Source organism: Tachypleus tridentatus, chromosome 8 (genome assembly GCF_004210375.1).
Source record: "Tachypleus tridentatus isolate NWPU-2018 chromosome 8, ASM421037v1, whole genome shotgun sequence".
In the NCBI taxonomy this organism is placed as follows: Eukaryota; Metazoa; Arthropoda; class Merostomata; order Xiphosura; family Limulidae; genus Tachypleus; species Tachypleus tridentatus.
Genome location: NC_134832.1, coordinates 32,042,150 through 32,284,629, shown reverse-complemented (window position 1 = coordinate 32,284,629; position 242,480 = coordinate 32,042,150). Strand labels below are relative to the sequence as shown.

The window sequence follows — 242,480 nt, the reverse complement described above, 5'->3', positions numbered from 1 at the left end:
TATTAATTAAATAAATGTAACACCATTACTGGCATGATATCAGTGTAATGAAGTAATGAATTTTAAAAATAAAAACCTTTATTATTGCACTATAGTGGTAATATTCATCCGTCAGGAAATTAATATTCTAGCTTTTAACACCTTGATTAATAAATTGTTGATTATAACTGTGAAAGCTGCATAAATACGAAGTTAACAATGATTTAATGTTACAACTAAAATGTTTGTATTTCCACAAACGTTGCCCCTAACTCCCTATTAGCTCAGAGGTATATTTGAGGACTTATATTATCAAAAAGTCCGGCATGGCCAGGTGGTTAAGGCACTCGACTCGTATTCTTCGAATCCCCGTCACACCAAACATGCTCGCCCTTTCAGCCGTGTGGGAGTTATAATGTGACAGTCGATCCCATTATTCGTTGGTAAACGAATAGCCCAAGAGTTGGCGGTGGGTGATAATGACTAGCTGCCTTCCCTCTAGCCTTACACTGGTAAATTAGGGACGGCTAGCGCAGATAGCCCTTGTGTAGATTTGTGCGACATTCAAAGCAAACAATCTACTAAAAAATAGATTTCGATACTCGTGGTGGACAAAACAAAGATAATCCGTTGTGAAGCTGTATGCTTCTACATATACTGAACAACAAAACAAACAAATAAAAACGTATGAACTTTAAGCTACGTAAACACAGAACCAAAAGTAACATATTTCTCATTCTATGTGATTTTTTAATATTTTGATAAAACAACAACAATGTAATAACTCATTCGTATAAAAATAACAGGAAGTAATCAAATCACAAACACTTCACAAATGCTTTATTAATGATATACCACAATGATACTCAAACTTCCGTAAAAAATATAAATACAAAGTATCACAATGTGAAAAATACTTCAGTTTTACCATGCGATATTCAAGTACCCTGATACCTTTTAAGAAAGTATGAATAATCCGTAAAACGCCTCTCCAAGAAACGTTATGTGAAGAATAATTTTGAACACGGACAGCTATCAAACACTAGTATGTAAATAGAACAAGAACCCTTATTCATACAAAATGTAAGTGCTGACTTAATAGCCAGTTCCTGCTTTTATTATAAGACTGTGATTGGCTGCTGGCGAAAAACAAGATAAAATCACATATATTTTAATAAGTCTAAGAACAATAATTATTCACGTCTACACAGAACAAGATCGAGATAAATTAAGATGATAACATACTGTTAAGTTGGACTAAATTCTTATTGCAGTATTCCACAATTCTTAAATTACTATGTCCATTATAATTCCTATTAAACATAGCCAAAGAAGATAAACTTCCCCAAACGAGTTTATACAGAAAGAGGGGCAAACGAGTATCAGACTTATGGAAAAATCGTTTTTCCGTGTGACATTTGTTTAAAGTACAGAGTTAGCTCAAGTATAGACCTTCCTATATTTTGTTTATAAGGACATTGCTAACTACATGCAGAACAACTACAGGAAAATTTAGAAAATTGGACCTGACTATACTATAAGAAACGTATATTCTTCACTAGTTATAAAATGATAAAACACTGTAATATTTCCAATAATCAAATCCTTAAGGTCAAAGCTGATTAATATTAAGTGACTATTATGTTCAATGGAGATAACTGAAATCATTTTCATAGTTTTCGAATCTGTTACACGTGCAATGGATTATTTTATTATCTCTTGGCAAGCACAGTTCTTGGTTGCCAGGGCGGAAATACAACGTCATGAGCTTCCTTGATTGACAATAGCTGTTACATTATGAATGTTACTCGTCTTTTCAAAGAGATCAAAAGACTCTTTCCCTGTCATAAAGATATTCCTCAAATAAAAATCATATAAGTAAGACATGTGCTTCGTAAGGATTTTGTCAACACTTTTCTTCAACCATCACTACCGAATGTTGTGTTTGTTTGTTTAGAGTTACACTCAGAGCTACACGATAGGCTGTCTGTGCACTGCCTACCACAGTTATCGAAGGCCCGTTTCTAGCGGTGTGAGCTTCTAAATGTTCCGCTGTGCCTCTGAGAGGAGGACAAAATGGGGTAAAACGTAACTCACACCATATTGCAACACTGCCTTTAATAAAATTATTCAATTATTAACAGTTCGCGCTCTGAAACGTGATTTTTGTTTCGAAACTGACACAGGTTATATTTAGGAAGGTTGATGGCTCCCATGTAATAGTTTCTATAACAACTTTGGTACGCCTGTAGATAGATAGCCAAACCCTGACCGTTTCGGAAGAATCACTCAGTTGGAACACGGTATTATAGTTGCCTCTCAAGTACAAGCTTTTAAAACTATTTAAAGAAAGAGTTGCGATATGTTCTACTTTATCTTAACGTGAACATATATGAAAGAAACGTGATAAGTGGCACAGTTTTCAAGTATAACCTTAATGTCTTTCTTACATATATAGTCCGGAATGGTAACAATTTTTATGGTGTGAAAATCTGTTTTTAAGCTGAAGAATCGTGCATATAATTACTGATATGTTTTATAACAGAACAGTGTAAAGTTTATTTGTTTTTAAGCACTACATTATTTACTAGGTCCTTTAGGGATTTTTTTTTAGAAAAATAGTGTATACTAATGTCTCAATCATGAGATACGTCGTAAACAACGGTTACGACCTACTGCAGGTCTCTTTCTGAATGGTTCTTAACCTCAAGTTGTTTCTTATTGTTTTGATTTCCAAAGACATCAAATACAAGGGATATCTAAATCTTGGAAATTCTTAACATGAGTGCAGGATTTTTTTATTTTATTTTTTGGAGAGAGAGAAGATTGTTGCATATCCTTCCCATTTGCAGTGGTATGAAACTACCTACAAAATGCTAAATAATCTGAAAATGTAGTTCTGATACATCCCGTTCCCAAGAGAATTATAACTATTTTACTACATCTAAAGATTTATAAAGCTTACGCCATCTCTTATATTATCACGTGAGCAAATTATTTTTTTTTTTTTTGCATAAGCAAATAAATGGAATATTCTACAAATGTTCGAGTGTGTGTGGAGATTCTTAATGAATTGGTTCACGCGATAAACAACAGCAAATATTGTATTTCTTCATGAAACCTGCATGATAACCTTAGAACTTTATGTCCAATACCCCAATCCATTGATACACATCCCCAGCAACCAATTAGCAGCCCTTATAGAATTCACAACCACCAAAACTATATTTATGTTCAATAAGCAAAACTACATACAAATAAATGGCCAAAGTATGGGGAATCCTGTGTCACCGGTTCTAACCAACATTTTTATGACACAGGTTGAATCTCAAGCGATCAATTCAGCCTTACACTCACCACGAGACTGGTAGAGATATGTTGATGATACAGTTGCTGGATTCACATCTACAGAATACACACTTAGTTTTTTTCAATCACGTTAACTCAATACACCCTAACATTAAGTTCATCTGTGAACACGAAAAAAACAAACAAACCAAATAACATTTCTCAACTTCAAGATAACTAGAATTGATACATATTTCAAATCAGAAATAAAAAAAAATCACCCATACTGGATTATACATTCCCTGGGACTCAGCACATGAAACAAAACAAAAACTCAACATATATATGCAAAAACGGCTCGTTTGGTTTCAGAAAATATTTTACGTGGAAGAGCGAACAACGTTTCGACCTTCTTCGGTCGTCGTCAGGTTCACAAAGAAAGAAAGAGGTAACTGAAAAAATATTTTCTCAACCCAAACGAGCCGTTTTTGCATATATATTTCTCTACAAATGGGTTTTCTTGACATCACTGAAAAACTCAACATATTAAGAAACCAAATAAACACAGCAACAAAACTATGCTCATGCAGTAAAATAAATAATGAAATCAACAAAATAAAACAACACTTCATCAACATCAACAAATTTCCATTCCAATTGCGTTTCGGAATTAAATATTACTCTCAAATGAATTATAGAGAAGCGTCCTACATGCCGGAGCGTCTGATGTGCTAACCCTAGTTTAAAATGTTTTTTACACTAAAGAAAGAGAATATGGCCTAAAGTACATACAAATTTGGAAACTGTAACCCAATTACCACAAAAATAATTCAACTTTAATAATAAGGGTTAATGTGCGTGTTTTCGTGTAGCAAAGCCACATCGAGCTATCTGCTGAGCCCATCGAAGGTAATCGAACCCCTAATCTTAGCGTTGTATATTAACCCTTATGCCCCGCTAGTACCCCACTGTACTAGCGGGGGCATAAGGGTTAATATAAACGACAAATATATAATAATTACTTATTATAAAGATTTAAGAGCGACAACGTTTGGTGACGTATTAAAAAAAATAACAAACATTGTTGTGTTTTAGCGTAAAGCTACACAATGGGCTATTTAGACTGTCTACCACAGGGAATCAAACCTCGGACTTTTGCATTTTATATCATTAAACATAGCGCTAATCCACCAGAGAATAAATAAACAGTAATGCTTGTGTCGTGATCAGTGCATGAAGCAAAAATCAATTTTTCGCGATAAAGTGAAAACAAAAAGACAACTTCCAAGGTCCCTCGGACCTTTTGTTAAGTTAACGTGCAGAACATTAATCAAAGCTGGAGTTGTTCAATCAGTAGAGGACACGTGTCACGTGACGAATAATATTATCAAGAATTTCTGGTTAGGACACTAATACTAACTAATAATAACAGAACGAAAAATATTATTATCACTCAAATCAACCGTGGTAAATCGAATACGTTTATTATTAATCACTCCCTAAATATGATTGTTAGAACTTTTCTCGGGACACTAGGACAAGCTACCACAAAAAAAAAACAAAAAAAAACGGGGCTGTCACGGCTAAACCGTGACGTCTTTTTACCCTTAGATTTCACTATCCGAAATACTACAACAAGGTGCACACACAGACTCTTCTAACTAATTTCTTTCTGGTTGGGACAGCGGTAAGTATTCAGATTCACAATGCTATAATCAGAGGTTAGATTCCCCTCAGTGGACACAGCAAACAGCCCGATCTGACTTTCCAATGGCACAACGGCATGTCTGCGGACTTATACTGCTAGAAACCTGGTTTCGATACCCGTGGTTGGCAGAACACAGATAGTCCTTTGTTTAACTTTGTGCTTAATAATAAACAATACAACAATACACCAACTAATTTATTTATATGAATATTTGTCTAATAACGTACAGTACATAATGTATTATATTACATGATTTTTATGGTGAGTACAGCGGTATGTCACCGGATTTACAACGCTCAAATCAGGGGTTCGATTACCCTCGGTGGGCTGAGCAGATAGCCCTTTGTGGCTTTGCTATAAGAAAAACACACACATTTGTATGATGTTCTTTTCCAGTTGTTTGCCGTTATAAATTTCTTTATTGCGTTCTTGGAACTTTGTAAATCATTACATCGAATCAAATCGCCAGTTGCACGGATCAAATAATATTCTCAAGGATACACCATATTGTTACCATGAGAAAATATGGATTCGTAAAGAGAGTTATTCCAATGTCTAAATTTTTTGAAAGGAAAATGTATGCGTAGAAAATTACCATAAAACAACGTTGGATCTGACAGATGGCGTTCGATTCCCCTCTTTATTTAATTAATTTATGAAATATTATCTAAGATTTTCAACCAGTGAAGCAATAATCGAAAGAAAAAGAATGATATGGATAAATATGGAATAGGTATAACTAAGGTTCTTTTCCTTTTGCTAAAAAGAGTTATATTGACATGAACGTCACACAAAAACTAGTCTTTTCTAGTATATACTAGTGTGTATATACCTAGTAAATATACGTTATGCCCGGGGCAGTCACGTTACAATTAAATGACTGAAGGAACGTTGAAGGACAAGCTAATGTTATCTTGTCCTAGATGCAGCAACAGGTACACTAAATACTATGAGTTATGAACAACCTAAAGGATCTTCATAGGTTTTAATTATTTCGTCTACGTTTTGGTCGTGCAATAACTGATGTTTTAGTGTGTTTTTATACATCGTACGACAGAGACAGTTTGAACAGTTTGAAAGCGTCAGGGTTATGGAGTGAGAGTCACAGTCAATACAAACAAAACTGTCATGCTGTGTGTGTTTTCTTATGTGGAAAACCACATCGGGCTATCTACTGAGTCCACCAAAGGGAATCGAACCCCTGATTTTAGCGTTATAAAATCCGAAAACTTACCGCTGTACCAGAGGGGAACCTGTTGTGCGTTTTATCAAGTCAATCATTATAGTTATTTTTGAGTCAGTTTACAGAACTTCGGGTTTCAGAATCAACGTTACTTCCGTGAACGTGGAATCCGTTAACAATAAAACAAAATGCGATTCCTAGAAAGATATAAGGCGTAAAAAGATGTCGATTTTCTAACTCAATTTCAGGCGAGTGAAAATATTTATGGAAATTTCGGTTAAACTACGAGATATCGAAAAATAGGAACATTCATTGTCTGTGTATATGTGTTATTATTTCGCATATTTTCTTTCTATGTTACCACTATAATATTACGTTAATTATCTATATTAAATTCACATTACATTCTTAAGTGAGCATATTTACTGAAAGCAGTATGCATAATGACGTTTACCGTTCAAATCCATATAGAAAGTCGGTTTAATAAATGCACCAAACGTTCTCCTAGCGTTCGTGAATGGGGACCTGCTGGTTAAGGCGCTCGACTCGCAAACTGATGGACGCGGGTTCGGTCCTCCATCACTGAATATGCTCGTACTTTCAGCTGTCGGAGCGCTGTAATGTGACGGTCAGTTCCCCTGTTTGTTGGTAAAGGAGTAGTCCAAGAGTTAGTTAGCGGTTGATAATGTTGACCATTTCCTGCTTTCCCTCTGATTCATCGTTCCTAAATTAGGAGCAGTTAGCGCAGGTAGTCCTCCTGCAGCTTTTCGTTACATAATCTGTGGCTCTGATAGGAGTTTGGAATTCATATAAATGAACTGTTATAAAAGCAATATCCTCTTTTACGTTGCGTTTAACATTTAGCAGTTGTGCAAAACACAAAATTATTAATAACACCATAAATGCGGGACGAAGAGGTCAAGACCGTCCCTGGTCATCATTCCAGTTCTACCCAAAGGACCTAAATACTGATAAATAAAAACAACGTGTATAATCTAAAGCGCTTCTACTTTCCTTTCTAATTAGATTGGAGCTATTTAAGAAGCCCAAAGTTTCTCACTACGCATAGCAACGCAACAATATTAAAGCGCGTAACTTTGCACTTTCGCAACTTTGCGATCAGGATGCCTGCGTTATTGCGACACGTTTTCCTCAAACGTAGATTAACTTACACGTACATATTCCATACATAAGCTTGCATATGTCAATGCGAATGAGAGTTATTAATTGGTCTTCGAATTCATTAGCTTTCTGAAACTGTTAAGTATTAGTAAACCAAGTTGCATGGGAGTTAATCAATATTTTATTTAACTTCACTAAATACTAATTAATGCATATATTCGATATGTTGCCAGTTACTTGTACTGAATGTTGCAATGGGCAAAAATAATATTACTCAACATGCGGATCCCACAGAAATAAAACAGGAGAAAAGCAAGGTAATAATTCTGGGCTATAACCATTTGGGTACCTTGTGGGTTATGCATCAACCACCCCTACCTAAAGTAATATATTTTAGGAAATTTAGTATTAATTGTACAGCAGTAAATTGCTAACTGTCCAGACGTCACTGCTTTTGTGTAGGCAAATAATAACAATATCCGATACATTGTGAAATACACAGTTCATAGTATCGCGTCCAAGAAGAACTGCTCATTTTGCATCTTGTTTTTAATTTTTCGACAAAATGATTTGTTTTGTTTTTGAATTTTGTGCAAAGCTATATGAGTGCTATCTACGCTAGCCGTCCCTAATTTAGTAGTGTAAAACTAGAGGGAAAGCAGCTAGTCATCACCACCCACCATCATCTCTTGGACTACTATTTTACCAACAAATAGTGGGATTTACCGATACATTATAACGCCCCCACGGCTGAAAGGGCGAGCATGTTTGGTGTGACGTGGATTCAAACTCGCGACTCTCAGATTACGAGTCGAGTGCCTTAACCACCTGGCCATGCCGGGCTCGACAAAATGGAGAAAAGAAACAGTGAGATCTAATCTGTTCGCGAGCTAATAACATGCCGTTGCGTAAAAGACTCTGGGAAAGGACAAACCAAACAACATGTCGTCCTTCCTGTTGATGAGTTACTGCTTTGAATAATATCATTTTAACATGCATCAAGTCCACGCTACTGCAAGATTTGCATTAGAAGCTGACGTGTAAGCTACCAGTAACCATGTTTATATGTATTTTGTAGAGGAGTGATTTGGGTTTTAACCAACATTCTGTAGGCCACTTGCGGATGGAATGCACATTACAAATGTTATGTACGGTAAAACGTTAGGTTTTTGTTTGTTAAAGAAACAAAACAACCATGCGAAAGCATGTTGTCAGACAAAACAAAGAAGCACCAATCTGTAGAGAATGGATTATAAGCCAGGGGTTAGGTTGCTTGATATGAATATGAGAGTTTGTAGCTCGTTGCCTGTTGCCGCCGAAAGTGTGCTCAAGTAACAACTATCAAAAACCACTATTCGATCGTGTAAGAGTCAATCTATGAGCTCAGAATTTGAGATGGCATTAAGTATAGTTATTAGTTATTACCCGAAACAGAAAGACGATATGTTTACACTTAAAATTATTAATTTAAAAAATAATCAAACATTAATATTGTTTTCACGCAAAGAAATTGAACAGTACGAGTGGTTTTACATGACTTTTAACAAAATATCTTCTTTTTATGTTGATTTTGAATTTCGCGCAAAGCTTCACGAAGGCTATCTATGCTAGCCGTCCCTAATTTAGTATTGCAAAACCAAAAGGAAGACAGCTAGTCAACGCCATCCATCATCAACTCTTCGGCTCTTTTTTACCAACGAATAGTGGGATTGACCGTCACATTATAACGCCTCCACAGCTGAAAAGGCGAACATGTTTGGTGTGACGGGGATTTGAACCCGCGACCTTCAGACTGCGAGATGAGCGCCTTAACCACCAGGCCATGCCGGACCCTTTTTGCTTTTGCTGAGGTAAAGAAAACAAATGACTTAGATAATATTAGCATAAAACAAACTTAGAAAGAAAAAAACACTGCCTTTGGTAATCACTTGAGATCGAGGAAGCACAAGTTCCCGACTTTTCAAACTTTTTACAGAAAGCTTCAGAAAGTAGAAGCGATAGATTCTTTGGTTAAAGTGTATTAGAAAAGGTTTATTTCTAACACTTCTTATTCATCCAACTTTACGTTTAGACAAGTTCTAGCATATGGCGCTTCTACAAGATTGATGTTATGTAGATACTCAATGTATTGAATATTATGTAGATATTCTCGTGTAGCTTCTTTTTTCGTTTTAAGTCAAGTTGTATGTAGGCAAAGACGTAAAAGCAGCAGCGCTGTGTGTATCGAAGGACCTGATACCAGGTATTGGGGTAAAAACGTGATAACAATAGCACTGTATCTATTGAAAGATCTCATACCAGTTATTGGGGTAAAGACGTGATAACAATAGCACTGTATGTATCAAAAGATCTGATACCAGGTATTGGGGTAAAGACGTGATAACAATAGCACTTTATGTATCGAAAGATCTGATACCAGGTATTGGGGTAAAGACGTGATAACAATAGCACTTTATGTATCGAAAGTTCTGATACCAGGTATTGGGGTGAAGACGTGATAACAATAGCGCTGTATTGAGGCAAAGATGTGATAACAATAATGTTTTATGTAGATAAAGACGTGATACCAATGGTGCTGTATTGAGGTAAAGATGTGATAACAATAGCGCTGTAAGTAGATAAAGACGTGATACTAATAATAGCGCTGTATTGAGGTAAAGACGTGATAACAATAAGGCTGTATTGAGGTATAGATGTGATAATAATAATGCTTTATGTAGATAAAGACGTGGTAACAGTTGTGCTGTATTGAGGTAAATAAGTGACACCAAACACTTGAAAGATTTTAAAGAGTCTTGCTTATGAAGAGACATACTTCTCAATGTTCACATCTCGACTACATATAAACGTATACATACTATAAGGCATCTTATGACAGCAAAACCAAACATCACCTCAAAGTATGAGTATTTCAACATATGGCTATATCTATAAAAACTGGAAGAAAGGTTAAAAACCCGCCCAGCCCTACTGTACACCAGACAGAAAATACAGAAAAAGAATAATTAATGTATCTCTCTGTCTTTAAAATTCTCTAGACAGCTCAATGTGACACTGAACTACAAATAAAAGAGACAATAATCATAAAACTCTTCTTCCATTCCTTAAATAATATCAAGTTTTACGCTGATTTAAGTCTGTTTAGTCTTTGGTACACACTTTACATTTTATATTTTTATATGTTTAATATTCAAAGATTTTAGTACTTATTCATTACAGACTTAGTGGCTGTTTATGCTATTATAAGTAACACAAAAATCATGACTCTCACACAACTTATTTAGCACACAACATATCATTACAGTATTCGTTACTACCTGGCCCATGTTTTGTTTTAATGTTATGAACTCTTAATATGCGATACTGTGTCAGGTCAAAGTCTGTAATTAGACTTCAGGCTACTTTCAAAGAGCACTGGAAGGTAAACACAAGTGAAATATGAAAATATTATCAAACTTCATATTTAGTCGCAGAAAAACTCAGTGGATGTGCTTGAGTTCAACAAACAGTTAATATTTAATATGTTCTTTTTCTTTAATAACAACAGGCAATTTTCAGGCATTGTTGCGACGTATCTGATCAAAATGTCCTTTGGAATTTTACTCCAAATGTCTCTGATACATTCCTGTAAAGTATCTTTGGAAGTAACTTTAGATTTGTTGAGTTTTGATCTATCAAATACAGATCTTTTCTTTATGTTTGAGATGGTGGTTATGTGGTGGCTATTGTATCATTTTAACGACTGCAACTGCTTCTTTCTTAGCTAAGTAATTCCTGGTTTGATCAGTGTTTGGGGTCATTATCTTCATGGTAGTAGAATTCTTTACCAATAATACACAAGCCACTGGGTATACCATGAGGAACCAGTATCTGATGATACGTGCGATGGTTCATTGTTCTATCTATTTTCCAAATATCGCTTGTCACATCTGCCTAAAAACACATACGAACCATCACACTGCCTCCCCCATGCTTCATGGTTGGTGCTATGCATTGAGGTAAGTATTTTCTTTCTTTTTTTTCCACCGGACGTACAACCTAGCTTTGAACCAAATATAAAACGCTATTAATTGATTACTTCTAGCATATATCTGTAGCCAACGCTTAACTCCTTCTTTTTATATAGTTAAGATACTTCATGGAATACCATGACTTAAATTATATCAGTACGTTCATTCAAGCAGAACTCTTATGACATACCTTTTATACAAGTATATAGGAATTCTGAAGAATTAAAACTATTTTCACCCCGTCTCCTTCAACTGTCAACAGGGATCAGTGAAGCATTGCCATAGTGTTGAAATTTATATTCTGTAGTGGTATGGGAGAACTGGCTTCATAAAATGGAAAGAGTGACAAAATATACTATTGTCCTAACAGTTTTGCACAGTACTGTATATTTTCTGCGATAGTCAGGATGACTTTGTGTAAAGAGATAGCAGCAGAAGTAGTGGCTGTAAGGGTGATTTCTGTTCCAAAACCTAGCTCTTAATGTCCTTTCACACTGTTTTACATCATTAATTAATCGTCTATCATTGGCCGCATAAGTTCTTCACGGAATGAGGTTGTAAAGTAACAGGTCAAAGCAAAAAGTGCATATAACTCAAGAAATGGCGTCTATTGCAGTATGAACTTCATATGAGTTTACGAATTATTACAATAGTTATTACAATTTTTTGTGATTACATTCCTCTATAGAGAGTGTTAGTGTACTTTCTAAGGTATATAAAAGGTTTGCATGTCCTCTCACACAATACGTGTTTGTTGGTTATCGAAAACTTAATAAAGATTTTGTTCTCGTTTTGACTTTTTTAATGTAAAGATGTGGTGACATCTTACAATGTAGTTAACGTTAACATATGTCAAATATAATAAATGTTCACCACTGACATACCCCTTTTTCCAAACTACGATTCCACGAGGTTACTTTGAGGGTGGCCCAGCAAATTAGGAATAGTTATATAACAGACAAACAAACAGACACGCAGATTTTTTTTTATGCTTCATACGTAAACATTTGTGTTATAATTGCAATTGTGTTTGTTTTGCGGCCCTAAATTACTGAAGATGGAATTTTGAAGATTCTGAAACGTTTAACAAATGCAACACATTAGTACGTTCGTGTTCTGTTTTATGGTTAAGTTTCATTTTCAGAAAAATGAAACGATTACTAGTATTTAAGAGTTTGGTAAACGGTTTGATTTAAAGTCATAATAATAGCCAGCTCTTGGTCTCTCGTATGTAAATAATAAAATATAAAGTTAAACTTATTGTCAAGAATAAGTTTAGCAGTTACCACTTACAGTTTCCAAATATATATATCTTTATACTTAAAACTCCTTTGTCACAAATACATGTCCCCCCCCGCTGGTGCAGCGGTAAGTCTACAGATTTACAACGCTAAAATCAGAGGTTCAGTTCCCATCGGTGGACTCAGCAGATAGCCCAATGTGGCTTTGCTATAAGAAAAACACACAAAAACACGTTTGAAGAACATTTTTCACGCAATATAAAATAAACTTTTCACATGCTGTGTCATGTGTGTTGAAGTATTAAACGTGTGTCTGAAACACTTCATTATAATAGCTTTTATACTTGCTATAACTTATGTATAGAATAATGTTTATTTTGCTGTAGATTGTGTAATGTATGTTAATTAGGAACTATTTATTCAAACCTATGAATCCGACAGTAAATCGGTTCTGTTTGGCGTAAGGCCCGGCATGGGCAAACGTGTTAAGGCGTGCGACTCGTAATCTGAGGGTCGCGGGTTCGCATCCCCGTCGCGCCAAACATGCTCGCATTTTCAGTCGTGGGGGCGTTATAATGTGACGGTCAATTCCACTATTCGTTGGTAAAAGAGTAGCCCAAGAGTTGGCGGTGGGTGGTGATGACTAGCTGCCTTCCCTCTAGTCTTACACTGCTAAATTAGGGATGGCTAGTGCAGATAGCCCTCGAGTAGTTTTGCGTGAAATTCAAAACACCAACCAAACCTGTTTGGCATAAATACCCGAAACTCTACTAGAAAGGCAGTCAAGTGGAGTTAGGTACACACGAGTTTGAAATGTCATTTATAAATTGAGTTATGTTAAAGCGAGCATTCTCTTTTAAAAAATTATGCATCATTTGTAAAGTAGAATTTAAAGCAGTGATGAAAACTTGCCAAATTAAAATGATTTTAATGGTAAAACACGAAGAGGACGTGAGAATGGAAACCTGATAAAAAAAAACGATTGCCCCGTTGTTTTCATATTTCATCAATCAACTATTTTAATATAATAAGTTTTTCACCAGTACGTTATAATGTATTCTGCATTTTTTTATTTCCTTGTCTAAGCAATTATTTTGTTATTAGCATTTTCATCATTTGTCTAGTTGCCGGTCAAGTTCTCCACTAAGAACTTATAACTCTACACGTTTGGTTTAACCCTCATACTACTACCTACAACATTCCCGCTGTTTGAGGATTAACTGCACTCGGTGGGTATGCGCAGATACCTCATGGTGTAGCTTTGCGCTTAATAACATGAGCAACTCAGATGTCTTGTGTGACTATTTTTCAGCAAAGTATTACGTACGCCATCTTGAAAAGTGGAATCCAGACAATAGCTGAACGCGAATGCAGAAGTCAAGTTTGAAATCATTTAAAAACTTATTAGGGTCAATATTTTATTTCACGATAGCTTTATTTTACTTAAAATCATATATATAAAATTATTGTTTGCTCTGGATTGACCCAATTTCTCAAATGAGAAACTTTTTATAAGCAATATTTATAAACACTTATAAAATGGCAAAAATGAAAGAGGTGCTTTCTATTAGTACCTACAAAGTTTAGTTAACCTTTGTATAGTAATTTTGTTACGATAAAATGGCTTATTTTAAATAGTGCATGAGAGAAAGTTAGTAAATAGCGTAAGCTGGAAATCAGCTTAAATCAATAGAAGTTGAAACGTTGATTAAAGAAAAATAAACAATGTCCTAATATTCTTTCTTGGCCGGCCCGGCATGACCAGGTTAAGACACTCGACTCATAATCCGAGAGTCGTGTGCTCGAATCTCCATTACACCAAACATGTTCACCCTTTCAGCCGTGGGGGCGATAAAAAGTGACCGTCAATTCCACTAGTCGTTGGTAAAAGAATAGCCCAAGAGTTGGCGATGGGTGGTGATGACTGGCTGCCTTTCCACTAGTCTTACACTGCTAAATTAGGGACGGCTAGTGCAAATAGCCCTCGTGTAGCTTTGCGCGAAATTCAAAACAAACTAAACCAAAACAATCCTTACTTGTCGGAAGTTATATCCAAATGTCTTGCGCGTGTCCTTGCTTTGTGTTTAACTTCAAGCAAAAAAACAAACAAATCTAGTTAAGGGGTGTTTAAAATAAGGGATTGGAAGAGTATGTTCTTTTTAAAAATGATTTTAAGTACATATATAAAATAGTCATTTTTTTGTATATTTCTTAATAACAAGTTAGTTCTACAAGGAAACACGAGTCAAAACTTGTTACTACTAATAATAAACAGTTGGTGAGAATAGTAGACCAAACTGATACAGCCTTACCTTCTTTATATGTGGGGGAAGCCCTACACTACCACTTCCCGCGCCATTGGTTTCGCAAGTATGCTGAAGATTGAAGTTAATACGCGCAATGGGCGCAGCTCCGAAAGCCCAACGTATACTTTTGTGCTAAAGATAATTTTATAAAGGAAATCAATAAAATCAATTCGTTACCTTTATTTATAATACAAAATACCTACTCTTCATATGGTAGATCACCCGAATACATGCGACCGTGATACCATTCTGGTGTAACAACCAACAATTAAAGCATTACGTGAGTACATTTTTTATGTCATCACACCGATATAATATAAAATTAAAATACGATTCAACTAGCAGAAACATGTTTTCTGAGAATATATACTTTAGACCATAAACACATTTGTCTTAAGGTTTGTTTGTTTACTGTTTAGCGCAAAGCTAAACGAGGGTTAGGTGAGCTAGCCGTCCCTAATTTAGCAGTGTAAGACTAGGAGGTAGCCAGCTAGTCATCACCGCCCGCCGCCTACTTTTTTACCAACGAATAGTGTGATTGAACGTCACATTTAATAATGCCCCCAGAGCTCAAAGAACGTGCATGTTTGGTGAGACGAAGATTCGAACCCTCGACCCTCAGATTACGAGTCAAGTGCCCTAACCGTCTGGCCGTGCCGGGCTTTTGTCATCTTACTCACAAAGTAATCATTGATTTGGCATAGAACTTATAAGTATCACAAACTGATTTTATGAAAACTATTAAATATATTAAGAGCAAAAAAGAGCATTTTATTTTTGGCAATCACACAAATATAAAATGACGATTAGATATTTTAGTCAATTAGTTACAGTAACACGGTTAGTAAAATCAGGCCCAAATATCAACTTCCTTAAACATGGTTTGGTTTGTTTTGAATTTTGCGCAAAGTTACACGAGAGCTATGTGCGCTAGCCGTCCCTAATTTAGTAATGTAAGACTAGAGGGAAGGCAGCTAGTCATCACCATCTACCGCCAAATTTTGGGCTACTCTTTTACCAACGAATAGTGGGATTGACCGTCACATTGTAACGCTCCCACGGCTGAAAGAACGAGCACGGTGGGATCCGAATCCGCGACCTTCGAATTATGAGACGAGTGCTTAACCACCTGGCCATGCTGTACACATGGTTGAAAGCAAAAGTTTCAAATGTGATTTTTTTCTTCCGACACTTGTTATACTGTTCCGAAAGCTATAATACATGTTTTATCACGTGTTATATTCTGTTGTGTTTTTTTTGCAAATTAAGTGTGTTTTTTCTACTATTCTTCCCCAAAATACATATTTCTGTAACATTCCAGAAACTCTGATTCCTGAAAGTTTATTTCATTAATACAATTAATAAGTTAAGCTCCGTCGCATTTTTTACTGTTTTTTCTCAAACTCCAATCATATGTTGCCTCTTAGTGGCACAGCGGTATGTCTGAGAACTTAACAATGCTAGAAACCAGATTTCAATACACGTGGTACGCAGAGCACATATAGCCCATTATGTAGCTTTGTGCTTAACTTAAAACAAACAAATTAACCATAACCATTGAAATATTTTATTGTGGTTCTGTCAAAACATGTTTAGTTTTTCTGTTTGGGCATTTTACTGGCAACTTCACACTAGACGAGTTTAAAAAGAATCCTTTGTATACCCGCGTGTAACACTCAATGTTGCACCTCATTATATTTAGATTAGACGTCTTGAATAGCTTTTAAACAAACCTACTACACGTAGTCATTTGTAACTATGCTGTGCTTCCCTCTTCAAATTTTAAATCAATAAAAATAATTGAAAAAATCAATAAATTTGCTTATGTTGGTGCTATTCCAATAGCACGGGACATTATAAACCAGCGCGATTCATGCAATAATAAAGAATGGCACCTACTAGCGTCAGTGCTATGGGTGGGAATATTATTCCTTCACAAAGAAGAACTGACCCCCCTGTAAAATTAACACCTTAATTTTAATAGAAATGGAGACGCTATTTACAATGCCTTAGTAGTACTGAGTAGTTCTATAATTCTATGTAAAGGTATGTTCACTGTTACCTATTTTGTTCATGTAAGCCAGTGATTCTCAATCTGTGTGCCGCGAGAGACTGGCAGGTGTGCCGCGGTGTTTATGAAACACGTTCAACTTTCTTGGGATTTTACAAGCAAGTCGAACACATCAGTTAATAAAAGCTACTACGGAGATACTCTGAAACCTTCCAAAACATTCGATGGTTTTCATTGAACTCGAGCACTGAGAAGTTCATACTTAAATTTCATTCTCGACTGCAACGGTTCGACTGTTAATTTAATTGTGGCGCAACAAGCGCTTCGTACGTCATAAATGATGCATCAAACAATCAAACTGCTTTCTGGAACACGTTTTTATTCTGCGGTAAGCTACAGCTACTACGCTGTAGGTAGGAATTGTATATCAACTACAGAACTTCGTGCTTATGGTGTATGAATTTGCTTTATCATTTATCCAAGGAAAAAATATTTAAGTAAGTCTGGTGCTGCAAAGGAGAATGTGTTGAATCAAAAGCAAGGAATCAAACGAAAGTACAAAAACGAATACATCGAATATGGTTTTATCGCTTTGGAATCGGAACATTCTCAATTACCATTCTGCCTACTCTGCAATGCACCTTTAAAAATGCTTCGAGAATCTCGCGGCTTAACAACATGAACAATAAAAGAAGCTTGTGGACTACATGAAGCTACCCGAAAAAGGATTGATTGCAAGTTATAAAGTTGCTCAATTGTTGGTAAAACGCAAGAAAGCGCAAACGAAGGCCGAATCAGTCATTGCGCCAACGTTAGCGATCACCGTTGAAACTATGCTAGGAACGGATGCCGCCAAATAGGTTAAGCAAGTTGAACTATCCAATGACACAATTTCGCGCAGAATTGTAGACTTGTCGTCGGATTTGAAGGATCAAGTTTGCGGACACTTCGAAGCGCCTGAAGATAAATTGTCTCTGCTATGGTCTCTTCAAGTTGATGAATCTACTGACGTTAGTGGAAAAGCTCAAATTCTGGCTTTTGTTCGATTCATAAAAGATGGAAAAATCGTAAACGAATGCTTATTTTGCAAAGATTTAAAAAGTACAGCGAAAGGCCAAGACATTTTCGAGTTGGTGAATGAAAATATTTTGCTCTTCAAATTACATTGGAATAACCGTGTCAACGTTTGCACCGATGGCTGTCCTTCAATGCAAGAAAAAGGAGGGATTCGTCACTCTGGTGCGCCAACAAAATCCAAACATTAGGATTGTTCACTGCATGATTGACAGAGAGGCGCTCGCCTCCAAATCTTGGCCGAAAGATTTGCAGTCTGTTATGAATCAAGTTATTCAAGTGGTGAATTTCATCAAGTCTCGGCCACTTCAATCTCGACTTTTCTCTCTTCTCTGTGAAGCGATGGATTTATACTACAAAAAGCTACTGCATCACACCGAAGTTCGATGGCTTTCAAAAGTAAAGGTGTTAAAGCGTCTTGTCCAACTAAAAAGTAAAGTAATTTCTTTCTTGGAGGTTAAGGAAGCAGGTTTTGAATTTTCTTTTCATGATGAGATGTGGTGGCTGAAGGTTCAATCTCTCTCCGAATTGTTTGATAAATTAAATTATCTGAACTTAAGTTTCCAAGAACCATCTAAAACATTATTATTGCTACGTCCAAACTGAAAGCCTTCAATGGAAAGGTGACGCTGTGGAAGAATAAGATCTCGGAAGGAGTCCTTGATTGTTTTCCTTCTGTTAACGAATGTCCTTCAAAGAAGAAAATTGTACCTCAAATTTTGAACACATTAAGCGACCTACAGTCCGAACTAAAACATTATATGCCGTCACTTGCTGCCGACGAATATAACTGGGTGATCTATCTATTCGGAATCAACGAGACAACAAATCTTACAACTGAGGATGAAGCACAGCTCATTGATTCACGAAACGACAAATTTTATCAGTCATTGTTCCCCGAAAAGAGCTTCGATGAGTTTTGGATCTCCATTAAAAATTCATATCCTGCAATCAGTTCAAAAGCAGTTGAAGTTCTGCTTTCATTTGCATCTTCGTGGTTTTGCGAAATTGGGATTTTCAGCATTGACTGTAACTAAAGCCAGAAAGAGAGAGAGGCTTCTTACAGTCGATGATGAAATGCGAGCTTGTTTGTCTACGTTAGAGCCTCGCTTCAATTTGATTTGCTCTCGGAAGCAGGCACAAGCGTCACATTGAAAACATATGTAAAAATAAAAAGTTTTGATTTTTCTGCTATACCACAAACTCGTTAGAAAGCCTTAGAACGGCACTCACGGCCAAACGAAGCGATAGTATTATCAATGTGCAGATGACATTAATATCGCTTGCTTTGGCCGTGATTTTCGTTCTAAGGCTTTTTAAAATTATCTCTTCTGTGTTACGTGTATCTAAACGTGATGCACAATGACATTAATATCGCTTCCTTTGGCCGTGATTTTCGTTCTAAGGCTTTCAACACTTGCCGTATAACGTGTACCTAAAAAAATCGTTTTTTTAGGCTTTTCAGGTGTGCCGCGAAAATTTTCAGATTGTCGTAGTGTGCTACAAGTCAGAAAAGGTTGAGAACCACTGTTGGAAGCCCTTGGGAAACCCTCAATGGAATCCTGGGATTACATAGAACACACTTGGGAACGACTAAATTAAAATATCGTATAGTGGCAAGATAACTTTAAATATCGATTGCTACAAATGTTTTCGCCCCCCAACAGAACAGAGCACAGACAGCCTAAAAAAAAAAAAAACAAGTAAAATTACAATTGTTTTTAGCTGTTCTGATAAGTCTTTCACAACTACACACACATATATGTCATTAAACCCCGGCATGGCCAGGCAGTTAATGCGCTTGACTCGTAATCCAAGGGTCGCGGGTTCGAATCCTCGTCACACCAAACATGCTCGTCTTTCAGCCGTGGGGGCATTATAACGTGACGGTCAATCCCATTATTCGTTGGTAAAAGAGTAACTCAGGAGTTGGCGGTGAGTGGAGATGACTAGCTGCCTTCCATCTACTCTTGCACTGCTAAATTAGGGAAGGCTAGCTCAGATAACATTCATGTAACTTTGCACGAAATTCAAAAACAAACAAACAATATGTCATTAAAAGGCATCTTTATCAGACATTTAGAAATAAGATATTACAAAGCTACACTAATTACTCTATACAAGTCTTTGGATAGTAACGAAGCAATGACGACTTCAAACCAGTTCGTGGCTATCTATGTTATAGATATAAAATAAGTTCCTATTGTTTCGTTCATTTACGTTATCACTGAACAAATATTTATTTTATAAGATAAAACTTTACTACTGCTCATGAAATTAAATTACTAGTAAAAAAAACTGTGAATTTTAACGTAAAAACCAATTGTTTTAAACAATGCTCTTGACAGCTGGATATAATATATTGGCTATAATGATGAATGCGACTTCCAAATTAATTCCAAAGACGTGCAACTGAATAGAGACTTGATGGTTGTGCTGACCAAGAAATAATATCTCAAAAATGCATAACTGAAATGATAGCTGCTGGTTAAACAGACCAAGAACCACTAACACCAAGAATGGATAACTGAATTGAGACCCGACGGCTGTGCTGACCAAACAATTAATTACTTTATTCTTCCGACAAGTTGGGACAAACCGTGTGGAGTTTCTTGTTGCATATTTATCTTGGAAGGAACCTTGCCCATCAAATTAGAAATTATGGTATTATTTCTTCAAGATTACCGGGAACAAGGCTTAGATGTACGGGGTCATAGTTCTAGAAAAGCCAAGGAATTCATCCCATAACACAATAATTTTCTCCACATCCCATTAGAGCATTTCCAGGATATTGCATAATGAAAAACCACCAGCGGATCAGATGTGATTTTCTCAACATTTCTATTCTATCTCCAGTGGATAAAAATATTAAAGCTACCGAACAGATCAAATCACAAATTTCAGTCGTTCATTATCAAGTTTTTTTTTATTCAAAGCACCACTGTAGCCGCGTTTTTCTATTTACAGCACATTAAGCTGTTTTCGAAATGGTTTGCGACTGAAATGTGACACTTATCGTGAGATGGTGTTGTTTAGTAAAGTCAGATCATGAGAACTGTGGAAGGATTTTGTCGTTTGCAAAATAGTTTATACTGTTTTGTTATACAGTTGGAAAACAAAAAAATCTTAACAAGTTTTGAAGGAAACTGACTTTTGGGGCCCAATTTGATATTGTGCATATTACTAGCATTTATTTTCTGTTCGTCTGTTACATTGTTTAGTGTCGGGCAATAGATGTCTGTGACTTCTTGACGATAAAATCGAACAATAAACTGACAACACACAATCCACTTATTTTTAAATAATATATTCGAAAAAATACCAATGGTATGTACAATAATTCGTTATGCTATTGACTATCACCATTATACCCCAAGCTTTAAGTAACTGTCCCCTTTTTTGTCAAAGTCCACACAGACTGGTTCTATTACTTTAAAACATCCTTTAACAAATCAAATTACTTTTTCTTTATCTCTGTTGTTGCAATACCACTTTGAAACCCACTTTAAAATATCGCCCGTTATGGCTAAACTAACAATCACACAGTGTGTCTTAACTTTTTAACCTACTTTAACTTCTCTCTTACACTCTATATCTATACATATTTATAACACGCGAACGAAAAATCTATATATATCCAGACCTCTAGTGACCACATTATTTACATAACAAGAAAAAATTAGAAGCAAAACAGTTAAACAACGTACAACTCGTACAAAATTACGTAACAAAACTTTTTCATAGCTAACGCTTCTAAAGTAATTAACTTATAAAACTTTTATTATGAGAACTAAATAATTATAAAATATTAAATCACCAAATGAACCAAGTAGTAACTATTAAACTAAACAGACTATACATATTTATAACCAGATCTTTAGCGTTATTAGCCCTAAATCAGATTTACTGGGAGAATCTAGGACCACGTTCTGCGTTATAAAAAAAACCAGAGTGGTCAGTATTATCTCTAGCCTTATTGTCGTGATGAAACAGGTTGGTTATACTATTTCAGCATCATTGTTTTCTTACAGTTCATGATTTTTGTTATATATTGAAATTTAAGACTTGGATTTATAACATTACACACTATTGTTATTAAAGATAACAAGAACTTAATCCATAGTTGCATATAAGCAAAAATTTATAAAAAAATTAATTTAATATGGAAGAAAAAACAAACAGGGAAAGTCCCGTTTCACGACCGTTAATCCGGAACGAGGTACGTTATTACTAGCATACGCTGACCAATCGAATAGCCGCTCTTACGTATTTCTTGATCTAATACATAAGCAATGTTATTTAGTCTCGAAAAAACTTGTCACACTGGCTCTTCGGAGACCTTGTATACAAACCCATTTCTAAGAAAAGCACCTATACCACCACTCGCATGACGGAAAAAGGAAAGGGGAAAAAAACGTCATTCAAGGGTGTTGGAAAGCATTCCATTTTGATATGAAAGCTTATCACTCCATCACAAACTTGATAATTTGAACTCAGACACAAGTGACTATGGTGAGGGGATTTCCCGTTTCATCATTAGGAGCCCAAAAGCAACGTTACCCAAGTTTAAATTATACCTTTAATTTTTTTAAACGACGGCCATTAAACATTTTTACGTGTTATTTGTGCTAGCATGAAACGCAAAAACGAGTTAGCTAACACATTATTAACATCTCTGTGCAGAGAATGCGCGAAGACCTTCACAACTGGATAACGTATCAATGTATTCTCAAGAAGGCTGGTATGGGTATTAGAACTTTAATTAAAATAAAGTACAGAACACCGTTTCGACCTACTTAGGTCATCTTCACGTTAACAAAGAAGGTCGAAACGTTGTTCTGTACTTTATTTTAATTAAAGTTCAAATACCCATACCAACGGTCTTGATAATACATTTTTACTTCAAATGTAATTACCATAACGTATTACTTGGTGTTAATCTTCACTAAATCAAGGTAACTATGGCGAAACGTTATTTATAGTAGATATTAAATATAGTGAACTGAGCATTTAACTGGATTAATGAACTTTTAGCATGTCGACAGTATCTGAGGAGACCATAATAGCGAAATACTGAGCTAATAAAGTTGAATTTTGAGAGATATGGGTCCTAATTTTATTTACGTTTATAGAAATATCTCGTAATAAACTCAAGTTTGCGTTAAACGAAATCTATGAATGAAAGCCAAATTTCATTTGTAATCACTTTATGTTATTCTCATTTGGCTACATTAAGATGGTTTGTTCGTGATTGACAAGAATTTATCTAATTACCATTCAAAGATAAGCATCTTTCAGTATAATGTTTTGCAGTTATTGCTAACTTGATTTACTGCTTTGTAGATCGTATAATATCCTGATACGTTGAATTTAGTGCTCAACTTCACTTCGTATTTATAATTCAATTGAAGTAGCTTATCCAGTAAATCACGCTTACAGTTGGAGTGATATCAAGTTTTATCACTATGGTAAATCAAGTTTTATTGTAGAATTCATTACCCAAGTATTTGAGAAGCAGCCAGGAAGAACGAAACAGAATTGTAAACATTCCCTATCTCAGTTTGTTTACAAGTTAACGTGTTTCATGTTTGTCGTTCTGTTTGTACACTGTTAAGAGCAAAGCTACACAATAAGCAATCTGTGCTTTGCCCACCGCCAGTATCAAAATTTTATTTTGAGTGTTATTATAAGCTTTCAGGTTTACCGTAGAGATACTAGAGGATACATGTGTGTGTGTGTGTGAAATAGAATATTTAATCTTATTGTCAATAGTATATATATTCACATTTCTACGAATGTTAATAGTTTTTATACAAAATAACAGCATCAAAAAAGTGTTTGTTAAACAGAGCAGAAGCACATAACGAATATTATTCCCTGAAAATAGTTTTAATTTTCAACTCGAGAAACGCGTTTACAGAAAGTGGAACGATCAGTTTTAAAATCATTATCTGAAGACAATTCAAACGGTATTCTGATTTTGCCAGCTATGAGCTGATCGAAGAACTTTGCAGAATCGGGTGTGGTCGCAGCCATGTTTGATTTAGTTTATTTGTTGATACACGTAATATCGTACACTATCTGCATCTGTAACAGGAATCAAACCTCGATGTTTATCTTTACAACTTCTTGAACGTACCACTCTGCCCCCGGAGAGGAGATAATATTTTGATAAGTCGCTAAATAAATAAATTCCTCATTACAAATACGTTTTCTTTTTATTTGGAAAAAAACAAACAGAAAGAGAACTACAACTTCCAACTAAAAGAGTTTTAAAGTGAATTAAAGGAAAGTTAGAAACTGTTGATGTGTAAAACGATATAAAATTAAGAAAAAAAACTAATGTTAAGTTATTATGTAAATAAGAAACACGACACAAAATACAGTACAAATTCCTATCATTACAGAAAAAATACTATGCTTTTAATACAACATATTTGTGAATCTTAACCTATGTCACCCATCCTTTAAGGAATTACCTGGGACTTTACCTCCACTACACGGGTGTTATGAATATAAAGAGATTACATCTTGTAACAAATGTTTTTACGCTTAACAACATTCACAAACTGGAAAGCGTATTATATAGCTTGACGTTGTAGATAGAAAAATAAAATATAAGTAGTAAAATACACAATGAATTATTAATTTAGTTACGTAATTCCGTTTCTTTGTGATTCGACGACAGAATTGGCTACCGATAAAAAACAAGAATCAGGATAATATAAAAGTTTGTTATACTTTTATGTGAATAATATAAAGCGTTATCAGTTAGTTCATTTGATTTACTCTCCAAACGCAAATACAAAACACCATTATTCTGAAAGATCAGTTGTCTACTGGTAAGTCAGCGTAACTTCATGCACTTAAACACTAAGATCCAAGGTTCCATTCGTCCGGAACAAACAGAACGCAAGTAGTTCATTGCATAACCTTGCGCTAAAAAAAAATCACATGCTTCTAATCGTGTCACATGGTCATGGGAATACATTACTCCGAGAATTAGTCGTTTGAAACGTAACTAATGTACAGATATAGAAAGTCAAGACTAGAAGGTTTATCTTAAATAGAAACACTTGTTTTTTGCCGAACCTAGCAACGTCTACTTTAAATATATCACAGTCTAGGGACCTGTTTCAGTCTCTTCGCTATGTACATTGACCCACAATATTTTTGCATGATTTACCTTTCAGATAAGTTACTATTAAGTGGTCATAAATAGTCCCTTGAGACTTCCTGTATTGAACGAGTTACGTGTCTGAAAGAGTACAAAAGCGTGTTACATTTCGAAGCGAGTTTATAGTTTAAAGTTCGTTCCTTAGAATTGATGTGCAAATTAAGCCACGCAGGGTTATATTTTTTTTACAAACAACTTATTCATAGTCATGAGAGCATAAATTTGGGTTTGTAGGTGAATAACCCATATGTTTGTTATCTGCATTCGATTCATCAACAGTCTGTTTAAAACCCATTTATTTAATTAATATATACTGTAGCTATCTTTAAGTCTCTTTTACAAGAGTAAAGAATAATAAAGTGTTAACATAAAAACAAGTAGACATATAAGTGTAAGAAATATTTTTTACTAATGTGTTTTAATAAAATGGTCATTAAAATAAGTCAAATCAAAGATAATAGTATTTATAAAAACTTTATTTTTCTATTAAATGACACAAAATGAGTTTAGTATTCATAAAACCTGAAAAACTAATATGTGATTTATTTGCTCAGATTTCTTTTACAGAAGGGACCTGGCTCATTTGCATATCCCCTGAATACATTAACCCACTAAGCCCTCACATACTGTACTTTGTGGCCCGTCATGACCAGGTGGTTAAGGCACTCTACTCGTAATCCGAGGGTCGCGGGTTCGAATCCCCGTCACACCAAACATTCTCACCCTTTTAGCCGTGGGAGAGTTATAATGTTTCGATCAATCCCACTATTGGTTGGTAAAATAGTAGCCCAATAGTTGGCGGTGGGTGGTGATTACTAGTTGCCTTTCCTCTAGTCTTACACTGCTAAATTAGGGACGGCTAGCACAGATAGCCCTCGTGTAACTTTGCGTGAAATTCAAACTATATGTTACTGTTTTTCTAAGATAATTTATCATTCTTTGAAAACTTTAATGTCTATATTCTATCACAAACATTTACGGTTATCAAATAGCTCTAGAAATCATAATATGGAAGCCATAAATTATCTATTGTTAGCTTCACACATCTTAGCAATAGTGTAACTTAGTTTAGGAACGACCATAAAATTATATGCCTAAGATTCTGGTAAAGTAAAAAAAAACTTAAAACAGCGAACACTTAATTTGTGTGTCATATTCATTAGATTATGTAGGTAAATCTCAAAGAACTCACAAAGTCACTGTGCATTTTATTAGAATATTTTGAAAGTAATGGGCTTCAAGGAACGTACTGGTGTTCTAAGGTACTTTTAGTTTAGTTTACAAAGCCAGTGTTTGGTTTAAAATGCAAAAAAAAACTAGAAAAGAATTGTTTGTTTTGGTTTTTGGAATTTCGCACAAAGCTACTCGAGGGCTATCTGTGCTAGCCGTCCCTAATTTTGCAGTGTAAGACTAGAGGGAAGGCAGCTAGTCATCACCACCCACCGCCAACTCTTGGGCTACCCTTTTACCAACGAATAGTGGGATTGACCGTCACATTATAACGCCCCCACGGCTGGGAGGGCGAGCATGTTTGGCGCGACGCGGGCGGGAACCCGCGACCCTCGGATTACGAGTCGGACGCCTTACGCGCTGGGCCATGCCAGGCCCAAACTAGAAAAGAAGCGTGGCTACGAATTATGGATTTTGATTTTAAAGCTGATTCGAACTCGTGCGATACCATAAATTGTCCAACTCCCAGCTTTTAATGTTGTGGCTTCGTTATCAGAGCGAAATTCAATCTCTTAACATAAATGGTGGGTTCTAGGGAACCTCTTACAGGCTATCTTTCTTCTGATCTGAGAGTTCAAAATTAGGGACAGTGGCAAGTTTTAATGTCATACAATATGTAGACATCATAAGTACGTGAGTAAACAAATCGTAATTTTCCAGAGTTATATCAGAAGGGCGCACAGTCCGTTAAAGACTGCTGATTATATTAATTAAAATGAGAGGGTTCTGCAATCTCTTACATTTACTGTCGTTTATTAATCTGAAGGATTATCAGATCCCTCAGTGACTATCTATTGTACTTGTTGACATCCTTCAGAGAACAGTTATTGTGCTTGTTAACCTAACTCAGTAAACACTTATTGTACTTGTTAAGCTCTCTGAGTGAACAGTTACTGTACTTGTTAAGCACCTTGAGGGAACAATTATTATACTTGTTAAGCTCCTTGAGTGAACAGTTGTTGTACTTGTTAAGAATCTTCAGAGACTGCTTATTGTACTTGTCAAATTCAGAGTGTTTGGTAACCTAAAGCGTTTTCGTATTATGAATTTCAAATTAAACTTGTTTTGGTTTGCCATCAAATATAATTAACTGGTATTAATTTGACTAAGCAGGACTTTGAAGATAAAGACAAGTGTGTTTAATGTTTTAGTTAAAAGCTACTCGGCATGATTTTCAATTTTTGGCTCTTTTGCTATTTGCTTCAATAGCACAAGAAAAATTAATGAAATTATTTCCTTGTTTTACGAGTGTTGGTTTTTCTACCTAACTGCAAGTTTTTTTAGAGAACTAAATATTGTGTAACAAAGTATTAGAACCGAACACTGAAACTTTAATTTGATATGTACATTTTTGTATTCATAAAAATGTTTACAATGGTTGCTCTATACCCAAGAACAATTGTGATGTTTGTTATTACTGATTTGTTTGGTTTGTTTTTTGTTTGTCTAAATTAAAAATTAATTTTTGGTGTTTGTAAAGATACGAAGCGGACTAGCAAAAAATAAGCCGACATACAATGTAAATAGGGGGAAAAAATTGTAAGAAAATATTTCCATATTTTTACGTATTAGTCTGAAATTTGCGCAAAGCTACACAAGGGATATCTGCGCTAGCCGTCCTTAATTTAGCGCCACACACCGCCAACCCTTAGGCTACTCTTTTACCAAATAATAGTGGAATTAACCGTTACATTTAATAATGCCCCGCGGCTGAAATGACGAGTATGTTTGGTGCAAGGGGGATTCGAACCCTCGACTCTCAGATGACGAGTCGAGTGCCTTAACCACCTGGCCTCTTACGTATCAATTGTAGCTTTTCTTTAATCATACGAACTCGAAATAAACGAACACTTTAAGGCTTTTAGGATGTACAGAGTATAGCAAAAGTGTGGAACAAATATCGGTTTGTATTTATTACAGTATATCTGGGCCACAACAAGAAACATTTGTCAGTACTGATAACCGCAGTTTGTATCAACTATTATTCGTTTTTTTTGCATAAACAAACAATAACTTAATTATATGTTCTATACTAACTTCATATCAGCTCAAGAAAGTTTCAAATTTAGCTCACCTGTGGCCATGCACATTGTTTTTACTTAGGAAAACTGAGTAGCTAACAATTTTACAAACAGAGCTTATTTTGTGCCATTTGACAAATATAAATGGCTCATTACATCCAGTCTCTCACGAGATTCAGTAAGCCTAAGCATGATTGACTATAAGTGCAAATCTAATATTTATGCGTGCCATGTTTGAAGGTGCACTTGTACACCCTACGTTTTCATTGTACAAGAATACGGGTTGCAATACCCCTATCTCCTCCAATGGCACAGCGGTAAGTCTAAAGAATTACAATGTTAAAAAACAGTTTCGATGCCATTGGGTGACACATCACACACAGCCTATTGTGTAACTTCATGCTTCAGTACAAATAACCAAACAGCTGCAGTAGACAAGACTTTTAGATATCCATACACGAAAAGGAAGATCAGGTGACTTAAATATGTGAAACGAGCTATAGTTTTTGGCTTATTTATAGGTTATGTATTTATTTTCATGTAAAATATCAAACTGTTATTGCTTACTCGTAGATGCGCAGTATCTTATGAAAATGGAAAAATATTTTAATAAATCAGTCAATTAACACTTATGCCAATAACATTAATTTTTATATGCGACAAATGTTTATTGACATACGGTTGCTAATCATCTATATGAGTTGTGCATTTTAATAGTTTTCGTTGCAAGATGATCCAGATAAATCTGTCACGTCCAAAGCTTGACACATCTCCCTGAATGCTTTTCATATTCCATCTAATGTATAAGGGCAGTGGTTTCCCATCATCTGTCTCAACAGTCCTTTCACTCATAAATTCAAAGGTTCTGCATTCGGCGACTTAACTAATATCTTTTCATTTGAAATCATACGTATACCTATTTCATTCTTTAGCTGCTTGTGAGAGCTTGTGAGACAAATATGTCATAGACGTAGCTTGGATAAAGGTGACTTGTGTCGCTTTTCCACACAGATATCTTTTTTGAATATATTCCATGCTATTTCCTAAACCATGCCAATGGGTATTTTTCTGGGGTTTCTTTTCTTAGCTTTTCACGACGTCGCATTTTGCTTACCATATCTTGTTGCACGTCTTCTTCTAGATGGTATTTGTATGTACTCTAAGTTGCGCCGTATTGTTTTGTTTATCAATCCGTTTAAGTCCCAAAATATCTTATTTTAGAAAATGATTAGTTCTCTATCCGTAATCTCTATTATATTGATCAATAGATATACTAGATCAGAAGACGTTTTCACATATTATTACAAAATTTTAAATGACATAACATTACCTTCCAAACACCAAATAATGTCAAAATATAGTTCTGGTACATCCCGTTCCGTTGCAACTTTATATCAGTTGTTGTCATCACGTGGCTTAGTGGTTTGCATTTCTAAAAATATTTTAACATAACATACCCAACCCTACGTATAAATTAAAGTAAAATATATCTTGCTTCACAGAATGATTTCAGTAAAACAGTTTAGCTTCATATTTACGATTAGAAAACGATCTCGATTCTGAACAATTGCTCGAAGTAAAAACTATTTCTCTTTTGCAAGGTATAATTAGGATAACACTTAAAATATAACCAGAGTTTGAATGGAGGACTTTCACGTTTACAAAGTAGTGTTGCAAATTTATGTTTTTTTTATTTCCAAGAGAAGACTGTTCAGGGCCACTTTTAACCTCTTGTTTATCGAATAATCTTTATTTTTTCTTTCACCTTGGGATCCTGATAAGCTCGTAATTCGTCTTCATTTGTTCGCTCTATAAAGAGCATTTCTTGAGTGCTGGTTAGCACTTTGGAATTTCATTAATTTTTCAGCCGAGAAGTCTGCTGTTAATTTTAGTGAACAAGGACATTTATACATCCAGTATAGGAAGTTTTGAAAGTGGAGAGAAGGCACAGGAAATGGTGTCTCAGTGTATCAATAATGAACTTTAGATGTTATGGTCTTCTGAGCTTCTTGGAGGGTTTCGAATGATATCTTAGGAATGTCTTCTTTGAGTTTGAGAAGCTGTGATCTTATTTAACGTTTCACCGATTCCTGGGTTTGGATCACCCTTTGTGGGACACTTTACAGTGATACTGTTTCTCGATCATATAAAGGACCATATGTAGCGGGGTCTGTTTCTTGTTTTCAGTGCTCAAGGTGAGTATCGAGTTGCTATTCGGTTTGCACAAAGCTTGTTTTCAGTGCTCAAGGTGAGTATCGAGTTGCTATTCGGTTTGCACAAAGCTTGTTTTCTTAAGAGAACTTTCAAAAGAGATCCAAACATTCATTAATATTTCAGTGTTTTGTATATATTTTAGCTATGAAATAAAACCACTACATACTGTAGATCTAAACCAACAACATAAAACTGAAACGTCTTCAAGCCATCCCTATCATAGTTTGTATTTTGTTTTCTATTTGTATGTATATTTTCTCTTTCTTAAAGTGCTATCAGCAGAAACATTAGCACCGTATTATTATGATATTGTTTTACTTAATATTAACCTCGAATTGGAGCATGCTATGTATTTAGAATTAAATTAAAATTAGCCGAGTAACGACTACAGTTAAATAAATATATTTTTCTTACGTTTATGCTTATAGTGATTAGAATACACAGTTTCATTAGTTCTTGATATTTATGCCAGCACAATCCAATCAAACTTTACATTCTTGGCGCACAATCACTCTAGATCTAAGCTAACATCTGTGAGATAAGCAATGTTTGTTCGTTTGCAATAAAACCACTTTAGTTTATTTACTGTATCCAGCGTTGTAAATCGGTAAAGCAACCTCTGTCTCATCGAGGGACTATAAGTAAAGAGAGGATTCTTTCGAATTTTCAGTTTCAGTTGTCATAAACTTAATGCAAACTGAAAGTATTTTTATTTACTTTGTATTAAAACGATTTAGTTTAACATTATCCTAATAAAATCTGAAACGTTTCTAGCTTTTATTAAGCCCGGCATAGCCAGGTGTTTAAGACGCTCGATTCGTAATCTGAGGATCGTGGGTTAGAATCCCCGTCACACCAAACATGCTCGCCCTTTCAGACGTGGGAGCGTTATATTGTGACGGTCAATCTCACTATTTGTTGGTAAAAGAGTAGCTCAAGAGTTGGCGGTGGTTGGTGATGACTAATTGCCTTTCCTCTAGTCTTAAACTGCTAAATTAGGGATAGATAGCGCAGATAACCCTTGTGTGGCTTTGCGCAAAACTTCAAAACAAACAAACAATTATTAATTGTGTGGTATTACGTATCTGTATTCATGGCACAGCAATGAACTACTTCATTTGATATGTAATGACCAAATAAAATATTCAAACCAATGTATTTCACAATCTGTGGGCGTTAGTAAATCATAACCATTACATAATCTTGCGAAACCACGAATGTCCTTGAAAGAGAGAAGTCGCATGAAAGATCTGTTTGCTATGACCTTGTACGAAGTACATGCCCTCCAGTAGCACAGCAACATATCTGCGGAATTACAAAGCTAGAAACCTGGTTTCGATACCCTTGATGGACAGAGCACATACAGTCCATCGCGTAGCTTTATGATCAATTACAAACACAAATTATCAAACGGGTGTATGACTGTTTGTTCGTTTTAGTTATTATCCGCTGAGCTTAAATCTGCTCCAGGTTACAGCTCTTAACGGGAATAACAGATTACTCCAAAATACTGAATTATTACATCTTAATATAGTTTTTTTATATAAATATGAGATTTATATTAATAATTCTTATCTATAAAAGAAAGGTACAAAATATTTAGCCGAGTTTAAATCGTAAATCGAGCCACACCCAATCAATGTGGCTTGTATTGCATGCTAGAAAGGATAGCAGTATTCCCACTATGTTGTTCTCTCAATCGTTCAGGGATAAGTGAACAAATTTCAAATACCAAAATCCAGGATTCGAGGTCTGAGGTGGGCAGAGCGCAAATAACCCATTATACGAAGTTAATACAAAACACTAAAGGTGTTACTAAGCGTAGAAACAGAAATTTTATAGATTAAACATACAGCGACAGTCTAAACGGTGGAATAATCAAAGAACTACAGAGTTTATGTTACGAAATTATTAAAGATACCGGAGGATCACCGAACTCAAGTTCCGAGTTGTAAAGCTCCATAGGAATATGATAGAATGCAAGACCTTATTTATCATCAAATTCTTTATTTGTGAAACCAGTCACGTATAAGCCGATATCAAGCAGACAGTAGCAGAGCCCACGTTGGCTCATGTTGTTTATCGAAATGGTATTTTAAATATCTCCTCAATACTGTATAGTGTTTCCTTTCATAACAATATCCATGTAATGACTGAGTCACCAGTTTGGGTATGTAATGAGTGAGTCACCAGTTTGGGTATGTAATGACTGAGTCATCAGTTTGGGTATGTAATGACTGAGTCATCAGTTTGGGTATGTAATGAGTGAGTCACCAATTTGGGTATGTAATGACTGAGTCATCAGTTTGGGTATGTAATGACTGAGTCATCAGTTTGGGTATGTAATGAGTGAGTCACCAATTTGGGTATGTAATGACTGAGTCATCAGTTTGGGTATGTAATGACTGAGTCATCAGTTTGGGTATGTAATGACTAAGTCATCAGTTTGGGTACGCAATGAGTGAGTCACAAGTTTGGGTATGTAATAATTGGGTCATCAGTTTGGGTATGTAATGACTGAGTCACCAGTTTGGGTATGTAATGACTGAGTCCCCAGTTTGTAGAATGTCTCAGTAAAATGTTTGAATTTCTAGTTCTTCTTACTTTCTTTTTGTTTTACATGTTAATTCAAAAACCGAAACGGTGCCAACTAATTTTACTGAGGTGGCATAATTTAAAACGATATATTACTGAATTAGTAGTAATTATAAAACAAAATTCATAATTCCATTGTCAACGATGTTAACATTACCCTTTGAAGTTAGCTTTCTTACGAAAATTTGGTGTTCAGTTAAAAAAAACTTAAGTACAGGGTGAAACAGGAATTACCAACCAATAATAGATAAACAATAAATATCACAGTTGGAACTTCGTTCTAGTTAGAAAAAAATTATAAATATAACTCTGTATTAAAAAAACAGGCAGAGAAATAATGAAAGAACTTTTCAAAAAAGCAAGTAAATATAAGAATGGCTAATATCAATCCTTCCAAAACAAGATGGTAAGGATGGCTAACATCAATTCTTCCAAAATAAAATGGTAAGAATGGCTAACATTAATCCTTCCAAAACAAAATATTAAGGATGGCTAACATCAATCCTTCCAAAACAAGATGGTGAGGATGGCATTTGCATCATCGCTGCATAATATCACAGGCAACAATTAACATATAACAATGTATATACAACTATTCAATAACAACTGAGTTAAATCTATCCTACTTTTACCTGTCAATGTTATACAATACTGTACCTATGCTGTTATGTAAGGATGATGCAAATTCTATATCTACTATCTTGTTTGATTGTTTTTAAGAATTTCTTATTAAGCAACTCTATGTACTTCCTTTTCTAATTTTTTTTCTTTAATTGTTTATATAGTTCCTGTGAAAACTGATTATGGTAAGTACATCTCATTTAAATCCGTCTACAAATCACGAGTCCGAGTCCCATCGCCGAATATACTTAACCTTTTAGCCGTAAGGTCGCTATAATGTGACAGTCAATCACACTATTCGTTGGTAAAAACATTAACCTAGTTGACTAGCTGTCTTCCCTCTAGATTGGCTAAGCATAAATTCAAAACAAACAAACACATTTTGTTATTAATAAAAACCAATTATGATTAGTTTTATGATACTTATAAAACTCATATAAACAAGCATCATGTTTCTTATATAAAGAATACACTAGTAGAAAGTTGCGTTACTTAAGGTGAAACTCTACGTCCAAGTAAAGAAGGCAGTGTGCTTAACGAAACAGTGACTATTTCTTTTATGCTTCGTCCATTAAAAGTGTTGATTAGAATTTTTTTACTATTTTCATTGTCAATATTATTCTGTATTAGATGTCGTTAGACCTGATTCAAATTTCCTAAGCTGGCCGAATCTCGTGAGATATTATTAGAATTATGGCCTAAATGGTCGTTAACAGTGAAAATATCCAACTGATGAAGCTGTGCATTCTAATATTAATAAGTAGAATCGGTATATTTAACTGGCCACAGTCATTACTAAGTTGGTTTTTAGTTTAGATCTATGTTTCCCCACAAAATCAGTATCAATTGACTACAGACTGTTGTAATGTTTGGTTCTTTTATTTTTTTATTGTAAGAGTTAAGTACTTTTGTAAAATTACTTTATTATTCACCTTGGTGGCTAGAAGCTGTTTCTATTGTATGCATTTTTCTGATTAATTTTCGCATTTCTTAAGTCCCTAAAATAAATCATTATTAAAAACGAATTAAGTAAACACTAATTTATTAAGTTCTCAAAAAAAAGATTTTTAGGAATGATGGAAGTTTTCACTGATGGAGTTCAAGGAACAAGTTTTTATCCACTAATAAAATGCAATGGAAAATAATTAGCGAAAGCGTAATAAAATTTCAGAAGTGTACAAAACGAAAACAAACAATGCATCTTTATTTGAATAATTGTTTTTCATGTTTTTTTCAGATTTGTAAATTATCAGATTCGTAAAAGAACTAAGTTTTCGAATTTATCTTCAATCAGTAACAACACAAAAACTTCATTCAGACTTCGGAAGCCATGTTTCTGTTTTTCAATGAATCGGTGTTCATAAACCATCAAATGAGGACTTTATTTTATTTCTTGAAAGGGGGATTTCCTACAATTTCAATGCTCGAGGAGTTCCAAGAATGTACTCATTGTTATAAGTTCTGTTAAGAACAAAATCATAGGTGGCAGTAGCTTTTACCGGTTTATTATACTGTACCATGAATTAAGTGATTTATTTGATGCTGAAAATGGCTTTATCTAAACTTTTTTGTTATTAAACTTTGAAAAATAAGCATACCGACTTTTCTTATGCGTGGAAAAGCTACATGTTATTTGATACCGTCGTCAGTAAATATTTGTCTTATTAAATTAATAGTACATATATACTGGCTTTTCTTATGTATGAAAAAACTACATCCAAGTATATTTTCTTACACTCGTTACCATAGTCATAAAGCAAACAAATCTTCTGACTGTATCCAAGCTTTTCTAAATATGTAAGAAAATTTAACATCCAAGTATATTTTCATATTTGAGTTTAAATTTTCATATTTTCGTTATAATTTTTACAATTCAAAATTGTTAGTGGTTGTTTGGTTGTTCTGAAAAAATCAGTCTCCTAATTAAAGCAGCATTACGTAATTGCTATTCCATTTTTTTCAGTTCAGTTACTATAAGCCAGTCTAGTTATTCTGAATTCCATGTTAATCGTGTAGAACAACAACCAAGCGTTATTTTAACATAGCCTAGCATCTTCGCAAGATATTTGTTTAACCTTTCGAGCCAGCAACCATCATATCCTGTTCGAGTGCAGTTGGCATGTTCTACCATGTCCCCAATGTAGGTTATGTCCCTCGTGTTTGCGTTTCAGAGCCTCCAAGTCTTTAAATTTATTAAGATTTTTTTCGAGAATACAACAAGCAAGACGAGGTTTTGCTGGAAACTGTTAATTTATTACTTACATCGTCATTATAATGTTACGCGTTTGTTTATTTTTCACGTCGTTAAAAGTTTGTTATTATATCTCTCTTCACCCAGTGCACTCTATAAGGTTTATTGTAATACATGGAAAATCCCGTATACGAGTGGTGCTTTGAGAAAATTATAGGCGTAATTACACGTAAAACCGTCCTTATCTTTGTGTTATTATCTTGATAAGAGTAATAACTCTGAGAGCATCCAGTATTCCGGTTTCAGTTTTGTTTAAAGATAAAAAGAAAAGAAGGAGAGAAAATTAGAAAATATGTTATGAAGTTGTGCATATATATATATATATATATGCACAACCACACATATGTATACGTATATATCTGTGCGTGCAGTTGCTGAAATTCACGCCTTTATAAACTGAAAATAATTTATTGAGCCGTTTGTTCTTCAAACCGAGAAAATTATTAAAATAAAAGTGTCTCAATCAAACTTTAAAAACAACAGTTTGTAAGGTGTATCTAAAATAATTGTTTCATTCAAGACGTGTGTAAAACGGTTGATAATATTTCTTCTGCTACGAAAGTAAGTACTTTATTTACCATTTTATTACTTTTACAAAAAGTTGGTAAATTTATATGCAAAAACGGCTCGTTTGGGCTGAGAAAACACTTTACATAGAAGAGCGAACAACGTTTCGACCTTCTTCGGTCATCGTCAGGTTCACAAAGAAAGAGGTAACTGACCGGAAGCTGACCACATGTTTGAAAGGGGTTGTGTAACTGTGTGTCGAAATGTAGAGGGCGGTATTAGATGTTTGAATATATAATTTTATTTATTATATTAATATAGGTATAAAGGCGTTCCTTTATATTGGTTTATTTTGGGTTTAAGTTGTTGTATAAGTAAGGCTTCTTTAATTTTACGTTTGTTTATGTTTGTTTCTTTATTTAGTATTTGAGTGTTTTCTATGGTTATGTTGTGTTTATTTGACTTGCAGTGTTCGAAAACGTGTGAAGGTGACTTTTTATGTTCTTTGAATCTGGTTTCCATTTTTCTACTTGTTTCTCCAATATAGAAGTCGTGGCAGTTATCACATTGTATTTTATAAATAATGTTGGTGTGGTGTTTGTCAGTGTAGTTTTTACATAGTATAGACCTCAGTTTTGTGTAAAAATTATTGTCGAATATAAAACGCGTATTGTATTAATTAACTTTTCAATAACGGAACAACAGCTTTTCCAAAACGTTTCTCATTCATTCACCTTTTAAGGAAATCATTCGCGGCCTCCTGCCGGTCTCCTTTGGTCTTACTGTTCTATCTCAAAAATTTAACTTAATCTCCTAATATGAACACCATTAACACACCAAGCATAAAATCATCATCCAGTTAAACCCAGATATTAACTGTATGCCTTAACACTCCTACGAAAAGTGGGAAAATTTATTCATTTGATGAAATGAATCAAATGAAATGGCAATTTCATTTAAATACAAATTTATTAGCCTAATATTAATAACCTTTCAAGTTGCTCTGGGGCCTATTAGGCCCCACTTTTCGTAGGAGTGTTAAACATCTAAGCCTAATTCTGCATGCGGGACTGAAGAGAAACTAATGTTTTTGAGCGCCCAAAACAACTGCCAAGTTAATTAATACCAAATTTATTCAAAAACCCGGCACAAAACTGAGGTCTATACTATGTAAAAACTACACTGACAAACACCACACCAACATTATTTATAAAATACAATGTGATAACTGCCACGACTTCTATATTGGAGAAACAAGTAGAAAAATGGAAACCAGATTCAAAGAACATAAAAAGTCACCTTCACACGTTTTCGAACACTGCAAGTCAAATAAACACAACATAACCATAGAAAACACTCAAATACTAAATAAAGAAACAAACATAAACAAACGTAAAATTAAAGAAGCCTTACTTATACAACAACTTAAACCCAAAATAAACCAATATAAAGGAACGCCTTTATACCTATATTAATATAATAAATAAAATTATATATTCAAACATCTAATACCGCCCTCTACATTTCGACACACAGTTACACAACCCCTTTCAAACATGTGGTCAGCTTCCGGTCAGTTACCTCTTTCTTTGTGAACCTGACGATGACCGAAGAAGGTCGAAACGTTGTTCGCTCTTCTATGTAAAGTGTTTTCTCAGCCCAAACGAGCCGTTTTTGCATATAAATTTCTCAACAAGTGGGTTTCTCGTCATCACTGAAAAAGTTGGTAAAAAAGGAAAATACAGAATTATTAAAAGAGAAAATTCAACTGAACCATGCACGTGTTGAAACGTTACACATATAGAAACGTCTTGACAAACAAAAAGATTTATTCATACAGGACGTTCTCTGAAAAAAAAGGAGAGAGAAATTTGTACAGTTTAAGAAAATCTACAGTAGTTCGATTCAGTTAAAATGTGACTGAGTGGGAAAAGCTAAGTCTAAATGTTTTAAAATCCGTAAAATCGTTCAAAAAACCATAAATCATAATAACTACATGAACATGATAGAAACTCAAGTAAACTACGTTTATAATGAGTTGTAAAAATTATTGTCGAATATAAAACGCGTATTGTATTAATTAACTTTTCAATAACGGAACAACAGCTTTTCCAAAACGTTTCTCATTCATTCACCTTTTAAGGAAATCATTCGCGGCCTCCTGCCGGTCTCCTTTGGTCTTACTGTTCTATCTCAAAAATTTAACTTAATCTCCTAATATGAACACCATTAACACACCAAGCATAAAATCATCATCCAGTTAAACCCAGATATTAACTGTATGCCTTAACACTCCTACGAAAAGTGGGAAAATTTATTCATTTGATGAAATGAATCAAATGAAATGGCAATTTCATTTAAATACAAATTTATTAGCCTAATATTAATAACCTTTCAAGTTGCTCTGGGGCCTATTAGGCCCCACTTTTCGTAGGAGTGTTAAACATCTAAGCCTAATTCTGCATGCGGGACTGAAGAGAAACTAATGTTTTTGAGCGCCCAAAACAACTGCCAAGTTAATCACTTACCTGGGAGTACGCGATCTACACTTTGGGAAGTGCCTCACATGATAATATAAATGGGTTAGTCTGTATGATACTTCACTACAGGACTTCAATTAGAAACAAAGGCAGAGCAGATGGAGATTGGACATCAAAGACCACAACCAATTTTTTCGATATTGTTCTAAATAAGAAATGGTTTGCTTTCTTTCATTAACTTTTATTAAACTATGATTTACGCCCCTTAAGCAAAACGAAAAATTATTTTAAAAGATAAAAATCGCAAACAAAGTTCCAGTACAGATTACATTCTTTCCTTATATGTGCCGTTTATGTGAGTTCAATAGACTTTTTCAATTGACTTTATTAAGCCAGTAGTTCCCCACTGGTACAGCTGTAAGCCTACGGATTTACAATAATAAAATCAGCGGTTTGATTCCCCTCGGTGGACTCAACAGATATCCCGATGTGGCTTTGCTGTAAAAACACACACACAAACACACGTTAGGCTAGTAAATAAAACAGATAAAGTAATTGTTAGGTATTACAATTTATCTGGGATGAATATTCGATTTATTATGTTGCGTACGTTACGTGTTAAGAGTTCAAGTTATTTAAAGATAAGTTAATTAACTGTCGATACGTATCAAATTATAGATATTTGCTTACTTTTGTTTTGCCGAGCTGATAAGAATTTCTTTTTGTGAAAAATGGTTTTATGTGTAATCATCGGAAGCTGTTTCATCTAGTGTTCAACTTTCTTTTCATCCAAATAAGTTTTGAGGTCTTCACTTGTACAGTGTTTAAATTCTACAATTAGACATAATTGTCATAATTTGTCGAAACTGTGACACCATTGATCAAAATAAACTTCTCTTTCGTAGACGAATTCCATATAATTTTGGCTATCTTGCCAAACTTGCCATGGAGACTTTTGGAGATAAGCCTCCAGTACCAACTCGTATGCTTTGAGGATAGCTGTTTTAACCTTATCAGAATCCATGCAGTCTTCTAGAGACAGAACAGCATAAGATTCTTGTGCTTTACTAATTAGAACACTTTGTAATAATAATGACCAATTTTTGCTGGGCCATTCTATGGTTTGGACAACTTTCTAAAATGTTGTAAATAATTGTCAACTTCATTTTCATTAAATCTTGGTACTTTGATATATCGATTGAGTTCAAAGTTATTATTTTGCCTCGGTCGACCAGAGTTAAGTCTAGTTTTCAGTGCTGTCAGTCTAATTTCTTTCTAGACTTCGATACTGATTTGTTTAGCCTCGAGACGTTTACTTTCTCTTTCAGCTTCGATACGGGCTTGTCCAAGCTTGATTTGTTTAAGTTTTAATTGGATTTCTAACATCTTTATCACTCAACTCTGATTTGATAGTAGAAGCACTAGAGTATTCCTATAATGCTTCCTCTGACAACAAGTCAGCATCGACTAATATTTCAACAATACACTTTTCAGTTTATTTTATCACACTGATTTTTTAACCTCTTATTCTAAGATTTTAACAATTTCGAGCAATTAAGTTTTGTTATATTTTTCTAGTTGTTCGAGGGAGGGTGATTCAAGATATCCTTGATAATCAGACATGCTCAATTTTTTTTTGCTCTGAGAAATATAAATCGAATTATGTTTTGAATTCTAATTTATTTCACATTTTGTCTCTGATTCAGATCTCGAACACGAACCCCAATTTATTATGCTACGTACAGTTACGACAGAAAGTGTTCGTACCCCTGCGTCGTGAGTAGTTTTTTCCTCATAACTTAAAACGTATCAAGATAAGGATAAAGAAAGTATATTGTATTATTAATATTATACTAACACACATCTACATAAATTTTTATATACATTGAACGACAAATAAATTGTCTATAAACAAATAACCAAACATAGGAGGGGCAGAAAGTATTCGTGCGTCTACTTTAATGGTCAATTGTGCAGTCTTTCAGGTGAATTACTTGGCGCAGTCTCTCCTCATAGCCCTCCATGATCGTTTGACAGTATTTGACTAGTATTTTCTTCCATTCTTTTTTACAGAAGGCCTCCAACTCTTGCAAGTTTTTTGGATGACGCTGATCAACCCTGGTCTTCAATTCATGCCAAACGTTTTCAATTGGGTTGAGATCGGGTGACTGCGATGGCCCCTCCAGAACCCTTATATGGTTCCTCTGTAACCAGGATTGCACATATTTCGATGTGTGCTTAGGGTCATTGTCGTGCTGGAAGATCCAACGACGCCCAAGCCGCAAGTTCCGAGCATCATTCTTGATATAAGTGCCTAATATATTAACGTATTCTTCTTCTTTCAGGATTCCGTTGACGTAATGAAGGCTGCCTACACCAGAAGAGCTGAAGGAACCTCATAGCATGATCGAGCCACCTAACTGTAGGGACGGTGTTCTTTGGAAGATTTCGTTCCCTCTTCTTACGGAAAATATAACGAACATCTTTGTGGCCGAAAAGCTCGATTTTAGTGTCGTCTGACCAAAAAAATACTCTTCTAATAGGTAAAGGGTTTATCTACATGCTTTCTTTCATACCTCAATTGTGCTTCTAAATAAACAGGCTTTAAATATGGAGTTCTACGGGAACGGCATGCTTTGAAACCAGAAGAGCGTGACATGTGCGTAACTGTAGAGGTGCTTACTTCAACCCCAGTTTCCCTTACCAGTTTCTGTATGTCATTACGTGTTAACCGAGGTTTCCCACTAACTTCTCTGAGAATCTTCCTCTTGGTTCTCTCTCGAATTTTGGTGGGGCGTCCAGAACGAGGGAGGTTAGCAGTTGATCCTGTGAGCTTTAACTTGGCAATTATGCTTTGAACAGTAGATTTCGGCACATTAAGTTGTGTAGCAATACCGAAAAGAGACACACGACATTCGGTTTTTTAAATCACTGGACAATTTTCCTGTTCGCCATGATGGCCAAGCAAATAATGACGGAGACGGCGCTAAATTGCCGAAAGTACATTTTTTGCTGGCTAAATTCCAATAATTATGAACCCAGTGTCTAGTTTTGGAATTGTATATTGTAGTTTATTCGCCAAGCTAAACAAAATTTTTACGGAAATATCAGTTTTCTTACACGTTCTGAAACACACGAACACTTTCTGCTCCTTCTATTTTTGGTTATTTGTTTATAGACAGTTTATTTATCGTTTAATTTACATAAAAATTTATGTAAATGTGTGTTAGTATAATATTTATAATATATTATACGTCTATTAGCCTAATCATAATACTTTTTTTAAGTTATGAGCAAAAAACTTCTCGGGACGCAGGTGTACGAACACTTTCTGTCGTAACGGTATGTATCTGTGTGTATTTTCTCATAGCAAAGCCACATCGGGCTATCTGCCAAGCCGACCGAGATGAATCGAACCCCTGATTTTAGCGTTGTAAATCCGTAGACTTACCGCTGTACTAGCGGGGGGGCTTATGTTACGTATCACGATTTATTTCGGACGAGTTTCAAATTTATTATGTTATGTACGTTACATATTAAGATTTCAAATAACTGGAAATTTGAATTTGAATTTAGAAGTTAATTAAACGCCGATATATATCAAACTTATGATATTTGCTAATAATATTGATACACACAATTTACTTTCTTAACAAGAATATATTTTAATATACAAACAACAATATAAATTTTAATAACGCTATCAAAAATAGTTTGATAATGGTTTATATACAAGAATTTTACAAAGTATACTGAGTCTTCTATCTAGTCTAGAACATAATATTTTATCGAAAATCCAGGTCCACGATGAGCAAATTAATTTTGAGTTGATACTGTTACATTTAACTCAAGCTAGCTAGCTGTCTTTTCTAGTCTGGCCTCACACTGCTTACAAGCGGACTTTTTACTGATGAAGATATTTAATGTCCTCGTAGAAATACTAAAGTCCGAAGATAATTCACAGAAATTAATAATGTTCAAAATTTGTAAAAGTTCCTGTTCAAATATCTGTAATTTTCCGATTAGTAAGTATGTAAACGTTTATCACAATTAGAGCTTCCAAAGCGACTGGAAATTTGCTGGAAGCTGATAAAGTGTCTCCCTATTCCAACTGAAGCTTTTTCGCTCGAAGGTTACTAAGAAAACTTTACACTTAGCGATAACCAATTTTTGTGTGGTTTTTAACATTCATTAACTGCTGATGTTCCAGCGGTCTTTCAACAAGTTTAAAATTCCATCAGTGGAGGTGTGTTCACAAATTCTAAAAGTACTTTAAACTTTCGGTTCTGTATTTCAATATGTTCACAATACTCTGCCAGTTACAACTAAACCACTAATTACGGCATTTCTCTAAATTATTTGTTATTCTAGCTTATGAAGCAATATTTTTGGATTACTTAGCAAAGCTAAACTTAAAAGCACTAGAATAAATGTCTGGATCCTTTGTATATTTGAAAGAGAGCAAACTCACAGTGAGTTACATATATTGTCTACCGAGCAGGATCGAACTCCAGAATACGGCGTTGCTCCACCGGGAAGATGTTCTGAGTTTCCAAAATAGTTTTTCGTGTAATTGTGTAGTTATTTTTATTTTTCGCTAACTTAATATATTTTTGTTTGGAATTTTTTTAATATCACAGAAATATTTTTTTTTTGCTTCCGCGGAAATAAAAATGGAATGAAACATAAGTGATCAAGTATTAAAAATTGAAAAATAGGATATTAAATACTCACCTTGTTCATTCTAATTACTTAAGTTTCTCTTGACCAACTCACTTAATGTACGTAAACAGATTTATTCCCAATATTTTGTTTAACTGAAAGCTGCCACGACTTCTATATTGGAGAAACAAGCAGGGAAATGGAAACGAGATTCAAAGAACATTTAAAAACAACACGTTCACACGTTCTTTAACACTGCAAGTCAAATACACACAGCATAACAGTTGAAAACACACAGATACTAAATAGGGAAAAAATATAAACAAACGTAAAATCAAAGAAGCCCTACTTATACAGCCACTGAAACCAATGCAAAAGAATACCTTTATATTTTATACCTATATTAATTAATAACCTCAGTGTTCCCTACTATCTCGTATCCTTTCACATTATCGTCCCTAAAACATGTGCCAAAGAACGGTCAGTTGCAAACTGTCTTTGTTAATCTGAAGATGTCCTAAAAAGGCCGAAATGTTGACCGGTACTTTATTTCAATTAAAGATTTAATACACATACCAGCCGTTTTTGGAATACATTTGAAAGCTGTACTAATGACTCTGTGTTCATTTATTATACAAATAGTCCTGATTGCGCTTCAATGGCAAAACGTTGGCTGAAAAAGAGTTATTTCATTATTACTGTTATCTGTCTACGGATTTACAACGCGGAAATCAGGGGTTCACTTCACCTCGGTAGGCTCAGCAGAGGTGGATTTGCTACACAAAAATACACATACTGTTATCTATAGAGTAAAGTACATTTCAACTTTATAGCCAAACAATAATGAACAAGTGCATTTTGTAGCCTTTCTAATGATGGTGTAATCAATAAGGCGTTTCAATATACTGTTTATTGTTATCACCGATTTATTTTTCTACTGATAGTCCAGTCAATGAGGCATTTGACTAAACTGTTTATTAAAAGCACCGTTTCATTTTTCTAATGATCTTTCAGTCAATGATGCATCAGACTAAACTCTTCATTGTAAGCACCGTTTTATTTTTTAAATGATTCTGCAGTCAATGAGGCATATCACTAAACTGTTTATTGTAAGCATAGTTGTTTTTTATGATGGTTCAGTTACTGAGGCGTTTGACTAAACTGTTTGTTGTTAACACCGTTTTATTTATTTAATGATGGTCCAGTCAATGAGGTATTTGACTGAAACGTTTATTAAAAGCATCTTTTTATTTTTCTAATGATCTTTCAGTCAATGAGGCGTTTGACTAAACTGTTTATTATAAGCACCGTTTTATTTTTCTAATGATGGTCTAGTCAATAAAACTTTTGACTAAACTGTTTTTTGTAAGCACCGTTTAGTTTTCTTATGATGGTCCAGTCTATGAGGCGTTTGACTGATTTATTTATAGTAATCACCGTTTTATTTTTCTTTTGAAGGCCCAGCCAATAAGGCGTTTGACTAAACTATTTATTGTAAACACCATTTTATATTTCTAATGATGGTCCAGTCAATGAGGCATTTGACTAAACTGTTTATTAAGAGCACCATTTTATTTTTCTCATGATCTTCCAGTCAATGAGACGTTTCACTGAACTGTTTGTTGTAAGCACCGTTATATTTTTCTAATAATTCTGCAGTCAATAAGGCATATCACTAAACAGTTTATCTAAGCACCGTTTTATTTTTATATGATGGTTCAGTCACTGAGGCGTTTGACTAAACTATTTGTTGGGAGCACCGCTTTATTTTTGTAATGATTATCCAGTCAATGAGGTATTTGACTGAAATGTTTATTATAAGCACCGTTTTGTTTTCTTAATGATGCTTCATTTAATGAGTCATTTGACTAAACTGCTTATTGTAAGCACCGTTTTATTTTTTAATCATTATCAAGTCAATGAGGCGTTTGACTAAACTGTTTTGTGTAAGCACCAAATTATTTTTCTTATGAAGATTCAGTCAATGAGGCATTTGACTAAACTGTTTATTGTGATCATCATTTTATATTTCTAATGATGGTCCTGTCACTGAGGCGTTTGACTAAACTGTTCATAATAAACACCATTTTATTTTATTTTGATGGTACTATCAATGAGACATTTGACTAAACTGTTCATTCTAAGCACCGTTTTATTTTTCTTATGATGGTCCAGTAAATAAGGCATATGTCTAAACTGTTTATTAAGAGCACCGTTTTATTTTTCTAATGATCTTCCACTCAATGAGGCGTTTGACTAAACTGTTTATTGTAAGCACCGTTCCATTTTTCTAATGATGGTCCAGTTATTGAGATATCTAACTGACACGTTTATTGTAAGCACCGTTTTATTTCTCTATTGAAGGCTCAGTCAATAAGACGTTTAATTTAAATGTTTATTGTAAGTACTGTTTTATTTTTTAATGATGGTCCAGTCAATAAGGCGTTTTACTAAACTGTTCCTTCAAAGCAAAGTTTTATTTTTTAAATGATTCTGCAATCAATGAGGCATATCACTAAACTGTTTATTGTAAGCATGGTTTTATATTTCCAATTAAGGCCCAGTCAATAAGCCGTTTGACTTAATTGTTTATTGTAAGCACGGTTTTATTTGTCTAATGATGGTCCAGTAAATGACAAATTTGACTACACTATTTATTGTAATCACCGTTTTATTTTTCAAGTAATAGCCCTGTCAATGAGGTCTTTGATTAACATGTTTATTGTGAGAACAGTTTTATTTTTCTAATAATGGACCTGTCAATGAGGCATTAGATTACACTGTTTATTTTAAGCACCGTTTTTTTTTCTAATGATGGTCCAGTCAATGAGCCATTTAACTGAACTGCTTATTATAAGCACCCTTTTATTTTTCTAATGATCGTCCAGTCAAAGAGGTATTTGACTGAACTGTTTATTGTAACTATCGTATTATTTTTAAAATGATGGTGATGGTCCAGTCAATTAGGCATTTGACTAAACAGTTTATTGAAAGCACGGAATTAATTTTCTAATAAAGGTCCAGTAAATCAGACATTTGACTAAACTGTTTATTCTAAGTACCTTTTTATTTTTCTTATGATGGTCCAGTCAATAAAACATTTCCATAAACTCTTTATTGTAAGAACCATTTTATTTTTCTTATGATGGTTCAGTCAGTGAGGCGCTTGATTAAACAGTTTATTGTAAGAACCGTTTTATTTTTCTAATGATGGTCCAGTCAATGAGATATTTGCCTCGAAGGTTTATTGTACGCACTGTTTTATTTTTCTAGTGATGGTCCAGTCAATGCTCCCAGTGGTTCAGCGTTATGTCTGCTGTTTTACATCGCTAAAATTCGGCTTTCGATACCCGTGGTGGGCAGAGCACAGATAGCCCTTTGTGTAGTTTTGTGCTTAATTAAAAAACAAACAAAAGCCACGTTCATCATTTTTAACTCCCGCTAGTACAGCGGTAAGTCTAAAAATTTACAACCCTAAAATTAGGGGTTCGATTCCCCTCGGTCAGCTCAGCAGATAGCCCGATATGGCTTTGCTATAAGAAAACACACACATACTGGTCCAGTCAATGAGGCATTTGACTCAATTGTCTATTGTAAGCACCGCTTTATTTTTCTATTGATTGCCCAGTCAATGAGGCTTTTGAATAAACTGTTTATTGTAAGTACCGTTTTATTTTTCTAATGATGGTCTATTCATCTTGGCGTTTGACTAAACTCTTTATTGTAAGCAGAGTTTTATTTTTCTTTTCATGGACCTGTCAATGAGGCAATTGATTAAACTGGTTAGTGAAAGCACCGATTTATTTTTCTTATGATGGTCCAGTCAATGAGGTGTTTCATTAAATTGTTTATTGTAATCACCGTTTTATTTTGACGTTCGACTAAACTCTTTATTGAAAGCACCGTTTTATTTTTCTAATGATTGCCCAGTCACTAAAGCGTTCGACTAAACAGTTTCTTGTGAGCACAATATTATATTTGTAATGATGAACTGTTTGTTGTAAGTACCATTTTTTTCTAAGGATGGTCCAGTCAAAGAGTCATTTGACTAAATTTTTATTGTAAGCACAGTTTTATTCTTCTTATGATATTCCAGTCAATGGCCCCGTGTCTCAGCGTTACGTCTGCGGTCATGCATCGCTCAAATCTGTCTTTCGATATCCGTGGTGGGCAGAGCACAGATAGCCCCTTGTGTAGCTTTGTGCTTATTTGAAAAAAAAGCCACGTTCATCATTTTTAATCCCCGCTAGTTCAGCGGTAAGTCCAAGGATTTACAGCGCTAAGATTAGGGGATCGATTCTCCTCGATGGGCTCAGCAGATAGCCCGATGTGGCTTTGCTGTAAAACAAAACACACACACACACACACTTGTCCAATCAATGAGGCATTTGATTAAACTGTCTACTGTAAGCACTGCTTTATTTTTTAATGAAGGACCACTCACTGATGTGTTTAACTAAACTATTTATTCTAAACATCGTTTTATTTTTTAATTGATGGTCCAATCAATAAGGCATTTGACTAAACTATTTATTGAAACCACCGGGTTTTGTTTTGTTTTCAAATGATCGTCTAGTCAATGAGGCATTTCACTAAACTGTTTATTGTAAGCGCAATTTTATATTTCTAATGATGGTTCAGTCAGTGAGACCTTTTACTGAAACGTTTATTTTAAGCACCGTATTATTTTGCTCATGATCGCCCAGTCAATAAGGCGTTTGACTTAACTGTTTATTGTAAGCATCGTTTTACTTTTCTAATGATGGTCCAGTCAATCAGGTGTTTGACTAAATTGTTTATTGTAAGCACCGTTTTATTTTTTAATTATGGTCCAGTCAATTAGACATTTGACTAAACTGTTTATTGAAATAACTTTTTAATTTTTCTTATGATAATCCAGTTAATTAGGCGCTTGACTAAACTGTTTATTGTAAACGTCATTTTCTATTTCTAATTATGGTCCAGTCAAAGAGTCATTTGACTAATTTGTTTATTGTAAGCACAGTGTTATTTTTCTTATGATGGTCCAGTCAATGCCCCCCAGTGGCTCAGTGTTATGTCTGCAGTCTTACATCGCTAAAATTCGGCTATTGATACCCGTGGTGGGCAGAGCACAGATAGCCTCTTGTGTAGCTTTGTGCTTAATTGAAGAAAAACAAGCAAACAAAAACCACGTTTATTATTTTTAACCCCCGCTACTACAGCGGTAAGTCTAAGGATTTACAACGCTAAAATTACGGGTTCGATTTCCCTCGGTGGACTCAGCAGATAGCTCGATGTGGCTTTGCTATAATAAACAACACACACACACACTGATCCAGTCAATGAGGCATTTGACTAAACTGTCTTTTGTAAGCACCGCTTTATTTTTTTTAATGATGGACCACTCACTGAGGTGTTTGACTAAACTATTTATTCTGAACATCGTTTTATTTTTCTATTGATGGTCCAATCAATGAGGCATTTGACTGAACTGTTTATTGAAATAACCGTTTTTATTTCAAATGATCGTCCAGTCACTGAGACGTTTGACTAAACTGTTTACTGTAAGCAACGATTAACTTTTCTATTAAAGGTCCAGTCAATGAGGCGTTTGACTAAACTGTTTATTGTAATCACCGTTTCATTTTTCTCATGATGGTCCAGTCAATGAGACGTTTGACTAAACTGTTTATTGTAATCACCGTTTCATTTTTCTAATGATGGTCCAGTCAATGAGGCATTTGACTGAACTGTTTATTGAAATAACCGTTTTTATTTCAAATGATCGTCCAGTCACTGAGACGTTTGACTAAACTGTTTACTGTAAGCAACGATTAACTTTTCTATTAAAGGTCCAGTCAATGAGGCGTTTGACTAAACTGTTTATTGTAATCACCGTTTCATTTTTCTCATGATGGTCCAGTCAATGAGACGTTTGACTAAACTGTTTATTGTAATCACCGTTTCATTTTTCTAATGATGGTCCAGTCAATAAGGCGTTTTACTAAACTGTTCCTTGTAGGCAAAGTTTTATTTTTTAAATGATTCTGCAATCAATGAGGCATATCACTAAACTGTTTATTGTAAGCATGGTTTTATATTTCCAATTAAGGCCCAGTCAATAAGCCGTTTGACTTAATTGTTTATTGTAAGCACGGTTTTATTTGTCTAATGATGGTCCAGTAAATGACAAATTTGACTACACTATTTATTGTAATCACCGTTTTATTTTTCAAGTAATAGCCCTGTCAATGAGGTCTTTGATTAACATGTTTATTGTGAGAACAGTTTTATTTTTCTAATAATGGACCTGTCAATGAGGCATTAGATTACACTGTTTATTGTAAGCACCGTTTTTTTTTTCTAATGATGGTCCAGTCAATGAGCCATTTAACTGAACTGTTTATTGTAAACACCGTTTTATTTTTGTAATAATTGTCCCGTCAAAGAGGTGTTTGACTAAACTATTTATTCTAAGCACCGTTTCATTTTTCTAATGATGGTCAGCTCATTGAGCCTTTTGACTAAACTCTTTATTGTAAGCACGGTTTTATTTTTCTAATGATGTTCCAATCAATGAGACGCTTGACTGAACTGATTGTTGTAAGCACCGTTTTATCTTTCTAATGATGATCAATTCAGTGAGGCATTTGACTGAAACGTTCATTTTAAGCACCATTTTATTTTTCTCATGATAGCCCAATTGCTAAGGCATTTGACTAAACTTTATTATAAGTACCGTTTTATTTTTCCAATGAGGCGTTTGATTAAACTGTTTATTGTAAGCACCGTTTTATTTTTCTAATGATGGTTTAGTCACTGTGTCGTTTGAATAAACTTTTAAGCATTGTTTTTTTTCTTATGATTGTCCAGTCAATGAGGTATTTGAATGAATAATTTGTTGGTAGAGTTTTCTTCTAATTCGCATTATTTTCATAACTTTAGGACTTCTAGTTAGGGTACTAACCATATAAATTCGGTGATTTAGTAAGAGAAACTATATTTTAGAAACATTGGTTTCAAAAATGTTTTTATTTTATTAACGATTGTTTTTATAATCAGTAAAATACTAATTTCTTCATATATATTAATTTTAACGAGTTTATGAATAAATAGGAAGTTTTAAATAGTCGAACTACGGAACATAGTAACAATAAAAATATGCAGAATTGTAAAACCAGTACAAACTCAAAAAAAGGCTGTAGCAATCATTTGTAATGCAGGACGAAAAAAAAATCGTTCATTCGCTTTAAGACAAATTCATTAACTGAACTGTACTTACACTACCAGCTCCCACACGTAGCACAATGCTAGGTCTGTGGATTTAAACTACGAGAAATACGGTTTCGATACCCATGATGAGCAGAGCAAAGATACCTTTGTCTGTAGTTTTATGATAAATAACAACAACTCAGACTCATGAAAACTGGTCATGCAGTCATAAACAAATGAAAGTTGTTAAACGTGAGCGAAAACGTTTCATAGACATGCGCTCTTTTTTATTATACTAATTTTAGCACTTAGTTGTGCGTACAATAAATAAATAATAAATATTTAACACTCACGTTATCGTTACTGTTAAAACCATTTAACAATCACGAAGAGAAAAAGCAGCTAGGATTATAACAGCATATAAATGCGTACCTGAAATTTTCTTTTTAAAATACAATAATCCTTTATAATAACTAGTTTACAAACTATGTAAAAATGTAAAGGTAAATCTTTAACTTTTTGTTTTCATTTCTTTAGTACACAATATATTAACATTACTATAATTCTCTCTTTTCCATTAACTAAACAATATGCATGCGTAAAAGTACCTAAACTGGTTTCCAAATATTACTGAACTTCACATATTTCCTTGTTAATTGTTTTTTGTTTCTTTCTTTTTATATTAAATTACACAGACTTGCGATGGTTTTATTGTCTTGAATTTTTTACATGTTCTACTGTAATTCCTGTATTTTGAAAATAATATTCATTTTTCTCCATCACCTACAGAGTTTTCACTAAACGTCGTATGTACTTTTCTTTTTAATCGAATCAAATTTTGTTATGTTTAAAATGTTGACAACTACTGGCTATATATTTCTCTAGACCAATCGCGACGTGAGAGTCTTATCGATTGTCACAGAACTCATGAAAAACACATCACAGTTATTAGGCCTGAATAGTGTCTGCTTATGCTTGCACTTTGAAATTATTTTTTATTTTCAATATTATAAATAATTGTAACAGTTTCTACCAGTTATAAAACTTTTCATGCTGAACCTCAATTACCAAAAAGTAGGCCTAATCTAGTCTTTAGTCCGTCATACTTATATAAATACAATACTAGCTACGGAAAAAAAAAAAAACGGTCCAGCATGGCCAGGTGGTTAGGTCGCTCGACTCGTAACCTGAGGGTCGCGGGATCAAATCCTCGTCACATCAAACATGCTCGCCCTTTCAGCTGTGAGGGCGTTATAATGTGACTGTCAATCCTACTATTCGTTGGTAAAAGAGTAGCCCAAGAGTTGGCGGTGGGTGGTGATGACTAGCTGCCTTCCATCTAGTCTTACACTGCTAAATTAGGGACGGCTAACGCAGATAGCCCTCGAGTACCTTTGCGCGATATTCAAAACAATGTTAATATTTCTTCATTATGGTAAGTGAAATAATAATTTGATCTAAGAAAGTTTTTCTTCCTTGTTTATTTTTAAAGAAATCCTTTAAAAAATATTATTTTCTAAATCTGCGTAGCTGAATTGTGAAAAATCCGTTGCTAAAACCAAAACAACTTTTACGACGTTTAAATTCTCCGGCCTGTATATTTGTTGCGCTCCCATTCATAAAATAATGTTGCTTGTGTTGCCATCTATGGATTTTAATAATAAATTAGTAATACAGGATTGAAAGCAAAATTGCAACCGTAATAATTGGATTTAAGTTTGACATGTTAAATGTGTGATCGGCAAAGAAAAAAATTTTCAAAAATACACGACCTAAAGTCTGAGTTATAAAATCTGAGATTGTGCAGATAAGTTTTGTGTATAATTTTAGGTACTATAAGTATTTTCCTGTCGATTTGGAATTAAGTTCGTATTCACCAACATATGTTATATTTATACAGATCAAAGCAACGATATACAAATCGATAAACAACTGTGGAATGATATTTTTTGTCCCCAGTGTTCACAGCGGTGTCTTTGCGGATTTACACCGCTAGAATCTGGATTTCGATACACATGATGGGCAGAGCACAGGTAACCCATTGTGTAGATTTGTGCTTAATTACAAACAAATGAAAATTATTTCCTTTCTTTTGCATGAATCTACTGTGAGTGTGTTTATATATTGATTAAAAATAAATTTAAAGCAACAATCAGCTTCACTGGCGTAATACAAAATATATTTTTTCACCCTTAAACAGAACTAGTAACATTTTATATCTGCGAACTTTCTAATTCATAAATAACAACCATTACAGTTCTAAAATAATCAGGAACTCGTTGATAGCACAGTTACAAATACTTGTATTAAAGGCCTTTTCTTCTTAATACATTTGGTCAGTGGTTCAGAAATATTCTTTTTAACATAGAAGCAAGAAATCACATGGTTCACCAATGAAAATAAACAATATTTACACTAAATTATTGTTGAGTGACAAAGAAAAATCGTTAGTGAAATAAGAACGTCGACAGAGAATGTGATATTATATTTTCGAAAAACGTAAGCGCTTTCATTGTTCTCGAATACAATTATTTACATATGACGTTACATTACGTCAACATTCAGAAGGGCCAGTATTTTTGCAAAATTGAAATAAATACAACGTTCGGTCTGAAAAGGTAAGTAAACAGGTGTATGTGACATAATGCGAAAGCAGACATCTTTGGATTCTTCGAAAGTCAACTAATGAACGTTTCAGTTGTTAGCCGCGGCACAACGGCTTATATAATGGCTTCAAGTTGTAGTTATTGTTTTGTCTTTTTTTATCTCTTGCCTTTTAGCATACAGCTTCATCTCTTGGCCAATTTGAGATCTAATTACAGCCACAGCTATTGAGAAATTCCTCTTATTTAATTAAAGATTCCACTTTAAACCGATTGAAACTGTTTCTGTACGATACATTTTTTTTTTTGTAAATGGAATTTTCTATAAACATCTAAATTGGATGCTTAACAAATTAGATGAAGATAACCTAGGAAGGTCAAAATGTTGTTCTCTGCTTATCAATAAAAGTTATAATACCCATACCAGCCATTCTGAGATACATTTTTATTTCAAGTGGGTTTCTTGATGAATGTCATTTTAATAACTTTCTTCTAAATATCTTGAACAATTCAATGGCCTTTATAATGTAAGAAATCGAAGATTGAAAATAGTAACCAAAATGTGGTCTTACCAATGATCTATAAATTGATATCATGACCTCTTTGTTCCAGCATGACCAGATGGTTAGGGCGCTCGACTCGCAATCTGCGGGTCGCGGGCTCGAATACCCGTCACACAAAACATACTCGCCCTTTCAGCCGTGTGGGCGTTAAAATGTGAAGATAAATCCCACTATTTGTTGGTAAAAGAGTAACACAAGAGTTGGCGTTGGGTAGCGCTAACTACTTGTCTCTCTCTGGTCTTAGACTACTAAATTTGGGACGGCTAGGACAAATAGCTCTTGTGTAGCTTTGCGCAAAATTCAAAAACAAACAGTGACATATTTAGGAAGGGCTTAGAAGGGACTCAGACCAAAGACCTCTGGTCTTAATAGGGGCTTATTGATAATTTTATTCTATGTAAAATTACATGGGATGTAGGACCCACATAACCTTAAATCCAGTACTGCAAACAAATATAACCTAGTTAGATTTGTATTCAATATTTCCGTAAGTATTACTTAAATTGCAATATGTTCTACCACTATCAACACCAAATTGCTTGGATGGCTTAAGAGACTGATCAACCAGAACAGTCTTACTTCCATATCTCTGTTATTTCTGTTATAATCATACTCATAATTCAGATCAAGATGTGCCACATGTATCATTTTACCAACTCATCAAATAATACAATTTGTTTTTGAAAAATAGCAGGAGCATCCTCACAGCTAAACAATGCCCAAAATTATAAAATCATCAGTAAACCATCCCTTGTTGACCATCCCTTCATATTCGTCAATGATGTAAATATATATATATATTCTAACACTAAGCCCTAAGATATTCTATTAGTAGCATTAATCCAGATTTCATTTTAATTATAAATAAACAACCCACTGCTTTATTCCAGTCAGCCACTTTTCTAACTAGTGAGACAACCTACCCATCACGTTTATAGAGACAAGCTTTCAACAAGTCTTTTATGTAGTTCTTTGTCAAATACTTTTTGAGAATTCAGGTACATCTGTACCTTAATCTACATAAACAGGAAGTTCCTCGCAGACCGTCAAAATATTAGAAAAGCAAGATTTTCCTCTAGTGAAACCATGTTGGTTATACAACGAAGTTTTAAACTTTTTAAAGGACTTTGCAAAGCATCGTTTTTATCATACTTTACAAATATTTTCCCATAACTAATGTAAGACTAACAAGACGATTATTACTAGAACAATTTTTGTTACTTACCTTGAAAAGAGGAGTAATACTGGCTAATTTTCATTCCGCTAGCACCTGCCCACTGTTGAAGGACTTATATTTGTTTGTTTTTGAATTTTGCGCAAAGCTACAGAAGGGCTATGTGCACTAGCCGTCCCTACTTTAGCAGTGTTAAGACTAGAGGGAAGACAGCTAGTCATCAACCCCTACTACTAACTCTTGAGCTACTCTTTTACCAACGAATAAAAAAATTTGTCGTCACATTATAACGTCTCCACACTAAAAGAGCCAACATGTTTGGTGTGACGGGGATTCGAACCTGCGACCCTCAGATTACGAGTAGAGCACCTTAACTACGCCATGCCAGGCCTCAAGGACTTAATAAATAAAATACCAGCAAATTATTCACTTGAACCTTCGATGAATAATATCTGAACCAGAAGGTTTATCTTCGATAAATGATATCCGAACCAGAAGTTTTATCTTCGATGAATGATATCTGAACCAGAAGTTTTATCTTCGATGAATGATATCCGAACCAGAAGTTTTATTTTCGATGAATGATATCTAAACCAGAAGTTTTATCTTGGATGAATGATATCTGAACCAGAAGTTTTATCTTCGATGAATGATATCTGAGCCAAAAGTTTTATCGTTCTTTAAACTTCCCACATTTTATTTCTTAACAGTCTTAGAATTAATGTGATCGTCTTGTTCAATTATATTTTCATTTCAAATCTTTATAAGTAAAAAAAACTGAAGAAAAAAGTAGAATTTAATAACGTAGCCATTCCATGATCATCAGATGTTAATATCTGTGTTATACCTAAACGGTTCTATTTCTGTCTTATCATTTTACTTAACCGTAATGTTTGTAAAGAAATCGTTATTTTTTGGTTTTTTTACATTTCCAGCAAAAGTTCCTTCATACGATTTTTTAATTTCATAATTTCCCACTTGATCAATTCTCTTGATCTTCTATAATCCCCTGAATCTCCTATAATTGCACTTAATTTAAATTTCTTAAGTTTATAACGCTTTTCTTTAACCCCATCCTTTACCCTTTGTAAGCCAACCTGTCTTTTTAATTGTAGCCACTACTTTTCTTTTTCTATACATAATAAATTCAGAAAGACACGAGAGAGCGCTATGTTCTGATATTTGAAAAGAGGTGGATCCGAAGGAAAACCCGCTTTATCTCTTCCGAAGGCCATATATCACTTGCATCACTGCTCGTGCTCTTGAAGAAATAAATTGAATAGCCTCACTTCACTGATGAGTGACCTCTTTGTTTTACAAAAGAGCTCAGCATACGTTACCACAAACAAGAATATCCATTCCTACTTTAATACTGCTAACCAGAGCGATAACGTGGGCATATTGAAATGCATTTTTGAATACTACTGAAATCGGATAAATAGCTCAATATGTAACTATTTATTGTTTATGTTTTTATCTGACACTTCAGCTCTAGATATTTCATTTCGACTAGCTGAAGATTCATATAATGGCAAAACTGAGGTACCTCGAAACTACTGTCGTTTGAGGGCAACACAGAAAATCTCACTCATTTAAATATAGCTTCGTTTTATCACACTGTCTCTTTGTTTGGTTGCTGTTATAAGCCTCTAGACTTCCCGTTGAGGCAACTTACCACAGTGAAGATGCTTACCGTATTGCATTGAAACAAGGGTAAATCGTAACAAAGTACAACGTTTAAATTTTAAAAGTGTTATTTCACATCATTTGAGCTTTTTGAAAAAAACACCAGGTACTTATTTTTAATTTAATATTTCTAACATTTCTTATACTTGTACATGCGTACATGCTAGAAAGCTCATAGGCGTTCAAAAGTAAAAATAGTTACGGAATGCAGCTAATTTCGTAATGTTCCAGTTGCTCATTGTAAAAGATTTTACGTGTTGGTAAATCATGAGAATGAAGCATTTTTCATCAAGTATGATATTATTATAAAGTTTATTTGTAGAAAAAGAGAGTTGTTATTTTATTTCAGCATCATCAGTACCTACATATACTCAGACGTTTATCAAGTGTATTTATTGTCCTATATTTTCATACATATATCCTAGCCTATCAATATGTTGTTTTCCACACTTCTTCATGGAATCTCCCTCCATATTTGTTTACTTTTTAAGGATTAGTTGTTATGGAAAATATTATTACTGGAATTATATAAATTCAAAAGACATTTGAGCCCCTGCCATACTACTCAATAAGCATACCCTGTTTAATAGCTGTATATAACAAATCATCATCTCCCTGTACTACCCCATAAAATGTGCTTAATACTTTTCAGATAGAAATGGCTTATTTTATGTTAATAATGCTAATAACCATAATGATAGTACTGTTATATAATTTGTCATATTGTGAGAAGTGCTTTGTTCATTTGAATTCCGAGTAGCAGAAGTACACAAGGTAGTGTGCTGCCATCTGGTAGCGACTATATCAACAAGGTACATTATTCAGTTGATTCTTTAACAGTCATGCTGGTATGGGTTTTTGGTCAGGGCGTTCGACTCGCAAATTGCTGGTCGAGGGTTCGAATTCCGTCTCACGAAACTTGCTCGAACCTACAACAATGAGGATATTATAAGATGACGTTTAATCTAACTATTTCTTGGTGAAACAAATAACCCATGGCGGAAAATTGTGTTGACTAGCCACCTTCCTTCCGTCTCTCTGAACTAAATTATAGACGACTAACGCAGATAGTCCTCATGTAGCTTTGCACAAATTTCAAATCATTGTTTATCTAAAAACAAACATTATTTTTGGTAAAAATAAAATATGTTCCTGTTATTTATGCTTGTTCAAACATCGAATTTAAATTTATGAATTAATATTTTTCATTTTAAATTATTAATACTACACGTTTTCATGAACATAGCACAAAGTCTAGTAGAGTAAATATGACAGTTTTTTTTCATTTCGTATTCCTTTTAACGCACAATAAATATTAGACTTTTAAGAATATTTGAAAGAGAATGTTTTTCTTTATTTAGCAAGCCTTTTTGCGATGATTATAAACATCTTAGAAACTATATATGTTCAATAGACATTTAAATATTAATATAATTCTTTCTCAGATCTATTTTCTTAATTCATTTTCTCAACGACAGTTCGTCCGTTTGTTTTGAAAAAAAAGTAACAATGTTTTGGTAACATATTTGTTTATAAGAAATTTAAAGTCGAATTAAGCAGGAAAATAATATAAAAAACGAAAGACATAAGGCCTAGGATTTTCGTATACTGTACCAAATAGTAATTAAATTACAAGTGATCTTTCTTAGTTCTATTTTCTTAATACACTTTTTCAATGACAGTTCATGTGTTTGCTATGATAAAAGTAACTATATTTTGGCAATATATGTGTTTATAAGAATTCAAAATGTTATAACAAGAACAACAACAATAGACACGAGGCCTAGATTATCCGAATGCTTTACCAAATAGTGAAGTTTCAAGTCTCGTATCATGAATCCCAGAATTGCAAATTTCTGGTCTTTAAAGTTTGATTGGTAACTTTATAGTGCGAAAATATTACCAGTAAAATTTAAATAATAGTTAAAGCTGAAGCTTATGCTTTCAACAATATGTATGAAAATAGCACATATATCGAACAAAAATACATTATCGTTCTACACTCACTTATTTGAATTTGTAATATCATACTGTAACATTTTGAAACATAAATACTAGCAATAGAGAAAAGTGATCGGCTTAGAACTTTACGTTGGAATCTATTTTTATTATTCATATTAAATGAAAGTTAAACTAAATAGTTGATCTACGTGTTGAGATCACATAGTGGACTGCACGCAAACGCTTTTAATTTAAACCTTCAAAACATTACTGAAGTAGTTCAATACATACCAATGATTCTAATTATTGTCAATAGAGGACAATAAAATAGCATTTGAATGTTGCATTGAGAGTTTGAATGAATATCAATTGTTTTCTAAAAGCGTATATTATAACACATTAAGCAACGAAACGTACATGAAGTTTAATTGTTGTGAATAATGCAAATGAAATAGTATAAATAGCCTTAAACCCTATAATTCCGAAGAAAAAATCCTTGAACCTCTAATAAATACTCACTAACTGACAGACACAATAATATTTTGTCAATCATATAATTTAACAAAACCGAGTTTGTCAAAATTTAATACTTCAAGTGTCTTAACTTTTACTGTTTCGTAAATTATTCCAATCGTTGTAATTTTTCACTTCTTTTTTTTTTGTAATACTTAACCACTGGTGGTTTATTTATTGTACTTAACTTACCCTAATCAAATAACAATATCAAGTAATTGTTACTGCATTTCTTGTCTTAAATGGATTGTCATTACTGCCATTGATGTCATTAATAGAAAAGAAATAAATCACAACAAGTGAAATCGTTGAATATCAAATCATTATGTGAATGCTTGGTCGACTGGTCCGTACTTTTTAGTTCCTTTCTCAAAAGACTAGTTTTATAGGCCTGGCAATTTTTTTTTCGAAAATGTTATTTTAAACTTACGTAGTTTATCAATTAATTAAAAAAACTTTTAATAACTATAATTTGTAAATAAGTTTAAAACCAAAATGAGCTAATATTTGCATGCAATTAAAAAACACATTCGAACAACATCAAAAAAATTAAATTAATTACAAATAAGATCGAAGCCAGCTTCGATTAGAAGAAATAAGAGAGAAAAATGAGATTACTATGCATAAACTTGATTTAAGGGTAAGTATGACTGTTCATATTTTTGTTGTTTTTTATATACTTTGAAATTATAACTTTACATTATTTTGTAGAGTCTCATTATTAAATGTTCGTTTTAATCTACGGTAACGTTTTCACTAGATATAACTATGTAACAAATTAATGAACTTGAATAACAACAAAGACATAGAAATGTGGTAATATGTAATTTAAGCTATTCCATTATTCATTGAATTACAGTATATGTTCCTCACACTTTCAAGAACTGTAGAATATTTAAACTTAATGAAAATCATAGAAATTGTAGATGTTGTTTTTTAATTTTGAGCGCGAATTCGTAAAATGAAGCTCAGAAATAATAACTGTTTACAATTCAGGCGTATAATTATATGCAACCTTAATTCTTGAACGTGTATCTCGATGTCAGTAGCACTTCTGTGAATTCTGAATGACTCATCGTTCACAGAATTTTCATAACATGTTTGGAATATAGATTTATACGTACTCGTCCTTTGGTGCGTAATATGATTACAGTAGATGAGTTCACTCGTCTTTTCTACCTACCTCATCTTGTAAAAAGCATATTTTACGAGTAACAAGTAAGCTACTGGAACGATTTTTAAGCCTATTGCAAGCTTGTTGTTTATATTAAAACTCCGCGTTAGCAAACTCGTAGAAACATGGCGTCGCTACTTTCGCCCAACGTTGACGGGAATTGGCGCTGACATATAAACATGGACGACAAATCTGTGTAGTTTACAGATGGTATGCAATGTAAACAGAAGGTTTATGTTGCTACAGAACGCTTTTAGCGCATATTGTTGACATGGGAAAAGAACAAGCACTTCTGGATGCTGCAAGATGTGGAAACTTGTTGGCTGTGGAGAGAATTTTAAAGCAAAGAACCAGAAAATCAGGGCCACTTTCAAGGTTTGTGTATGAAACAGAGGAAAGCGACAGTCTGTTGTACTTAGGTTCGTTTTTACAGCTTTTTTGTGAAAGGTAGCAGTTACGGTTATACACAGCGCGCAGTAATGAGAAACTAGAAAGTGTTTATTTATGCTGTCTGTTTTATTTTGTTTCGTTTTTTAAAGTGAAAAATGGAATAACTTTAAATTGGAAAGAAATAGCGTTTGAAAGATATGTTTGCTTTAGGTTTAACTTTTAAGTTAGAAACAGTATAGCATCTTAGAATATTATTGTATGTTGGGTAATGTGAGGTAAATTATTTTTATTGCCATACGTTAGCCTCTTCTTTAAGAATGACTAAATATACACTATATACAATATAGAGTAAATTCCGCTGTATTTTATACATAATTCGTAATTTAGTAATATAGCTTACATTTCATGAAATTGTCTAACGATGCCTTAATACAAACTTGGTAAAAATCCTATCCCCCACCCCGGTATTAACATATTTCCTTATATTTCCTTGTTGTATTTACTGTTCTTAGGTTAAGATAATTTATTAGATATTACTATTTTGTATCTGACTGATCGCGCATTGATTGTATAATAACGTAAGATATCGAGAAAATAAATTAAAACATGTTAGTGACTAGAAAGTCTCACGTATTAGTAATTGCATATAGGATGCTTCTGTTATATTAAATTCTGAAAGTTCAAACTTCATAGAATTGAATGTAGTTTCGTTTTTCGTCGTTTAATATATTGTACGTGGGAATAGTTAGTTGTAACTGTAATATTGTACTAGACACATAAATTAAAATGCCACCTGAACTTCAGTAGTTCAAAGAAATTCCCTAATTTTTTTAAGAGTTTACGAGAAATTATATGTTTTTTTTGTGTGAACGATACGTTTACGACGATTTATTGTTTGTATGTTAACACAAAGCTACATAATACCTTGCTCACAACGGTTATCGAAACACTTATTTAGCATTGAGTCCACAGACTTTCCGCTGAGCCAGTGAAGGACATTCATACGGACAGGTTTATAATAACTTGTAATTTGTGTTTGTTTGTTGTTTTTTCCATTTATGTCAAAACGTGTTATATCTCATTACTCACGATTTTCTGTGCAGAAAGAAACGTGAAAATATTATCCTGAAATATACGTTATATATTGATATTTATGCGACTGTAAACATTAGTGTACGTTACTGTGTATAATCTACAAGAATGCTGACACTAATGCTGTCTTGGTAGTTGGGTATAATAATATTCCAAGTTATCATTCCTTCCATTTTAGGGCTATAGTGATAACATAAGTGTTTGTCAATAAGCCTAGTTGTTTGTATGATACATGGTGATGATAACGGTTGTGATAAGACAGAAAGAATATAAGAAGTTAGCTTGTTTGTCCTTTTTTGTGTGTGTGTTTAATAGAATCTTTATCAAGCATGCTTTAGAAACTTCTCTTAATATTTTTAGTAGGTGGCTAGGGGCACTCGACTCGTAATCGGAAGGTAGCGGGTCCGGATCCCCGTTACACTAAATATGTGACAGTAAATCCCGCTATTCGTTGGTAAAAGAATAGTCCAAGAGTTGGCAGTAGGTGGTGATGACTAGCTGCCTTCCCTCTAATCTTACACTGCTAAATTAGGGACGGCTAGCGCAGATAGCCATCGTGTAGCTTTGCACGAAATTCAAAAAACAAACAAAAACTTTTCACATAGTAAAAAATCCTAAAGTATTTACTCGGAGCTTTTTGTTGACATACAGTTTAATTGAATATCATGTACATGACGTACCGCCAAGTGTTACTGTAATTGTTAGTTCAGACTCTAGCAAAATAGAGTTAAACCCGTTTACTGGTAATATGTAACAAGCATCGCCATAGAAACACCACGAGAGCTTGTAGGTAATACCTGTTTCTTTGCCAATTCAGTTAGTGTAAAACTTTGGTATTACATGTATTTATATTTTCTCTGAGGGTATATTCTGGTAAAATAAATAAACAAAACTCACATTCAGCTACAACTTTTAAAATTCCTTTGACAACAATCGTTATATTAACTTGGCAGGTAATTGTGCTGACTTAAAACAAAAGCTGTTACAAGTTGCTCAGCGTTAGAGAACGTGTTTAACTTAAAACTAAAGTTGTCTCTTACGAGTTAGAGCAATTTTAATTAAGTGAAGAGATACGTCTAAGTTTGTGAAGAAGGGTCTGAGAATATAAATTTTCGAAGAATACTTGAAAATTATATGCTATAAAATATTATTTGTATGGATTTTCTTTAGTCAACTTCGAAACCTCAAAATCGGATAACAAATGTCACCTTAAAGCAAATGTTTAACCTTGAAATTGAGTGAAACAGGAATGAAACTCATTTATAAAGAGAACTGTATCATTTCTCTCTACTTTCCAACTAATAATCTCGTATACGAATGTGCTCATCGACCTTTGAACTCTCTTTAATCTGTTATAACGGAAACAGTTGCTGACTCCTGACTCACATTTACATCTCTTCTTGCTAACTCATTGCCCACAATTACAAGTGTGTTTTGCTGACTCCTGACTCACAATTACAAGTGTGTTTTGCTGACTCCTAACCCACAATTGCAACTGTTCATGTTGATTCGTAACTCGTAGATACATCTCTTTTTGACACGTTATAACTGCCACTGGTTTTACTCAACAAAGGGTGTCAGTGTCCTGGTTAGAGTAAATCACAAATGGAGAGTAGACCGTTTCAGTGTAGACAAAGAGAAAAGTTAAACTAGTAGGCTTAGTTAACATACTTTATCTGTTTAATCATTTAAAAGTAATACATATGTATACATTACGCTTAATTAACAGACTTTATATGTTTAATGATTTAAAACTAATATATATATATGTATACTAGGGTCAATTAACAGACTATCTGTTTAATTATTTAAAACTAATATACAGGGTGGCCCGTAAGTCCCTACCCAACCATATATCTTATCTATCTAGTGTATCTGTGTGCTGTCACCAACCAGTATTCTTGCGCTCATGTACCCACGTACTTGTTATAATACGCTACGCTCTTCAAATGTAAATGGGCTTACATCGGTCACATTTCTCTGAAAAAAAAGAAACAAATTTATAATACATGCGTAATTGAGTATAACATAATAACATATGGATGGGTAGGGACTTACGGGCCACTCTGTATACATATATATATTAGGCTCAATTAACAGACTTTATCTGTTAAATCATTTAAAACTAATATGTATATATTAGGCTTAGTTAACAGACTATCTGTTTAATCAGTTCTTCAGTAACTAAACGGTCAAGAATATGAAAAAGAAACGTTATGCTTTTAATTTTGGGTTGTATTACAACCCATACTCGACCTCATAAACCCGTCTGCGTGAAACAGTTAACGGTTTTTGACTTGATTACGTCACACGAACAAAACCTGTAATTAATTAGACGATAAATACATCTTGTATGATGCTTAGGAGTTCGAAGTAGAACACAGGGGGGTTTAATCTGGTACTAATGGTGCTGTGTATGTTCAGGTCATGTAACAAGAAAAAAAAAAACCTGCCATTTCTTCAGTTCTCTAACTACTTACATTTATATATATCACTACTGTGTGTATCAAAAGCTGTCTTTTTGCTTATCTAAAACTCTACAATTTAATGTTTCTGTCCATTAATAACTATATATGTTTGTTCGGTTGTGGTATTCTCTATCTGTCTATCCGCATCTTTCACTGTTCTTCAACTGTCGCTCTGTCTATCTCTTTATTTTACTATCTGACTGCTCACCCTGGCCTACGCCACTATCGATAGCTTCCGGTTAGCCAAAGAACAGATAAAACATGTATTATCTACATAACTGTATGACTCTTACATCTTTGATAAATTGTGTCCTTTAAAAATGAGTATTTGCTACCCAGATCTGCTAAGTTATTCGAAGACTTTTTTTTTTTTTAATATATGTCAGATGAGCCCGGTGACTTCTTGTACCCTTTGAAAGTTATAAAACCCGAACCTTTTAAAACAAATTACAGAATGTTCACTAAATATATTCCTTTTCATTCTTACATACCTGCAGTCTCCCGCTGGTACAACGCTAAAATCAGGGGTTCGATTCCCTTCGATGGACTCAGCAGATAGCCCGATGTGGCTTTGCTATAAGAAAAAAAAACTACACACACATACCTGCAAAACAGGAAACTGTAGTCTGTGTTAACTTCACACATTATGATGCATGTGTTATAAGTTCAAGTAATGTTTGATATTAGGATTATAGTTCTAACCTTCAATTTAATTTGTGATATCCAGTTATGTACAAGTAAGTATACGTCCAGAACATGCATGAGGCAAAAACTGATACTTAGTGGCCCAGATTTTTATTTTTATTTTTTACATATTAATCAAATATGTAACATGTTATTAAGGAATCGTTCTAATAACATCGTCTAACAAATGCACTTACAATAACAAAGAAGGTTATTTAACCCTCAAATTACAGACTTCGTTTTATATTGTTCACGAGGTGTGTGGGCCCGGCATGGCCAGATGGTAAGGGTGCTCAACTTGTAATATGAGGGTCGCAGGTTCGAATCCCTGTCACACCAAACATGTTTACCCCTTCAGTCGTGAGGGCGTTATAATATAACACTCGATCCCACTATTCGTTGATAAAAGAGTAGCCCAAGAGTTGGCAGTAGGTGATGACGACTTCCCTCTAGTCTTACTGATAAATTCGGGACGGCTAGCGCAGAGAGCCCTCGTTTAGGTTTGTGCGAAATTAAAATAAAAACAATAAAGAGAAATTTAGTATTATCACTTTTTTGATAGCATTTTATTTAAAGTTGATCAACTTCGTCTGAACATAAAGTTGTATAAAACCACAGCCAATTGGATTTTATATGCATAATGCTGTAATTTTTATTTTATTGTCGTAATTTGTTTATTTGCTAGAGAGAGGTTTGAGTCTTAATAATGATCTAATTAACTAACGACCTGTCGAAATATCGAGTGTTAGCTAATGTGTAATTGCGTTACTTTGTGAAAAGTAAGTCCTGGTATTGTGGAAGAGGTTTGAACGACACTTGTAACGTAGGCCTATAACAATTTTCGACATCGTGCAAGTGTTCAAGGCGGTAAAAAACGTCAAGGAAGAAATAAATCGTTATAGTTCATATGTACAAGACATTGAATTATTTTAATCAGATAATGTAAAGTACTCGGCAACGTTACAACAATATATTATTTCATGTTTAGTTTAAAGTGTTTTGCTTATTTATTTGTGTACTAAGTAAAAAAGCTCCGATTTGTGATGTAACTATCATTTGATTTGATTGAGAATATAAGGTTCTATGTTGTATGTAAACATGGGTCTTCAATAGCCAGCCAAATGTATTTGTTAAACTTTGAGTTAAGAGAGTCAGTTGTTTCCCACCCCCCACTAGTACAGCGGTAAGTCTACGGATTTACAACACTAAAATTAGAGGTTCGATTCTCCTCGGTGGGCTCAGCAGATAGCTTATTGGGGCTTTGCTATAAGGAAAACAAACAAACAATTACTGCTGATGTTAGCGATCCCCCCAACTTAAAAGTAATAGAATAGATGGAAGACAGCTAGTCAACACCACTTACTGATAGGTTTTGGGTTACTCTCTTACAAACGAATATTTTGATTGACTGGCACGCTATAACGCCTTCACTGCTGACAGGGCAGGCATGTTCGGTAACAGGATTCTTACCCTTGATATCCGCAGATTGCGACTCAAGTGTTCTAACCATCAGGTAGTGCCAGGTCTGAGCAGTAAAACTTGAAGTTTTATAACACCAAATTTTGAAGTTCACTCCCTGCTGCAAGCAAAGCACGCCTAACGTATTATGCCATTTTACGCGTAGCAATGAACAAACACACACACAAAATAAAAATTAGTGAATGCTAGTGTTGTTACTCGAAAATTAACTTTTTAATTAAGCTTTCAGTATAAGCAGGATATATCCGGTCATCCCTGAAGTAATGTCCTGTTTTAGGTTCAGAGAAAGAGAAAGGATTTTAAAAGCTTTTAATGTTATTTAGTCAATAATTTATGTTCCATTATTATTAATTACTTCCTGCCAACGATTCACAAGCTTCTGAATGCCACTTCTACAAAATTATTGGTGTTTGAGTGGAAAGAACGTAGAGAGGGTAGTTTTGACATCTTCATGTGTTCCAAACTCTTTTCCGTCAAGATAGTTCTGCAAATTTTGGAATAGATGATAATTAGAAGAGGAAAGGTCTGGAGGATAAGGAGGATGTGGAAGTTTTTCCCAGCAGATGTGACCCTTGCTGTCTGGGCCCGTACATTATCCTGGTGTAACATAACACCTTTACAATTGATCAAAGCAGGCATCTTTTCTTTCAGTACAACATTCAAGCGCTCTAACTGCTGACAGTAGAAGTCTGATGTAATCGTTACATTGAGCAGCAGCAACTCAAAGTGAATCACACCAACAATATCCCATCAAACGCTTAACAAGACTTTCTTAGGGTAGAGGTCCATTTTGGGCTGTGCTTTAACCAGTTTACCTGCACTGAGTCATTGTCTTCGGCGCTTAACATTTTTATAAAATATCCATTTTTCATTTCCAGTCACTAATCTCTCTAAAAAAAAGGTGAGTTACGTTCACGAGAGTGCAGAGAAGTGCAAATGTCTACTGTTGCTCTAAGGTTGGCTTGTGTCTAATCATGGGGAACCCATTTTCCAAGTTTTGATACCTTTCCAAGCTGTTGTAGATGACGGTGAACTGTTGAATGGGTGGAATTAAGCTTCTGTGGTAGTTCTTCTTGTGTTACAGCACAATCTTCATCAAGTGTAGCCAGCAGTAAATCATCATTTAACTCGACAGGATGACCTGAACATGGCGCATCACTTAATCTGTAGTCACCTGATCTGAACTTCTGAAACCACCTTCGATATTTTCTTTCATTGAGAGACTCCACACCATAAAAACCTTGAATGTTTCATGTAGTTTCTGCTGCACTATTGCCTTTTTTAAACTCATAAAGCATTATATGTCTAATGTACTCCTCAGACACATCCATCTTCATAAGGGTTTATTTGATTAATGATCTGAAAAAGTGGAGTTGGGTTAGTTTTTTTTATTTGACTGAATATTTTTATACACGTTCTACAACATATTATAGTCATTAAAGCCTTCTACAAAGACAGAAATGATGATGCACTTTCTCTATTAAATCTTCGGGCATTACTTATGGGATGACCTGATACATTATTTTTGTGTTTTCTTTTTTCACTTATAATTATTGATGCGTTCATACCTTTACCCGATATAAGTAGGGAATAATAAAATTTTACCATGTTATGCTCCAATTATGAAAACAACAATGTGTGATCAAATCCTTTATCGGATTTCACAAGACCTTAGCACGCTATTTCAATGGTATTTCACAATGGGAAGTCTGTGAAACGGAAATCTCTGTCACTGTTATATTTTGTTTTCTATAAATACCGGTAATAGCGAAGAAATAATTCTGTTACTATTTTCTCTCTGACTTTTATCACTTTTCACAACACTACACCACAAATATTCAGAGTGTGTATGGAAATAATTAACATGTAACCAGTTCATTTAATTACTCAAATTTTCTTCATAATTTCACTATACTGCAAAGATTCGGTGTGTCTATGGAAATAATTAACACTTAACCAGTTCGTTTAATTACTCAAATTTTCGACACAACTTCTTGGCTGGCAGTGAGCGTTTCCAGACTATGCATCGGAAGATTCCTGGTTTGCAACCCATTGTCACATATCTAAAAAAACCCTCAGCTCATTTTGGAGTCATGGGTGCTTTATAATAATGATGGATATATATTTCCATTCTGTCAGGGTTTGCAACTCGTTGTCACCAAAAAGGAAAACGCCCCCAGCTAATTTTGGAGCCATGGGTGCTCTATAAGAATGGTGGTTAAATATTATTTAATAGCTTCCATTCCCGGGGCCGGGGGAAGATCACCGGTGAGTTTATGGATTTACAACACTAAAATCAGAGGCTCGATTCACCGCGATTGGCAGAGTAAATGTAGCTCATTCTGTAGCTGTGCACTAAAATAATCAAATTAATTATCTTTCTTCTGGCCTTGCAGTCCGAAATTCAAGACAGCTGTACGCGAATAACCATTTGTGTAGCTATGAGTGAAACGTTTAAAACAAAAGGTTATTAGTTCTACTATATGTATTTACTATGTACTCATTAATCTTGAAACAAAACCTTTTTTCTTCCTTGTATAAGAAAATACAAACCATGGATTTTTAATATTAAGAATTATAAGCAACGTTTTGATTTTCTCTCCCGTTTACACTTAAGACAATTAAATAAAGTCCATAACCTGAACTTAAGAACTAGAATTTTCTTTTAAGGCGACCTCTGGAAACAAGATGAGTCAGAGAAGTAAAATAGGAATCTTTATAATTGTATACACAGGACAAAATAGTTCTGATTGTATACAATTCCTTTCCAACTACTAAATATACTCTTTGTACCCTACTTCCCTCCTCAGTGGCTCCTCAGCAGTAAGTCTGAAGGCTTACAACACGAAAAACTGGTTTTTGATACCCCTGGTGGGCGCAGAATAAATAGCTTATCGTAAAAAAAAATACTATTCCTTTGTTTATATAAATATTTCTGCTACATAAATCTATTCTCGAATTTCTAACGTGGATTGTACCTTATTCTCAAATTTGCTAAACAGTCCCTAGGATACCGGTATATATATATATATATATATTATAACCATAATTTTAAGCCAAAACAAAATACAATAAAATTAATCAAAATACGCTGCATTAAAAAAACTAGATCCATAATACAAGCTACAACGTGTAATTATAAAATATATCCTAGGTTTTGGAGGTGACTGCGAAATTAGGAACAACATTGCCGTGGGTATACACCGTCTATCAGTCTTAACCTCCAATTCACTAGTCTCACATAAGAAATAGACAGAATTAGATTAGAAATTAGAGAAATTATATAATAGAGTCACCCTTTAAACTGTGACCCAGAGGAGGGTTAGAAGTCAGCAATACTCGTCTCCTCAAAAGCTTTGTCTGGCTCTTTAACCGCATGATGGGACTAACTGCCACTATTATAACGTTCCCACAGCTAGAAATGCGGAACGTATTCAGAGCATCATTTGTACCACCTTAGACCCTTTGATCCACAGTCGGACACGCTGACCACTAGACCACTATTACGCAGAAATTGAGATACAGAAAATAAAAGAGTAGCTTATATACAGTATTATGTAAATTGTCTTTGAAAATTAACCCTAATTTACTGGGATACAAGATACAATTATTAGTATTAATGAAAAAAAAAATTAACGCACGGTTAATTGACACAACTGAGATTATAGAGGGTGAGCGTTGGTTTTCAAAAATTCATGAACTAATATAATCTTAACCCTAAAGAAGATTTAGTGTGCTTACAGTACCAAATGTAAGTTTAAGTATTTCAAATACAGATTTATTACTCATTATTTTAAGGTTTATTACACGTAACTCTGACCACTAGACCAATATTACGCAGAAATTGAGATACAGAAAATAAAAGAGTAGCTTATATACAGTATTATGTAAATTGTCTTTGAAAATTAACCCTAATTTACTGGGATACAAAATACAATTATTAGTATTAATGAAAAAAAAAAATTAACGCACGGTTAATTGACACAACTGAGATTATAGAGGGTGAGCGTTGGTTTTCAAAAATTCATGAACTAATATAATCTTAACCCTAAAGAAGATTTAGTGTGCTTACAGTACCAAATGTAAGTTTAAGTATTTCAAATACAGATTTATTACTCATTATTTTAAGATTTGTTACACGTAACTCAATTATTAATAGAAAAATTTTTTACATTGACTTTATACGTAGATCTTAAGTGATTTGTGTTACACAGTTACATGATATAGACGATATAGTGACGATTATAATCATACTCCAGAATGAAAGATGTGGACATAATTATTGACTACCTATGTTCAGTTTGCCTCTTGTAATTGGCACTGTGAACTTTGAATGCGTTCAATGGGTTTGTTTACGTGTTAGGATTAGAATTCGTTGAACTTGACTTATACGTGGTAAATTACTGAACTGAAGAACATGGTGATTATCACAATTCGCAATCTAAGTGCGTAAAAATTTTAGAACTACAGTTTTTGGTTTTTCTGATTAGTGTACGTAAAATCAGGTAAAAACAACCAAACAAAAAAGGCACGGTTTATATTACGTTAAAGGATTTAATTACAGTTAACCTAAAAGTTTATGCTAGTGCTACTTTGTTAGCTTGTTATTACAGAAAGGACTCTGTGAATGAATGACTCGGCTCAGTAATAACAATTATACGAGATTTTCAAAAGTCCAGAGTTTCTAAAATTAAGAATGCTTTGTGTGTTAAGCTTTGAAATTATATAATAAAGTTAAAAACGAAGTTACTTAGATTAGAAGCTTGTCAACCTCCTTGAACTTTAAACATTTTCATCGTGGCCTTATCTAGGAAACGAATAAAATCGGTTTTGGTTTCTGTAACGTGTAAAACTGACATACACTTAGAAATGTAAAAAATATATATATACCAAAGGGTGAGGTTGAACACCCCCTTTAATTTAACATCCAATTTCGGAAACTACCAGTGTTGTATATCGCTCAGTATTAGAGTGAGCTATGTAACCAATATTGATAGAATTCTAGAAAATAGTATGTTTTTGTCTCAGTATTGGTACTTTTAAGTGTTTTCAAAAGCACAAATTCCTATCCATTGTTACAAACAAGCTTAGCCAGTTGGCCAGGGGCGCTTGACTCGAAATCTGAAGGTAGTGGGTTCGGATTCCTGTTACATCAAACATGCTCGCCATTTCAGCCGTAGAGTCGTTATAATGTATCGGTAAATCCCACTATTCGTTGATCAAAGAATAACCCAAATGTTGGCGGTAGGTGGTGATGACTAGCTACCTTCCCTCTAGTCTTACACTGCTAAATTAGGGGCGGCTACCGCAGGTAGCCCTCGTGTAGCTTCGCGCAAAATTTAAAACAAACAAACAATCATTTGCTTTGTTTAGCCAGAATGTTATTCTAATTATTAACTTTCATTTGCGATTTTAATTTTGAAAAATAGTTTCAAACCAATGCACATGGATGTAAAATTGTAACGTCAGTTTTCTTTAAAAAATGTTATACTTTTTTTCATTTTCCACCAATGGAAGCTGCCTTATTATGTGAATAATAAATGTAAGCTCAGAAATAATGAAGCTAATTTAATATATCAGTCGGACAACAAGTATACTGTGTCATAAAATAAAAATTTATAATGACTAAAATGCATTGATTCATGAGTTTGAGCCCGGCATGGCCAGGTGGTTAAGGTACTCGACTCGTAATCCGAGGGTCGCTGGTTCGAATCCCCGTCATATCAAAACATATTTGCCCTTTCAGCTGTGGGGGTGTTATAATGTGACGAGCAATCACACTATTCATTGGTAAAAGAGTAGCCCAAGAGTTGGCGGTGGGTGGTGATGACTAGCTGCTTTCCCTCTTGTCTTACACTGCTAACTTAGGGACGGCTTGCGCAGATAACCCTAGAGTAGCTTTGCGCGAAATTCAAAATAAACCAAACCGTTCATGAGTTTGTTTACCCTCGCTATCAACATTCTCGGTCGTAAATCCAATAATTCCTAACGAAGATCGACATGTTAAGGAAATTTAAATTAGTCGTAAATCCGTGTGCTTAGCGTATGATGTAAAAGATTCGTTCTGACGTAAATATGTGAAACAAATAAGTTTGAAATATGTATTTTTATTAAACATATTAAGTATTAATTCTAATGGCACTAACATTAAAATAAGAATAGAAGTATAGCTTATGGAGTTCAGTCGATGTTTGCCCTATTTTTGTTAGTTTCTTTCATCAACTAACTAAGATTTTGTACTTCAAATGTAGATGTGATATGAAACACATACGAAGTAAATGGAGTATATTAATAGAGGTAAAAAGTACTTTGACAATATTACAGTACAGTATATATATATTTTGTTTTTACTATTTATTTAAAACCAGGATGTTCACAGATATTTATAATCGAACAGGTTTGCTAAAGGTTATTACCAAGCAGTTTTAAGAGTTTAAAGGTAAGTAAACTTATTTCTTATGGGTTTGTTTGTTTTTGAATTTCGCGCAAAGCTACACGAGAGCTATCTGCGTTAGCCCTCCCTAATTTAGCAGTGTAAGACTAGAGGGAAGGCAGCTAGTCATCACTACTTACCGCCAACTCTTGGACTAACCTAGTTGGTCATTCGAAACACCTGGTTTCGAATAACCTAGAAAAGACACCGGGAGAGCAGGTTCTTTCACTCAGGGGGGTTGGAGTATCACTTTGTTTGTGTATTCGTATTTGTTATTTGAGTATTTTTACGAAATTAGTGTGTTATTTTCATAGGAAGAAAATATATGAATTAAATATATACCTACGCCTGTGTGGATTAAAATTATTAATCGATTTTATGAGATATTTTCGATCTAAAGTTTAGAAGTTGTGATGTCAAGTTATCATTTTATTTGGTATATTTAGCTTTATCCTTGATAATACACATTTGTAACCGTACATGTTTACATGTACCATGTGTTTTTCAGTAGATGTATTCTGATGAAGTTAGCCGATGCACCAGTGTACTGTTCTGAAGTAACAAATATAAGATATATTTCAGAGCAAAGCCACATTAAGATATCTGTTGTGTCCCAGTATTTTAGCATTGTAAATCCGTAGGCTTACCACTGCCTCATTTGAGGACATTTCTGATTATACACTAATGGATAGTAAAACGCGTCCTGAATAACACCGGCTTTCCGCAAGTACAGTGGTATGTCTATGGATTTACAACCCCACAAACAGGGGTTCACTTCCCCACAGTGGGCTCAGTAGATAGCCCAATGAGGCTTTGCTATCAGAAAACTCACACACAACAGCAAAAAATCTATTTTACTTTGCAAAATTTCCTGAACTAAGCATGGTTTAGGATCCTAGGTTTCGTGATTCGCGCCCCTTTATCGCTCTAAAATAAATAATGTTTTGTATCTTGGGGTTGTGAGTACTTTAAAATAGATAGTCAAATCCTTCTTTTTTATTAGAATAGTCCACGAGTTAGCGGCGAGTACTGTTGTAGTTTGTCATTTCAGAATTAAGAGCAAACAGCCGTCGAGTAGATTACACGCAATTCAACAAAAATCTTGGCTCTCTAGTGATGCTGTTATATGTCGAATCATTTTCACAACTCTTCAAGTTGCAGACTCTTAATAATTAACATTTTGTTCGGAAATAGTACTGCTTCAACATATCAACGACGTGACGTTACTGATATGCTAAGGATATCTACAAAAAGGTTCTTTGAAATACAAATTACAGGATAATTTGTACATAAGATTTAAGCCACACATAAAAGCTGAGCCTATGCGTGAGAATTGGTATTTGTATATTGGATATGATAAACGCGATAAGCATGTTGTTCCGTCTGGGCGGAAGTCGTGATTTGCCCTGATTCACTCGGGCATGTGTCATATGAGGAACACGCACAACTCTTACTTCATTGAACGTGTTGTTCAGTGAACAAAGGAAACTTGTGTGCGTTCTCTTACGGGGTACTTGTATTGGCATACTATAGTTATCGTGGTATGTTCTAACCAAAACAGATAGCTGAAATGTCTACGGCTGTATATAACACTCAAGACAATACAAAATATGAAGACGATGGTTTTGGCTTTAGTTTGATACGTCATTGGTTTAATCGGTAAGTAAACGCACTGTTCTCTTTCACACTGTTGCCTTGACCGATGCTTCATTTAAACATTGTTTTTGTTTTACTTTGTAAACGTATTCATTTTAGTTATCAGAAGATTATAGACTTGTAGAAAACTTTTAAGTACCATGAGCGGCTGCTCTGTAACTATGCTAGCATATTTTTTTAGAACACAAATATTGAAGGTTCGGTCAAATCCTCCAGAATTCCCCGCTGCGTGTTCAGATTCATATGGTTTGGTTTGTTTTTCGAGGGCTATCTGCGCGCTAACCGTCTTTAATTTAGCAGTGTAATACTAGAGAGAAGGCAATCAGTCATCACCACCCACCGCCAACTCTTGGGCTACTCTTGACCGTAACTTTATAACGTTCCCACGGCTGAAAGGGCGAGCATGTTTGGTGTGACGGGGATTCGAACTCACGATCCTCAAATTACGAGTCAAGTGCCTTAACCACCTGGCCATGCTAGGTTTTCTGGTTATTTAATAGGGCAAGGGTAACAAGAAGGAATCGTCAATTGTCGCAGCACTTAAAATTATATTAGGCAGTATTAACCACGAGTTTCGAAACCAGGTTTATAGTGTTTTAATCTAAAATGCATTGGGAGAAAAAGATCTACCAATAACGTATACTTTTAAGGGGGGATTTCTGTGTGTTTATTTTTGAAATTTGCGCAAGGCTGCTCGAGCAATATCTTCCCTAACCGTCCCTAATTCAGCAGTGTAATACTAGAGAGAAGGCAATCAGTCATCACCACCCAACCCCAACTCTTGGGCTACTCTTTTACCAACGTATAGTGGGATTGACCGTTCAATTGTATCGTATCCACGGCTGAAAGGGAATGTTCGGTAAGACGAAGATTCGAACTTGCAGTCCTTAGGTTGTGAGTTGAGTGCTTTAACCACCTGCCTACGCCAGGTCTTTTCGAGATGTAACTAGACCCTCTGAAAATCTTGCAAAACACATTTATATCATATCGGCTTCTTCGTTTAATTAAACTGACAGACTTTAACAAGATGTTTGTCGTTAAGCTTAAAACTACACAGTGGACTGTATGTGCTATACTCACCGCTGAACCACCGAGGGTCATTTTAATGAACCAGGAACAAAATAGATAATTGAAATTGTTCTATAAAAACTGGGGGAATAATCGAAATGATGTAATTTCCTCATCGGCGATGCAACAGTAGTGTTTGTTTTTCTTTTAACTAATACAGCCTCCTCTAGTGACACAGCCTTACGTATGCGGACTTGAACCGCTAGAAATTGGGTTTTGATACTCGTGGTGGACAGATCACAAATAACTTATTGTGTAGCTTTGAGCTTAATTCCAAACAAACAAAACACAGTTTAACATACAAGATTTACTCGAGAATTTTGAGCTATAAGGTACTGATGCTTCTGTTAGAATTACAGTCTTGTACCTTTGAACTGTCTTGTATTTTTAGTGTAGGTTAGATTTACCTGTTAGATATTTATAAACTGTTCTAAATCGACTCGTTCATGTATAAATGTATATTTCCATAGACGTTTTTCAGAGGGGTTGTATTTCTGGTTTTTTTAAATATATATTAATGAAATACTTTAGGCAATGTTATATATTCATCTCAGCAATGACGTCACAATCCAGCTAAGTAAAACAAAGAAAAAAATTGCAACACAGCGTGCTGGTCTTACGCAATAATGTAGTTCGTTTTGCCGTCTTGTACTGCGAGTGAGTTTGCGTGTGGTTGCTCTAATCCTTTTGAAATACTTCACATACCCCCAAGGGCTGCAGTGAGGAAACACTATTTTAGTGTAAATCGTGGACTTTAGATGCTTAACACGTCAATCTACGTATATTTTAGGTTTCTTTTTATCCGGGGGGGTGGGGAGAAATCAGTTACATTCTTCAATTTTTTAAGAAATGGTTAATTGGTAGATTATATAAAAAGGGTTACTTGAAATAAAAGGTCTTGTTTTTTGCTTTATTTTTAATAAACATTTAAGACGTTTCTCTGATTTGATTGGGCGTGGCAAAGTTGTTAGCGTGACCAATCTGTGAATCCTGGCATTTCAGAGATTCCGCCTCAGAAGAAAAAAATATACGCTTCGCATTTAGGAACAAATATACCCATATTTGAAAAGTTACAAATCCCATTATTCGGTTTGAAAAAAAACAAAACTAAAACCAAGACTTGAGGTGGATATTGATGACTAGCTTTACTTTCTCTCTAATTTACGAAGTTACAAAAATTAACTAGGGTTCGATTCTCTGTGGTGAACAAAGTGATTGATTGATTGTTTGGAATTAAGCACAAAGCTACATAATGGGCTATCTGTGCTCTGCCCACCATGGGTATTGGTGTGAATCCGCAGATATACTGTTGTGTCACTGGGGGACGGACAGTGCGTAGAAGGAACACATTTTTTCATGTTCCGACGACAGTGATCGATACCACATGGTCACGATATGTATAACTTGAGTGTGCGGTTCCAGAAACTTTGTGATAACGGTGTATATATATATATATATATATATGTATGTATATTATTTTCATAATCTTCTAGTATCAAAGAAATAACCTACATGATACGTATGGAGATACTTTAACAATAAATTTGAACACGATATTTTTTGTTATTCAAATAGCCTATGACTTTTTTGTTTGTTTGTTTTGTTTTAATGTTAACCAAAACCTCTGTGTTATCACAAACGTAGGATGATGACTGAACACTTCAGTTGTAAACTCAATTATTGTTTGGGTTACAAACATTTCTTAAGTACTCGACAGATAAGAGGACTGAATTGATCAGGATGCAGAAATACAACAATTGAACACTAGCTGTGGTTTGGTTTTGTTCGTTTTGAATTTTGCGCCGAGCTACACGAGAGCTATCTGCGTTAGCCGTCCCTAATTTAGCAGTGTAAGACTAGAGGGAAGGCAGCTAGTCATCGCCACCCACCGCCAACTTTTTGACTACTCTTTTACCAACGAATAGTGGAATTGACCGTAAAATTATAATGCCCCCACGGCTGAAAAGGCGAGCGTGTTTGGTGTGACGGAGATTCGAAAATTCGGGAAGTTTTATTCTTTTTTTAAATGTGATCTGTGGAAACTCATAAGCGTTATATTCACTTGGGTTTAGTTTAAAGGTTTTATATGCAATGATTCGCACCACACTGTAAGTGAACACATTTTAGAACTTCCTTCCGTGACGCCTCGTCGTCGGCAAGAGGAGACCTCACTCCATGCTCGATGTCACGTTGGCAGACAATGTCGCGATGCATCAATTTCACAACCGTTTCAAGCAGATATTCTCTCTGTCTCCTCTTTATTATAAAACAATAATTAATTGGAAACTTGTATTTTTGTTGTTGATTTGTTGAAAATTTAACAAATATGACTGTGTTAATGAAAAATAATAATCGATCAGGTTTTAATAGCATTAACTCAAAGGTCGAGGAAGAAATCTGTCATGATGAGTTATAGTATTACACAAAAAAGCCTCATCGGCACTGGATGTGGCAATTGTAGGGTGGTTGTTATAGCATTATTCTTTGCTTTCAGTCGTAAGGTTTTCGCGTTACGAAAGAGTAATGCTGAAAATATGCGATCATTGATTATGCTGTTTCACACATGACTTTTCCCGGACAACTAGGTGCTCATCCTAAATATCTATAGAAAATGTTTTTAATTGATTATTGTAGCTGGTAATTATTTAACCCAAAGGCGTAGTAAAGTTGAAAAGGGTGTTGCAGTTGAACGATCAACACCGCTGGGGCGATATGTATTAATATATTAAGTGCTAGATAATTGGACGGTTTACTCCCCCCCCCCCCAAATCTGTATACAAAGCTGTGAAGATCAGCGCGCTGTATAGTTGGGTTTGTTTAGATAGTTCTGTTTAAGCCCACATCATACTGTAATGGAACTGTTGCTTATATGATACTAGAAAAAACATTTTTATTACGCGTAGTGCAACCCCCAACTTCGTGCAATTTTTACCCTGTGTGAATGTAGATTTTCAATAGGTGTCACGATTTTCCCGGAGAACTCTGTTTTTTCTCTGTTCTCAGGATGCCAATTTGATCAGGAATACGTCAGATGTGAATCTAATGCACTGGTGCCATGGGTGATCAGCTAATACATTATAATGTTGTTTTTGTTGTTTTTTTTTATTCGTGAAAACTGACGGCTGTACTTCGCCCATGTGCTTGTTGGCTCTCGTAATATATGTGAGAGCCCAAATACCCAATAATATTTTTCGCTGATATAAATGTAAACGTTGCGTGTTTTTGTGTTTTGTGGGTCGGGAAAATTATGAAAACTTTTTTTTGACTGTTTTGATGTTTATGAGAAGGGAAGACATAAGCACGCATGTGGTGATTTAACTGTACTTTAAATCTTTTTTATCATTGCATTTGTTTTTAAACTAATACTGTTTTGCTTTTCCATGGAAATGTTATAAAAATATCAAGTTTGTCAGATTTTCATTGGAGCGTGATTGCAGGTGAACTTTTAACTGTGGTCCCAGTTACACAAACACCTAAAACTAAATTTATCCCGAGGAAAAGTGTTAAAAAGTTATGTCAGATTCGATATAAAAACAAAAACATAGCACTGTCTACGCTAGAGAAGTAGATGTACCTAAACTATAAACAATAGGTAAATTATCTCTAATGAAACAGGTATGCATAATACAAACATAGGTTTATAAAGCGACCCTGGGGTTGCACCTGGATTAAGACATCTGATTATTTCTAGTCTGTTAGAGATCAGATTCCTTCTGTGTTGAACACTATTCCCAAACGAAAATGGTCTATTCCATGAACAGTTGTTGAGATTGACAATTTCTTGTTTACCTATAACTAGTTCCTTAATATTGCTTGTCGGACAGAAGTAAATGTACAAGGCTAATCACGGTGGTTAGGGTACTCGATTGCGAGTCACGGATTCGATTCCCAGTCACTGCACATGCTTACCCTTTCAGCAGTGAGGGCGATATAAAGTCATAATCAATCCCACTGTTTGTTTGGGAAAAAAAGGTATCCCAAGAGTTGGCGAAGGGGGACGTGTTAACTAGCATTCTTCTCTCCAGTCTATTGCTGCTTAATTAGAGATGTTTAGCACAAATAGCCCTTGAGTAGCTCTTCGCGAAATTTCAAAAACAGACAAAAGCCTATGTACTATTGGAGGAAATGGTCAAGATTACACCTGACCCTTTCAGGTCCACACAGGGACCGAAACACCGGCAAAAGGAAACACGAACTGCTGAAACACCAGTCTAAATACTACGCCATCCTAGTATTCAACCAAGCTTTCCGCGATTTTATGATTCGCTACTTTCAACCATATCATCAGACCAGTATTTTCTCTGGACATTTGATAAATATACCGAACTTATGGTGACGTTTTTGAACTTTGACATATAAGATAAATTTTGAACGATCATGGTCTCCTTTTGTAATATTCTGCCTAACTTTTTTTATCATACTTCGCCGAACAAATAAATAGTGATACAATTCATTAGAAATAACGTGTGTATTTCCTTATAGCAAAGCCACATCGGGCTATCTGCTGAGCCCACCGAGGGGAATCGAACCCCTGATTTTAGCGTTGTGAATCCGAAGACATACCGCTGTACTAGCGAGGGGCCATTAGAAATAGCAAGCCCCCTCTTCGCAGTGATCCTTTTTTTGTTATCTTTCCGATGTCAAAATTAGAACCAAAAGATACTTTTTTTTTTTGAGACAATTTACATTACGGAATCTGTTTACGTGCTTCCAATTGATATTGGTAATGTTTTCAGTCCATCTACGAGAGAATGATTTCCAGAATAATGGAATGCAGGCACATTTTAGGGTTCACTTTTTTGGCAGAAAGATAGCAAAAGGAGTGATCAAATATATATATGTATACAAATAAAAATAATATTAATTTTTCGTATCACAAACATATTTGTGGGACAAATTTTAGGAATATTCTAAACGTGTTAACTGAACTACAATCATTAAATTATTCTATAATACTTTCAATTATTCAGACTTAGGTGATGTAACAAGCAATCTTGCTTGATATTTGTTATTTATAATAACTGTCTTGAAATTACTATTAGTTAGTTTGTTTTGAATTTCGCGCAAAGCTACACGAGGGCTATCTACGCTAGCCGTCCATAATTTAGCAGTGTAAGACTAGAGAGAAGGCAGCTAGTCATCACCACCCACCGCCACCTGGGCTACTCTTTTACCGTCACATTATAACGCCCCCCGGCTGAGAGGGTGAGCATGTTTGGTGTGATAGGGATTCGAACCCTAGATTCCCGGATTATGAGCCAAAGTCTTATCCATCTGGCCATGCCGGGCTATTAGTTAGTTCTTAACTCTTTCCCCTTTGGAAACTTCAAATAATATCCCAAAATTCATAGAATATCAGGTAAAATCATCAGAAAATCAAAAATGTTCGAGGGGGAAATCCCCTCGGACACCACCGTTCACGTCATACATCCACGAGTCGTAAACCCCTGAACTCTTGATATTACCCAGTCAGATTAAACAGGCTCTCTCTCCTAATTTAATGTATTTAAAACAACAACAACATTGTCTCTTGAGGACAAACACTAAACGTGTAATAATTCACCACACATTAATGTTGGCGTTCCTAGGTTTATATAGGTGTATAAGGTGTGAGTGTGTGTTTTTTTTGTACCAAAGTCACACCGGACTATCTGCTGAGTCCACCGAATAAGTAAGGTCGGCCAAAGTGAAGAAAAAACTCCGCCTCGACGAAGGATTCTGCTCTTTCTCGGGTCATTAGAAACCCCGGGTTTAAACTGGTTGATAAAGGGGATGATTTGGCGAAGGATGAAGTCCAGCGGTAATCCATCAAAGATTACCGGTGGAATCGGCGAGTTATTCGGCGAAGAACATGCTGTCTTAGACGACATCTTAGTAAGAATCCATTCACATGTCTGGTCAGCTTGGCTACTAGAATCGGAATGAGTTAAACCTGTCTTTTTTTATGTTTATTCTATTCCTATAACAGATGTGAAGAGCGCTGATCGAAAAGACTTCTATTTTATTTTAAGCGCAAAGCTAAACAATGGAATATTTGTGCAGTGCCCACCGTTATAAGTTCTCGAGTTTATCACTGGACCACCAAAAGGTGATAAAAGATAAACGGTAAATATGGATTATTTGATACAATATTTGTAATTGTATCCCCTATCTGAACTTTATTGGTAAAATGCTTTTCTGCCCTCTACTTTTGGACCTTCAGTAGTTCAGTGGTAAGTTTACTCTAAGATCCATCGTTCGATTCCTCGCGGTGACAAAGCGCAAGCAACCTGTTGCGCAAGTTCCTGACACAAATCCCTTGTAGATTTATCGCTTTATATTTTCTTAAGTGTTTAAACAAAAGGTTTCATGGTTAGGGAGCTCGACTCACGGGTTCGACTCCCCCGTCCTCACTGAACATGATAACCCTTTAAGTCGTTGACACGTTACCATGTTTCGGTAAATCCCACTATTCGTTGGTAAAAGAGTTGCCTAAGAGTTGGCAATGGGTGTTGTGACTAGCTGCTTTCGCTCTAGTCTTACACTACAAAATTAGGGACGGCTAGCGCAGATAGCCCTCGTGTAGCTTTGCGCGAACTTCAAAACAAACAAACCTTAACAGTGAGAGGGCAAATAAATTCATCTTAATGTCTTTCCTGATTGGCGCTTTCCCTTTCAGTAGATTATTATCTTAAGGCTTCTATATTTGTGAGAGTAAAAAAAAGTCGTAGCTAGAAAAAATTCCACTGCGAAATTAAGGACGGCAAGTGCAGGTGGCCCTGGTGTAGCTTTAAAACAAACAAACAATGAAATAATATGTTATTATACAGACATAAAATAGATGATTTTATTTGACCATCATCAGTACTTATTTGGAAAGTTCTTCAATAAAATAATAATAAACTGTATTGTAAGTAGAATGTAAGCAATGTTTATATAAACAGAAGTAATAGTGAGTTATATAACTAATTTTTTTTTCCAGCCTAAGGAAGGGACCCGGTGCTAACACACAAGATCCAAGCGGTTATACATCTCTTCACCACTCGGTGTTAAATGGCCACAAGTAAGTTCTTATCCATCTAAAAACAGATCGGCAAGTTTATATGTAGTTTAGCTCAATGTTTTGATAAAACCAAACTTAAGCTATGGCTGTGACTGACAAAAAAAAAATACTGCTTCACCATCTTTCTTAACTTGGTCATCTGAGTAAGCGGAAATCATTTATCTCAAACTTAAAGCGTTTATTCAATCCATTAAAATTAAAGCTGTGTTTAGAAAACCGCATGTAATTAACAAGGAAGAATTGTGGTCTTAACTGTTTTATAACTTTCGAAAGTATATATCTGTTGGTTCCATTTGTTTTGAATTTCACCCAAAGCTACACGAGGGCTATCCACGCTAGCCGTCCTTAATTTAGTAGTGTAACACTAGAGGGAAGGCAGCTAGTCATCACCATCCATCGCCAACTCTTGGGCTACTCTTTTACCAACGAACAGTGGGATTTACCGTAACATAACGCCCCCACGGCTAAAAGGGCGAGCATGTTTGGTGTGATGGGGATTCGAACTCGCGACCCTCAGATTACAAGTCGGGTTCCATAACCATCTGGCCTTGCCGGGTCAATTATATATCTATTCGGGTATCTTAAGGTGCTTTATCAAATTCTAATACAAATTGCCAGTGCTTAATTAGAGTACTAAGTGAATAACATTATGAATTACTGTTAATCCTGTCTCTAAAAGATCAATCAATGTTAAAACTAGTGAACGTTTATTTTGCTCCGTATACTACGTACTGGATATATATATATTTATATATAGAAGTAGAAACACTGGAAACCCTAGCTTCCCATTTTCAGTAATGAGAAGGATCTTCTAACGTTAGTGATATGGCTTTTTGGGAAGTTCTATCATATTTCTGATTGAATTAATTTGAAAGAGAAGTTGACTGTTGTTCAGAATTATTTCTATTAGAAACGACATTTTTCGTGAGGATCCCAACTTAGAATGCTCGATTCGTAATCTGGTGGTCACAGGTTCAATATCCCCGTCGCACCAAACATGCTCCCCCTTTCAGCCGTGGGGGTGTTATAATGTTACAATCAATCCCACAGTTCGCTAGTAAAAGAGTAGCCCAAGAGTTGGCAATGGATAATGATGACTAGCTGCCTTTCCTCTAGTCTTACACTTCTAAATTAGGGAAGGCTAGCGAAGATAGCCCTTGTGTAGCTTTTCGTGAAATTGAAAACAGGCAAACAAAGAAACCAACTTTATCTTAGCCTTAAGGAACTCGTACTTTTTTAAAGAATATGACAGTCGTTGAGATATTATATAAACCAAGAAGTTTGTCATAACCTAACGAAATATTTCATTACGTGTCGTTGCTTCTGTGTTATTCATAAAGTATTTCCTTTGTTTCAGGGGGAATAGATGGCTGTATTTACATTTTTCCTTTCGTAATGTTTTTCTTGTTCTTGCTCTTACATAAATCTAGTATTTGTTGCGGACTTTATTCGTAGTTGTTAATTTCGGTTTTTAACCGAGAATACCACAATACTAGTAACTGCGTAATATCAATAAAACCAACAAGATAAAATTAATCGGGCCTTTTAAGAAGATGTGAAAAGAAACAAATGAACTTAAACTGATGAAGCTTAATAAAAGCTAAAGGAAACTGTAACGTCCCCGACCCACACATACAAACACACACGTTTGTACCACCGAACATTTATCTGTAAGTTCAAAATAGACTGTTTAGCTAGTGCTTAACCCCAGAAAGTACACATATGTAATACCAGTGTAGGTAAGTTGGAATATAAGTGGTGATAGCAAGGAACCCCTGACTTTCAAAATTGCATGGTAATATCTGTGCTTGAGGAACGTAGTTTATCAGAGGTTATTTTTCTGACGGATTTTAGAAACATCTGTCAACAGAGTTTATCAACAGACGTTATCGACAAGATAACGTCTACCACTGGGAAAAACAGCGGTTGTCAACCGTGAGTGAAAAATGAGGGGAAAACCCGGTGAATAGGATTGTGATGTACAATCGACATCGGATCGTGAGTGTATTCACTGATTCCTTCAGCTGTAAACAGGATTTAAATATTTGCAACAGCATTATGCAAATGGCATGAAAAAACTGTCACACTGCAGTCAAAACCCAGTCTAAAAAACATTTAACCTATCTGCAAACAATAAGGTGTCTTCAGTTGTGCTTAGAGCGCAGTCTGTGAACTGTGGACGAATAAACCTTGTAATATAGTCTACTCTCATGAGCCTTTTCTCTATTTTATTTTTTTTTTACCATTTATTGTAGGTTTTTAATGTAAGTTGCTGTATGTGACATAAGGGTGTGGAGGGGATTTTTGCAGCAAGACTTATTTATTTTGGTTTCTTTAAAAAGAAAGAAAAAACAGGTGAATAACAGCCAAAATGTACCTTAACGCTGTTTCCGAACGTGGAAAATAAATTCTCTGAGGCAATAATGCAAGAATTAGCTACATTCGTGTTTTCTTTCTTTAAATTGGGGCATTGTGACCTAACAGTTATTTTTGTTCGTCTGGGTTGCCGGAGTGGTCAACAGACCTTAATCCGAGTGAGACGTGTTGGAGGTGAAGATTTCTTCCGGGATTTGACACAATGGGCTATCTGCGCTGTGTACATCGCGGAGAATAGAACCCCGAATTTTAGCGCTGTAACTCCACAAACAACGCTGGTCCGCCGGAGAGCCAGTCTCTACTAACACATTTGAATCATTTGGAGTTCATACTCATTGACGATTGGGCCTCGGTCAAATTAATACATTCTCCTTAGCATTATAAGTAATCTTATGTTACCATTTGTTCAGGCTAGTCCTACAGTAAAATGTAGATGACATCGATATTTTAATGGAGTTTTAATAAAGTAGACGATAAAAGCTGATTAAATAGTTTAATATAACCACCTCTGGTGAATAACCATAGTACATTACCCCACAATAAATCAGGCAAGTCTAAGCAAACTTAAAACTTAATATCATAATAACTAATTAAAATTTATCAAGTTTCACACCTGTCAACACTTCTGGATGTTTAATATGTTAAACTTAACTCTCTCATTGTTGCATTTTGTCTATAATTCTACCACAATTGGACCTACTTTCGGTGTTGTTTTTTCTGTATACAAGTCGTTTTGTGAGACTCTGTCAGTCCTGCCTTAATTTCGATTTGTATAATAGATTTTTGTAGAGGTCGCTCTTCAAGCAAAACCACGCAAGCAAAAGTTTGTTTGTTTTGTTTGTTTTTTTTAATTTCGCACAAAGCTACTCGAGCGCTATCTGTCCTAGCCGTCCCTAATTTAGCACTGTAACACTAGAGGGAAGGCAGCTAGTCATCATCACACACCGCCAACTCTTGGGCTACTCTTTTACCAACGAATAGTGGGATTGACCGTCACATTATAACGCCCCTACGGCAGGGAGGGCGAGCATGTTTGGCTTTCAGATTACGAGCCGCACACCTTAACACGCTTGGCCATGCCAGGCCCGCAAGCAAAAGAGAACAGGTTGGCTCATAATTGAGTGTGTGCACGCAAAGGATTGTGGACAAGCATATATTTTGGTCTTTAGTTTCCAAACTGAGACAGACGCCTTGGGCTGTCTACAGTGTACATAAGATTTCCATGACTCTTATTTTAATGTATAGAGACATGAATCTTACTCAAATATGTACAAATAATAAACATTATTCCAAACAGATTCGATAAAATGTACCGGAATTAACCAGTTAATGTTGTACAGACTTAATGAAATAAATCCGAGTAAACCAGCTAAAGCTCATCAGACGTGAAAAAATAAAGAAAAAGCCACTAGTCATGCCCATCGATGTCAGACTGAAATACGAAGAAATGATCAAATTTAATAAACTATGCGAAAAAATAACCAAGCATATCCAATTAAATCTGAATAACCCATGCAGAGGTAAAAATATTAAGTACAAAACTAATGAAACGAGTTAAAATTTAGGGTTGATTTGACTGAGACTAGGCGTGACTCGGCTGTTTCGTTAGGAGCGCCAACCTAGAAATAAAGTTGATAAACCGGTTTTGAAGTAATACACGAATTGAATGTTGCATTTGAATAATGAGAATCCATTGAAGTGTTTTATAAAATGTTAAGAAATAAAATGTTCACCCCTAGTGAGTGGAATAACAACCTATTAGATAAACCGTTGAGGCGTAATATTCTCTCTCATCTTCCCATTCAAGTCGTTGTTTTAAATTTCGCGAAAAGCTACTCGAGGGCTATCTGCACTAGCCGTCCCTAATTTAGCAGTGTAATACTAGAGGGAAGGCAGCTAGTCATCACCACCCACCGCCAACTCCTGGGCTACTCTTTTACCAACGAATAGTATGATTGATCGTAATTTATACCGTCCCCACTGCTAAAAGAGCTAGAATGTTTGGTGAAACGGGGATTAGAACCCGCGACCCTCAGACTACGAGTCGAACGCCATAACCACCTGGCCATGCCGGGCCTTTTTTGTTATGTAAACGATTCTAAAATGCGATTAGATTACGTATTATAAAACTCAACTTTTATTTAACCTGTTGACTGCCAAGTATTTCAGCTGTTACGGCAGCTCCTATGCCGAGGTTTTTTCAGCAAAATTGAGTAATTTTTAAAACATAGGAAATAAGCAACAAGTACTATTTTTTCTCTGAGCCAAACTTATAGTAGTACACAAAATGAAGAAATATGTACAAAACATGAGACAATAATGCACAAAATGTCGATTTTGGGTATTGAAATACATGACACATTTAATAATTCACTTTCGTGTGAAATGTTTTGAAGCAGGGGTCAACACAAAGAGCCACTTTGCAATCAGTACATTCATATCTGCTTTCCTTCCTCGTGGATTTGTCAGAGCACACTTTACACTTTCTAGTGGGGTACTTTTTCTTTTCTGTTTGGGGAATAAGTGTTGGGAAGTAACGTTCTGTGAGGCGAAGGGGGTTTTCCAAGGAAGGCCGGCCTTCGGTGCATTTTGGGCGCTGGGTGTTGTAATCTTCAATCAGGGTACGGATGACACCGAGTCTAAACTCCAGGAGAAACAGGTTGTTTCCAAGTGATTTGTAAACTACCAAAGCGTTGGACACTGCTTTATCCATCATGTGAAAAAATACTTTTTTGTACCACTTGACAGCCTTGCGCATACTCGGATAAGCATGCAACACACTGTCACATAAGTCAACCCCTTTCATATAACGATTGTAATCAATGCAAAGGATTCAGCATTCCAATAATTATCATTAGGGCAATTTTTCTTGGAACTGTTCTTACTTGCAATTTTACGTTTATTCCTTGGTGTTATCGCTCGTTTACCAGTGCTGGTTGATGGCCAGTTATCATCATCGTCACTAACATCTGAGCCTTGTATTTCCGTATTTTTAAAAGAATCTTCAAAATCCGAATATTCTGAATCGCCACTGCTGTCTTCAAACTCCGAGCCATGTTCAAAATACAGCTCTAATGCTTCTTTATTTTGTAACTTTTTATCGTGACGCCATTTTGGATCGAAAGCGAAACAATTTGTAAGTAGGTTAAATGCATGTATGGTGCTGACATCTAGCGTTGAAGTTAGGTATTATTGAGAACGAATTAACTCGACCGTAACAATGTGTTACCGATCGGCTTGGACGAGTTATCTCGTCTATGGCACTGAACAGGTTAAATTTCGTTCAACTCGATCGACTTACCAAACCTGTACGATAATGTCAGATTTGTAATATCTGACTTTTTTATAGTCTTATGTGGTTTGAACCACAAAATTTGTTTGCTTTAAAGCAAAACCACGTTAGACTATCTGCTTTGTCCGGTGCGAGGAATCGAACCCTGAGTTTTAGCGTGTCAAGTTTGAAAATTTACCGTTATTCCATCATTGCATAATGGGCTCTATGGTATCACAAATGTGTTTAAAAAACCAAAAACTCCTTTTGCCTAAAACCCATACCTAACATTTGTTTGTACATTTGGAACCGCTTCCATTTATGAAAGAATGGAACGTCTATAAAATTCAATAGACATCAAATAAAGCTCTGATTTCATTTGTTCTAAATATACCAGATGAAAGGCAGCTAGTCTATACCATCCCCCGCCAACTCTTGAGCTATGCTTTTACCAAGGAATAGTGGGATTGATCGTCACATTATAATGCTCCTTCCAGCTTAAATGGTGAGCATGTTTGGTGAAGGGGCTTCGTAGTTACAACCCACAGATTGCGTATCAAACACCTAACACCAGACCAGGCCAGGACCTTCCAGGAAAGAAAAACAAAATTTGTTCTGTAATCAGTATGTGCTGGAGTGAGTTACAGTAATAACTCCCAAGCTGACATTAATTTCTGGGGCCAAATGATTAGGAGAGACGGGAACCCCTGATTTTAGCGTTGTAATTTCGTAAATTACAAAGATAGTAAAGCATCCATTAACGACGAAGAAAGTTTTCTAGTTTTCTGGTCTCCTAAAATGGACAACTCTCAAGTAATCATGTTCTTGGCTGACCACAGCATTTTCTTTCCTTTATATAAAATATCATTGCATTAAAAAAAAAAAAGATTCAAAACTAGGAAAACAGATGCTTTCATTTTCCCGTTACTGCTATAAGGGATCCGACATGGCCAGGTGGTTAAGGCGCTCGACTCGTAATTTGAGGGTAGCGGGTTCGAATCCTCGTCACACCAAACATGCTCGTCCTTTCGGTCATGGGGGCGTTATTATGTACCGGTCAATCCCGCTATTTGTTGGTAAAAGAGTTGGCGGTGGGTGGTAATGACTAGCTACCTTCCCTCCAGTCTTACACTGCTCAATTAGGGGCGGTTAGCGCAGATAGCCTTTGTGTAGCTTTGCGCAAAATTAAAATATCAAACAAATATTAATTTTTACCGTTAAGAAACTAAACAAAAAACAAGTTATTCACAAACAAAGAAACTGTCACCACGACTCACCCAACAAAATTGAACCCCATTTACCATCAATTTGGGGAAAGGAGAGTTAATAGGGGAAGAAAACTATTTCTAATAATACAGGTTCAATTTTCATACTGCTTTTTGAGACAATTTTGAAATTAACGATACAGTTCTACGTGTTATTATGTGAAATTTAACGATGGTTAGGATTCAGTGGGGAAACGTATTTTTTCGAATCCATTGCTGAACCATATGGCTTAAAATCATAGAGGTTCGATTTCCATACTGACCTCTGAAGCAGTTTCTTAATCAACCAAACAGTTCTACATATTAATATCATTATTTGAAGTTTAACGATGTTTTGGATCCAATGTGAAACGTATTCTTATGAATATGGTTTAAATCCAACGGTTTATTCTTATTTGTGATATCGATATGCCTTTAAAAATGTTTTAATTGTTACAGCTTAAAAAGTGCCAAGGTTAGCGAGCGTGAACTGTAATTCCGGGGATTTATGGTTCGCTAACCGTTGCCTCGAAAGCGCACTCCGCACTTTCAGAGTCGTTGTGTGATTTAAGAGCAGCAGTCAAACCTCCCTCTTTGATATATCAGACAAGAGTAGCCCCAAAGTTAGCGGTGGGAACTGTGGACAAGCTGCCTTTCCTATATTCTATCATTTCGAAATTAGAGGTCGCTGTGCGCCGATAGCTTATAATTCATGTTTAGCTTTATTTGAAATTCTGAAACAGATAGTATGACATGTTTAAAAGCCAAATGCAAACAATTAAAACTAGAGGGACTCGCAGTCGAGCGCAAACCTCTTCCACTTCATGGAGCGGTAATCATATTCGGCCCACAAAAAATACGAAAATCTCTCTGTATGTCTGATTATCAACGGACACGGACCAATTTTTGGTCGGACAATGGGGAATAATATTCTACATGTGTCCACCGTTTCACCAAAATCTGATATTTTTTTATTGAGTCATATAACATAAATATTCACAGGTTGATTATGTTTTCTGTTTTGCTTAATTTTAAAATATATTGTGTGTTTGTCTGTGTCATATGCTTTTATTTTTACACAAGAAGAATTAATTATCTTGTCTTTTTCTTAGAGACATAGTGGCGTTACTTCTTCGCCATGAGGCCTCCACAAACGCTGTCGATAACAAAGGGTCCACTCCTCTCCACCTAGCGGCCTGGACTGGAAACACAGAAATTGTAAAATTACTGTTGGCCCACGGGCCGTCAGTACCTGATGTTAATCACGTAGTGAGTAAATTAATGTATTGTACTTTTAGAATTTTCCTTTAAATTCATTAACTTTTTGTTTTTCTTTTCACCTTATGAACAATAAACAAGAGATGATACGACATGTTAGTTTCATCATATATAGAGGTGAACTTTAAGCAGTCTTAATAGTGAGAGGACAGATAAATTCAACTTAATGTCTTCCTTGATTTGCGCTTCCCCTTTCTGAAGATTATTGTCTTAAAGCTTCTCTATTTGTGAGAGAGAAAAACATGTGATGACTAGAGAACATTTCTGGGGGTGTTGTATGGCTAGCGAGCAAATAACCTAATAATTGAAGTTGTTTGGTTTGTTTTGAATTTCGCCCAAAGCTACTCAAGGGCTATCTGCTCCAGCCGTCCCAAATTTAGCAGTGTAAGGCTAGATGAAAGGCAACTAGTCGTCAACACCCAACGCGAACTCTTGGGCTACTCTTTTACCAACGAATAGTAGCATTGACTGTCACGTTATAACTTCCTCACAGCTGAAAGAGCGAACATGTTTGTTATTACGAGAATTCGATCCCGCGACCCTCAGATTACGAGTCCCCTAACCACCTGGCCATGTCGGGCGTATAGAAGAAGGCGTGTGTATTTTCATATAGCAAAGCCACATCAAGAGGAATCGAACCCCTGATTTTAGCGTTGTAAATCCGTAGACTTACCGCTGTACGAGCGGTGGACTAGAGGAAGGCCTTCAAGCTTCTTCAGGCCTATTTCGAAATATGTTTCAATACTGATAATGCACCGGTCGTAGCGTAGTGGTTTTCATATCCGTGTCGTGAATCCGAAGATTCGTGTTTCGCATTTTATTGCTTCAAAATCACGCTCCGTATTTTGAAATAGTGGGTGAGAAATAAGAGAAACAATCATTCACCACAATTCGGTCAGACAGAAGTAAGTATGCTGTTGATCTTTAAAACAATGAAATTGAATATAAAACGGTTTAATGTTTTAAATCGTGTGCTTGATTTTTTTTTTTATTATCTCCACCACAGAAAGTGGACTGAGGTTATGTTTTATGTTTTCACACCTTATTTCTGGATGTGTGTTTGTGAGCATTATATCTCGGTTAAATGGATTTTGACGAAAGGGGGTTTACATTTGGACCATGACCCAATTCAGAGGTGGCTAGATTTGGAAGGGTCAATAGGCGAGGTCACGAAAAAAAAAAAATCTTACTTTAACATGGGGACCAATTTTTCAAATAATTTTTATCTGTAATTAAGTCAGAAATGATCGGATTTTGATCAAATATATGTGTCTTGTGTGGAATATTATTCACCATTGTCCCGCCAAAAATGGTTCTGTCCCTTTATAGTTTATATCGAGGTACACCGACACACAGTTTCATTTTTGTTGAGAATCTACTATGATCAACGCTGCTTGGGAAAGTTATATGGTCTATTGAGTGCCTCTCTGGTTTTTATATTTGTTTTTATACATACAAATAAGTCTTCATACACACGTTTCAAGAAATACACTTTACAATAAATTTCACTTTTCCATTTTTGTTGTTAGCGTGTGTCATAAATTTTGTGTGAACTTGGATTAAAATGATAACGAAATTGGGTTGGATATGTTACACTCTACCACTGTTGTTTTCCGTTCGTTAAGGCATCTCTTTCCGCAAAGCAATCGAAGCATATGGCTGCTATTCAAAGCATTTATTGTTTCAAATACACCTTTCGTAACGTGCCCTTTCCGTGCGTGACGTAAAATTTAATAAACAAATAAATCTAAACATATCTTTCCATATCATCGTATTTAAGATTATGTCGTGTATATATAAACATGATAATCTTGACCTATGTTTGAGATGATTGTTTGGAAACTTTGTACTTAACGTGGTATTAGGAAAGCATTACAAGAGACATAAACAAAATAATAAGATTTATTCAAGAGAAGTTAGGATATGATACACTGTTTTTCAATTCCATGCTATTTTTCACACCTAAATAGTTTTTTCTACATACTAACATTTCAGGAAATCACATCTCAGGAAGACGAGAACCTCCCATATCTATGGCCCCGCGCTCACACACAAACACTTTAAAAGGTTTCTAATACATAGTTTCACCGAAGGCAGGTGAGCCAGAAATGACCACGGGATCCCTGGACATTTCACCAATAAGGTTTGAGCTCTGGAACTTCTTTGAAACATGAAGAATCAGAAAACGGTATTTGTAAATAAGATTTCAAAGTTCGATAAACCTTGTCCAGGACGAATGTTGCTGCTTTCATTAGCTTTGTTTAAAGACGGATTTAGCATGCTATTGACAGAAAGCATAGTAAACACTCTCTGTAACAGTTTTTGAAACTCTTGTATCAATTACATCGTGGACCTGATCACTTTAAGGTCGTCCGTAACTCTGAGCCTCGAGTTCAATAAGTAGTGCCCCCCTACCGAGAAATAAGTCACCTAGTGGTCAAGTAGTCACGTCTTTATTCTGTGTTCCAGTTCTAACTACAAAGTAAGATCGCCCATGACTCTCAGCCTCTACTTCACTAAGTAATGTTCCCCTACCGAGAGATGAGTCAATTAGTCAAGTCTTTACTGAGCCTCTATTTTCAGTAAGTAGTGTCCCTCTTCCTGAAGTGCCTACTTAGCCACTTCATTCATTATTCGTGTGTGTTTGCCTGCAAGCCAAACAAGATAAAACAATGAATCATGTCCACGTGTTAGACCTCTTCAGCTCGTTACTCATCCACGTTAGCTGAGTGGTTGAGGTTGATTACTGTGGAGTCCTAAGGAGAAATCTCTGTATATTCTCAGTATGGCCCAACTGACTAATAACTGAGCGATCTCAGCATGCCCCAACTGACTGGTAAATGAGCGATCTAAGCATGTCCCATCTGATTGGGGACTGAACGATATCAGCATGCCGCAACTTACTGTGGGAGTGACTTGTAGTGACTTTTCGCCCGCGTTCATACATCTCGGCTGATTGACAGTAAGCAACAGTCACACCTCTGCTTGTAGTTTGGTATTATCATTTGTTGTATGAAGAGTACTCACAAACTACCTGGTTGAGTGCAAGAGAGCATTCTGTATTCCCACCAGGACTCTAATTACATGAACCACTTCATTCAACTCCTGCCTGGTTATTTGTCCTCCTTCAGGAATGGAATTATGGTTCCTCTTACTCTATGACGATTAGAAACGTTAAGAAAGCATGAGACAGAGGAGTTTACCTTACGTCACTTACTCTTTACAAATTGGTCATGATACTAAAAATAACTTCTCCTTTCTATGATTGTGATATTCGCATATATCAGTTATAACCAAATCGTAGAAACAGATTCTTTAAAAACTGAGAAATCGAGGAATTTGTTGGAATGTGCAAAATCACTGGAGTAACTTTTAAAACAACGCGTGGGGTACCTTGGAATTTGAAAGTATTGTTTGTTTGTTTTTAATTTCGCGGAAAGCTACTCGTCCCTAATTTAGCAGTGTAAGACTACAGAGAAGTGAGTCAGTCATCACCACCCACCAACGAATAGTGGGATTGATTATCACATTATAACGCTTCCACGGCTGAAAGGGCGAGCATGTTTGGTGTGACGGGAATTCGAACCCGCGACCCTCATATTATGAGTTGAGTGCCTTCACCACTAAATCTGAAAGTAAATCAACGCTTTGAAGAAAAATAACAGTACACGGAACAAGGAAAATTATTTCCTTAATGCGTGTAGGGTTTCTCAAATTTTCACTTATTCTGTCCTTTTTTTATTATGCTATACTTAGAATACTAATTATAGTAACTCGTTACTGACGTAATACGAGTAATTTAATTTTTAGTTTTTAATTGAATTTAGGGGTAATTTTGTTTATCGTAATAATGGAAAAAATTAATATTTTGTGTTATCTCCTGGTGGTCGTGACCTATAGTTTGTGGGGCGCCATCCCATCATAGAAATAAGGTAGACAATACCTAAGATGGCCTACAGTTGGCCATTTCCATGAACTTCCTACCTACATATTGTGTGACAGATGTAAAAGTTTCACTATCTTGACTTTCCACTTTGATTGGTTTGTTTTGAAATTCACACAAAGCTACATGAGGGCCATCTGCGCTCGCCGTCCCTAATTTAGCAGTGAAAAACTAGAGCGAAAGTAGTTAGTCATCACTACCCACCGCCAACTCCTGGGCTACTCTTTTACCAACAAGTAGCAGGATTGACTGTCACAACATAACACCCCCACGACATGTTTGATGGGGCAAGGATTCGAATCCGCGAGCCTCAAATTGCGAGTCGAGTGCCCTAACCACCTGGCCATGCCGGGCCCAATATGAAAAATATAGAAGAAAATCATCTGTTAAAATACGGATCATTGTGTGTGTATACACGACACACAGTTAGTTGATTGTGTAGCTTTGTGAGGTTTTATATGTCGTACTTAAATAGTGTATGTTCCCTTAAAATCAGATCAGTTCAGTGTTAACGTGTTACTACAAAAGCTTTAATTTTTTATTCTGCATGCAGCACTCTTACCCTGAGTGATGTTTTGTTCTCTCTCTTTCCTATGTTTATATAGAATACACATTTTCTTTGTACAGCTCAGTGATCATAAGCTTCCATATAAATAGTTACTATGAAACTATACCGTTGGTATTAGGGGTGTGTATCTCATCACAATAGTCGATACGATACGTACCAAGATACAAAAGTTTTACCAATGGTTTATTACAAAGGTTGACACACTTGTCTGTAATTTATTAGCTATATTACTAACATTATATTATTTTAGTACTTTACACTTTACAGGTTTTTAAATTGTCAGTAAAATAAAAAAAATCCAGTTAATATCTGTCTGTATATTTTGTTACGTATGTTATGTTACTTTGCATGTAATGTTTTTTGAATAAAATAAGTAAAGACAAGCATTTGGTGTTCAATGCTCATCTTTATTGAAATATTAATTTTTAGCAAAAATATTTTACTTGGAATTATATTTTTATTTCTGTACAAAACGCTTATAATAATTACCGAAAGCTTGCCACATTTTGCTAAGATGCATTGACAGTGTCGCATCCCGGTTTCACAATACAATACTCATACCATATCGCTGTATCGCCACACCTTTAGTAATTGTGGTTAACTAGAATTATGTTTTTTGCAGAATCATGATCACGAGACAGCTCTACATTCGGCTGCCCAGTACGGCCACACTGAGGTTGTGACCCTGTTGCTTCAAGTAAGTCGTACCTCTACATAAGTATTTCCTTGCCTTTGGTTCGAATTAAACTTAATTAGCTTCCTTTTTTTAAAACAAATGATATTGAAAATAAGTTTGAATAACCTTGATAGCTTTATGTGGTACTTGAGACAAAACGTAAATTTATCAAATTCAATTTATCATCATCATCTCAAGCTTAAAATTAAAGGTTTGGGTTGTTTTGAAGGCCCGGCATGGCCAAGCGTGTCAAGGCGTGCGACTCGTAATCTGAGGGTCGCGGGTTCGAATCCCGGTCGCGCCAAACATGCTCGCCCTTTCAGCCGTGGGGGCGTTATAATGTTACGGTCAATCCCACTATTCGTTGGTAAAGGAGTAGCCCAAGAGTTGGCGGTGGTTGGTGATGACTAGCTGCCTTCCCTCTAGTCTTACACTGCAAAGTTAGGGACGGCTAGCACAGATAGCCCTCTGGTAGCTTTGTGAGAAATTCAAAAAACAAACAAATACACGTGGCAGCTAATCATCACCACCCACCACCAACTCTTGGGTTCTCTTTTATCAACGAATAGAGGGATTGATCGTCACATTATAACGCCCCCACGGCTGAAAGGGCGAGCATGTTTGGTGTGACGGGGATTCGAACCATCGACTCTCAGATTAGAGTCGAGTTCGAGTTCCTTAACCACCTGGCCATGCCGGGCCTCTGACCAGAGGAAAGACAACCAATCAACATCACCTTACAGCCCAAAATTTCGCCACTGAACGTGCTTCCTCTTTCAGCCATGATGGTGTTATAATAAGACATTTGATTTCTACTATTGACCCCAGTGGTACAGCGGTATGTCTGTGGTCTTACAACGCTAAAAATCAATTTTCGATACCTGAGGTGGTCAGATGACAGATAATCCATAAAGTAACTTTATGCTTAACTTATCTACTGTTTGTCGGTTACCAGTAGCGGTTAGTGGTGTTGACTAGCTACTTTCCCTCAAGTCTGTCACTTCTAATTTAGGAAAGGCTAGCACACATAACCCTCGAGTGAATTTGAGCAAACGTCAACAAACAAATAAATCCACCAGCCGTGCTGAAGGATTGGCTGTTATTCTTATAACGCACTCACATTTTAAAGTGTGTAGAATATTCCCTGGTATCTCACAGATTCGAACCCAATTTACCAGATTCGAAATCTAGAGTTCTATCACAAGGCCAACCAGTGATTTATTACTTTGTTTTGCATGTTTCATCGTTCAAGAACTTAATATATAGTTATTCATCTGTTTAAAATATCCGTATCATCTTTCTAATGTATTAAAACAATTAAATCGTGAGAAAATTTAAAACCAACGTGTTAGTCCCTCTTCAAGCCCTGACATTATGAGGTAATTAGGTTGGTTTGGTTTGTTGTGAATTTTGTACAAAGGTACACGAAGGTTATCTGCGATAGTCGTCTCTAATTTAGTAGTGAAATATTAGAGGGAGAGCAGCTAGTCATCACTACCCCTTCCAACTTTGGGCTACGTTTTTTATGAACGAATAGTTGGATTGACCATCACAGTTATAACGATCCCACAGCTGAAAGTTCGAGCATTCAAGCCCGCGACCCGCAGATTACGAGTCAAGCGCCCTACCTACGCATAGCCAGACGCTTAGGGCCCTTAACTTGTACATGTAATCTGAGGGTCACGGGTGCGAATCCCCATCCTATCAAACATGCTCGCCCTTTTAGCCATGAAGGAGTTACAATGTGACACGTCAACTCCACTATTCATTGGTCAAAAGAGTACTCCAAGAGTTGCGATGGCTGTTGATAACTAGCTGCTTTTCCCTACTTTCACATGGGCCTGGCATGGCATGGCCTAGCGCGTTAAGGCGTGCGCTTCGTAATCTGAGGGTCGCGGGTTCGCGCCCGAGTCGTGCCAAAACATGCTCGCCCTCCCAGCCGTGGGGGCGTTATAATGTTACGGTCAATCCCACTTTTCGTTGGTAAAAGAGTATCCCAAGAGTTGGCGGTGGGTGGTGATGACTAGCTGCCTTCCCTCTAGTCTTACACTGCTAAATTAGGGACGACTAGCACAGATAGCTCTCGAGATGCTTTGTGCGAAATTCCAAAACAAACAAACAATCCCTACTTTCACTGCTAAATTAGGGACGGCTAGTGCAGATAGCCCTCGTGTAGCTTTTCGAGAAATTAAAAAATATCCAATCTAATTCTCCATCCTAATAATACTTAAATAAACGTTCTACAGGCTGTTTCTTACGACTCAGTTTTCAAATGACAATAATTATATTTTAATAATCCAAAAATTACTGTACGAGAACAATTTTATTCAATTTCAAGTTTATTTAATTTTTTATTCATTTAAATCCAACTAACTTTAATCGTATTTTATTACTTTTAGAACAAATGTGACACGTTTATTCGAAACTTAAAGGAGGAAACAGCGCTTGACCTTGCCGCTCAGTATGGTCGTGTTGAGGCTGTGGAACAGATTATCAAATACAGTCCTCAATTGTTACAGAACAACATTAAACAGCATTCACCTCTTCATTTGGCGGCAAGAAACGGACACAAACAAGTGGTAAAGATACTTATCGATGCTGGCTTCAGCTTGGATGTGTTGGTATGTACTGAGAATGATCATACCTATTCGAAATAAAACAGCGCACGAATAAAGCACTTGTCATAGAATCTTTGTGTTTCTTTCAGCTATGATAATCATGAAACTTCCGAGTTTAAAGTCTGTAATCATGACATTTCTTTGGAAAAATAAAGAGCAGTTCCTTCTGTGAATTATCCATTTTATATGTACGACTGAAACGTGGTAAACCTTAATGTGTAAACTTAAGTTCAGTGAGTAATTTTATGTGTTTAAGTGTCTTGTCAAGTTAGATATTTTTTGATATTATTTTATACAACACAAGTTCTATCATCTACACATTGCCAAATATATTTCTTTGTAATGTTGTTATTTCTTAAAGCTTCTGGCGTTTTACTACGTCTCGTAATACCTTTTGGGATCTTTAAGATACCAAAATAAATGTTTGTGTAATATAATATTTTTTTAATTTCGCGCAAAGCTACTCGAGGGCTATCTTCGCTAGTCGTCCCTAATTTAAGAGTGTAAGACTAGAGGGAAGATAGTTAGTCATCATCACCCACCGCCCACTATTGGGCTACTCTTTCACGAACAAATAGTAGTATTGACTGTTACATTATAACGCTCCTACAGCTAAGATAGCTAGCATGTTGGGTGCGACGGAGATTCGAACCCGGCCCTCTCAGTTTACGAGTCGAGCGCCCTAACCACCTGGCCATTCCGGGTAGGTAATTATTGTGCTTTTTATTATGTCAAAATTAATGTTTGTGCAGTATTGCAGTATAAAACCCTTCCCACATTCAGCGCTAAGTTTGAAGGCTTATAACGTTAAAATCCGGTTTTCTGTTACCGTAGCCTATCATTCGATGTTTGCGCGTTCGAATTTACGTGCTTTATTTGGAATCATTAATGCAAACCACTGACTAATAGTAAAAAAAATAAGAGAATAGTATGTCAGCTACACTGTATCTACTATGTACGACTGAATTCGCCTGGCGTGACCACGTGGTTAGGGTGCTCGACTCTCAGCCTGAGGGTCGCGGGTTCGAATCCCTGTTGCAGCAAACATACTCGCCCTTTCAGCTGTGGGGCGTTATAATGTTATGATCAAACCCGCTATTCGTTTGTAAAAAAAAATAGCCCAAGAGGTGACGGTGGCTGGTGATGACTAGCTGCCTTTCCTCGAGGCTTGGCCCGGCATGGCCAAGCGCGTTAAGGCGTGCGACTCGTAATCCAAGGGTCGCGAGTTCACATCCCCGTCGCGCCAAACATGCTCGCCCTTTCAGCCGTGGGGGCGTTATAATGTGACGGTCATTTGGTTGGTAAAAGAGTAGCCAAAGAGTTGGCGGTGGGTGGTGATGACTAGCTGCCTTCCCTCTAGTCTTACACTGCTAAATTAGGGACGGCTAGCACAGATAGCCCTCGAGTAGCTTTGTGCGAAATTCAAAAACAAAAACAAATCCTCGAGGCTTACACTACTAAATTAGGGACCGGTAGCGCAGATAGTCCTCTTGTAGATTTGCGCGAAATTCTAAAACAAATAAACCGAAATGACGTTAGTACTGCACTGAACGAGTTTTTGTTTCCCAAACTTACAGACAGACAATGGTACTGCGTTACACGAAGCAGCTTTCCACGGGAAAAATGACGTAGTGAGTTTGCTTTTATACTCTGCAGTTGATCTCAACTTAACAGATCAACATGGAAGAACAACACTGCACTTGTTAAAAGAATTGGACACCAAGATTGCTAAGAAAACTTTACAAATTATCCAAGGTAAGTGAACAAGTAGAAGCGACGCGAGATACAAGATTTCTTGTTTCATTTCCGTTTGACCTTTCGGTTAACAGTTGCATATTGAGTTTAAAACGTGCATTCATTTCTTAAAATATTGTTTACGATTGAAGTAAGCGTATTACTTATGGTGATTTAAGTGACTACACACCCGATATTGACCTTGTTTAAGTAACTACACACGCTATAGTGATCTGGATTAAGTGACTACACAAGCGATAGTGGCCTAGTTTAAGTGACTACACATACGATAGTGACCTGGATTACGTAACTACACATGCGATAGTGACCTGGTTTACGTGACTGCACATGCGACATTAACCTGGATTAAGTGACTACACAAGCGATAGAAACCTGTTTTACGTGACTACATAAGCAATAGTGGCCTGGTTGAAGTGACTGCACATGCGATATTAACCTGGTTTAAGTGACTACACACGCGACAGAAACCTAGTTTAATTGACTACACATGCGACATTGACCTGATTTACGTAACTACACATGCGATAATGACCTGGTTTACGTGACTGCACATGCGACATTAACCTGGTTTAAGTGACTACACAAGCGATAGAAACCTAGTTTAAGTGACTACACATGCGACATTAACCTGGATTAAGTGACTACACAAGCGATAGAAACCTGTTTTAATTGACTACACATGCGACATTGACCTGATTTACGTAACTACACATGCGATAGTGACCTGGTTTACGTGACTGCACATGCGACATTAACCTGGATTAAGTGACTACACAAGCGATAGAAACCTGTTTTAAGTGACTACACACGCGACATTGACCTGATTTAAGTGATTACACATGCGATAATGACCTAGTTTAAGTGACTGCACATGCGACATTTACCTGATTTACGTAACTACACATGCGATAATAACCTGGTTTACGTAACTGCACATGCGACATTAACCTGGTTTACGTGACTACACAAGCGATAGAAACCTAGTTTAAGTGACTACACATGCGATAGTGACCTGGTTTACGTAACTACACATGCGATAGTGACCTGGTTTACGTGACTGCACATGCGACATTAACCTGGATTAAGTGACTACACAAGCGATAGAAACCTGGGTTAAGTGACTACACACGCGACATTGACCTGGTTTTAAGGACAGCAGAAATGTTATAAACTCAGACGAAAGTTGACACATGACAACAACTAACATTTTTTGTAGTACGTCATAGTTTTTATGTCTTACATTTATCCTGTAGCTTTTTATAATTACGATGAAGTAAACTGTGACTTACTGCAAATTCATAATAGGACTCCCTCTGATAATAGTTATGTAAACAAGGCTGTAGGAAGCGGAAGGACCAGTCAGGCCAGTTTTTCATTGCGTGTGTAGCTACAGCATATAGATACGTTATGGTTTGTGTGTATGATGTATCTGTTGTTAAAATTATTCAATCTCACAGCAAAATTGTTTTAAAATTTTTATGGGAGGCAACCCCTTCCCCCCAAGAAATTAGACACTATGAATGCTTGTAGTTTGCTTTTAACACATCGTGTGTTACGTGGTTTAGTTGTAGCAGTGGCCTGACCACTCAAGTCTTGTTTCCTACGTCAGCGATAAGGCATGTTTCTTATTACTTTCTGATATACTAAAAGCTAAGCCTGGCATAACCAGGTGGTTAGAAAGCACGATTCGCAATTTGTGGTTCGCGATTTTGAATCCCCGTCCTACTGAACGTGTGTGCCCTTTCAGCTGTGGTAGCGTTGTAATGTTTTGGTTAATCGCACTATTCGTTTAGTTGTGTTGCTTTTCAAATATTTTTAATGGTGAAGCTCCTAAGGCTATTGCGGTTTCCCATAATTTTGAACTGCCGATTACAGATAACCCGCCGCCAACTCTTAAATCTACTCGTTACCGGCAAGTAGCGGGAGTGGTCATGGCTGTGTAATACCCTCAGTGCTGAAAGGGCGAACACATGCTATTCCAGCCCTAACCACCAGGCCTTCGTTTTTTAATTAGTCAGGACACATATATTTTCAGTATACCTTTTTTATCATGGGATTTACGGATTATTATACGTATTATAAAAATTTAAAAAAAAACTTCATAATTTTCTTTCATTTTCGAAAAGCGTTCTCATCAAGAACAAGAAAAGGAGAAAAATTGTTCGAGATTTTATTTAACTTTCGTCTTCTTATTCTACTTTTTCTTTTTCACCTATCTTTCGTGATTTTTCTTTAAGATAAGTTTGTGAAAAGTGATAGTTGGTAAACTTTCTGTACGTTTACTACAGATCACACTACCCTAGTCGCTACAGACGATCAAGTCCCAAAGTCTCCTTGTTCACTCTCACCCCCACCTGGTTTTATGTCTGGAATTTATGCCAACGTTCTACTACCTGAAAGGATATCGCAACCAGGCACACCCTCGCCTTCACAGAGCTGCTCCCCATTATCAGAAATTAATTTTTACGAAGTTCCATCACCGCCCAAGGCTGTGGATAAGAGGTCGTCAGTGTAAGTTTTATTTAAGCATCCTTTATAAAATAACTATTTTTTTTCAAACAGTTAAGATATGTATATATAATCGTCAAGGTTATTTGCATTCAACAAAGCAGTCCACAATTCTTTTTCATGCAATTTTGAAAAAATAAAATAAAAGTTTCGGTTTTAAAGCCATGTTTAAAACAGTTTCCACAACCGAGAACTTCAAAGTGTCTTCAGGTTTCATCAGATTTCACGATTCTTATCTTACATCGTGACTTAGATATTACTCTTATATAAAATTTGGTACCTGCTTTCAGTGAACGATCCCCCTCGTGAGACAATGGTAAGTTTACGAGCTTGTAACGCTGAAATCCAGGGCTCGATTCCTCGCGGTAGACAAAAGAGACGGCCGAATGTGGCTTTGCTCCGAAACAAACTTGGGTGAATGATGTAAGTTAAGTTCGAGAATAAGGAATGTATATTGGATAATTTTATACACAGAGTTAGCTTTTTTTTTCTTATTATAGGGTTTATTTTATAAGCGGTAAGATGAATATCACGTTGTAATGTATTGTATCACATGAAGAGCTGTCTTAAATTCTGAATCGTAAGGTACACTGATTATAGGGTTTTTCCTCACCTGGAAAATTTTTCAATGATTTTTTTTATGAGCTATCTCCTCAAATCAACATTTGATTTGTTGTATCTCACGGTACGGTACATATTTTTCCTTAATTTTACAAAACGTATTTTTTGTTGTTTCGTGTCTGTTTTTCTTATAGCAAAGTCATATCTGGCCATCTGCTGTGTCCACCGAGGGGAATCGAACCCCTAATTTTGGTGTTGTAAATCCGGAGACTTATCGCTGTCCCCAGTGGGGAGTACTTTTTGTTTCGTCAAAATAATTTTAATACTCATATCGTAGCACGAGCGACCAGAATCTAACGCCACCATTTTCTAACTCCAACCATCCGGATTTGAACCACACAACCCCCAGTAGCGGCAGAAGTTCGGCATCACTGTACGAAACACCACCACCCAGAGAAATAGCCACTCTTTCAAAACGTACTGCTCACCATTCTAATCCGGATTCTTGTAAATGTCCAGATCAGCCAACAAAGAACTTTCAGTCGTCGAATTCCGAACCGGTTTGGTACGATGTTCCTTCATCAGGGAATAAGTATTGTGATCCAACTAAAAATAACTCTTCCACTTGCCAGGAGCCCAAGCCAGAATATGAAGGTATATATTTTATTACTCAAATATATAATATTCAATTTAGATGTCATTTATTAATTTGGAATAACTGAAATCTAGTTTGGCCATGGTAGGTAAAAATCGACTGTAAAAACCTAAAATCCGGGGTTTGATTATTCGCGGAATGTGTGTAGATAGCACATGATGCAGTTTCGCTCTAAAACAAAGAAATCATGTATTTACATAAGAGTTTTCATGACTGAGTCACAAATACTGTGAATATCTGTAAATTTCACAGCAATAGTTTGATTTTCTTTTGTTAATTTTACTGAGCTTTTATTACATCATACCTGGAAAACCAAAATAATGGTGTCAGAGTCACCCGAGATAAGTAGTGTCAAACGTAATATCCACTTTTATAAGTATCAAAATATATATGTAATTCTTGTGTAAACGATATTACCATAACCCCTTGAAGTTAGCTTTCTTGCAAAATTTGGTGTTCCTTTGAACAGGAATAACCAGCCGATGATAGATAAATAATGAATATTACATTTGGAACCTCATTGCACTTAGAATACGGTTATAAATACGACCTTCCTATGTCCATCGAAACACTGCATTAAAAAACCAAGTAAAAAATAAAGAAAAAACTTTTCAAAAAGGTCGTAACTGCAGGGATGGCTAAATATCACTCTCTCATAGATAATGTGAACAAGATAGTAGGGATGGTATTTACATCATCTCTACACGATAATACAGGCAGTGTAGTAGAATGATAACAAATAAAAACTGGATAAATTGAACGTAATTGTGATTGAATAGTTACATACAGTCAGGTGGAAAAGTTTGACCTGGTATGGCCAAGCGCGTAAGGCACTCAACTCGTAATCCGTAAGCCGTGGGGGCGTTATAATGTGACGGTCAATCCCACTATTCGTTGGTAAAAGAGTAGCCCAAGAGTTGGCGGTGGGGGGTGATGACTAGCTGCCTTCCTTCTAGTCTTACACTACTAAATTAAGGACGGCTCGGTACAGTGGGCTAACAACCTACTCACTTAAATACCTGTTGAAGAATCCGCAAGCGATTGGGGCCCGGTGTTCCTTGGTGGAAACTAACTTCCTAACTAATGTGAAAAAGTGAGGACACCCTATGAAAGCCGGTGTATTTTTGTAACATTTTTGGATATATAGATATTTAATCTCAATTTTAACAATACTGAGAGATTATAGGAATATAACTAAACAATTAAAACTGAAGAAGACTTTTCAAGATATTCTCTAAATGTAATTCTACAAAAATGCATATTCTAACTGAGGAAAAGTTAGGACACTCCCACATTTATTCCCACTTAAAATGGCTCAACTCACACACAGGTGTATCACACCAGGTGCACATGATTAGAAGATCGTTACTCAGCATTTTGAATGAGGCTTGCCCTATTTAAACCTCAGACAGTTTGATGTGCTCCTAACTGTTGAAGTGAGAGTGAGCACCATGATGAGAGCTAAAGAGCTGTCTGAGGCCTTCAGAAAGAAAATTGTAGCAGCTTATGAGTCTGGTAATGGATTTAAAAAGATCCCAAAAGATTTTGAAATCAACCATTCCACTGTCCGGAAAATAGTCAACAAGTGGAGGGCTTTCAAAACAACTGCCAACATGCCCAGGTGTGGTCGTCCAAGCAAATTCACCCCGAGAGCAGACCGCAAGATGCTAAAAGAGGTCTCTAAACACCTTAACATGTCATCACGGGACCTACAGCAGGCTCTGGCTACTGTTGATGTGAAAGTGCATGCCTCTACAATCAGAAAGAGACTGCACAAGTTTAACTTGCATGGGAGGTGTGCAAGAAGGAAACCTTTGCTCTCTAAAAGAAACATCAAGGCCAGACTGAAGTTTGCCAGAGAGAATGTAGACAAAGACTAGGACTTATGGAATAATGTTCTTTGGACAGATGAGTCCAAAATTGAATTATTTGGACACCAGAACAGAGGACATGTTTGGTGTAAACCAAATACAGCATTCCAGGAAAGGAACCTCACACCAACTGTGAAGTATGGAGGTGGAAGTGTCATGGTTTGGGACTGCTTTGCTGCAGCAGGACCTGGACAGCTCACAATCATAGAATCCACCATGAATTTTACTGTGTGTCAGAGGGTGCTTGAGGATCATGTAAGACCATCTGTACGAAAATTAAAGCTGAAAAGGAACTTGACCCTGCAACACGACAATGACCCAAAACATACCAGTAAATCTACCAAGGACTGGCTGAAAACTAAGAAATGGAGAGTCCTGGAATGACCGAGTCAAAGCCCAGATCTTAATCCCATTGAGATGCTGTGGGGTGACTTGAAACGAACTGTACATGCAAGATATCCCTCAAACATCTCACAGCTGAAAGAATTCTGCATTGAGGAGTTGGGCAAACTTTCTTCAGACCGATGTCAGAAACTGGTAGATGGCTATAAGAAGCGTTTTACTGCAGTTATATCAGCCAAAGGGGGTAACACTAGCTATTAGGGGGTAGGGTGTTCTAACTTTTCCTCAGTTAGAATATGCATTTTTGTAGAATTACGTTTACAGAAGACCTTGAAAAGTCTTTTCTTCAGTTTTAATTGTTTAGTTATATTCCTATAATCTCTTAGTATTGTTGAAATTGAGATTAAATATATATTTCCAAAATGTTACAAAAATACACGGGCTTTCATAGGGTGTCCTAACTTTTCACATGACTGTATTTATATATTGTTATATGTTACTTCTTGCCTGTGCTATTATGTAGGGTTAATGCAAATGTCATTTCTACCATTTTCTTTGTATTGTTTTCAAGGATGGATATTAGCCATCACTAGATTTACTTCCTTTTTTTGAAAAGGTTACTTTTGTGAATTACTGTCTCACATAGAACTGGAAGCTTCAGCCACCGCTCTAACGGAAAGCTGGAAACTACAGATTCGAATTTCCGTTACCGAAAATACTCGCTTCTTCAGCCATGAGAGCGTTATAATATCACGATCAATCACACCTTTCGTTGGTAGAAGAGCAGCTAATAGTTGGCGGTGGGTCATGTTGGCTAGCTCACTTCCTTCTAGTCCAACTCTATTAAATTAAAGGCAGCTAGAACAGATAGCCCTCGTGTATCTCTGCGCGAAGTTTAGAAGAAAAAAATTAGGAATTTTAAATCTCGTATCGCCCGGCTATCAGCTTTGGATTAGCTTTCATGATGTGAATCTGTAACCTTGTGACTTTGAATTTTGAACCAATGCTTGAAATGTCATACTTGTGTGAGCGCGTGCCACGAAATGTAATGTTTTACCTATAAATATGCGAGTTAGAATTAACAGAAGGGGGCCTTGTAATCTGAACTTGTATTGTAAGGATCGCTAGTTCTAATCCCTGTCACACCAAACGTGCTCGCTCTTTCAGCCGCAGTGGACGCTATGACGAAACGCTCAATCCCACTAGTCGTTGGTAAAAGAGTAGCCCAAGAGTTGGCAATGGGTCGTAATGACTAGCTGCCAACCCTCTAGTGATATAGCCTTTCAATGCTAAATTGGGGACGGTTATCGCAGATAGCCGTCGTGTAGCTTTGAGGGAAATTAAAAACAAATTAACAGCTCAATTAATTGGACCTTCTCGTGATTTGACAGCGCCATAATCAGTCACGTGTCTCAAATTAAGAAAAGCTGTAAATTTCGTACAGTTCAAGAACTTTGGGGGCACTTTGTATAATACTCCTTACTTGTTTGAAAACAAATAATTTAAATAAGGAATAAAAAGCTTGATAGAATTATCATTTTTACTCTTTCTTAATATTGCATTTAGTTTGTGTGAAAGCTACTTCCTCAAAAAGGGAGCAATTTAGCAGTAGCAGTATATTTTGTTGTTAAATAATTTGTAAAACTACAGATGGCACCACTAGTGTATTGATCTACATTGCTATTGTGTTCTTCGCCCCCCAGTGGCACAGCGGCATGTTTGCGGACTCACACCGCTAGAAAGTGGGTTCCGATATCCGTGGTGGGCAGAACACAGATGACTGATTGTTAAGGCGTGCGACTCGTAAGCTGAGGGTCGCGAGTTCGCATCCCCGTCGCGCCAAACATGCCCTTTCAGCCGGGGGCGTTATAATGTGACGGTCAATCCCATTATTCGTTGGTAAAAGAGTAGCCCAAGAGTTGGTGGTGGGTGGTGATGACTAGCTGCCTTCCTTCTAGTCTTACGCTGCTAAATTAGGGACGGCTAGCGCAGATATCCCTCGAGTAGCTTTGTGCGAAATTCAAAAACAAACAAATCATATCCACTTAGCTTGTTTGTCATTTCAGAGGAACCACAACGTTTCTGAACACCCCAGTTGGAGAGAGAAATCTTCTGATCTCTCTCTCTCTCTAAACTAAACCCCTGCCATATTAGTTTGCGTTTTTGCGTTTCAGATGACTGATTGTGTAGCTTTGTGCTTAATTTCAAATAATCAATCAGTTGTGTTCCATACTTTTAGAATTACAAAACTCGATAAATATTTTAATTTTTCTTACTCAAATATAGTTATGCATCAAATTTTTATTTGAAAAAATATTTTAGCTTTCATAAGGTTTCCAAATGATCAGGTCAAAAACAAATCGTTTCATTCTCAAGTGAAAGGATTTTTTAGGGTAGAACTTACCAAATTAGTTTATTTTTTTCAATTTTTGCTATACTTAGCAAGCACGGTATTCTTACGCAAAATTAACTTCCATTGTTATACCTTTATTTCAATGATTCTTTAGCTATAGACAGGCTAATTATTACAGAACATTTAATTCTCTGGTTTAATCTGCCGGTCTCATTTTTCACTCTCTTTACTATTGACTTCTTTATACTTGAATATTTCAGATTCGGTTGGAACATCCTCAGGTATAGACAAAAGTACAAGTAATTACATCCCAATGATTCAACTAAAGGAAGCAGGTAGAGGTATGAAACTCGAGGTATGTAGACTAGTGAAGAATAGGATCTAGTGCTAAGCCTAACATATGTGAATAAGCTTTAGTAATGAAAAAAATATATATCTGAATAATAAGGGTGACCTTATTGAAGTACTCATGATTATTCTACAGATTGATAACCTAAGGGCATCTGATTTTGATTTCCTTTTGCTGTATTTCAAACAAGAGTGGGGAACTGGTGGTTAAGCGTTCAACTGACAATACGAGGGTCGTGGATTTGAATCCCTGTCACTGAATATGCTCGCCTTTGTGCTCAATAACCAACAACAACAGTATATTGGGATGTATAATTGATATCTAGGTCTAAAGTTTTACCAATCCTACAGAATAACTTTTTCTATTCCAGCCTCCTGCCAAGCCCCCAAGACGGTCAACAGCAACCATTTCGCCAAGTAATAAACTTCGCAGGACTGATTCTGATTCAACATATGAATACCTCTATCTAGCTACAAGTGGCAGAGAATTCGCCCAATCTTCTAGCGGATTGTCACACGTAAACTCAAGAGCTGAGAAAGTGGCTAATCGAATATGTGGTGATGGAGAGTATGTTAACATGAAGCTTAGAGATAGTTTAGTAGAAAACTATGAAAACACTGATGTTGCTCCAGCAGACTCTATTGATGGCGCCAGTGATGGCAAAGCAGTAGGTCAAGAGAACCCAGAAAATAGAGAGAAATGTATAGTTGGAATTGACGTGTCTAATATGAACAGCGTCGAAACTAGTTTATCCGAGATGTATGTTAATGTACAGTTTGTGACTAATCGAAGAACAATGAAAACTACGACTGCCTTTTTCGAAAATAAGATTTTATCGTCTTCGAATGAAAGTTTACCTTCATCAAACGATGTCGAAGCCAAACTCAGTTTTCATGAGTTGCATCATAAACAATCTAGAGTGGAAATTCCATTAAGTCCCACAAATTACAATGGTCCTCCCACTTCAGAATCTCCTCTTCATTCATCACCACCCACTGCCAAATTTGGAAACCACGAGAAGATAATACCTTTGAGTCAAGTAAGTTGAAATTAAGTACCATTGTAAGCTATAAACATTCATGTGTTAATAAGTACGCTTTGTGTATATCTTGAGTTTGGAATTTTATTTATTTTTATATCTGTTTCAAAACTGTAGAGGCATTGTGCAAAGAAAGCAATGTATTTTATTTGTGTTAATTTCTGTATACAAAATTTACAGGCCCGGCATGGCCAGGTGGTTAAGGCACTCGACTCGTAATCCGAGGGTCGCAGGTTTGAATCTCCGTCACACCAAACATGCTCGCCCTTTCAGCCGTGGGGGCGTTATAATGTGACGGTCAATCCCACTTTTCGTTGGTAAAAGAGTAGCCCAAGAGTTGGCGGTGGATGGTGCCTTCCCTCTAGTCTTACGCTGCTAGATTAGGGACGGCAAACGCAGATAGCCCTCGTGTAGCTTTGCGTAAAATTGAAAACAAACTGTACAAGAGAAGAGCAGATACAAAGTGTGCGTTAAACTTCCAAAAACGTTCATCCATATTAAGTTATTGAAGCGTGCCTAGTGCAAGCTAGTATTTCATTTATGATTTACGGAAGGTACTACTTAAGGTAACTAAAAACCGCCATCAGCTAGCAGATCATCAGTTGTAGAGTTGTATCTCAGAACGGCTGGTATGGGTAGTAACACTTTTATAAATAAGCAGAGAACAATGTTTCGACCTTCCTAGGTCATCTGCAGGTTACCAAAGAGAGTTTGCAAGTGGCTGTTGCCGGACACATGTCTCAGAGACGAGAGTATAAACGAGTACGGGGTTGTAGGGGGCGTTGCAGTTGGTGAGTTAGGTTATTGATTAGTATAGGTGTAAAGGTGTTCCTTTATATTGGTTTAATTTAGGTTTTAGTTGCTGTATAAGTAGGATTTCTTTGATTTTGCGTTTATTTAAATTATTTTGGTGTTGTGTTTGTCAGTGTAGTTTTTACATAGTATGGACTTTAGTTTTGTACCTGGTTTTTGAATAAAAATCAAATTTATTTCAAGTGGGTTTCTCGTCATCAAGAGTTGTGGAGTTGATCTATTTTCATTGTCTTTACCTTTGAATGTACTGTGTTGAAAGTACTGGTGTTTGCATACAAGATTAAGCAAAAATGATCCTTTTAGTTTCAAGAGTGAAGGTCAGAGTTCAATGTCCATGAAAGTGCACCACCATGAAAGATTAAAGACCTCATACAATGTGGGGTTACTGTGTACAATAAAACAATTTTCCTGCTGAGTAAATACCACTTTTCTATTCAAAACCACGACCAATTGATGGATAAGAATGGAATGAAACATGTAATAGTTTTGTACTTTCAACTTGTATTGTCGATATTAAACAGCCATGAATGATTCTAATTAGGCCAATTTGGTTATTAGTTCCACCAACACGTTTCGTAAAAGTGCCACATGTAATATAAATGTGGGAGCTTAAAAAAGGCATTCCTAAACCACGTGACATCATTATGTCATATTTTAATAGACCAGCCAACGACTGTATGCAGTGTATGTGTTTTCTTAAATAAAGATAACGTATTATGTTCACGTTTTATTGGTGCACGTACATGCATGTGTACTGTCGTCAAACATAGCATTAAATTACCGAACAACCTCGTCCATGACTTCACACAGTTCGTCACATGTCGGGCTAGGAGGCTTAAGTGTACGTGAATGAATTATTACTTTGTCTTAACGCTAAAAGAAGGGAAAAATGTTATACGTAGAGTTATTGCCAAATAGTGTCTTTTCAAAATGACTGCTTCGTGAGTCGGACGCTACTGTATTCTATTTTAAGAATACCAGTCTTTCCTTTTTTTCGTACGGGGTGTTAAGGTAAGGATTACATAGAACCCGTCGGACTAATACAGTTTACATGTGTACTGTGTAGGGGTATAACGCCTGCTAATCGGTTTCATTGCCCGTGTAGAACTGTTTCAGACCTCGAACTTTTGTTATCAATCAGTGAATGAGGTATTGCCCTCTCACACCTACCTCACATGACAACATTTGAGCGTAAAGATATATACGTTAGGTAAGGTCAGTTTTTGTCAGTAACGTTTCATATTATTTATAACATAGATACGCATGCGTGTAGATACTGTTCTATTATAAATACACGTTATTTATTGGAAACGAATTTCAGTCATTTTCAATATAGCCTAGTTTCAGTTTCGATATTCTGTTGCTTCACGTTTTTATTATTTTAAATTATTTTTGATTTTTATATTTTTGTGACTGGTGGGTAATTAAATAAGATTGTTTTTTTGCGATAAAACTAATTTTTGTCGTTGGTCTACTCCTATAGGATGAATTAAGTGAGAAATCACCCGAAGTTAACGAGGTAAGTTTTGGTTTTATTTTTTATTGAAAATTTGTTGTTCTGAGTGCAGAAAAAAAAACACAATGTGGGCACGTGTGTGTGTATGTGTTTGGAGCTATACTGAAAAACTTTCCATTTTGTAGATATTCCAACCTATGGCATGTCTGATGTAAAAGGAATTTCCAGGATATATTAATGACGTGTTTCCTCTAAAGTTTAAATGTCAGATTTATCTGCGATAAGTACACAAAGCTACTGTTAGGAGGACGTACAGTTAATTAGCATTATGGTAACAATCTAAATTATCAGATTATTTGACGTTTATGGTCACAAATAAATAAACAAAATCAAAATGACGAAAATAAACCAACAGTTTTGTTGTGAAATAGTGTTTTGTTTTTTTTGTAGAATAGGTAGAATAATAATATACCCTTCGTCTGCTGGTTTAGATTAAATTTGTTTATGCGTGGACGAATTTTGACATATTCTTAACGCTATATATTTACTGGGCCTGGCATGGCCAACTGAGTTAAGGCGTTCGACTTGTAATATAAAGGTCGCGGGCTCAAATCCCCTTCGCACGAAACATGCTCGCCCTTTCGGCCATGGGGGCGTTATAATGTTACGGTAAATCCCACTATTCGTTGGTAAAAGAGTAGCCCAAGGGTTGGCGGTGGGTGATGATGACTAGCTGCCTTCCCTCTAGTCTTACAATGCTAATTTAAGAACGGCTAGCGCAGATAGCCCTTTGTAGCTTTGCGCGAAATTCAAAATAACAATAACTATATACTTACTGTCACTTGCAATATTGAAATGACCCCTGCCCTGGGGTTTAACATAATCTGTGTGTTGCAGCCGTTTCGCACAAATCTCGCACTTTAACTGTGATATGTCGCATCTGTGACGCGCGGATACTTTTACTTCATAAAAGAAAACTTAAATTTGTAAAATACGTTAGAATAATACATATGAACAGCCTTTCTGCTGCTTTTGTGCAATTGGGTTGTCTTTTTCTATAAAGAAATTTTTGAACTACAGTCTATAGCAAGTTTAAATATTTTTATAAATAAATTTACGTGTATCAGTCACAAAGGAATGTATTTAGATATACTGTCATATTCATGCAGTTTCTTCCCTAAATCTAAAATCTATATTCGTCTCTATCAAGTTAATATATCTGAGGTATATATTCGAATTGTGCGCAAAGCCACACGAGGGGAATCTGCGCTAGTCGTACCTAATTTAGCAGTGTAAGACTAGAGGGAAGGCAGCTAGTCATCACCACTCACCGTCAACTCTTGGGCGACTCTGTAACAACGAATCGTTGGATTGACCGTAGATTTACAACGCCCCCATGGCTGGGAGGGCGAGCATATTTGGTGCGACCGGGATTCGAACCTGCGACTCTCAGATCACGAGTCGAGTGCCTTAACCACCTGGCCATGCCAGGCCTCTTTGAGGGGAGTAAAAGACAATGTTATTCAAATAAGTGTTGAAACTATGAAATTTACGTCGCTGGGTAAAAAAAATATAAATAAATTAATATGATTTCGAAATATTGTTAACTTGTGTCGTTTACGCTTAAGAGCAAAAAAAAAAAAAAACCTTTTACCAAAATTTTTGTTGAATCCATGAAATTTAGATACCCGAGTCAAAAGGTTTTCAGCGTAAAGAATCATATTTGAGTCTCTAAATGTTGAGTATTTGAATCGAGAAGTTAAACTTGTTCAGAAACATTTTTGAAGCCATAACACAGCTTATGACATTATCGATCTACAAGACAACAAACATTGTTCAAACATACTGTTGAACCTGAGAAATTTACACTTCTGAATATATCGTTCTCGATAGCCTTGTGGCTTTGCTGTAAGAAAACACACACATATTGTTCTAAAAATAACTGTAACTTAGGACATGTTGCCCTAACATACCTTGCTATGAGTGAAGTTATTAATTTAGTGTGAAAATTATTGGACACACAAGTGCAGGAGATAAAATCACTACAATGTTGTGGATCGTTTATTGTGTGTATTTTTTCAGTTGTGAAGACGACAAGCGGAACTTACGTATTTAGCATGTTGTTTGTGAGAGCGATTTTTTTAAATACTTTAATTATCGATAAATTATTGTCCTTAGCAGTTGTTACTACGTTATCGACATATCGGGAAATTTCAAGTACTTTGTGCTGGTACGTCATTACTGCTGACAAATGTTCATATTATGAAAAGACGGCTACAATCATCAGAAGATAACTAACTCTAGTTTGGATGTGGCACGAGCCACTTTAATACTGAAGAATCTTACCAGACCGGAAATAATTTACTTACATATTTGCTTTTAAACTTAAGAACATAGACGTTTAAACAAAATAATTTCTAAATTGTGTCAATAATGCAAAATACCTTGTGTGAGTTAAAAATCTTGTTGAATTTCTCGCAAAGCCACAAGAGGGCTACCTGAACTAGTTGTCACTAAATTTGAAGTGTGTGTGTGTTTTCTTATAGCAAAGCCACATCGGGCTATCTGCTGAGCCCACCGAGGGGAATCGAAGCCCTGATTTTAGCGTTGTAAATCCGGAGACATACCGCTGTACTAGCGGGGAGCAAATTTGAAGTGAACAAGAGAGAATGCATCTTGTCAACAACCATTCAAACTTTGTGCCAAACTTTGGACAACTCTTTACTGACAAATAGTAGGATTGACTGCCATATTATAAGGCTCCCAAGAATGAAAGGGCAATCGTCATAGGCAACGGTTTTCGATCCAGCAACCCATAGATTACAAGTGAAGCACTCTTAGCCGTAGGTCGTGGTGAAAAAGAAGAATGTTTGTTTGTTTTGAATTGCGCGCAAAGCTACACGAGGGCTATCTGCGCTAGCAGTCCCTAATTTAGCAATAAAAGACTAGAGGGAAGACAGCTAGTCATCACAACCTACCGCCAACTCTTGAGCTACTCTTTTACCAACGAATAGTGGGATTGACCTTCACATTATAACGTTCCCACGGCTGAAAGAGCAAGTGTGTTTGGTGTGTTGGAAACTTGAATCCGCGATTCTCAGATTACGAGTCGAACGTCTTAAGAACATGGCCATGCCAAGCCTATTTTGTTTTGTGTTATCCATACGCACAAAACAACGTAAAAAATTCTTAAGTAGTAGATGTCTTTCAATAATGTGTGTGATTGAGAAAACGCCGAATGAATTAATACGACAAAATTCAATTACTTAAAAATTGTTTAGTTACTCTCGTCCCCGAAGGTAGGGAAAGGTGGAGAGTATTCCAGTTGGGTTTGTTTGTGACCGTCTGTTTTTATCTCGCTAACTAATACAGCGATGTGTACGAAAATTTTATACGAGATAGAAGGGAACTCAGTGTTCGACAGTTCTATCCAAATTTGGTCCAGATCATTTCAAAGCTTTTTATTTATTTATTCGACGGAGAGATTGGGTATTTTCGCAGTTTGGGATTAACAACTCTGTAAAATGTAATCAGATTCGTACCAAATTTCACGGGCACGTTGTGGTTCCACGAAAAAAAATTGATAGAGGTCATTGATCATTCTGGATCTGAGAAGGATTTTCCAAGAGTTCAGTTTCCGAAGGTGGGGTTTGACGTTATCCAATGTAAACGCATGCATTCTCGAAAAGGGGCTGCGAGGTGAGAGTATGCAATCTCTCTGATCGCTCTTCTTTTTTACAGGAGTAAACTACCAAACAGAGGACTAAAGAATTCCAAAAAGTTGACGATTATAAAAGGGAAGTGAAAAGTATAACAGTTTTAAAATATATATATGTGTATGCACGATGGTTTTTTATGTCCATATTTCAAGCATCTAGTGTGAAGACAGCATAACTACATATAAAGTTATTTTTATTACTATTGTAGACGGCAGATACATGGTAAGTAGGCACGTCTGACAAACAGTACCCTATTATGTTTCACATAAAAACAAAACTACTTGTGCCAACGCCTTTCTTCACTTTCTTACACTGACGAAGCAGGGGATGCTGCAACGGAAGTATCTTATTTCGTGAATTAGGAGAGGGGAAAGAGGAGTGGGGAAAATATGTCTTCAAACCAGTTTGGAAATTACAATATAATAAAACAGCCCATCTTTGGAAAAGTATCACTGGATAGCCTACGTATCGCCTTATTAAATTAAATCCATTAATCTTGTTTAAATACGTGTTTGCAATGGAAACGTAATCTTCAGCAAAATATGTACATTCACAATACTCTTGTATTCAGTGGTATATGTACTTGTATTAGTATGTAATATTTACTGATTTTAGTAAATGTTATAATTTTGAAATGTAACCTTTAACATACTAAAATAATCTAAACCACACAAACTGCTTAATTTTCATTCGTGTTATTAATAATCACCTTATCTGCAAACCATAATATTATTTGGGATGAAGACCTTTTTTATTATTTCCCAGACATGTCATTCTGTATTATCACAAACAATTGGATCAGCATTGTTTATTGTAATTTAAATGTCTTTAAAAAAGACAGATAAAACAGATAAACAACTTAACTAAACTGACATGACTATAGCACATTTCTTTGGGTAAGGCTAAATAAATATTTAGTTTTTTCTAAATATTAAGATTGTGTTATAAGATCGCTTTGTAATTTTTTTTTCATGTCCAGTGAGTACGTTTTAATATACTATTGGTGCGTTTAATATTCTGACAGATATTCCATCATCAGACCTAGGAGAATACTTTTAAAGGAAGGGATATATGGGGTACAATTTGGTGCAAATAACTTGCTTAAGTTTTTATATAAGTCAGTAGATTTCTGTGTATGCATTGGAAGAAAATGTTCAATGTACGTCTATGTAATTGTGTTTCTGATGTTAATCACAAGGTAGAGGCACTTATGCTACGGACATGGCGACACCCATTATTGGACATATTGACTTCTTATTGTGTGTTGTTTAATATTCTGCTCACAATTGACAATAAGTATTTTGTTGCTAAATGATTTGTTTCATGGTAATATAAATAAGTTTTTCAAAGAAAATCAAACTAGCTCCTTCTTCTTTATATGATTTGAAACCCTGGTGCATGGTAATGAAGATATAATTTAAAACCAGTCTAATTTTGAGTTAGATAAGCTTCGAAACAGTCTACACATAAAATAACAAGAAAATTATGTTGGTGCTAGAATTTTACCTTATATATAAAATAACTCATCTTTGTGGAGTGTCTAACAGTATTATTGTTGAAATATGCAAATCATTTTGTTAATTAATAATAATTATTACAGGTGAGCTAGAGGTCGACACCGTCTTTTCTAACTCGTTTTTTTTTCCTGACATTTGTGATATTTGTAAGTGATGTATTTGTAGGTCCAATAGGGAAATATTATCGCTATTTTTAATGTAAATAACTCAAATTTATTTTCATTTGGAAATAAGTATTACAATGCAGAAAGTAGTATTAATATTTTGATTAGTATTCTAACACTTTAAATACTAGAAATCATGCTTAATCAAGTTAATGCTTGTTTAAATTTTGATGTCATTGTTTAAAAGTTAGGATTAAACTTAAAGTTTAGCCAAATGATCTTATATTTTGCAGGTGTTTGAACTGTGTTACGATGTTATATAATTTATACAGAGCACATATAATTACGGAATGCATAAATCTGTCATAAATGTTTTAGTTCATACATGTATCACAAGTAACCTGATATAGTATTAGTTCTAAACAGTTTTAAAATGTGTATATAATAATATTAGTATGAATTTAAATGAAGTACATTTTCAGAAATTCTTAAAATGAAATTTCTGATACCAATAGGGTTTTGTTTAATTGTTAAGTTTATTTCTGTATATGTGTTCTTTTTATCACTAATAAATGTCATAAATGAAATAATAGAACTTACGATTTTCTGCAAGTTCATTTAAGTATTATTATTAAAACAATCAGATTAATGCAGTTACCCATAATCTTTTTTTTTCTGTCAGTTTGTTGTTTGTAATGTTTAATTACAAGTATTGAGAAAAAATTTTTGCTAAATAAGATGCTAGGTAAGGCTGGTTATTGAACTTTAAAAAAGGAATCTGACAAGACAGGGATGAAAGTGGACATGCATATTTGATCTGACTGATGATCATGTAGCAAGTTAAGTTGTTCCAACTTTATATGAAGGGTAAAATTCCGACATTACTAGGTTCCTCACTTTGTCTATCATAAAGTTGTATGAATAGAGTATTAGCTTTCATAATTTTATCTTTCATTTATTTAATTTTAAAATACCAGTTTTATTTTTATGATTATTTTACAATAGAATTACATTTTATAATTCTAGTTCAATTTGATTTGCCAGTGAGGAAATTGGCAATGTAAGGTTTTTAATTTTCATGGAATGTTAAGATTTCATAGTCTGCTGTGTGATCATTAAATAGATCAAGTGGCATGTCCACTTCCATACTTGTGGTGTTTGGTTTCTTATTTAAAGTTCACTAACCAACCCTACAGAGCTTTTTATATTTACCGATAATTTTTTTCCTAATACTTATTTGTTTTTGTTTTTTTTATAAGATGGCATATGTGAGTTTTTAGGTTATGGAGTGTATTCTAAAGTTTCATAAACTTCGTACAGAATAATAATAAAGTAGGTGGTCAAAAGTCATGAAAACTGTTTTGCTGTATGAAATTATTATAAAATTGTAGTTACTGCTAGGACTTGTTAGGTGCTAGATCTGTTTAAAAAAGGTGATGATGAACAAAAATAAGAAATCTCAGTTTTGGCTACTCCCCAGTTTTTCACTTTGAGATGTTCTGGATAACTGGAAAATAACATTTACACTGAAGATAGAATAACTGTGCCAAGTAGCTCTCTGTATCTTAACTTCTGATGACTTAAAGAGAAGAAAATCCAAATGCCTTTTTACAGGCATTTGTGCCATCCCATCCCTACATATGGATTGCTTGCTTACTCTTTGATGTTAACATTGTTTCACTTTTCAGTGTGATTAATTATATTAGTGGTTGTTGTATGAATTATTTTATTTCACTGCCCATACATGGAACAAGTTTTTATTTTATTCTCAGTTAGCAGTTTGATTTTTTTTCTTACGAATATTTTCACATATAACCAATTTTCATATAATGTTAAAACATCATCGTTTAAATATACCTGTCTTATTCTCAAAATGTAAAATATACGAATAGAAAAATATCTTGACACAAAACAAAACCAATTATGAATATTCTGTTTAGAGTCGTTCATCATGTTATTTGTCAGCTGGTCCACCAAGACTGTACTTTTACATCAGCCCCTAAGAAATAAAAATAAAACTAAAGTTTAAGTCTCCTTATTTTTCCCTCTTAAACTTTCATGAGGTGCTATCCTCCATTATTGCTAATGCCAAGTCATTCTATAATCTCATCACTGTGATGGAAAAATAAAACTGTATTAATTGTAGTATTTTTTGTTTGTTTTTAATCTTAAACTTATGCTTTATATCCCTTTTTTGTTGTTGTTAAAGATACAACATAAAAATATTAGACTCTAGTTTCTGAAGATTAAACAAGTTAAAAGATCTTAACTTATCCACTAAAAACAACTCTTCCATTCACCAGAATCATTCTAGGAGCCATTCTTTGAAACATTTGCAGTAAGTTAGATAAGAACAGTGCTGTACAAAGTACTCAGAGTTAATTCAAGCCACTGATCTGTATAAAAAATAATTGTCTTTTGATTAGCAGAAGTACACTCGACCTCCTGTTGACCGGAAGGGTCAAGGCAGAGAGGATTTGTGGGATGCCCACCGGCCAACCCAAGTAACCCAAGATTTGTAATCATTATGTCTAGAAATTCATCCTAAGATTCTAACATTTTTATATTTGTGATTATTTTATAAGCATTCTACATCCGTTTGTGTTTGGATAATTAGTGGTCAGGGTGGGGGGAGTCATTTCTTTTAGGACCTGAGTCACGAAACTTGGTTAATAGAGCATGAACCTCAGGTGAGTTTTTTCTAAACAAGAAATACAGGTCCAAGTGCTTGTGTCACAGTAGAATTTTTAATATTTTGTTACACTGTATTGCAGGTAAATTAGTAGTCTCTGCTATGAGGGTTATCTGTTGCTAGTAGGTGGTGAATCAAATCGTGTTTGTATGTATAACTGACCTGGTGCTTAAGGTGTGTGGTAGTATTACCAGTCTTATTGTTGCATGTTGTGATGCATGAAGTGATGTAGTCTTATGTACAAGTCTTATTTGACTAAGGGATTATGTGATGGTCAAAATGTTAGTGAATGAACAGCATTAGTGGATCAATTGGCCTTCTGTTAGCCCTTAAAATAGTTACTGTTCTTGTAACTACTTTGTAACAAGTTTCATTGCCACTCATTTATCATGTCTCATTCCAAAAAGGATAGTCTTGCAAAGATCAGAATACATCAGAGAATATGAAACATTTTGTAAACACTGTTGAAGTATGTTTTAATGGACTGTCCCACCATAATATCAAACTTATGTTGTGATGGTTGCTTATTTTTAAATTTATGTAACAAAAAAGAAAACATCAAAACATAAAAGATGAATGTTATTTTTAGAATTTTATATATAAGAGTAGGATTGATATGTCCAATATGCATGATTTGTTAATCTAGTATCAGAAAGATGGATGTTGGTTGATTGATAATAAGAAATTATATACTTGATTAAAGTGATTTATTACTTTACACTATTTCTTTAAAACATTCATAATTTATATTATGGTTTTAAATGAGGTAAAATATGAAGTCTATACCAAGACCTCAGCAGCAATTACTAGGAGAATAATGCTAGTTTGGATACTAAGAAGTGTAAATTTTTCAAAGTTACACACTAGAATTTGAGGAATAAGTTAATCACCATTATACAGATGATCTTATCTTACTGCTATTGCCATCACAAAGATTTCATAGGCTGTTACTTTTCCAAATGGGATTTCAAGTGCATTTGTAACATTTAAGTTGTCATGCAGAAATAATATAAAGTTAAATGTATGGCAGATATCTGTGCATACCCATTGCCTTTTTATCTGTTAACATACATAAATCTATACATGGTTTTGTGAATGTGGTGAGATATATAATTTTTTGTAATATCTAGAATACAGAATTTAGTTTATAACTTACCACCCCTGTTCTTTATTTATTGAGTTCTGTATTTGTTTCCTTAACCAGTTTACTTTTTTAAGTTATGTTACAAAGTATCTATAGTATTTTTAAAGTGTATATGAAATACATACTTGAATAAATTATATTATGCTGTTTAATTGAAATTATTATTATACCAACATTCATTCTGCACATAAACTAAAATATACTTATAATCATGGATAATGAGTTTTTATATTGTTTCAAAGAAGCTTCAGTAATAGTTACAAATAAAGTTTATACATACATACTTTTTAACTATGTTTGATTGCAGGTTTTTCTAAATAGCATGTACTGAACAAATATTATTCCAAAAATGCTAAGACTTTAAAAGTATTTTCACAAAATTTATCATTCTTTATAGAATGTAGTTCTCGAATTTGTACGAGAAATAATAATTTATCCAGTTCAAAGGTCTTCTCAGATAGTTCATTTGACAAGAAAGGCTATTAAAAATAAATGTGGTTAAAAGTAGCTGTGTAAATTAACTTTTGATGCCTAACTGTAAATGTGATCAAAGAGAAACCCATGTGCATTTTAGAACTAACATTTATATAACTTTTAAGTTAATAAATTTGTACCTCAAAGTTGTGTGTAAGTAGACCTAGCCTGGGAACATAATGTTTAAAAAATTTATATGAAACATAATGTGATTAAACTGTCAGGAAAAGTGTAGTGTTAAAGAATTAAACAGTGCTAGAATGTATGTAATGACAATACCCCAGTGGTGTCCCATTAAATGAGTTAACAGTGCAGTTATTTTGTAAACACATGAATTTTTATTTTATTATTATTATATGCAAATCTCTCTCATTCATGATATTGACCATCTATAATAAAGGTGTGTAAAATAACTGAACACATTTTCCACTTGCAGCTTTGTGTATAGTAGTAATACTGATGTGGCCAACATACTAAGAGATAAGTACATCCTATTATATATACTGCTGTGCTACAAGTGCTTATGTGCAAATTGGATAGATGATTTAAAAACAAATGATGATAAAATTAAGGAATAGTATACCTTTTCTAAACATGGGAAAATTTTCTTTCGTAAGTGAAACAGCAACAGAGCAAACACATGAGTGAATTTCAGTCATGTCAGTTTTGTGTTACAATTACATATTCACTATCCTAATCAGTGTATGTTTGTATACATGTTACTGTTTTATTCATACATACACAAGATTTGTGAGATGATTATAAAATGAATAATAAAACCAAACTCCTGAGACATAGGATGTCACCTAGTTTTACATGGGTGTAGAAATTTTGATATTTCAAACTTCAGATGTGTTTTTTATTAAATGCTTTTTTTATTTTACTAGATAAATTTAAAGCTAAAGTAAAGAACCACTTTATCCCAAGTTTTAAGGTCTGTAGAGAAGTCTTTAATGTGTTAAAGCAAAACAAGTATAAAAACATGTAATGGAACTATTCTGATTTGTATGTTTAAAAATAACTTGCATAGTTAATTTTAAATAACACTTAAAAATGAGCACTTATTCTTATAATTTTTCATAAATTTAAATGTAGACCATAAAATGTGTATGTACTTGAAATATCGGGTATAATTAAGATCTTTAGAACCTTCAACATTATAAATCTATATAAATATAATAGTACTATCTGTTGTGTGTCCATGTAACTACTTAGCAGGATGTTGATGGATCTTAACCCAGATTGATATGGTGGTTCATCAGATTCATGTAGTTTTGCAGCTTTTGCATTTTTTACTGCTGCTTTGCACCCCATAGATGGATGTTTACAAAATTTGGTGTGGGGGCTCATTTGATCTGTTAGAAGATGCATATAAGTTTTCAGTTTTTGAGTTTTTATGAGTGTAATTTGTGTTTTTATCACTACTTCGGTATAAAGGTGTGTTTGATCCATGCACAGATGCATGCAGACTTATGGTTTGTAATTCATATTGTTTTTTTTACAATTACATATAAAGGAAGCAGTATTTCATGTCCTGAGATAATTTTTTGTTACTCATGAATTTACATAAGTTCTTTCTGGGATACAGATACTCCAACTAGTAATTATTTTAAGAAAATATGCACAACATTAGACTTGTTTATAATTTGGTTTGCCTAATCAAATTTAATTCAAATGATAAAATTACCTGCATTTTACACAATTTTGTATGATTTTGCACAAAAATTACTTATCTAATGTCTGTACTTCTAATGATACACAGAGCATGACAGACATTTGCATCTGATATGTATACTAATGATCAAATTCAGATGTCTAATCATTGAAGCACATACATAAATCACCATTTTATTTTACAGGAATATCAGACTAGGAGACTGTTTGGTATCAGTGCAGATAATGAAATAGTTACCAGTTTTGATACCGAAAAACAAACAGCAGTAGCACTGGAAGCTGACAAGAAACCTGTATCAACAGACAACATTGAAGAAATTATAGATAATGATCCATTTGCAGGTACTACAATATTTTATTTCATCATATAGACCCATATTTGGTGCTGTTTGGTAAGAATGTTTTATTTTTTCATTTACTATCGCTATATGTCCTTACTCTTGTTATTTGTTGTGACGCTTTAACAATTACATCCAGTGGCTTTCTAATAGAAAATTTTAAGAGCATACATCAAATTCTGAAAATATTTTAGAAGATTATAGCTAAAATATTTCCTTTTAAAGACTTAATTAGTAACTTACTGATTGTCATTTATTTTGAAAACTTAAAATTATAACTGTAATTATCAGATAATTTATACTTGACATCAGAAAGACTTGTGTTGAAAGCATGTTCTATACATGAGCCATGCTAAGCCTACTGCTCACTTGAGACTGTAAGGTTTTGTTTTTACCTGTTTGAGAATCTTTATGACATTTGAAATTGTCAGTCTTAATATAAAACAGTTTTTATTTCTTTTTTAGGACTTTTTCGTGGTTCTCTGTGTCCTACAAATTGCAGTGATGATTTCAAAATTTCATTTCATGTAAGAAACACCAAAGGAACACCCCCACCTCCTCCTCCCAGAAGAACAGCCCTTTCCCGATGGCCTCGAAATATTTATGAAAACGTTGGAATTAAAATGGAGAGTGGGGGTAGGAGTAAAGCTGTTGTGCAGAGTCCTTCTGAAGAGAGAAGAGAGGATAACCGCAACAGCTTTTCTTTGTTGAGCCCGTTTGATGAAAATGCTGAATGGGCTGAAATAGCAGATATCATGGCTTCATTTGGAAGTGGAATAGCTAGGGAATCAGTTTTTTCAAATGAAATGGAAGAACACTTTACTAATGTGCTTACTTTAGATAGGAAAGGTAATCAATTGGGTGATGATGGATAAGTCTAAATACATTACCTTATATACTTGTTTGTGTGGATTTGTTCTTTTATGTATCAAAAGTGGGTTTTACAGGAATGGTCACCCCAAATGGCACTTCTGTAAAATGTTTCTAACCAATCCAGAATAGTGTGTGTGTGTGTACACAAACTGTGCCTTAGCATAGGGCCTACTCAAAGTCAGTCGTGTTTGCTCCCTCTTTCACTAGGCCTTTTTTGAAGTAACAGTCTTTCTTTTTTTTTTTCTTTGTGTGAGGTATTAAAACTACATATTTAGTTACATTATACAAGTGTATGTTCATTTAATACACTTACGTATTTGTTTATTGTATTGAAAGAGAACAACCTTTCCAATGATTTATGTAGTTATCCTCAGTTTTATTAATGCAATGCAAATATTCATAATACAAAGATGCAGTCTTTCTGTGATTGGTGAAATAGTTGAAACTACATTTTTTACTTGATTTGCTATTCTGTCATATTGTTTATTTGTTTTTCAATACCTTTACTAATCATTTTTTCTCCCTATTTGTTGATAAAATCAGAAGTGATGATAGAATAGGTATAATCTCGAATTGGATAAATAAACCTTTGACAGTTGTCACATTATTTTTGTATTTCATATAAGGTTCATTAAAACTTCAGTTATGTCTTTGGATTGGGTTTGTAGAAGAAAACAATATGTTTTTAGTAAATTTTTGAACTTTTCTTTTTATGGTCATTACTGGCACAGGAATAGGGATTTGATTTTGACATGGGGGTGGAGTCTAGCAAGTTCTGCCCAAAACATAAAATTGACCTTAAAAACAAGTATTCTAAGGTTTATAGTCACTTGAAAAAATGGTTTCAATGGCTTCCATGCAGAACCACATGGCAATAAAGAGTTCAAAAGATACAACTAAGAATGTTGTGTGTGGGTAATATCTTTTCTGAAAAGACATAATCAGTTTGTAAATATCAGAGTTATAAATATGTAAGAAGCTTTTGCTCAAATGTTTTGGGTGATTTTTACCTGAAAAGATTTTGGGGTGGAGAGTATAAAAATTTTAATGTTTGTTTTCAAGTCATTTTCTCACCTAGAAAGAAATAACAAAATTAGGTAAATTTTCTTCCATTTCTTTTGTTACAGAGCTCTTAAATGTAAAGCTGGTAATAGATTATTTAGATATCATAGAACAAATTTACTAAGAGTGATTATAATTACAATAATTTAAGTTACCCACTTTCTTTTACAAACAGCATATGCTGGACCATAGTGGTACATTGTATTATGCAGTACTAAAGACAATGCATAACTTGTGGTTTGTCTTTTTAAACCTATATTACTGAAAGTGGATAGAAGCAATGTTTTCAGCCCTGTTATGTATTTGCCGATAAGATTTCTTGAAAACAATGAATGGATTTGGACTGTGACCCAGTTTAAAAGTAATTAAGTTTCAGAAAGTCCAGATCATTAAAGTCAAAAACATTTTTATCCATTAACATGGGGACCAATGGTTCAACTATTTTTGTTCTATAACTCAGGGCCTGGCAGAACCAGGTTGTTAAGGTACTCCACTCATAATCCGAGGACCGAGGGTTTGAATTCCTATCGCACCAAGTATCCTCACCCTTTCAGCTGTGGGGGCATTATTATGTGGTGGTCAATCTCACTATTCATTATTAAGAGTAGCCCAAGAGTTGGTAGTGGGTGGTGTTGACTAGCTGTCTTACTCTGCTAAATTAGGGACAGCTAGCACATAGATAGCTTTGCTCAAAATTCAAAACCAACAAAAACCTTTAACTCAGTTTAAAATATTTAGATTTTGATAAAACTTGATGAACTCGTAAAACATTATTCCCCATTGTACTGATCAAAATGTTTTGCATCCATTGACAATAACAGACACATTTTTCTTTCTTTTTTTTTCTTTTGAGAGCTGAATATAACAAATGCTGCTTGCTGTAGGTGTGTGCTTTATAAAGTTATATTGTAGTTTCTGTTGTTTTATTTCTGCTTTTTAAGATTAAACTTAAGAAATAAGAGAGACTAAATAATATAGCTGCTGCTATACAAAACAGTCTCTTACTTATTATTAAAGGGACATCAGTAATTATCACCAGAGATGAAAAAGATACAAATATATCTTTTCAGAAGCTTCGAAAAAGGTAGAAGAGAAAAAGTTCAAAACTGTTGAAGAGTGGTTGAGCTATCTTAGACTGTCTGATTATGAGAACCTTTTCTTAATCAATGGATTTGATGACATTGAATTTTTGGTAAGTTTGAAATTCAAATCCAGTTGTTTTTTCTTTTGCAATAGCAATACTAAATGAGAAATGTATTTCTTTCTCTATTTCTTCATTCATGATTTATAAAGATTATGTTAATTTATAGTTTGCTTCTCTACCTTCCCCTGTAGAAATTTCTGTGGTCACCTGTAATCCACATGTCTATTTTGTTTAATCTAAGAACCCATGAGTGACAGCAAAGTAGAATATATCAACCACACAATATATGCCATATCCAAAGTCAACTAAATCTTTTGTCTAATAGCATGGCTTATCTTGCACATTATCTGCATGGATGAATCAGTGACACTGTGTCATTACTTTTGTTGAATACCAGAAGCTTGTTTCTCTTTAGAAAGGTATAACAAAAATAACTCTAACATTGCAAAGTACTACATGCTGTTTTTGGTATGAATGGACATTTTAAAGCTGAATTAAAAATTCACAAGTGTTTTTATGGTGGGTCGTATATGCATTACATAATAACACGTAATAATTAGATGCACACAGTTACTTCTCATAAACCAGTCTGTGGTATTTGTTTCAGCAATTAAAGCAATAATTAGAAAAATCATATCTTACTCCAGAAAGTATCATGAGAAAAATCACATTAGTACCAAAAGTATCATTAGAAAATTGCATCTAATATTAAACAAAATGATACCAAGTTCAGTTTCAGTTACATTTGTGCTTGAAACAGACAGTTTTTTGCGTGCTACATATTTTACACTGTATAAACAGAATGTTATTTTACAGTAATGTTATGTTTCTTATGTTTTATTAAAGTAACATAACTGAGACAAAGTGTTGTGTATTATAACACATACATAGTTTTGCAATTGGACAAAATCATTTTACCTGCATGTTTCCTTTTGGGCATTAAATAAGTTCTGATATTTCATATTGATTTCTCTTGCATCTCTATCTCCCTGTAGTTCTTGATGCAATAACAAGTACATTTCAATCACCACTGGTTCAAACAAATCAGTTATTTTTCAAAAATAGCTAAAAACTGTTTTTGCAAATGCAGTTACTGTTATGATCTACCTGTACTTAAATATTAAGCAATCAGTTTGGAAAAGTACAACAATGTATGAATATAAATCTATCTTAATTTGTGTAGAATATTAATAAAACTTACCAAACAAACTATAAGTTGTGCTAAGTTCATGTTAAGTAAATTGTGAGCACTTATCATATCATTGCTAGAGTAGATATTGTGATGTATGTTTTAATCTGTGGAACCACTGGCCAAGATCTTATGCTTGGTATTATGAACAGATTAAAGTGTCCATTACACTTTTTGTGGCAGCATCACATTTATAAAAATAAGATTGAAATATTCAAGGTTATTTACATCACTTAATCTAAGAATGAGAAGAAAAATCATTTGTTATTTCTCAGTGTGGCCCCAAATCATATGAACTTTAATCCTTGGGTAAATTGTTCAGACTTTTTGCTATGTTCATAGTTATATGTGGTTAAAGGAGGTTTTTGCACTAGTTAAAGTAGAGGCATTCTTCTCTTCATTTATGGTGTACCATCACAGCACATGTATTAAGCATGCAGTCCATGTCCTTCATTTCAAACCATTGAGTATAGGAAAACAATTTGTTGAGAGAATCCTGCTGGTATTTTTTTTATTAATTCACTAATTTTACTTTATTTATTTAATTATTACTATTATATATTTTTTATATTATGCTTTCAGTGTAAATAAATGGAGATTGTGCTTTTAGTATAAAGAAATTGAGATCAGAAACTTCAATCTTTGTTTGATATTTTATGAACAGGGTAAACAAGTTTGAACCCAGCCTATCATAAGCAACTAATTCCACAAACTAAGAAACTTATTCAAGCTATTAAATTTAATATCATAACAGCCACATCGAAGAAATGTGTTCCTCAAGCAATAAAAACTAATATTTCAGCCAATAGCAGTAAGCTATTGTCAGGCAATTTATAATTAACAGTAGTTAGAAATTCAGAGTGTAAATTATTCTCAGCAACGTGTATGTTGAATTAAAAGTATATAAAATAGGAGGCAATAATAATAATAAAATGTTGTGTATAATTGTATGGATTATAGTGATGTTTGGGGTAGTTATTCAAAAAAGAATTTTAACATTGTTTGTTATTATATCTTCTGTTTGTTTAATTTTTGGAGAAACACCCCCATCTCGAAATTTCTCATATATTGAAATGAATCCACATACACAACTTTCAGAAATTACAGAACAGTATTGGTTTTCCTGAAATGTTAAATAACCAAACAGCTCCAGTCCTAACATTGTATGATGTTTAACAGATACAAAACGTTTCACTTCCAGTGCATTGGCCTGACATGGTCAGGTGATTAGGCTTGTAATATGAGGATCAAAGGTTTGAATTCCCATTCTACTAAACATGCTCACCCTTTCAGCCATGGGGGTGTTATAATGTGATGGTCAATCCTGCTATTCATTGGTAAAAGAGTAACCCAAAGGTTGTTGGTAGTGGTAGGGGTGATGACTAGCTGTCTTTCCTCTAGTCTTTCACTGCTAAATTAGAGACTACCACAGATAGCTTTGAGCAAAATTTGAAACATAACAAAAACCAATCTAGCGTGCTAGAATTTCAAATCTACATTCGAGCATGCATACCTTATGTTTTTTACAAATACAAGGATTAAAAATGTCCAAATTAATGTTATGTAAAAAACTTCTCATCTGCACAGATGTTTAATAACACACAGGATGAATACTGACACACACTAAATTATAATGTTTACTGTGTGTATTGCTTATTTATATTTGTTATAAGCTTTAAAAAAACTGCTTGTTTTCAGTTTTTCTGCCAGTTTATAAACTGTAACATTTGGTATTCATTGCTGTTATTACTTTTCCTTACAATGATTTGATAACTTCCATAGAACTGTTTGATTTTACATACAGATCAATTTCATGTACCTGCAAAACAGGATGTTTTATAATTTAAACAAATTCAGAATTATGTGAAACATTTAAAATAAATTAAGAAAAAGTATACTATTTTAAAGTAAGATTATTGAGAAGCAATGCTATAAATGTAAGAAAGCCAGATACATCTTATCTTTTTAATGTGGTATTTTGCTATGACAGTGAAGTTGAATATTTTACTTAGCAGTGTCATTAATGTTAATGTCTTCATAATTAATGAATAAGTGTACTTATTTAATATCTAATATATGTATTAAACACTATAGACTAGGCTTACTATTAATTATCTGCTTAAATACTATAGCAACAGGGCAAACAAATGTAAGCTCATCCTTTCAGTCATTGGGGCATTATAATGTGATGATCAAACCCACTATTTGTTGATAAAAGAGCAGCCCAAGAGTTGGCGGTTGGTGGTGATGACTAGCTGTCTTCCCTCTAGTCTTACACTGCTAAATTAGGGATGACTAGTGCAGTTAGCCCTTGTCTAATTTTGCACGAATTTCAAAACAAACCAAAGTAACTGTTACTTAAATTGAAACAAAATCTGGCATATGTTCTGTTATGTTTGAATGTTGATTGGCTTATGGGTAACTTATGTTCATGTTTAGTTTTAATTAAACAGTGTTTTGCAAAGCCTCTAAATAGCAAGGAAGAACAAAATAAATCATAATAACTTCTACATAAACACCTAAGTTTTTCCTTTAAGAGCAAGAAATCTAGTTCTAGTTATCAACTTGACTTGAGGTGAAACATTGCTAAATTATCACCAAAAGACTTAATATAGCTTGACTGTCAGTGTATCATGGAAGAATGTAGCTATTTTCTTCTAACTGATACAGAAGATCAAATTACAGCTTGAAAGAAACAAACTGTTTTTATTCCAAAATGTATTTAGAACCTCTGAAATGGCTTAGGTTTATTTTTTGATTTGTATGGAATTCACTGTTGGCCATGAAAGTTCAACATACATTTTTTAACCAGTAAGTCAGTGAAGCAAGATAGTTGGTGCCTACTAATTCTGTATTTATTAATAACTTTGATCCAAAGTGCATTTACTAGACTATGTGTTGGAATATACTCTTCAAGAAACGCATACAACTTTAACAAGAAAATTTATCACTAGCATCAGATAAGTTGAAACCATTGTGTTTCTAACCTCTTAGTTCTAAGTTATCTTGGCAGTTAAATCATGAAAATAAAACTAACAGCAATATTATTACCTACAATGTTATCAAATCTTATATTAATTAATAAAAATATTGAACTGTTTCAGAGTCAGTATAGGAAAAACAGTTTATTAATTATAAGTTGATGTTTCTGAGTAGATAATTATATTAATTATTGCATACCATAATTTTACAGTAACACTGTATCCTTGACTTCAAGTCCTTAAATTTTATTCACTCCACTGTTTCTGGTAATAATACATGATAATTATCAGTTAACCATTATGGTTTAATACAATCATTTACCTAAACTACATAATAATCCAAGTAGTATTGCCACCAGGTTGATGTACTACAAACACACACACTTTATAAAACACAGGTACTTTGGTAAAATTAACAGTAACAAAGTTATTATTGTATTCTTTACCTAGTCATATAAATACACAATAATAAATATTTGTCGTTATACTGTATATTCAACTTGTATTGAGACTGCAATTACAGAGCTCTAACTTGGTTATTTGCTATAACCATAAACATTTACCTAAATGTCACTAACTTAAACTAAATTAATATAATCAATGAATTGTCATGGATGTTTTAGTTGATATATCTTTTCAATAATGTGAATAACTCTTCAGTAACTTCTGAGTGCAAGTAGTGGGATTATTTGGCAGACATTGTAAATCCAGTTCTCTACCATTGTGGTCAAATACTATTTTTTAGGCAGTAGGATTATTAAAGTGTTGTATCCATTCATTACTCTACACACTGTTAGAGAATATTTGCTTCAATTGGTCACGAAATACTTGACCTAAGCTTAGTGTTAACTTTAAGTGTTTCAGTATAAATTGATTATTCATACATCTGTCTGTGTACTAATATCACTCTAAGCATTATTCAACATGCAATAACATTAAATGGATAATTAAAATCTGGTTTTAAGGGTGGAAACATTCTGGAAGATCAAGACCTTCAAGAAATTGGTATTTCTAATGAAGAGCATAGAGAGAAGATTCTGCACTTCAGTGAGAAATTAGAACCTATTGAACCAATAGGAAAAGGTGAAGGAAAAATAAGAATGCCAGAATCTGTCAACCATTGGTTAAAATTACTGCATCTTGAGGAATACCAAGACACTTTCCTAAAGAATGGTTTCACAAACATGGACAGAGTGATGAAGATATGGGAAGTGGAATTAAATACGGTAATGGTGATCATTTGTCTTATATTTTAACATTAATAATAAAGATTGATATTAAGACTTGGATTACTTTAAGTAGCCCAAGTTTAAACACTTGTTTAAATTTGGTATATGTTTATGTAAGTTGCGTATGTCATCATGTGTTACAATATACCTATATCGGCTTGTATCGTGACTTTTTTTTTTCGTGATAATAATATGCTGTTTTGTATTACGACCTGTATGAGATGCTGAGTTTATATTTACCATTTTGAATTATGAAATAAAGTTGCATTAATTTTTTATAATAATGTCTTTGAAAGATGTTTGGTTATTATCTGTTTAATTTCCATTTTAACTAACTGACTGTTATACCAAGAGTTGCTGAATGTTGAAGAATGGTAAGATGGTTATATTATTATTTGATGTTGGAAGTGACCAGTGTAAGCACCACATCTCGAATTATGTAGCTCTGTTTAAGCTGTCACAAAAACAACAAAAAACGGTCTCCTTCTTTGTTATGTTAGACCTCAGTAACTACCCTAAGACAAGTTACTTCTCTACTGATATTTCAGGTATTGGAAACTAGCTTGTTACTTCATCATTTGGAAAAAAAATGTTACTTATTATATTACAGGCTGTGTTTTGTCATTAAAAAGTAGTATTGCTTAAATTTCTAGATGAAAATTAGATGTTTTATATTTTAAATAGTAAAAACAAGTTAGGTAGACATTCAAGTTCTATTTGTTGATCAGCTTAACTAATTAATTATCTCTTATTCTGATCATTTTTGTCTTGATCACTTGTGTAACAGGTATTAGAAATAAAAAAACTTGGTCATCAGAAGAGAATATTAGCATCACTTGGAGAGAGAACACCAGAACAGTATATAGGCAGCTTAGAAGATTTTGACTTATCAAAATTGGTAAATATTATTGTGTATTTTAATCAGTGATGCTTTCTTTACATTACAATAACAGTTTTACTCTCAGATTAATGATTTCTCTCTCTGAAAAGCTTATAAAATTATTTGAAACTTTGATTTAAAATTAATTATTTTCCCTCATATAATTCTGGTAAAATCAAAGGCATCCACATATATATGTAAAAACAACTCATTTGGGTTAAGAAAAATTTTTTACGTAGAGGAGTGAACAACATTTCAACCTTCTTCACTCCTCTACGTAAAAAAATGTTCTCAACCCAAACAAGCCGTTTTTACATATATATTTCTCTACAAGTGGGTTTATTCAACATCACTGAAAGACATCCATATAAAAGAACTAAAAATTTACAATAAGAGTTACATCTAGGTGAGAAAGTTTGAAGTTATATTGTTTTGGTAAAAATATTTAAAGCATGTTAAAACAACTAAAAATCATGGTAAACTGAAAAATCCATTTCCTTCCCTATGAAAGATTTAAAGTTTGAAACTGTGAACCTTTTGATAGAACTAATCATCAGCTTGGTGTGTATGAATTCATGTAATGTTTTAGTTTCACCCTTTGTGGCATTGCATAGAAAATAGTGTGAAAAACCTGAACATATTTTTTTTCTGCACTATTCCTGCTCTTCCATTGAAGTTTGATTATTATGAAAAAGAAAAGTACCTTTATCTCTCTGTATACAAGTAAATTAGTGTCTGCTAGAATCAAAAAATTTACTTTGCTTTGTTCTGTTAGTTATTTTGCTATAATTGCATTTGTATTTACCTTCTAAATATTTGTTAGAGTTATGTACCATTCATTTCTTTTAATAAGTGTGTACATTACATGATTTGTTTTAAAATAACATGCACGGGTTTTTGTATCTTAGGAATTTTGGGTTTTAGAACAATTTCCAAAATTTAACACTGTGAGCATGATATAAATAAACAAAAAATTAATTTGTGTATGTTATTTTTTTGTAAAAGTATTATTAGAAAAGGAAGAAATATATTTATATTATTTTTGAGAGGATCAACTAGGTTATATTAAAACTAGAAATATTTTAAAATATGCATATATTTACTTAATTTTAAAAATGGAAGTTGCTTTGAGTCCTTCAGACCATATAAAATTTAAATTAAAATTTTAATAAACATCTACGATGGGAGAAGAAACCAAAGATAACAAAGTTATTGTTAACTTTACAGGAACCATAATATGGTTCTCATGAGTCAAGGACACTCTTTATTATCACACATTACAATTTAAATGAAAATAGTAATTCTAACTCTTTAATTGTTATGTATTTGTTAATTTATTAATATAATTCTCAAAGAAAAATTTAAAATACATATGAATTTTGGTCCCTGTATATATTTGAACAACACACGGGTTTGTTCAGAATTACTTAGACCCTGTCAAAATAGACCTCCCCCCCCTTCCCATGCAAGTTTTATTGTGCAGATAAGTATTGGATGTACTTACATGATTTTAGGCATTCAATAAGGAAAAAAAAAACACTACAAAATGAAATTATTAATGGCTTTTAAAAATGAAATTTCAAGGCAAAATTTTCGAAAATTGATAACATAAAACATCACACAAACACTAAACGAAATTAAAGTAGTTTTATCAAGCAAAAACTAGGTACTAGTTTAAAAGATGTTTACCAAATTTCGTTCGGTTAGTTTAAGAATTTAAAATCTGAAAATAAAGCAAAAAAATGTGACCCAACATCACTCTGGCAGTTAAAGTAGCATTGATAAGACAACTATGCAAAAATGGCTTTTTGAAAAGCCTAGAGTATAGCCTGAATGTTTCTGTGTTGAATTTGGATTTGTGTGTCTTTTAGTTATGTCACATTTCAAAAAGTAAATTGTGCTTGTGTCTGTGGGTATGTTAGTGCATTATAAGGGTGATTGTAAAATCTAACTATTTGGTCAGGCAAGAGTTGGTGGTGGGTGGTTTTGGCTGTCTGCCTTCTCTCTATTCTGTTAATTTAAATTAGGGATGAGTAGCACAGACAACCATTTAGAAGTATTTCTAATATCTGAAAATTACTGAAACAGACAGAATGGCCATTACATAAAATCTGGTTGTTGCTCAGATAGTTAAGCTAACACAAGGTAATTCTAAAACCTGACATGATTTAAAACCTGTGCCTGTACAAACTAGCACAAGATGAAATAATGCTAACAACACCAGACATTAATTAAGTAATACAATAAACTCCAAGTGAAGCCCTCAGATAGTCTTGGATATTTTAGTGCAACTATTTGAGCAATTTGTATTTTCTAATGCAGTGAAGTGTTATTGCATGGGTTAGCCCAGATGCCCTATTTAATGTTTAGCACTAATGTTTTGTCCATAGTAAATTTTGGGCCATCAGTGCCATCATTTGAGGTCATCTGAGATTTGCTGTAATTACAACCAGTTTTTATGTAACTGTGCTTGTAAACTTGAGTAACTGTACAAAACTGTACTAAGTTCAGACTTTCAAGAGCCAAATCAGCCATTGTTGGTATGTTAAATAGATAATTCAAACTGTTAGTCAACCGTAAGCAACCAATTAAAAGTAGACTAAAAGAAATAAAATAGAACTAAATAAAATTTTATTTTAGTTTTTCTGATGTTCTTGTACTTTTGTGAAAAGGTGCCATTAAAGTTTACTACAGGTTGATATACATACAAATTATTAGAAGCAAATTCTTCTTACAGCAAGATTGCTAAAGTGTAGAACAACATGTCAAAGAAGAGGATATACAGTGTATTCTAAGGAAGTGGAAAGCTACCCCAGTAAAATGTTATGGACAGCAACAAGCTGTGAAGCTACATCCCAAACCACTTCAGAGCAATGCTTTAATTCACATAATGATAGCTAAGGTTGAGAAAGAGAACCCTTTAACCCAAAATATCATTGAGATAAATTTAAACACATTCCTTGGTACCATTAACAAAGATAATAAAAAGGGATTTGAAGTTTACAGAGGTTTACAAATCATCAAATGTGCAAGCTTCCAGCCACACCTTGAAATCATTGGCTGTTTCCATGATAAAGATGGCTCAAGAAACCAGAATTTAAAACAGTGACATTGGACAAATTTGTCAAGTCCTCTGATGATGCTCCAGTAGATTTTTGTCTGTCTTCAGTCAGCTTAACTGTGGTTTTGGAAGCTGATATCTACATATACTAGAGAGTCTGTGATATGTTTTGCAAGTTGTATGTGTAAGGTTTGCTTCATAATCTCTTGCCAAAGCTTACTACAATAAAAATTGCTATACCAGATGATAGTGCATAACTGTGGTAATCAGCTCAAGTATGTGCAACAGTGAATGAAGTATTTACAAGGTCTGCAAAGGACTTAAAACATTGTTTCTATCTGACTTGTGTAGCAGTATAAAGTCATAAAGTCACCATACATATGATATTGCTTTGATAAAAAATATTTATACGTGTATATAACTGCAAGTAGGTGAAAGTTTAATATGACTACTTGATACAAATGAATCTTGTGTGTGTGTAGAGTAAAGTAATTGCTTCTAGAAGTAAAATACCTATATACATAGGAAGTAACATAGTAATAAATCATGTGATGTGACATTTTTTTTGTTAATATCTGCAAATGTTTTATTTCTTTGTTTCTCTGTCGTTGTTGTTTTTATATTAGAATTCGAAGCTTAGTGAACTATGTGTTGAAGAAGTGCCTTCTGCTAAAGTTGTCAAAGAAGATGCAAGACTTTTTAAAGAGTATACTAATGTTACGTCTACAAGAAGACAAAATAAAGGTTCATGGTCATTAACACAAACATTAAGTGGTGATAAAGGAGAACTGAGGATCAGACCACCAACACAGTTAATGAGTGAACAAGAATCTTTAGAAACTTCATCTCATCAACAGTTTAATGGAGTACCTGCATGCTTAACAGCACAGTGGTGTCACCAATCTGATGCCCTAATTAAAGGGCACTGCATCTATAAAGCACAGGTGAGAGTTGAGTATATTCAGACATTAATGTACTGTTCCAAATAGTTTATATTATAATAATCCTATGTATACACAATGGGTTTAGTTCAATTCAATATATGATTGAAAACCTTTATTAATTATAAACTACATTTTAATGTCACATTTATTGCCACACACTATTAATAAAGGTTTTCAATTTAAATTTTACATTTAAAAAACAAAATTTCAGTTTTTACTCCTGTGTCACAGGAAATATCTATCTTTAATTTCTACATTTCAGAACTTTATTATCACAAATTGATTGTCGAGGCTTACAATCAGTTACAAACAGATGGTAAAAGGTTTACTGATATGAGTAAATTTGTAAAACCCAATAGAGAAGCTCTTCCCATTTTTTTCATGCAATTTTCATCATCAGTCTACTTGTGTCATGGATGTTTACAACTAATAGAAAGAGCATATTGTAATTTACAATTTGTTTGTATTAGACAATTAGAGACAATAGTTTACAAAAAACGTGTGTGTGTAGAGTAATGTAATTGCTTCTAGAAGTAAAATAATTATTTTAGCCTACTTATGGTTTATTTAAAAATCCAGATAAATTGTACTAGATTTGTTACATCCTATTCTAGTGCCTAATATATTTTTTGTACTTTAAAATGTATATTTAAAAGCTACATAAATTAGGTTGGACTGTCAGTATGGCAAGAAGAAAGGTAGTATTACTGGGGCATAGCATTTGAGTGCTTAAAGTTCAAAACTTCTGTGTCTTTTATGTATCATTTTTGTTTGTTATATATTTTTATCAAATGTAACTGTCCCCCAGTGGCACAACAGTATGTTTGCAGAGCACAGATAACCAATTGTGTAGCTTTGTGTTTAACTTTAAACAAACAAAAATAACTGTATGGAAAAACTAAGAACTTAGTATAGGCAACAAAAATTAAAATCGTTTTAGATTTTTATAACCCTGCAAGTAAATATATCAATTTGCTTGCTTTATCTAGACATGTGTTTATGGGGCCAGATATAGACTCACCATAACTTATTTCTCTTCTTGGTGTAATAAACAGCCTCCCTTGGCACAAAGCCTGGCAATAAAACAATGAAATTAAAGATGGGAAGAAGTTAACTGTTGAAATTGTGGAGATAATAAAAGTTGGAGTTCTTCCTGTCCAGTGAAGAGATTCATAATATCCTCAGTATATCTGATGGCAGAGAATTTGTGCATGAAATTATTGTGAGTTTGTTCTTCTAATTAACTGAAACAAATGATGGTAGGTTGAACTGGTTCTGATGTTCATGGCAACTCTTTGGAAGTAATTGTATATTTAACAAGAGAGTTCATCATCGTTAAATGTCTTGGTTGTATCATTCATCATTGCGTGCAACCAAAGGTTCATATTTGTTAGACTCAGAGAATGGTTCTTGAATGCTAGCTTAATCTGTATCTGTAACCTTAACCTTTTTACTACTGTACATCTTTCTAAACCTTTCACTCATATTTTCACTCTGCCCACACTCCAAAGTATTCTTTACCTTGACATTTAAACTCTTTTCTCGATTCCATGATTTGTGCTACTAACTTGTTATCCCTTGCTCCTTCTAATAATATAATCTTCCCTACAGCTGCCTGCATTGTATTTTAAATAAACAAACTTTACAAGTGTAATGTCACTTACCTTCCTCAGCTCACTGAAAGTTAGTCATTTAAAAATGATGTGACCACATTTTTGAAATATACATTTTTTTCATCACAGAAATCTGCTGTAATTTTTTTCATTGAAAAACGAACCTATGGGTTTCTATATGAAACTTCTACCATTACCATGGACAGAAGATGTTATATTCTTTTACCAATTAAAATACTTTTTACACAAGTTCAATTAACAATGATAAATTGCTAGTATACAGTAAGATTTAATCACCTGAGTTGTTGTTTGTAATTAAACACAAAGCTACACAAAGGGCTATTTGTGCTCTGCCCACTACTGGTATGAAAACACATTTTTTTAGCATTGCAAGTCTGCAGACATACTGCTGTGCCACTGGGAGACAATCACCTTAGTCATATCGGTTTGTGTTTGACAAAGGTGACTTTAGACTGAATCTTTAATGGAATTAATGGGCAAGTTAATAGTGATGTGATATGTATGTTACTTCAGGTAACTATGTACAACAAAATTCTGATAATAGTGTTTCTATTAAATACTTTGTTAGTAAAAGTTATTTTTAGTATTTGATCTTTCTTTGAGTGATGTATTTTGATTATTTTGCTACATACAAGTTACATGTGATATAATGTGAGTGGAAATTTTTATAAATGTACATATGTATTTTTTAACAAATATGTGTGTATATTAATGTTATCAAATAGGAGACATATTTAAGACTGTTACAATATTGTTTTAAGAATTAAGCACACATTATGAAGTTGTTAGACTTAATAGAATGTAATGTTTTATTCAGAGGTAAATTATCAGTACCCATAATCACTAGTTGTTAAAATGTGTTGAATAAATAATTAAAACTTTTCTGCCACTAAAATTGTCTTAAATTTAGCATGGCATTATTACTTTATTTATGTCTTTACCAAAATTATTGTAATAAATATTTACTAACTAGCTTACTAACTTTAATGTAGAGTTTTTGTAACTACCAAAATTATGAATTTGTTGGCATTTTCTAAATCCATCTATTTCTCTAAGTGAATAATTCTATTTGTACATATAATTGACTTAGGGTCAAAAATTAATAATTTAGCTAAACTCTTATGTTATAGAATCTTTCTCTGGGTTGTTTTCAAACACACAGATATGAATTTGTTTTTATTTCCTCCAAAACTACTTGACCTTTGACGTCATTGTACAGTCTTAGATGAAATTACAATTTTGTTTCTTTCTTAATCAACAGTATCTGGGTTCAACATTGATAAAGGATCTGAAAGGTTTGGAATCAACACGGAAATCGATACAAAAACTTAAAGTTTCCACTAAACATATAGAAAAGGTCCCCACTATACTTCTGTCCATTTCGTACACTGGTGTAAAATTCATTGATGCAGAAACAGAGGTAAGATATTTGGAATATATATAATACTGTGTGTCTTTAGCATTATTGAAGTTTAGCAGCACTGAATAAAAATGATGGGTACATTAGTGTTAGGAATAACGGGTTAGCTGCTTTATTTATAACATTCTCATTTGCAGAACTTGAACTTTTTCAAAAAATAACAGTAAATATACCTGAATCATCATATTCTGAGGAGTAATGGTTTACTTCCATTATTCTTTATAAACGTACAGGTTTTGTCATGCGAGATTTAAGAAATAAATTTGTATTCGACGTTGAGTACTGCTGCATTATTAATAGCTTGAGAAGGAAATAAAAGGGAATTCTATGCAAAAACTTAATATGCAGATAAAAGCAATTAAAAAAGTAGCTACAATTAATTGTGTGTTTGATAAACACATCTTTTGTTTGTTACTGTGCTCATGTTTTGTATATATTTTCAGCTGTGTCATGGTAGCTCATATAATAGTTCTGCAGCTTGTAGTTCCATCATCTCTTGACTGGTTTGAAATACAGTTACAGTTTTGGACTTGTAAGGTCAAACTGTTTTGAATGATATATTTTACTACACTCAATGTCTCATAGATCAATTTACTCTAATTCTGCGTAAAAGAAGTTTGGGTTTGAGGGTAAACTGGTAGAGATAAAATTTAATTGGGTATGCATAGTGCATCCCCCCACTTGATATTGTTGGTGCACAAAACTAAAGCTAATAAATAGAGAGGGAAAAAAAAGGTATTGATAAACATCATATTGTTCTAAGTGTGTATGTATTTTATATTCAAATCAGGTACAGTTCTGAAATACTGAAAGCATTTTTTGATGTTGTTCAGTATAAACTCATGCTGCCACATGCATGTGACTTAAACTTGCTAAATGTCCTTTATGTACTGCAGAACTTGTGCCACTTATCTACAATTTCCCACTCTACCATCTGTTAAATGACTTATTATACAAGCATCATGTGTAATGATAAATAAGCTATACTTTCCAACCATAATTTACACTTTCTTGTTGACAGTCATGTTGTTCACTCTGCCCCAACATTCTTCTAATGCCAACTGTTTCTGCCTCTGTTGGAATTTTCTAACTTACACAATTGGTCAGTAATGTGTAGGACAAGTTGTAGATGTTATTTTAACTTTTATACTTTAATATATTTATGGCAGGTATCACAATTATGTAAATGCTTACAAAACGTTTCATGTATGATTGCCTTTTTTCTGCTGTTTTTGGAGAAGGCTGTTTTGTTTTGTTTTTTCCTTAGGCTTAATCACAATTAAAATCTACATAGCTAGATTTGGCAGCTACAGAGCTATGTATGATCCTGGTAACACTTTTGCTGGTCTGATTTTTTTTCCTGACATTTATGCCATTTTTTAAATGTTGAACTCATTTCCAATACATCAGAGGGCACTTGTGTCACATGAAATTGCTTCCATAATTAATTTTTAGTTCTCTTTGCTGTCCTGATATTTGTGGTTATAAGTTTTGTTTTGTTTTTAAATGACTGTATTCCTACAATTCATATTCCCCTCACTTTAGTTTTTGAGAGTAGGGGCTTTGGTATTCCATATAGCTTTTTTCTTTCACCAATCTTCTGCCGTACACATTATGATTTTTATTGTTTTCATACAATCTTTTATTTACATCATTATTAATTAAGGTATTCTCCTCACTATATGAATCAGGATCACATATCTTCAACTTTTTCCTTACTTACTGGTCTTTTACTTACTTACTGGACTTTTTTGTATGACCTGGCTTTAATGTTGCTTTGACACTTTTGTTCATCTCATTGTGTTGCAGGGTAGTCATCTTTTAATCAACTGACATTCATATATATTAAAAACTGACCTGCTACATTTTTCTCTTTCTGTCATTTAACTTTAATTTGTTTTGCCCTGTAGGAATTAAGATTTTTAGAACTTTGTTTTGGTTCTCTGTTCTCATACTTTTAACTTTTACTCATTTTTTTGAAGGGTTTGGCTATTTTAACCACTTATACAACTTTTGTGGGAACTTTGACCTAAAGATTGATGTTAACTTTCAGGGATTTTTTATAACAATTAAATAACAATGATTAATCCATACTTAATTGTGTTTTTTTTTAATTTTGTGGATATTCATTAGATTGCACATTTTATGGAAATGTTTTTTGAAGTTTGTTGGTCTTTGGTTCTTTTATTATTCAGCATAAGGTATGCGAACATGAAATCCGAAACATTCACTGTGCATGTCAAGATGCCGAAGATCTCAACCATTTTGCATATATTACCAAAGAGCACCAAACAAATTACCATTATTGCCATGTATTCTGTGCTGAGAGCATAGTAAGTTTTTAGCCTAACATGTTTTTGAATGTAAACTTTATTGTGTGCAAAATATATATACAATTATGTAATAATCTAACAGGTTTTTTCATTTTAAAAAAGTGTAAGCTAGGAATAAGGGTACATGAAAAACTAATTTATTTTATCAAAACATTCCCAATGGGATACATCTTTCAAAAGTCTGGAGAAAAAGAACAACCTAATCTTGAAAAACTAACAAAAGTATCTTGAATTACTGAACCAATCATTTGTATGAACCTTGTTGTCAAATACCATAAACATTAATAACTGGTACTTCATGAATATGTTACAGATTTAAGTTTCATTGCTGTTAAAACAAGATAGTTTGATTTAAAAAAATGGATATTAAACATACCAGTTAAACTTATGCTCTGAACAAGAAAAACTATAATAATACTAGGTCTAGTATTGTCACATATCTACTTTAGGCTTAACTTCTGTACAGTAAGCTGATGTTTTTATTTCATTTAAAAATATTGCTTTTGTCAAGTGTCATGGCCATTTAACTCCACGGGTTTTCTAAGTATGGTATAAAAGATTTATTTTACTTGTTGCATCATATAAAGTTTTACTTAATTCTGTTTTTCTCTCTTTGTTTCTAAATAATAATATCTGGGTGAAATCATTGCTGGTAACAACCCAAGGATACTGGTTACAGTTGGAATTTTGTTGTTATTAATTTGTCTGGGAGACTACAACAACTTCAGTCGAATTGTAATCTTTATTTGATAATTAATTGTCATTTAAAATGATGTGTAAAATGTTTAAATTGAAATTTTTTAGTTAATTTCTGAAGGTGAAGAAAGAATGAAACAACATAAACTAATAGGTCCATTTGTAGTAAAAATGTTAGTATTTTTATGTAGGACCCTTTCTGATTAAAGAAGGATTTAATTTAAGAAACAATGACTGTTCTTGATTTCTTGTACATGTTTTATTTCTCAGTATTTTGTTTTTAATCCAAGTGAGTTCAGTTATGCTGGTCTTTTTCTTTTCTTTTTATCTAAATGGCATTCTATGTTATTTGCAAAGATTTCTTGCCTGCTAGTTGGTAATTGAAAATATTCTACATCAGAAGATTGTTCAACTTTAAACATTTAGACTTATTATGGGGTTGTTACATTTAGTTTGAAACCTGTTGAAATAAAATTCCTATCTGTTGTGAAGTGTTGAGACAGTTTTGAAGCAAATAGGTTTGAAATATTAAATTGAAGAATATTAAGGTGTAAATTTATGTAGCTCAGAACTAAAAGTAAAGAAATCTTTAAAGTTAGTTAAACCAGGGTACTGGATGTTGAAATATACAAGAGATCAGTATGAGGTCACATACAAAGAAGTTACTTCCAGACATCCACCCTAACGTATCATCAGTGTGAAACAGGTCACAAAATACTGTGGAATGAAATTTTTCTTATGACACCAACCCAAAACCAAAATGGAAAGAAACCACAGAAATCATCAAAGTTAGTTATCACTCACTTAACTGTGGTGATGGTCCCAGCAAATGTAACTTGTATTCAGCAAGCTCTATCCACTGCCCATACAATTTATCAGACATTACCTTTAGATATATCTGGTTGCCTGCTGACATTATTTCCATCTTACTTGGTCCTTTTGTCTTCATAATATCGTATAAACTGTGTATAGCTTAGTATAGATCATACCTGAAGAAGGCAGACCAATGTCCAGTAGAAACATGTAGTATATTCCACAATGATTTTTCATATGCTTATAAATTGTTGTGTGCCTACCTGTTGATTACTTGTAGTGAAGATTGACTTCTGTGTTACTAGTTATTGTAGTTCATACCACAAAGATACCTTCTGATCAAATTGTGGCACATTTGGACCTGACCCTTAACATTAACTTTTCCATTCATTTTGGTCATTTTCCTTATTTCTAACAACATGACAAGTCCTTCCTTTTGGTTTTGGGGAACACTTGGTCCTGTCTTACAATACTAACAACCATTTGATATAGGCCGTCTTGTACACTTCCAACAGCATGGAGTCCTTCCTGTTGGTTAAGAGTATCTAGGTTATGTAGAAATTGTTGATTTTTGAAGTGGCTGGTACTGCACATTTTCCTTATTCACTGTAGATGACAGTATTACAGATAACCTGAAAATAGTTTTTTGAGTAACCACATGTCATTTCTACTGTGGCTCTTTACATATTATCACCATGATAAAAACACAGTTGATTGGTAGGTAGTGTGCCTCTGTAATAAAGCCATTTTTTGTACTTGTGCAAACCTGATGCAATAACTTTAAAATTCTGGTTCTGTCTTCCTCATATTGAGATTTTCTGTTGGTAAGTGTACAATATCCTTTTAGGACATTTTCTGACAATAACTTTGTTTTAAAGATAGATATTTTAGGACTTGTTAAAATGGTTGTAGTTTAACTGCTTGTTAATTTCACTTTAATATTTTTAAAATAATATTTGAAAATAACATTTATTTCCAAAAGAAGCAGGGTTACTAGTGAGTGTTACATCTATCAAGTACCATGTATAACATTTAATTAGGCCCGGCATGACCAGGTTGTTAAGACACTCGAATCGTAATCTGAGGGTCACAGGTTTGAAACCCTGTTGCACCAAAAATGCTTTCAGTCATGGGGGTATTTATTATAAAGTGACGGTCAATCCCACTATTCATTGGTAAGAGTAGCCAAGAGTTGGCAGTAAGTTGTGATGACTAGCTACCTTCCCTCTTGTCTTACACTGCTAAATTAGGGACAGTTAGTGCAAATAGCCATTGTGTATCTTTGTGTGAACTTCAAAACAAACATTTAATTACATATTTTGTCTGTTGTTGTTCTTTTGTGCTCACTTTTACTTATTACAAGATTTAAAAGCACATTTGTTTTTCTTTCTCTCAGGACCTTGCAACAGAAATAATACTAACCTTAGGACAAGCCTTTGAGGTTGCCTATCAAATAGCTTTACGAGACAAAGGTGCTAAGCCTATTAAATCCACTCAGAAATTAAAACGCCTTTTGAACAGATGCGATGACCGGAAGCTTTCTGAAAGGGGAAACAGTGACACTCCTCCGGTTGTCGAAAACCTAGTCCAGCCAGATGCTAGTGTCAGTGATGAAGAAGAGTTAAAAAGCTCTAAACAGATCTCATGACAAAACTGTTGGAAATTATTCTGTAAAAAGTTCATGTTAAATATGTTTACTTTACTGTCTGTGGATTCAGTTGTGCCAGTTTTCCCTGAAGATTTTGTGTGTTTTTAATCAGTGAAATTTCTCTGTGCTTTTCAAATCACCATATTCTGATTATATATAAGATTATTTTACAGGTATGGGCAATGCTTGTTTTGCTCTTAATTTCAGGTTTATGCACTTAAGGTGTGAACTTTATTCGTTGCTGTCTACTGCTTAGTTTCTCCATTTACTGTAAGGTTCCTGAAGAATGCAGTATTTTTCTTTACATTGGTAGTATCAAATTTATAACTACTAATTTTGAGTAATTATCTATGTAGGAACTGGTTAAATACTTCTATTATTTTCTTAAGAGTTTAATTTCTATAACAAAATGTCTCGTTTGAGAGCACAAACCTGCATACATAGTTGGTGGAAAATGTCTGAATATAAAGTGGGTTTCAGTGTGCAGAACTAACATGATTATGCTTCAAAATCTTTATAAAGGCACTGACTACTCATTGGGAAAGATATGCCATTATAAAGTAGAAAAGTTCAAATCATGTAAATGTTATTGAATTAAAGAGACTTACGATCAGTGATTCTTAACTCTAGGCAGGTCATACAACTAGGAAAGAGTGGTCAGTACAATGTAGTTGAAGTATTAATACAATTCAGGTTTAAGCATTCAAATTATTTGATAATTAAGATTTGCATCACGTAAACCAGTAAGAGATTTAATCCTCTTTTGATGCTAATCTCTTATTATTATTATGTTGACTTAGGTTTCTTTTATTACTAAAATTTTAATTTGGCCAATTCCAATGTAGCCATTTTGTGTCTTAACCCACTGACTGGTGATTAGGCATGAGGATACAGTATGCCCTCTGCAGCTGAATGCTAGGGGGTGTCATATACAGTGCAAGACTTTCAAAAATTCTAATTGCGTTTAAAGCAGTTGTAATCAGAGTTAAAGTTGATATGTTCGCACAAACATAGTCTCTGTGAATTTAAATTACACCCAATTTTTGATACATATCTGAATTTTCTGTTATAACCATTTGAAACAAAAATGGAATTTCATTATTATTTTTAGAGCAAAATAAGTTATTAGAAGTCTTGTTTTTTGCAGTTTTATGTAAAAATATTCTTGGCAACTATCTCTTGTACTTAATTATGTATAGAACCATGTAACACAGACTTCTGTGACCCTAGCCTGTTGTGTTACCTAGTAATTGCTCTGGTAAATTCGTTATTAACAGGTTAAAATAGTCAAAGCTAGAAAATACTAGTTAATTTTCAAATACATATTTCACATTGTTTTTAGTTCCTGATTTAATGGTAATAGTCATGTGGTATGTTTCTGAGTGAAAGCGTGTTAAAATATTTTCATGGAAATTATAACATTATTTATATCTGAAGTGCATAAAAAACAAGTATTTAGATTTTGATAGTTATTGTAGAGCTCAAACCTTTCTTTTTGTAAGGACATTTCATCTCTTGCAACCTTTCCATTGTATTATACAATTATGAAACTAGTTGTGTAAGGTATGGCTCGTTCATTGTTTTTATATATATATAAATTCGTCATATTGTTAGTTAAATAATAAATGTATTTAAACCGGAAAATTTTTATTCTAGATTCTTATTGTGTTTTTTTTTTTTTCAACAACTGGTTCTTTAATTATTGGTATTTCTTCTGTGAAAACTAACAGTTTTTGCAAAATAAATGTGTCGAATTTTTTCTGTACTTACGAAGCAAAATTATAATAACAAAGACGTTGCTATGCGCTGGCAAATAGGGCCCGTTTCCCGACTTTGATAATGCCACGTTGGTGCCTTGGAAAATCAGAATAGAAAACCATGATCCAAACTGCGAAAATTCCTGCTCCAGTAGCCCCGAATATGTTTGGCACCTGGCGACCTCTGTATAAGGGTATTTAATCATAGAAAAAATTGACTGAATTTCGTAAAGAAAACATTAGACGTGTATCAGACATCGGTGTTAAGTTTGTTTTTTTAACCAACTAGAAAGTTGCAATCGTTATTTTATTCATTTTTTTCCAAACAAATATTTTTCAACAAAAGAATGATAAAGTAGTGCATTTGCCGAGTACATAGTAGCCCTAACATAATTAAAATTATTTTGTGGTACGTATTTTGAATCTTACGCACCATAAAATACAGCTTGTAAATTAAGATTTTAATCGTAGTTCTAACGTCAAATAAATCATAACTTTTAGTTTTGTTCAGTGTAAATTTAAGCTTTGTAAATACAGGTTAAGTCATGTAATTCGGTGTAAAATAAATTTGTCCAAATGTAAAGTTAGTTTAAATGGTATTTTTAGTACATTCTGTTTTGATATTACGAGATGCATACGTTGTAATATATAAAAAATATGAAGTTTATTTTTTGTGTTCGTTGCAAAAGGTTAACTACAGGTTTGTAATTTTGTTTGTTCTAGTAGTGTATTTTATATTTCAAAAAGGAGAAATAATAAATTGAAAATTTTATTATTTAACTATGGTTTTCTGTTTGTTGTTGCTCTTATATACATGTAATTGTTGATTTCGATTATTGCTATCAAACAATGTTATAATATTAGTCATAAAACGACCAGGAAATAACACATTATCAGATGTGTTAGTAAAATTCCAATACCGTTAAAATATGCCTTTTTCAATTTAATTATATATACACTGCTGACCAAAATCTTAAGGCCAATAAACATAAAGAAAAAATATGCATTTTGCCTTGTTAGACTCAACCACTTATTTGGGTACAGCTTCGAAAGATGAAAATAAGAAAAGGGAAAATAAAAAACTTTTTTAGCATTTAATAGGGAAAATGTGAACACTACGAAATTAGCCTATATACTAGCTGGTCAAAAATTCCACACTGGAACGAAGCGTTAATCGATAAACACGTAACGAAATTTAGTCATTTGTGTCCAAGCATTAGCGTTGTCAACATCTCTCGTGATACATTGGGTAAAAACATGGCAAAGGCTAAAAAGTTGACAGAGTTTGAACGTGGCAAAATTGTCGAGCTGCAAAAGCAAGGTCTATCTCAACGTGCCATCGCTGGTGAGATTGGGCGTAGTAAAACTGCTGTTGCAAATTTCTTAAGATCCTGAGAGATACGGAACGAGAATTTTAAGTGGTCGGCCCAAGGAAATTTCGCCGGCGTTGAGCAGGAGGATTCGACGGGTTGTCCGGCAAGACACCGGCCAATCGTCGAACCAGATTAAGGCCCTTATGGACGCAGTATGCAGCTCAAGAACAATAAGACGGAATCTACGAGAGAAAGGCTTTAAAAACCGAAAACGTCTTCAAAGGCCATGCCTCCTTCCACACTACGAAACAGCTCCGTTAAACTTTGCTGAGAAACACCAAACATGGGACGTAGAAAAGTGGAAGAAGGTTTTGTTCTCTGATGAGAAAAAATTTAACCTGGATGGTCCAGATGTCTTCCAACGTTACTGGCATGATAAGGATATCCCACCAGAGACATTTTTTTACACGACACAGTGGAGGAGGTTTCATCATGATGCTTTCTCCTTCCATGGAACAATGGAGCTTCAGTGGCTGGCTACATTGGCATGTTGGCGAGAGCATCCTTATTTACTGAAGACCCTCGTTTGTGTGGAAATGACTGGATCTTTCAGCAGGACAACACTGCAATCCATAATGCCCACAGGACAAATGACTTTTTTATGGCGAATAACGCGATTCTTTTGGACCATCCAGCGTGTTCGCCCGAACTGAACCCCATTGAAAATGTTTGGGGTGGACGGCAAGAGAAGTCTGTAGAAATGGACGTCAATTCCAAACAGTGCATGATCTTCGTGAAGCCCATCTTCACTTGGAATAACATTCCAGTCAGTCTTCTGTAAACGCTTATATTGACCATGCCAAAGCGAATGTTTGCAGTTATTCGCAGTGACGGCCGTGCAACTCACTACTAAGACCTCTTATTGGGCATTTTCTTCCCTGTTTAGAACTTCTTTTTGGTATGGTCTTAAACTTTTGACCAACTAGTATTTAGTCTAATTTCATAGTGTTCACATTTTCCCTATTAAATGCTAAAAATGTTTTGTTTCATCACCACTTTTTTGACAGTTATGATATTTATTTGTACAGTCTACGGAAATATGTCATGTTTCACGTATAAACAGCTTCCAGAAATAACACAAAATCTCTGTACAATTGTTTTTACTCACTTTTTTTTAGATGTATAACCGTGAATAAGCTTTGTAATACGCATAATAAAAGTATACTTGTATATCATTTGATAAAACTGAATATTTACCAACACATTTAGAACATTACCAGTCAATTAGTGGAGATGTGTATCAGTACACTAATGCATTGAATATATGTAGTAATGTTGTCGTCTTTGTGTAACATTGTGCACATTAATTATAATGACTTGCTAAATATTTTAGTCTACGTGTTTCGACAACTTTTTCCGAGAGGACAGGATTGTGTTATTTGATATTTGTATTAAGCGCAAAGTCACGCAATAGGCTATTTGTACTCTGCTCATCACGGGTATCGAAACCAGGTATCAAGCGTTGTAAGTTCGCAGACATGTCACTGTGGGAGCACGTGATTAGATAATACATTGATTTTGATGGAGGTGAAGAGTCAAAAGAGACAGTAGATGTAAGCCTGTGCTTTACCATTCACAAGTATATGGTTAAATCTTTGATTCTTAAAACACTTGGGTAAGGAAGCGCATTATGCTAATAACAATAAGCTGACAAACAATTATTGATAAGCATAATGAAGTGGTCCATATTTGTGCTAGTACACTACACGTTTCGCTCGAACATTAGTCTGTCGTTTCGTTTTCAGTTTACTTACTAATAAAATATTGGTCTGTTGTCTTCAAGGATCTACACGCCTGCTAAAGACCCAAACTCTTGTTTCAGCCCACAACATGCAGATGGCGCTTCTATCTAAAATAGTTCCCCAATATCAACAACAGTAATTTACAACCTCCTTTAAAAAAAAAAACAGAAAAAATGCTCCAGCAAATAGAGTATAGAAATTAATACACACAAAACACAAGTAATATTATTCACCAAAGCAATTACAACAAGCAGGACCAAATCAGACCTTCGTTTATGTGGAACTCTTCTATAGATAGCAACGTACGCAGAATTCCTTGGAATAATTCCTGACCTTAAAACAACCCGATCTCATCACATAGAAAATATGGCAAGGAGCATGTCATCTCTAGACTCTGTCTGGAGATGTATCACCCGAAAAAAGGGTCAAACTATATAAGACCCGTGATTGAACATGGATGCTCACTGTGGTTGTACAGAGCAACAACACCAACAGCGCGATTACAACAAACAAAACATAGAAATGTAGAAATATGTCATTCCTTCATAAATACTACGCTTTTTTTCTCTAAAAATTATACAGAAAAATGCGGACAAAAATGAACTGCTACATCGTACGTGACAAACGTAATTCCAAGTACATCTCTTTTGTCTAAGACGGCCAACTATTAGTACCAGGTACATTAATTTTCGCACAGAGAATTAGTTTTATTTAGAAAATAGTTTTTGTTAGTTTGTTGTTAAAGGTAAAGCTACACAAAGGGCTTTATGTGCTCCTCCCACCACGGGTATTGAAACCCCGTTTCTAGCGTAGTAAGTGTGCAGACGTACCGTTGTGCCACTAGGGGCTTCGAAAATGGTTATTTATGTCGTGTGATAATGGAATTGTATTTACAAGTTGGCAATACCAATTAATGGACATAGCTGAAAATGGTGCGTTAAGGCATAACATCTTTGGTCAATTGCGAGAGACATTAACGATCGTGAATAACCAAACAATAAACGGGTATATTGCATGAACATCAGTAGCAAGTTGAAAGAAAAGAACACAAAATGTGATAAAGGAAAAAGTCTATAGTGTACCTGACCCTCATGAAGGTATCTCATCGATAAAAATTTCGCGGAGAAAATATAGAGGGCATCTACTAATAAGAGAACGAGTTATTAGCCCTATATATATATATATATATATTCATCAAGTTGTTAACAATATGCCATTAAAAAAAAATCAAAATGTCAGACCCGCATCACAGCTTGCAAATGATGTGGCAATATGGAAGGTTCCAGTACTCATTACAACTAAACTGAGTTAATTCATCTATCAAAGTGAGATAAACACGAACTGAATATAATAACGAAAATTATTTTCCTCTCATAAAGCGTTAGTTAATATTGTAAGAGTGTAAATAGTGGTATTTACTTTAAATGTATTTCAACACCACGAACTTTGCTATTCTACCTCTAGGTCTCAACACCTGAAATACACACCAATTACCGTTCACCGTTTACTTGCTTGCAATGTCCCATGAATTTTAACCTTTTAAGATAACTATTGTGTGACGTAAGAGTGACTGCCTGGACAAGCACTGTCTTATGGCTTTCGTTCGTGACGAAGTCAACAGACCTACGACACTAAAATTCTAATTTCAATACCCGCGGCGAGCAGAGCACATGGTAAGCTTTGCGCTTACCAACAGCGAAGCGATTTCACAGATAAAAAAGAAAGAAAAAAAACAGAGGGAATAGAATGTCGGTATTTTATGGTCATGTGGCCGTATAATTTCAAATAGTTTTGCCGTGCATAAAGATATCAGCTTTTATTTGTATTCAAATAATAATACACTGAGCTGAAATCGTGAAATTGTTATTTTAGTCCTGTGATATGTAGGCTTCAAATGTGTGTGGAGGGTATTTTTAACATTTTGTTGAACTCTTGGTTTGTATACATATGCCTTTATTTAAGTAATTTAGTGTGTTTAACTAAACTAACTAGCCGCCGTCCCTCTGTAGCCCAGTGGTGAGTATGGGGGTTCATGAAGCTAAAAATCCATTGTATATCTTTGTGCTTAAAAAACAACATGACACTCTTTTAACAATTCATATCATAATAGGTAAAAAATTAAATAAGTGTTGGTCTATAAAACCTTATAAATTAATACAGAGAAATATATATATATATATATATATATATATTTGTGTGTTTGTGTGTCTTTAATAGAAAGATCTCTAGGGTTCTTCTGGTCAAGTGTGTGTATGTATGTTTAATACGAAGATGTCTAGGACTTTTCTGGTCAAATGTGTGTGTGTTTAATATAAAGAGATCTAGGGTTTTTCTAGTCACGTGTGTGTGTATGTTTAATACAAAGATGTCTAGGGCTCTTCTGGTCAAGTGTGCGTGTGTGTGTGTGTTTAATACAAAGATGTCAGTTGCGAGAAATTACATTCTTCCTGAGTGATAATATTATTAAACAAAAGAAACCTCTGAAGAAAAAAAACATTTTTACGCAGCTTGAATTCTCTTCTTTAATCTATTTTATTTCCTGTTGCGATTATTATTTTTCTATTTAAAAGAAAATGCAGTTAATGTATTTATAATTTCAAATATATATATATCATGAACTTAATCGTTAACTATCCAGTAATCACTGGGGCTCATAACAAAAATAAAACATGCTGTTATTAATACAGCATTGATTTTGCGTTGCAACCATTTTGCCCCCAGTAACACAGCGTTTGTTTGCGGACTTACAACGCTAGAAAGTAGGTTTCGATAGCCCATTGCGTAGCTTTGTGCTTAATTACAAACAACAAATTTTATTTCGTTCGTACTCATTCAACTGAATGATGGGTTCTGGCATGAACCGAAAGGCCTCGTAGTCACTGGATCTGGTTAAATGTCGTATGTTTGACGTGTTTTAACATATTCTTCCCTGTTTCACTCGTGGGTTCTTAAAGGTACTAACATGGTTTTTTTCGTTTACTTTGTGGCACGTGACTCCGACGCTAAATTACAACGAGACCACTTCAAGTAAAACAACAATAATAAAGTAAAGGAAGAAATAGTGCTAAAATAAAAATAAATTATTTTGTGTTATCAGTTATCACGATTACCTTTCACTTGCTTAACCTGATTCACACGCTTATGGATGTTCTGGTGATATATATGTAGAGCATGAACCTATACTCTTTCATATCTCAATCGACCTTGTAAGTCTTGGTATTAGGCGAAAGGCTTCTTCGGCATTTTATAAGGTGGATGTAGTATTGTTGACATTTTTAAAAATATTTTCCCTTGCTTTTGCTCACGGATTCGAAGGTTCAGATGTGAACAAGTGAAACACTTATGGTTTGATGATTTATGTAAAGCAAATAGCGTTCAATATTCTCATATACTTATATCATTTTCATATCTGGGTTTAAAAGAAAAGAAAGAGAGAGAAGGAGCAAGATATCATCAAATTATGGTCACGTGACCTACTAATCTCAAATGGAGCTTATACCATGATCCTATTTTATGCTGTTGTTTCATACGTTGTCCCACAACGCCTCCTAGTTAATGAACTCCGGCCATTTCTCTGCCTTGCTGCATCTATTTCTAATCAACTTTCCACCTGACTGAGAATTGCTGATAGCAAGAGCTCCACGTGGGCGCACAGAAAGCGCTGAGACGCCAGAAACATAATTGGTTAATTATGATTTCAGAAAGCACTTGTCTTGTGCAGACAGAATTGTCGTTGAAACTTTGTAATGTTGCCAGAGAGAACACACCTAATGATAAATGACCTAAGCTTTCGATAGATGGCAGCGCTGTACTCTCACTGATGAATTGTTTGTTTGTTTTGGAATTTCGCACAAAGCTACATGAGGGCTATCTGTGCTAGCCGTCCCTAATTTAGCAGTGTAAGACCAGAGAGAAGGCAGCTAGGCATCACCACCCACCGCCAACTCTTGGGCTACTCTTTTACCAACGAATAGTGGGATTGACCGTCACATTATAACGCCCCCACGGCTGGGAGTGCGAGCATGTTTGTCGCGACTCGGGCGCGAACCCGCGACCCTCAGATTACGAAGTGCACTCCTTAACGCGCTAGGCCATGCCAGGCCTCTCACTGATGAAACTGTCTTGCTATCTATATAATGTGGTAAATCTGAACAGTAAATACTTCTCAGCAACGGTTTCTTGACAAACTATGTTTCATTATTTGAGAGAAATAATTTTATTCCAGGAATAGATGATGGTTGATTAGAGGTAGGAATTTTATCAAGTTTAGTGCTACGTCAAATAAAACATCGTGTCATAAAAGTTCAATAGTATTGTATTATTTAAAATTAAATGCATTTTTGTTTGTAGTTAAGCGCAAAATTGTACAATGAATTGGTTATTTGGTTTTGTACCAACCACAGGTATCGAAATGTGATATTTAATGCTACAAACCTTCAGACTTACCACTGGGCCTACTGACCGCAAATAAGTTAAAACTTAAAACCTGTAAAGTTTTAAAGTCAAAATGTAATATTAAATGAGAACTTGTATATATATTCATTTTATTTCCAACATGCCATGAATACACAATTCATTGTCAATATGGTATGAATATACAATCATTTCATTATCAATATGTAATAAACATTTACTGTGTTATTGCCAATATAGTATGAATATGTAGCTATTTTATTACCAATTTGGCGAGGAGTGCCATGAAACCTTATAAGTGTAGTGAGTGTTAGTATAATAAGTCTACAGTAAAGATGTAGTGCGGGATCACCTAGCCTAGAGCCAAGTGCATAAAATATATCATAAAAGTAAAAATATTGATTTACTTTTAAACTTAATTTGTTTCTTAATTAGGATGTCTTCTGTTATATCACCAACATTTTTAATTAGATAAAACTTAGTTAATCAAAGGATTCTCTAAGTTAAGAAATCAACAAATACTTTTTCAGTTTTGTTGTCTATACATTTCAGTTTATACTTTCAGTATTTAGACTAACAACAGTATTAGGTTATATTTTTGTTTCTAAGCAACATCACATAAAAGCCATTGTTGGAATGCAGTTTTACCAAAACACAGAAGCTTTTACCAATAATTATTACTTGAATATGCCACAAATTCATTTCATGAATGAACTTAATTTTAATTGATGTACAAAGGATTTTACTGATGTTTGACTGCCTCTACTACATTTTCCGCCTCTTAGTTTCGCAATGAATTGTATAAAATATACTTTACAATAACGTATCGCCATCTGGCGGTATGGTCGAATCCTTAAGACTCTGAATAAGTTATATATGAATGACAAAGCTTTTATTACTTGATTTTCGTACTTATAACAATGGTAATATTTATAAACTTTTATATTGGAAAACTTCATCGAATAACAGAAACGCAAATATATTTACAAAATCTGTTGTTAAGCGCAAACCAACACAATTGTGAGTATCGAAAGCCGGGTTTAGTGTTTTAAGGTTTCAGACGTTACCACTGAACTACTTGAGGGAAAGCGACTTTGAATGGGATTATAAAAACGTCGTGAAACACAATTACCATTATCATAATTCTGCGAGTTATTTTAAGTTTGTATTGTGAAAATGTTAGCTACCAGACTGTTTATTTGAAAATTCACAAGGTGTGTAGCGGTTCCAAAAACTGAACTATATAATAAGTCACCCAAACAAATTGTATCTTATTGTTTCCATGTCTGGCGTGTTCCGTAAAATAATACCAAACACTTGTAGTTTAAAAAGTTTGTTTTAGTGAGATGAGCAAAGCAGATAGCTAAAACATCAAGTGATTTATTACCATTAATTTTGATTATGTATAAATATATTAAAAAAAATAACTACTGTAACTTAGTAACACGTAGCTAGTGTTTTTAACTACTGTAACTTAGTAACACGTAGCTAGTGTTTTTAACTACTGTAACTAAATAACATTTAGGTCAGTATGACAAGTCTTTCCTCACTATGATGTGACCAATTTTATATCACTAAACACTTTGAGAATAACGTTTTTCTTAGGACTAGATAGGTTTGATTACGGTTCTGTTTCACTGTACACAGGTCTAGAAGTGTACGTTTGTATATATATGAACTGGTCACTTTTTTTCTTTTTCTTTTTTTTTTGTTTACAACCCAGGGTGAAATACGTTTGTCATTTGACTGTACATTATTTCACCACTTCGCTATTGGTCCAGTGAGTAAGTAACTTATCATTGAGAAATTGTCTAATGGTCAGAAACCTGTTGCGAGCCTGTGAATCAAAGAAACAAGTATTATTGTTTGTTTATTTTTGAATTTCGCGCAAAGTTACGCGAGGGCTATCTGCACTAGCCGTCCCTAATTTAGAAGTGTAAGATAGTCATCACCACCCATCGCCATCTCTTGGGTTACTATTTCACTAACGAATAGTGGGATTGACCGTAACTTTATAACGCTCCCACGGCTGAAAGGACGAACATGTTTGGTGAGACGGGGATTAGAACCCAACACCCACAGATTGCGAGTAGGGCACTCCATAACCATGAGGCCACAATAGGCTAATAAATTAGTTATGAAAAAGGAGAATACAAAACGATTTAAGCTAACTATAAAATGGTGTTATGTAATATTCTCTTGCATGTAAGATAGCAAAGTTGTAAAATATGTATGCGTGTGTGTGTAACGTTGAATATAAAACAGAGAAACAAAATATTTGATTCATTTCGTAGAAAACCTTTTCAAAGCATGCTTAAAGATTGGTTTCCAGTGCCATAGTGGTAAGCCTGAAAGTTTATAACACTAAAACCCGGGTTTCGATACCTGTTGTCAGCACAACGTAGTCCATTGTACAGTTTTGTGCTTAGTGCCAACGGCAAAAACTTTAAAGACTGGGTCAGTAACAGCGACATATAAATAATTAGTTGAAACTAATTGATAGTTTTATGGTTTGTAAATGTTTATGACTCGTTCAAATAACTAACACAAGACGATTGTACGTGTTTGTTTGTTATTCACGTACCTGGCCTAGGATACGTATAATGTCTTTCATGTCTTTAGTAGTCCGTCACTCGAGTAACTGACTTACTCGAAATATTTATTTGTTTGAATTTTCCATAAAGTTACTAGAGAGCTCTACGTGCAAGCCGTAGTTTTGAAGTAAAACACCATCAACTCTAGGGTTACATTAATCGAACATTGGGAACATGCGGAAAGTAATTTATTTTGTGCTAATGGGACGCGAATCACAGAAGGGAAAAATCCATGGTCTGGCAAGCTAACTAACCCTTGGACCAATCTCGGTTGGTTCGCATGTTAATTTTCTCTGTAAGGGAACGCAAGATGTCGGTTCACTTGTTACGATGACATAACATAATGTACCTACGTATTTTTCTAACATAACGGGAGGTACTTGTTCACGTGTGACTATAAGATATGCAACAGAACGCAAAATATTTGTTCACATGTTACTATGATATGTAACAGAATGTAAGATACTTGTTGACAAATTACTATGGTATGTAACTATATGTAATATACTTGTTCACACGTTACTATACTATATGTAACAGAACATGTTGCAATCATATGTTGCATAACGTAAGATATTTGCTTATGTGTTATTATATCTAACAGAACACATTTTCACATGTTACTAAGATATACAAAATACTGAATGCTAAAATGATTTTGAATGTGACAACCACAACCGATATAAAGTTGTGACAGAACTACATTGTAACATGTTATCGAGAACTGACCAGTTTGTTTAAGAGTATGTAACAGCTTTTTCACGCTCAAAATATTCATGCAGTCATATCATAAATATACGATTAGATCACGGAATTAAAATTTTCAAAACGAGGATTTCTCTTGAAGTTAATGGTATTAGGTAAAAAAAAAATGAATAAGGGAACCCAGGAGCATTCAAAAAGAGACCAAGAACAAGTCTTACTCTTGTTATTGTAACTAAAGTGCAATATTTTGCAACAGATAAAAATCGAAGAAGAAATGTTAGCGCCCCCCGCTAGTACAGCGGTATGTCTCCGGATTTACAATGCTAAAATCAGGGGTTCGATTCCCCTCGGTGGGCTGAACAGATATCCCTTCGTAGCTTTGCTATACGAAAAACACACACACAGAAATGTTAGTGGTAAAATGCATTCATATGTTCAGATAACAGAAAAAGAAGAAAAAAAGACGCATCTCCATGGACGCCCCCAAAAATATTATCAAGGAAGGGGACATGTATATAGGGGATTAGCTTTCACAGTGGAAGTCAAAAAACTTATGTTTTATGTGTACTTACAAGAACATAAACTTATAGTTTATTGTAAATATTTAGATTAACTGTAATGACAATACATGCAATTTTCTGTGAAATATAAGGGCTGGTAGTAAATGACCCCTCTTGGCCCTTCCAGCAGGCTGCCATGTGTATCTCATTGCGAAATCGAGGCCAACGGGGTATGGGTTTGTCAAAGTAAGCTTTCAATCATATCTCTTGTTCATCCATTACATTTCATTTTTCAAGCAGATGGAACATGGAACAAGTATTCATGGAATTCCATCGTTGAGAAACCGCCATATTTGTACACTACTACATGGATTATGTAAATCAATCAGACAGGAGTGTTGCGCTTTGAACGTGACAGTTTTACGACTGAAACTTTTGTTACTGTTTATATGCACAGTCGTTAGAATAGATCGTAACAATGCTTATCGACGTGATGAGGCTAAAAATAGTTTAATGTAATATACTCAACCTCTGTATGATTAAACAGGGAATACTCACGTGTTACTACGTGATAGGCTCAGCATGGCCAGGTGGTTAAGGCACTCCACACGTAATCTGAGGGTCGCAGGTTCGAATCCCCGTCACACCAAACATGCTCGCCCTTTCAGCCGTGGGGTTGTTATAATGTAACAGTCAATCCCACTATTCGTTGGTAGCCCAAGAGTTGGCGGTGGGTGGTGATGACTAGCTGCCTTTCCTCTAGTTTTACACTGTTAAATTAGGGACGAGTAGTGTAGATAACCCCTGTGTAACTTTGTGCGAAATTCGAAACATACCAAACCAGCCGGGTGATTTCAGAGAGATTTAATTGTAAAAACAAACTGCTGTGCAAAAAACAATCGATGATAATTTGTTGTTTTTTTATAATTTAAAAGAAAAATTTCTTAGATGCAAAAAAGCATATTTCCTTTGTAGTTAATAACAATTGATTCACTACCCTCCCAATATAAATCCTAGAAACGTCATTTTTCTTACTGCAACACAGGAAGCTAAAAAAATAACGCTTGCAAAATAGAGAAATAAACATAGACAGGGAAGGAGAAATGGAACATGTTTATCGTTTCAAAACATATTGGTGACTACAACAAAAAATTCTTCATTATTGACAGGTGGGAAGAACACTGGTAAGTCTATGGATTTACAATGTTAAAATTCAGGGTTCTCTCCCTACGGTAAACACAGCAGACATCTGAAAGTGATTTTGCTCCTAAAACAACCCAACCAAACGAAATCTTTATTGACGAAGACTAAATGGACTGTGCAATTACCAAGAGATTGAAGTTAAGCACAAAGCTACACTATGGTCTCTTCTGTGGTCTGCTCACCACGGGTGTCGAAATCCGGTTTCTAGCGTTGTAAGTCCGCTGTGCAACTGTGATGGGAAATACCAAAAATTTTCTTTCTTTTTTTACATACTCGAGAGAATATTTTGTTGTTATCTGTCCACAATGGTTATCAAAACACAATTTTTAACATTATAAATAATTAAACTTACCTATGAGCCACGAGGGAACGCTACAGAAGAGTACTCGCACTTTAAAAGGACCACTTACAAATGCCTATGCAGTAGTTTGTCGATGTAGACAGTGATAATAATGCCGGGGCCCGGCATGGCCAGGCGGTTAAGGCGTTCGACTCAAAATCTGACGGGTCACGGGTTTGAATTCTCGTATCACCAAACATGCTCGTCCTTTCAGCCGTGGGGACGTTATAATGTGCTGTCAACCCCACTATTCGTTGATAAAAGAGTAGTCCAAGAGTTGGCAGTGAGTAGCGATGACTAGCTGCCTTCCCTCTAATATTACACTGCTAAATTAGGGACGGCTAGCGCAGATAGCCCATGAATAGCTTTGCGTAAAATTAAAAAACAACAACAACAACAAACAAACACTTTGTGGTACGTAACTGACTATAATCTATTTCCGTGTTATCATAATAAAATGGAAAGTTTCATTGCTTTAAAGCTTTATTGTAAGGTCAAATAATTATGTTTATTACGAGAGGGGTTACATTGTCGAATAATGTTAAATACTTTGTCATGATAGAAACAATTATTCGAAAAACGTGTACATCGATATTATCGAATCCCAGAATTCAAATGAAACAACAAACTCGTGAACGCAAAAATTTAATACGCCGTAAAACGTTGATTAGATTAGAACATTTATCGACTGGGAGATCAGAATTTATCTGCGCCGCCGCTACGAATATGGTGAGTTTTATTAACAATGCTGAAATCATCGTTATCTGTTACATTTTAATTTTCATTGTTGGAACTTTATCGCGAACCGTTGAACGTAAACGTAAGGATTTCTTGGTTCACACAGTGGGCGATTTACTTGAAAAAAAAAGCTAACCAATTACCTTTACTTTATATATATATATATATATCGTTGATTCCAAGGGTTTTAAGATTTTGGTTTTTCCTTTAACGAAAGTGGGTTTTTATGTTATTTCAAAGTTGTTTTTTATTTATCTTGTTTACACTTTCCATTTAAATTTTTCGAAAAAAAATGTTTTAAAGATAAATCAACTCTATAGTCTGGCTTTAATATCAACCATTCTTTTCAAAATTTTGTTTAAAAAGTTTACTAAAAATAGTTTAATAAATAATATGAAAGAAAAAAACACCTTAACTAAAGGTAACAGCTACAAAAAAACGAAGTTTTTTGGCACAGTAATATGTATAATTTACAATCAACTAGTTGTTATTCTTAATTTATCAGTACAATGTGTTTTCAAAATAATTATATATATATATATATAAACAACACTTGTAATAACATTTATTTCATCTCTCTGAGGGAAGTCTTCTCATGAGACATGATATCGTATAATTATCTTTGGAAAGTAGGCATTAAATTTGTTAAAAATAGTATTGGAGGAAAAATTGTTAATCTTTATAATGTATTATAATATTTGAATCTATTTTCTATTTTTAATCGCGCCCCCAGTGGCACAGTGGCACGTTTACGGACTTACAACCCTAAAATCCGGGTTTCGATACCTATGGTGGACAGAGCACAGATAGCCCGTTGTGTATCTTTCTGCTTAATTACAAACAAATAAACTATTTTAATCCCTCTGGTGGCTCATAGGCAAGTTTGAGAACGTATAACTTTAAAAGTTTAGTGCCTGATCCCTGCTTTGGGTGCAGCGCCTACAGGTCATCGAGTGATTAAACTAAATAAACTTGTTTTCCGAGGACATTTTTCTGAAGCATAACAATAGCATTTGTTTAATATATAAACTGTATGCGTTTTTCTTATAGCAAAGCCACATCGGGCCATCTGCTGAGACAATCAAGGGGAATCGAACTCCCTGATTTTAGCATTGTAAATCCGTAGACTTACCGCTGTGCTAACGGGGGGGGGGGGTAATATATAGATATCCAGTGATCGAAAGAGTTGGTTGGTAGTGTTAAATTGATTCGACTGAAAATAAAACTTATTTTTTTTTATTATGAAACAGTTTCAATGAATAATATAAACTATTTATGCATAAAATATGTCGTGATTTCGTGTTTATAGATCTTTTAAATCTGGTTAGAAATCAATCAGTATTTCAGTAATTAAACCACAATAATTTAGTGAAACGATCAAATTCCATCAGACTTCGTAGTTAAAAAAAAAGATGTATTTCTGTTTAAACTCGCAGTAATGCATCTGTTTAATAAGCCGTTGTTTTTCTGTTTAAACTCACATTACAACAAAACATTGGTCACTGAAAGTGACCGATGGCAACCAAATTGACCAAACAGAAGACTTGAATGACTTCTGAAAAAACTCCAAAGAGAGTAGGCATGGCCAAGTGGATTAAGGCGTTCGACTCGTACTCTGAGGGTCGCGGGTTCGAATCCCGGTCGCACCAAACATGCTCGCTCTTTCATCCGTGGGAGCGTTATTACGTGATGGTCAATCCCACTATTCGTTGGTAAAAGAGTAGCCCAAGAGTTGGCGGTGGGTAGTGATGACTAGCTGCCTTCCCTCTAGTCTTACACTGCAAAATTAGGGACGGCTAGCGCAGTAGCCCTCGAGTAGCTTTACGCGAAATTCAAAAAACGAACAAACAAAATTCCAAAGTCTCCAAGAATAAAGCGCTCGTGAGGATATGTTAGTTTTTTGATGATTTCCAGCGATTTCTTGATCCTCTTAGACAGATAACTGTGAGAATGATCAAGCATATCCAACAGCTACCACTGATTATGACCTACCGACAGGTGGCTCCAAGATCAATTACATATTATCACCTTTAATTCAAAAAGTAAGGTCATTTAGTGTAGCAGCCCTGATAATAAACCGTTTTATAAATGCAATTAAGTCGGGCACACAAGAGCTTTTCTGTCTAAATAATGCGACGTTATAGTTAATAAATGAACCAAATTCGTGAAACAATTTCTGAAACAACAACAACAGCGTAAATAAATCAAATGAAATTCATTTATAATAAAAAGTTCAATGTTTACTTCACACACATTAATTTTGTGTGTGTGAAAGGTTTGTATAGTATGTAGAGAGAGAAGAAAAAAGGTTTGGGAGGGGGAGTGACAAGTAGAATAGTACTTTTATTTGCACTGCTCAGGATCACACACGTTTGTTGGAGGAAATTATTTGTTTTTCTCGTGCTTGTGTAGCTTAGTGAACGATGAGGCTGTCTCAAGAAAGCCTACTTACTCAATTTTGGTAGAGCCTATATTACAATCTCTTGTTTTGTGATTCGAAGGGATTTTAATTTCGCAGTTCACTGCGCCATCTTGAGTTTCCAGTTTGTTGCATACATCTGGGGAGCCTATATAAGAAAACGTAAGTATTTCTGTTCCCTCCTCCCCCAAGTTTTACTGATTCTGATCGCACAACTTTTCCAATTTAATCCCCAGCCAAAATAGAGGAAATTCCGCTACCCCGCGCGCACTTTGCCGTCGTCTGCTGGCCAGCTTCCTGGCGGGATTTTCCGATTGGCTGCACAGAAAACGCGGCACGAACTCTACCTATTCTAGCGGAATAAGGAAGCACAAGCCGAAAACATAGCGGTCGAAGCAAAAGCCCGTCTCCCGGTATTGAATCTGCATGTTTGGTGCTTTTACCCAAGCTGTTTGTGAACGAATTTAGATGATGAAGTTTGGAGAAGAATAGTGCCGAACGTTATATTTTTTAATTTACTTCTGTTGAAAAAGAACAAAAGAAAAACAAACAGCTTTGCAGTGCAAATGGTCTGATTGCTTTGTGCTCTTAGGGAATTACTTTATTTCTGGTTAACACTAAAGTGTCATAGTCGCAGTTTCTTGAATTTTATCTGGATGCTAAACGTTAGGTGTTCAGCCTTTCGCAATAGACACACTGGTTTGATTTATTTCAGATATTCTTGCAAGGCTACGCACAGACTAACTGCATCTAGCCCCTCTAATTTTTTAGTTGATAAACTAGAGAAAAATCTCGTCCTCCAGTGGCACAGCGATATGTCTGCGGACTCACACCACTAGAAACCGGGTTTCGATACTTGTGGTAGTCAGAGAACATTGTGTAGCTTTGTGTTTAACTTAAAAAAATCTCTGGAGAAAAATCAGCCAATAAACGACAACTGTCACGCACACTTGAGCTACTCTAACCGAACAGTGAGTTTGACCTACACTATTATAGCACACCCACAGCTCCAAATTTTGTTTATGCAAGTGGCACATCGTTATGTATGCTGACTACGACTGTTTTGTGTTTAATTAAAAACAAATAAACAAATACGCAAGAAGAAGCGAACCATAGACCTTCGGATAGACAATCCAGCATATAGGCCTTTGAGAAACATCTTGTCTGCTAAAAATTGACTCTTATAATGTGCTTACTTCGCACACAAACCAATTCCCTTAATATAGTTTAAGCTATTTGCGCCAGCCGTCCTTAACTTAGTAGTGTAAGAATAGAGGGAAGGCAACTAGTCATAACCACCCACCGCCAACACTTGGGCTACTCTTTTACCAACGAATAGTGGGATTGATCATCACATTATAACGCCCCCCGGCTGAAAGGACGAGCATGTTTGGTGCGACGGAGATTCGAACCCGCGACCCTCAGATTACGAGTCGAACGCCTTAACCCACCTGGCCATGCCGGACCACGAAAGCTTATGAACCAAGCATTAATGCAACAAACTTGTAACGACTTAGCAAGAAAACAGATATTTCTGGCATGTCTTATGGTTTTGAAAATAAGTTTGAAAAATACGTTGTTTTCTACCCTCTTCAGTAACACTATAGCCCTAAATTATCGTTAATATTCAATACGTTGTCATACGAAAAGGTCCGGCATGGCCAGGTGGTTAAGACACTTAATCCGAGAGTCGCCCTCTTAGCTGAGGGCGCTATAATGTAACGGTCAATCCCACTATTCGATGGTAAAAGAGTAGCCCAAGAGTTGGCGATTGGAAGTGATGACTAGGTACCTTCCTTCTAGTCATACACTGCTAAATTAGGGACGGCTAGTGCAGATAGCCCTTGTGTAGTTTTGCGCGGAGTTCAAAAACAAACAAACTCATACGAAAATTGTAAAAAATAACGGACTAGATATTAGTTTATTTTCGCTGAAAATCGTGACTTTCGCTTTGCTTGTTGACACCTTTATCATATACAGTAAATAAAACACTCTGCCTTAGTGGTTTCTATCAGTCTTGAAATTAGTTTTTTCATAAATGTTAATTTAGTTGTCAGGTCTTCGTTGACGATTTTATAATTTGGCATAATAACTTTAGCAAGTCTATATGATAGGGCTAACTTTACGCAACTGTGTCTTTGGGATCTTCCTTTAAAATATTAATATTTGAACTCAAAGATGTTCGTTGTTTATGATTCCGAAATAATAGTTTAGAACATACACAGCCTTCATACAAAGCAACTAAAATTTATCATCGATATCTAAATTGGAAAATCGTCATAGAATTTTAACTCGAAGCGACATTCGGTGGCGAACGTGAGAATCACGGCAGCGTGAAATTGATGGATTATTTACGCGCCACTTCTAATCGGTAGTTCGGAGAAATAAACGCCTTTAATTAATCTTTACGGGCCGATCGGTTCGCCGTTGTGTGTGGGACATGCTGAAACGACGCAAAGTTTTTAACGGGATATTAAAGTTGAAAGGGAGTACACAAGATTAGGCACAGAGATGAGCTAGCTGGCCAGCCGGCCGTAGATTATTCGAAATAACGCTGCGTTGGCTCTGCATTCATTGCTTTCTGAGTTGTAAACCACTAGAGTTTCTTTTGATAAATTGAACTAACGATGAGCCAAGAAACATGGCAAAAAATACTCTATTTCTGTGGGGTTTGCTGCGTGCACACACACACACTTGAAATCTTACACACATCGGACATTTCTTTTCTGACTTATTCGTCCGCGAGAACGGGTCCAAGAACGCATGGACACCGAACTCTTTGCCGGATTTTCTGACCAACTCCGTGAAAACAGGGCTTTGCCTTAGGGAAGCAATGCAGCGCAAATTCTCGTTTCATTAAACCACCAAATTTTTGTTGAAGCGCGAAAAGTCGACCAGGCTGCCTCGAACAGTGGAAGAAGCAACTGTGTGGATGATAAGGTTTCTTGCCTGCTCGGTTTTAGTTTGTTGTGCTTTAATACAAACTGGAGTGTACCCAGAAGCTTAACGGGGTATGAAGAGAAATCCTATAAATATCAGATGCTGTACCATTTTAGCCACAAACTTACGTGTAGTTGAAATAGCGTTCCATGTTCCTCTTTCTACATATTTGCAAATAGTTAACCCTACCTGCAGTACGCTTTCTTTAATGCTTGTGAATCCTACATAAGTGAAAAAATCGGAAACTATGTTCAACTGTTTAGTTAATTGATTATTTGAATATATTTATCTGTGGAACTGTCATTATAAAATGTTTCTCTCTCTTTTATTATTTTTTTATATTTTTTGCCACGACTTCATTTGGTAATCAGTGATGGTTTCGAACTGGAGCGTAAATCAGTCAGTACTCCACCTGGTGACATATCGTGCTCTGGATGGTACTTTAAATAAGCTGTTGTCTCGCCTACCGCTCGTGGTCTGTACAACAAGGTAAAATAATGAGAGCAAACATCAAATCCATCTTCAGCTAACTTTATTTAATGTAAACTAGCTTTTGTGTATGTTTGATTTGTAATGTTACAACGACTGGTTATTATAGTTGCAAATATCTGCTTTTTGTTTTTTAATAATTCGATTCGTAGCTTCCGCAACCATCATATGTTTCAGTATTTCAGTTGAGGAGAAAATCCATCTATTTTCACTAAGGGCTTAAAACTCGCGCCAGGTAATGTACGCGTGACACAAAACTAGTTCAAAATAATGGGATGAAACATTTAATCGTGATTATGTTCTTCTGTATTTATGCTTTCATAACACTATTACGTAACCCTTTAACAGAAGAAAAAAGTAAATATTTATTCTGCTTCATCATAAAAAGAATGAAATTAATATGGATTGTTATCTGTTGTTGAAACATTTAGCGATATATTATTACCTAATGTTAAAATATTTACTCTAACCTTTTGTGTTATTTTTATGCTCTCAATAGTATCGAATGAAGTTGCTAAATATTCTTAAGTTGAAATTAACCTGACGTTTGTTTCATTGCTAAATTTTATATTTGATGACGTCATTATATTAATCCTTTTCTAACAAGGAGTTGCCCGGCATGGTCAGATGGTTAGGGCGTTCGACTCGTAATCTGAGAGTCGCGGGTTCGAATCCCCGTCACACCAAACGTACTTGCCCTTTCAGCCGTGGGGGGTTATAATTTGACAATCAATCCCACTATTCGTTGGTAAAAGAGTAGCTCAAGAGTTGGTAGTGGGTGGTCGTGATTAGCTATGTTCCCTCTAGTCTTACGCTGCTAAATTAGGGACAGCTAGCGCAGATAGCCCTCGTGTAACTAACTAACAGGGAATTTGTGTTCTTTCCTTGGTTAAATAGTTTCCTTTAAATATCATATTGGGAAGGAAAGAACTCACTACGACTATTCGGTTTTAAAACAATAAATTCAAAACTTTCGTGTAGTAGAAGTCATGTGCTTCGCTAGAAATACTACCTTTATACTAACTGTGAGCAATCGTGCTTAAAGCAATTACACCAGTGGAAAGTCTCGTGTAGCTTCGGAATTCTGAAAATAGATCTAAACGTACTCCAAGGGCTAAGACTATGATCATATTTACACTTCTATTTCCATCAAGTCATGAAAGGTCGCAGTGCAATGCCATGCTTACTGCCCTTGTTCGAGGATCGTACAAACTCTGTCCTCCCTCTCTCTTCAGTAGCACAGCAGTATGACTGAAAATCGGGTTTCGATAGCCGTGATGAGCAGCAGAGATAGCCCTTTGTGTAGCTTTGTGCTTAATTCAAAACAATAACAAGCTCTGTGTTTTTAAACGAGAATACAGAATCAAGAGAAGTACTAGTTTACTGAGATTACGTGTATTTTCTAAAGATTTGTGATGAGGTTTTTCAACTGATAAAAACTGTTAGTATTTTTACGTTTAAAAAATTCCCCTAAATTAAATCCAGATTGGATTGTAGTGTACAACATCATTTTCGTATTCAAAAATATAGTTTAATTTGTGCAAAAATAATTGAAAAGTGTATCAAACAGCAAGCAAGCCAAACATTATGTGTTAACACAAAATTGTTATGTGTGTATACATACATACATAAACACATATATATATATGTGTATACTGTCTGGAAATCTAAGTTACTATCGCGGCCCCTTTATGACACCATATAAGATGAAGTGCCATCTATCAACAAAATGCATATGGGTTGCCAAATATGTCTTCTATTCTGCAAAGAACATTCTTTAAAATTTGTGGCCTGTAGATAGTTAGAGAGATTTTAGGAATTTTTTTTTTTTTTTAAATGCTGTTATAAATAAATCTTACGATAATGAATACGTTTCTACATTTATGTGATACTTTAGTTTTATACCAAAATGTTATTTTTTAGAAACCATTTGCGCTCTGAACATTTTGCTTGTGTCGCTTAGCACGTCCCCATTTTGTTTCTCGTGTCTCTTAGCATGACTCCATTTTGCTTTTCGTGTCTCTTAGCACGTCTCCATTTTGTTTCTCTTAGCACGGCTCCATTTTGTTTCTCTTAGCACGGCTCCATTTTGTTTCTCTTAGCACGGCTCCATTTTGTGTCTCTTAGCACGGCTCCATTTTGTTTGTTGTGTTGCTTAGCACGACTCTTTCTTCAAATTAAAACCATGGAATATCGCCAAGAAGTAGTGTTAGCAATACTTTTTCTAATTAGTTATATTACTTCGCAAAACATGTTTTAGTTAAGCCAGAAACACCAGTATTTAACGAGTGGTGAAAAGATTCTTGATGAATATTTAGGTGTAAATCGAAGTTTTTCTGTTTCTTATTGCTACCCCCTATCATCAACAGATGCACCGACAAACAACAAGCAAACAAACAAACAACAATGGCAAACTCCAAACTCTCTACTCAACCTTTATTTGTTACCAGAAACATGTCCCCACCTCCACCCCACCCAGTGACACAGCGGCATGTCTGCTAGGAACCGGATTTTGATACCCATGGTAGGCAGAGCACAGGTAGCCCATTGTGTAGCTTTGTGCTTAATTACAAACAAACAAATTATCAGTAGTACACGTGATGATATTTATAAGCGTCTTGAGCGCGAAAACCTAAAATTGAGAAATTAAAAGAAAATATTTTGTAAGGCACATATTACTATGCACGAAATTCAGAAAATTCTATTGTGTCGCTTTAAAATTCCATTCATTTGATTTTTGTTTCTTGTTTTAATGATATCTAGGCTATTAGACATGGCGTAAAAATTACACCTCGTAAAAATAAATGACAGAAGAACCAATTGAATTGAGCTATTCGAGGAGAAAGGGAATGGAAAATTGAAAAATATTTATTTATTTATTGAATCTGGAAAAAAATATAAAGGTTAAGATTAAGAAGCGTGTTTTCAGTAACCTAGGAAACGCACGAGAGCGCAATGCTTTGTTTCGCCCACTTTAAAGAACACAGCGATTTGTGTTAGAATTGAAGTGTCCAATAGAAAATTCGCTTCTGCCTACGTCGATAAGGCAAATCTCACGTCTAGAGGACACTGCCTACCCAACCGTACGAATATTACCCTCTCTAATTGGACTCTTGTATGTACAAGGACATCACGTAATCGAGTCTCAAGTTTTCGGTTGAATTCTTCCTCGAGAGTGTACGGTTGATGAGCTTACCTGAATTGAATTATCAAATAACTGACAGCGCCATAATCTGTCATGCAGTCTGACGCCCGAGCCTCTGAGAAGTCATCCCAGCTCGAACCTCCTGTCACGAGAAAGTTTAAAGTGCTTTTCGTACTAGTATCCTGTTAGTAAGAGCTGTTCACAGCGCATCACCTGAATATTAAATTGAAATGTTTGCTATGATTCTTTGGTTTGGTTTGAATTTCGCGCAAAGCTACACGAGAGCTATCTTCGCTAGCCGTCCCTAATTTAGTTGTTTAAGACTGGAGGGAAGGCAGCTAGTTATCATTACCCACCGCCAACTCTTGGGCTACTAACGAACAGTGGGATTGACTGAACACTATAACGCCCCCACGACTGAAAGGGCGAGCACGTTTGGCGTGACCCTCAGATTACGAGTCCGAGCGCCCTAACCGCTTAACCAACCATGCCGGACCATTTCTATTTTCTTTGTTGTTTTTGTTTTTCTGTAATCTATCATTAGATATACAGCTGAAAGTGGAGTGTAACTATTAGATATACAGCTGAAAGTGGAGTGTAACTTTTATTTACACTGTTTTAAAATACACTTTGTGTTAAATTGATGTTTCAACTAGTTTGTTTCGTGTGAAAATAAAACAAGTATTTTAACGATAGTAAGTTAGGGGGGAATGAACTGAATTTTAATAATTCGATAAAACAGTCTCCAAGGGAGAAACCGAGAGTTTCATTGGTTTGATTTCATCTTGTGTCATATATGGATTGAAAACGCCTGTTTCATATGTTCAAGTTTCGAAACCAATATCATTTCTACAGATTGTAACTTTGGTATAAGATGTATATTGTAATTCGTATAAATACTTATATACAAACTGTGGCTATAGTTATATTTAATCGCTATAACTTAGCCTAAGTCTAGATTTCTCGGGACTTTTGCTAACAATGCGTATATGTGTTTTATATGCAATAGGATAAAGCTACACCACTCATTCCTAAGGAAGCATTAGATATGATTCTTTTCAACCCATATCGAACTTTGACACGTGTCCAGTGCCTTGTGATCCCGCGCACAAAGGAGGCGGGAAAAGTGTACACGCAATACCATGCCAACAATGGCGCGCCCTCTTGACATCTCTTGTGATGAGCTCTTACATTGTCGCGTGTTGCAGTGGTGCGTGCTTCCGGGAGAAGCCCTGCTTACCGCGACATGTATGATTCAGTGCTTAAATACGCATGGCCGATTTCTCAGAAAAGGATGAGAAACTTTATACTTGCAATGCAAGATTTCTATACAAAAGTGATGCAGTAAAAAAAAAAAGAAACACATAAACGGTAACATGAGCTGGTTTCATTATTACATTTTTTTAACTTAATGTAAATTACTGTGTTATAACTATGGCGACTAAAATATAAGTAGTCACGTTGCGTATAAGTAATATAATGGTCAACAAAAGTGCAAAACGTCATAAAACAGCAAGAGAATTTGCCTACCTATCGTGACTGAAAGATATAAGCAAAGCTTAGGACTAAAAACTTTGCAATATCTTGTATGCATATAAAACTTACACAAAAAAATGCTGAAAAATGAAGTTTGTCTTTGTATATTATTAAAAATATGAAAATAAATAAAAAACAAAAGGCTCGGCATGGTCAGGAGGTTAAGGCACTCGACTCGTAATCCACGGGTTCGATTCTCAATCATGTATTCACCACTTCCCAAATAAACTACAGTCACCTGTAATGTACTCCTTAATACAAGATATCCGTGTTACCTGGACAGTGTGCTAAAATGTATTTAATATTGCTTATATATTATGCATGATGTATATACATATTTATTTCCATTCTAAATATAAGTCTAAGCCTGGAAAGTATTTTCGTGTTCGTGACAACACTATATAGTGAAGTGTATTATTACCATGGAACAGAAGTACTTTACTATCAAACACAACATTGTTATAAATTTAGTTACAAATAGCTTATAAACTATGGAACAAATAATCAAATATTTATATATATATATAAATAGCTTTCAGTTTTATAAAGTTCGCGTTCGCAACGTTTTGAATTTTACTGTTTTTCCTAGAATCTGTGTATTTAGAAAATATTAAACTTTTTTTTCTTTCCTCAGTTCAAGACCTAAATATTTTTACACTTCATTAAATGAACGTTGTTGTAAGAATAAAGCGCTTTCTTTATAGGATGGTATTTCGTAAAAATAAAACCAACGAAGCTCTTTAATGGACTATCTGTGACATCGATTCTTCTTTGTGCTTCTACAACGCGTAAGAAAATGAAAAGGGGTCGGTTATAGAGGGAAACGAGTCAATATGGAAGGGGGCGACCTCTAATTATTTCCATGTGAGTGGAAAAGTTTAAAAGTTTTTAATAACTTCTTCTGTCTGCTAATATTTTACGCTGTAACGAGCATTTCTTGGATTGAAATTTACAAAAAAACAACAACAATAACAAAATATAAACATTAAGATGTACTCAAGGGCAGTCTTATGCTAAAAAGTTTTCTTCGAATGTTATCGAATAAACTTCAGAAATGAATCTCTTTTTATATTAAAAATGTCTCTTACTTTTTATCAGCGAATTCACTTTTAAGTCACGTATTTGATCGATATATTTTTCATTATTTATTCGACACTAAACATTTGCAACTACGGTTAAGATTGGACAGCTTCTTGTTTTGTTTTTAATTTATCAAAAGTTTTGAATGAAACTTTTGTAAAATATATATAAATATTTAATATTTTTGTATTTTATTATAGTTCAAATACGTATGTTGTCTTAATATTTTTTTAATATTTTCATATTGTACAATAGCTAAAATACGTACGGCGTCTTAATATATTTAATATTTTCGTATGTTATTATAGCTCAAACACGTATGGTGTCTTAATATTCCAGAAAGAAAACAAAATCGTTTTCATAGAGTTACCAAAGGTTTCTAGCTTTCTTAAATAAATTCAAATTATCTAGACTAATTCTATCTAAATTATGTATACACATTCGTGATAATGTGAGTGTTAGTATTCAGTATTAAAATTAATTACTAGGTTTTTGAAGTTCCGCCTTTGCCTTAGCTTATGTGACTATGTAAAACTTTCGGATTGGTAGAAGAGTCGACAAGTTTTAGTGAATAAATTCACTACAGTGGTGCTATTAAGCCTGAAAATTTCATATAATAAAGTATATGTCCAGTGTTTATAATTTTCTCATTTGGGGTAGATTTAGTAGTTCTTATCACTGGCAGCGAAACTAGGGAGCTTTACACGTGCGAGTACGCAACTCGAACGAGAAGCCCACTTGCCTATCACGTGGCGATGTGTGCATTAGGGTGTGGTCACGTAAGCTCTCAATCTCAACCTGCGAGCGATGATTATTAGATTCACGTGCGTCCCCTGAAATCCCCGTTGTTTGCTTACTTCTCTCCGTTCTGTTTTTCATCTCTATCCAGACACTTCAATAACAGTCACAATTTCAACTAATCTGTTTGCTCATGCGACGTTTTGTCACCTTTAATTGTCAATACGTCCAGCAAACAGTTGTGACTGTCAATACTTCCGGCACAAAGACCTAGCTCTCGATTGCTTTGTTTCGCTTAACATACTTTAAATGCGGCTGATATTTCAAATACAAAAAATAAATAATTCAGTGTGATTATCCTAGAAGCTTACACTTCTACTATCCTTATTCCTGTTTATCATGCTAATAAAAACTACGCTGCCACAGACAGTCATTTTTAAAGTCTACCATATTTAATGAAATAAACAACGGCGTTTGTTTGAACTATTAAACGACTGTTTTACATTCGAAATAGAAACAGAACAGATTCGTAGTTTGATTGAAAAATAACCAGTTTTCATTGTAATATTCACAAAACTGTCCAATTAAATCTTTCATTTTAGTAGTTCGTTGTTATGCAAATTAGGCATTTGATTATTACATATGTAATCTGAAATCCAAATGGGTGGTCATTCAACCAGCCCAGCACACAACAGTCTTATCTAAGTCGTCACTCTGCATCAAACAACTGAACTTAAAAATGCTCCGATTTGTTTGTGACAACGTAATCAGACCTCGAGGAAGACAACTGAACGTTTCATTTATGTGGAAAGACAATGTACCAATCGTGACAGACAGTAGCAAGTTTGTTACAAATGTTTAAACGTATCATTATCAATGGAACCACCAAGAAGCCAGTGGCACCATTGTACAAACAGCTGGACAAAGCAGTCATTCATAACAACAAAACCCAAAGACAACAACTATCTGCTGATTAATTATGCCTGTCTTAATTACAGGGTACGTGTTCCGAGATTGAATTAGATGCTCCCAACTGCATCTGGACAGTACTCCAGTATACTAACGGTTAGAAAAAAGGTTTCACAGAAGCTGATCATTTTAAGAAGTATGTTGCATCTAGTCACGTGTTCTGGTTACAACATCGGAGCCAAACTTCTCTTTCTGTTCCATGTTGAAATGGAACGTTATGTGGTGTAACGATATAAAGCGCCACCTATACCAAATGTTACCCAATGAGTCTATACTGTTTGAGCAGTAATGTACATATCATGCCAAGGGGTGTAACAGCAGGTGTGTCACAAAAAAACTGAAAATATCACTGGTATTGTTTCGTGAGATCAATTTTAAATCCTTTATCAATGACGAAATATTAAATGGTAATTATTTTTTAATGTCAATGTACGTTACAAATGACTATTATATGTTTTGAATAATAAACAACAGTTTTACATTTGACTTTATAAAACGGCTTTAGTGTCTGTAAAAGATCTGTATAAGTTTACTATTGGCCCGGAATGGTCAGGTGGTTAAGGCACTCAACTCGTAATCTGACGGTCACAGGTTCGAATCCCCGTCGCACCAAACATGCCCGCCATTTTCAGCTGTGGGGGCGTTATAATGTACGATCAATCCCACTCTTCGTTGGTAAAAGAGCAGCCCAAGAGTTGGCGGTGGGTGGTGATGACAACCAGCCTTCCCTCTAGTCTTACACTGCTAAATTAGGAACGGCTAGCCCAGATAGCCCTCCTGTAGCTTTGCGCGAAATTCAAAAACAAACAAACTAGTTTAGTATTAGAAACCAGAAGTGTTGTTTTAAAACCACGAATTAACTACACTTAAACACAGCAAAATTATTATTACAATAAAGAACAGTTAATAAATGATATTATTTACACCTGTTTAAAAATTTGCAGATGCTAAGTAACATATCAACATTCTTGAGACTTTAAGAGGTTTGCACATGTATGAAACAAAAGGCTGTTTTCGTGTTACATTCTAGAGTGGCGTAAAAAGGACCAGTTACAGAATAAATTTTACAACAGAGAAGTTTAAAACAAATATTATTGAAATCAACTACCTTATACCATTTTATGTTTATTTAATGAGAAATTTTTGCACTACAGTGTAACAGGAATATTAGTTTCATAGACCCCCGTCAGAAATGGACACTTGTGGCTCAGAGCATGTCATTTCAAGCTCAACAGCGTGTGATTCTCCGGTAGTCGCCCCCAGTGGCACAGCGGCCTTTCCGCAGACTTACGCCGCTAGAAACCGCGTTTAGATACCCGTGGTGGGCAGAGTACAGATAGCCCATCGTGTCGTTTTGTGTTTAATTCCAAATAAACAGTCACTAATCAATCAATTCTCCGGTAGTCTAAATTTTTCGTTGTGTCAGTTTTTTGTTTTTTTACTTTGTGTTTTGGTTTTGAGTTTCGTGCAAAACTACACGAGGGTTATCTGCGCTAGACGTCTATAATTTAGCAGTGTAATACTAGAGGGAAGGCAACTACTCATCACTATCCACCGCCAACTCTTAGGCTACTCTTTTACCAAGGAATAGTGGGATTGATTCTAACATTATAACGCCCCCACAGCTGAAAGGGCGAGTATGTTTGGTGCGACAGAGATTTGAGCCTGCGACCGTCAGAGACATTTGTACAGTCACACGCGCATCTGCTGGAAAATATATTCTTGAAAACGTTTACTTATAGACAGAATATTTTTCTTTGTTGTTAAGCGCAAAGATACGCGATGGGCTATTTGTTCTGTCCTAACCACGAGTATGAAAACCCAAATTTTAGCGTTATAAGCCCTGTGACTTACCGCTGTGGTTTTAAACATGTCTTCGTTTTTTGAAATCTTTTCAATTTCTCATAAATTTATGCCTAACACGTACTGACTTATTAAACTTCTTTATTTATATTTGATTCGGAGTTCGATCTTCTAACCTGAACGATTCTTCGTCTATTTCTTAGAAACTAAAACATAAATCCTAGTTAACTATCATGTCTCGCAAACTGTCTCGTTTAGAATAGGTACAAATAAGGCCTTAAGTGAAGTGGTATTCCACAGAGGATAGATACTTTCTTAACTTGGGCCTGTTATGTTAGATAACGTGCCCCACGGTTACAAAGGCACGTGACTTTGACATGGCCATTGTTTACCACATGTTATAACACAAAAGACGTGGGACGCACATTGTAATTGACACCTTAATCAGTTGTCATCAACAGTTCTTACAGATGCTGAGGGGTGGAGTAAACGCACGTGCGACGTTAGACTGCAGTCCTTTTGGATGCGGTGTGAGTGTCAGCTCATAAATACAGACGTTAGTTACGGCCTGATGAGCGCTTTCATTTCCAGCGCTTGTTATAATAGGATAGGTCGGTCAAGACAGTACAAACTGGTGCATGTAGTCTAAGATAGAGACGGAAACGCATTCTCGGACTAAAGAGAACTTATCAGGGAAACGTTATCTCATTGGCAGCACACCGTTATTTCTTTTGAAACTTTAGAACATAAATTTCAGGAGATAATTTTGAAAATATGCGATATGTAAGGGATCCAACTAACTACATCTCATATGGAACTCAGCCAAATATCATTTAAACTCTTTGTGGTTTCTAAAGATCAGAAGAACACTAATATGAAACTAAGTTATTGTAGCTCGCAAAGTTGCTAAGTTACGAAAGCGTAGGTTGCTTCTATTCACGAGTCCCTTTAAATAAATGAAAAGAAAAATGAGTCCATCTACACGAAATCGTATTCAAATCCCACAAAATGTACACACTTTTACATGTGACCAAATTAAAGATTAAAGTAGAAATGCGTGTTTTCTTTTAGCAAATCCACATTGGGCTATCTGCTGAGCCCACTGAGGGGAATCGAACCCCTGATTTTAGCGTTGTAATCCGTAGATTTACTACTGTACTAGCGGGGACTAAAGTAGAAGTATTAATATGAAAGGTGTAATAATTTATTTGAATTAAGTTTATAACAGACACCTCTTAAAATGTCTAAGTTATACATCTCGCCAACAAAGATCGTAAAGCATCCATCAACGACGAAGAAAGCTTTCTAGTTCTCTGGTCACCCAAAATGGACGAACCTCAAGTAATAATGTTTTTAACCGACCACAGAAGTTTCGAATCCCTGTCACACCAAACATACACGCCCTTTCAGCCGTGGGGGCGTTATAATGTGACTATCAATCTCACTATTCGCTGGTAAAAGAGTAGCCCAATAGTTGGCGGTGGGTGGTGATGACTAGCTACCTTCCCTCTAGTCTTACACTGCTAACTTATGGACGGCTAGCGCAGATAGCTCTCGTGTAGCTTTGCGCGAAATTCAAACCAAACCATAATGCTATAAGAGAGAAATCTGAAGTATTCTAAAAAATTATATTAGGCCTAAAGCAGAACTAGTTTATTTTCAATCTATTTGTTCATTCCCCCACACAACTTTCGTTTACTTATTTATCTATTTTAAGAAGGAACTTATCGTTGTCGAATATAAAGCTAATAATTAGGGTTAAGAAAGCGAAATGTTTTTGCAGCGAACATTACTTTAGACGTTTGTTTTTGTTTGTTATATTGTCCTTGTAGTCCAGTTATGTCTAAATATGAACATAATATTTGTGAAGCGAAAGTGCTCTTAACCATTTACATGTTTAAATATCTCTTTGAAAGTGATAAAATATTTCAAAGCAAAACATTAGTAGAATTTTTGTCAAACTCGAAATTTAAATTTTCGTTTAGAAAACCGCATTAAGTTTAAATTCAACACAAAATCGGTTAAAACTTAGGACATTGTTACTTAATGTTTTCATTTTACTCTATAGTTGAAACTTTCTTTACTCTTTTTGCTATATGGTAATTTAGTTTTATAAATGAAAACTGGAGATAATAAAACATTGGTTTATGGTGGTCCAATCGTAACTGAGTAAGGAGTTTTATATAGAGTTAGAATTTGGATTTAATTGATAAACGAAAATTTCTGGCTTTTCTTTCGCTTTTAATTACTTGTATTCGATACATAAATACATATGTTAATGTCCCTTTAATACACTGAAACACTTGCAGCGTAGAAGGGTTTCGGAAGGGTCTGCAAATTTCTATGATACAACTTGCATATGAAAATAAAACATATTCATTCACTGAACATCTAAATAATAATAATATAATAATACTTTTGATAAGAATTCATTTAACATAAACAGTTACTTGGGTTAATTTCATAACTATTTTGGAATCCAGCTCAAAGCTACACAATGAGCTATCTGCGTTGTGGCTACAGAGGGTATCGAACCCCTATTTTTTACTTCAGGTTTACCCATGAGCGGGAATAATTTTGTACGATCTTTGTTACGAATGTTAGAATATTTGAAAAAGAACCAAGTTCTCACATTTCCTGATGTGACACACCTATATATATATATATATATATTTTAATTTGGTGCTTTGGTATTATGGGCTAATCTGTACGTAAGATGGATTCAACAAAACACTGAGAACTGACAGAAAGCTGTTTATAGCGTATGAAATACTACTTTCCCCTTTTTTTTTTCTTATCCTCGAACGTGGTTACTTTGTCTCTTTTGGATGACTACATTTCGACGTTTCCCCCAGCTATTCAGTCCATATGTTACAGACAAGTTCCAATTATTATACCGTACATCTGTCATTCGACTAGCGCACACTCCATCGTGGAATTCGTGTTCGACGTACATTAAAATAAATGGAGAAAAATCACTAAGAAAACTCTTCAGTACCAGACTTTATTTGCTTGACTTGAAATAATTTCGAACGTTAAATCTCCAGTTTAGTGGCGCGTGTAAAACAGATGCAAATATATTCAGAACATGAAAGAAAGACGAACAGGAGACATACGGAGATTCACGATAGTGGAGAAGAGAGAATATAACTTGATGACTCCAGAACGTTAAACATTACCTTTTTCGGTAATTCAGAAAAATCTTTAGCTTTTTTCAGAAGGCTACGAATATGGGGTCACATGACTTTATAATTTTCCCTCTCTATAATTTTCTTGTTCGGATGATCCATAGTTTCAAACAAGTTCTGTTATATTTGAGCACTTTTTCACTAGTCACTAAAAAAACCGAGTCTTTGTTCCCACCATAAGGTGATAAAGATAGTAATTATGGCCTTAAAATGAGTGATTTGTTCTAGTCCCTTTTCACAGAAAAACTCTAAAAGATTTTCGTACGGTACCTTACCTTATTCGATCTCCAATAATCATTATGCTCCGATTCCTTCTTTTGATCAATAAAGATTCCCCTGGAATAAAGTAAAGGCGCGAAGAACCTGATAGCACGGTTTATGAGAGGCTCTAAAACCTTCGATTTTCTCTTTAAGATTGCGATTTAATTCTACAAATTGAACTACGTAGATTGTTGTTCGAGCCGATTTCAGCTGAGCCAAAGCAAGCGAGCGGAAAAAAAGAAAATTATACGACAGATTACAGGGTGAAAATATTAAGAGACCCACTGATATACAGTTAAAATTACAGGCTGTTTTTGTGTTAATCCAATGAGATTCCAATAAAAGTTTTATTACTTAAAGTTTTCAAAAAGTTACATTATATATATATATATATATAAAACGGGCGTTTAAAGAAAGAAGGTAGCTATTAATTTCTAGAGTTTAAAGTTATCTGTATGGTTTATTTGCGATTTCTATCTATAATATGTAAAGAAATGCTTCAGTTTAATTTTCATATAGCATAGTTTGTGGCGATGTTACAGTATATAATGGTCAGTAATTTCATTGTATTTATACGGAAAACTACAATATCTTGTTCAGTGACATGTTTTTTTTTTTTTTTTTGTACCGATCATGACTTGTATCAGAAGATACACCGGTAGCTTAGCAGTAAGACCGAAGGCTTATAAAGCTAAGAACTGGGTTTTGACATCTATGGTGGGCACAATGCAGAGCCCATTGTGTAACTTTGTGCTTAACAACAAAACAAACAAACCTGTCATAAGGAATACTTTAATCCTTCAGTATAGATTCTAGGGTTTTGAGTTAAACACTATTATAACCATAACTCAAAAAATACTAAGCTATTTTATCAAACGAGACATCCTGTAAAGTAGTATTTGAAATATGTAAGACCCATTCACAAATCCATACATACACATAACTGATAAATCAATATACACACACAACTGAAAAAATACACAGATACACATAAGTGATAAATAAATACATACACACAACTGATACACCAATACATATACACAACTGAAAAATACATTCACACATGGGACAAATCAATGCATATACACAAGTGATAAATCAGTACATACAGACAGCTTAAATATACATATATACACACAAATAATTTTTTGTTTGTTTGGAGAATTTTGCGCAAAGCTATTTGAGCTAACATCTATAATTTTGAAGCAATAAATTAGAGAAAAGATAATTAGTCATCACCAGCCACCGCGAACTCTTGGGCTACTCTTTTACCAACGAATAGTGGGATTTAACAGTAACATTATAACTCCCCCACGCTTGAAAGAGCGAGCATATTTGGTGTGACGAGGATTTGAACCAGCGACCCTCAGATGACATGACGAGACGAGACGAGACGAGACGAGACGAGTGCCTTATCCAACTGGCCATGCGGGCCCTTTTCAAGTAGTGCTTATATATATGTTTGATAAAATTAAAACATACACACTGACTTTCCCGAACTAATATCTCGTTTTTCACGTTCTCTAAAGAACAAATATATGCTCTTAATAACAGTCGGATAACTTGTGGAATGAAATGTACAGTAACTTACATATTCGAGAAACGAAAACGCATACTAAATAAATACTCTCAAACTAATAGAATAAAATATTCGTTTATATTTGTGAAATGGGAAAGTTGTTTCTTGTAAGTTAATAGATCCAGGCTTGGCCTAGCAATTTTCGAAGGGTCTAGAGTTGGAGACGTGGTATTGGTGAATATATGGATACGTTATAGTAGTGACAGTCAATCCCCTTATTCGACTCGACAAATTTGAGTGAGCGCTTCTTGCAGCAAATACCACTGACCAAATGATTTCCATTTCATTAGTAATTCGGAATCCAAAAACGGATATACCTGATTCTTATGGTTTTTTATTTGAACATTTTTCCTAACCAAATAAGGTGCTATTTTGGTTTAAAATTCAAATTCTGGAAACAAGCACATTCAACCTAGTATTAATCCACCTTTAATATACTTCCCACTTAAAATTTAAACGGTAAACAAAGCAGTATGAAACAAGTTATCTGATTATTTCGACGTATTATTAATCCAGTTTCAGAATATTTCTAATTCAAGATGTCACAGGTTAACACACCAGTATACTATTAAACAATAAATTGATGATTTCGACCAATTATTAATCCAGTTTTAGCTTATTTCCCATTTAAGATGTTAACATATCAGTATAGTATTAAAAAAGTAAACCGACGATTTTGACCTCTTATTGATCCAGATTTAGCATATTTCTATTTAGATGATACACGGTTAAAACGCTACTGTCCTATAATTTACTTCACCCGTATTTCAGATTTTGATTATGAATGCAGCAAAGAAATTTCGTTTTATTTCGGGGATGATACTTTGACAAAAGTGAATAAATCACCAAGCAATAGGAGCAACCTAATTTTAGATGTAGTTAAAATTGACTCCCAAATTATTGATGTGAAAATAAATTTCCAATCGAGTTTAGATTATTGAGTTAGTGTATCAGAGTTAAGTGTCGTAAATTTTGGCTGCCAAATTACTCTTATAAACTAAAATAATCGAGTTAGTTTGTTATGGTTAAGTGTCGTGTATTTTGGCTGCCACATTATTGTTATAAATCTATATCATCGAGTTAGTGTATTATGGTTAAGTATCGTGTATTTTGGCTGCCAAATCATTGTTATAAATTTTGATCATCTAGTTAGTGTGTTATGCACGTAAATCCATCAAAGCACAGCAACAATCTCGTATTTCAAAACCGTACTTCAAAATCAGTCAACGTTCACGTATATACTTTGTTGAACCACAAAACAATATGCGATTTTAATCTTAACACTTTTAAAAAACACATCAGTAACTAAGGTGTGTTACCAAACGTAATTTTCAAATTCCCAAACTGTAGACATTTACCATACATAAAGAAGCCCTTTTTTACATCTGTCAGGTGCTGCCCTCTAAACTTTTGTATTTGTTGTACTTTAATGGAATTTATTGTTTTCACACATTATCTCCTTTCATATTTCTGTTAGATGTTAAATCTTCTCTTAACTGATTTCTTTTTCTGTGTTTTTCTAAACAATTTTGATAGTCTATAATTTTAACGAATGCACAATATTTGGTTCAGAATTTAAACCGAGAGATAAAATCATTTTCACCTGTTTTTTTACTTGAATTTTTTCTTGTGTATAGTTTTCAAGGATAAAAAGAGACTAACGTCATTAACGTTTAATCCAATTAAATTTTAGGACAGTCTTCCGCACGAAAAAGTTCCCAAGTTGCACGAGCATTACAGCAGACTATGCTCGAAGTACGTCATTAGCTCCGAGATGTATTATCCTTTCCTCATTAAAGGTAATGCTTTTCGTCTTATCACTTTATTTTGCTGTAGATAATAGGCAAAGAACTAACTCATCCTCTATATATGCTGTCCACATATTTGATTTGGCGAAGCTTTGCTATCTAATATCAACGGCATACTACAACACGACAACTTAACCGTTTCCAACATCAAAGTCACTCAGAGTCAGCCTGGCAACTAATCGTACAACATAAAGCAGGGAAAATACGGCTCTTACGATGTGGAAACATACATATAGCACGTGACACCATAGCAACGGCGGCTTGTTATCGTTTACACTGTGCACATGAAACAGCACTACAGCTGATTAATAACATGAGGTTGTCGTTGAAGAAAAGATAAGATGAGAAATATGATAAGACTTTACACAAACAGCGATGAAAATAATTACAGCCCGTATCACTCTATTTGTATGAAAACAGAAGTTGCCCCCCGCTAGTACAGCGGCATGTATACGGATTTATAACGCTAAAATCAAGGGTTCGATTCCACTCGGTGGGTTCAGTAGATAGCCCGATGTGGCTTTGTTATAAGAAGAACACACCCACACACAAAACAGAGGTATAGTTGGAATTTGATCCTCCGAATTTATTTATTCAGGGTCAAATGTCTATAGGACAGTCAAGCCAGGTATTCATTTGTCTTTTCGTGTTGTCAGTGAAAATTTAATAAGCTTGTTTGTGTTAGGGACTTGTCTTAATCTTAAATATTTCAAAGAAACATCACTGCTGCGAAAGAAGTATAGACTTCTGAAATTTGGCACCCAAATTGAGACTTGAAATTTACACACGAAAAAGTGTTTTTACAGTTCTAATTTTAAATACTTGTTTTGATTAAGCACAATTCTATACAATGGACTACTTGTACTGTGCCCATCACCGGTATCAAAACCCGGATGTTAGCGTTATAAGCCTGCAGACTTACCGTTGAACCACTGGGGTCTAAATACGTGTAGTTAAAAATATCGTTATGTTAATAACTGAATAATTAATTAAAATTTAATTAATAATTGCGCCGACTTGAGCGTAACTCTTACCTTATGATGATTCGTTGCTATGGGACGAAACGTTTATCCCTGAAATCAGAACTTACCTAATGTCAGAATCACTGTTGTTGTGTTTTCAACCAACTACATACAATCTAGTGATAGGAGTTAAAATATCTGATCTGGGCAGAACAACAAGTCTGAACAACGAATAAATTATATCAACCAGGAAGTGGCGTATTTGAATACGTTTCATACAGCTAAACAACGAATAAATTACAGTGGTACCTCAGTTCTCGAACTTAATCCGTTCCAGAAGGCTGTTCAAAAACCGAATCAGTTTTTCCCATAAGTCTGTTTGTTTTGTATTAAGCACAAAGCTACACGAGGGCTATCTGTGCTAGCCGTCCCTAATTTAGCAGTGTAAAACTAGAGGGAAGGCAGCTAGTCATCACCACCCACCGCCAACTCTTGGGCTACTCTTTTACCAACGAATAGTGGGATTGACCGTCACATTATACACCCCCACGGCTGGGAGGGCGAGCATATTTAGCGCGACGCGGGCGCGAACCCGCGACCCTCGGATTACGAGGCGCACGCCCTACGCGCTTGGCCATGCCAGGCCTGGACTAGAAATAGAACAAATTAGTTCTCTTGACATATCTCTTCACGTTTATTGACTTTAAGGATAAAATATACAATTTTTAGTATACGGTCACTATGGTAAAACCATGTAAAGGTATTGCATCTAGAGAATTAATGTTTTGTGTATAATAATAATCCAGGTCTTACAGCTTATTACGGATACATGTAATAGCGCTTATAACATAGTAATATCAAAAGGTCTGATTACAAGTTGGTAGTTGTTAGTTTTGTTGTTGTTGTTTTATTGGAAGCTACACAGTTTGCTATTTGCACTCTGTCCACCGCGAGAACTCGAACCATACATTTTAGCGTTGTGAGCACTTAAATGTGTCCCTGACTCACAGAGTGTGGGGAAGAGACGTTTATGGAGTTCTTTTATATCTTAAGTAAGAGCTATAACTGTATGTAAACAGTCAGCGAAGAAGCTGTTTGTGGATGGACAATATATTCAAACCCAGCAAAACTTTTGTGTACACTTTCCATGCCAATATTTATAAACAGTTCTGAATAACGTTGATTTTCTCCGACTGTTAAATGAATTTAAGATGACCGAATCATTGCTATATTTGTAGAATAATTAAACTACATGTTTCAAAAGTACATTTCTAGAAAGTTTTTAAAATGCGAATTTTGCAACCAATGTACTTCTTCCGCGAATGGAAAACAGAGAACCATGTATAACGATCATGGAAAACGGCTGTTATAATTTTGAATTCAACGGTCATGGTTAACGTAGTGATGAGGTGTCTTTCTCACCAGGAAAAAGGCTGTTATAATTTTGAATTCAACGGTCATGGTTAACGTAGTGATGAGGTGTCTTTCTCACCAGGAAAAAGGCTGTTACAATTTTGAATTCAACGGTCATGGTTAACGTAGGGATAAGGTGTCTTTCCCCCCAGGAAAAAGGCAGTTACAATTTTGAATTCAACGGTCATGGTTAACGTAGTGATGAGGTGTCTTTCTCCCAGGAAAAGGCTGTTATAATTTTGAATTCAACGGTCATGGTTAACGTAGTGATGAGGTGTCTTTCCCCCCAGGAAAAAGGCTGTTATAATTTTGAATTCAACGGTCATGGTTAACGTAGTGATGAGGTGTCTTTCTCCCCAGGAAAAAGGCTGTTATAATTTTGAATTCAACGGTCATGGTTAACGTAGGGATAAGGTGTCTTTCCCCCCAGGAAAAAGGCTGTTATAATTTTGAATTCAACAGTCATGGTTAACGTAGTGATAAGGTGTCTTTCTCCCCAGGAAAAAGGCTGTTATAATTTTGAATTCAACGGTCATGGTTAACGTAGGGATAAGGTGTCTTTCTCACCAGGAAAAAGGCTGTTATAATTTTGAATTCAACGATCATGGTTAACGTAGGGATAAGGTGTCTTTCCCCCCAGGAAAAAGGCTGTTATAATTTTGAATTCAACGGTCATGGTTAACGTAGGGATAAGGTGTCTTTCCCCCCAAGAAAAAGGCTGTTATAATTTTGAATTCAACGGTCATGGTTAACGTAGTGATGAGGTGTCTTTCTCACCAGGAAAAAGGCTGTTATAATTTTGAATTCAACGGTCATGGTTAACGTAGTGATAAGGTGTCTTTTCCCCAGTTGAAATATGCTCCTATTCCTATTGGAATATCTAAATATTTAGATACTACTGAAAGTATATGTGAGCCTACAAGATAAAATTATTGTTCAAATTATCGTAATAAGCTATTACTGTGATAAATCACTATAACAACGTCGATTTGGAAAGTTTTTCTAGGCGTCGCTGTACTGTTGCATCCATGAACGACGTGAATTCGCCGCGGGTTTCAACGGTAAAGACATGGCCAGGAAAGCCTCTGAATCCGTGCGTGAAAGGCCGTCGACTTAATTCTAAGGCACTGGGTCTACTAGTTACTGCTATACGTAGGACTGCTATTACCTGCAACAAATAATATACAAGCTTAAATTTAAATATGCTAATCTACTGAAATGTGACTATTCTTTTACTTGTATGAATTTGCAAAAATATGAAATAAGTAGTATTAATATTGTCTTAAGTCCTGTTGTATATAAAACTTTACATACATCGTAAAATTTCGGCTTGTTTTAATAGCATCACAAAGTTTCGATACTCGTGGAGGGCAGAGCATAGATAAACCTTTGTGTAGCTTTGCACGTAACAACAACGCAGTTTCTAACTGATTCCAAGTTTCTCGTATTAAACTATGTTTAAACATTCCATTAAAGGTATGGTAAATAAACCAAGTAACGTACTAAGTGTAAGATTTTATTAATGTGTGATAAATAAACCAAGTAACGTACAAAGTGTAAGGTTTTATTAATGTGTGATAAATAAACTGAGTAACGTACTAAGTGTAAGATTTTATTAATGTGTGATAAATAAACTAAGTAACGTACAAAGTGTAAGGTTTTATTAATGTGTGATAAATAAACTGAGTAACGTACAAAGTGTAAGGTTTTATTAATGTGTGATAAATAAACTGAGTAACGTACTAACTGTAAGGTTTTATTAATGCATGATAAATAAACTAAGTAACGTATTGTAATAATTACTTTGTACTTCGTTTTTTCACTTTGTTTGGTTTTAGGCCTAGCATGGCCATGTGATTAGGGCGTTTGACTCGTAATCTGAACATCACGGGATCAAATACCCATACCACCAAACATGTTTGTCCTTTCAGCCGTGGGGCGCTATATGTAATGGTACATCCCGCGAGTCTTTGGAAAAAGAGTTGGCGGCAGGTGATTATGACTAAGTGCCTTTCCTCTAGTGTTACTCTGCTAAATTAGTGACGGCTAGCCATTGTTTGCCATATGTACCAGGTGTTGACAACAAATAAAGGAAAGAAAACAAGATGAGAAAAATGTGTCTTTGTTATGCTTTTTTTTTCTAATTTCACGCAAAGATACTTGGAAGATATTAATTCTAACCGTTCTTAATTCAAAAGTAATAGACTAAAGGGAAGACAACTAGTCAACACCACTCACCGCCAACGTTTGAGCAAAAGCGAACATGTTTGCTAACGGTATTCAAACCTTCGACCCGTAGAGTGAGCTAATAATGTCTAAATTTGGTAGTTTAACCTTGCGAGTCCTAGATTGGGTCTGGCAACTGCTCTGGAAAAGAGCGGTCGGTCACCTGTTTGACCCTTGAAACATAATGATTAATTCAGTGTGCATAGGATAAAGCACAGCTTGTCCTGTGTTTATTAAGGTGCACGGACGTGAGAGATGTACTTTAGTTGATGTAGGAGCTGTTAGAACTCGACCTTATCTTGTGGTATACCAATCACTGGAATATCAAATACCACTCTACTCAGCAACGCCCTTTTTCGGCAAATGGTGATAAATGTGCAATAAAAAAAAAACTCAATTCTGAATCACTTTTGGTCGCCATTAAGTTTGAAATAATTGTAGCCTAGCATTAGTATTTTAGGCTTTTCTCCTCGGACAACTTTTGTGCTCGATGAGATTCAGCGTCGTTATGGAACTACAAGGTAACCACAGAAACAATGGACTGCACTAGTGAGTATCGGCAATGATGCTGTGATAGAAATGGCAATTAAAAGCTGCCATCTTGTGTCATAAGATAAAGCTTTATCTATCAGTATCTTTCTAAAAGCAAAATATATTTCAGATGAAATAAGTGTATATATACTCAGTTGCCAGTAAGTCTGAAGTTACTGGTTGAAAATTCTTCAAACAATTTGTATACACAGTACCATTGAAATCTCCAATATTACTGTGGCAGAAATTTTCAACGCAAGTACATGTTGGACTAAGTGAATATCTGTTAGACTTAATTAGAATATTAATAACTTAGGCACTGCTGAGATAGAATCGTTTGATAGCCTGTATGGATAAAACCTCTTGGAATATTTTAATATACTATGGGTTTCCAGCAAATAAAATAAAGCTAATCAAAGAACTTTATCAAGATTCAAGCGATGTGGTAAGAGTCAAGAACATCCAAAACAACTGTCGTAACATTTGATCCTGGAGTGAAACAAGGGTGCAATTATAATAGGAATTCAGTGAATAATGCAAGAAAGTCAACAAGAAAAGAACAGAGACACAGGGTAACATTGATCAAAAACACGAACCTCAGGTTTTACAGATAGCAGCGGTTTTCCATCAAACACGCTAGATAAAACTCAAGTGAAAACAAAATTATGTATTAAATTACCTGTATTAATTGCTTGGTTAATTGTTTTATGTTGTATGGAGACTATTTAATAATAATTTAAAGATGAAACTGCTTTTAACACTCGAGAAAGTTATATGTACTTCACAATTCTATACAACCCTACTAATATCACTGCTTTCAACACTTTAGAAAGTTACATGAATTTCACGTTTTTATTCAACCCTACTATTACTACTGGTTTCAACACTCCAGAATGCTACGTGAATTTCACGTTTTTATTCAACCATACTAGTACTACTGGTTTCAACACTCGAGAACGTTACGTGAATTTCACGTTTTTATTCAACCCTACTAGTAACTTTTAAGTTGATTACCGAACTCTCATTGAGGTGCTTGATGTAGTTATAATGTCTAGAATAACTAGTCAATACTCTACTACTGGGACATGTAACCTGAGAATGGTATTCCAGTATATTTAAAATGAACTAGTCTAGATCTAATAACACAAAAACTTGCTTTCACGCAAACATATTAGTGTTTATAGTATTTAAGGTTAGTGCAGTTGTAGTGCCTACACATTCTACAAAGCTAAAATCAGTAGTATCCTGGCAGAAATCTTCCACCAAGAAAGGAACCTAAGACTTTTTCAGATGTTATTAATCCTTTGTAGGAAACTTCTCCAAAATAACTCTCCCACTTTCGACATTAACTAAAGTTAAAGCACTTTTAAGATTAACTGAGGACTATGGAATAGTTATGGGCCATTAAGCAATAATAGAAACAACATTGTTAACAAAAGTACGAAAAACACAAGCAGCATTCTTTGGTCGTGTGATGAGGGGGAAGTGATTGGAACACTTGGTAACAGCTGGGAAATTTTTTGGGTAAGTAGAGGTAGACACAGAGAGAAGGTTCTGGGCAGTTTATCAACGTGGCTACACAGAGAGTGACTGATGTAATCAGAAGTGTCTGGAACAAGGAAAGATGAAGGGACATGATTGCCCACTTGATGATGATGATGAACTGGTGAATTATGTTTTGGTTTATTCAACAAACAATCTATACTAAGATTTCTGTCACATACCATTGCGACACAACAAAGAATAAACTGCTCGTATTTGTAATATTGGTCTAGGATTGGTTATCATTTGTGTGAAAGAAAACCTATCATCAGGATAGAATATGCATCTGTGAAATGGGTGATGAACTTTAAAGAACCAGAAAACATGATTTCGTGTTGGATGATAATATCACATAAGTGTGACCTCACCGTGCAACAAAATCAATTAAACCAGTAGCGCATACATTTAGGTAGACTTTCTTAACAGGTGAGAAGTTGTCTCGATCCAATACGTAAGAATACTGCTGGGAAATCTAAAGTTGTAGCCATAGCATTAGACTGTGGATATAATGCTAATTTCATCAATAACTGGATACAGTACAGAACAACGACAGAGCCTTTAGAACAGCAAATGAGTGATTTGGTTTAGTTTTGTCACTGCTTTTGTCCCAACACTCATGACCTTCACTAACAAGTGACCACAATATGGAATGTCTAGTAAGAGCATCAAAAAGGACGAGTACAAGAAGAAATACAATACTGTCAGTGCAACAACTCACGTAATCAAGTAGTTCGAAACGTGTTCTTGCCAGTAGTTCCAAAGTTGGCCCGGCATGGCCAGGTGGTTAAGGCGCTAGACTCTTAATTCGAGGGTCGCGGGTTCGAATCCCCGCCACACCAAACACACTCGCCCTTTCAACCGTGAGGACGTTATAATGTGACGGTCAATCCAACTATTCGTTGGTAAAAGAGTAGTCCAAAACTCAAAAACATACAAACAATTATAAGCTTAAGTTTTCCGATGCTGGCGGTGGTTGGTGAAGACTGGCATCCTTCCCTCTAGTCATTCGCTGCTATATTAGGGACGGCTAGCACAGATAGCCCTCGAGTAGCTTTGGGGGAAATTCAAAACAAATCAAATCAATCTACAAGTTTATTGTAGCTCAAGACACTTGCGCTTCAGGAGCTTTGGAACTTTTTTGTTTGTTCCTATTCGCGTGATAGTCAAGACGATCGGGAATTTCGTTAACAGCGAGGACATCAAATAGACGAATCTAATCATTATACGTTCTTTTTACACGACATTGTACGCTCATGACTAGAACAATATGTTGAAGCCTAGCATGTCCTGGTAGTTAAGTCACTCGACTCACAATCTGAAGGTCGGGTTTCGAATCTCCGTCCTACCAAACATTCTCACCCTCGCCGAGAGGCGTTATAATGTGACAGTCAGTCCCACTATTTATTTGTAAAAAGAGTAACCGAAGTGCAGCCTTCTTGCTGTCTCTAATATCTTACAGCTAAATTAGGGAAGGCTAGCGCAAGTAGCCTTCGTATAGCTCATTTATAATGAATTGCATTAAATATTGGGTTAAACTATCATTGTAATATTTGTATGTAGCAGTAAATGATGAAAATATAACCTCACACAGGGTGATGTTGGCTACTACGTATGTTTTGCATCAAATAGCAAACACCACTCTTACCAATTACTTGGCCACTATCGCCAGGTGGTTACGGCGCTTAACTCGTAATCTGAGGATTGCGTGTGCATATCCCTGTCACACCAAACATGCTCGCCTTTTCAGCCGTGATGGTGTTCTAATGTTACCGTCAATACCACCATTCCTTGGTAAAAGAGTAGCCCAAAGGTTGGCAGTGGGATTGACCGTACCATTATAACGCCATCACGGCTGAAAAGGCGATCATGTCTGGCGTGACGAGGATATGAATACACATTATATGGTGTTATAATGTCACGGTCAATCCCATTATTCCTTGATAAAAGAGTAGCCCAAATGTTGGCGGTGGATGGTGAAGACTAGCTTCCTTCTCTCTAGTCATTCGCTGCTAAATTAGGTTCGTCTAGCACAGAGAGCCTTCGTGTAGCTTTGCGAGAAATTCAGAAACATACAAACAATTATAAGCTTAAGATTTCCGATGCTACGATATATAACATTACATATTTCTCGACAGTTTGTTGTTCGATTGTCTTCATTAATGTATATTGTGCTTTCAAAGTATGTCACCCATCACGTGTTTAGTTATCTTACTTTTGATCAGCTCTTAATAAACATTGTTACTTTCAAGCACCTACATTTCAAATGCTAAGTAACTCACCTACTTACAGTATACTTACATCGCGACTGCATTACACAGAACTAAGCCTTTATCTCTGTTTCTACGTCTCATGTAAATCTGGAAATATAATGTGTAGTTCTTACACTATATTCTAAGGTAAGAAATTAGTTCTCTATAGCTAAAGCTAAACACTACAATATCACAAGATTTTTTGACACTAATCAGAGTCTACAAACACAGTACCTGAGGATCACAAATATATTTATCTATTTATTAGAAAAATGCTAAAAGGTTAATTTGAATACTGCCTTTAAGACAGTTTTGTCATTACTGACTTAAATACTTTGCTGAAAACCAATTATTCTACTTGACCGCATTAACTGCATGCCATTAGTCCCGCCAATCGAGGTCTTCCGTTTGTGGCTAGTGCAGATAGGCCTCGTATAGGTTTGCTCGAAATGCAAAAACTAATCCAAATACCAATTCTTTTCCTACAAATTAACACCTGGGGCTAACTTCAAATGTAAATCAAATCCTTATTTCTTGGCTCTGTTTTTTATTTATTTTATTTTGTTTGTTTATAACTAAACACAAATCTATACAATGGGCTATATGTGCTCTGCCCACCACGGCTGTGGAAAACTGGTTTCTAACGTTGTAAGTCCGTAGATATGCTGGTGAGACTTTACAAAACTGCAACAATTTCCTTTCTAATGTATTTACGTATAAACTGTATGATGGTATAGAATGCGATAATTTCTTATCAAACCTCTTTTACCTTATCCTGGGATACTGTTTGTTTGTTTCTTAATTTCGCGCAAAGCTACACGAGAGCTATCTGTGTCAGGTTTCGATATCTGTGGTGGGCGGAGCACAGTGAGCCCATTGTGCAGCTTTGTGCTTAAGTGCAAACAAAGAAAACTTTGAAGAAAAATTAAAATACCGTGTTTGTTCAAAACTTCAGCACTATATTGCACCAAGCAATAACCCCACAATAAAATAGCACATGATATGTTCAAAGTTACATCCCTAAAATCTCTGACAAATCCGGATTTGTCCTGATGACATGAGTAACAGTAAAGATAAGCCTTTTTGTTTTATTAAATAATACTGCATAAAACAGTATGTTATCCGCAAATTGTACTTACTATAAACTCCTTTACAATAACAGTACCAAACACGGCAAATAGTATGGGTATTATAGACAAACAATACTACATAAAACAGTATGTTATTTGGATATTGTACTTACTATAAACTCCTTTACAACAACAGTATCAAAGACAGAAAATAGAGTAGTTAATATAGACAGGAAATATTTTCATTACGAAGGCCGTAAGTCTGGCACATGAAAATAGAGTTTAGACTATTTAATTACATAGTATTCCAAACGTGTCCATCAGTGCCTCAGTTGTAAGGCTTCAGGATTAAAACTCTAAAATTCAGTTTTCTTTACCCGTGTGATGAGCAGAACACAAGTAACCCATTCTGTAGCTTTGTGCTTAACAACAACCAAATCATATTTGGAACAAAGTTACAAGTGATCATTGCAGCATCACACCACGTAATATTAATACGCTTTAATCTGATCATATACAAGAACTTGAACATACTTACGTAATCACGTATCCAGAAATAAAACTACAACAACACAGAAATTCACAATCCAGATTTGTGAAATTCTCCCCTTTTTACTGGAATGATGGAACCAAATACTCCGGAGTAGCTTTGGACCTATTCCGTTTGGTGAACATTTTCCTGAGTATTTCTGTTTTGCTTATTTCTATCATAGATCCCTAACATTCGGGGTAGGAGTTAACCCTCTACTAGAGCTCTTAATTTATGAGCTGAGAAGTCTTATTCAAACCCCAGAATAGTCTCTGATGTTAAGACTTGAGTATAACGAGTGGTAATTAATACTTTATCACACTTGTCTTATCATATGAAGCTAGTTTCATTGAATAAAATTAAAAATGAACCCGGTTATTAGTATAGTGTAACAATGTTGACTGTTTTCCTTCTCTTTGGTCCGTAGTTTTAATTCAGAGACGCGCGGCAGATGATCTTAGTGAGTTTGCCATATATACAGAATGCAAATGCTAGACATGGACTATCGCAGAGAAATCTCTTTGATCCATTTCCATTAATAGTTCTTCTTATGAAACGTAAGAATTTAGGCCGCCATTCATGTGACAACTTATGCTTAAATTTGTATTTTACCAGGATTGTTTTTGGAGACATTGTTAGGAGTTACACAGGATTTACATCATTGGTTAATGATGACAAGGAGGTTAGTGGTGTCTTGGTATGTTTGGTTCCTTCTCTGAACATTACGTTCTGTAGATTTTGTCTAAACGTTTATAGGAGTTTGAGAAGAAAACACCATCTCTACAAGATAGTAGCAACTCTTTAAAGTTCATGTGTTACATCTTCTCGTTAATCTGGAAAATTGGGAGCGCTCAACTGGAAGACATGTAGGAATCGCGGTTTCGAATCCTACCCATACCGAGTATGCTCGCCCTTTCAGCGGTGAAAACGTTATAATGTTATATTATAATGTTATAATAAAACAATTGGCGATGAGTGGCTTCCCTCTTGTCTTGTGCAATTACATTAGGTACGACTAGCGCAGATAACCGTCATGGATCTTTGCGCGAAATTCAAGCCAAACCAATCATTCTGTAGTGATCTATATCCGAGACAGCTTTAAATAAACATATCTGCAACATTATCTTTAAATTAACTGCATGTCTGACTAAAACATACACATGGGTGTAAATCACCTACACGTACGCAATAATGACTTTGCGATGTAAAGAAACGCTTTATTTCGTGATGACGAGAAACCCACTTGAAGAAAAAACGTATCCAGTTAATGTCTCTGTGCTTTCGTCAGTAAAAGCTAAATTCTAGATTATGATTACGTTTTACTGTATTAATGGTTAGTTGGTTTGTTCTCATGAAAAAGTTAGAAACGGCATAAAAGAAAACGAAAAAATAAAATCAAAACATTAATATTCGAAACAAACGCTTAACGTTTAGGTTTAGCCTAATTATAATATAATCAAAACTTACCATAAAGCGCAGCAAAGCGTTGCAATTCATAGAACTTAGTCTCTGTATAGTTTTTTTATTAAACTCGGTATACAATTAAAACTTATTAAGTAAACCAAATTTCCCCCTCCAGTGGCATGGCAGACTTACAACACTAGAAATCTATACCACTGGTTGTAGCTTTGTGCTTAGTTTCAAAGAAACAACCAAAATCCAATTACAGAAAATGTTCCCATAGGAAGCCTAAAGTTTCCAAGCCAGTCCAAGTTCATAGTTTTACAAGAATTCATGATAGCCGTATTATTTCAATCCAAATATCACATCAGCAACAACTCTCATGTGAATTTGTATAAACGTAGTCCTAGCATCTCCGACAAAGGATTTTTTATCTTTAACTTTTTGCACTGAACTTCAATTTTCAATGTTATTTTCCATCGTTTATTTCAAGAGCAGTTTAATTTTAAAACTGAGAAACGTTTTCTATTGTGCTTGTTGTTGCAACAACGTCAGGCCAATACAATGGATAAAGAAATGCTGTGAAGATATACATCTGTGACGTAATGTTCTTTAATAACAACAAAAATCCCTTTTCCCAAAACAGCAGACAGTTTGGCTAGAAAATACTCCATTGTCTTCTTATTAATGGCTTCTCAGATAGTCCTGTGTTAGATGGCGACATAATGTTAAAAATTATAGATGCAGCGACAGTATAATTAATTGAAGAGGTTTTCTAACGCTTGATGCAGTAGATTTCTTCTTTGGGCTTCTGTGATGTCCTCTGTGTATAGATGTGACATTCTAGTTGGTCTGTATACATTCAATGGATAAGGAATCTTTTATTCCTGTTGACACTGTTCTCAATTGTTGGTACTCTCTTTTTATTTTTTATGTCCTAAATTCTTCAGAACAAAATAAACAGAACAATGCAAATATTAACAACTTCGCCAGTTACTTTGTCATATAACGCGCATGTCTGTTGGCACAAAGGAAGAGATCTGAAATGAAGATAGAAGGGTTTATGTCAACAATCTCTTCTAATGGCCCATAATGTGTTCAGCCCCTCTTGTTGGCCTAATGTCAGTCGACTGTTCTTCTCTTACTTTGATTTCTAGTAATTGCAGCTACCAGACAACTTAGATCTTTCCAAGGCGTAAATGGTCTGTGATGGAGCGATTAGCAAATAAATGGACATTGCTGATGAGCACCAGACGGACGAATAAGCCTCGATATAGCATAAGGTCATGGGCTGTAGATTAATGGAAACTTCCCAAACTTATTATAGTCTGCTCGATTTCCTCCGTTTGATCGGCATTCAACATACAAAACTGGTTGATTAGTGCTAGTTAATGGTTTGTTAGGAAAGTCGGTTCAGTAATAATGCGGTATTTCAACTTTTTCAATGGGCTTCTGCTTACAAAGGGATAACCTTGTTTTTAATATTACAAGGCTTGACTCAGTTCTCGGTTTTATGTTATTACACCAAATGGAAAGTATTAGTGAAGTAATTAATAGTAGCACTGATACGACAGTTACTCTATGAGTAACTAACTTTCAAAAGAAAGCAGACAATTTCTTTTTAATGGCAAGTTTCCAACACCATTTGTAGATTAACTGATAGGACTTTGATTTCTTTCTACTCGGAATTTACTTTAACATAATGACTGAAATATCTGCTGAAGGGAAGAGTTTCATATCTATGTTTTATGGGACTTATTCTTCGTGCTTAGTATCTTAACATAAGCTCAGACATTTTAATGTTAGTGTACGTACCTATGAAAGCCCTCCAATGGTAAGCAGACCTACAATTCTACAAACCGTGGTGGGCAGAGCACACTTAACTTATTGTGTAGCTTTGTGCTTAATGTCAAACAAACAAATAAAGCAAATACTTATAAAATGAATATATGAAATTAAGTTTCAACATGTATATTGGGTCTTTACAAAATTACAATGAGCGGATATCGATATAAAGAAAGCTTCATTTTTTGACATTTTTCTAGTATACGTAAATATCAGTTCCCAATGTACTTAAATGTAAATCTTTAAAGTTCAGACAGTCGTTTTATTAAAAGTCGTTTCTGTTATTGTGCTCGACTCGTAACCTGTAGTTCGCGGGTTCCAATCCAATCACTGGAAATGCCCTTTCAGCCATGAAGGCGTCATAACGTGATGGCCAATCCCATCATTCACTGATAAAGAGTAGCACACTTTTTGTTTTGTTTTTCCTAACCAATCAATTCTCAGTTGGGACGGTTGATGCAGACAGTTTTGCTTAAAATTTGTTAAAAAAATCTAACATACCTTTACTGCAGTCAGGAAAGAATGGAATGCCGAGGAATTGTTGTTTTTTGTTTTTGAATTTCGCGCAAAGCTACACGAAGCTATCTGCGTTCTGAGGAATTGAAGGTAACATGAAATCACGAGTGAAAATGTAATGCAATAGTCAGTTAAATCTATCATATTCATCCATATCTTTATTTTTTTATTATATAACACATATACAAAGCTATCGTGTTCACTTAGAAGTAATTAATACCTTCCACTTGGTTAACTGTAATTCTTTCGATTGGTTGCTTGTTCTGAATTTTGCGCAAAGCTTTTGTTTTGTTGTTTTTTAATTTCATGCAAAGCTACACGAGGGCTATCTGCGCTAGCCGTCCCTAATTTAGCAGTGTAATAAGAATAGAGGGAAGGCAGCTAGTCATCAAAACCCACCGACAACTCTTGAACTACTCTTTTACCAACAAATAGTGGGAGTGACCGTCACATTATAACGCCTCCACCACTTAAAGAGCTAGCATGTTTGATGGGACTGGGATTCGAACTCTTGACTATGAGATTACGAGTCGAGCGCCCTAATCACCTGGTCTGTAATCCTTACGAAAGCACAACGTTAAAATCTGGAGTTTGATACTTTGTGATGGACAGATCGCCTATTGTGTAGCTGTGCGCTAAAACAAACAATAATTAAAATCTTTGTTTTAAAGTTTACATGTAAGGTTAGTATTCTTAATACAACAAGCTCACTTGTTTCAATCAATAGCGAAATCTATTACATCAGTTAATTATTGTAGTTTGTCACAGTTGTAACATTCGTCATATAAAAATCTTGGATACCATTTTTTTCAGAAGAACTAGTTCTCAAATTCAATTTTGTAGCGTAAATATGAGGGTTGTGCAGGTAACATGATGATAAACATTATTAATCCATTCATGAGAAATTTCAACCTTTCAGGTCCTACCTTAGAATGTTTTAGTCATAAAATTTCACAAATTTAACCAAATAATAAATTTAACGCTATAACTGTTTTTTAAAAAAATGGCAAAAAATACAGCTTCTGAGTAATGGGTCTGCGGACTAACGGACCGACATCACAAAGAGTTGAATGATTCAAGACTGTATCACTGCAAGGCTTTTTCGAACTTTAAATGATTGCAGTGCAAAGGTTAATAATGGTGTTTGGTTTTAGTTTTATATATGTTAGCAAATGATGTTTTCAAATTCTGATTCTGAGTTTTTCTTCTCTGGTTTTGTTTTTAATTTTCTTATCAGATGTTTTAGAATCTAAAACGTGGACAAGAGTAGCAAAAACAAGTTTACTGTTTTAGTATTATTATTACTTAATTACAGACTTATATAGCGTATGAAAGGAATTAGAATACTTCCAACTAAAACTGTGTGCAATGCACTTGTAGTTACCAGTTCTGATATTGGCGGTTGCGAAGGGGAATCCAGGGAGCGCTGTTTCTTAACTTCAAACTGTGTTAAATATTGAATATCAAAAGAATTGATAATTGATATGTTATCAAAACATTACAAATTAATGAAAAAAGTGGGCAGGAGATAAAAGCCACTTAAAGGTGTAATATATACTTATGCACCAAAAGGATTAAAAGGATTAGCGCAAGGATTAATCACTAAGATGGGTCTTAAGAATTTCGATGTGTTAGGATACGTTACCTCTTGTATGGTTAGAGCGCTCGACTCGTAGTCTGATGGTAACAGGTTTGAATCCCTGTCCCATACAAACACATTTGCCATATTAGGCGTTCGGGCGTTATTTTGTGATGGTCAATCCCACTAGGTGTTGCAAGTAACACTACATGTAAATTTGAGATGTTGTCGGCCAATGCCACAATTCATTGGTAAAGGGTGATGACGACTAGTTGCCTTCCCTCTAGTCTTTCACTTCTAAATTATGGATGGCTAGCGCAGGTAGCCCTCTAGTAGCAGGTATTGGAAGTAATACCACATGTAAATTCGTGATATTGTTGAGCCCTGACATACCATATGATAAGCCTAAAATATCTAATTATGACAGGCTAAACTTACTCGTTCATACAGACTGTACGAAAACGAATATACCACAAATAAAGTTGAATAACTTTATTGTTATTTGAGATAACAACAAAAATTGAATACCAATACCTGAAGTAAGATTGTAAGTTATAGTTTTAATAATTAATGGACTTCTAGATGTCGCCCATTATTCGTTATCATTACACTAATTCTGCATTCAAATTTGAGAAAAACATTTTCCAACACAGCAGTAGGGATAGACGAGTACTTTAAGGTCCATTATTTTCTTAAATTCTCTTTTACAAGAGCCTGGCATGGCCAGGTGGTTAAGACGATCGGTTCGTAATCTTCGGGGCCAGGTTTCGAATCCCCGTCACACCAATCATGCTCACCCTTTCAGCCGTGGGGGCGTTATAAGTTACGGTCAATCCCACTATTCGTTGGTAAAAGAGTAATCCAAGAGTTGACTAGCTGCCTTCCCTCTGCAAAATTAAGGATGGTTGACCCAGATAGCCCTCGTGTAGCTTTGGGCGAAATTCAACTTATTTCACACAAAAAAGGATTTTATTACTTTATAAACCATATCAAGCCAACAAGTAGTCAAGCAGAGTATAATGTCTGAGTAAATAAGGGTATATCCTATTGTCTTCCCTTTTGTAACCGTTAGTCAATCCCAAACATGTGGAGGTCAGAAGGTGGAAAAGTTAGAATTTATTGAAGAGAGAGAAGTTGCTAAACTCGACGAAAGTGAAAAGGCGTCAGATATGGTTTTATTAAAGCCTGATATCTTCTACGTGACACAATCTTTCTTTGAAGCAATATCCTCAATTATCGTCACGTTTATAACAGAGTGTCGGGTGTACAACGTTGTCACTGGCGAGATAACGTGTTCGTTTAATGTATTTACTAAAATAGGCTCGTGGTTCATCATCTCTTCCTCTTTAACGCTTATCAACGAACGCATTGATATTTTGTTAATTTGGAAATAAATATGTATTCCTGGTAAAAAATTATTAAGTTTTTAAAAGCGAACAGCATGTTCACGTTTTGTCTCGAAGCTTTCTGCACATTTATCATTCTGAAAGTGACACGGACACGAGCCCACAATACGGGAAGCACGGTTGTAGTTTACGATATGCACGTGCAATGTTGCAGCGTTACCCGGCTTACGACTCGGTTCTCATGCAGTCGTTTCTTGCCCTGGATAACATAATCGAGGCTTAACAACTAAATGTTTGTTAATGATTCATTTACAGGAAGCACAACATTTAATATATTCTCTCGTACTAAACGTATCTTCAGAGTTGAAATATTGTAATGCGTCCTCTAATGTTAAAATGTATCTTTAGGATCGAAATATTTACATACAATGACTTTTTGTAAGTTCTAGTAAGTCCGTGAAAGTATAATTTTTCAATTTGTCTTTATTATGCCACATCTTTCTATGCCACACGTAACTAAAATAAACAAAACATAGGTAAACAAGATATTGTTCTAATGGAACTTTAGGCAGATTTTGAAATCTTTAATGGACTGCAACTGCCAGTTGATTGAAAAAGGGAGCATCATTATAGTTCCTGATTTAGTACGAATAATCGTCTACATTGTTTGAGTACGACTAAATAAATATATATATATTGTTCTAAAGTGTTTGTAAGAAACTCGTGGTTTGTAAGTGAATTACTATGTCAAAGTTCGAAACATTTACAGACAAACTTTGCACATTGTAAGAGATGCAGTTCCCAATAACGCATAAAAAAAGACATTTTCAGTAAAGAAAACAATATAAAGAAATACGTGAAGTTATACGTAATAACGTTCTTAATGTGTTTTGCTGCGTTTTTTTTTTTAATTTCGCGCAAAGAACTATCTGCGCTAGCAGTCCCTAATTTAGCAGTGTAAGACTGGAAGAAAGGCAGCTAGTCATCACCATCCACCGCCGACTTTTGGGCTACCCTTTTACCAACTGCAATAGCAGGACTGACTGCCACCTTATAACACCTCCACGGCTAAAAGGACGAGCATGTTTGTTATAACGGGGATTCCAACCCGCGACCCTCGGATTACGAGTCGAGCCTCTTAACCACCTGGCTATGCCGGGCATATCAAAAATAATCAAAACTTGTTTGTTAAGTTTTGCTCAAAGCTGTTCCAGGGCCATCTGTAATTTGGAAGCGATAACAGAGGGATAAGACGAGCAAATTTAATAAACAGATCCGAATTCGCAGAACGTGAGTCGCGTGCCCCAGCCATCGGACCATGTGGAATCTCGTTGTAAAACCTTGGTCAAATAAACAAGTGTTGATAAGAAAAATTCAGGCGACACTCAGCCATATCAAGTGAGTCGTGCGTGTTTATAACATGTACACGTCAATGTTGGTGAACTAATTCCGAAACAGATTTATATCGGTTTAGAACATGATTTACATTATATCACTTCAGATGAACGATAACTAACTAGGGATACATAAAGATTTATCTACGATTGTGTCTGTTTGCTCTGTTTGCGTAGAGTTACTAGCTAACCGTCGCTAATTTAGCAGTGATTGACGAGAAGGAAAGCTGCAAGTAAACACCACCCACCGTTTGCTCCTGGACTGCTCTTTTACCAAACAATAATGAGATCGACCATAACATTATATCGCCCCCTCACACACACACACATATACACAGTTGAAAAGGCGAACATGTTTAATGACAAGGATTCGAACCCGCGACCCTTAGGTTACGAATCGAGCACTCTAATCACCTGGCCGTGCTAGGCCTCTTAACTACAATTAAGACCATTGCTTGCTTACCATAATTCATCTTGTGTATGAAAACAACGGCTTCCTAACGCCTGTCTCAGCAGTTCGAGCGCATGTAATTCAATAGGTATGTCTTTACATGGAAAGCATGAATACGAGTTTCATTTTCCAGCTGTTTGAGGTATGAGAAGGTTGAATGGATATACCATGGAAGCAGCTCGTGTACACGTAACTTGTCTTCCTTCCAGACAGAGTTCCTTTTTGATTATGTTACATTCTTTTGACTGAGATTTGTGGACGGTTTTCATCACTGAGCTTCGTATTGTTTAATTCTCTTATTCTACAAGATTCCGCATTTCGCCTACCACAGCAGGGATATTAATGCAGATCTTTTTCTTGATAGTCCTGACATCCTAGTTGATTCATACTCTTTTATTTTTCATTGTCATTTATTATAATAGATATCTCCTTCTTCAAAACTCTAAATTCTCAATCTGAACACAAATATTTATGGTCTAAGTGTATGAATGTTTCGTTTCGGAAAGAGCAGTTACTTATTCTTCCGTCTCCAGTGACACAATGATATGTGTGCAGTCTTACAACGCTAGAAATCGGGTTTCGATACCCGTGATGGGCAGAGCATAAATTGCTCATTGTGTAGCTTTGTGTTTAACTTCAAACAAACATACTATTCCCAAAACCGATCAATTTTTGGTGGCATCCATCACACTACCTACGCAATGTTAATAAGTTTCCAGATATATTTCTAATATTTACTGATATAATGCAACTTTTATCAGTCACGGTTGTCAAGTGACTAGCTGATAAACGTATTCAAATTCGTTTTCTTATAACGTAATCTATTCTGTGTTATAACTGGAATACTTACAAGTAGTTTATTGTGTTGTTGTTGTTTTCTCTTAACTATAGGTTAATATGTAAGTTTACTCGAGACGAAATATGTATGTTAATAAACTGTACGAAGTCGAATGTGAATCTTTACATCAGTTTCTTATCGTTTAACTAAAGGAAAAAATTTACTTGATAATACCCACCTCAATACTTAGGCAACTTTAATCGAATAGTGGAATATGACTGTCACTCTTATAACACATTCGACAGCACCCATCACTAGCACTTAAGCTACTCTAATCAAATACTAATATATGACATCACTCTTATAACGCATCAGTGAATCGAAGTTCTGAGCACAATGTTTTATTTTTGTCGTAAAGAGACGCAAACCAGAATCATCAAATCCACGATCTGGTACGCTCGTCATACCTAGCCCAAAATCAATAGTATTTGTTTATTATTTTCTGCATCCATGCTTCTTAAAATAAGTCTAAAACATTTTTTTTTCATTTTGATTTTATATTTTGATTTGTAGTCCAGCATGAACATCTTTCAACTGAACTTGTAATAAATGTCTAATTCTCCATCTCTAGTGAATTACATGCAGTTTTATGTTTGTTTGTTGGGTTTTTTTTCATCAGTAAAGGTCACAAAAACTTATATATCAATACATTCACTATTTCTTATATTATTTGGTGCCTTCTTTGTCTCCCGTTTGAAAAGCTGTGCACGCAGACAAAGCTCAACATTCACTTCTCAAATGCCGGGAGAACAGACATGAATAATATTAATGCCAAATTTTATTTTGAAAGCAGGATATTCTACACTAAATTGTTATGAATTATCCACACTATCATTCATATTTCAAAATGTGACGTAGATAAAATATGTAGATTTACCGTATGATATTACTGGGCGGCTCTTAGCATGGCTGAAATTCTCAACAATTACTTTTTGTGTTGGATAATGTAAGTAGCTCAAAGCTTTGGCTCTGGGTGAAATCAAGAGTGGAACACAATTAACCTTATTAAAATCCATGAAATAATTTAAATTCATAGATTAACTCAAACTATTGCCGTCACTGGGGACGGGTACTTTTGCTTGTGATTTCGTAATACATCTGTCTAATTTTATTCCCTCCCTCCAGTGGCTCCGGGTAAGACTGATGAGTTATAATGCTAAAACTGGATTTCGACACCCATCGTGGGCTCATCATGGCTAGTTCACTGTGTAACTTTGTGCTTAACAAAGACAAGTCAAATTATTGGTGTCCTGAATGTTTTCCATCCTTCAAATGTTATAAGAAACAAATGAAAGAGATAAAGTATTTTCCTCGAACTCCGTAAGTCACTAGCTTTGACTGTTTCCAAAGCAACAAGGTTATATAAAATCAGTCGAATCAAATATATACGAAAATAAATGTTGCCTAGACTGTTGTGCTAACTGGCTTATATGGATGAAAGAATGACGCTTAGCAACGTTAAAATAAGCAAATAATATAGTGGGCTGAAAAAGGAAAAGATATTACATACAGAAGTATAGTTTCTACATCACTCTCTTGAAGAAGGATGCTTATATTTTATAGATATATATGAGAGAAGAATTATTGCATGAAAGGTTTCATATGTACGAACTTTGTTATGAGGACTTTGAAAGGAAAGGTTTTTAAATTTTGTTAGTGCAGGGAGCCGTAAACGAACAGGGGTTATAGGACTATAATTCAATACCAATTCTGAAGAAGAGATGGTAGTATTAATGTTGCCAAATTACAGGCTTGACATGCGCTCTTCACAACGAGAAAGCAGGCGGTAGCCGCTAGACTTTGAAATGAACGTGTATAACACGCATTGCTAACTTGTATAAAATAAATAAACTGTGCTTACGCACGTGGTTAGGCTTAAGTGGAACCGTAAATCGACATTTGCCCGTAATATATTTCCCTGATAAAGTCGCTTAAGGAATTCACATATTTTTCGTTTTTATAAATATATATATCTTTTGTGTGTTTTTCTTATAGCAAAGCTCCCGGCATGACAAGTTGGTTAAAACACTCGACTCGTAATCTGAGGATCGCGGGTTCGAATCCCCGTCGCACCAAATATGCTCGCTTTTCAGCCGTGTGGGTGTTATAATGTGACGGTAAATCCCACTATTCGTTGGTAAAAGAGTAGCCCAAGCATTGGCGTTTGGTGGTGATGCCTTTCCTCTAATCTTACAATGCTAAATTATCCTTCGTTTAGCTTTGCGCGAAATTCAAAAACAAACTCATAGCAAAGCCACATTGGGCTATCTGCTGTCTCAACCGAACCTTTAATTTTAGCATTGTAAATCCCAAGACTTACCGCTGAATATCCGTTTTACCCTCTTTATGGAAACAGGCAATTGACATGTGATGATGTTTTATGTAAACATCCATGTATAGGCAACACCAACAAAACCTCATTCTGTTGTTTAACTTATGTATCTGTTTGTTGACCAATTAAATTTAATTAATGTATTACAATAATTTTACCTTTGTTTTCGGACTTACTATGTATTACTTCACTGCCGTTCTTTCTACAGCACGTATATCAATATTTACAATTAATAACTTCCCTCCCTTTTCCCTCTCTTCCTCTCTTTATTCGCGTAATTTCTTCTTTCATTTTTGTCCCTTTCGCTTTGTTCGAACCACGTGTTGAAGCGTTTGTGTTACTTCCGTTTCCGGATCGTTCGATTCGGATATCCGCTGTCGTAATGCTTGATCTCTGAGTTTACGTTCAGAATCAGTGATCCATTTCCGACACGGACAATTAGAAATTTAATGACGTCATCTCGCAAAAGACATAAGGCTAAAGGGGGCGACACCAAATGTGATCTTATACAGTGTCTAACAAAGGAGAAAATAATAAATTATATCCAAAGCTCAATATTCAACAGAATGTATTGAATCTAAAGAATGATATCACTTTTATAATTTCCAAAATACAGACTAAAAATTGCGTTAAATAATAGTTTTAACATAAACTGTGACTTTGGAGTAACAACAGAGATTATTAAGTTTTAAGAAACACTGGGCCGAGACTAATTCGTTTTTATTATGTTGGCGACTTTTATCATTTGTCAGAAGTTTTAATAATTTAAGTCGCAAACGTTTGTAACGTTCTGTTTCCTGAATTTTGACTTATATAAAAACGTTGGAAAAATGTAGCGCCATCTCTTAGCACAAAACGACAGCAGATTATGATCTCATCCATCTTTCGTTAGTCGTTACCCTACTGGATTTTCCACGCTAAAAATCGAGTTTCAATACGCGTGATGGGCAGAACACAGACAGCCCATTCCGCAACATTGTATTTAATAACACCCAAACCAAACAGTTTACACAAATTTGTCCAAATATTTTTCATATCTTTACGTTTATTTTGTTGAAAATCTTTAGCGTTTTTTATGCCCTTTCTTCAAGATTTTGTGTTAATTACAGTTACATTTCCTTAATTAATCATTAAGAGAAACGTCACACCGACCATTTTGTTTAATGCTGCAAAAAATACCCATTTTGAGACCGCTTCTAGTGGTCAGTATGAAACGAGCTTTTAAATGTAGATGAAACTTACGAGCTAGTGCCCGGCATGACCAGGTGTTTAAGGCACTCAACTCGTAATCCAACGGTTGCGGGATTCTACCCTTTCACACCAAACATGCTCGCCCTTTCAGTCGTGTGGGCGTTATAATGTGACGAACAATCCCACTATTCGTTGGTAAAAGAGTTGGTGGTGGGTGATGATGACTAGCTGCCTTCCCTCTAGTCTTACACTGCTAAATTAGGGACGGCTAACGCAGATAGCCCTTGGGTAGCTTTGCGCGAAATTAAAAAAAGAAAAAATATGTGTTAAAAATACGCTTGTCAACATTTCTGTCTGTATCTACTTTTTATATGAATAACATTTTAAATGCCATGTATTGAATTCATTGTTGTTGTTACTTTCCAAGTTATTTCAGACCATGTTTATACAAATGAAGATGTTTGTAGTTTAACGCTAAACTGAACTATGTCTCAGTTCTCTCTTTACCACAACGACTGGCGTTGTTAAAAACATTTATTATCCCATAGGCATTCTGTGTGTTTTGTATTGTTTGTGCTTTATTTCTAGGAGGCGCCCTTGTCTTCCTGGTGTCTGGTTCCGCTTAGTCTGAAACCTATAAACTATGGTCGATTCATAGGTATTGTTAGATAATTTTCTTGTTTGTACAGAAAGACAAAGTTTCGTAAAGTATATGAATATATGCAATTATACAGACAGATATATGTATAAGCCTAGAAAGAATTAATGCACAGGAAAAGTCGAACTCCCGAAGATTTAGATGCCCACCGTGATGAATGGAACGACACGCGACATAAGAAGAAATTCGCCGGTGTGGCATGAAAGAATTCTCGTAACGGATTGCTTGAGGATTCGATTTCGTGCCGACTAGAACATCAGTTTTTCTCCGCTTGAGTAGGTTATAACGACAGTAGTTCTCAGCTTGTAGCTGGAACGATTTAAAGAAAATCTCGTCTAGAAAACGACTTTGTGTTCAAAATGTTTATACTCGTTTGAGTGCAAAGAAGCTTTGATGCACTGTATAACAACCACCTATCAAATACAATAAAAAAGTTCGAGTTTTCCTGGAACGTATGCAAGACATCAAGTTATTAATTGTTGCTATATAGAAAATAAAACTTCAAGAATAAAAATGGTTCGTAACATAACATTATCTGTTCTGCTGTAGGTTGATTAATGAGATTAATTTATTTTTCAAAATACAACCCAGGTGAAGAAAAAACATTTTAACTACCTGTTTCTCAGTTTCTCCACTCTCTTTGCCTGTTAATATTTCCTAATTGTTCTGTGTACGATTTTCAACCGCGGCCCAACGGCTCATAGACAGCTCAGAGTTTTGCAGTTATAAACTTTAAGCTTATAGTTTCGTCATCTGTTGACCGATTTCAGATCTAATTACAATTTTGAGCTCGGGTGGTCAAATGTTTTTCAATTGGTATATGTGACCACGCCCAAGATTTTATAATTTAATTCACTCTAATCCTGCCTAAAATAATTTCCACTTCAGGGTAGGGTGGTAGAGTAATATAATCGAATCGGGTATACGAGTACACCGCGCTTGGTATTGCTAACTCACAAAAATACAGCAACAAGAAATGGTTGTAATTGACCACAAAGCTAGAAAATATGCTATCTGTGCTCTCTTCACTATGGATATCGAAACCCGGTTTCTGGCGTTGTAAGTCTGCAGATATTCCACTGTGCTACTGGGCAGGGCATAGCTAGGAGAAAAAAAAACAAGTCTCATAGATTAATCTACTCTAATCCTGCCTCAAATATTTTCATGTGCCGCGGCTATTGAGAATTCCATTTTGTTGTATTTCTGAGCAAATTTTAATATGGACTCGTAAATATTTGTTTGATTGTTATTAAAAACAAAATCCATACAAAAGGCTATCTTTGCTATACCCCTCGCTAGAATTGAAACCCGATTTTTAGAGTTGTAAGACCTCAGACTGACCACTGAGAGACCGGAAAGGGGAGGCGATAAATACAATAATTACTGCTCGTAACATAACACGTCACAATTTATTTTATAACGTAAGTTAAATGTGGCAGTCCAATATTCTCTTAACTTTGTGATTACTTGGTGTATTTAACAGGTTAGAACTGTAAACTTCATACATCCTGTGATGCTACTGTTATTAACGTACACAGTGACGAGTTTATTGGAGAAAAACAAATGTTTATTTCGGAACAAACAGTTGTCAAAAATAATTACAAAGACTTTTTAATTGGTTAATATGTTTCGTAGAGATTAATTTGGAAAAGTTATCGATGTATTTCGAAGATATATTAATCCGGAAGGGTTAGTGACATTGATACCAATAGACGTGTGACACTTTCAAGTAGGGTTAATAATTCTTTAGGTTGTATGTTTGTTTTAGCTATTTCGTACAAAGTTACACAATGGCTAATAAATGAAAGGCAGCTCTCGCCGCCAATTTTTGTTTGATCGAATAGTGGGATTTTTTCTGTTTCTTTCAGGTATTTGATATTTATGGGAAAGCTTTTATTGTTATAATGTACTCAAGATATAGAGCTCGTTTTTTGTAGAAATGAACCGGGAACAAAGATCCCTTGGATTTACAATACGAACACGCTACTTGTTAGGCCACACTCGGCCTGTGTTATAGATATGGAGTATTTCTCAGTTGACTGCTGCGTTGATGGCCATTATATTGTGTAGAGTTAACCTTTCAAGTGTTCTAATAGTTAGTAGATGAAATGTAACGTTTTTATCTGGAAACGTTCAAAACAAACACCTGTCAGAAACTGTTGTAAGTAAATGCAGCCACTTTGAGTGTGAGAAACTGTTGTGAGTAAATTCTACCCCCTTGAGTGCCTGAACCCAAATGTTTCAAAGGTAACCAACAATTTGGTACTTTCGGGGAAGGGGGGAGCCTACTCTATAGAGTTACGGTTACCCATCTTACTATCCTACTGGTTAAAACGACACTATTACTATTCTATTGGTTAAAACGACACTATTACTATTCTATTGGCTAAAACGACACTATTACTATTCTACTGGTTAAAACGACACTATTACTATCCTATTGGTTAAAACGGCATTATTACTATTCTACTGGTTAAAACGACACTATTAATATTCTACTGGTTAAAACGACATTATTACTATCCTACTGGTTAAAACGACACTATTAATATTCTACTGGTTAAAACGACACTTAATATTCTACTGGTTAAAACGACACTATTACTATTCTACTGGTTAAAACGATACTATTACTATTCTACTGGTTAAAACGACACTATTACTATTCTACTGGTTAAAACGATACTATTACTATTCTACTGGTTAAAACGATACTATTCTACTGGTTAAAACGACACTATTACTATTCTACTAGTAAAAACGATACTATTACTATCCTACTGGTTAAAACGATACTGTTAATATTCTACTGGTTAAAACGACACTGTTAATATTCTATTGGTTAAAACGATGCTATTACTGTTCTACTGGTTAAAACGACACTATTACTATTCTACTGGTTACAACGATACTGTTAATATTCTACTGGTTAAAACGACATTATTACTATCCTACTGGTTAAAACGACATTATTACTATCCTACTGGTTAAAACGACACTATTAATATTCTACTGGTTAAAACGACACTTAATATTCTACTGGTTAAAACGACACTATTACTATTCTATTGGTTAAAACGGCATTATTACTATTCTACTGGTTAAAACGACACTATTACTATCCTACTGGTTAAAACGACACTATTAATATTCTACTGGTTAAAACGACACTTAATATTCTACTGGTTAAAACGACATTATTACTATCCTACTGGTTAAAACGACATTATTACTATCCTACTAGTTAAAACGACACTATTAATATTCTACTGGTTAAAACGACACTTAATATTCTACTGGTTAAAACGACACTATTACTATTCTACTGGTTAAAACGACATTATTACTATCCTACTGGTTAAAACGACACTATTAATATTCTACTGGTTAAAACGACACTATTACTATTCTACTGGTTAAAACGATACTATTACTATTCTACTGGTTAAAACGACACTTAATATTCTACTGGTTAAAACGACACTATTACTATTCTAGTAGTAAAAACGATACTATTACTATCCTACTGGTTAAAACGATACTGTTAATATTCTACTGGTTAAAACGACACTGTTAATATTCTACTGGTTAAAACGATGCTATTACTGTTCTACTGGTTAAAACGACACTATTACTATTCTACTGGTTAAAACGATACTGTTAATATTCTACTGGTTAAAACGACATTATTACTATCCTACTGGTTAAAACGACATTATTACTATCCTACTGGTTAAAACGACACTATTAATATTCTACTGGTTAAAACGACACTGTTAATATTCTACTGGTTAAAACGATGCTATTACTGTTCTACTGGTTAAAACGATGCTATTACTATTCTACTGGTTAAAACGACATTATTACTATCCTACTGGTTAAAACGACACTATTAATATTCTACTGGTTAAAACGACACTTAATATTCTACTGGTTAAAACGACACTATTACTATTCTACTGGTTAAAACGATACTGTTAATATTCTACTGGTTAAAACGACATTATTACTATCCTACTGGTTAAAACGACATTATTACTATCCTACTGGTTAAAACGACACTATTAATATTCTACTGGTTAAAACGACACTGTTAATATTCTACTGGTTAAAACGATGCTATTACTGTTCTACTGGTTAAAACGACACTATTACTATTCTACTGGTTAAAACGACATTATTACTATCCTACTGGTTAAAACGACACTATTAATATTCTACTGGTTAAAACGACACTTAATATTCTACTGGTTAAAACGACACTATTACTATTCTACTGGTTAAAACGATACTATTACTATTCTAGTGGTTAAAACGACACTATTACTATTCTACTAGTAAAAACGATACTATTACTATCCTACTGGTTAAAACGATACTGTTAATATTCTACTGGTTAAAACGACACTGTTAATATTCTACTGGTTAAAACGATGCTATTACTGTTCTACTGGTTAAAACGACACTATTACTATTATACTGGTTAAAACGACATTATTACTATCCTACTGGTTAAAACGATACTATTACTATCCTACTGGTTAAAACGATACTGTTAATATTCTACTGGTTAAAACGACACTGTTAATATTCTACTGGTTAAAACGATGCTATTACTGTTCTACTGGTTAAAACGACACTATTACTGTTCTACTGGTTAAAACGATACTGTTAATATTCTACTGGTTAAAACGACATTATTACTATCCTACTGGTTAAAACGACATTATTACTATCCTACTGGTTAAAACGACACTATTAATATTCTACTGGTTAAAACGACACTTAATATTCTACTGGTTAAAACGACACTATTACTATTCTACTAGTAAAAACGATACTATTACTATCCTACTGGTTAAAACGATACTGTTAATATTCTACTGGTTAAAACGATGCTATTACTGTTCTACTGGTTAAAACGATGCTATTACTGTTCTACTGGTTAAAACGACACTATTACTATCCTACTGGTTAAAACGACACTATTAATATTCTACTGGTTAAAACGACACTTAATATTCTACTGGTTAAAACGACACTATTACTATTCTACTGGTTAAAACGATACTATTACTATTCTACTGGTTAAAACGACACTATTACTATTCTACTAGTAAAAATGATACTATTACTATCCTACTGGTTAAAACGATACTGTTAATATTCTACTGGTTACAACGACACTGTTAATATTCTACTGGTTAAAACGATGCTATTACTGTTCTACTGGTTAAAACGACACTATTACTATTCTACTGGTTAAAACGACATTATTACTATCCTACTGGTTAAAACGACACTATTACTATCCTGCTGGTTAAAACAACACTGTTAATATTCTACCGGTAACCAAGAGTTTAGTACTTTCGGGAGAGGGGTTTACTCTATAGAATTACGGTTACCAGTCTTACTATCCTACTGGTTAAAACGACACTGTTAATATTCTACCGGTAACCAAGAGTTTAGTACTTTCGGGAGTGGGATCTACTCTACAGAATTACGGTTACCCATCTTCGGCGACTAATTCTCTAAATGACAAACAAATAAAACCTCAAGTGCCTAATCTCTTTTCCAGTTTCTTACATAATGGATAAGTTATTAAAAATAAAAGTTTGGTGCAAAACTTCTCCTGCTCCCCATTCCCCCATGTCGAGAAAAATGTTTTGCCCCCCATGATATATCAATTTTGGTAAACAATAGACTGGCCGGGTAAAGCTGGCATAATCCCCTCACACACATGTACACACACACACCCTCCTTCCATTTATTGGTCTTAAGCACGAGTAGGGTGATCGGTTATTTCATTACCAGAATCATAGATTTTAGTAGCAAAGAAGAGAAAAAAACTAGGAAGATAAAACTGAAGGAAAAGAATCGTCGTCAATTTCCTAGCCACGCGCACGAACGCTCACGAGAACGGGACATCGCCTATGTACATTCATCCGTTCCATTGTCGTGAGATCATCTAATCGCGTTACTTTCGGTACAACAGTCGGCTACCTCCCTGGACGAAGACAAAGTTTTTGATCGGGACTCACACTGGGAAGCATCACAATCAAGGGAACTCCTACTGACGCTTAATAGAGCCCCTCTTCAACAGAATTATTCCAATGATTGACCAAACCGTCTCACAAACTGCGTTGTTACTACTGTACAATAACGTGTGGTTACATGCAAAACGAGCTTGGTTTAGCCCTACTGCAGTGCTAATTTTTTTACAACTTATTTAAGTTCGGAAATACACATGTAAAACGATATGTATGTCTAAAAATGTTCAACAAAAGAAAGATAGATATTCTGAGATTGCTCGACTTTAAACCTTTAGCAATTATCGAAAATTTTGATTGGTAAAGAAGTTAGTTGTAGACAATGCTAACAACCAAATGACCGAAACATGACCAGACAATATTGTACCCTCCCCACCAAAAAAGGCAATAAAATTTCAGAAAATTACGGAAAGTATAATTGTATAGTAGGTATTTAATAGTTATATGAGTTTTAACCAGATCTGGTCATAAGAAACCAGAAAAATAGGTTAACAAAGGACCAAATGAAATAATCTTTAATATAAAAAAGCAATGACTAGAAATACACAGAGGCGTAGCCAAGGGGGTCAAGCCCCCTAAAACATCGAGGCATATTGGTCACATATTATTTTTCAGCTTTTATATATAACTAACTCATTTTTGCATCATTTGATAAAAAATAAATAAACTTCTATAAACGCGATTACAATTTATTTGTTTTAATGACCATGTTATTAAAAAATTAAATCAGTTTTAGCTTTTTAAGTTATTGGCTCCCCTTAACATTTTCTACCCCCCCTAGTGGAAAATGATGCACCAGTTGGACATCTTCGGTTATTCTGAATATGAATATTAAAAACACACTAGTGAAACCTAGTTCTCAAAAAATCTGGGAGCAAACACAATTATTCCTCTTTACCATTAAAACTTGTTCAGCGTTTGAATTCTCCACAGTTTCGATAATCCAAATTCCAAACATTACTTTTGATAGCCCTGACACAGCTGCTCTACGCCACAAAGTGGAGCCATTGTTAATTTATTATGATACATCAAGTATTCTATGGTGTAACAGAAGTGTTTGTTGTTAAAGTAAGAATCAAACTGTATACGAGCAAAATATTATTTCTTTGGAAATATAACCTAATCACAGAAATGGTTTAATATTGAGAAAAGTTAGGAAGTGTCGAAATGATTAACGGGCCGGGCTGCGGATCTGAAGATTCAAGTCTCTTCTCCCCTGAATGCAGTTGAAATAATAATCGACGTCAGTAAGAGTAATTGTGTACACAGTAAATAAAACTCACTTGTCGTAGTCCCTCTGTCCTCAGCCTCACAAGGTGTCATACCGTACTAAGATGTATGACAAACTAATATTTAAATATGCAAATTAGAAGTCACCTGACAACCACGACTGATATAAGGTTTTAGTAGAACGAAACGTGTTATAACTATACGTTGACATTGTTTGGCGTTTTGTAGTTCGAGTGATACCATTGCTCGCTTTTAGAATGAACAAAATTGAGATATCCTCTGCACCATATAGTGGGATTTAAAAACAAAGGAAAATCGATTAGCTTGAGGCACCAGTATCATCCCGAAATAGACTCGTAACAGGTCACATCCCAGTCACTTTAAGCAAGTAAAGTATCTAGTAGGTGAAAATCCACGAACAGAAACTTCAGTGGCAAAATCTCTTCAGGTGGTTAAGGTACTCGACTTGTAATTCGAGGGTCGCGAGTTCGAATCCCCGTCACACCAAACATGCTCACCCTTTCAGTCGTGGGGGCACTATTATTTTCAGTCAATCCCACTATTCTTCGGTAAAATAGCATCCCAAGAGTTGATGGTGGATGATGATGACTAGCTGCTTTCCCTCTAGTCTTACACTGCTAAATTAGGGACGGCTAGTGCAGATAGCCCTCGTGTAGCTTTGTGCAAAATTTCAAAACAAAAGAATACAGTTGATATCTTAATGCCCCGAACTATACGGTAGAAAATATATCAATTTACACGCATTTAATCTACCTGTGGTTGAATATTGATGGTAAAGGCTTATAATGTTATAAATCTGGTTTCCATACTTGCAGTTCTTTATGCTTGGCAGCAAACAAATAAACAAATATATTGACTTTAAACAAGCGCCCGGCATGATCAGGTGGTGAAGGAACTCAACTCATAATCTTTCAGTCGTGGGGCACTATTATTTTCAGTCAATCCCACTATTCGTTGGTAAAAGAGTAGCCCACGAGTTGGGGTGGTGATGACTACCTGCCTTCACTCTAGTGCTCCGCTGCTAAACTAGGGACGGCTAGCGCAGATAGCCCTCGTGCAGCTTTGTACGAAATTCAACAAACAAACAAGCAAGCTTTAAACAGAAATTACTTTCTATCTTTAATGCACAACTAGCGTTTTGAGGAAGGGGGTCATTTAGAAACAAATTTAAAATGTTGGAAACTAACAACACAGAGGACCAGTTGACGAGATTATGAATACATGTGTAAAACTAACAACACAGAGGACCAGTTGACGAGATTATGAATACATGTGTAAAACCGCTTAAAAATAAAGGTCGACAAGCTGACATTGAAACTAACGGTCAACAACTTCACAACTCCATTAATGTCGGTTTTGCTATAGAGTTAAACAGGCTTGTCTTATCATATTCAATGATAGATTTGTTGGTTTTTTTAACGCAAAACCGCCATGGGCTATCTGCTGCGTCCAACACGGGGAGTCAAACCGGGGGCCTTAGCGTGGATACCCCTCAATAAGAATAGGCTAATGAACAGTATCATTACGTTTTATTTTACACACCCAGTTGAAGCCAATCGTAACTCAAATGAATTAATTAAGTCAAATAAATGTATCGTATGAAAATCATTTCAAATAAATGTAACATTACAAAGATTTATGGTTGTCGAATCAGATTTCATCTTTCAAATGTTTTAACATTAATAGAGTGACATGTGATAAAGTTTCTATGCACGTGTTCCAAATAGGCTGGTTTGTAGGACAGCGGCTGTAAGTTTACGGACTTACAACGCTAAAATCCGAGGTTCGATTCCCCGCAGTGGACACAGCAGACAGCCTAATGTGGCTTTGCTCTAAAACGGAGAGTCTTATACACGTCGATTCGACATATTCTGAACCATGGAAAGGAAGTCAGTATAAGTTATTTTCAGTCTGTAACCTTAAGAGTTTCATTAACATCAATACGTTATGACGTTGTTTTAAAAAAAATGAAAGAATAAAACTACTGTAGCATTTTATGTTTATATTTTTCGATGTAATAAATATTCCTACTTATTAATCTTCTCCATATGTAAAAATAGGAAATGTTTTGTATTATCCTGAACGTTATGCAGCTCTAGTACAATTCTGCAAATTTTATTCAACAGTTTTGCATATTTTTGATTTTATGGAACGATGTGAAGCTTTTCAAAACAATTTGTCCATCAATAAAGACTTGGTGCAAGAGATCATGTGTGACATGAATACAATAAAGACTTGGTGCAAGAGATCATGTGTGACATGAATACAAAGTGTGCAAACTCTCGTCAAGTTTGATTGACAAGGATGTAAATTTTGCTTTAAAATGACCTTGATAATTACCTGTATTTAGTCATTATACGTCGCAAGGGGAAGCAGCTTCAGAATTTAAGGACGCCAAGCAGAGAAGTGAACACTGGACTTGCAACGCGAGCACCCAGCGATCACGGTCAGCAATTCCTTACATTATCTCTCACGTGTTTTACAACGTGTATACTAATTCCTGCGAGAGAGGCATGATAGCATTGAATTAGATCTGCATTAACTTAGCTGAAACATTTACCTACTAATTTTAAAGTTAATTAATATTTATTTTTGAAAGCATGTTACATCAACGGTGAATAAGTAACAACGTCGATTAATAAGATAAGAAATATCCTCCTTCACTTCATCCAGCCACTTCAGTTCTTTTTGCGTAATAAGTTTAACTCTGAAGAACATTACTTATTACAAATCTTAACAGCAACATCGGTGTACTTATTTTTTTAAACTAAAAATAATTCAGTATGTCCCACTTGTCAGCTTAGCAGCATATAAAATGTCGCTATAACAAGAACGCAAAAGTACATATGGTGTAATATGTCGTTCGTGCTTTGTTAGGTGGTTAGGGAGATTCACTCGGAATCTGACGGTCGCGTGTTCGAATTCTCGTTATACTTGATATGTTTGCCCTTTCTCTGTCATAAGGGCTTTATAATGTGACGGTTAATTCCACTATTCGTTGGTAAAAGATAGCCCAAGAGTTGGCGGTGGGAGGTGATGACTAGCTGCCTTCCTCTCTAGCCTTACACTCCTAAATTATGGACGGTTAGCAAAGATAGTTCTCGTGTAGCTCTGCGCGAAGTTCAAAAACAAAAAACAAATTTCTAAAGAATTATTGGCCAAAGCTACACGAGAGCTATCTGCGCTACCCGTTCCTAATTTAGCAGTGTAAGACTAGAGGGAGGGCAGCTAGTCATCACCACCCGCCCGCCAACTCTTGGGCTATCTTTTACCAACGAATAAAGGTATTGACTGTCACATTATAATGCTCGACGGCTGAAAGGGCGAGCATGTTTGGTGTGACGGAGATTCTAACCCGCGGGCTGTCCCTCGTTCAAACTTAGTGACACTGTGTAGCTTTGAACTATATTCAGAGTGACACAAACCTTAAATAAAAGTATAATGATGCTTGCTTTATTGTAAATATATACAATAGGCTATTCTGGTTGACTCTTACGTAAAAATAGTTGAAACGGTTGAATTTGGTAAGTTTGAGTCTTACATATTTTTGCCAGATTTTTTTTGTTGAAAATTTACAAAATTAAAAAATAGTTTGCATACGTATTTTCCATTATATGGAAAGTCTAACCTCCATTCTTTTGTTTTAATAAATCACACCACCAGAAACCTCTGAAACTCACTTTAAAAAGTTAAATTGTGAATCGATCCCTTAAGAATGTAGCAAAGTATTAAGGATATAACTGGTTATGAGTTATGGTAGTGTGATGGATCTTAATATGAACGGTTCTTATGCACGTGTGGGATACACAGCCAAGTCAGAGGCTGCAAGAGTTCGAGTATTTCTGTTCATAGTTTTGAGCTGCTGGCTAATAGAAATGCAATAAGACGAATGCACGCGTCTCTACGGGGCCTTTGGGCTGAATGTCTCGACTGACTATCGCTTTTATAATGTGCGCAGATTACTTGACATGAATGTGTTTGAAATCTTAGTTTTCCTGAAGATGAGTGGTGAACTGTTCCATAATAATCTAGTTTTGGGTTTCGTTTAAAACCATTACATCTTTTCTATGTCGTCCTGTATGCTAACTTCTTAACCAGAATTTTAAATCTTGAACACTCCGTTACGCTAAACAGAACAAGTTATTAGATCACGCCCGGTCTGATTGTTTTTATATGTTTCCTATATTCCAGTCGGGTTTAAAAACATTTGTTAGTTTGTTTATTTTAGAACAAATCCATACTGATCTATCTGCGGAGTCCATCTCGGGAATCTGAACCTTACATCTTAGCATTATAAGTCCGCAAACCTACCACTGCCCCAAAGGAGTACTTTACAAACTTTGAAAGACAACCGAATATATTTATCGATCTTGTTTTAGAGTTACATTTTCTGGATAAAAAATTCGCTGTTTCAGTAACTCTGACTTAATGTTATCATCTTACTTGACCACCAATTTATTGATATGGATGTAATATTAATGTCCCACAGATATTCACACCCATAGACACAAATATATATGAGCTATCTCCATTACAGTTGGTCGATACGCAAGTTGATGTTTCTGATTGTAGATCGTATACGTTTTTAAAACGTGTTAATCCGCATTCTACAACAAAGGTTATAAACTACAAAACATATTCCAACGAAGCTTGTACCAGCTTGATCCTTTGTCTGTGTCTACCCCTTGGGGCTGTGTAAGCCAGTTTCAATGAGTTGAACAAATATTTGTAGAACGTATTATGAAATTGCTTTCTACCATATATATGTTATTTAAAACTGTCGTTATTAAAAACAAGCTAAAATTTAAGATATACCACATCAGTACCATTGAGTTGAAAGTGTGGTGATTCGGTTTTCATTTCTTGATTTTCGTTCTCAATGGACTTTAACCTCAATAGCAAGCGAGGCGTCGCAACAGAATATAGAAGCTGGTTAATTAGGTTCTAGGATTTCAATATTTATAATTAAGACTTTTCTTGTGTATGTGTGCGCTTGTGTTATATGTTTTCCTTTGTTCGTGTTTGAAATAATTCTCTGAATATCATTTCTGGAAACTTCTGTGTGGATTCTTGTAACGACCTGAAGGAATTATCAACGTACCTGAATATCACAACAGGCTAAAGAAATGGTGAAAATCAAAACCGAACCCACCCACACATTATACCAACTAAAGCAGCGAAATTCCAACAAACGCTAATCTTCATGGGAGGTTTTTAATCGTACGAATATCTTAATTATTCAGTAATGTATATACGCTATTATAATTGTTATATCTGTTTGTTTGTTTGTTTTAAAATTCGCACAAAGCTACTCGAGGGCTATCTGTGCTAGCCGTCCCTAATTTAGCAGTGTAAGACTAGAGGGAAGGCAGCTAGTCATAACCACCCACCGCCAACTCTTAGGCTACTCTTTTACTAACGAATAGTGAGATTGACCGTCACATTATAACGCCCCCACGGCTGAAAGTGCGAGCATGTTTGGCGCGACGGGGATGCGAACCCGCGACCCTCAGATTACGAGTCGCACGCCTTAACGCGCTTGGCCATGCTTTGTTATATCTATTGTTATATCTGGAACACAAGCTGATGAAAACGTAACTTCATTAAAAATGGTTTTGAATAATTTAAATAAAATCGAAAGACAGAAAAAAACACTTATTCGTGATAAATATAAAATTTGGAAACTAACTATAACCTTCTACCTATAACCTTCTACCCCCAATCCGACAAGTAAAATACAGTAAAAACTGATCTTTAAATACGTATTTTTTGGAGAAAGAAAAATCTAAACACACAAGCAAAAGTAATGATATTTATTTTAGATAAATTAATACCACAGGCACGAAAAAACTAAGTTTTTAATAAAATAACTTGTTGTGTTTTTTGTATGTTTTAGAGCTTAGCCACATTAGACTATATTCTTGTTTACCAAGGCGATTCGAACTCCAAATTTTAGCATTGTTGTCCGTAAATTGACTTTTGTCTCATAGGGGCAATGAAATAGCATATTGGGGAATTGGAACCGAAGTGTAGAAACAAAGAAACAAGCTACTGAAACATAGATTAAAGTTCCCTTGGTGGAACAGCGGTGGATATTTGGATTTACAAAGCTAAAATCAGAGGGTCCATTCTTCTTGATGGACACAGCCAGACGTGGTTTTGCTAAAAGAACACACACGCACACATAGAGCAAAGTAGGACTAAGGCCAATTGACACAACTTCAGCTGACCTGAGAAGGTCGAAACGTTGTTCTCTGCTTATCAGTAAAAGTATTAATACCCATACCAGACGTTCTGAGATACATTTTTATTTCAAGAATTGGGGATGAATTGTTGTTGTTTTACACGTTGTCAAGAATAGAATGTCCAGTGATAATTCCGGAGTTTGAAGTAAATTATTTTTCAAGCGAACGAAACGATCGTCAGGTATCGACGTTTAATAACCCTATTAACAAATTAATAATATTAACGCAAAAACTGAAACCTGGAACAGGAACGGAATTTTAAGCTGAAGATATTATAGCTTTAATTTGAATTAGGCTGATCTGACAAGGACATTACATTATCACTTTCTGGTTCAGTATACTGAGGACAAAAATATACTTTGTTTGTTATTAATCACAAAGTTTCAACAAAAGATTATTTGTGCTCTGTCAATCACGGGTATCCCAACCTTGTTTTTAGAAGTTTAAGTTCGCGCTCATATTTCTTTGCAACTGGAGGCACAAAATAAGGAGAAACGAAGTATGTGTGTGTTGGGGGGGGGTGTTTGTTTTTTCGAATTTCGCGCAAAGCTACACGAGGGCTATCTGCGTTAGCCGTCCCTAATTTAGCAGTGTAAGGCTAGAGGAAAGGCAGCTAGTCATCACCACCCACCGTCGACTCTTGGGCTACTCTTTTACCAACGAATAGTGGGATCGACCGTAACATTATAACGCCCCCACGGCTAAAAAGGCGAGCATGTTTGGTGTAACGAGGATTCAAACCCGCGACCCTCAGATTACGAGGCGAACTCCTTAATCCATCTGGTCATGCCGGGCCGCGGAAGGTGAGAGATAGGGTCTCACTGATTTACTCACTTCCCTGTGGTTAGTAGTTCAAGATAGTAATTTTGCCATAAATACAAAATTCTTCTTTGACCCCAGCAGCTAGTGGGATCATTCAAAGAAAGCTATTGACCCGGTAATAAAAGAAGTAAAATACACCAACACAGTTCATGTATGTAAGCATTTTGCCCTTTTGTCTCATTCATGTTCAGTTGTTTTTCTTTAGCTCTATCTGTTCAATTTATTTTCTAGATAACACTTCTTAAACATGCGTTTTGACGAAACCTGATGCCAATGTGCATACCGCCCAGTGTACATGAATCCTATGTACATAGTGATGTATCGTTTTGGGCTGAAGCATGGTTCCTTCTAAAACATACATACAACAAAACTGTAGCTCTAGTGCCGGTCCGATAATGTTCAGTAAGTGTTAAACTTAACACAAGATAACCCACTTTCCTCTGAAAGTTGTACCGGTGCTCACTGCCCAGCACACGTTACCTAGGAGATAATGAAATTGTGCTTAAATGCATTTGCAATAAAACTACGACTCGAGGAAAACTTTTCACATGTATACGACGAGTGTACATATTCTCACGGCTGGAACAAGAAGAGCATAAGTATTTATGATATGACAAGATTAACAAACAAGAACCTGGGAAGTAAGTATTTATGATATGATAAGATTAACACACAATTATATTAATAAAAAAAAACTGTTTACGATTAATCACAACTTTGATGCTGATGTGTACATGAATGTCAGATACCTTGTTGTCTTTATGATTTATAGCGCAAAGATACACAATGAGTTATGTGCAATGTGTCCACCGTTGGGAATAAAGGCCTGGAATTTAGCGTTGTAAGTCCGTAAACTTGCCACAGACCTACAGGGATGCATTACTTTACCTAAGATAGCCATAAAACAAGATATTTAATTAGTTTATTTGTTGTGAAGAGCATAGCTACCCAACTGAGGTATTGATATTTTGTCCATCACAGGTAACGAAACTCGATTTTTGCCACTGTAAGCCTTCAGACTTACCGATGATACACTGCGTGGTTTCTCAGTATCCATATCAGAGTTGTTGTTGTTGTTGCTTCTATTTGTAGCGGCCTCTCATATCAAAATTAATAAAATTATTTGAGCCTTGTCTACAGCTTCGATATTTCACCCCTCCCCTCACACACACCAATAGCACAGCGGAACATCTTCGGATTTACAACGCGAGAAACCAGGTTTCAATAGCTGTGGTGTGCAGAACACAGAGAGTGAGGGGGCATAGTCTAAATGAGATAAATATATGAGACCCCAAACAAGTGTCCGATCAAGCCAAAGCTGACCGTTACATCCACCCTGCAGATAACCCAAAGTGTGGCTTTGTACTTAGCTTGTAAACAAACAAACTAAACAATCGATTTATCAGCCAGTTAATTAACTTTAATGCGATATCGCTTATCCTTTTCTAGTTGTTACAATAAAGCTTTATTACATTTGTGATGTTTATTTAGTAAGAACAAATTTCACGATACAACTAGGTGCACATTCTCCGTGTCTATTTCATTTTTTCAGTCATTATCGTACGCTATACTTACATGGCAAAGTGGTTAAAGCGCTCGATCCTAATCTGATGGAGGGGGGCGTTTTAATGTCACGGTCAATCCCACTATTCGTTGGTAAAAGGGTAGCCCAAGAGTGGGTGGTGATGCCTAGTTGCTTTCTCTATAGTCTTACACTGTTAAATTAGGGACCTCTAGCCCAAAAATTCAACAACACACAAACAAACGTTATACTTAACGTACGCAAAAAAATAACAAATAACATTACAAATCAGCACCACCTTCCGTATTTACAGGCACTAGGTGAAATTATGAGTAATACGACAGCATTCGATTTGGGCCTAATTCACTGGAAGAAATAGTCGCTGTTAATTTTAGTTTGTTTTTTATTTAAAAAAAAGCATTGTCGAATCATTAATATCTACCTATAAAAATACCTATAATATCTACCTATTTTATATCTATAAAACTGTTCATTAATTGTTTTTTATGTGTACATGTTCTTCATTGACCAGAACGTTGTACCTGCAATAGTTTCTGTTAATTTTTTTTATGTACTTGTAATTAACACAGCTTGTTGAATTCGATGATATAACCCACAACACACTTCTGAATAACATAACATGTTTGTTTATTGACAGTATTAAGTATGGTAAAGTTTAACCCTAACTGAATTAAAGTAAAAAAAAAAAAAAGTACGCAAGTTCCGGTGTTAATGTATCGCTTTATCTAATATAGGCCGTACTTATTAATGGCTTAGCTAATGTTATGCATAAGACGAGTGGGATTGTAAATTTCGGTGTCTGCGATTACAATTATTTTGTATTATTCTACAAATCTTGTATTTAAATAAATATTTTACGATAAAAATACTTGTTCGACAGCAAATGTCTTGCGTTTCTGTTAATATATATACATACGTTTCCTGATTTTGTTTGTATCTTGTCTTATAAAGCACAAAGCTACACAACGGGCTATTCGTGTTTTGTCCACCACTGGTATCGAAACTCGATCATTAGCGTAATAAGCTCACAGACTTACTGCTAAGTCACCGACAGAGGGCATAACTTCCTTGAAATGTTGCTAATGTATGAAAGGGTACATTATACGGTCTCAAACAAACACCAACACCGGTTTCGTGTTTTCTATGATCACAGGATTAAGTTACATCGTGTATCACACGTGAATTTGATCTTGATCATTCCTCAGTCCACACATATTGCACTTGTACGACCAATTGATGTGTAGCAGACATGAATGAGAGTAACTCTCAGGCAATTTGGTTAGGGTATACGATCTAAATGTGAACGTTTTTGTCAAATATGCGGTACACGTAGTAAGAAGAAAGTATTAAACATGTTACAAAGACTTCAAGTTGTGGGACATAAATAGAAAAACATTACTACATTCTAGAAAGTTACTAGATGGTAAATTACAGTTTCTATTATTTCAATAATAATATTTAATGGATTAAATAGCTACAGGTTCTTTATGCCGTTTATATACACAATTTTATTGTATAATCTTTACCTAGTACTTTCTAATATCATTTGAACAGTATATAAATATACATATTTATATGTGCAGAAGGAAGACTTTCCCAGGTCTGTGAATCCATACTTCTGAAAAATGGGTTTCGATACTCGTCGAAGGCACAGCATAGATAGCCCATTGTGTTGCTTTCCTCTTAACAACAAACAATGGGCACTCGACTCGTCATCTGAGAATCGCGAATTCGAATCCTCATCACACCGAACACGATCGCCCTTTCAACAGTGTGGGCGTTATAATGTAACGTTCAATTCCATTATTCGTTGGTAAAATAGTAGCCCAAGAGTTGATGGTGGGTGGTGATGACTAGCTGCCTTCCCTCTAATCTTACACTGTTAAATTAGGGACGGCTAGTGCAGATAGCCCTCGTGTAGCTTAGCCCGAAATTCAATAATTGAAACAAAAAAGTAGCGTATTTTCTGTTAACTTGTAAAAAATGATTAAAATAAATTGATATCCTATAGTAACAAATAATAAGAGAAGTCGAACAAAAAGAAAAGCTCATTAAATAAGCTTAAACTAATTTATTTCTGAGTATATTTTAATATATTTAATTTACACAATAATTATATGTTTGTACATCTTGATAAATATTTAAGTTGAGTTGAAAGGTGGTATTTGAATGTTTTTGTTATAGATTATTAATAATATTTCTTTCTTAAAGCAAACATTAAAGACACGAAACTGGTAGAATAGCAAAACAGAAAAGTTTAAATATTGTATTACATGGTTTTATATATATATTTAGAATTCCCAACCGCCTTGTGGCCCATTTCTTTAACAGAGGTTTTTCTAGAGACCATACTTCAAGCAGAGATATTTATTTCAATACTTTTATTAAAATCCTCACAGCATGACACAACTTTATATAGAACATTAACCATATTTGAGGTTGTCTTTACTAATTACGGAGTTACATTTGCTGTGGTTGTTGTTGTTGTTTTTTATTCTGTACTGTATTGGAGACGACATACGACTTCATTTGGAACTCACTTTATAGCCTTGACATTAGGGTGAAAAATGAACCCGTCATCAGCGTATTATTCCTTGTTATATCCCTTCTCATGTGGACTACCAAATGAACATAAACACATGAAATATTCTTCTTCGAGAACCAATAATGGTCCACAATATTCAAAGTGCCTCCTTTGTATTCCTTACACATTAAACCCCCTCCACCTTCTTCCCCATATCCTCCCGACTTGCAGTGTTTTTTTTCTGTATATTATTAAGTATTACTGGCAGTAGAAGCTTGAAAACAAGCCAGGGTCGAAGTGAAGTTTTTGTCGGATTTGTCAAGCCATACCATTTCAGAAAACGTATATCAGTGATGCAAAAACATAACGCTTCAGTTAACTGACCAGTCTGCTACCGGCCAACATTTCCCAGGAACCTCATCAAAATCTATCGAGCGTAAAACCCGGTCGCTTTATATTCTTTCAATGTTTTTTCTTCTTCTTCCTTTTTTTAAGTTACCTTTGGCTCACTAGAGATGGCGCTCCATTGAGTATTTTCCTATGCTATTTCCTTTGTGGTCACCGTTTTATTATCTTCCTCAGAAAGTAATGTTTCGCTGGAGTTTGTTCGTCGAAAACTGTTTAAAGAAGAAGAAATATAAATGACAAAAAAGGTGCTGAGGTAAATACAGAGGTTCCACGCCATTCACCGCCAGAGGGGCGGTAACCAATTGACGACACGATAAAAAAGAAAGTACGCTTACTACCCATATTTTAGGCCCACGAGGTAGTGGATACAGAGCAAATAATAAGAAAATGGCGTTTTACGTCTGCTACATTAGCTAAACATTAAGATGGAAATTTTTCATTTTTTTATCTTAACCACTGCTCTACAGAACAATGAAATGGGTTTACTAACAATACGTGTGGAATAACCATGATACAAGACTTTCACGCAACAGAAAAGTATTTTTGAAACCTAGGCCTAAGTTATTTGCTTTCAATTTTACTCTACTTTTTTTTTACAACTAGAATAAATGTAAAATAATTTCGTTTTGCAATTTCCCAATACGTAGTTTCGTCGAATAGCGAGGTTTTGAATAGTTATAATAAATATTAATGTGTTGTGTTTATAATTGTGTTTGTTTGTTCTATTGTTAATCAAAACACTAAACAGTAAGTTATATGTGCTATGCCCATCATGTATAGGTTATAAGCCTTCTGACTTACAGCTAAGTAAATTTTTAATGTATTGCTATAAATGATTGTGTCTTACCATCAAAATAGCGAATGAAATTTGTATTTGTTTATTATTAGCCACAAAGCTACTGAATGGGCTATCTATGCTGTTCTACTTATATATATGTATATATATTTACTTTCTATAATATATGGCAAAATCACATTTAAAATATACGTAATCTCGAAAATGTTAAATTAGTGTTAAATGATCACCCGTAAGTTTTTATTATATTTCTTATTTTGTTTTGTGTAACTTGTACAAGTGAATTTGTAATTTTTGTCTTAATTTGAAAAACCCCCAATCTTATTGCAGAAACAATTCTTACCGCATAAGTTGTGCACTTTAGTCACATTGTAATGCACTGTGAACCACTGTGACAGGAATCCAGTTCTCAGTAGATCACCTAACTCGTTTTAAGCTGGACCAATAACAGAACCAGATGGATATAATTTTATTACATGTACATATTATCGATGTACTCATTATTTAGAAAATGACACATAAATAGCTCTTGATTTGGTTTGAATTTCGCGCATAGCTACACGAGAGCTACTTGCGCTAGCAGTCCCTAATTTAGCAGTGTAAGACCAGTGAAAAGGCAGCTAGTCATCACCTCCCTCTGACAACTCTTGGTCAAAGGTTTAACAAGAAAGTTTGGATTCACCGTTACATTTAAACGTCCCCACAGCTGATAAGGCAGGGGATTTGGTGACGGGGACTTGAACCCGCGACTTTCAGATTGCGAGTTAAGCGCCTTAAAATTAACCCGCCAATCCATATTTGTTTAAGAGCGATACATGATGTTGATTTGGGAATTTTATATTTGAACAGTACAAAATAACATTTTCCTTAAATAGAAATTCTAATGTTATCAGTCCCTAACACTTTAAATGTTCGAAACGTTTCATACTTTGACTGTTTCTAAGAAAAATAAACACAAGTTATTTCTTCATTGCTGTGATAGCTAGTTCAAATTTTTGTTCACATACTTCAGAGTATCAAACTTTTGTACGGAGTATCTACTGTTTCTGGCATCCTATCAAGACGTGTCTACTGTTTCTGGCATCCTAACAAAATGTGTCTACTATTTCTGGCATCCTAACAAAATGTGTCTACTGTTTCTGGCATCCTATCAAGACGTGTCTATTATTTCTGGCATCCTATCAAGACGTGTCTATTATTTCTGGCATCCTAACAAAATGTGTCTACTATTTCTGGCTTCCTAACAAAATGTGTCTACTATTTCTGGCATCCTAACAAAATGTGTCTACTATTTCTGGCATCCTATAAAAACTTGTCTACTATTTTTGGCATCCTAACAGATTGTATCTATTATTTCTAGCACCCTAACAAAACGTGTCTACTGCTTCTTTTATCTAATATATTTTCAAGTTGTGTATAGTAATTCTTTGTTGTTTATATATGTATATAATTTTTTTCCCCAAATTGTAGCTACCATTTCTATTTTCTCATGTTCTTTCAAATGGCAAATGAGCAGCAGTGTTTTTATACAAAGGAAATAATCGTACGTATGTAATTCAGCTTTTAAGTGTCACCCCGTTTTACGGCGTTTCTCACCTAAATCCCGAATAATTATAGAGGACGTTAGCCCTATGTCTATATATCATATAAAGTACCTATGTCACTCGTCAGGTATTGCATATATGTCTCTTTAATTTACAAAAATATTTAATATTAGCGAGATGGCGCTAATAATATTTGTATATAATAATAATAAGAGCATAATTTTACCATTACATATATTCCGCTGGGAAACAGCAGATGTGGAGATCTAGCAATATTAGTTACGGTCGCTCTACTATTGTACTTCTTGTAGACAAAAGAAAGCTCGTTGCTATATGGTATTCTAATGCCTAACTTTGCTAATCCATAGAGATAGGAGAGTAATACTAAAACTTGAGTTTCTGTATAAACTTTAAAAGGCAGCCCAACTTTATTCTACACTTATTTGTAACACGTCAATCATTTACAGTACAAATATACGAAAAACAACATATGTCGCATATTTGTAGAGTTATAAAATGTACTTCACACTGCTTTAGACCAGATAGATATAACTAAATCACGAATTTTCTTCTTTCAGTTTCAACTGAGATTATGCAAAATCGCCAAATAGAACGTCAAACTGTTAAAGGTTATATATATACATCGATAAGAAATAATTCCAGTTCATGTTTATAAATTACTGCAATAATACATAACAATGCCCTAAAGATGCAATTAACTAACTGGTCCTAAACTTGACATCAAATACTGATTACTTTTGTTCCTTCAGATGATGTAATCACTAGTGTGTTTTGTTTTGAATTTCGCGCAAAACTACAGGAGGGCTATCTGCGTTAGCCGTCCCTAATTTAGCAGTGTAAGATTAGAGGGAAGGCAGCTAGTCATAACCATCCATCGTCAACTCTTGGGCTACTCTTTTACCAACGAATGGTGGGATTGACCGTCACATTATAATGCCCCTACGGCTAAAAAGGTGAGCATGTTTGGTGTGACGGGGATTCGAAACCGCGACCCTCAGATTACGAGTCGAGTGCCTTAACCACCTGGCCATGCTGGGCCATTATTTGTTGAAACGTAACCATAGCAGTGGTGGAGGAAGGAGACGCAGAGTGGGAATAGTTGGCTAAGCATGCAGGTTTTACAATGAGAGATTGAAAGTCTGAGGAGTTGCTATGGGAGTTCCATGGTGCCAAAGGCAGCACAATTTATGTAGTATGGGGACATGTCCTCCCAGAAAATAAATATAATAGTACATTTTAAAGTCGTTGTATAAGTCAGACATGAAAATGTGAGGTTGCTAGAGCACCTCCGGATCCAACACCTCTGTACAAAATCCAATGATGATTAAGAGGCCTGCCTTTCTTCGCAAACGATCATGTTTAGGAGTGTTAAAAAAAATAAACTTCCACTCGCTCAGTTTCATCCAGATAAGCAGCCGCATTCTGAAGAAGATATAACCCATCGAGCGAAACTTTGATGTATAGACAGATGGCCATAGATCACGAAGTCAGGAAGTCAGTATTTTCACTGGGATAGTTATTTAGTTCCGTCAGGTTTCGGAAATGTATTCACTTCGTATATAAATATACCGAGCCTATACGCATCCTAAGTCCATTACACGCAGTAAACGTTCCTTGCGTATAACCTAATTCAGATATAGTCACATATACGTAACCTTTGGTGATATAACTTACACAGAGGTGAAGACAAGTTCTTCAAGTGTCCTGTCGCTATCACCAGGAAGCTAGGTCCGACATGGCCACATGGTTAAGGTGCTTAACTCGTAATCTTAGGGTCGCAGGTTCGAATTCCCGTCACGTCAAACTTACTCTTTCAGCCATAGAGGCGTTATTATGGTCAATCAATCAATTCGTTGCTAAAAGAGTAGCCCAAGAGTTGTCGGTAGGTGGTGATAACTGGATAATTAGGTTCGTCTAGCACAGAGAGCCTTCGTGTAGCTTTGCGAGAAATTCAGAAACATACAAACAATTATAAGCCTAAGATTTCCGATGCTACGATATATAACATTACATATTTCTCGACAGTTTATTGTTTGATTGTCTTCATTAATGTATATTGTGCTTTCAAACTATGTCACCCATCACGTGTTTAGTTATCTAACTTTTGACCAGCTCTTAATAAACATTGTCACTTTCAAGCACCTACATTTCAAATGCTAAGTAACTCACCTACTTACAGTATACTTACATCGCGACTGCATTACATAGAACTAAGCCTTTATCTCTGTTTCTACGTCTCATGTAAATCTGGAAATATAATGTGTAGTTCTTACACTATATTCTAAGGTAAGAAATTAGTTCTCTATAGCTAAAGTTAAACACTACAATATCACAAGATTTTTTGACACTAGTCAGAGTCTACAAACACAGTACATGAGGATCACGAATATATTTATCTATTTATTAGAAAAATGCTAAAAGGTTAATTTGAATACTGCCTTTAAGACAGTTTTGTCATTACTGACTTAAGTACTTTGCTGAAAACCAGTTATTCTACTTGACCGCATTAACTGCATGCCATTAGTCCCGCCAATCGAGGTCTTCCTTTGATAGCTACATGAACATCGAAAGCAGAACCCTGTAAAACAATATACTTCTTGGTAGAAAAAGCTTTTAGTCACTCGGGGTGGATGCAAAGTAGCCCTTGTTTTGTGACTCAACAGTCACTATTTCACTTGACCCGTCTCCTTAATAGGGCCTGGCATGGCCTAGCGCGTTAAGGCGTAATCTGAGGATCGCGGGTTCGCGCCCGAGTCGCGCCAAACATGCTCGCCCTCCCACCCGTGGGGGCGTTATAATGTGACGGTCAATCCCACTATTCGTTGGTAAAAGAGTAGCCCAAGAGTTGGCGGTGGGTGGTGATGACTTTTATGTGCATGAGTGTAGGGAAAGCAAAGAGAGCGATAATCTTGAAATATTTGTTTGTTTGTTTTTGAATTCCGCGGAAAGGTACACGAGGTATATCTGTGGTAGCCGTCCCTAATTTAGCAGTGTAAGACTAGAGGGAAGGCAGCTAGTCATCACCAACCACCGCTAACTCTCGGGATTCTCTTTTACCAACGAATATTGGAATTGATCGAACATAATAACGCCCCCACGGCTGAAAGGACGAGCATGTTTAGTGTGAAAGGGATTCGAACCCGCGACCCTCGGATTACGAGTCGAGTTCCTTAACGAGTTTATCCATACCGGGCCTCAGCTTATAAAGATAGGTTTGCATCGAATCATCAGTTACTGTTAAACAAAGTTCCCGGATGTACTTCTATTCTGCCTCTGTCAAATTATGATTTTGATTATCAAAGTTTGAAGAGTATAAATGTTAGAAATACATGTTGTAGGCAGCAGCCAGTGGTAAAAAGTTGTGAATTTTCAATTATAGAATATCATAGTAGACTTTAATACTGTTCTTAATTATTGTAAAATTCAAGTCAGTACAAAATTAATTCGTTTTAAGTCAGCTCTATAACAGCAGTAAAGAGGTATATTTGCTCTTTATTCGTGTTTTGTATGTTTTTAATACGCTATTAAGTGTGTTGAGTGATACAATGTTGATAAACGTCACATCTTAAAGATAAAAGTTTCACATGTTCGGTAACGTCAGATTAAATGCTCAGTTTATTATATATGTAATAGACTTTGTTAGTATTCATTATAGCTGAAGGATTATAACTATCTTCGTCAGTTACACAATTATCAAACTATTCGTCATCACTTCCATTAGCTAATCGTTTACTTGAAGATGTTTAACTTGGATCGTTATCACTTCCTCCAAACTTCCATCACTTTTATTCTGGTCTAGTTGCATCATCATCGCATATTTCTACTGGATTTAAAAATGCTAATTTATTCATTTTTCAGAAGTCAGAACTTTACTGCTATTTAGAATTGATTCTATGAATTTGTAAAAACCTGTTTTTTTTCTCAACATATTTTACTAAGGATTTTTTATGTCATAATACCAGATGTAAAGTTGGTCAACAATTGTAGTGATATGTCTTGCTGGTCTTTTATCGCTATCATTCACAGAGAAATGAAAACCAAAACTATCTGACCTAGCCTGGCATGACCAGATGGTTAAGGTGCTCAACTCGTAATCTGAGGTCACGGGTTCGAATCCCCGTCGCACCAAATATGCTTTCCCTTTCAGCCGTGGGGGCGTTATATGTGACGGTCAATCCCAATATTCATTGGTAAAAGAGTAGCCCAAGAGTTGGTGGCGGGTGGTGATGACTAGCGCCTTCCACCTAGTCTCACACTGCTAAGTTAGGGACAGCTAGCGCAGATAGCTCTCGTGCAGCTTTGCGCAAAATTCAAAAACAAATAACCAAACATCTGACCACACAAGCGTTATAATCTGAATATGTTTTTGTGATGATTAGCATTTGTCATCTTGCTGTCCTAGTCTTTGTATCTGTGCTAACAAACTGTTCCAAATCAAGATGTTAAAACACAATATTTAAAAGGTCCATAAATTGTAACACGTTTTTTTTTGTTGAAATTGCTCAAATACCGTTAAAAGTATCTTCTCAAGTAGATTTATCTCTGGTAAATAGGCCCAAATTTTATGTAATTTAGCCTGTCGTAAGCAAATAGTTTCTCACAATTTCTGTAAAACCAAAAACAAATTGAAAGTCAACTGTCTTGGTTTCTAAAAATTTATGAAGTGACACAACTTTATCTTTCACTTTGAATACGTATATGTGACACAAACTTTGAGTCAACTCTGCTCCTTGCTGAATCCTCGAGGGTTTTTCAGTGTTCGTAGTCTATTTGTTTTCACAGGCCACATAAAGACTGCTTGCAACTATTGTCTATTAACACTTCAAACATTAGAAAGTGTTTTAAGGTGCACATCTCCCTTTATTCTCCTTGCATAAATCGCCATTACATTTTGCACTGACTGATATATCTGCTCCGGTCAGGTGTCCCCAATTTCTCTAAACTTGTATCTGTTTCCAACTATTTTCCGACATAAATCCGCTGAGTCTTAATAAAAAGGTTTTGAAGTTTCATCAGTATTTCTAAGCCTGATTTCCTCAGAAACTACGTACTAATGCAGATCAGAAACTAATGTTGCTTGCCTAAGGAGTTTCATTTATATTTCCACTGTTTCCAGTTTTGTGTAAACTTACATCAGCCCCTTGGGAAATTACATACAAGTACTGTTGCCACTCTTATTTCTTCGGTAGTTCGCGTAAGAGCGCGAAGTCCAGCTTTGTTCGGAATTCAATGTTCTGTCGGCTCTCGATTTTCACACTGAGCTGTCATCATATTCATTAAACACATCTTTGTCAACACGATTCATTTTTAAAGTGATGTTTGATATTCCAATTATTACTAATCCAGGTATTTTATGTTCGAGGGCTGTCTTCGCTAACTGTCCCTAATTTAGCAGTGTAAGACTAGAAGTAAGCCAGCTAGTCATCACCACCCACAGCCAGTTCTTGGGTTATTATTTTTCCAACGAATAGTGGGATTGACCATCACATTATAACGCATGTTTTGGTGTGACGGAGATCCTAAGGATCGTAGCTGTACTGATAAGGATAAGATAATTTTTTGTATGTTTCCTTTTATGCAAAAACTACACAATGGGCTATCTTTGCAATGCCCATCACGAAATAAAATTGTGATTTTTTTTAGTCTTATTATATGTTCTCTATCAACACGCTTAACTGCGTTTCACATACTATTTTATATTTCAAATATACTTACATTGACACCAAATTAAAATCGCTATGTTTTCTTGCATGGTTTCAAAAATACACTTGTTTATTTATATAAAAGAATGTGTCGCTGTCTTCCTCGTACCTTGATTCGTGTTACTTTGATGGTCTTGTAAGAAAGCATGTTTGTAATACTGGTTTATCACTTGTAGCGTCATTGATGACATCACACTTGAGTTTCAAATCCTTCCACATCCACGCCCTCTTGTTTCTTGATATTACAGAAAATCTCTACGTCATGTTTTCTCTTTGCTTGAGTAATTTTTTTTTATTTTTTGCTTTGTAAGTTGTTGAAACTTAATGTTTCCTTGCCAAACATCCACCAATCAACAAAAAAAATCTAGCTTTCAATTACTTCCCATTTTTGCATTTAAAATAATATATTTAATTAGGATAATTTTCTTTAAACACAAGTAATGTCTGGATTGAACAATGTCTCAACAAATTATGTTTTTATTCAAATATCTTTTTTTAATTCGATTTTTTAAAAGAAGGATGGTTGATAGGAGAGGAAAACAGATTAGATAAATATCCCATGTTTTGACACCTTTATTATTGTTCAAATATACTGTAATCTATTTCAAAGTTACCTTCAGATAAGCAATTTATATTCAATTTACCAAAGTTGGATATAACAGTTTCTTCTGTTTAGTCCTCCTAAGCCTGACAAGGCAAGGTAATTAAAGTGCTCAACTCGTAATCAGAGGATCGCGAGCTCGAATCCACGTCACACCAAAACATGCTTGCCCTTTCATACATGGGAATGTTATAACGTTACGGTTAATCCCACTAAAGAATAGCCCATGAGTTGGCGGTGGGTGATGATGACTAGGTGCCTTCCCTTTAGTCTTACACACTAAATTAGGGACGGCTAGTGTAAATAGCACTGGTGTAGCTTTGTGCGAAATTCAACAAACAAACAGTCAGCTTAAAATCTGTAATAAAATATCAAAGTTAATGTTGTTTATTATTAAGCATAAATCTACACAAAGGGCTATCTATGCTCTGTCCACCACAGATATCGAAACCCGGTCTCTAGCAGCATAAATCTGCAGACATAATGATGGCAAAAATTAAATTATTTGAATAAGATTATTCTTCATTTTTCAATAAAACTTAGGGTTTTATTGGGGCAACATGAAGATTCAATAAATTTTTTTTTTTTTTAAAGTTCATTAAATTAATTGATGTAGTCCATTTTTGCACGACAAAGGACATACAAGAATGTTCACTTTCTCCTGTCCCATTTTCATAGATCCCTACACAGAAGTACAACGACCTAGCTTAATGGCTGGATTAAGTTAAGGAGTCACTGGAAATAAACCTTGTCCCCACCAAACTACCTTCAGTGACATCGTTTTCGTTTAAAAGTTTTTATTTTAAACTTTTATAAATGACTTATGTAATGTACATTATCATAAATTACGATAAAATTAGTTATTGTTGTCCTCTGTTCGGCTATAATAATGACTGTTTAAAACGTTAAAATGTGGTTTCGATACATGTAGTGGACAAGGCACACATAACCTATTGTGCAGCTTTATGCTTAACAACAAACAAGCCTGCCCCCAGTGGCACAGTGGTATGTCTGCGGACTTATTAAAAACCGGTTTTCGATGCCCGTGGTGAGCAGAGCATAAATAGTCCATTGTGTAGCTTTGTGCTTAATTCTAAACAAACAAACAAACAAGTCCCCAAAAAAAAAAAAAAATCCTAGAATGCTAAATTGATTATCTGGACTGATGACAACGTTCATTATTACTGCACAATAATCTTAGCCCATTCATCCAATCAAACTTCCACATTCTCAATGAAACAAAAGCTCGCCAACACATTTCGAGCCAATTTGAAAGGGTGGTTTGATTGTATTATCACGCTCGAACATCCGATATCCAGGAACAGAAGATAATAGCACTGTGGGAAGAAAACATAAGGTGAACTGGGATTGGTTGAATTTTGAAATAGGAATTAGTTTTCACAGGTACTCTCGCTCCAATGATCATCGGAAGATAGCTAGAAGAATCTGAGTGACAGGAAGGCCTAAAGATCTTCTACCAGACATCCTCTTTCCAATAAGCCAGGCAGGAACTAATTTAATTAAGCTTAGAAAAGCCTGGACAATTGTAAAAGGAGTGTCAACTTGATTGCTGATTCTGATATCCTGTTTCTTTGTTTTTTGTTCTAAAATAGTTTATTCTTAGAAAAGAGTACAACCAAACAGAGTTGATAAATAGAAATTGAAAGTTATAAAAGTTGATATACGTTTTTATTTGTTTCGGCTTTTCTCAAAGATAATCAAGAAGTTTGATGTAAATAAAATGAATAACTTAGATAAATTTGAAACCGAAAAGAATTATGTACAATATATTTGTTATAAAGATAGCGAGTAAAAGAATAAAAGACCCGCCATGATTAGGTCATTAAGGCGCTCTATTCCTAATCAGAGGGTTGTGAGTTCGAATCCCCGTCACACTAAACATGTTGGGTTGAAAAAATATATATATGTGTGTACATATGTAGTGAACAACTACAAGATATTATATATTTTAGAAAGAGTCCCAGCGTAGCCAGTTGGTTAGGGAGCTCGATTCGTAATGTAAGGGTTAAAAGAGTTGGCAATGGATGGAGATAGCTAACTCCTTTCGCTCCAGTTTTACACTGATAAATTAGAAGCGGCTAGCACTCTTTTAACAATGAATAATGAGATTGACTGTCCCATTATAACGCCCCCTGACTGAAAGGGTGAGCCTCTCTAGTGGAACGGCGGTTTCGACCCCACGACTCTCAGACTGGGAGCCAATCGCTTTAACAACCTGGACATACCGGGGCAACACCAGAAATGTAAAAGAGTAGAGAGTTTGGTTTGTTTATGAATTTCGCGTAAAGCCACACGAGGGCTATCTACGCTAGCCGTCCTTAATTTTGCAGTGTAAGACTATATGTAAGGCAGCTAATCATCACCACCCACCGCCAACTGTTGGGCTACTCTTTTACCATTGAATAACGGGATTGACCGTCACTTTATAACACCCTCACGACTGAAAGGACGAGCATGTTTGGTGTGACGGGGATTCGAACCCGCGACCCTCAGATTACGAGTCGAGTGCCTTAACCATCTGGCCATACCGAGCCCAAAAGTAAAGAGAAATGAAAGGAAATGAAATTCTAATTCAGTGAGTCCGATACGAATGAATGGTTATATTGACTCTTATAGTTCTCATAAATTTGGACTTGTCCATTAAGAATATTTAAATAAATACTTTTGAACGTAGCTAATATAAAAAATGTTGCTTTTATGCTCAAAATAAGGGTATCTATTTTTTCGATGTTTATGGATTTGTTTCCAGTTTATCAAGATGATAAATAACGGTTTAGTAAAGTAGCCTAAAGTGTACTATCCGACATTAATATACATCATAACGATGTAGGTTACGTTTCGTGATATTCGAGTTCTGTATATTTAAATATTCGTTTTATATTTAAATATTCCTATTTAAAACCAAAAACAAAATCCTTCATTTAATTATATTTATTCCTTGTAGATGGCGTAGGCGTTGCACAAGGAAAACATGATGGCTAGTAATATATTCAGTTTGGTGTTACTGTTATCAAGCGCAAATCACGGGTATACAAACCCAAAGTTTAGTGTAGTAAGTCTGCAGACAATAATACCTACTGAAAGGTTGTTGTTTGTCTACTATTTGGTCATCGTAAACTGTGTTTGTTTTGAATTTCGCGCAAACCTACACGAGAAATATCTGCGCTAGCCATCCCTAATTTAGCAGTTGAAAAGTAGAGGGAAGTTAGTCATCACCACCCACCGCCAACTCTTGATCTACTCTTTTACTAACGAATAATGGGATTGGCCGCTCCTTAAAACGTTCTCACGCCTGAAAGGGTAAGCACGTTTGGTGTGACGGGATTCGCAATCGCGATCCTCAGATTACGAATAGAGCGCCCTAAACACCTGGCCATGCCAGGACATAAAACGACCATTTATTCCCTGATATAACTACTACCTCATGTATTTTAACCAGTTTTGGAACCATGATGTGCATAAACATGCATATACATACCTAGTTGCTGTTTAGTCCTAGACTAGGTGCATCAACACGACAATCATAAGGTACAGCTTGTGTTCAACATTCTCCACATAGATAAATTTTATTATGAGTCAATTTAGAAGGAGTAGATTTTATTTAGGTGGATATTTTCTCGAGAATTCAACACTTAATGAAATATTACATATGAAAAATGGTTTATGTAGGCTGGATATATAGAGCTGTTTATAAACAGGTCGTTATGTAAGAGGACGTTGGATTTCAACATTTTTTCACAATAGGAAAGAAAAAGTAAAATGTAATATTTAATTTTACTTCCTTCGGCCATTCCTTTCATTATGCTTGTACACACCAATCATTAGAGGTAGGCTTATAGCTTTGTTGTCAATATAAATAAAAACCTGTTAAGTTTAAAGACTAAAGAGGGGTAAATACAATGTAGCGATTGTGGAGTCTCCACAATGTAATTACAGTAGTCCATGTAATCCATTTATACTGATAACTGTCATCTTGGCAATAGCCCTGAGACATCGTACACTATTATGTCTATATCACACAGCTCCACCCTTCATTCTTTCCATACGACATCTAGTGTGTGAATACGACGGTTCTCCAATGTTCGTTTTAACGTTTTACTCACTTGGAAATCTATAAGCCCTGGAGTACGACCTGTTTTATATCTCTGTCGTAGTGGGCCTGATCTCTCAAGTTGATCCATATTCTTTTGTTTTTCAGTGTCATTAAGTACATAAAACATTCCCATCTTGGAAGCTCCAAATACCTGAGCTAAACTCAACTTTATAAACTGAATGCATAAATATTTCAAAAGCAATCAGTTTCTAGTGGCATAACATTATCTACGTAAAGATATCTATGTCAAAATGTAGTTCTAATAAATATCGTCCCATCGTGATTTACATATTTAAAGTTGTTTTAATAAAATCTACTCAACCCTGTATCCGCTTTTATGGAATTTAAAGTATGTTTAGTTAAACGAAAAATAATATATTTTGGATTGTTTTGAATTTCACGCAAAGCTACACGAGGACTATTTGTGCTAACCGTCCATAATTTAACAGTGTAAGAGTAGAGGGAAGGCAGCTAGTCACCACCACCCACCGCCAACTCTTGGGCTGATTTTTCACCAACAAATAGTGGGATTGACCGTGAAATTATAACGCCTCCACGGCTGAAAGGGCGAGCATGTTTGTTGTGACGGGGATTCGAACCCACAACCCTCAGATTACGAGTCAAGTGCCTTAACCACCTGGCCATGCCGGGCCTAAAATAATATATTCTTTGATTTGAGAAACACCTTAAAATCTTCAACTGTATGATACGCTATTTACTGCGATCTTTCGTATTAATGAGTAAGTAATAAAAACTGATCTAAATGAATCTTAAAGCAACTGAAAACTGACGGGGGGGGAGAAACAGGATTTAAGCTCGTCATCAGTTGATTTGACATATTTTAAACGTGATCTAATATATTTATTCTCCGCTGTGATGCTCTATTGATTTGATTGAATTTGTATAAGACGATGGTCTCAGTTAGTGTTCGACTACCGTTGTCAAAACAATGTCAAATATATATTTTACAAGCTTACAAAATATACTAAAATGTGCGTTTACTGTAGAGAGCCCCCTAGTGGCACAGCATTATGTTTAGGTACTTACAACGTTAGAAACGTGGTTGCGATACATGAATATATTTATCAGAAACTCATTTTTTTTTTTACTTCACTACATTATGTTATGGAAGTATGCTTCACTAAGTGTCCAGCAGCTGAATGTGTCGAGCACCCACTAAACACCCAGGCACTCGAGGCTTGCTCAGGGATGGTCTTTTCTTTCAATTATTTTTTAACATGAAAAAATACAAATTTTTTGCTGAAATTTTATTAATAATATTTGTTTGTTTGTAATTTAAGCGCAAAGCTACACAATGAGCTATCTGAACTCTGTCCACTAAGGGTATCTAAACGTAGTTTCTAACATTGTGAGTGAGCATACATATCGTTGTGCCACTTAGGAGAGAGTGACACATATAAGAAACGTTGGGCCATTTTATTTCAAAACAGCCTGTTACACTATCATCTTCCCAAGGTGGTAATGTTTGACTTTTATAGTGCGTGCTGCTGTATATCATTTGGAGGCAGTGATATCACATGTAAAGATAACGATAAAGGTTTGACTGCCGAATTCTTAACATGATACGGTGAAATAAGTAAGTTCATGGAACTGATGTGTATTATAATGATGTGTTGTAGGTCTAACAGTATATATTTCTTTTAATGAATATAAAATTCTTAAATTCTCCATATAATTGTTCCCACTGTAAATCACAAGATTTTAACGAATCAGGTCATTCGTGTCAGAAGTTTATTACAAATCACAAGATTTTAACGAATCAGGTCAGTTGTGACACCAGTTTATTATAAATCACATGAGTTTAACGAATCAGGTTTGTCGTGACATCAGTTTATTATAAATCACATGATTTTAACGAATCAGGTCAGTCGTGACAGAAGTGTTTTTTTAAACGAGCACTTATGCGTCAGTAGAAACAATATCATTTGAAATTATTATATTTCATAAAACTGTTCTTTGGAAAACTGCAATTCGATTTTTAAAATTTCATGTTTAAGACTACCAGCAGTTTGTTATGTTACAATTACCCGCGCCAAGATTCGTTCTCCAGGATTTTAAATATGATTGGAAAATTTATTATCTGGATTTTTTTTTCAATAGGCTCCAAACTATTTATTCCGTTTATTTATTTATTAATTATGTAATAATTTATTATCTGGATTTTTTTTTTTCAATAGGCTCCAAACTATTTATTCCATTTATTTATTTATTAATTATGTAATAATTTATTATCTGGATTTTTTTCAATAGGCTCCAAACTATTTATTACGTTTATTTATTTATTAATTATGTAATACCACTAGTATAATATAGAACACATTTAATATATTTACATGCTTTATTACAAATTATTCACGAATATATTCTGCTACAATGTTATCTTACACATACAGCGAAACTGCTACAATAATTACTGACCAAAACGTATAAGATTTTGTTATAACAAGAAACTTTCGTCAAAATACACTAAGAAGCCAATTTTCGCTTGCTAAATACATCATATAAAACTGAAACATAAAATCCGTATCTCATCTGATTTGAAAGCGATTTTTCCAAAGGAAGAACTAATGCATAGAGAAGCCAGAAATGTACTAACAGCTTTAGAGTCGATACAGAATAGTTTCTTACAATACTGTAGAAGATATCATAAATACATTTTTACAGAAAATCGGGCATAGATTCTAGCTGAAGATGGCTCTATGGAAGAACGTCTTTAGTTTCAAAACCTGCAAAACTTCGAACTTTTATCATATTTTTATATGCCCACCAGTGACACAGCGGTATCTATGTGGACTTACAATGCTAGAAGCCGGGTTTCGATACCCATGGTGGGGGGTGGACAGAGCACAGATAGCCCATTTTGTAGCTTTGTGCTTAACTACAAATAAACATATTTTATATTAATTAGAACACTTACGATTCCTAACTGTGCTAACCATATTATCGATGTTCTTTTGCAAGAATGTCTTCGAGGTGACACAAAAGGAACAAGAAAATTGGATGGGAAATTCTCAAATCCAGCGACATGTATAAGGGTTTTAGATGCCATTGGTTCATTTATAGCCATCCCCAAAAACTAATGACCAGAGGAGGAAAGCACTCAATTTACAATAGTCGCCGTTTACGAGGGGTTTGTTCAGCGTCAAGTCCTGAACCGTGGACCGAGTTTTCTGTAGCAGGGCACACTAAGTCACAAGAACTTACCCGATCAAGAACAACTACCTTTTTAAAATATCGTTTTGGAATAAAGGAGTTAGAAGAAAACTTAAACACGTTAACTCGCACCTCCTCTGATAACAATAAAGATGGCGGTGTTTCATAAAGAATATGTCCGATGAAAGGTCCGCCTCATATGTTCGA

At 35.1% G+C, this 242,480-nt stretch overlaps 1 protein-coding gene and 1 non-coding gene across 4 annotated transcripts; both read left to right on the top strand.

Annotated features, from left to right (window-relative positions):
* The first annotated feature begins 49,049 nt into the window (after positions 1-49,049).
* Positions 49,050-49,159, top strand: LOC143224374 (small nucleolar RNA Me28S-Am2589). Its single transcript, XR_013013367.1, has one exon. It is a non-coding gene; the product is annotated as a small nucleolar RNA Me28S-Am2589 (small nucleolar RNA).
* Positions 49,160-60,434: 11,275 nt separating this feature from the next.
* LOC143222109 (uncharacterized) lies at positions 60,435-148,622 on the top strand. 3 transcript variants are annotated; one of them, XM_076448066.1, is made up of 21 exons: positions 60,435-60,903; positions 82,760-82,840; positions 90,844-91,000; positions 96,143-96,217; positions 98,596-98,817; positions 100,392-100,569; positions 102,858-103,080; positions 103,976-104,292; positions 109,120-109,214; positions 109,579-110,247; positions 112,544-112,579; positions 120,286-120,360; positions 124,026-124,182; positions 124,644-125,027; positions 127,184-127,305; positions 132,393-132,653; positions 133,444-133,554; positions 137,224-137,541; positions 140,437-140,595; positions 142,791-142,928; positions 145,834-148,622. In XM_076448066.1, exons 1-21 carry the CDS (start codon positions 60,800-60,802, stop codon positions 146,083-146,085), a joined length of 4,134 nt encoding a protein of 1,377 aa, XP_076304181.1. In that variant the 5' UTR covers positions 60,435-60,799; the 3' UTR covers positions 146,086-148,622. The 3 variants fall into 3 exon arrangements, with proteins under 3 accessions (XP_076304181.1, XP_076304183.1, XP_076304182.1); XM_076448067.1 differs by lacking the exon at positions 60,435-60,903 and adding an exon at positions 74,482-74,733; XM_076448068.1 differs by lacking the exon at positions 120,286-120,360.
* The last annotated feature ends 93,858 nt before the right edge of the window (positions 148,623-242,480 follow it).

Excerpts from the sequence above, each read along its gene's own strand:
- LOC143222109 (XM_076448066.1), top strand. The coding sequence starts at position 60,800 with ATGGGAAAAGAACAAGCACTTCTGGATGCTGCAAGATGTGGAAACTTG. Across the intron at positions 82,841-90,843 it reads TCGGTGTTAAATGGCCACAA|AGACATAGTGGCGTTACTTC; the intron begins GTAAGTTCTTAT and ends TCTTTTTCTTAG. Across the intron at positions 112,580-120,285 it reads AATCACCCGAAGTTAACGAG|AAGTACACTCGACCTCCTGT; the intron begins GTAAGTTTTGGT and ends TTTGATTAGCAG.